Below are 207,867 nucleotides of genomic sequence, written 5' to 3' on the forward strand. Positions count from 1 at the left end.
ACGACAATAATTATCGTTCCCATACCACCAGATTGACAACAGGTGGAATACTTTCTTTGGTTACACCTCCTGAGATTTTCAAAATTTATAAATCAAACTGGATGCCGAAGAAATTAAGATAAGAGAATTTTAAATAATTCACAACTCATCTGCTCAGCGTGGTAAAAGTTCCAACAAGAAAGATTCCTTAATACTCCTATAAAAGAGTAAATGAAGAGTAAATGAGTAAATGAGTTAATTTTTTCTGTTTCAGGCCTCACCAGGCCCGCTATGTACCCATTTTCGGCAGGACAGTACCCACCCTACGCTTAGTCTAGAAATGACAGAGATGGTAAGTTGGTAAGTGATACCCTTTTGTATTTTGAAAATGATATTAATCTTAAATTTTGAAAATTTTTGGAAACGGTAAAATGTCATAGTATATAATTTAAGATTAACTATAGGGGAGTGCATTTAGATTTTCACTTCGGAAAAAATCAAACAAGATAAAACTTTTTGTAATTTCATTAAGAAATGTTTAATAAACAACATATCAAAAAGTTCTACTCGAGAAGTGGGTGCTTCATTTTTTATTAAACAAATGAACAGCGAAGTTAGATGTTTTTTTTTAAATAACTCCGAAAATATAATTTTTAGAAAAAAACTGACTTGACCATTGAAAAATTCAGAAAATTTTACAAAACAACCTTATATAAAGATTTTTCTAAAATTAAATCTCTAGCTTCTGTAATTTTTTATTTATAACGCTAAAGTCACCCTTCTCACACACATTGGCGCACTGTAAACTAGCGTTGGAAGAAGTGCACAATTGAGTTTTTTTAATGTAATTCTTTAACTAATGGATCACAAGAAATTTTACAAATTGGACATGAAAGAAGATGAAATAAGCTATCTTAAGGTTGTAACAAAAAGAAATAAAATGAATTGACATAATTACGGTGTGGGAGGAAAGTTAGCCTTACATGAATTTTGTTTAAAAATGATTTAAAAATGTGTAACTAATACAATTTTACTTATAAAACTCTGAAATTTGCACAGCTTACCTCTTAATCATTGTACTAAACGATGTTTCATTAAAAAAAAATCTCAAAAATTTATTTCAAATAATACGCTGTCTCAAAAAATGTAATTTTTGAAAACTTCATAGTTTTACAGAATTCCCACCATTTTAAGACGGTATTACTCAAGTTTGAATAAATCTAATACAATTTTTTTGATATTTTTTTAAAGCTTAGGATGTAATCTTTAAAAAACATTGGTCTATTTTAGTTTAAAAATTAAATAAACAATTTCTTTTTGAGAAAACTAAGGAAGATAACAAAAATGTAATACAAAAACCGAAAATTACCAGTTGAAAAAATGTATGTACAGAGTGATCAAAACTTTTTTCTGAGAAACTTACCTAAAATATATTTAATAATAAGCTTCAACAACAATAAATGTTCAACAAAAAATTTTTTTTAGCTCTTATACAGTATGTCTGCGTAACTTGGAACCTATTGATAACTTTTTTAATATCAGTTTTACGAAAAAAAGTTATTCTTTATAAAATACTCTGCATCGTATATAACATAAGATGCAACCATGAAATATCAAATTTTGTTAATTTTGTACGAGGTATGTCAAAAAATATGAATTTCACTAAAGAGTAAAGTATATTTCACAATATCGAAAATTTTTATAAAGAAAAGTTGTTTGGAATTAAAAACTATGTTTCAATATGTAATTATATCCTTCTAATCGAAAATTTGTTTTTTTTTAAATATTGTTTCAAATTAATTATACCCATCATTAAATTTTCACTTATTATTTATGATAACTGATTTATTATTAATTTTATGAAGAAATTTATTCGTCATAAATAGCTGTACATGGTCTAACACTTAATATGCAAATATAAAATATTATATTTTATCAATATTATACAGGGTATATGTAAACAAATTATATTTAGCGCAATAAATATATACCTTTATAGTTCACAATATTTCGATTAGAAGAGTGTAATTGCATATTGACACATCGTTTTTAGTTCTGAACAACTTTCCATAATAACAATTTTCAGTATTATGAAAAATAAAGCTATTTTACTCCTAACTGAAATGTTTATTTATTGACATATCTTGTACAAAATTGATAAAAATTGATATTTTATGATTGCATTTAAAATTTTAGAATATGCAGAGCTTTATACTAAGAATAACTTTTTTTATTTATGATCCCATCGAAACAATTTTTTGAATATTGAAGAGATAGATTTTGAATAATTTGTTCTTTCTTTCTAATACATTTTAATTTTTAATATTATTGTGAAAATTATTTGTTTATCTTTTTTTTAAGAATGAAATTCCATATTTGTTTGATTGGATTCTACTTGTTTTTCATTTAAATATCCGCCATTTTGGATCCGCCATTTTGAAATTTAAATTTTTAATCTTTAATTCAGATTCAAGAACCTGTTAAAAATAAAGACAATAAATGTTTTAGAAAGATGTTCTTTTTAGAAAATCCGCATTTTGGATCCGCCATTTTATAGTTTATAATGTTAACATTTAAGTTAGGTTTATCAAAGTTCTCAAAAATAAATATATGTAGAAATAAATACATTTTGTAAAGAAATTATGATTTTACAACTATTTTTTAAGTTATCCGCCATTTTGGATCTGCCATTTTATAATTTAAATTATCAAAATTTGTTTGAGGTTCAGCAACCTCTCAAAAATATCCACATATATGTAAACAAACACGTTTTATAAAAAAAATTCGAATTTTACAACTGCTTTTTAAGGATTTTTAGGAAAAAATCCGCCATTTTGAATTTGCAAATTGTAATATCAGATTCGGCTTCAGCATAATTAAAACTAAAATAAAATATATTTTTTTATCAAAATAAAATGTTGAATTCACCCATATTCTTAACATTATTTATAAAAAACAATTGTTATTGTTTAAACAATTAATAAACAATTAGCGGCGAAATTTGTGAGTAGAACGTTTTACTTTAACATATTTATAAACTAACAAAAAAAGTTTTAGAAAAATATAACCTTGTTTGATTTTTTCCGAAACATTGTATCTTTTCGTTCTAATTGCACTCCCCTACTAAGCTAAGAAAGGTATTGTGTTTGCTTTTCTTGTCCGATCCAAGTGATGGTAAGAAAAATCGTATAAAATTCAAGAGACCGGATATATGTAGACGTTATTTTTTTAAATATTTTGTTCTAAAAATTCTTTATTGTATTTTTAATTAATAATTTTGTGCAAGTCTCTATTAACATCTTTAAATCGGAATGTATTAAGGCCATGGGTACATAATTCGCAAATATTTTACGGCTATCCCTACTTTTTCTGTCTTAACACGGCAAATTACGTGTAGTAAAATTCACACTGGTATGGATATGTAAACATTACTAGAATGTCATTCTACTTGAAAATGTATTGATTAACTTAAAGAGATGGCTTTTAAATGTTCTTGGATAACTGTTATTTGTATAATTGCAAATTATTAATTCAGTTAATAAATGTGATAATTTTTTCACTAACTATGTATTTAGTGATTGTAATAATTTATTTGTGCAACAAAAACGAATACTCAATCGAGAAAAGAGGAAAAGTGTTAAAGTGATCTTTTAATAATATATTGTTCCTATGGAACGCTTACAATTTTGAACATCTTTAACAACAAAATACTTGGATCACAAAATATATTATCCTGATGTATTCTCTGCTTGGATCTTACACAAATAATACACAATAAATAACTTTTTATTAAGGTGATACAGTAGCGATCAACAGGTAGCCAAAACGCGTTCCAAGATTGCGGCTATAATTTTGAATATTTTTTCGAGATATTTGGCACACGTATTCGTAATATAATAAAGAATGGCGGTACAGAGCCCAATTTTAAAAATATATTAATATGTGGAAATTACTCTGTAATTAAATACAATATTAAAAAAACGAGCCTGTACCGCCATTAAGAAGAACAAAAAAATACACTTTCTTCAAATACACTTTTTTATCCGATGCCTAGATTTTGTGTCATTTTGGAACTACTAATGAAATAAAAATCTTTAGTAGTTCCAAAATGACACAAAATCTGGGCATCGGATAAAAAACTTTATTTGAAGAAAGTGTATTTTTTTGTTCTTTTTAATGGTGGAACAGGCTCGTTTTTTTAATATTGTATTTAATTACAGAGTAATTTCCACATATTAATATATTTTTCAAATTGGGCTCTGTACCGCCATTCTTTATTAAATTACGAATATGTGTGCCAAATATCTCGAACACATATTCAAAATTACAGCCGCAATCTTGGAACGCGTTTTCGCTACCTGTTGATCGCTACTGTTTCCTCTTAAGTTCACGTCTTAAATCAATTATTTATCAAATACACTATATATCAATAGTATTTAATCAACAACTCAAAATATTCCCGATGCCATGTCAAATATTTAAAATTGTCACTGATTGTCAGTGTCTGACTGACAATATGCTGACAATATTCTATTCGGCTGAGTGCGTTGTAAGACAAAGATAGATTTGGAAAATATTACCACGGACATTGTGTTCATTTTTTTCGAATCCTGAAAAAACCAATAAATATTTTTGAAAAATTTAAACGCAGAATGAAATACTAAATTATTACCGAGAGCCGAAAGTCCCCTAGAATAAATAAAAAGTTTATTTTGAATCAGATATTTGAAATTAAAAATCACACTAAATTTTCTCTTAGTTTTTCACCCCTGTAACATTAAAATAAACATTATAGAAGTTCTCAGGGACTTTCAGCCCTCGCTAATAACGTAATCTTTCATTCTGCGTTTAAATTTTAAAAAAATACTTATTAGTGTTCTCAGGATTCGAAAAAAATGAATCCCCATTTGAATAGCAATGCAGCCGAAAATACATACCCATCCTCTTAACTAAACAGAAATTTTTTAATTACTTATTTATCATTTACTTGCATATTTTAATCCATTGTAAAAAAGACTCGGGTCAGTTCTCATATGTTTTCTTATAATGTTTGATAACTTAATGGATATGTGATTATGTTTGATTTATCTGAGTACTTTATTGGATTTTTTTTTTTGGTATTTATATTTGTTATTTTTGAATATAGTTTGATATATTGAATTTTACCAGATTTTATTTTATTGATTTGCATTTTTTCTTTGTATTTTGAATATCCCATTTCTGTTTTTGTTTTTGCGCCTATTGAGCCTATTATGTCCCGGTTTTCTAAGATTATTTCTTCATAATCTAGATCATTATGTATGGTACAATAGTTCTCCCAGTTGGTTCTGAACCCCTTCTTTATAAATTGATGTAATAAGATTATTCTTCCAATACTTTGGTATTTCACTTTAATTCGATGCTTCAATACATATGATCCGGAACCAGTCTATGTCTTCTTCGTCCATTCATTTCATCATTTCTGGTTTTATTCCATCTTCCCCTCCAGCCTTCCCATTTTTAATTGTTTTTGTTGGTTTGATGACTTCGTTTTCCTCTGTTCTTTATGTCCTCTTCTTTTTTCCCGTGGGATTTGGGTTCAAGTTTCTGATGGTTATAAATACATTTCCAGACTTTTACCATTTTGTGTGGATTATGTTTTTTATAATCTTTATTTTAAACTGTTCCCAAATTATTCCCTGGATTTTTATTTCTCATCTTTTACAGCCTTTTTGAAAATTCTGTTTTTATTGCTACAATCTTTGTCTCTTGAATACTTTGTTTTCATGTTTCGTTTACATGCTTATTTTTTATCAATGATAGTCACTTTTACTCGGTTTCTTGTTAACATAGGTATTTCCTATTTTCATAATATTGGCAATACGAAATTTGATCATTCTATCTTATTTCCGTTTATATTTCTGTCCATTTTTCCGTATTTTCCCATGCATCGCTCTCCTCTGTTTATTTCACTTCATATTCTTTTATTCCAGGACCTCGATTTTTAACCCTTCGTCAAAAAGTCATCGAGGTCCAGTCTCCTATCATCAGTATTCTTTTTTCTATTTGCTCTTATATATTTTCTCTCTTATTGTATCTAGCGTATTCTGTATATGTGTATTACATGCATTTCCTCTTTTATTTCTAAGCTTAATGTAATTATTCTTGGTGATATTGCTTCATAGTTTAAAATTTTCTTTTGTACATTCTTGTTTACTATTGTTCCTACTCTCTCTCTTTCCTTCTTGTGTTCTCTTATATGCTTAAGGAGTATAATGTATTGTTTTTATCCAGTAATTTTATCCATTATCCCTTTTATTTATTTTAGTTTCACTTGTTCCCGTAAAACTTAGTTTATATTTTTACATTTCTTCAACTATTTTTATTTCTTTATCATTTATTGATATTAAGTTCTAACGTGCTATACTAGTGTTATTTTTATATTCTTCCGTTTCATTCATTTCCTTTCCGTTTACACTTTCATTTCATTATTTGTTTTGCTTTCAGTTGATCCTTGCGTTACTTCTTCTTTTGTGCGTATTTTGTAAGTTTTTTAGTTATTTTGAGAGTTTTTTCATCATCATGTTCTGATTTTGCAAAACAACTAAATGACGAATAAATCGATTTAAAAAAAATCCTAATGAATATGTACTTTGCACTATGTTCAGAGACGTTCATGATACAAAAGAATAATATTTTTGTTTACCTTAAGTTTTTTTAAGTTTAGAACGGTTGCTAATGGATAGTTGTTAACGTAATGAAAAACTAGTAACACATTTCGGTTTATGTTAAACGTTATGGCGTGTCGTCAGACTCGAATTGAAGAGATACATTAACTGTAATTTTGTAAACTTGAAGGTGATAATTGTCCAGTCGTAATTTTCTACAAGACATTGTATACAAAGGCGTAACCTAACGAGTCAATCTTACATTAGTGATTGGGTCGTAAAGTTTTATTTGTCGTTTTCTTTTAGTGTCATTCACTTACCAAAATGTCGAATTAAGTTTTATTTCGTATTTTTTTGAAAAATTAATTTTAAATTGGAAATCTGTGTCATAAAACCTGCTGTATCTATGCTGTATCAATCCTCTTCCCGAAATCAGAATTTCGATCAAGAATAGAGCAGTCGAGAGCAGTATTTTGTTTTCACCAAATTTTGAAAAAATGTGAAAACTTTGAATTATCCACGTCCGTCTGTCCGTCTGTCTGTCTGTCTGTCTGTCTGTCTGTCTGTCTGTCTGTCTGTAATCGCAACTCCTCCGTCAATATACCAGCTAGAATGACAAATGAGGTGTCAAATGAAAGCTTATAATCTAAGGATGGTACTAAAGGTGAGAAATTTTACCTAGGCTGTCTGACCATCGGTCTGTCCGACCGCGAATATAACTCATCCGTCCTTATACCAGCTAGAATGACAAATAAGGTGTCAAATGAAAGCTTATATTCCAAGGATGGTACCAAAGGTGAGAAATTTTACTTAAGCTGTCTGTCCGTTGGTCTCTCCGACCGCGAATATAACTCCTCTGTCTTTATACCAGGTAAAATGACAAATGAGGTGTCAAATGAAAGCTTATAATCCAAGGATAGTAATAAAGGTGAAAAATTTTAACTAGACTGTCTGGCCGTCGGTCTGTCTGACCGCGAATATAACTCCTCCGTAAAATATACCAGGTAGAATGACAAATGAGGTGTCAAATGAAAGCTTATAATCCAAGGATACTACTATAGGTGAGAAATTTGATCTAGGCTGTCTGTCCGTCTGTCTGTCCGACCGCTAATATTACTCCTACGTCATTGTATCAGGTAGAATGACAAATGAGGTGTCAAATGAAAGCTTATAATCCAAGGATGGTAATAAAGATGAGAAATTTGACCTAGGCTGTCTGTGCGTCTGTCTGTCCGACTGAGAATATAACTCCTCCGTCATTTTATCAGGTAGAATGATAAATGAGGTGTCAAATGAAAGCTTATAATCCAAGGATGGTAATAAAGATAAGACATTTTACCTAGGCTGGCTGTCCGTCTGTCTCTAGTAAAAATGACTCAAAATTAGTAAAATCGTTTATCAATCGGCGCAAAGTTACATGAAGCGTTCAAATATCGACTACCAGTTCTACTTTTGATTACTTTGGGTGAAAACCTAGGACTTACGAAGTCCAATTACTTGTTTGAAAATGAGGAAATTTCTAAGTTACCAAAGACTTAATCTACAAGTCCGATATCGGATGGTAAAATGGGAAAATGGAAAGAGACAGAAAACTTTCGACTACCATTAAAAGGAGAAAGACAGCATATTTCTGGAACAGGCTTAGAAGTGATAAGTACGAGTTTCCGCAGCTGATTATTAAGGGTAAAATCGAATGCAAAAGGAGTCCTGGTAGACGACAAATATATCTTATCTGAGAAACATTCGCAACTGGACCGGGTTAAATACAAGACGCTTTTAAGAAAAGCAGACGATAGAGACGAATTTGCAATGGTTATAATAGTCAACATTCATTAGTGGAGTCGGCACTAAGAAGAAGAAGTAAAATTCCTCAGTGGTAGCTACTCTCTCTCGAATTCAGCTTATTGCCAATTTTTTCAGATCATCTGTACAGCATGTTAGTGATCTTTCTCTATCTTTGTTGTTATGAGTACTACGTCGCTGTTCCAACATACATATCTTGTTGGACACTTTGCCCTTATTTATTATTGTGTTAAGGTCAGCCCAATTCCAATTAAGTTTTGTAATTATTTTAATAATGTCGCAAATTTGGGTCGTTCAGCATACGTTCTCGTTTGTAGTTTTATTTGTGATAATGATTCCATTTTCCTTAGGGAGCGTTCAAGTATTACGTAACGCGATTTTGAAGATTTTTAACCCCCTTCCCCCACGTAATGCACTCTTATGGGAGTTTAACTATTGCGTAACGCAATTTTTGAAGATTTTTGACCCCCCCCCCCCAACCTGCGGTACGCAATACTTGAATGGTGCCTTCTAATCTCTTTCTCTTGTTAACGTTTCAGGACATGGCTGCATACATCAACGTTCTTCTTCTTTTCTTCTTTTTGTGTATACTTGACTCTGTTTTTTAATCTTCGGATGACCAAGGGCGGTAAATTTTGACCCCAATGTATGTTTGTATTTAATAAATTCAGAAATATTTTCAATTTTAAAGTCATTATTTTTTTATTTGAGTTTAATATCATTCTAGATACACTCACATTTTGTAATAAAAAAAATACCCTATATTTTACGAAAAAAAAAAAGAATGTGTGTACTTTGTATGCAAGTAAGAAGTTATACTTCTACTATATGATTTCAACGAAATCAATATACTTTAAACAGTTTGTTTATATTTTTATTTAAATATTAAACTAATTTTAATACTTACTACTTTCCAAAAATTTTCTACTGCTTTCCAAAAAAAAAAAAACATAAGTTTGGTCGGCCACTATGTTATCGAACGCCCTGTAACATTCTAACTAATTTCGTAATGTAAAGATGAAAGTTGGCTACAATTTTTGTTATTAACTTTTATTGATATCTCTTACTATAGCGGATCTATTGAGCTTTATCACACTCATCAATCACCCTGTATATTGAATTTAAATTATTTTAGGATGAAACATGTTTTTGTCATTACTTTTTAAACCACAGAAATGTCTGGCAATTATAGTTTATATTTCTAATAATGTTTAAAAAGTAATGACAAAAAATTTTTTTTTACAATAATTTTAAACTCGATATATTTACCTGTACAAGTGTGCTGCGCAGCAATGCACGCAACCTGTAACAGTAGCCAGATGGCCGGTACGGTGTTTGAAGAAGCATAGGGATATAGGGAATAATATATTAAAGAACCAGTTGTCTTAAAATACTTTTTTTTTCGACGTTGGTCCTTGGAAATGGGTCTGCAGGAAACAGGAGCAGAAATACCTAATAAAATTAACGAGTATAAATGATAAAGAAGAGAATCAGATATGTACAAAAATGATATCTGGATTTGACTTAAAAAGAATACATATCGTTAAATTAGAACGCTGGGAGAGGAAGATGTAGTCCAAATTAACAACGAAAATATTACGAATACGATAAAATTAAAACCCAGAACGAGATGGTTAGATGACGTGGAAGATGACCTGAAAACCATGAATATAAGACAATGGAGGAGAAGAGCATAAGAGAGATCTGAATGGAATGACATAGCCAGACAAGGCCCTTTCAAAACTAGAGGAAGAAAGGCAAGGTGGTTGAGCATTGTTTACCATTTTGCTGGGAAGATGCTTGTAAAAAAATACAGTTGTACATAATGCTGAGTTTTTATTAATAATTTTATACTCGATTTCTTCTGCTTTTTATTCAATTATAAACTAAATTATTAGCTCCTTTTAATTATTTTCATGGTTTAAATAGGGGAGTGCAATTAGAACGAAAACATGCATTGTTTCGGAAAAATTCAAACAAGCTTATATTTTTCTAAAACTTTTTTTGTTAGTTTATAGACATGTTAAAGTAAAAAGGTTTACTAGCAGATTTGGACGCTAATTGTTTATTAATTGTTTAAACAATAACAATTGTTTTGTATAAATAATTTTAAAAATATCGAAATTTAACGATACTTTACTCTTGAGTGAAATTCATATTTTTTGACATACCTCGTATAAAATTCATTAAATTTGATATTTGATGATTGCATCTTAGATTATATAGGATGCAGAGTATTTTATAAAGAATAACTTTTTTTCGTAAAACTGATAATAAAAAAAGTTATCTATAGGTTCCAAGTTACCTACGCAGACATACTGTATAAGAGCTAAAAAAATTTTTTTTGCTGAACATTTATTATTGTTGAAGTTTATTATTAAATGTGTTTTAGGTAAGTTTTGCAGAAAAAGTTTTGATCACTTTATATAAACATTTTAATTTTCGGTTTTGTATTACATTTTTGTTATCTTTCTTAATTTCCTCAAAAAGAAATAGTCTATTTCATTTCTAAAGTAAAATAATTTAGTACATTTTAAAGATTACATCCTAAGCTTTAAAAAAGCACTTATAAAATAAAACTGTAATAGATCTGTTCAAACTTGAGTAATACCGTCTTAAAGTGGTGGCAATTCTATAAAACTACGAAGATTTCAAAAATTACATTTTTTAAGACGTCATATCATTTGAATTAAATTTTTGATATTTTTTTGAATGAAACATCATTTAGTAAGATACTTGAAAGGTAAGTTGTGCAAAATTGAGGGTTTTATAAGAAAAATTGTATTAGTTACACATTTTTAAATCATTTTTAAACAGAATTCATGTAAGGCTCACTTTCCTGCCCCACCGTAATTATGCCCATACATTTTATTTCTTTTTATTATATTATATATTTTTATATTTTATATTTCTTATTATTATAGCAATAAGATAGCTTAATTATTCTTCTTTCATGATCAATTTGTAAAATTTCGTTTGATCCATTAGCTAAAGAATTACATTAAAATAACTCAACCGTGCACTTCGCCGTACGCTAGTTTACAGTGCGCCAATGTTTGTGAGAGGGTGACTTTAGCGTTATAAATAAAAAATTATAGAAGATACAGATTTAATTTTAGAAAATTCTTTATATAAGGTTTTTTTCTAAAATTTTCTGAATTTTTCAATGGTCAAGTCAGTTTCGTTCTAAAATTTATATTTTCGGAGTTATTTAAAAAAACATCAAACTTCGTAGTTCATTTGTTTAATAAAAAATGAAGCACCCACATCTCGAGTAGAACTTTTTGATATGTTGTTTATTAAACATTTCTTAATGAAATTACAAAAGTTCTATCTTGTTTGATTTTTTCCGAAGTGGAAATCTATATGCACTCCCCTAAAATACATAATTAAAATATAACTAATATTATCCACCTGACATTTCGACAGACATAATTTTAAAAATACATGCCTCGTCCATCCAATAATCCTTTTGTTCCAGCCCAACGAAGTAAAAGAGGTCGCAGCCACCAACAAGCCAGTGGGTGTTATTCACTGTTCACCACTTCTCACTTCTCGAACAGTTCGCAGTCACAGTCAGTGGCAAAACAGCCGTAGATAGAGGAAGGTTGTAGTAGACGCGGTTGTCGTTAGATATTTACGCCAAGATCACTAAATGTTTCATCAGCTAAAGCTTGTACTTGACCTGCAACAGGAAAAGGTGGAGAAGCTGGAAATATATCTGGCTCTTGGTGATCTTGCTCAACATCTGACACTACATTTGCAACACTTTAGCGGTCTTTCTATCGTGTCTAAATTTAATCGTGATAAAGAACGCATCCCATGTTGAGGTGTGCTATAAGTTGACTCTAGTACTTCCGTGCTGATTGTTTTCTATCATATTAAGTCTTTCCTAGACTCTGTTGATAACCCAGAGATATCGACATCTTGATCAATAGTTTTTTCAACACGCTTCTCTGAGATTCTTCTAGGCTGTAATGTCTCCATTAAGGAAGATAATGGGTGCGTTCGGACGACCATAGCGGCTGACTGTCAGCAGAAATCGGCTGAGTGGTTGTATCCAGCCGTGATAGAGAAAGCTTAGTAAATCTCTCAGCGGCTGACTTCCAGCGGTGACGTCTGACAGCTACTGCTGGCTCAGCTGTCCAGCCGCTGTGGTCGTCCGAACGCACCCAATACGTCTTCAAATACCTTACGAGCGTTTGGCTCTTGTGATGCATCGTTTGAGGTTGTGGTACCACTAGTTTAGGTAATTGTTGGTCTCGTGAAATATCCTCTTTAGTTGAAGTATCTGTTTTGATATCACTATAATTTCGTGCCATTTCTCTTCAATAAGATCTGAAAGTGCCATTGCCTTTTTGAAAAGTTTGTCCATTTCTCCATCTATACCGCTGCACTCAAAGGAACATAATTTAAATTTACTAGGATATATTTCTTTTGATCTTTGATGCCCCTGTTTGCAGATGTGTTTCAGTTGTGTAAAGATTCGGCGATTTAAGTCTTTTAGGACTAACAGACGGTTTGGGAGTGGTTAAAGGAATACCAGCTTGTGCAGGTAACACGCCTTGGGCGTTTTCTGTTACGCGGTCTATTTCTTTTTGCATAGTTCTCGTTTGTATGGTATCTCTAAAGTATTTAACTAGCAAATAATCTTCTTTAAGTTCCTGTTAGTATTCAGTTTCATTTAAGTCAAAGAATTTCTCAAAACAATATTCCACTTTGGCTTTCTTTCCGATTTCTTCTTGGTCATCTTCTTCATCGTCATCGAATAGGCCTACCTTGAGTCGATTCTTCTTCTATTAGATAATTTCACCACGAACAAAATCTTGTAAAGCCCTTTCAATCTCATTGCATTCTTCCTCCAAATCCGAATCCATTAATGCCAGTAGTTCATATCTTTGTTATGCTGCTTTCGCAGAGTCTAATTTTGGAATAGCCACAGAAGCTACAGTAGGTCTATACGCGTCAAGAACTTCCATCAACGTTGTGCTCCAAGTTGGAGGTTTCCTTTCTTTTTGTGGCGGAATTTTAGTAGCCAATGGCGTAATCGGAGGAGTATTTTCCAAATTTTTAATTTTTCTTTTTTCTCTTTTTATCTGGTATTGGTTCTAAAGGCTTACAAGTCTCTCCTTCGGGACCAGGACAAGGAACACAATATATGTCCCTGCTGATTTATCGTGATCCATATGAAGTGGATTAGATGTGTCAACAGCATTTTTGGCCCTTTTTGGAAAAATAATTGTGTCTGCTTTTTGCTAACTGGTTATTGGATCTTTGGATTTCGCATAACAATAAACTCCAAAACCAGCTACGTAGGTAAATACCTACTCTCTTAAATCCGAAGATATATTATCAGTCGTATAAGAAGAATTTTAGAATCTCCTTATTAGAGAATTTTAGTCGTAGAAGATTTTTAGTGATCGTTCTATTCTCAATTTGATTCTGCTTTTTATTAAACTCTTTTTAAACGCTTTTCTTTATTTCAATAGTTTGCATTAAATCTTTAGACGTTAATTTGACTGACTTTTCTTGAATGCAAATGAGTGAAAATTTGCAGACATATGCATTCGCAGGAACAATACAGGAATAGTCAATAAAATTTTTTTTTATGTTTATGAATTGTTTAAATAAAAAAAAACGATTTTAATGGAAAATGCTTAAATTCTCTTGTTTTTTACAATGTAGAAACTTGAAACTTTTACGGATTGTAGCTAATGATATGAACTAAACATAATTCCACTTTTTACGTTAATTGCTTACGTTATGCTTCATAAATAAACAATAAAGTTTCAAATTTTTGAACGCTCATATATTTGTTTATACAGGGTGGTGAATTGAAAAACGGGCCATAGGAAACTCAATGTAAAATTCTAAACTGTTGAATTCCTGCTTCCCTAATTATTCTACATCAAAAGACATGAGAAACTATTTGTAGAGGATTGAAATCTTTATTGAAAAGAATTGTTAAAATTGTTCTACGAATTAAACACATTCCAAAATTTTGTAAAATATAATAAATTTTATTAAAGTATTTGCCAAATTTATGCCAGACACAGTGCAAGAATGTGTATTAGGTTGCCTTCGGTCACAATGAAATTATTATATTAACAATATTTTGAACTGTCAGTATTTTTATTTTATGGTTTTTATTGTTTAAAAAACAATAAAGTCGAAAAGATGTCCTCAGTTGAGGAGAAAGTAGTAATAATAAAGATGTTTTATTCAGTCAATAGTTTGCGTACTGTCAGAAATAGTGGCCTTACTTTTACGCACTTACTTAGGTATGGCAAATGTATTCTATTTTTCAAAATTTTGGACTCGGTTTAAATCGTAGAACAATTTTAACTTTTGTTTTTAATACAGATTTTAATCCTCTACAAATACTTTCTCATGACTTTTGATGTAAAATAATTAGGGAAGCACGAATTCAACAATTTAGAATTTTACATTGAGTTTCCTATGGCCCGTTTTCCAATTCACCACCCGGTACATATATAAATCGGCGTATATTCGTGTCAAATTTCAATACGATACGAAACAAAATTTCAACCAAAACTCTAATTCAAAAAATTCGTGTTTTTGTCGTAGTCTTAGAAAAACCACCGGTAGAGACGTTTTATGCTATAATTAATATTAGAATTCGTTTTGTCGTATTAATTAATTAAAGGCTTTTCTTTAGTTCAATCGTTTGGGTCAAATCTTTTGACGTTAATTTTACTGCCTTTTCTTCAATGCAAATGACTAAAAAATTGGCAGACATATTCATTCGCGGGAACAATACACAAATAGTCAATACATTTTTTTTTGTTTATTAATTGTTTAAATAATAAACGATTTTAACGGAAAATGAAACTTTTGAATGAAGAAACTTGAAACTTTTACAGATTGTAGCTAACTATATGAACTATACATAATTTCACTTTTTACGTTAATTGTTTACGTTATGCTTCCAAAAATAACCAATAAAGTTTCAAGTTTTTTGCCGATTCCGACTACTTTTCATGTTTGTACATCATATGTTTTATACATATTTTAATAAACATGACGTATATTTTAATGTTTGAAAAGTGTAAGACTAAAAAGTAAAAAATAAAAAAATATGAAAAAAAGATTTTTAAGAAACGCTTTTCTTTAGTTACGAGTGACTAAAATTAAACATATAAAAAAATCAACTAAAAAGCAAAAAATAAAAAAAATTGAAAAAATCTAACATATTCCTTAAAGAAAAGCGTGGTGCGAAAACCGTTTATTCGATGAAGACGCGCCACGCTTTTCTTTGACGAATGTGTTAGATTTTTTCAATTTCTTCAATTTTTTGCTTTTTAGTTGATTTTTTTATAATATGTTTAATTTTAGTCACTCGTAACTAAAGACAAGCGTTTCTCAAAAATATTTTTTTCATGTTGTTCTGAAGCTATTTTCTTGTGGCATATTTACATTAACTATTTAGATGGGAAATAAGCCACAATTAAATTGAAAAAATAATTTTATTAACGTTTCGAAGCCCAAATCGGATTTCGTTGTCAAAATACAACATACTAGTAAAATAAACAAAAATGTTGTTGCTAAGTAAAAATAAAATTTCTAATAATTTATTTAATCTGACTCATTTATTCAATTCAGACGTATATTATACATTTTAAAGTAGAAGACTTTAAAATGATATCGCCAATATTTATGACAGGGGTGGCCAATGGCCAAGCTTCTTAATAGTCCGACCCACTTTTCACAAGTTGAAGTTTTTCGCGAGCCGCAATAAAATACTTATTCAAAAAGTATCTATGTATAGAAGGTATTTACAATTTTTTTTAGCAGAACTTTTACTTACTGAAAATCGACATACAATTACGAAATATTTAAACTTAATTACATTTTTGTTTTCCTTCTTTTGATAATTCTTTAGAATTTGGTGATTAATATGTGACTTCTCAGTAATTCTTTTAGATGCTAGTTAGGTAATATTGATCGGTGTTAGGATTTCACGAATTATAAAATGGAATAAAATGTTCCACACAAGTACGTTGTTCCTAATATGGAAATAATTCGACAAGCATTCTTTTTTAGGGTACCTTCTTGAATTCTGGTACAAATTTCCAAAATTCGGTATTCGGCGTCGACTTATTTTCGAGCTTGATCTTCTTGCGTCTCTATTAATTTTAATTCTCCAGATGTTGTTTGGGTCATATATTGGTAATAATAAAAAATTCACCTTATGAACTATGTTCATTTCAAATGAATTCGGAAAAAAAATGAAGAGACGATTTAACATATTTAAGTCTTCAAATCTATTTTGGAGTTCGGTCAATATTCCTTCCGGCTTTTTTATATACCTACTCGTTAAGTTTTTCTAGTATACATAATATGGTAAACATTTTTTTCTAAGTCGAGTAAAATGACTTAAATGCAAAATGTGTATCTACCTAATACAAATTACATCTGTAGCAATATTTATACAAAAATCGGTCTGGATTCGGTTGATTACTGACTTTTACATTGCGCCACTCTTATGTAATGTTTGTTAGCGCAGTTTTCGATGTGTCACATCATTCTTATCTTGGATGGAAATGGAATTTGTTACAAAGTCTTTCATGTTTGTTGTCAGTAAATTAAAAGACATTTTGAAACACATATTATGGAACGATAATAATTTTTTTAAATCATATCTAATACAAAATTGAAAAATAACTCGGGTATAATCGAGAGCCACAAGTAATCCTTCAAAGAGCCGCATGTGGCTCGCGAGCCGCAGTTTGGCCACCCCTGATTTATGAGTTGCGTTCCTGGGACGACTTCACTAGAAGATAGTTCATCCGATTACATGAAATCAATCCAAAATCAAGAATATCCGTCACAAAAAAATCATAGCATGTGATCTGTCTTCAAAAAGACAATAAAATGCAACGATGACAGTAAAATTCTCGCGTTAGAGGTTCCATAGTAAATCACGAGGGAAAACCAGGTAAAAACCTCGTGATACTATCCCGACATCGTAAGTATTTGGTCTTACATTTAATTTACTTTCAAAAAACTAATACCAAATTCTGACTTGAATGTTTAAATTATAAATAATATTAATACATAATACATAGATATAAGATACAATAAGTAATACTAAAATATAAAATTTGTACTAACTCGATATGTTATTGACTTACTAATTGTGGTATTTTCTTTCTATTGACTTCCTCTTTCAGTATGGGTAACCACATCCTACTGCATTCTACCGAGGAATTTGCGACACAATTGATTTCATTTGGCATAATTAGAGCCGCTTCTTTGATTGTTTTTTTCATATTTTTTTATTCAATTATAAAACAAATTATTCGATTATTAGTCTGGGCTGATTATCGGAGAATAGGCCATTTTTGGGAAAAGTTATTTACCAGCAATATCGAATTATAAGATCCTATATATTAATAATATAGGTATGCAAAGTCCTCAGATAGTGTGCGGCTTTTTTTATAAACAATATGGCGCACGAAAATCGTGTTTTTTTCAATTATTGCTCTATAACTCCGAAGATTTTAACTTTACAACAAAAACACCCAAATAAAAATTCACCGTGATTAAATTCTGCATAGAGAAGGGTTTTTTCCGATCTGCTTCGACGAAAATTTTCCTCGGAAAATGCGGGTTTTCCCAACAAAATCTTTAATTTTCAAATAAAGTTTTAGGTAAGTAATTATCTACCAATAATTAAATAATTTGGTGACTTAAAAGACTTTTTGGTTTAGATTATAGTTCCAGAAGCTGATGAAAATTAAACATTTTAAATATTTTAGCAACAATTCAATTGTAAATTAATAATTTACGGTCGCAATAATAACCAAAATAATTATGATACACTGATCAAGCTTTGAAATCTTATAAAGATGAGATGCCTATTTATTATTTTGTCGACAAAATATGAATTTTTTATTTTTTTGCATAATCTTTAAATGTTTAAAAAAAATAGTTATAAACAAATTAACGTTTCTCAGAAAGTTTTTATTATATTATAATAAAAAAAAATAGTTAAAATGGGCATTTTAAATATCTTTAAAATGAATGCTTTAAAACTTTTTTGCAAAAAATTACCATTTGTAAAAAAGTTATGAAACAGCAAAGTAATCATACGATTACTACTGTGTTTATACTTTTTTTTAATTCTTTCAAAGCGTAGAAGTGAGTTTAAAGTACAAGCTAATTATTTACAAAAAAATATCGATTATCAGTTTAATAGTTATATTTTAATTAAAGATTATAAATATATTTTTTTGTAATTTACACGCGCGAAAGTAGAGTAACACAGTACTGTAGCTAACATTTTCACTCGGAGCGACGACCGGCCGCGTGATGTACACTTTTAATAAATATTGCATGCTGCGTGTCAGTCGCTTCGAGTGAACATTTTAGCTCCGACTCTGTATCAGGCCTACGTTTGCGCTAAAAATTACAAAAAAAGTGTTTTTAATCTTTGATTAAAATATAACCGTTGCAGTAATTTTTGACATTCTTTGTGAGTAATTAGGTTGTACCATAGACTCACTTTTAAGCTTTGAAACAATTAAAACTAATTATAAACAACGGAGATTTCGTATATTTGCTTTGCTGTTTCATAACTTTTTTGCAAATGGTTGGAAAATTTTTTTAAAGCATTCATTTTCAAGACCTATGAAATACGCATTTTAAGTATTTTTTTAAATTAGAATATAATGAACAATTTCTGAGAAATGTTAATTTGTTTATAACAATTTTTTTAAACATTTAAAGATTATGCAAAAAAATGAAAAATTTATATTTTGTCGACAAAATATTAAATAGGCATCACACCTTTATAATCGTTCTAAGTTTGATCAATGTCTCATGATTATTTTGGTTGTTATTGCGACTGTAAATTGTTAATTAACAATTGAATTGTTGCTAAAATATTCGTTTCATTTTCACCGGCTTCTGAATTTATAATCTATAACAAGAAAGCTTTTATTTCACCAAGCTATATAATTATTGATAAATAATTACTGGCCCAAAAAATTTATTTGAAAATTCGAGATTTTGTTGGGAAAACCCACATTTTCCGAGGAAAATTTTCATCGGAGCAAATCGGGAAAAACATGTCTCTATGCAGAATTAAATTGGGGTGAATTTTTATTTGAGTGTTTTTGGTGTAAAGTTAAAATCTTCGGAGTTATAGAGCAATAATTGAAAAAAATAAGATTTGTCGGCGCCATTTTGTTTATAAAAAAAGTAGCACACTATATGCGGACTTTGCATACCTACATTAATAATATATAGGATCTTATAATTCGATTCCAGCAATAAAATTGCTGGTAAATAACCTTTCTTTGTACTTTACTAATTAGACCAGCGTATTATAACTATTTTTTTTTCAAAATTTAAAGATTATGCAAAAAAAAAGAAAAATTTATATTTTGTCGATAAAATATTAAATAAGCATCTCATCTTTATAATCTTTATAAGTTTGATCAATGTATCATGATTATTTTGTTTATTATTGCGATCGTAATTTGTTAATTAACAATTGAATTGTTGCTAAAATATTCTTTTAATTTTCACCGGCTTCTGGAATTACAAAATCTATACCAAGAAAGCTTTGATGTCACTAAGTTATTTAATTATTGATTAATAATTACTTACCTAAAACTTTATTTGAAAATTAGAGTTTTTGTTAGGAAAACCCGAATTTTCCGAGGAAAATTTTCGTCGGAGCAAATCGTGAAAAACATATCTCTATGCAGAATTTAATTGTGGTGAATTTTTATTAAGCTGTTTTGGTTGTAAAGTTAAAATCTTCGGAGTTATAGAGCAATAATTGAAAAAAAATACGATTTGTCGGCGCCATTTTGTTTATAAAAAAAGTAGCACACTATCTGCGGACTTTGCATACCTATATTATTAATATATAGGATCTTATAATTCGATTCCAGCAATAAAATTGCTGGTAAATAACTTTTTCCACCTACCTCTACCGAAAGTATACTTTTCCGGACCTGATTGTAGGGAGCAAAGTTGTACTTTTCCTCCCTAGGGAGGAAAATATTTTTCCTCCCTAGGGAGGAAAAGTAAAAGTGACGTCATGGTATTTCATTCATGAAATATAACTTATTGACGCCCTGTACAATATCTATTTTCTATTACGTAAGTATCTACACATTTTAACGTTTATTTATAAAACACCCTGTATTTTGCAGAATGGTAAAAAACAGTAAATTGTTATTTTGATTTAACAATGTTTACATTAATAATTTGACTTATATTTGACAGTTGACAGTTATATGGTACCTACTTGTTAGTTTTAGTTTTAATAAATTTTGTTGGTTAGTTACATAAATAAATTAAGTAAAAATGAAAAACGACTTGTTATTAATTTGAGGAAGGTGGAAAAACCATATGTATAACATGGGAGTAAAGTGACTTTTCCTCCCTTGAATGATTACTGCCCTCCGCTACGCGTCGGGCAGTAAACTTCATTCTCGGGAGGAAAAGTAGCACTTTCCTCCCTTGTTATACAAATAGCTATTCCATGAATTTTGCTAATTAGCCCAGAGTATATTACGAGATGACTTTTAAATTTTCACGGTTTAAACACATAATTAAAATATAATTAATATCATCCATCTGACATATATTTTAAAAATACATTCCTCGTCCATCCAATATAATCCTTTTGTTCCAACCCAACGAAGTAAAAGAGGTCGCAGCCACCAACAAGCCAGTGGGTGTTATTCACTGTTCACCACTTCTCACTTCTCGTGTCTCGAACAGCTTTTCATCTCACGACCGATTCCAAGTTCCAAGCCGCAAGTCGCTCGCCAACAGCCGCAGATATAGGAAGGTTTATACCAGAGGCGGTTATCGTTTGATAGAGATACTTCGCGAAGAGCACCAGAGTGTGACCACGGTGACGATGTCCGAGCGCACGTGGTGATAGTGATTAGTGGAGGATTGATTTGTGTTTTTTGTTGTTGAAAGTGATGAACTAGGTGGTTTGCATACTCCCCTTCGGAGATGTGGTCCAACGTCGTGATAGCTTTAGCAGGGTGGCTGTTTGTCTTCGTCTTTGCCACGGTAAATTTTAACATTACTTAAGTAACATATAAAAAACTATAATCACCATTCATAGGAATATGGCTTTTGTTATTTCATACCAATTAACTGATTAAAAAATTAACAAAAATACGCAAAAAACATGTTAACTGGGACTGGGAATAAAACGCAAAAATGCATGTTTTACAAAACAAAAAAAAAACAGTTTTTTATATTGTGAATATGAAAATAATAGACATAAAACAGTTTAAGTGGGTAGGCGCAAAATTTGCTTGCAGTGCTTTTTAAATGCATTCATTTTTTCGAACCCTGAGAAAACTAATAAGTATTTTTGAAAAATTTGAACGCAGAATGAAAGATTACATTATTACCGAGGGCCGAAAGTCCCTGAATATCTCTATCCTCTATGTTTATTTGAATAAGTTAAAAGGGTGAAAAAAAAAGAGAAAATTGTATGTAATTGTTAATTTTAAATATATTATTCAAAAGAAACCTGTTGTTTATTTTAAGGGACTTTCGGCCCTAGACGATAATGGCATCTTTCAATCAGTATTTAACTTTTCAAAAATATTAATTAGTTTTTTCAGGATTCGAAAAAATTGAATGCATTTAAAAGGCATCGCAAGCAAATTTTCCTCTTATGCTCTTAAGGCAGTGCTAAAAGTACAACTAAAGGCAGTGCTAAAAAAAGTTACAGAAGTTACAAAATGAAAATCGATTTTTTTCAATATATCGAAAACTATTAGAGATTATTTATTGAAAATGGACATGTATCATTATTATGACAGGAACATCTTAAAAGAAAATTATAGTGAAATTTGTCCACCCCATAAAAATTTTATGGGGGTTTTGTTCCTTTAAACCCCCCCAAACTTTTGTATACGTTCCAATTAATTCATTATTGTGGTACCATTAGTTAAACACAACGTTTTTAAAACTTTTTTGCCTCCTAGTATTTTGTCGATAAGCCAGTTTTTATCGAGATGCGGCTTCTTTTTAAATATATTTACATAAAAATTTTATGGGAGTTTTATTCCTTTAAACCCCCCAAATGTATGTGTACGTTCCAATTAAACTATTATTGTGGTAAGATTAGTTAAACACAGTGTTTCTAAAACTTTTTTGCCTCTTAGTCTTTTTTTTTGGTAAGTCACCTTTTATCGAGATGTGGTTTCTTTTACAAAATACGCCTAAAAATGTAAAATTATAAATACATTTTCAGATTGTTAACAGGTGTCTATAATCGTACTTAACCATATACAAATATGTGGTGGATTCGAAAAATATTCAAAATATCTCGATAAACACTGGCTTATCGAAAAAGTACTAAGAGGTAAAAAGTTTTAAAAACATTGTATTTAACTAATAGCGCTACAATAATAATTTAATAATTGGAACGTACACAAAAGTTTGGGGGGCGTTTAAGGGAACAAAACCCCCTTAAAATTTTTATGGGGTGCACAAATTTCATTTTAATTTTTTTTAAGATGTTGCTCCCATAGGAATGCCACATGTCCATTTTCAATAAAAAATCTCTAAGAGTTTTCTTTATTTTGTAACTTCAAAGGGCTGTAACTTTTTTGTGTGCACTATTGTATATAGGTAAGTGAGGTTAATCAACCTATTTTTGACCCCAAAATCTGTGGTATAATTTATGACCAATCTTTTCGGGACACCCTGTATAATTGAACAATTCGTGAGCAATATTACTGCCAATAATTCAATTCAGGAATTGCTAATTTGCGTTTGTATTTTAATGTTTGTTATGCACGTCTGTCTACTGTCTACATTGTAGTTACAATGTATGTCATTTTTCTGTTATATGCTGGTTTCTGAATTTTAATATGATGAAAAAGACATTATTATGCAATGGAAGATCCGTTTGATTTGCTGTGGTTCTAGCGTATGGAAATTCATTTTTGCTTACATATTTCAAGAATTAATCTTAGGTAAGAATTCTCAGCTGTTTGAATTATTTTATTAAATTGGGTGGTTAAACGTAGTCTTTAGCATAAAGGTTATTTGCCTAAATCAAAATTGAAATTATCAACAAGTGTTTTATAGTTTTTAATAGAAGACAATATCGATATCGTTATAAGTATGTATTACTTATAGAATTTTAATATTCTATTTACATGAGCAATGAGCATTATAGTTTGGTCTTACACTTCATTTTTTTTCCTCTGCTTTTTACTGGCTCCCGCAACAGCGTCACTCTTGTGGGACTCTTTCTTACATCTGCATTACATTATTGTTCTTATTTTTGATGTGCCTATGCGGGCGATCATCATTTCAACCTTTATCTTTTCTGCAGCAACGCTAAAAGTTTATACAGATGTTGTATTAAACCACAGTCTGAGGTTCTTTGACCAGGATGTTCTTTTTCTTCCTGGATTCATTTCGTTCTGTTCAATCCTGCCAAAAATTTTACTCCTTTTTCTTCAAGAACTTGCTGCATGTAAACCATCATCACCATTATCATCATCTATGCATCAGCATAAGAACAGTTGAAGACAGAGAAGAGTTTGCAATTGTAGTAGCCAGCCTCCATTGAGGAGAGGGCACTTTAAGAAGAGGAATGCATGCATGATTATGCCACAAACAATTTTTTTGAGTAATTATCTTTTTGAGTAATTATTTTTTTGAGTAATTTTGAGTAAGGTTTTATCTTTCTCAACAAACAGCTGACGCTCGAACTGACGGATTTTCAATAGCATTTTAGACAAACAAGGGGATATGCCACACTTACAAGACGTTCATATTATTGTTCCTTGATGGCAGCACTATGCAGAACGACAAAAAAATAAACAAAATCTCAAGTTGTGTGGCATAGCCCCTTCTCTTACTCAGGCACTCAATTGTTACTCTATAGCTTCTCGTTTACCTAATCCAACGCTAAGGAAAATAAATCACTGGACGCTGGAGTAATCCTGCTTTCAAGTGAAATTTGTCAGTTTCTCAAACCTCTGGCTTAACTTGAGTTGAAGTTAATTTTCTCATACATATCTCACCAAATTTTCATATACCTACTCACCGGGACCTCCTTGTTTATTGTGGGTCCACAGCAGAAGCACTTTAGTAGCTGTATTGTATATGCTCACTCTATTTCTATCTATCTATCCATAAGCGAGGTTCCTACAGCCTCTGCCGTTTCTCGCATTTCGACCGCCATCGTTTTCTGTCCATCCATTCGTCTTCTTTGATGGCTCTATTTCCACTTATTTCCACCATTAATGTGGAAGTGCCCAATCTTCTTATAATATTCTTCCACTTTGATCACTTTGGCGATTCTTTTTTGCCAGTCTTCTTTGGTAATATTGGCTACTTCTTTTTTAATTATCTCAATTAACTTTTTGTTAAATTTAGGAAATGTATTTGGACGCCTTATACCTGGTTTTAATTGTCCCCAAATTAACTCAATAGGATTGAAAACACAAAATTAGGGGGAATTCTTAATATGTTGTGTCCATGCTTTTTGGCAATACTCTCTAGAGCGGATAATTTTCTAAATTGCTTCGTGTGTAGAACTTCAATAGTTGTTTTTTTTTTGTGTAAAAATCTTCGAAATACAAATCATTTTCCATTAAAAAATGTTGCAGGTCAGCTTTCTTTGAAGATGTACATATTTGGTATTTTAGTGAGCTGTCGGGAACGATAGGAAGCGTTGTCAAGCACTATTACGCTGTTTTTCTCCAAGTTTGGGATCAGCGAGTTTTCAAACCAATCTTCAAAAATGTCAGCTTCCATATTCTTGTGGTAGTCAACGTTACAATCTTCCATTTTCTTCCCACGTAATTTTAAAGCATTCGGAACCCATCCCTCACTTCCTCCGCAATGTACAATAATAATTAGCCGCGAGCCTTTATTTGCAGGCATTTCTGGTATGCACAATGCACATGCTTGAACCATCTGTCCATCCGTTCTTTACTGTGTCGTTCGTGGATATCATACCAAGTTTCATCTAAACAATAAATTCTCCTATTTTCTTGCCTATATTTAGTAATTTCTTCTAGGTACATATTACGTCTGTTGATTATTCTTTGGCTTTCCATAATTGCTTGACGTTTATTTATTTTTTTAATTTAAAGCCCATTTTTTTATCCAATTTTGAAGAGTTTTCTCACAGCAGTTCATATTTCGACCGGTTGTTTGAAATTTCTTTCTTATTATTTGTATTGTAGGTATTTCATTGCTTTTGTAGCAGTCGTATATTGTGGTTTTCAATAGTTTTACAAGTGAAGGATTTAAAGGTCTTGAAAATTTGTAGACACATCGTTTCCTGCGATGATAGGGTTCATTTTTGACTATTTTATATACAGTAGAAAGTGGAATTTCTGTTAAATCAGAGGTGGCTTGTGCCAATAGTGTTTCATCGAAGCCAAATTTCGTAGATTTTTGAGTACGTAGATTTTTGTGTACATTCAAACATATTTGCTGTGTTTCAGCATTTAAATGCATTCCAATCTTCTTTACGGGCACTCTTTTTAGTAATTACGTTCACACTAGCACTGGCAATTTCTACAATATCAGCGTTATCGTACGCGATATTTACATTATCCCACGGGCGCCACATCACTATTCACATTAATTAAATTACAATAATCAACACTTTATACTCTCCAAACTATTAAATACTAAACCAATATTCAAAATAATTACAGCAAACAAAACACTCGTATCACTTAACACACGTACACTCCAGTACTACACTGCTACCGAACTAAAACTAAACGTTTTGCACGAAACTTGTGAATATATATGGGAGGTCTGGGCGTAAAAACACAGATGCGTTCAAAGCGCTGCTTCTTAAACGTTTGACCTAATATCTTTATTTGAAGAATATCATATTTCACCGGCTTAAAGCTATTCCACAAAATGTTTTACTCGGACAATACCAAACAAATTTATATACAACATGTCTGTAATTTGATAGGCCCTACGTTCACTGTTGCCAAATTTACCCCGCCTTTGGTAAAAAGACCATGATTCATAACTCAACCGATATGATCGATGTACTTCGTCCTGTAAGCGATTAAATTGCAGGTCGACACACACGTTGGTGAACGTCGTTCTCTTCGAGACTTTATGACCACACGGTCATACATACATAATAATTTTTTGCAAAAACCGCTAAAAATGTTTATGGCATTTGCATTCAGGTATTCTTAGGGCGGAGTGGGAAAGTCTCCTTCGAGGCTGATAGACGAATACTTTGGCGTTTTATGATCCTGCAGTCGTAGTCATACCTATGTAGTTTTCAATAGGAAATAAAATTAATGTTTGCCTCGCACAGGTGTGTCTGAGATGTCCATAAACGGATAAAACGAAATGTGATTTTAGATGTAGGCACGACCGTTGTTGAGTATGTATGTTAAACAATAAAAAATTAAATGAGGTATAACTGCAAAAAATTGCATTCTACTATTTTTGAAATTTGATAGAAAGCTAAGAGAACATTGGAAACAAAAAAACAATATTTTATGGTTTTTAACCTTTATTGCGTAAACTCTACTAAGAAAATATGTTTCAACATTCTAAGCTCCGGGCCTAACTAGTAACAAACACAAACTAAAGTCAAACAACTTTTTTACTCGATTTTAGATCCTGACCCACTACTTTGTGCCGTGTAATTTGGGTTGCCTACTGCGAACTTTTTACGTCTTCTTAAACTGAGCACAGAGTTGGTATGTGCCTTTGAGCATGTGTTCTATTATATCTAACAACATCGACTTGTAGCCACCATGTTCTATTAAAATAAGATATTTAAACCATATAGGTATGGGGTTACCACTTTAAAGAGTGTGCTAGTTTCAAACTACTCAGCAGAATTCACTGAAGATGTTCTGAATTAGAACGAAAACGTTTTGCAATTCATTTGGATGACTTTTTAGATAGTTTTTTAATAAACGATTTTATACCAGAATACAAGTTGAAGTTTTTACTTCTGTATGAGTTTTTTAAACTATGGTATACAGCCAACTATTGGGTTTTCCCATTGATTTTTTTTTATATATTATATACTATATCTTGGATTGTAAAGAATCACTAATTAACAGAGAACTCCATAAAATCAAAGAAAGTAGCATATCTTGAACATAACAGTATGGTGCAAATGAAAGAAATAAATTCGTTATTTCGTAAATCGGCGACTTTAAGAAAAAATCCCGAAACTGGCCGATTTTTTTCTTTAAATTATGATATTTTTTCATTTATGTCGTACTAGTGACGTTATCCATCTGGGCGTGATGACGTAATCGATGATTTTTTTAAATGAGAATAGGGGTCGTGTGCTAGCTCATTTGAAAGGATATTCCATTCTCTATTCAGTAATATAAACATTTACATAATTATTTATACAGGGTGTCCAAAAAATTTTTTAAAGTAAATTATTTGACAAAAAAAAAGAAGAATGTATATAATTTATTTAATGCAAAATACATTTTACTGCTGTCAGAAATCAGACAAAAATGTTTATATCACAAATAAACATTGCTTTTCGCTTAAATTAAATGTTCCATCTTCCAAAAGGTGGGTTTGAAGTGAGAAATCAAGTACAAAAAGCAAATAGATTGGCAGGATGCCTTAATAACACTATATGGCGAAACCGACATATTAACACTGAGATGAAGTCAAGAATTTATAAAGCCAGTGTAAGACCAATAATGACATATGCATCAGAAACAAGACCCGATACAGCCACAACATAAAGACTACTGGAAACGGCAGAGATGAGAGTACTGAGAAGAATTACAGGAAATACACTGAGAGATCGAAAGAGGAGCGAAGATATTAGAAGACAATGTAACGTACAGTGTATAAACGAATGGACACTAAATAGAAAAATAGAATGGAACAACCACATAACCAGATTGGGGGAGACACGTGTGGTCAAAATAGCACGAGATAAATCACCAATCGGTAGAAGAAGTATCGACCGACCGCGCAAAAGGTGGAGTGACAACCCTCCATAGAGGTAGCAATCCGCCAATGAACAAGCAGAATTGGTTATAAAGAGGAAGAAGAAGAAGAAGAAGAATCTTCCAAAAGGCAAGTGGCTGGTGGGAGCTGGCTTGAACATTGAATTTAATCGAAAAGCAATGTTTATTTCTGAAATAAACATTTTTTTTCTATTTTCGGGAAACAGTAAAATGTATTTTGAGTTAAATAAATTACATACATTCTTCTTTTTTTATCAAATAATTGAATTAGACAATTTTTTTTGACACCCTGTACAAATAGTTATATAAATATTTATATTACTGAATAGATAATTGAATGACCTTTCTAATGAGCTAGCACACGACCCCTAATCCCATTTAAAAAAATTATCGATTACGTCATCACGTCCAGATGGATGACGTCACTAGTATGACATATATGCCAAAATATCATAATTTAAAAATAAAAATCGATCCCTTTCGGGATTTTTTCTTAAAGTCACCGGTTTACGAAATAACGAATTTATTCCTTTCATTTGCACCATACTGTATAATGAGAAATATGAAGAATGAATTAATCACAACAGCCAATTTTGGCAGAAAACATAAAAGATGGCGTAGAAAAATAACATAGTTAAAGAATTAGTTTGGATGTCCAAACAGTTCTGAAAATAGCGGTTGATTAGATTTACCTATTAACCTGAGCGTTATCGTCTACCTTGCATAGAAGACGACATTGAATAATATTAACCAATATAATGACTGTAAATTTTCTATTTTTATAGTATTATTTCCCATAATATGTATTCGTGCTACACAGTTTTTAAATATATAAAAATCGGGCATTACAAAGACAAAACCCAAAAACTAAACACTAAACAAAAGCCCAGCTTCTAATTATCTTTCTCCGAAATAGCATTCGATCCTAACGACGTTTGGTCTACGGTTTCTCAGTCTGCTAGACAGCTTGGCCCCGATGCATTCGGGTTCTAAGAATATACCTCGATATTGTTAGAGACCATTGAAAAAGGACAGTCTATTCTCGAGACCCTCGAAATATCGTTTTCACTTTACAAATGCCACCAATAAATTAATATTGCTTTCCACCTATTATATATACAGGACGGACTTCGAAATCTTCCTAAGAAAATCAATTCGGGCACGAAGTGATTAGGATATTATAGGAATAAACACGGTTTTTCTCAATCTTTTTGTTTATTTTATGGTTGTTTTTTGGTACTACATACTACATATATTGTTGTTTTATATATTCGAAAAGTTTTTCGTTGTCTTTATCATTTTTATTTCTAACTATTGCATTTGTTCAGAAATCCATGTCTCCTTCTTTCACCTATTGAATTTCTTGGCTTCTTGCTTCTCTCTTCGGCATAGTTCTAATTGTTCCTGCTTTCCATTCTCTAGACATTTTTTTCTCCTGAGGTTTTAATTTGATTTTTTTTGTGACATTCTTCATCAAAACATGCTCTACATTTTTTGTTTCCTTGGTGTCCTATATAGTTGTCGTGCAGTTTCTATTGTGCTGCTTTTATGTTGTTCCATTCCTTTTTCATATCCTTAATGTTGTATTTTCTCAGTTTTTGTCCCATTCTTCTGTATACTGTTGTGTATTGTTCCTTCTATTTTCAATGTATCTATGCTCCATTTTTTGTTTTTCTTTTCTTGTTAACATTCGTCTTGAATATTTTAATCTTTATTTTGCAATAAAGAAAAAGAAAGGCAAAAGAAAAAGCTACAGAGTTCGGCATGCCAGCGTATATTTGCTTCATTGATCTGACGAAGACGTTTGACAGAGTTCGCCTGGGAGACATTCTAAATATATTAATAGAAAATAAAACACCGATCAGCATAACAAAGATAGTCCATAACCTAACTAACAACAACGTAACCAAAGTTAGAGCAGAAGACCAGTTCACTGAAAATATTCCAACACCGGGAGGAATTAGACAAGGATACAGTTTAAGCCCCTTCTTGTTTAACCTACTCATGGGCAAAATTATAAACAAAGTAACATCTCTTAATCTAGGATATAGAATGGGCAACAAAAGAATTGGTATGGCGTGTTACGCAGATGATGCAGCAATTATTGCTGAATCAGAAGATGATCTTCAGAGACAGCTCTTTCAGTTTTTTCAAGTAAGCCGCCAACTAAATATGAGCATTTCTACCAACTAAACTATATGTATGACAATAGCAAAAGATCCGCTCAGATGTAAGTTGTGTGTTTGCATTTCTTTCACAGTTATTTATACCTGTATCTGTAATTGTTTATATTCTTCTTTAAGTTCCATCTTCTATCGAAGGTTGGAAAGTATCATGGCTATGTGGACACTGTTGACTGCCGCTCTAAATAGCTCTGCACTACTGCATTATACATGAAACAAATCTAATAATCTTTTGTGCCATAACTCAAAGACAATAAAAAATACCTTATCAGAAAGCAATAAATAAAAAAAGAACTAGATGCACTATATGGCAAGTCTGCAAGTCACATAAATGAGAAAACAAATAATAATTAAACTTAGCTGTGGACCAGAAGAAAAAAGGCAGTGTAAAATAAAGAAGACTATTTTAATTTAAACCAACCTTTGCCCATTTACAACGAATATATTTTACTGAATATTGAGTAATTCTATTGGATGATTTGATTGAAAGAAAACGTCATTTTTTATAAATAAAAAAATGTCACAGTGCCGTTAAAATTGTAGTACACCAGCGCTCAAAATTTGCCGTGGATTTTCAATCACTGCCATGGAAAACATAAACGAATTGGAATTTTATTCGAAATTTGCAAGGCCGTTAATATTCGCCTTGCCAGACGCAAAGGATAGAGTCTTAGCTGCAGCATGGGTGAAAAAAATCAAGGAAGACGAACAGGCACATGAAAAACTCAAAACTGACTATATCAAGTTGTTGCTCTTTGCCCTTCAGAGGAAGAAACTTGTAGGGATATTTACCGATGATCCCACTAACTATGAGGTGCTTGAAGAGTTTCCTGGTGAGTACGATTTGAATGCTATGGCAGAAGATCTTATAATAGCTGAACAAAAGGAAAGACGAACTAACATAAGAAGGCAGCTGCAAGGTCAAATAGGCGATTTCCCTCCTTACACGACTGATATATCTTCGGATCTAAGAGAATACGTTGCTGCTCAAGACATACCTGGTTTTGGTGTTCATTGTTATTATGCTATATCCAAAGACCCAATAACTCAATGGCAAAAAGCAGACAAAGGTATTTTCCCAAAAATGGCCAAAAGTGCTGTCGACACATCTAGTCCACTTCCTATGGGACACGGTAAATCAGCAGGGACATGTGTTCCTTGTCCTGGTCCTGAAGGAGAGCCTTGTAAACCATTAGAACCCACGCCAGATAAAAAGAAAAAAAGAAAAATTAAGAAGTTGGGAGATACTCCTCCGATTAAGCCGTTGGCTACTAAAGTTCCTCCACAAGAAGAAAGGAAGCCTCCAACTTGGAGCTCAACGTTGATGGAAGTTTTAGACGCACCAAGACCTACTGCAGCTACTGGTGCTATTCCAAAAGTACGTTCTGAGAAAGGGGCACCACAAAGATATGAACCGCTGGCGTTTATGGACTCGGACTTGGAGGAAGAATATAATGAGATTGAAAGGGCTATACGAGATTATGAACGTGGTGAAATCATCGAGGAGAAAAAGAGACGACGTAAGACGTGTACATTCGATGACGATGAAGAAGATGACCAAGAAGAAATCGGAAGGAAAGCCAAGGTGGAATATGATTTTGAGAATTTCTTCGACTTAAATGAAACTGAATACGAACAGGAACTTAAAGAAGATTCTTTACTTGTTAAATACTTTAGAGATACCATACAAACGAGAACTATGCAAAAAGAAATAGACCGCGTAACAGAAAACGCCCAAGGCGTGTTACCTGCACAAGCTGGTATTCCTTTAACCACTCCCAAACCGTCTGTTAGTCCTAAAAGACTTAAATCGCCGAATCTTTACACAACTGAATCACCTCTGCAAAAAGAGGCATCAAAAGAAACAGATCCTAGTAAACTGAAATGTTCCTTTGAGTGCAGCGGCAGAGATGGTGAAATGGACAAACTGTTCCAAGAGGCAATGGCACTTTCAGATCTTATTGAAGACGAAATGGCACCGGATTATAGCGATGTCAAAACAGATACTTCAACTAAAGAGGATATTTCACGAGACCAACAATTACCAGAACCAGAGGTACCACAACCTCGACCGATGCATCCAATCACAAGAGGCTCGCCTAACGCACATAAGGTATTTAAAGATGTAGTACCTTCCTTAATGGAAACATTACAACCCAGGAAAATCTCAGAGAAGCCACATGTTGAAAAAGCTATTGATCAAGATGTTGATGTCTCTGGTTTCCCAGCGGACACAAGTCTAGGAAAGACTTGCTATGATAGAACACAACCAGTACGACAAGTACCAGAGTCAACTTATAGCACACCTCAATATGGGATACCTCCCAAATCTCGTCTAGAAAAAGAAAAAGAGTACATTGACTACTTATTTAGACACGATAGAAAGACCGCTGAAATGTTGAAGAGAGTTGCAAATGTAGTGCAAGATATTGAACAAGATGAGCCAGATCCAGATATATTTCCACCTTCACCACCTTTTCCTGATGTAGGTCCAGTACAAGCTATAGCTGACGAAACATTTAGTGATCTTATTCCTACAAGTCCTATTGCATCACCTACTCAGCTACCTCAACATGAATTGTCACAAATACAAAAAACAGTAATACCCGCTTCCAGAATTCCTCAAGCTGGTGGATCGAGAATACCCACTCAAAGTAGACTCAAACCGCCTTCAACAAGAACACAGATTCCAACAAGGCCAGGTGCTGCCTCTCAACCATCTGGCAAACCATGTCCTAGTACAGCTGGAGCCAGCAGGATGCAAGAGGAATTTTCTCAAAGAACAGGTGTCTCTCAACCATCTGGTAAACCATGTCCTAGTACATCTGGAGCCAGCAGGATGCAAGAGGAATTTTCACAAAGAACAGGAATAGCACAACCGCAATTTAGTGCTATGGAACAACAATCTATTCCCTCTCCTCAACGATTACCTGCTACTTCACCTCAAAGACCCCCACCACAACCACAATTTAGTCCTAGAGAACAACAACAATCTGTCCCATTTCCTCAACGATTACCTGTTACTCCACCGCAAAGAAGCCCAGATGCGTCAAAACAATTTAGTCCTAGGGAAATACAACAAACACCCCAAAGATTACCACCTCAACAGCGAAGACCATCTCCTCAACCAACACCCCCACGTCCTTTTCCAGATGATGAAGGAATGTTTGACTTTGCTAAAGGTTATATTCCTCCGACGTATCACACACCTCCTGGTATAGAACAAGAGGCTCCACCTCAATTTTACTCTCCAGAACGAACACCTCCTCAACCATCACGAAGATATTCTCCGGAACAGGATACAAGTTATAAGGAACTACCTTCCCAGCTTCACCAAACACCAGTTCGAACAAGAAGAGAAGCTGAACGGTTATATACGACTGTGAGGAGGCGACTAGATGAGTCGAATGTAGATGAATTCCTTGCAGACGTTATGGCTAGGCATCCAGATTTGCCTCCTTCAGATTTTTCACCTCCTGCAAGGAAGTCTCCTCCTCGATCTGCAGGAATATCTGGTTGGCAACCGCCTGAAAGAGCTTTACCTAAAACGCCGCATGCGAAGATGCTTGACGCAACACAACCTCCACAATTTTACAGTCCACCAGAAATGCAGAGTCAATTCTTAGCATCTACGTCACCTCCAGCTGATTTTAGCAGGAGATCACCATCAACTGGAATGTCTCCCGAAGGTACATATCGAGATTCTCGAGGAACTCCAACGAGAACAAGAGCTCAAGGCAGTTCACCAGGTCCAAGGATTTGTCCAAGTTCACAAAGAGGACAAGATTCTCGAAATTTTTAAATATTTTTGACAAAATATCTTAGCTTACTTCTGCATTTCACGATTTATGTTAAATCAATTACTTCATTGTTCTTTTGTATTTCTGTATAGTGTGCATTTTTACAATATTGTTGATATAAATTCATCGTTTTGTCCAATGTATTTTCTGATCGCAAAATAAAAACCCGCTACTATGGATTATTCTATACGATATTCAAATCTATACAGGTTAATATCTGAAAACAAGATTGGAAATTTCGAATTCGGCAGAAGAAACACAAGAGGAGAAAAACTTATGGAATTCCTGGAACAAGAAAACTTTCTTTTCCTTATTCTTTTTCCTCTGTGTAAGCAATTCTGCTTGGATTAATGCCGATTAATACCTCTTTGGAAGGTTGTCGATTGGTGATTTATTTCTTGCTATTTTGAATACACTTGTCTCCCCATTCCGCTTATATGGTTATTTCATTCTTTTGTTCTATTTAGTGTCTATTCGTTTATACACTGTACGTTACGTTTTCTTCTAATGCCTTCACCCCTCTTTCGATCTCTCAGAGTATTTCCTGTAATTCTTCTCAGTACTTTCATTTCTGTCGTTTCTAGTAGTTTTTGTATTGTGGCTGTATCGAGTCTTGTTTCTGATGCATATGTCATTATTGGTCTTACACTGACTTTATAAATTATTGACTTCATCTCAGTGTTAATATTTATGTCGGTTTCACAATATAGTGTTATTAAGGCATCCTGTCAGTCTGTTTGCTTTTTGTACTTGATTTCTCACTTCTTGAAAACGTCAACGTCAGTCTTGAAAATGTAAGAAAATCGGCAAAGAAAACCAAATAGTCGGAATAAAAAGACGCATACAATTGTCTTGGGTAGCTTTCGGCAAGTTAAGCTTTATCTTGAAGAATAAAGATATACCTAGGTGTCTAAAACGTAGAATTTATGACAAATGTATCTTGCCTGTAACTACATATGGATTGGAGACTATGGCCTTTACAAAGAAAACCTTAGAGCAGCTCAGTACAACCCAAAGAGCGATGGAGAGGGCCATGCTAGGGATTAGTTTGAGAGTCAGAATTCGAAATATCGACATTTGTGAAAGAACAAAGATTACTGATGTCGCAGAACGTATAACAAGGCTCAAGTGGCAATGGGTCGGACATGTTGCCCGAGATAATCCCGAAAAATGGACACAGAGACTAACAAACTGGAGACCAAGAGAGAACATGCGAGGAGTAGGCAGACCGCAGAAGAGGTGGGCAGATGATATCAAACAAGTCGCGGGCAAGCAGTGGATGAGAATTGCCAAGAGTAGAAATCGATGGAAGCAAATGGAAGAGGCATATGTCCAGCAGTGGACGAACACAAGCTGAAGAAGAAGAAGAAGACTTGTACAATACCGATGCCATCAATTTCTATTTTATATCTGACTGGTTCTTTACTGATTACTCTAGTTTTAGTTTTTTGAGATGAAATTGTCATTCTGTAAAATCTTCTTTTGATGCTTTCATCCATGATTAAATTGAAGAGCATGGGACTCAATGAGCCCCGTATGATATTCTGCTGCCTATGTCTATGACTTCTATTTTCTTGTTTTGGTAGATGTTTCCAATAGTTTTTATGATATCAAAAAAAACTTGTCTATTACTCATACAGAAGATGGATTACATCTTTGAATCTTACTCTGCCAAATGCTTTCTTTGAGTCAATCAGACATAGAAATGCTGGTCTGCTATACTCTAGTGATTTCTCAGTAATTTACTTTATTACGATTATTGCATCTGTGCATGATCTTCCAGTACGAAAACCCTGTGGTTCATCTACTAAACTTATCCTCTGATTCATAACTTCCTGCAAAGTTTTAGGGTAGTGTTTAACAACCTGATACCTCTGTTGTTTAGACTATTTTTTGCAACGCTTTGCCAACAACCAAATAAGAAATATGACAAAATATAACCATTCTGCTTTGTCGTATGTTTTGGAGAGCCAGTTTTTTTATTATTGGTCCAAAGTTTTCATAAATAATTTACTCAATTTTTTATTGTGACGACGCCTTAGTGTCTGTCAAACACTACCGGTAAAACGTCTTGGTGATAGTTTTATTTCATGTCAGAATGTAAAATGTCATTTTTACTTTTTCAAAATTATTGGTAATATTATATTGCATACTAAAAATCCTAAAAAGTAGTCAAGATTGTCAGTAGTAGAAAAATCCCAGTATCCTTATATTAATGCTGATATATTGAGGAAATTCCCGTCCTATTTCCTTTGGAACAATGTCACGGCAAAGGCCTAGAGCTGTACCTGTACAACAAAAGGTAGAAAATATCGAAAAAGTTTTTGCTGGAAACAAAGGCGCAGCTGCAATGGTAAAGAAGTTGGTAGGAGGTTGCGAAGCATCACGATCTCGTTTAGGCGCACCTCAGGCGTCGTCTTCAAAAACGCCATCACAACGTCGTTTAGGCGCACCTCAGTCAAGCAGATTTAAAACTCCAGGAGGTGAGCGGCCTTCAAAGACTCCTTCAACTGGACAGGTAAAGCCAGCACAGCTGCAAGTACCATCTCAAGGATCACGTGTACCAGCAAAAACACCGAGTGGTAGTAGAATACCTCCGAGAGGCCCAACAAGTGCACAGCGTGCTTTTACTGGACCTCCTGCACTTCCTGGTCCTTCTCGACAAGCATCGGGTGTTAGAGGAGTACCACAAGCAATTAGAGGCCCACAAAGGCCACCGCCAAGTGCTCGATTTGGTATTGGTAGAGGTAAACCTCCCCAGACGGATCCCAAGCAGGTAGGTAGGGGTCAACCTACGAAGATAGAACCTCCGCAGTATGAACCTCCTAAACCCCCTGAAAGTCCTATAAGGGAAGTGCAACAACCAGTTCCTGTGACGCCTCCTCCCCCACCTCGGCCTCGTCCTCCAGGAGCCGACTGGTTTGGAAAATATCAGTTGCGAACGTATCCAAGAGAACCTAAAGGTCCACGACCACCAAAACCATTACGTCCACCACCACAAGCTTATTATTCACCACCCAGATCACCATCAGGGATAAGAACACCTCCACCTTCTCCTGAAATTGCGAAAGAACGCGAGCTTAGTACAGAAGCCTATTTAGCAAGACTAATGGCTCGGCATCCCGATTTACCTCCGTTGCCACCAGAGGCAAAGTTACCTACACCACCAATTACTCCCCCTCGGCGAGGCATACCAGGTTGGTCATCTCCACGGCAGTTACTAACTACTCCTCCTATCCATCAAATGCCCTTACCTAGTCAAATGCTTGATTGGGGAGAACCTCCCAAAGAATTATACGAAACGTTTGAAGAACCAGAAAGTCCTTCATTTAGGGCGCCCGATGTTTCTGGAGGAGATATATTTGATTTTCCTATGCCCGATTTTCCACCTTCACCTCCACCTGCTACACCTCCACGTAGAAAAGGAGATATGTTTGATTTTCCTACACCTTCGCCTCCACGACCGAAATTTGCTACACCCCCACGTAAATCACCTAGAGAAGGAGATATATTTGATTTTCCTACACCTTCGCCTCCAAGACCGGAATTTTCTACACCCACACGTAAAGTACCTAGACCTCCACCTGCTTCACCTCCACCTGCTTCACCTCCACGTAGGGCGGATTTTTCTACACCCCCACGTAGATCACCTAGAGAAGGAGATATGTTTGACTTTCCTACACCTTCGCCTCCACGACCGGAATTTGCTACTCCCACACGTAAAGTACCTAGACCGGCTTGGATGGACACACCTCCATCTCCTGCGATGACTCCAAAAATGAGGGATATGTACCTTAAAGTACCATTGGCCGATACCTTTCTTTTTCCTCCTGGTGGTGAAAAGCCCACAAGAAAACGAGCGCCGCCTCCAAAAATGCCAGCAATTCCTGGATCTCCTCCACCTACAGATGCATTTGGTTTACCATCTCGAGTGCAATATTCGCCACCGTCCACATTTATAGAACATCCTAGGTACAGAGAACTCTATCCGGAAACACCCAAGCAGGCAAGTCCTCTCCCCCCTACTCCGAGTCCCCCTCGAGAAGTGGTACCTCCAGATATTCGGAGGCAATTATTTCCGTCAGGACCTTCACAAGACACAACTGTTCGGGGCCCAAGCAGACCAGGTAAAGGTGTTCCAGGTACCAGATTATCTGCAGCTGGTCCGACTCCTAGTGGTCCTCAACGTGGAGCTCCTCCAAGAGCAGCTCCTGTACGAGGAGCTCCACCAGGAGCAGTCCCTTCACGAGGAGCTCCACCACGAGCAGTTCCTTCACGTGCAGGTCCTCCACGTGCAGGTCCTTCAGGGGCAGCTCCTCCACGCGCAACTCCACGTGCAGGTCCTTCAGGGGCAGGTCCTCCACGTTCAGTTCCCCCACGGGCTACCCTTCCACGTGCTGCCCCTCCAAGAGGGGTGCCTCCACGATCAGTGCCTCCACGAGGAGGTCCTCCTCAAGCAGCGGGAGACCAGCAACGTTCCTCTGCCCGACCGGCTACAAGATCACGACCATCTGGGTCAGCTCCAGCCTCTAAAACAAGGATCAGCTCTTCTCAAGCTCGGGTCACCACTAGATGTCCGAAATCTTAGAAACCTTAGTCAATATTAATTTTCATCCCTTTCTGTACTTGAATGGCATATAAACTCTTTAACAATATTAAATAAATCACTATTATTAAATAAAGCGATATTATTAAAGTAGGTTAAGGTAGGGCAATATTGAAAATGCAATATTTTTTAAATTTATTTATTACAGCAAATTTACAATCTACTCAGTATTACAGGAGTATTTAGCAAATATGTTGACTGGTATGTGGCTAGTAGCGGGTACCGTCCATTAACGGTTCTCCAAGTCATCACCTATTCCCCAAGGTCTTCGGGCCAGGTTCTATGTAGAAGTCTAGTAGGTAGTCGTGGTTGGTATAGTTCTCTGATGATTTGGCAATCGTTTGTGGAATTTCTTTCTTTGGCTCTGTTTGCCTGAAGGCCAATGACTTCTTTTATGAATGGAATACCAAGATCATTGTGTATGGTATGGTTGGAAACGTACCATGGAGAATTGGCTATTGTTCGTAGGGTTTTCGACTGGAAAGTTTCTAGGATCATGATATTGGAAGGTTTACTGCAACCCCAGAGTTCAATTCCGTAAGACCAAATGGGTTTGAGGATGATCTTGTAGATCAGTATTTTATTCTTGAGTGATAGTTTCGACTTATTTCCAAGTAGCCAGTACATTTGTCTAACTTTTATATTTATCTGTGTCCGTTTGGCTTTGATATGGGATATGGGTTTTCCAAGTAAGCTTCTGATCTAGATACAACCCTAAATATTTTACTTCAGATTTTTGTGGAATTGGTATATTATTGATGTGTACTGGGACTGGGGGACATGTTTGTCTTCTTGTTGTGAAAGTAACTGCTGGCGATTTTTCGGCGTTAACTTTAATCTTCCATTGTTCAAGCCAGGTTTGTAGCACTTGTAGGTAATCCTGAAGTTTGTTTGCAGCGTTTTCAGGATCTGCGTCTGAAGTTAGAATTGCTGTATCATCAGCAAAAATAGCCATTAGGATATCATTATTGGCAAGTATGTCTGCTGTATAGAGTAGGTACAGGAATGGGCCAAGGACACTTCCTTGAGGAACTCCAAAATGGATAGGATGAAAGTTTGATGTTGAAGCGTTAACTTTGACTTGAAAATATCGTTCGTTGATGAAGGAGAAAATGCAATATGCTGTAGGAAATTAAAATTACGACAAATAATTTTCTACCTGCTCTATTATTTTTTGGATTAGTTTTAATAGTTGTTTGGTGAGATCTGGTCCTCCGTATTTAGGTATTCATTCGGTAGGTATTCTGTCCTATACTAGTGACTTTTTTAAACTTCTTTAAGGCGTCCTTTGTTCCTTTACGTTTCCTTCTTCAATTCTCGTCATGTTTTTGCTTAGATCCCGGTAGTACTTCGTTGCCTATTCAAGCCTTAAGACCCCTCAATATTATCATTTTCCTTCTGACTTGATCTACTATTTGTTGTAATTCGTCATAAAATGCTTCCCTTGTTGTTTGAGGCTTGTTATTTTCTGGGCCGTATACTTTGATGATGTACAGGTCCTTCTTCTTCATCCTTTTCTTCGTTGTGATAATCTTTTCTAATACGTATTGACATTATTTGATGTGATTCTGGTATCGTTTGGTATATTAGTAAGGCTACACATTCTTTGGGCGTGTTTTCCTTTGCTCCTCCACTATAGATTAGTATATTTTCAGCTAATTTTGTATTATTTTCCTTTCTTTTTCGTTTCTTGTAGAGCGCAATGTGTTTTTGTTTCTTTTTCAGCACTAATTCTTGGTTTTCTCAAAAATAAATAGTGTCCATAGTTTTTATCATTTAAAATAAAATATAAATATAATTTTCAATGACACGTAGTGAAACACCTGTTGGAAAATATTTAAAATCTACCAAATCAAAGATTTCTTCCGACGGACACTTCTTCCTATAAGATAAGAAAGTCCTCTGGCAATGAAGTCAAGATAATCTTTTTTGTTGTATCTGAAAGCAGATTGTAAATTCTTAGAAACGCTGGGGCCAAGCTGTCTGGGCGAGTCTCGAGCTTAGAAACAGGCCTTTTCAGCCACCTGCATCTCGGGACAGCAATTTAGGGTCCCAATCACAAGCGTTTATAGCCGGTGTCAAGGAGCTATAGATAATCGTAGGACTGAAAATTATAGATTTATTCTTTATATGAGATATATGTATATTATGTGCTTAAAACATATTATTTGATATAAAATACATCAAAATTTTCATAATTTTATAATAAAATATATTCAATATAAAATATTTTTCCTAGGCTATCCCATGTTTATCGTGGTCTACCGTTCTTTTTTCTCCTTTGTGTTTTTGCCTGCCAAATTTCTTTCACCGGCTTTGTATAATCCATTCTCTGAAGGTGACCACACCAACTGAATTGCCTTCTTTCTATATATTCTAAGGTTTACTCTATTTGCAAATGTTCTATTTGAGTGTTCCGTAGTACATATATCTCTTTTGGTAATAAACTCCTTGAAGTCGTCTAAGGTATTTCATTTCTACTGCCTGTATTTTACGCTTTCGTCGTTCTGTTAGAATTCACGACTCGCAACCAAAGGTTAATACATAATACAAAGGTCTATATGTGATGCGGGGCGAGAAGTATGGCATCCTTAATGCAAGAAGAGATAGATGGCAGAAGAAGCATCGGAAGAAGACGAATTTCATGGCTGAAGAACCTGCGAGAATGGTTTTGATGCAGCTCAAAACAACTATTTAGAGCTACTGCCTCAAAAATTAAAAAAGCTATGCTGATTGCCAACCTCCGTAGCGGAGGTGGCACCTGAAGAAGAAAAGGTCTTTATATTGACTTGATCACATTAATTTTTGTTTTTATTGTTATTTCTTTTTTATTGATGAATTTATTGCTTATTGTATAGTACATGTTCCTCGTTTTTTTTTAATTCTATTAGTAATTTCTGTTTCATGTCTTCCGTTGTCTTTCGACTCTACTACTAAAGTATTGGAAGATTAGTGCTTGTTCAATATTTACTTTTTATATTTTTATGTTTCTTTTCTTCTTCTTCATTTTGTTTTATTTTTATTAATTGTCATTCCATATTTTTTTAGTATTTCATTCCGTATTCCGTTTCTTTGTAGTTGTTTCTCATTTTCGGCCAATATGACGACGTCGTCAGCGAATGCTCTTTCTGAAATGTATACTCTGCTTAAATTTCTATAACCTACATGCATTTTGTTACTTTTACGTTACATTCTTTAATTGTCTCATCCACGTAAATTATACATAGTGTTGGACTTGTCTCATCCTCCTTGTCTCAGACTCTCGTTTGTAGTAAATGGTTTTGATGTTCTTTTTTGACTGATGACATAATTCATATTTTTGTTGTAATTGTTTTTAATTACCCTTATCATTTTGTTACTCTTCTCTAATATATCCCATAATTTTTTTCTTGGTACCGTGTCAAAAGCAGCCTTAGGTTTATGTTCGCCTTATAAATCTATTTATCCTGTTGTTGATATTTTTCTATTATTTGTTTGATGGTAAATATATGATCATGGGTACTTCTGATTTTTCTGAATCCGCTTTGGGATTCCTCGAATGTGCTGTCAATTGTTCTGGTTATTCTTTGTTCAGTGTTTTTTCGTACATTTTAATGTCAGTCCTTGAGAGCGTTATTCATTTGTAGTTGTTGCAATCCGTTTTATCACCCTTTTTATAAATCGGTACTATCTGACCCTTCTGCCAGTCCACACAACAAGCGCAGATCAAGAGAGGGGGCCATCAAAGGGGGATCAAAGGAGGATCTCCGAGAAGAAGAAAAATATAAGTTTAAATATTTGCAGTTCAAATGTTTTTAGTTTAAAACACATATATATGTAAAAAATTGGGGATAAATATATCTTCTGTACTAGAATTGGACAAAAGCAGTAACGGAAGCTTCAAGAATGACATAGGATGTTGTGTAAATCAAAATGTTGATAATTTTACAAAGTGCCAATGGTTAGAACGACCTTGGCAGGCATTAAAATCGTATCAATTTCTATACTCTGTACACACAAAGAATAAAAAGAAATGAAGAGTTACTTGGCTCACCGGGTTTTTGGGGTCACGGGTTTTTTCAGGTTACCACACGATTTTTTTAATGAAAAGTATGGCCATAATAAAGATGATGACAGCCAAATGCCTTTCCACGAAACCTTTAACATATTTCGCCAAACTAATGGGCAAGGACGGAGCTATGTAATCCCATAAAAAACATCTGACTACACGGAGTGCGTTCAGGTTGAGCTAGATTTTCTACAGAGTTATAGCAACCCGCAAAAGTCAGTCATTAACCAGATAGACTCTCAGAGATCTAAACAGATACAAGAAAATAGAAAACGACTAAAAATTACGACCAATAGTAGAGTCTGTAGTGTTCTTAAGTCGACAAAATATTGCTCTAAGAGGCCATCGGTGTAGATAGCCTTCTGCTTCTGGACTAAGATGCTGGATCTAGCAATGAGGGGCATTGTGAAGGTTTCAAATCGCATCAGGAGATAAGACTCTTAAACAACACCTACCCACAGCATCTTCCCGAGCAACATACATTAGTAGCACCAGTCAAAATCAATTGATAACATGTTGTGGTAAAAAAATAATTGAACAAAGTAATGAATCAGGTTCAAAGTGCAAATTATTACTCTGTCATATTTGACGAAACGACCGACGTACATTACAACATTCGTGAAGATTTTTCAAGTCCATTGACGCTTATGAGAACGTAAACATAATTGAAAATCAAGAAATAGGGAAAGAACAAGGCCTGATAGGAGAAGCATTGGGAAAAGTAGTATTAAACTTGTTGAAAGAACTGCACTTGGATCTGAAGAAATGTTTAGGAATTGGTACTGACTTTAATAATACTTTAATAACTATAAGTTTTGAATGACTTTGTGGCAATCACAAGTATGTGAAAAGTAGCTTAAAACTCACCATTGTAACCCCAATTTTTAAAAATTACCCCCAGACCCCCCAATACCCCCTCACAAAAAAAAGTTCATGGCCCCTCCCGAAAATCGATCCTGGATCCTCCCTTGCCACACAAGTGCCATCTGTGCACTTAAAATGTCATATTTCAAGCTACCGAGTATGACACTTCGGCTGGCATCGGTTATAAACTCTTGTGGTCAGAACCCTAAATTGCTGTCCCGAGATGCAAGTTCAGAAACAGGCCTTCTCAGCCTCGAGCTGACTTGACTGACTGGGCAACTCTGTGTGTTGTGTGCCTTTAATTATAATCCGGCAATAATGGCCTATTGTGCTGCTTGACGTTTATTTCCATTTTTATGATGTTTCCCATGCATACCGACTAGAATAGAATGGGATAAATTTGCACTTGTATGTGAACGTGGTAGAATCAGGGTCGGAACACTTTTTTTATTGATTGAAAATTCAATTACAGTTTTGTTGAAGTAGGTACATTATATCGATCTCAAGGGATTATGAATCATCACTACTTACATAAAAGATTTAATTTTTCTTACCTTGTGTGATCGGTACTAACCGGAGGGACTGCCGACGTTTGGATACACTTAGCGTCTCTTTGTAAAGACAATGACGTCGACTTTGCTAAGTAACAAGACATTTACTCAACACACACACACACTACACATTACACTAAGTACCTGATTGCATTGCAAAAATCTACTTTACCATGCCAATGGCCAGTAGTTGTCGAGGCATTAAGTTAATAAAAAAGAAGATTTAATTTGTTACATTAATTATTTTTTTAGACTCTTATATTTTCCTGTTACATTACTATATTTTTATAGTTATATTTACTATTGGGACAGTGCAATTTCGGAAGAGCTACATCTGGTTTCAAAGCTCAGCAACATTTTTAGCACTTTTAATTATATTGGCCAATTATATTAGTCCTGGTTGCTGGATAATAATTGTCAAGGCCATAGCAAAAAAAAAGAATAAGAAGAAAAAGTAATATTGCGGTTATGTTATTAAAAGGTAAACAATGTATATAGCAGGGGTGGCCAAGCTCCTTGAAAGTCCGAGCCACTTTTCATAAGTTGAAATTCTTCGCGAGCCGCAATTAAATACGTATTCAAAAAGTATGTAAAGAAGGTATTTACAAATTTTTAACAGAAATTTTATTTATTGAACACAGAAATAAAATTACGTAATATTAAAACTTAATTACATATAGTCATAGTTTTATTTTCGAGCTTGATCTTTGGGCTATTTGGGTCATATATTGGTAATAAAAAATTCACCTTATGAATTACATATGTTCATTTCAAACGAATTCAGAAAAAAATGAAGAGACGATTCAAAATATTTTAACTCTTGAAATCTATTTTGAAGTTCGGTCAATACTCCTGAGTAATCCAAATTACAAATTATATCCGTAGCAAGAGTTATACAAATCTTTCTGGAGTCGGTTGATTACTGTCTTTTATTTCGCGCCACTCTTAATGTTCATTCGTGCAGTTTTTTATGTGTCATATCATTTTAAAAGATTATATGACATGTGTCATATATTTGTTAAATATAATAACACAAAATTGAAGAGGAACTCGGGTATATTTATCGAGAGCCACAAGTAATTCTTCAAAGAGCCGCATGTGGCTCGCGAGCCGCAGTTTGGCCACCCCTGGTGTATAGTAAATAAAATTGATTATTAAAATGTAGTATTACTAGAAAATAAATCACGAAATATCTTTTCAACCAACCAACTTTACAATTTATAACACAGCATTTGCGAAATCCCATTTTCTTCAATGACAATCGGTATGAAATATGAATTAAAATATGTCAATATGACAATAAACAATATGAATTATTTATGAAATATCAATAAAATATCTAAGAAAGTTTCAATATTTCTCCACTACTCGCGCACTATCGTTTCTCGTATCCCCTCCACCAAGTACTTGCACACAGCGAATTGTATCTTAAAAAAATGGCCTATAGCTTCTTTAGCCCTCTAGGTCCTAGGTCATCCTGGACCTGAGAGGTGCCACTTGAAAGGACCAAAAATAGCCTTGTCAAGTGACATTTTCAGCCTACAAAAAGTTGTTGTATCTATGAAGATGTTAAAGCCAAAGTGGTGTAAGCCATATTTGTGAAATGATGTAAATCTTGCCTTACAACATTGATAAATAGACCTCTTTTCATCAGGCAAATCAGGAAAAGTGGTGTAAGTATTTACAGTAATACAGTAAGAACTTACACCACTTTTTCTTTGAAGAGGTCTATATATCAGTGGAGTTCTGTGTAGAACAACATCTTACAATTACAAACACGTTATATTAACATCATCCACGGAGATTATACACATGGCGCAGCCCAGATGGACGAACAAGGAATCAAATAGACTACATCCTAATAAGATCAAGATGGAAGTCGTCGTCCATCAACTGTAAAACATATCCTGGCGCAGACTGTGGAAGCGATCATCAACTCCTGGTATTGAACGTTCGACTTCGTAGACCCCAAAAAGAGTCATGTCTCTAAATCCATCAAAAATCAATGACTTCCAACAAAACCTAGAAGATGCTCTTTCTTTAGACCAAGTAGATAGTGACCCTGAGAGCACTTGGATCTATCTAAAAAATAAGGTAATCGAGGCTGCAAAAGACTGAGGCAGCGGTTTCCACTGGCCGTAAGCCGTGGATATCTGATAATACGTGGACTGTGATTCAACGCCGAAAAGAACATAAAACTAGATAAGGAACAAACGATGAATACAGAGCGTTATCGAGAGAAATCAGAAAACAGTGCCGCAAAGATAAAGCTGATTACATCTCTCAAATATGCAGAGAGATAGAGGAACATGGCTGTCGAAATGAACCGAGGGACTTATTCCAGAAGATCAAACTCCTTACCATAGAATTTAAACCTCAAACGTGGTCTGTAATAGATAAGGAGATTTAATAGATAAGGAGAGGTAATTTAAAGACCGATACTGATGAAATATTGGAAACATGCCGAAACTACTGTGGCGAGCTATATAAAAATAACGAGGTATCAGCAGAAAATCAGTGGCCTTCTGACTACCCTAGAGAACCTACTGTCTTACTCGCTGAAGTCAAAGATGCAATTAAATCACTAAAGAGAAATAAATCCCCAGGCATTGATTCAATACCTTGTGAAATACTACAGTTACTAGGTGACAAAGGATTACATATCATCCATTCTATCTGTGTCGCTGTTTGGAATTCAGGAAAATGGCCATCTGATTGGTGTACCTCAATTTATATCCCACTACACAAAAAGGGAACTACTACCAGATGTGAAAACTACCGCACACTGTCACTAATAACACATGCTAGTAAAATCTTGTTGCATATCATCAAAAACAGATTAAAAACCTATCTATATTAACAAATACCTCAGGAACAAGCGGAGGTTGTAAAGGGTAAAGGTACAAGGGAACAAATCCTAAACCTGAGACAACTCATTGAAAAGTCTAGAGAATTTCAAGTACCTATGATTATATGGTTCGTTGACTACCAAAAGGCATTTGATTGTGTAAGCTGGATAAATCTGTGGTCAATTTTAATAGAAATGGGCGCACCAGTGCACCTGGTGACACTTATCAAAAATCTGTACCAGTCTAATATAGCGACAGTACGACTAGACCAGAAGTTCTCAAACGAATTCAAGACCGAGAGAGGTGTTAGACAAGGATGCGTGTTGTCACCTGACTTATTTAACATTTATGGTGAACATGTCATGAGGATGGTTTTAGAAGGATGGGCCGGTGGAGTAACAGTAGCTAGTAGGAAAATCTCCAATTTAAGATTTGCTGAAGACACTACACTTATAGCAGCAAATGAGCAAGAAATGTTTGATCTTCTGCGAAGAGTTGAGTACGAAAGCAATAAAGTTGGTCTGAAAATCAATAAAGCTAAGACAAAAATAATGGTGGTCGACAGATTTGACACTATTCAACCGACTAAAATATTACAGGAATACCAGATAGTAAACACCTTTATCTATCTCGGGTCTAGTATAACAACTAACGATGGTAACTGTGAAGCAGAAGTCCGGAGACGTATTGGTATGGCAAAAAATGCGATGAGTCGCCTAACTAAAGTTTGGAAAAACAGATCCATCTCTCAAAATATCAAGATGAGACTGGTGAATGCCCTTGTATTCTCAATATTTCTATACGGAGCAGAGACTTGGACTCTTCGCGCATGCGAGCGCCAAAAAATTGATGCCTTTGAGATGTGGTACTGGAGAAGAATGCTGCGCATACCTTGGACAGCTCATAGGACAAACGTTTCCATTCTAAACCAACTGAATATTAAAAAAAGAATTAACATTCGAATTAGAAATTAACTGGGTCTATAGTCTACATCGTGCAATCATTAGAAGAGATGGAAAGACTGCGAAAATTGTAATAGGTGTAAATAATAATTTTGAAGAAATTTATGAAGAAATTACAGAAAATGTACAATATATGTATTAAATGTGTCTATCATATACATTCTTTTTTAAACATGACGATATATTTTAATGTTTGAAAAGTGTAAGACTAAAAAGTAAAAAATAAAAAATATGAAAAACATTTTTTAAGAAACGCTTTTCTTTAGTTATGAGTGACTAAAATTAAAAATATTATAAAAAAGTCAACTAAAAGGCAAAAAATAAAAAAAAATTCAAACTCGAAGGATTATTCGAAAAAAAAACTGTTAGACCGATTAAATATACATTCGTTAAAAAATTGAAAAAAATCTAACCCATTCGTTAAAGAAAATCGTGGGGCGCGTCTTCATCGGATATAATATAATACATACTTTTTTACTTTTCGCGCCCCACGTTTGTCTTTAACGAATGTGTTGTTAGATTTTTTCAATTTTTTAACGAATGTGTGAGATTTTTGTATATTTACTTTGTCTAACAGTTTTTTTTTCGAATAATCCTTCGAGTTTGATTTTTTTTTATTTTTTTGCCTTTTAGTTGACTTTTTTATAATATTTTTAATTTTAGTCACACGTAACTAAATAAAAGCGTTTCTTAAAAATTTTTTTTCATATTTTTTTATTTCCATTAGTCTTTTTGCAGTTTTACTTCTTAGATGTTGGTCTACGAGATTGAACATTGCCATTCTTAAATTTTTCATCCAATTTCTTAGATTTTTTGTACTCTTTCATAGATTTTCTGTAGTATGGGTATTTCTTGTTTTAGCGCATAGATTTCTTCTTTGATTTTTATTTGTTCCTTTAGAATTTCTTTCATATAATTTTTATATCACTTATCTCTCTTAATTTCTTTCATCATCATCATCATGTCATCTACACTCCTAGCGGAGTGATTGCCTCCCTCTTTGGGCTCTTCCGATTCGTTTGTCGCGGTGAATCAATCCGCATTAACATTTGGTTTTACAGTTGGTTGTGTGACTTGGCATCTTCTACAATTTTTCTCCATTCGTTCCTGTTTTTGCTTATGGTTACCCATTCTCTGACTCCCATCTTCTTAAGGTCCTCCACTATCTGGTTCTCCCATCTAGTTTTGGGTCTTCCTCGTGGTCTGCCTGATACAGGTCTCCATTTGGAAATTATCTTGATAACGGCTTTTGGATTCCTTCTTTCTAAATGTCCCATCCATCTGAGTCTCTGTGCCTTGATAAATCTGACGATGTCTTCTCCTTTCAGAAGTTCTCTTACTTCGTGGTTCATGAGTTTTCCAAATTCATTATTCCCTAAGTTTAGTGGTCCTGCTATCCTTCGAATTATTTTCCTTTCTAGGATCCTCAATCTTTCTTCCTCTTTCTGTGTCAGACACATTACTTCAGCACCATATGTGATTACTGGTCTAATTGCTGCTTGTAAATTTTCAGTTTTGTATTCTGAGTAAGCTTCTTATCTTTGAGGAAGTTAATGTATTTCCAGTGGGTTCTGTTTCCTGCCTGGATTCTTTCATTAATTATTTTGCTTCTATCATTAATTAATTATTAGTTCTATTATAGTTCTATTATTACTAGTTATCTATTTTTCTGCGGTTGTTATTGTCCCTCTGCACTTTACGTTGTGTATAAAGAGTCCGTTTTATAAGAAAAATGAAACTACAGAAGCTAAGTTAAAAGCGTTTTAAATGTGGTGATATAGTCGTATAACCAAAATATTGAAAATACTAAAAACTGAATAAATAACATTTAAAAAAATAGACTTAGGCCATTAAAATGTTACATTTTTTAGACCATACCTTGCATTTGTTAGAGGAGTCAATTTTATTTCTTTAATGTGTAGGTGGTATCAGTAAAAGCTTAAGTTCAAGTTTTTGGGGTCGCCACTCTTATCCCCCGGCCGCCATGTTGGAAATGGGGTGCAAAGGGGTTTCGCGCTATATCTCGTAAACTACCAACCCTACAGAAAATCTAATTAAACATAAAATGTAGCAAATTAAATATTCTACAATTTTGTTTCTATTACTTTTTGTTGTCAAGTGACCAACAAAAAAGTTATAAACAAAAATAAGTAAAAATCTTTTAACAAGTTTCTTTTGGTGGTTATAACTTTTTTTCAGTTCATTTTAAAATAAAATAACATTATAGAAATTTTGTGGAGGGTTTTTCAGCGAACAATTTCCACTATAAGGTTATTTAATTCTACTTATTCATATAGGTTTTACAGCGCTCCAAACTTGACCAGATGCTCGAATGCTCACAGGGATACAATAAAAAAAAAAGGTTAGGCTTACTTTTCTATCTATATATATTTCTTATTCATACAATTTATTGTGATTTTAACATTCCTACGCTATTATTAATGTATTATTGACCTTTCTTCCCACTATAAAACTTATAACCGTAAGCATATATAGAAAAGGCCCAAGAAGTTGTTTGAGGACAAATTCGCCGGTCCAGAAGAAGAATGACGCAACCGCAAAATGCAAAATTCTTAAGAAGAACAAAAAACGATTTTTGATATCAAAATCATAAAGTATGATCAAAATTAGCCATCCACCACACCGTGACCAGGATCTCGAGATATAAGCGTTTTTTGGGGTGTGCCGCTTGTCTATGAAGTAACATAACTTTTTTCCTATTGTATATTTTGACTTAAAATTTTCCAAAAAACTTCTTCATGAATCATATTTTATTGATGTGTTGGTTAAAATTATAAACTAAAAAGTTTGTCACTCAACTTTTTTAACTAAACATGAAACTAACGAAACATGGTGACAAAATGTTTAAAAATTAACAACTCCTTTTATAATGTGTTTAAACATTTTGGTCAAATTTCGTTTTTATCTGCATACCTCAAAGATGACACAGTAAAAGTTTCAAAAGGAAATATGTACAGCCACCAATGATACAGCGAGGTAAATTTGAAAAATCATAAAAATTAATTTTTGGCATTTTTGTATAAAATTTGACTTTTGAACATGTTCCCCCAACTCTAGATAAAAATAAACTTCATATTCGGATTCAGCTACCTCGAAAACATAAAAAATGTTGAAAACTCGTCATTCACCTTAAATTTGATTTTCGTGGTCGGCATAACGTAATTTTAATTAAAGTATTGTTTTTATTGGTAGGGGAGCCCAAGCGGGGATTTTTGCAGTTACTCGAGCGCGTCAGATTAGCATATGGGGAGAAACCTGGTACCCTGCAGACGTACTTCTACCATATATTGGCTCTTAAGACAGGGGAGTTCGTTAAGGGGGGCCCGAAAAAAAAAATCTGTCCTTAAAACAACTCAAAATTGTCAGATTAAGATAAGGTAAGCTAAGTACATGCAAAAGAGTGTATATTTCGAAAATCTGACGATTTGAGCCGGGCGTAAGGAAATGGATGAGTCCCAAAGTTTCACAAGAAAAGTGCGAATATTTCGCGAAATGAATGACAGATCGAAAAACTAAAAAATATGTGCTCAATATTTTTTAAAAATCCATCGAATGATATCAAACACGACTTTCCACGGAGAGGGGTGGGGGGTATATTTAATATTTTAAATACGAATCCCGCGATATTTCGCGAAATAAACATCAGATCGAAAAACTGTAAAATACACTTACTCAATATTTTTGAAAAATCTATCGAATGGCACCAAACACGACCCCCATGGAGGTGGGGTGGGGGGTTACTTTAAAATCTTAAATAGGAACCCCCATTTTTTTTATTGCAGATTTGGATTCCTTACGTAAAAATAAGTAACTTTTATTCGAAACATTTTTTCGAATTATGGATAGATGGCGTTATAATCGGAAAAAACGATTGTTGGAAATGGAAAATAAAATTAAAAAATGGCAAGCGCCCACTAAAATGGAAAATTTTACTCAACTTTTTTTGGTTTTAGGACCTACTCTTCACAACCCAATAGGTCTCCAAAGCGCTTGAGTGACTGCACATTTAGCATACTTTGCTCCCCTACTATATTGTATTCCTATGAGAATTAGAGAATCTGGTCAAGTTTGGAGCGCTGTAAAACCTAGATAATAAATAAAATTAAACAACTTTATAGTGAAAATTGTTTATTAAAAAATCCTCTACAAAATAGCTGTTATGTTATTTTATTGTGAAATGAACGGAAAAAAGTTATAACCTCCAGAAGGAAACTTCTTACAAAATTTTCTCTTATTTTTGTTTATAACTTTTTTGTTGGTCACTTGACGATAAAAAGTAATGGATGTAAAATTGTAGAAAATTTAATTTGCTCCTTTTTATGTGTAACTAAATTTTCTGTAGGGTTGCTAGTTTAGGAGATACAGCGCGAAAGCCCTTTGCAGCTATTTTTCCAATATGGCGGCCGGGGGACAAGGATGGCGACCCCAAAAACTTGAACTTAAGCTTCTACTGAACCACCCTACACATTAAAAAAAATAAAATTGACTCCTCTAAGAAATGCACACTAAATGTAACATTTCAATGGATTAACTATGATTTTTATTAATTTTTCCTGGGCCTGAGATATGCCAGTCGAAAGCCCTAAATAACCCAATCATTTTTTTCTCATAATTTTTATAATATGATTTTTTTTTTCTAATAGCTCTTGTGATATCGTTAAATCTTAATTGACTGTTTGTTGTTTTGGTTTAGTTTAGAAGACATCAGATAGGTAGACAAATTATATCGTCAAAAAACGGATTAATTCTACGAACAACAAAAATCAAAATCGAGGAACAAATTGCCTGAATTTTCGCAGAAAAACATCCGCTATCTGCCGTGATCTGCATTTGTTAAGCTATAAATTTCAATTTAACCAAAATACTCTTATCTCCGACAAGAATCTAAGTCTGAAACCGAAAGTGATTGCTTAATAAAATTGTTAGAAACCAGACGAAACCTATCATTTAACGACCTATATTTTACAGAAGGCATTATACATATATTTAACTCCACGGACAGGGCTGTTCTAAGGAGGATTAGGTAAATTATTAGGTTTTTGGAAGTAAGCATTAGGTTTTTGACGATTATTAAGAAATACATTTTTTAAATTAGAAAAAAAATAGTGCTATTATATATTTATGTTATATATTGATACTTAAGTTCTTCTTCTTATTTTTTTGTAGACATAACTGATTCTGATTCCATGTGCCTCCAGTAAGTTGTCATTCCATCGTTTTCGTGGTCTTCCTACTGATCATCTTCCTATTGGAGATCTGTATCACGCCTACTTTACTACTCTGTTAATATTTGATGACAACCGTTATCGTTCACTTCTACTTCTACTGCTCTTCTCTTTATTACCCACTCATCGATGTTCTCCACTTTGCATCTCCTTTGTGTATCAATCTGTACTCCTAGCTCTGTTTTATCATCTATTCAGCAGCTTGTAGGTAAAACCATGTCTCCAGACAATGGAAGCCGCCGTCCTATAAAGACAACAAAAGTGTTAAGAATTAGTGGACAGTACAGCTGTGGTTCATACGGAACTCTGCCTGTTCTATCTGCATTCTTTCGAAGCGATTATGTCTACATACAACAAACTGCCTTATAGGAGTTACAGAAAAAAATCTTTAGCTCACTTTTCACGACAGATGGTTGTAACAGTCTTTGAAGACGACTGCTCAAAACAATATAAATCTCGATACTGTCTGGTGGTAATTTTATACAAAAAATTATAAAAAATGGCATCAGTGCAAAAATAAAATGCCTTATCCAGCAACGACAAACACAGACTCAGTAACTGGTATTACGTTACTGACCAGTATATCGCCTGTCCAAAGATGAACTACAGCTAGAAGCCGAAAGGATTAGCTTAGATTTAGAATTTTAGATTATCTTAGAAGACAATTACCCAATCCAACAACACCTATACAAATATCTAGACGTCAAAAGATTTCAGATGGCTAGACGAATTAAGCCTGGTCTACAAGATCGATAAACAAGATCTACTAAAAGATAACCAGAATTGTTAGGAAACCATGTATTACTATGAAACAACAACAAAAATTGGAAACTGTGGGCAGTCCTTGGCGAAGATTTTAAGAAAGCTTTCTATACCAGAAGATATTTGCTGCAACTGGAGGAGTCAAGAAGAGACAAAAAGCAAAAGCAGAACCAGCCAGCGGATAGATATATCATGAATAAGCTGAATATTCACAGCCGAGACTTTAAGCAAGATTTAACGGAATTGCAAGATTTAGCTGAGAAAATCAAAATCTTTAAAGATGCCGGAAACACACAACCCCAACAAAATATGCTGCCAAAGGAACGTTCGCTAGATGCGTCACAACCGTAAAAATTGCAAGAACTCATGAAAAAATTCTGTTCTCGTTGCAGCAAAAATGGAGTGTACAGCAGAGATTACTGTATAAGTCGCTAGGGAAACGAATAACAGACTGGAGAAATAATTAGTTCGATTAGGAGTATTCATCTGGTAAGAGCTTCTACTCCGGATCTTTGAGTACTGTTCAGAACGAACCGTCCTTTCCTGTACCAACAATCTAGTATTAATCTATTTCTTTCGTTCCTCACCTGGGTAGAGAATTGATCCAAAACTTCTGTCCTACCTCTCGTCGAGGCTGGGTATTGATCGGTCGTTCTATTGGTTTTTAAAGTTACACTTTTTTAAGCGCGATTAGGAGTGAATTTTTATTATTCTGCGCGCATGCGCACACAGACAGTATGGAGTTCGTTGTTAATTTTTTTAAGGTATGTATGTATCAGTCCAAAAAAGATGTGGAAAGAATAGATTAGTCATCATCATTCTCTTTGCCTTATCCCTATGCGGGGTCGGCTTCCCGAATTGCATTTCTCCATACAATTCTATCTTAAGTCACATTAATGTTAATCCGCTTTACGAACATGTCCTGCCTTATCGTCTCACCCAGGTCTTCTTTGGTCTTCCTCTCCTACTTCTTCCAGGAATCTGCACTTCAGCTATTCTTCGTATTGGGTAATTAACGTCTCGACGTTGAACATGACCAAACCATTTTAACCTATGCTCTCTCATTTTGGCATCAATTGGTGCCACACCTAGACTTCCCCTAATATACTCATTTCTAATTGTAGGTATCCTTCTTTGTCACTCCACTCATCCATCTAAGCATTCTCATTTCCGCCACATGCATTCGTTGTTCCTCTTTCTTTTTCACTGCCCAACATTCAGTTCCTTATATCATAGCCGGTCTATGGCTGTTTTATAGAATTTTCCTTTCAGCTTCATTGGAATTCTTCTGTCACACAACACACCACTCGCTTCTTTCCACTTCATCCATCCAGCCCTAATTCTACTGCATACATCTCCATTTATTTCTCAGTTACTCTGTAATACCGATCCTAGGTACTTAAAACTATTGCTTTTCACAATAATTTCACCATCCAAAGATACCATTTTATTTGTAGTATAACTCCATCTTTAAATGAACATTACAAATACTCTGTTTTTGTCCTACTAAGTTTTAAACCTTTTTCCTCCAGAGCTTATCTCCACTGTTCCAGTTTTTGTTCCAAGTCTCTTTTACAATTTCCTATTAACATTACATCATCATCATACATTAGGCACCATTGAATGCTACCCTGTAGTTTCGCTGTTATCTGGTCCAAAACTAATGAGAATAAATAAGGACTAAGCACCGAGCCTTGGTGCAATCCTACTTTCACCTGAAATTTATCCGTCTCTTTCACACCTGTCCTAACACTAGTCGTTACTCCCTCATACATATCTCTTACAATCTTTACATATTCGCCAGGGACTCCTTTCTTATTGAGTGCCCACCACAGAATCTCTCGAGGAACTCTATCGTATGCTTTCTTAAGATCAATGAATACCATATGAGCGTTGGTCTCTTTATTCCTGTATTTTTCCATCAGTTGCCTTACAATGAAAATTGCATCTGTTGTTGATCTGCCCTGCATAAAGCCAAATTGATTATCGGATATTTCGGTTTCTTCATGTATCCGTCTGTTTATCAATTACTCTCTCCCATATTTTCATGGTGTGGCTAAGTAGTTTTATAGCCCTGTAGTTTGTTTGTACATTGTTGTATGTCAATCTTGTTTTTGTAGACAGGTATTAATACACTGCTTCTCCATTCGTCTGGCATTTGTACAACTTCCATAATTCTATTAAATAGACCTGCTAGCCAACTTATTCCTGTCTCCCCTAATGCTCTCCATACTTCCCTAGGAATATCATCTGGTCCGACTGCTTTTCCTTTTTTTATTTTTTGAAGCGCTTGAGCCACTTCCTCGTTTGTTATTCTGGTAACCATTGCTGTTACTGTCTCCGTTAACTCCACAGGCTGTCTATCAAATTCTTCATTTAATAAACTGTCAAACTACTTTCTCCATCTCTTTTTGACATCCTTTTCGTGAAATAGTAGGTATTTTATTATTTTCATCTCGGATACATCTAATCTGATTAAAATCTCTTGCTTTCTTTGCTCTCTGTTTGGCTATTTTATATATCTTTGCTTCGCCTTCCCTGGTATCAAGTTAAGTTGATCGTATAGGCTTGAATACGCTTCTGCTTTAGCTTTCGCTACTGCTACTTTCGCTTCCTTTTTGGCGACCATATAGTTTTGAAGATCTATGTCCGATCTGGTTTCTTGCCACTTTTTTGTGGAAAGAATATATTAGTGTTTTTACCAAGTATATTTATTATAATTTTTGTGTCTTTGGATCTGTCTTCCTCGGGATTAAGATAGTAAGTAATATTTAAAGTATTTTCATACTTCACTTGATCTATTTCTCACTATGTCTGAGAAATCTTGTAATCCGTAAAAGCAAAGGAAGTATTATATTTCAGTGGTAGAGCGTTCGACTGGAGATCGAGAGGTCCCCGGTTCGAATCCGTGTGTTTTCTTTTTTTTATTATTTTTTGGTATTGTTTTAATAAACATTTTTGGAAAGTAGTAAGTAAAAATTAGTTTAATCATTAAATAAAATACAAATAACCTATTGAAAGTCTATTTATGTCGTTGAAATCATATTTATAATAGAAGTATAACTTCTTACAAAAGACAATGACGTCGACTTTGCAAAGTAACAAGACACTTACTCAACACACACACTACACATTACTCCCCTGACTTAGTGATAAGTTATACAATTACGTGGCTAAAGGTTGTAGTTCTAAACCAAAGCCAGAATCAGAGAAAAAAAAATAACTTCTTACATGCGTACAAAGTTGTACACACACATTATTTTTTTAGACCAAATTGTATGTTATCGGTAATTTCCAAACGAAGTTTAGTATCTAGAATTTTCACGATGGGACAGTGATCTATGGTTTAGTGTTGCTGGAAAAATACTTGTTAGACCACTCGGTAATTAGCCATTATGCAGTTTCATTTAATTATACTTAAACAATCAGTCGATATTTATTTTATCTCTATATTCCCGTTCCAACATATTTATAACGGATCTGCTCAACTCGATAGCTGAGAATAAAATTATCTACATTATATCACATTTCAATTTCGTTCAATTAAAGTCTGCTCTTAATGGTTTCTTTATTGATTTATAAATTATTCAAATCATTTATTCTAAATTAATTTATTGAAGCCATTAAGCACGATATATTATGGTTTAGTTTAATTGGCTGATATATTGCTTTGTGCACTTGGTGCAGTCAATACTGTTATAAAAACGTTAATTTCTGATTCTTAAGAATTTTGTTTAAAATATAGGGTTTGTTGATTTTGAATATGTTTTCACCCATTTTACAACATTAAAAAGTTACTAAACTCCTTTGTAAATAATATATTTCATTTAAAATCCCTTATAAGGCTACATCACAGAACGCTTTCGAACTAAAAAGTTCGAAAGCAAACGTAAGGTTTAAATTTTGACAAAGGTTGAAAACATTACAAGGTGGTTATACTTACAGGTTTTTGACATGTTTGATCCACCAAGATATGTGGGTGAAAACCCCTTAAATGTTATATAATTATAAAGAAAGAATAATATACTAATAAAAATAAATGAATACAGAAGCACTTTAGCAACGTCTCAGGAACTCTTTTTACTGAGCTGCTATAGAAACTATAAGATACAAAGAAAAACACTACAGAAGAAATGTAGAATAATGGAATGAGATCATCAAAGATAAAATTATAGAGAAAAAAGGCTTTGGTTAATGATAATGATATGATGATCGAGAAGTGAAGAAAGGGGTAGACACATTTAAAAACTAAGTATGAGAGATAAAATGTACTGAAATCAAAATGAAAAGCACATCACTTTGACTGATCTAACCGCTGGACCTAGGAACATCTCTATTGAATTGGTAAAATATGCTCCAGACATATTGGAAATACTCTTGAGTCTTTTTAATAGATGTCTAAGAAGAGGAGAACATGAACCAGAAGAATGTACTTTGGCATACATTACCTTAATGTATAAAAAAGGTAATAAGATCTATAGGGGTATAGGGTAACCCCAGCTCTTTACGAAGGTTATACGACAAAATTCTGAAGGAAAGAATAGAAATAAAAAAGGAATTGACGGAAAGAACAAAGTGGTTTTCATGCTAGCAGTTCTTGTACGGATGTTTTTACATCCTTAGTCAGGTAATAAAAAGAAGAACAATCAAAAATCTTAATAATATCCTCATATTTGTTGACTTAAGAACTACGACAGGGTACCCTTAAATAACCTTCTTGAAATGCTAGGTCAAGCTATACGTCAGAGCTGTCATAAATGAATATAAAGATGTAAAAGCAGATATTAAAATTGGGAAAACATATCTGACCCTTCTAAAATTAATAAAGGTTTAAAACAAGGTTATTGACTCCCCCTACTTTTTTTAAGTTGTATATTCCGAAAGTCCTACACATAACTGGATGAGGAAATATAGGAGCATGAGAACCGAAGTCGGAAATTACTGTTTCTTCCTCTTCTTTAAGTACTGCCTCCCAGAGGTTGGATGCCATCATTACTATCTTTGCTCTATCTACCGTTGCTTTAAAGATATCTATTGAATTACGTTTAAACCAGTCTTACATTTTCCAACCATGACACTCTCCGTCTTCTCACACTCCTTCTATCTCTTATATTTTCCTGTGTTATCAATCTTAGCATTTTTTATCACTGTCCTCTCATTACGTCTCCCAGATATTGCAACTTTCATTGCCATACTGACATATTATACACCCGAACCATGTATCTAAGAAACTCATTGATATTCAGCTCAGCGAAGTGCTATTGCTGGATGAGTGAAATTATATAAACAAGGGGTTATTTCATTATAAAGGTTGATCCTTATTTATGAAATTCCACATATTGAACAATAGCATAGTAAAGTGTATATAGCAGTTAACAATTGGTTATCGAATATGTACCTACAGTCCCTGGCCATATTATTATGACTACCTATGAACTTTTATAAAAATCAACTATTCCACTAGATACGTTTTGTTTAAAATAGGATTTTTAAATTTAATTTTGTTAAAACACCAATAAAACATTTGAAAATATTACATGTTTATTTACTTTTTAATAATTTGTTGAACTTCTGACCTTAATCAGATGGAAAATATTTGGGAGCTTTTAAAACGAGAAATTTCCGATGAAAAGGTCACCAACGAAATTGTTTTGATTAAAGGACTAATATATCTTTGAAACAACAATGACAAATTGAAGCAAAAAAAATTTAACTGCATTCAAAGTATGGCAAGGTGGATACAAGCGCTAATCAAAGTTAAAGGTGGCTCAAAAACAAAATATTGGAAAAAAAAATATGTGATATTTTGAATGTTTTATTGGTGTTTATTATTAAATATAATACATTTAATAATAAACAGCAATAAACCATTTGAAAGTATCACATATTTGTATTTTTTTAATATTTTGCTGAGCCCCCTCTAACTTTGATTACCGCTAGTACCCGTCTTGGCATACTTTTAATGCTGTTAAATTTTTTTTGCTTTAATTTGTTATTGTGGTTTCAACGATATATTAGTTCTTTAATCAAAACAATTTCGTTAGTGACCTTTTCATCGGAAATTTCTCGTTTTAAAAGCTCCCAAATATTTTTCATCTGATAAAGGTCAGAAAGTTCAACAAAATATTAAAAAAATATAAATATGTAATATTGTCAAATATTTTATTGCTGTTTATTATTAAATATATTATAGTTAATGCATAACATTAAAATTGCATAATAAAATTAAATTTAAAAATCATATTTTAAACAAAACGTACCTAGTGGAATGTTGATTTTTGTAAAAATTCATAGGTGGTCATAATAATATGGCCAGGGACTATATAGCTTGTGATTATGTAGTAAAAAGTTTTTAATTATAGAATAACGCCTTCAATTTTTTATGTTGTAATTGTTGCATCTCTTATCATCAGCTCAAAAAAATTGTTGTGCAAATTCATAATCATTTATTTTCGCTTCAATTACAATAATTATTGATAATTATAAATTATAATGTTTGCTGCGATATATTTTTACTCATTTTCGAAATATTCGCAGTTGCAGATAAAAACAAACGACATAAATATAATCAATTATAGACGTTATCATTAGGTTTGCTTATAAAATTGTAATCAAAATATAGATATGGATGTAGTTCATTGTATAACTTTAGTGTACTATGCGTTAATCGTTAATCCATAGTCACTTGTCACTAACGTTACACTTGAAAACTAAATAAGAGACTGAGATAGATAGGATTAAAGAAAGTATTTGTGACTTCGATTCTCGTAAAAAATTGACAATGACAACTGGCCGGCCAGATCACCCGATTTAACCATTCCAGACTTCTGAGGTTTTTGAAGTCGCTCGTTTATAATAACAACAAGCGTCAGACTATTGAAGCCCTTGCCAGAACTTGTCGCCCGAAGTTCTGGCAAGAGTGATGGAAAATGCCATAAAACTATAGTTTTTCTGTTCTTTTTGTTATTTAGAGAAAGAAGAAGCTATGAAGAATGTGTTCTGCACGTGTAACGATACAGAAATCTGCTCTGGCATACGACTTTGGCTTTTTGTGTACCTTTGTGACCTTTAGTTTTTCTTAGTAGAGAGGAAATGGGCATTAAAACAAACTTAAACAAAACCAAATTTTTAGCCTTGAGTCGTAACTCACATGCAGATGTAGAGTTTCAATTAAATGGAGCCCAGGTCAACGGACCAACTAGATCCAGACAGAAATAAAACGCAAACTAGCAATGACTAAAACTACTTTTATGAAAATGAAGTTATTTCTTTGCAATAATCGTATCAGTTTAGAACTAAGACAAAGCTGAGACAAAGTATGAAAAATTAAAAAAAATGTCAGTGGGGCAACCCCCCTTATAACTTATGGGTATAAAAAATAGATTAAAACCTCTTTAACGTCCTACAGGATAAACTTATAAAATTTTATAAAAATCGGCCAAGCCGTTTCGGAGTAGTATGGTAACTAACATTGTTACAGGAGAATTTGATGTATATAGAAGTAACTGCGAATTAAATAATAAAAGTGGCTACTTTGAACCTAATTAAGCAAAAAGTTTTTTTTTTGAAAATTCGTATAAAAATACCAACTTTTGATATCCTAAAGTAGATTTACTCTATAGTCAATATTAACAAAGTTATTCAAATTGTTTAGAAGCCAAAAATGGCTCTATTTTACTAAACTTTTTTCGGAGTGATAAAAACGACTTTTTAATAATTTTTTTCAATACTTTAAAAACATAACTATTATTCTTGCATGTGGTTTCCACAGAATTGCTATCTCATTATTATTTTCTGAACAATAACTTTGCGATAAACAAATTGAATAAAATTTAAATTAATTGACGAATCGTCTTAAAAAAAATTGTGCATTATATGGAATGTTTGACTCTTCTTTTCGTGTAATATGAAAGTCTTAAGGCCATTTTCGCAAAAGTTATAGCACATTTTTTATTTGTGAAATTTTAGTCTTATTTTGCACTTTCCGAAACAAAAAAGGATCGTTCCAAAATTCAAAAAGTGCCGTTTTAAACCTTGGCTCATCTACAAAAAGAAGAATATTATAAATAAGATATCAAATTACCCTATTTTTACCTGTAGCGATTTAAACGAAAAAAACTGCCATTTTTGACCCTTATTTGTTAATAACTAAGTTTCTCGTCCGAGCTGTGACGGGCATTTTTGTATTTATAATGTATTAGGTATACAGGGTGTAACGAAAATACAGGTCATAAATTAAATTACATATTCTGAGATCAAAAATAGTTCGAATGAACCTAATTTACCTTAGTACAAATATGCACATAAAAAAAGTTACAGCCCTTTGAAGTTACAAAATTAAAATCGATTTTTTTTGAATATATCGAAAACTATTAGAGATTTTTTATTGAAAATGGACATGTGGCATTCTTATAGCAGGAACATCTTAAAAAAGAATTATAGTGAAATTTGTGCACCCCATAACAATTTTATGGGGGTTTTGTTCCCCTAAACCCCCCCAAACTTTTGTGTACGTTCCAATTAAATTATTATTGCGGTACCCTTAGTTAAATTGAATATTTCTAAAACTTTTTTGCCTCTTAGTATTTTTTCGATAAGGCAGTTTTTATCGAGTTGCGGCTTCTTTTTTAATATGTTGACATAAAAATTTTATGGGGGTTCTGTTCCTTTAAACCCCCCAAATGTTTGTGTATGTTCCAATTAAACTTTTACTGTGGTACCATTAGTTAAACACAGTGTTTTTAAAACTTTTTTGCCTCTTTGTATTTTTTCGAGAAGGCACGTTTTATCGAGATATTACTTCTTTTTTAATATTGTTCAAAATATACCTAAAAATGTAAATCATAAATAAATTTTCATATTATTACCAAGTCTCCATAATCGTACTTAGCCATATACAAATATGTGGTGGATTTGACAAATATTCAAAATATCTGGATAAAAACTGAGTTTTCGAAAAAGTACTAAGAGGCAAAAAAGTTTTTAAAATATTGTGTTTAACTAATGGTACTACAATTATAATTAAATTGGAACGTACACAAAAGTTTGGGGGGTTTAAAGGAACAAAACCCCCATAAAATTTTTATGGGGTGTCCAAATTTCACTATAATTTTTTCTTAAGATACTACTACCATAAGAGTGCCACATGTCTATTTTCAATAAAAGATCTCTAATAGTTTTCGATATATTGGAAAAAATCGATTTTCATTTTGTAACTTCAAAGGGCTGTAACTTTTTTTATGTGCACATTTGTACTAAGGTAAGTTAGGTTCAATCGAACTATTTTTGGTCCCAGAATATGTGATTAAATTTATGACCTGTATTTTTGATACACCCTGTATAGTACCCAAAAAATCCATTTGCAACCTGGCTGCTCAAGTGTCCCGACAAAAACCTTATTTCTCTGGACTAGAAGCTTTCGCAATGATGATAGCCAACTTCGGATAATTCTAATACGGCCCGTGAGAAAGAAGGGTTATTTTTTCCTGGTTTTTTATAAGAAGAGTTAAATCTTTAGCTATTTTCTTGTTTTTCTATATTCTTCTCATTTATATATTTAGAATTCTTACGCTCCGATAAATCTGTAACGTGACTTCTGAATCAAACATGTGTCCACCTTTACTTTGTGCGTGAGAGTTATTAATAAAATAAAACATATAAACATTAAAACAGATTTTATCGTTGTAAGATTTACCAGCACTCAGAACAACGTATTTTTGCGAACGAAAAAACAAACAAAGCAACGGTTTAAAAAAATTGGTTGGCGCCAGACTAATTACTGTGCTACCTGGTGTGACGCTTTTTCGATAGTAATTAATTGGTTTTATCAGTTTGCGTTTATAAAACTTATTAGTCCATGCTGTGAGGCCGCTCCAGTATGAAAAAAAAAATTTTTTTCCTGTTGAAAAATGTCTCAATTAAACAAATTTCAGAACCGGGTGTGGTATATTATGAACCCTCTGTATAAATCATAATTTAAATATGATGTTATTAACCTTTAGGGTATTGAACATACATAAAAACAATAGCTTATAGTTTGTATCACATGTTTATTACGAGTGAACTTGAACTATATTTGTTATGGTTCAGATAGGTATAAAAACACGCTGAGCAATCAGTATGGATAGATATACAAATAATTATTAGAAGTTAGTATGTAGTAAGGCGAGGTGCTATGAATCATTAATGTTATTGTTTAGATATTGGATACCAGTGAATAAAATATAATGTATAGTAAGACGTGTTTAGTCTTTTTTAATTAATTAGAACCAGAAGGCAGTAACAACACACTATTTAATACACGGGCAACATTTTTGGGAAGAAATTGTTTAACCTTCCATCAGGCGCGCCGTATAATTTCATATGAGCACGTCTGGTACGTTTGGTTCAATGGTACGTCTTTTTGTAAATAATGTTTTCTTTAAATAAATGTTAGGAAGTTGTTGGGATGGATATAAAAAAATTATATTTTGCTATATTTTAAATAGGCCGGGCTGTATCGTTGCCCCCGCTAGCGAAATTATTCCGATTCGATTTTTTTGCACAAACTTACTAAAAAAGATGTCCTTATAACATATCCACAGGGTATGTTAAACTTGACTAAAATTGATTTAGTCCAAGTAATGAAGCTTACAATAGAACAAAACCTCGCAATTTTTACAGAATGGATCAATTTGCTTGAAAATTTGAGAATCAGTAGTGGATAGTCCAAGGATCAAAATCTATATGATGTCGAAAGGCGCTTTTACCATGGGGGTGGTTGCCACCCCATCTCGTAAGTGGAAATTTTTTATTATATTTAGACCGCAAAAGTTGGTAAAAACATTTATTCCAAGCAAAAAACGTTCTATACAATACTTTTCCATTTATTCGCTATCGAAAGTGTTAGTTTTATATCGAAAAAATCAATGTTTTTAATCAGTTTTCTGCTAATAACTCAAAAAGTTTTCGTTTTATCAAAACAACTTTGCTTAATAAAAATGTACCTTTTAAAAAAATAAACAAATCTGGTCTTTTTAATTTTTTTAAAACCAATAGTAATCGAGCTATCTTTTTTATATGTTAGCTCTTCTTCGTCAAATGCTAAATATTGTAGATTCAAAGTCAAACGACGGCAAAACTATGCATTTTTCGAGGATAACTCGTTGAAACTAATTTAAAGTATTTAAAAATATCTATCTCTAGAAATAAAAAAAGTCTCTAGCTCAAAAATTAAGTAACTCATAATGAAAAGAATGTCAGTCCCTATTTTTTTCAGCAAAAAATTTATCGGAAACAACCCCTTTATCACCAGCCTAATTAGCATTAGTCATTGACCCTATTTAGCCTTCTTTATTTATGTATTATTAATAGGTTCTAGAAGTTTGACCCGCTTAAAATTATTAGTTTTTAATAAAATGGAGTTAAAAGCGATTAATTAATTTTTGTAGTTTGGTAAAAAATGCCCTTTTCTTTGGAATAGAAAGATTAGCATCAGAGATAGGAAAAAATATTTAAATATGAAATTGTAGCTGATTTAATTTCCAACAACATGGTTTAAAAAAATTTTTCTTACGGCAAAAAATGAGTGAGCTATTGACAATTAAAACTTGTAATAACATGCAAAAACCACCTTTACCAACCATTTCAAAGTCACCTCTTTTTGAGACTGAGGATTTTAAAACAATTTAATATTTATAGCCTTATAGACCTCATAAAAACCTATTAAATTCTTTATCACTAAACTTTCTAAGATAAAAAATTAAAAAGTGACGGTTAAAAAATCAATATATTTTTTTGAAAAAAAAAAAAGAGAAATTCAAAATTGGAAGCATAATAATGTAAGTTAGCGGTGTTTTTAGTCATTGGTCTTATTCATTCTTCTTTATTTATGTATTATTAATAGATTCTAAACGTTTGACTGGCTTATAATGATTAGTTTTTAAAAAACTGGAGTTAAAAGCGAATAACGGATTTTTGTAGTTTAGAATAGAAAGATTAGCAGCAGAGATACGAAAAAATGATTCAATATGAAATTGTAGATTATTTAATTTCCAATAAATTGGTTTGAAAATTTTTTTTCTGCTGTACAAATTGAGTGAATTGTAAAGTATCTTTACCGAAAAACATGATTTCTTAGATATAAAACTAACACTTTCGATAGCGAATAAATCGAAAACTATCAATTTTATCAAAAAAATGTATGGAACATTTTTTGCTTAGAATGAATGTTTTGATCAACTTTTGCGGTAAAAATATAATAAAAAATTTCCACCCCGAGATAGGGTGGCAACCACCCACATGGTAACAGCGCCTTTCGGCATCATATAGATTTTGATCCTTGGACTATCCACTACTTATTCTCAAATTTTCAAGCAAATCGATCTATTCTGTATAAATTGCGAGGTGAAAAGCTTCAGTTCCTGGACTAATAATTGTTGTCGAGTTATATGCGATTAAAAATTTGAAAAATGCGAAAATGGCCATTTTCAAGCTTAATAACTCAATTAAAAATTATTATTATGAAATTCAAAAAATGACCAAATCAAGTTTCAAACCCTTCTTCAAGGTCCTGAAGAGATTTTTGTTATTATTTTACTACAAAGCTGTTATTTTTAATTATTAACAATTAGCGCTATAGTCAAGGATGTATCGTCGCCCCCGTTAGTGAAATTATTTCTATTCGATTTTTTTGCACAAATTTATTCAAAAAGAGGTCCTTATAACATATCCACAGGGTGCCAGGGGGCGGTGCCGTGGTCGAAAAATTGTTTAAACAATTTTTTTTAAACAAATTCACAAAAATTATTTTTTTATTTCGAACAAATTTTTTTTTGATAAATTGGGTCATTCTGAGCAAATAAGGTCTCTTGTGATTTTTCTCTAAAATTGATTGTTGTCGAATAATACGCGATTTAAAATTGTAATGAAAGAATTGTTTAAGCAATTCGGTCCAAAAATTTCGCCTGGCACCCTTTTGATTTGTTTAAAGGGGACGACAATTTTGAACAGGAATCCGCAAAGAAACCGAATCAGAATTTTTTTTATACGAAAGCGGCCTCACAGCATGGACTAATAGTAATTAATTGAGTTTATCAGTTCGCGTTTATAAAACTTCTAGCCGTTAAGTGATTCTTAGATTTTGCCCGCATATAGCGTTCAAATAATATAATGTAAAATTATGTTAATTAACTACTAGTGAAGCCAAAAACATTGTTTATAGATAATAGAAAGCGTACGGTATACTGAAAAACACAAATATCATTTTAGTTCCATTATATATACGGACACTATAATTAGTTAAACAATGATTAAAATACTGCTTTAAATTAAGTCAAATAAAAAAACCTACAAATTCTGAAAAACGAAATAAAGCATAAAGCACTCCGGGAGTGCTGGGAATAATGTAATACGCGGAACCAAACAGAAATATTATGAAAATGTTTAAAATTATAACAACTAAAATCCGGAGAAGATTTATCAGTATTGTTTACGATAATCACAATAATGCTTATGGTAGGGGAATCCAAGTAGACCAGGGCGCATCTGTAAAAATATTAGTACATTTGGACATTGAGAGGTGACTCAAATTTTTTAGCAGAAATTGCTTGAAAATAACTCAAATAATAATATTAGAGTTATCCTTCCTCTCAAAAAGGTCCGGAACATTGTTTAAATAATCAAAATGTCAAAAAATTATGGAAAAATTCGATTTTTTCTTGGTTTTTTGATTATAACTTTAAAAGTATTCATTTTCGAGAAAAGTTGTACTAACATAAAAGTTGCGTAATTAAATTTCCTACAACATAGAGTTGGCTAAGAATTTAAAAAATAGGCACCCTTGTTGCAAAATAGCAATAATTGCGTAAACGACATACAAAAACAAGTATTCGCATTTTACGTTTTTCAACCATTTATGCTACACACAGGACCTTCATATTTCATCCAGAAAAACTTTGTGATACAGTAAAACAATACTGTACATTTCATAATCGGTTTAATATATTTTGCAAAATAAATTTTGCAATCCAGCTTTCGCAAAAAAAATTCATTTTTTCAAAATCTTACAGGACTAAAAATAAAGCAGATAGCAAGTTGAAATTTTTTTTGCATATAGAAGTGTACTGTACCTTTCATTTTCTATTTGCAAAATTGCAAAATTAAAATCGATTAACTACCACGGCCTCAGGAATTTTTTTTAAATAAACATTCATTATTGGTGTTACGCGCAGGACAGCGGATAGTTTGCTCTGATTGGGCATTCCAATGGCCTTTGATAATGATTGATACGTTTTAATTTTTATTACATTTCGATATAAATAAATAAATTTGTTTATTGCAAAATAAAAACACATACTCTATCATTTGAAATAACACTTTTTTTAGCAAAAACTTTCTTTGTTCATATATTTTAACTTAGAGAATATAAGTTTATTATTTTTAAACATATGCAAGTGTTTAAACAATATTTTACAAACAATAATAAAATTAGTTTGATTTTTGTGGAATTAAAATATTAAAATACAACAAAATATAGAGTAAGAAAATAATATATTAAAGATTGGAAGAAATTTTGGTGGAAATCAACTTGTGTGAATCGAACACCGCTGTCCTGCGCGTAGCACCAAAAATTAATATTTATTTAAAAAAATTTCGAACGGCGTGGTAATTAGTCGATTTTAATTTTGTAAATTGAAAATGAAAGGTACAGTACACTTCTATAAGCAAAAAAAATCAACTTGCTATCTGCTTTATTTTCAGTCCTGCAACATTTAACAAATAATGAAATTTTTTTGCGAAAGCTGGATTGCAAAATTTATTTTGCAAGATCTCTTAAACTGATCTTAATGAAATTTATAGTGTCGTTTTACTATATCATAAAGTTTTTCTGGGTAAAATATAAAGGTCCTAAGTGTAGGACTGGTTGAAAAACGTAAAATGCGAATACTTGTTTTTGTATGGTTTTTTTCGCAATTATTGCTAATTTGCAACAAGGGTGACTATTTTTAAATTTTTAAACAATTCTATATTGTAGAGAATTTAATTACGCAACTTTTATGTCAGTACAACTTTTCTCAGAAATGAATGTTTTTAAAGTTATAATCAAAAAACCAATAAAAAAATCGAATTTTTCCTTCATATTTTGGCATTTTGATCATTTAAACAATGTTCCGGGCCATTTTGAGTGGGAGGATAACTCAAATATTATTATTTGGGTTATTTTCAAGCAATTTCTGCAAAAAAATTTGAGTCACCTCTCAACATCCATCTCAAAACAGATCCGCCATCATATGGGGAGAAACCTGGTACCCTGCAGATGTACCTCTACCATATATTGGCTCTTAACACAGGGAAGTTCGTTAAGGGGGGCCCGAAAAATAAATCTAGCTTAAAAATACTCGAAATTGTCAGATTACGATAAAGTAAGTTAAGTACATGCAAAAGAGTGTATATTTAAAAAATCTGACGATTTGAGTAAGAAAATGGGTGAGTCAAAAAGTTTCACAAAAAAAGTGAATATTTCGCGAAATGAACGTCAGATCAAAAAACTAAAAAATACGTCTTCAATATTTTTCAAAAATCTATTGAATGGTACTAAACATGACCCCCACGGAGAGGGGTGGGGGTAAATTTAAAATCTTAAATACAAACCCCGCAATATTTCGCAAAATGAACATCAGATCGAAAAACTGCAAAATACACTTTCAATTTTTTTTTAATATCTATCGAATGGTACCAAACACGACCCCCACGGAGGTGGGGTGGGGGGTTACTTTAAAATCTTAAATGGGACCCTCAAATTTTTATTGCAGATTTGGATTCTTTACGTAAAAATAAGCAACTTTTATTCGAGACATTTTTTCGAATTATATGAATAGATGGAGCTATATTCTAAAAAACGATCGTTGGAAATGGAAAATAAATTAAAAAGTGGAAAGTTCCCACTATAATGGAAAATTTTACTTGAGTTTTTTTGGTTTTAGGACCTAATAATCACAACCAAATAGGTCCCCATAACGCTCGAGTTACTGCAAATTTAGCATACTTTGCTCCCCTACCATTAGTTGCTTCTTAATTGATTCGGATAGATTTTATATTGTATGAAATCACATCCAATTTTAAATCGTATAGATGTATCCTATAGAAACTGATAAATAATTCATGTGCTTCTTGTTGGTCAAAAACAGTAATTAAATACCTGTTTTTCGATTAAGATTTAAGAATAAATCATCGGCAATATTAAGATTATTATAGATTAGCCACTTGATATAAAATAAAAGGCTAATAAATTTCTGGAAATACAAAGTCACTTCTAAACGGGCACATTTTTTAATGTAAAGATAAAAATTTTTGAAGTGAAATAAAGTTGTGCACTTTTTGGATGGGGAAAAAGCATTGAACTCACGACAGTTTTTTGTGGCCGTCACAGCCAGAGCCTATTTCACTTCAAATCAGGCCCGAGGCACTACACAATTTTCGGGCCCCTAAATACCTATAAACTAAATGAAACGAAATGGACGAAATGAATATATGATCGAAAAACTGAAAAATGCGTGTTTAATATTTTTTAAAAATCTATTAGTCCTGTCGCCAGGGGGGGTACAACGGCCTCCTTAATTCAGATGGACTTACCCAAGTTTTTTTTATATATTTTGACCCGCAGAATACGAATTTTTTGGGTAACAGTTGATCCGGATGTCGATAAGATTGTTATAGACAAAGAACTTGAGGAATTACATAACAGCGATTTCTCGCAAAACAAAACATCTTTTTGTATTTTTTGGGTCATTTTAAGCAAAAAATATTCCTACAAGTTTTTTCGTAGAATGCATAGTTTTCGAGATAACCGCGGTTAAACTTTCAAAAAATCGAAAAATTGTAAATTTTAAACCCGAATAACTTTTGATTAAAAAATAAAGTAGCAATTCTGCTTACCGCATTTGAAAGTTTAAGTCAAATTATATCGGTTTTGATTATTTGCATTGCTAAAAATTTATTATTTTATTGTTAAACAAAGCTGTAAACTGTAGTAAACACCTAGTATGTGAGTGATGTTTTCTATGATTTCTCATTTAAAATCGAACGAGTAGGTAGAGTAGCTACAAGTGCAAGCGAGGCAATTTCTACGTAGCATGCGGTAAAACGCATGTATTAGGCACGGGAAACCTATGTGTTTATAGATTAGTTTAACAATAAAAAAATTAATTTTTAGCAATGCAAATAATCAAAACCGATATAATTTGACTTAAACTTTCAAATGCGGTAAGCAGAATTGCTACTTTATTTTTTAATCAAAAGTTATTCGGGTTCAAAAATTGCAATTTTTCGATTTTTTGAAAGTTCAACCGCGATTATCTCGAAAACTATGCATTCTACGAAAAAACTTGTAGGAATATTTTTTGCTTAAAATGACCCAAAAAATACAAAAATATGTTTTGTTTTGCGAGAAATCACTGTTATGTAATTCCTCAAGTTCTTTGTCTATAACAATCTTATCGACATCCGGATCAACTGTTACCCAAAAAATTCGTATTCTACGGGTCAAAATATATAAAAAAAACTTGGGTAAGTCCATCTGAATTAAGGAGGCCGTTGTACCCCCCCTGGCGACAGGACTATATCGAATGACACCAAACACGACACGAGTTACTTTAAAATATGAAATAGGAACCCTCATTTTTCAGATTTGGATTCCTGACAAAAAATAAGTAACTTTTATTCGATATATTTTTTCGAATTATGGATAGATGGCGCTATAATCGGAAAGAACGATTTTTGAAAATGGAAAATTAAATTAAAAAATGGAAAATCCCACTAAAATGGAAAACTTAACTTCTTTTGGTTTTAGAATCTAATCTTCACAACCCAACAGGTCCCTATGACGCTTTAGTAACTGCAAATTTAGCACCCAATAAGGCTTTCCTACTATTTGTATCAAATCGTGGTAATATATAATTTTCTCTATTTAAAATAGCCAAAACCGACAGACTTTGTTGATTTAGAATTTAGAGAATTTCTTAAATACTACTTTACTCTTTTCAGTACCGAGAAAGATCTTTCATCTGAAGCCCATCTAATGGGTATTTATATTTAAATAAATTTTAAGCAACGTTTTTTCATTTGTAAACGTCGATATGATGTTATTTTCAATAAAATAGATCATCATATTTTGCGGATTTTGTAAGATATTAGATGTGCTGCAAAGTTCTTTAAAATATGCCACTTCTTCCACTAAATCATCAACATCGATATAATTCTCATACCTAATATTCGGCAATAGTTTTTAAGTTTACTGTTTCACTATTGTCTGTGAACAAGATGTTTAAAATATCGTTTCCAGAATTATAAGCATTTTTTCTTATAGATAGTTGCATAATTAAAGTATCACAAATAGGTAAACAAATATTTATTTTAAAATTTTCAAGTCCTTTTAAAAAAATTGTTTCGAGAACTTTTCCTTGGACGGAAAAATTGTTTTCCGTCCTCAGGAAAGCTCATCTTTATATAAAAGGCTTAGGTATCGACTATATTTTTTAGCTTTATTTTCAATTTCTGAAAATTTTTATCTTCTTTTCTGTATACATAATTTGATTAAGCTATTGTAAAGTTCACACACTACTGTAACTTTTTATGGTTGCATTTACTCGGTCCCAAATTTTATTCCAAATCGTCGTCATAAGAATAGACTCTAACTCTAACGTATTCATTTTCCCTGAAAAATCATTTGCTTCTACTGACGTCATCCTTTTTTGGTTTGAATCTCCGCTTAATTGGTCCAACGCAATTTTAAATGAATGGAATGAAAGAATTTTGAAAATTTATTTTGTTATTGCAATAAAAAAATTTTTTAGGGATCTTTCCGGGCCCCATTAAAATGCGGGCCCGAGGAAGGTGCCTATGGGCCTAGTGGTAAAATAGGCGCTGGTCACAGCTACGGCGAGTTACGAATACGTATCGTATACTGACTACTGGTTACTGGCATCCGTTTCTTTCAAGTTCTATACTCTACGTATATACAGGGTGAGTTTTTAGTGCGGGATCGGTCGATAACTCTATTATAGTATAAAATATCGAGAAAAGTTATTTAAAAAAAATGTAGGCAATGATATTCTCCACGCTTGGAAAATATATCCATTTCTACAGGGTGATCAGTAACTGCGTGGTATATCAAAAATATAATTTTTTAAATGGGACACCCTATATATTTTTTCATATTTATATTCCCCTCATAATTCTTGTTCATATAATATGTGGTCTTGCATTACTATACAGAGTATTTAACAAGTTATGACCGTTTTTATTTCGAAATCACTATGAGATTAGCACCCTGTATATAAAGAAGTAATTCTTTTTTAAATTAAGTCCAATTCACATCATTGACGAATATTTGTATACAGGGTGAACTACAAAACCAAATTACGATTTTCTCTATTTTTTTAAATGGATCACCCTATATTTTATTTTTCAACATTATTGTATTTAATATACTCTTTCATTTTTATATAGCATTCCCTATATCTAAACTTATTACTTTCCGAGATATTTTTAGTTTTCTTCAAATTTCGGGAATACATTCAATTTTTTCTAGTAGAAATAAGTTAGTATTGAGTGATAATTAAACAAACTTATTTTTATTAGATAAATAACTAACACAAAATATAAACCATAGCAATATGCAGTGAATATACTAATAAATGTGATATTAAGAAATTATCATATTTCCGTAATATAAAAGAATCGTAAAATTCCTACAAAAAAAAACTTTCTATTGTATATAATAATATAACAAGATAATTTTTATTAAATAAATAACTTACATGAAACATAAATCAAAACAATATTTTAGATTGGTATATCAACTAAGCCAAGAATTTTTTAGTAGAACATTCATTTTTATAAGCACTCTTAAACTACAAAACCAAATTACGATTTTCTCAATTTTTTTTAATAGATCACCCTATATTTTATTTTTTTTGAAATACTGTATTTATGATACTCTTTCATTTTTATATAGCATCTCCTATACCTAAACTTATTAGTTTCTGAGATATTTTTAGTTTTCTTCATTTGCCGGGAATACATTCAATTCTTATAAATATAATAATAACTTAACAAATAAGTATTATGCAATAATATAACAAATATTTTCATTCAATAAATAACTAACAAAAAATAATAAACCATAACAAAATTTAATGAATGTACCAATTAATGTGATGTTAAGGATATAAGTCTAAAGTAAATGTTGAAAATGACCACTTTCAACGTCTATGCAATTTTGTAACCGATATTCAAATGACCGAGCCACATTTCTAACATTTTTGTAAGTCAATATTATTAAAAGCTTCTTTTATTATATTTTTCATATAATCAAGCGTTGTTGGATGCTTCTGGTATACAAGGTTTTTTATATAGCCCCACTTGAAAAAAATCAATTTTGGAAGAACTGGAGCACCGTCGTATAAAAACCTGAACCGTCAAAAAATGTGGAGCAATCACATAATCTCTAACAATATCACCTTAAACATTTATAGATCACCTAATTTGAGTGTTAACAAAGTAGGGATTTCTTGATGCATATTAATGAAATTTAATATGAAAATTATATTATTAATAACTGCGGGTCACAATCTGCAATTAGGAATGTGTTACTAAAAACTTCTTGGCTTAGAATGCTGTTGATATAATAATCTAAAAACTATTAAATTAGTTGTATATTGTTTTGATTTATATTTGTGTGAGTTGTTTATTAAATAAAAATAATCTTGTAATTTTATTATACACAAGATACCTAGGTATATTTTTTTGTAGGAATTGTATGATTCTTGAATATTAGGGAAATATGATAATTCCTTAATATCACATCTATTGATACATTCATTGCCTATTGCTATGGTTTATATTTTGTGTTAGTTATTTATTGAATAAAAATAATTTTGTTTAATTATCATTCAATACCAACTTATTTCTACTAGAAAAATTGAATGTATTCCCGAAAGTTGAAGAAAACTAAAAATATCTCCGAAAGTAAAAAGTTTAGATATAGGGAATGCTATATAAAAATGAAAGAGTATAATAAATACAATATTTTTGAAAAATAAAATATAGGGTGATCCATTTAAAAAAATAGAGAAAATCGTAATTTGGTTTTGTAGTTCACCCTGTATACAAACATTCGTCAATGATTTCAATTGGACTTAATTTAAAAACTACAGTATATTGTTTATCTTACTACATAAAACAAATTACTGTCTATGAATTACTTCTTTATATACAGGATGTTAATCTCATAGGGATTTCGAAATAAAAATGGTCATAACTTTTTAAATACTCTGTATAATAATGCAAAACCTTATATTATATGAACAAGAATTATGAGGGGAATATAAATATGAAAAAATATATAGGGTGTCCCATTTAAAAAATTATATGTTTGATATACCACGCTGTTATTGATCACCCTGTAGAAATGGACTTATCTTCCAAGCGTGGAGAATATCATTGCCTACATTTTTTCTAAATAACTTTTTTCGATATTCTATACCGTAATGGAATTATCGACCGATCCCGCACTAAAAACTCACCCTGTATGTGCTTCTACAGTGTATACGTAACGTAGTTCACAAAACATAAAGAGCACGTGTTTTTATATAGACTGTTCTATCTTCTCCAGCAAGAGTTATGTTGTTTCCGGGTCCAGGCTTTTTTTCGACCGTGGAAGATACTTTTTAGCACTCCCTCGGTCGGCTCTGGGCCTAATTATTGTATAGCTGATGCTCTTCTGGGAAATACATCAGCTCTTTTTTGCCATTCCATATTCCTCGACTCCATAGAACTTTGGGCAATAGAGAGAGCTATGAACAACTGCAGGATAGATTCTCGATACAGAATGCTCATACATAATATTTACAAGAAAGCTACAATGAAAATACAAATAGATGAGAAAACCAAAGTTATACCAATCAACAGAGGAGTTCGCCAGGGAGACGTTATTTCACCAAAGCTGTTCACACTGGGACTTAAAGACGTGTTCAAAGACATTAACTGGGTAGATAAAGGAATAAATGTTAATGGAAGAAAACTGAGTCATTTGAGATATGCTGACGACATTGCAGGATTTGGAAAACTGAGTTGGATCTTGCAAAACACTAAAATAGAACAATATTTGAGAACCAGAGTTTACGATCAGTGTATCCTCTCTATACTTATGTATGGTTCACAGACGTGGACACTCACCAAGGCCAATATGGATAAAATAGTAAAGGCACAGAGAGCGATGGAAAGATCAATGCTCGGGGTGAGGCTCATAGACAAAAAAACAAATACATGGATTAGAAGCAAAACCAAAGTAAAAGACGCAGGAGAATATGCTGCCAAATTAAAGTGGAGCTTCGCAGGACACAATGCCCGACTGAAGGATAAAAGATGGAATCACGAGATACAACAATGGAGACCGTGGTTTGGTTTGGAGGACACAATTGGAAACAGGTGGAAAATAGACAACACTGGATTGAATTGGGGGAGGCCTATGTCCAAAGTTGGATTACTGAAGACTGAAGAAGAAGAAGATATTCCTCGATGACCTCGAACCCATACCAAGTGGTAAAATAAGAAAAAGCTCTTTTGAGGTCTTCCTAAGCTTCTTGTCGTTACCCTTGGTTTCCATGCTAGGATTTTCCATGTCCCCCTGTTATAATCATATCTTGATATGTGATCAGCCTAGCGCCATTTCATTTTTGTAATTTCTTCCATGATATCCCTGATCTTCATCATACATCTTGGTGTTTCTAATCTTGTCTCTTAGTTATATTCTAATATTGTTTCGTTTCATTGCCCTTGAAGAAATGGCTCAAGTATACATAATTTTCAACATTTTCTGTGGTACGGTTTTGTAATGTTATATCTGTCTGGTCCTGGCTCAATATTTTTGGTTTTACTGTAATTCATTTTTAAGCCTACCATTTAGGAAACTTCATTTAATTGTTGTAACATTTCATTTAGTTCTTGAATGTTATCTGCTATTAAAACTAGGTAATCTGCAAACTTCAAATGGTTTAAGTATAATCCGTCGATGTTTATACTCTTGTTTTCCATTACAATTTCTTAAAAATGTCTTCCAGAGCAAAGTTCAATATTTTGAGAGAAATAATGTCTCCTTATCTTTTTCCCTTATAATTTTATGGGATTCGTTTTTGTGATTTCGTCCAGTTTTATTTGCATGGTTTTATTTTCATATAATGTATGTTTTTCATTACGTTAGTGTATCTTGTATCTTGAATATATACGTCCGTTTTCTAGAGATTCTATCTCAGCCCATAATTACACAGCAAAAAGTTTTTATTATAGAATAACAACTTAATTTTTCATGTTGTAATTTTTGCATCTCATAATAATTCTGTTGCATCTCAAAAAAAAATTGTGCAAATTTATAATAAATTATTTTCGCTTCAATTACAATAATTTTATTATTGATAATTTTTTAATGTTTGTTGTGATATATTTTTTACTTATTTTCGTAATATTCGCAGTAACAGATAAAAACAAATGACATATAATCAATTATCAGTAGTAATTGCACTAGAGCTCTGAAATTATTGAATTTTTCCCGAGTGACACTTTGACAGTTTTAATTTCACGAGCCGAAGGCGAGTGAAATTATGTGAAAGTGTAAGGAGAGCAAAAATTCTATATTAATTTCAGAGTTCGAGTGCAATTTGTTGCGATGATTTCATGAATAAAACTGTTCAAAACCAAAATTTTATTGTAATTTATTTATGTAAGTACCATTAAACACACAGTTTTTATAAATATTTGACGATTGAAAGTCATCACTTTTATAATTTTTAAAACATTAATTGTCATTAATGTCACTGAATGTATTTTTTCGTAGCAACGAAGGGCATCTGACGTAATATACTTAACGACGGGAGATTATCAAAAATTATCGATTTAATTCAGATTTCTGTAGCTTTCTATTGGTCAGAATCTCCTATGAATGAAATAATCGATGTTATTGTTAGTTTTGCTTATAATTATTGTAAATAAAAATATAGATATGGATATACTTAATTGTATAACTTTAGTGCATCCATTCACTTGAAATTAATATATTATGTACTTATGATTATGAGTAATATTTTTACTTTTCGACCATTTTTGAGGAGTGGGGGAGGGGTTCCGTGGATTTTTACCTTTTAGTATATTACTTTACTTTAAAAAAATAGCCTATAGCTATTTTTTAGCCCTCTAGGTCACCTTGGACCTGATATTGACATATCTACACATACCCAAACTTATATGGAATCACCATGTATTTCAAAGTAATATTTATTTCATTTGAAAAAACTTGTTATTGTTGCGAAGAATAAAGGTTTTTATTGAAAATAAACAAATATATAAGACAATCGGATAGTACAGCCCGGTACGGTATAGGTTATTTGCTTGAGTTGCAAATTGAACGAGAATAAATAAACTAACTTTTGCGTCCAAAAACGAAAATATCCCTCATGTGGGGTTATAGAACTTACAATGAGGAAAGATTAATTATTGGTCTTGTGAAGAAAGTAATATTCTCAGAGGGACATAGCTGTAGAGCTATGCGTAATATGGGGCGTTCTGTCCAAAACCTATGCTAGGTAACAGGAACTAGGAATGCTCAAAAATAAAGCAAGGGAAAGTCGCCAAAAGTAAGCAAGCAAGCAAGCAATTTGATTTAACCCGACCTGTGGGATTTGTTCACCCTCTCGAAGGAGTACATTCGGGTGTAACAAGTCATTGGGGCGAGGTGTTTTGACCCGAGTTATACAGGGATCACCCCACCTCGCTCCAATGCCCCAGGCCATCCCTTTCCCCCCCATAGCACGCTGATGCGCGATGGGGGCACAACTATCGTAGCCAAATGCTCTTCACAATGGAACCCTGGGTAATAAGATTCCACTGTGGTATCCTAATCGAATGCAAAAAACTAGGCCCAGAGTGATGCGCTCTATGCCTTTATCTTCTTAATAACTTATCCGCGGTACTAAAAATTGCTTGCTTGGGCCCCGAGTCATCGTGCCGAGCCCCACTGAGCCCTGTTGGGCCCTGCTGGGCCCCGCCCGACGACTCGATGCTCTAATTTTTTTGTGTTTTTGGTTTTTTTAATTTTTTTGGGGGCTTTCGCCATTTTTTTATTTTATATGAATTTTTTTGGGGGCTTAAGGCCCTTCTAATTTTCTAATATTTGCTTACCTTGGAGGTGGTCGTGGTACTTGGACTTCGTGGGTAACGCTATCTTCGGCACTTGTTTCGAGCTACGAACACACTACTATCACTTATCACTTTTAGTTTATCCTATAATTTGTTGTTTCGGGCGTCTGTGCTTCCATCGGTGGAACTCGTCGTATCTTAGCGTCTCTCGCAGTATGTAATTTGGGTGATGTTCTAATTCTGCGAATTTGACCCTTGCCTTGTCTGTCATGGTTTCTGTGACTCTCACCTGTTGGAGTTCTCTGAACAGGAATCTTTCAGCTACATATCTTGGGACTCTGACGGCCTCCCTCAAGCTGTTGTTATGGACTGCTTGGATCTTCTTCTTGTGTGTATTACATACGTGTCCCCATGCGAGAGACGCATAAGTTAATACCGGTAGGATTATACTATTTATCAATCTTAACCTTGTTTTGAGTGTTAGTTTACTTTTTCTGCCTGTGAGTCCTCTTAGATTCGCTCTTGCTATGTTGGCCTTCTGGACTGTGGCTTCTACGTGTTTTTGGAAGGTTAATCCTTTATCCATAATGACTCCTAGGTATTTGGCTTCGTTTTTCCACTCGATGGGCCTGTTCTGCACCCTCAATTGTTCCTCTGGCTGCTGTCTCCCTTTCTTGTATAGAACCGCTTGTGTTTTCTCTGAATTTATGGCTATCTTCCATTTGATACACCATGCTTCAATTTCTTCTAGTGCAGTTTGTAGGTTGGTCACTGCTATATCTGCGTTTCTATGCTTGGCCGCTATTGCTGTATCGTCGGCGTAGAGGCTCATGAGGGTACCTGGTGTTCTAGGTACATCTGCGGTGTATATCGTGTACAGCAGGGGTGACAAGACCGCTCCCTGTGGTACTCCAGCCTCCGGGATTCCGAGTTCGGACAGGACTTGTCCTATCCGAATCCTGAACCTCCGGCCGCCCAAGTACGACGAGATTAGCCTCGTCATCGCTCCGCTGTACCCGTAATCCCGCATTTTGAATAGGAGCCCCTTGTGCCAGACTCTGTCGAATGCCTTGCTTACATCCAGGAACGCTGCTCCAGTGTACTGCTTATCATTGAAACCGGCTGCTATGTACTCGGTTAGCCTGAGGACTTGTAGTTCGCTGGAGTGCTCTGCTCTAAATCCGAATTGAGCCTCTGGGATGATATTTAGTCGGGTTGTTTCCGCTTGCAGTCTGCTGAGGATGACTCTTTCCACTATCTTGCTGATCGCTGGAAGTAAGCTGATTGGCCTGTAGTTCTGTGGGAATGTGTGATTCTTGCCAGGTTTTGGAATCATGATGACACGGGCCTCTTTCCATCTGTTTGGGAATGTCTTGAATCTTAATATTGCGTTTATAATATTTGTGAAATACACTATAGCTTTTCTGGGCAAATATTTTAGGGCTCTGTTGGTTATTTCGTCGAGGCCAGGCGCTTTTCTCGGTGAACTATTTTTGATATGTTCATTGATTTCTTCCGGTGATGTTGGGGGGATGAAGTCCTCTGGGTCTTCTGGTCCTTCTTCTTGTTCTTCGACTTCTTCCAGGAAGTCGTCGTCTTCATCTTGGTGGAAGTTCAGTCTGCATTCATCTTCGAGTGTAGTCCTCATTGCCTCTGCTTTATCTTCTATGGTGTATACCATGCCGTATCTTCCATGTAGTGGGGGGATGGGTTTCCTGTCGCTTCTCAACATTTTCTGGAGCTTCCAGACATTTCTCATGTTTGAGTCTTGTTCTTCCATCTCTTGTACAAAGTTGTCCCATTTTTCGCTACGGTGGAGTTTTAGGGCCGTTTGGACCTCCCTATTTAAAATATTTGCCCAGGATTTATCTACTCTGTTTCTTGTTCTTTTTGCTGTTTTCTTTGCTCTATTTTTTTCCCTTATCAACTCTTGTGTTTCTTGTGGTATGTCTTTGAACCTTCCCATGAATATCTCGACATCTTCCTCTGTTGTGCTGTTTCTAATTGCCTCTTGGATGATATTTTCGAACTCTAGGACTTTTCCTTCTATTTCTTCTGGATTGTTTATTACTGGCACTATGTTTATTCCTTCACTTACTAACCTTTTGTAGTTAGTCCACTTTATTTTCTTTTTTGTTCTTTTTGGCGGGTTTGTCTCTTCCCATGTTCCGATTTCTAATAGGATGGGGTGGTGGTCAGTTGATCCTTCGTCCAGCGTGATTAATTCTGATTGCAGTCCTAGGTTTTTGGCTACAACTAAGTCGATGTGTGTCGGAAGTGCGTTTCCTGGGTAGTGGGTAGGTTCTTCTGGGCCCATTGCCATTGTGTCTTCGTTGTTTTCTATGTATCTGTTTAGTAGTCGTCCATTCCTGTTCGTAGCTCTGTCGTTCCAGTTGGGGGATCTTGCATTCAGGTCTCCTATTATGATCGATGGTTCGGCGATGTTTAGGAACGCATCTAGGTCATCGTCCATTAAAGGGTCTTGTGGTCTTACGTAGGCTGATGTAATCCTTATTGCGCCTTGCCTCATGTTAACTTCTATTGTTGTGGCTTCCATGTTGACCAGTGGTGGAGTAGTGTAACTGGTGTGTCTAATACCCTTCTTTACGAGGATGGCCGTTCCTCCTGATCTTCTAGTGAGGTCGTTCCTATATACGTCGTATCCAGGAAACTTTAGGTTGAAGTTGTTGGTCAGTTTTGTTTCCTGAATTGCTACGATGTCCATCTCGTATCTGTTGGCGAGTTCATCTAGTATGTTCTGATTTGTGGTTATGCCGCCCGGGTTCCAGGAGCCTATCCTCAAGTATCCCCTCTCTGCCATTAGTTCTGTGCCTGCCTGGTGCTGAGTATCACCTCTTGGACTACCTTAGTCACGATGTTTGTGACCATCCTGACTAGGTACTCTTCATCTGGGAGGGTTGGTCGGTTGGACGGTGTGTTGTTCTGCGCTGGTTGGTCTCCCTGCGTGGCTTGCGCGTAGGATACCCCGGTTGCCTGCTGTCTTCGGTTTGGTGGTGGTCGCTGTTGTGACCTCTGTGGTGGAGGCCTCCCCCAGGTTGGGCACCTAGGACATCCTCTGTAGTTGGCTGGGTGGCTCCCATTGCAGTTGGCACACGTTGCCTTGACTTCTCTGGCTCTCTGGCACTGCTTTGAGTGGTGTTCTTCGCCGCACTTCACACATCTCGGGTCCTTGTGACACGAGTTCTGGGCGTGATGGTACCCTTGGCAGTTGAAGCACTGCGTCGGTCCTGCTGCCTTGTGTAGGTCCTCTACCACAACTTTCATGTGGCACAGGTTCGTTACCCGCTTTGCTTTTTCCACGTCTTCCTGATCCAGTGTCATGACAAACATGGGTAGTGGCCTCCTTTTCCCTACTCTCGTAGACATGTTACGTGCTGTGTGGCAGGTTATTCCATATTGGTTTGCCATGTCTTCTTGGATTGCCTTCTCGGTGGTATTCGTGGGCAATCCTCGTAACACTAATTTTGGTTTCCTGTCTTCGTCGAGTGGAAAGGCTATCCATTGTAGCCTCTTTTTCTCTTTGGCGGCGTATGCTTCTGCATATTCCTCCACTATCCTTGTCATCTTTCTGTAGTCATCCGGGCTTTTAGCCTGGATGAGCGTCTCTCTGCCACTTCTGGAGATTTTGTTTGTGGTGATGATGCCTTTGCCCTGGGCTATGGTAAGAATAGCCCCTGTCTCGCTGACACTCTGTAACTTAATTACAGGCGGTTTTCTGTATGGTGTTACCTGGTTTTCAGGTAACACGGCTTCTTCGGCGTCTTCTTCGTTTTGGTTTGTTTCCATTGACACGGTATCAGTTTGACTGGAAGCGGCAAGCGCGTCCCTATCTGTGCTCGTGGATGGCACTGGTTCTTCGGGGAGGGGTAGCTGTACCTGGGGAGCTAGTTTCATGGCTTTTTCTTGGTTGGACGTCCATGTGGCGTCTTCCTCGTCGGTTAGTGTCACCAGGGGTGGAAACTCTTCCTTTCTCTTTTTCCTCTGTTGGGTGGACGCCTCCTTCGTCGAGGTGGTAGCCTTCTGGCTGGGTGGTCGAGTCTGCTCGGTGGTCATCTTTTTGGTGGCAGGCTGCTCTACTGGTGGTTTTTTGTCCGTCTTTTCGGGGTTTTTCTTCTCCGGTTTCTTTGCGAGTTGTTTCTGGAGAGCTATCAACTCGTCGAATCTGGCATCCATCTTTTCGCTCATTCGTCGAATCTCCGTATTCAGCTCTTTGATCTCTGCCTTCTGTTGTGCGATCACCTCTTCATATTTTTTGTTGTTTGCATCAACGTTTGCTGCAAATTCTTTCATCAGGGTTCTGAGTCGGTTGATTTCTTCGTTGGCCCTTGTCAGCTCGTCTTCGCTGGCGGCATCCTCTTCAACCCGCTGACGTTTGGTAGTGCCCCCGCCTTCGGCGCCTGGGACGTCTTCGTCCATGTCCTCGACTTCCTGGGTGGCCTCGATGTTCTGGAAATCCTCGACTTCCTGGGTGGCTTCGGTGACGTTCTCGGTGGTCTCGACGTTCTGCGTGGAGTCCTTGCCTTTTGACTTCTTTTCTTTTTTCTTATTCTACGATTTTGGATCGTAAAACCGTCTTTTCCATCTTCCTGGTCGCTCGAGTGGTCATCACTGCTCTCTTCAGGGTGCTGTAACAGGAGGGACTCTTTATAGTCTGCATATCTTGGCGGGGAAAGCGCCTTGGATCTGGGGGGTGACCGAGATCTGACTCGTGTCATCTTTGGTTGGGAGCGGTAACCTAACTTTTAGAAGAAGCCTTTTTTTCAGCCGATTGGCCCGACACCACATCGACTTCAGGGTTGGCTCCCTGCACAACAGCGCGGTAGTTCTCGTACCTAGACAGAACTAGGTACGGGATCCTCTTGATTTTCTCAACTCTCTGACCTTAGGGGCCGGGGCTGCAAGATGTATTCTAAATAACTACACCTTGCAGTGTCGAGGCACAGTGTTTTAAACTGTACCCATTCCTAACGGAGGCACAGAGAGTATCCCGTAGCGGGCTCACGTCGAGCCCGCTATTGCTTATTCTGCTTTCCAACCCTTGTTTGCAATGTCTCAGAAAATTCAATGAAATCAAACTTCCTGAGTTTCACCACATCCAAGAGGTTGGCTTTTGCCTCTGCTTCCACGTCTTCGCGTCTAGCGAGAGCGAGCGCTCTAGTGTTGCTGTGCTTACATTCACAGCCGTACTAAGAAGTACGTTACACCAAAGCACTTCCCTCTCCTCGACTTGTTGCGCTGCTACTGCTGCTCGTCCGCACTCTGCACGTCTTGTCTCTTCGGCGGCTACCGAGAGAGTCGCCAAAAGTAATAACTAGGGAGCGGATTTATATGCGATCAATTTTGATGAAATATGCGCATATATATGCAGTAAAAAATTACGAAATATGCGCAAGATATGCACAAAAATTAAAAAATGCGCATTTCGAGAAACCACAAATGTTCTGTTCTATTCTATTCTAGGGGGTTCTTTTATAGGGGGGCGGCAATCTTATTTATTATCTTTCAAATAAAATCATTATTTTTTATATATGCAATTTATTCACATTTTTTACAAAAAGTGATACCAGTAGTTACGTATTTAAAATAAAACGACAATATCACTATATATATCTTCGATTATAATTCACTACAATGTGTTTTTTCTTTGATCTGATAAAATATTTTTATAACTTGAAAAACTCCTTTCAACATCAACAGAAGTAATTGGGGGCGTATTCAAAATTTCAGTGTTTTAAAGATGGGATCTGATCCAAAGCATAAATATTTCAATTTTCGTTAGAAAATCGTAAAACTATGGTTAAAGGTGTAAATTCTCTTAACAATAGGGGATTTAAAAGAATCACCAGACTTATAGCACCTAATAAATTGGGATACAAATTGTACTAAATGTAATAAAAGTAAATAAAATTCGGATTTCTTGGTAAACCATCCTTCATCATTTTAACATCCTACAGTCATTTTATAACAGCGTACTATAAGCACTTTAAGTACTTTGTGTAAAGATCGGGTATTTTCTAAGAAAAAATGAAAAGGCAGTGAATGAGCCGTCTCTCTTCAGGTAGTTCTCGAATTAATAGATAGTGCGGGGAAATATTTTGTGTCGAATTAAAAAATTTAAATTTTTTTTGGTCTTAAATGTTTTTAAATAGGCACAAAATATGCATGTTTCTTTAAAAATATGCAAAATTTAGTAAAGTTCTCAAATATGCGAAATATGCATGCAATATGCATTTAGCATAAAATCCGCTCCCTAGTAATAACGGATCTCCACGGTCATTTAATTGTCCAATCAGCTGGAAGACACCCAACCATTTCTCACCTGCAGCTCCAAAGGCAGCTTTTGGAAGCTACAGGTGTAACTGTTTTAGTTGAAACGATAAGAAGAAGAGTTCGTACCAAGAAGTATACAGCAGGAGAACTAGTTATGGGTTCCCCAGTTATCCAGGCAGCACAAGATTGATCACCTAGATTGGTGTCTTCACCACCAAAACTTGAACATTGGAAATTGAAAAAATGTGCTATTTTCAAAAAAGTTAGGATTTGTGTAAAATCAGATGACCCACGAAATCGTGTACTTAGAGGTCGAGGAAGACAAGCAAGAACGAAAACTGTCAGATCTGTTCACAAATATACAAGGTGAAGTGTAATGTTCTTTAGATCAGAGGTTCTCAATCTGTGGTACGTGTACCACTGGTGGTACATTATTGGCGGTGGTACACAAAACACAGAAAAAATTAAAATAGTAGTACTGACTTAGTAAGTATTGATAATACAATTTAAAGTGTCCCGGTGAATTCGTAACTATTTTAATCCCCCATCCTAATTACAGGCCAATTGGTAACTCTGGCCCTCAGGTAATTTTTCGGTAACCAATCAACTACCGGTGAATTCGTAACTAAATAAAGGTATAATCTTTTAGACTTAAAATAAACATATGGAAAATCTCTTTGGTTTTAAATTATCAGATGGATTTAAATAATTTATCATTACTAAACATCTAAATATTGAATTTACAATTACTTGATAAAAACCAAGCTCGTGTAGAGCTATACTTGATGGAAATAATATTTATAATAATGAAAGACTATAATATTGTTTCACTTATTTTATTAAGATATTTCAATTTTTGCTATTTTTTATAGGTACATATAGGTAATACAAATACAATGTTTTTAAGCAAACCAAGAAATATTCGGTTTAGTTTTAAGGAATTAGACTTAATCAATGGTTTCGAATTCACCTGAAGAAACTTTCGAGTTGGCAGGTCAGGTAATAGAAAAGTTACGAATTGGCCGATGTACATTTGATTTGAAAATTTTTGTCATTAAAAGTTACGAGTTGACGCGTGTCCAATTTAAAAATATAGGTGGTACCAAAAATAATAAAAATAACTGTAGGTGGTACATCACTCAAAAAGGTTGAGAACCGCTGCTTTAGAGGAATTGTGATCCGGAAAAAACTCCTTTAATTTTCATCTAATCAACTTTAACTGCTCACAGGTATGTTGATAACCTGTAGTCAGGCTCTGGAGTGGTGCAACAGGAGAAAATTTAATTTTATTGCATGATAATGGACCTCTACATACCATTAGAGCAGGGGTGTCAAACTCAATTTTGCAGAGGGCCATATATTAAATTCAGAATGTGTCGGCGGGCCAGATTCAAATAAAAAAAATGTACTGAATTATTATAACATTTTATTTAATAGTATACTTATAATATACGGTTGTTAAAAATCATATCAAAGTTATAAAAGAGGGTAATTATTTTGAGCTCGAGGATCCAGATACCTGACTTCTCTTGTTTTTGACAAGCTCATTGATGTCAGGTATCATATTCGTTGTATTTATTTTAAGAATTGATTGGAGATGTTCATTTGTAAGTCTTGTGCGATGTTTGTTCTTATTTATTTTCATGACGAAAAAAACATCTGCTCACATAAATAGGTGCTACCAAACATGCACAGAATGCGTGCTGCATGCTTTTTTAATTCCGGGTAGTTATCCAAACTCTTGAAATATTGTGTATAAAATGTAAGTGCGTTAACCTCTTTAAATTTTTCTTACTGTCCGATTGAAGATCTATCAACTCCATTTGCAAATGAACTGGTGCCTGTGAAGCTTCAAAATTGAATGGATTGTTGAAAATTGGGAATTCCATTTCATTCATTTTGTGGAAGTCTTCAAAACGATTGTTGAATTCCGTGATAAGATTTTGCAGAAGTTGAGAATATTGATCCAATTTTTTTTGATCCACTGTGCCAAATGATTTTAAATGAGGGAAATGATCCAAAGTTTGATTTTTTACCTGATTTTCCCACAGCCTCAACTTTGTTTCAAAGGCTTGAATACATGAGTACATTTGAGTGACAATCAGATTTTTACCCTGTAACTTTACATTCAGATCAGTCAAGTGTTTATTCATATCTACCAAAAAGGCACAATCAACCCACCAGTCATTGTCATAATCAATTGGGTTGCCTTTTTCTAACATGAAAGCTTGAATAGGGTCACGTAATGCAAAAAATCTTTCTAAAACTACTCCTCGACTGAGCCAACGAACTTCGGTGAAATAAGGGACATCAGAAAACTTTTCGTCCAAATCTTGTAAAAACTGCCTGAACTGTCGGTGATTTAGTCCTCTGCTCCTTATAAAATTTACTATTTTAATTATAGGTTGCATGACATGGTCCATTTTTAAATGTTTGGATGCCAATGATTCCTGGTGAATTATACAGTGAAATCCCACAAAATTTCCTGATGTTTTCTGTTTTAATTTAGTTACAACGCCCGAATGTTGGCCAACCATGGCAGGAGCGCCATCCGTAGTTGTGCTGCTAAGTATATTCCAATCGAGTCCATATTCTGCCATCAAATGCTCCAATGCAGAATAAATATCATTTGCTGTTGTAGTACCTGTCAATGGAACGCACTTTAATAGTTCTTTAGTTATTTCAAAGTTACTGTTAATACCTCGTATAAAAACAGCAAGTTGAGCTGTATCAACAGTATCAGTGCTCTCATCAACAGCCAGTGAAAAGTTTGTAAATTCCTTAATTTTCTCCTTCAGTTGAAGAACCAAATTTTGAGATAAATCATTTATTCTTGAAGCAACAGTGTTTCTTGACAGCGAAATATTTTGAATTATTGACTTTTGAAATGGAAATGAAACATCGGCAACTTTCAACATACAGTCTTTAATAAAATCACCATCAGTGAAAGGTTTTGATCTCTTCGCGATTTCTAATGCAATAATAAAACTTGATTTCAGGGCATCTTCGCTCTCAGTATTAGCTTTAGTAAACATCGATTGTTGACCTTGAAGTTTAGATTTTAAAGATGACAATCTGTCCATTCTTATTTTTTCAGTGTAACAATCGAATTTTGATTTATGATTCGTATCATAGTGTCTCTTCAAGTTAAACTCCTTACAAACAGCAACTGTTTGATTGCAAATCAAACACAGTGGTTTACCTTTCCATTCTATGAAAAAATATGCATTTTCCCATTTAGACTGAAAAACTCTACGTTCACTATCAACTTTACGTTTTTGTGACATTATGCCGAAATCGTAACAAATATGGAACTCGACACAATTATGGATATCGCACACGCACGACACAAACAAATGTACAATACCTTCTCAACCACTACTTCGCAACTGACTCACGTGACACGTCGACGCACTTCTTTTATATCGATAAGGAAGGTTCTAGTCTAGACTCGAAGCGCATGGAAGATTCTATTGTTCTCAACAAAAATAATAGGGTGTTTCCGCTAAGAGATGGTGTTACTGTCTATCTCTCTCGCTTGTCTAGGCACGCGCTGTCTTTGAAATGACTTATAAATGTAGTGTAGTGTACGCATTTTAAAACTTCCGTAGAGCAATCGAGTGAAGTCTAAAAGCTCTAAAAAACATGATTCTTCTTTCTGTGACACATTGCGATCGCGGGCCGTATTGGTATGGCCCGGGGGCCGGATGCGGCCCGCGGGCCGTATCTTTGACATGACTGCATTAGAGTGACTACAGGCATCATTGAAGCAGAAGGTATCCCTTGTTTGGAGTGGCCTGCTTGCTCAGCCGAGCTTAATCCTATACTATAGAGTATTTGTGGGATATGCTTAAAAGAAAAATTAGAGCTCGTCGGGATAATCCACAAAACACCGCACGGCTAGTACAAGTTGCTCTTAAAGGATGGAGCAGCCTACCACAACAAAATGTTGGTAATTTGATTAGGAGCGTGCCCACGCAAACTGAAGCTTGCATAAGGACTAGAGATGATAACACTGACTATCACAAAATACAAAAAAAAAAATAAACAAAAACAATTTAAATATTATTCGTTTTGCATTGAAATTTTGTATGCTATTGACTTTAAAACAACTACTTTCAATTTGTTTGTTAAATACTTTATTGTTGTATTTAATTGTTATGTATTTGTTATTAAATTGCTTTAAAATAAATATTGTTTGACTTCGTGTGTTCTTTTTTTTAATACGCGCGAAATAGTAAGAAATATCAGATGATTCCATATATGTTTGGGTGTGTGTATAATGTTTATACAACTACTCATAGAAGATTTATCTTATATCTTATTAATTAGATAGTTGTTTCTTGTAAATTGTTTTTTAATAATACATTTTATGGTAATTTTTAAAAGACTTAATCACTATTTAAATTTTTAGCCGACAGTAACTGACCATACCAGATATCCCACTGGCACAACTGGTACAAAAATAGCCGCTGCCAAAGACAGTAAAACTAATAAAGAATATCCTTTATCCTTATTTAAAGAATATTTCTAGTGTAATAGCTAACACATCGCGATAGCCGTTTCTTTTCTGTTTTTTATTTACCTTTTTTTGCGAGAAGATCACAGCTAAATTCAAGTTTGCACATTGTGGAGATGCATATCTAATGAGCTGCAGCATTCCATTGACGACTCGAAACAAAAATGCCTTCAGTCTCAAATCGACGATTCTGTTTGATGATTTAAAATTCACTTATGTTTAAATTGTATATGTACAATTTAAATAAATTAAATGTTGTAACATTTCTTTAAAATCACTTTTATTGAAACAGCAAATAATATTACAATACTTGATAACAACTTTAACTCAATGGCATTCTCGACCCATTTCTATATCTGATATTTACAGCCGACGTTCCAACCAGAAATGATACCTTATTAGCTACTTTTGCCGATGATACGGGAATCTTAGCAGTGGATGTCGACCCTAATGTAGCATCACAAAAAGTTCAAAATCATTTAGACCAATTACCAGAGGCGTGCGGTTCATGGAAGCGGGGGAAGCACCGCTTCCCTATTATATACTTCGATATAACAAAATATATTATTAACTAATATTTAATTATCAAAAATTTTCCCCAATCCCAGTAATCTACATATTATTACCTAGGCAATAGGCATTGAAAAATATTAAAAATTAATCGCATAGGAAGGAACTCAATATGCACTATGCACACAATTCAACTACATATTCGGTCCACCCCTGACAGAAGCGCATCTCAAAATCGCCTCTTGTCATGCAGTTGTCCCGTGTAAAAATTGGTCAGGGTTCAATGACCGCACCCACTAGTCGCGCGAATTTTGGTACCCTGCAGAAGCGATCGTTCGATCGCCTTCCAAGAGTGGGATGCTCTGACTGTTACTGCTTCTAAGGGGTGCTTAGTCTGCTTAGGTACATACATTCGCTTCAAGAATATTTCGATTTAAATTTTTTAAAGATTTTTCCTTTTACTGATCTTTTATTTGACATTTTACAGATGAAGTCAATTGACATTGCATTTTGTATAAGACAAATTGATGACTTTATTAATACGATAATTAAAAAACGAGAGCAGTTTAAAAATATTTGGGATAAAACTGAAAATATGGGGTTTGAACATGAAAGAAAAAGAATGAAGATTGATAATGTCGACAACAGAGAGACCTTTTGATAACATTCTACAAAAAATGAATTTTCGCTTTCAAAATTTTAACGAATTAAAATTTGTAGAATTATATAATATATTCTTATTTAATATTTCTTATTATAATTCATCTAAATTTCCCACAGAGGAATTTATTTCACTACGATTAAATAATGAAAATATTTTGATATGCCAGCTTTGCATTATAAGTTAAGTGTTGTTTATGAAACAACTCACATTAGTGATAAAGATATACTCAGAAATCTGGGTATTTCTTATAACTACTGGTTTAAAAAAGTCCCCGTGTGAAGTGTACAAGTTGTGTGAATTACTACAAACTATCCCAGTCACAAGTGCATCAGTTGAACGTTTTTCAGTATAAAAATGCATTAAAAGTTTTACAAGAAATTCAACAAGCGAAGACAGACTTTACAAGTCCATTGAAAAAGACCGAATTCAACAATTATCAGAAGTTGATAGGAGAATAGAGCTCAAGTATAAATAAGTGTCATATTGTTGAAAGTTGTGTGTTGTGGAAAATGCCTCGGAATTAAAAAAAAACATTTAAATAGATCTCTTCTTTAGGAAACGAAGCCCGGAGCGAGGACTTAAGGCCCGAGCAAGCAATACAGATCGATGATAGGTCACTATAGTCACTAGAAATAGCGGCAATAGAGTGCCTCACGCATTGATCGGGGTAGGATTTAGTGTGTGACTCCTTGTACCCAGGACGTCTTACATAAGCACTTTGCTGATAGAGAGCCCCTATAGCGCATCAGAGTGTTATCAGGTGGGAAGTGGCTCGACCCTCGACCCTTAAGAAAATATTTTTATATCCTTATTGAATCGCTTCCCCTTTAGAAAAAGTCACCGCACGCCACTGCCAATTACGAAACTGGCTTAAGCGATGGAAAATAAATGCTAATGCCAGCAAATCAGTACAAATTACTTTTACAACCAGAAAATCTACATGTCCTCAAGTTTCTATAAATATACTCCGATTCCCATCAAGCCAGTTGTCAAATACTTGGGATTGCATCTGGATGAAAAACTCATATGGAAAACGCACATTAAAATTAAACGTAAACAATTAGATCTTAAACTAAAAAATATGAACTGGCTATTTAACAAAAAGTCTCAGTTATCTCTTGAAAATAAACTGCTTCTGTACAAAGCTATACTTATACCAGTTTGGTCTTACGGAATAGAACTATGGAGCTACAGTAAACCTTCAAATACGAAGATACACCAAACATTCCAATCCAAAATTCTCCGTATGATACGTAAAGCTCCATGGTACGTATCCAACCAGACACTTAACAATGATCTGGACATCCCACTAATTAAGGACTTAATAAAAAATCGTCCAATAAAATATAAAAATTGCACCACTGACCACACCAACGACTTGATAAATAATTTATTCACCCAACCACTTGCTGAAAGAAGACTAAAGAGAATATGGCCAGACGACCTACCACAATAAACAATAATACTTAGAGAACCGTCACTGGATGGTACCTAAGTCACCTTAATTTACTTTCAGACTATTTACTTATTACTTTGTGTTTAGAATAGATTGTAAAAATGCAGTGTATCAAAAAAAAACTCAATGACAGACCTATTCAACAATTCAATTACTACTACTACTTGAACTGTCAACTTCCTGTTTATATAAATTTTCTGACGTTTCGGACCTTACAAGATGTTTATGGATATTTCGATGGCATCTAGATCATTCTAGATTTTTAGTACTTGTTAACACTTCATATCTTGTTGTCATTGTGTTCATGAATTGCGGTCTTGTTTCAGCCAGAAGTTGTGAGTATTGTTCGATCCTTTTTTCTATTAAATCTAATCTACTCCTTCTTTTCTGTTTGTTCTCAGGTTTTTTACCTTTTCAATGCATCTCTTGTTTTTGTTTACTCTATCTAGTTGAGAGTGCTGGTTTTTTTAATGTTGGTGGGATGTTGTCCTAATCTTTTTCAATTTTTTTTATAACCCTTTACATATGGTAGTGATTTTGATATGGTCTTTAAATCCCTTGTTATGAACATTTCTGGATTTTTCTGGTGTTTTGTTGTACCCAAGTAGCACAATAAAAACATTTTAGTTTTATTTTAGGTTTATAAAGGTTGTATTGTGGTAAATAAGAAGATAATGGTTTTAAAGTTACCTTGTAGATATACTGCCAGAACTTTGAAACTGTCATTTGTCATTTGTCACAAGTTTTAAAGTATCTAATAAGCGTATCAAATAAGACTAATTAATCTTAATAGATAATTTGTCTTATTGTAGTTTTAAAATGGTTTATTCTCAGTTCACTTTAAAACTAATCAGTTTTATAAAGAACTTCCGGACTGTTTGGTTTTATTAGATTCTTGTTTGTTACCTTTTAGTTTTAAAGCAGTTTTAAAGATTCTCCTAATATGACTAATAAAACCTATTATTAAAACTACTTGATCTCAAGACTATTATGTCAGTAAAACATATGCCTTAAAACTATTTTTGTAGTTGTCTTTAAAGTTGCTTTCTTAAAAGCAATTAGTAGGCTATATTAAAACCAAACGCTCTTAACTGAATCAATTTGGTTATCGTATAGACTAAACTATGCTTCTTATTAGAAACACTAAAACTAAACCCATCCCCTCTTCTTTCATGTCCAAAATGGTCGGCGATTTGTTTTAGAGCGAAACAGTAGTGTAGTGTGTTGTAAAAAGTGGAATTACAGATAGTATGGAAGAAATATGTCGCAAGTACTTAAAATATAAACGAACTGGTCATTTTAAAAGAAAAATACAACACACACAGCACTGCGACGCCGCGATTTTAGGTTAGATTCACATTAAAACCGAGTGGCATTATTGACAGCAGTATTAAAACTAAACGGTTTTAATACCAAGGCAACCTTGCTTTTATGTAGGATATATGCTCTTGGCAAGGTATAAAATAAAACCATTTGATCTTATCAATTCTCTGTCGATAGACCAAATAGTTTTATTTGGATTTCGGCCATATTGCTTTCTGGAGATGCTGAAAGCCATGATAGATTACAATATAAGGCTTACATAAAAATTATAAATAAGCGACTTAAAGACATAAATTCGATTTATTTAAACATTTAAACATTAAAATTGTAGATAAAATTAATTTTCTTTCAAATTAATATTTTTGGGATTTAAACTTTTTTATTATTTTTATTCTTTAATCGCCAAAAGTCAGAAATTTTAGGGCGCGTGAGTTATTTAGACCTCTTTTTGTTAACATTATCAATAAAGTTGGGTGCGCAAGTGTTTTTCTACCTTAACAGTCCGAAATAACCAAGTACTTTTTATTATTTTATGATTACAAATGCGTATGTACCTATCATAACACATGTAAACATTTGTTGGCCTATATGGAGTATATGGGTTTAGAATCATTTAATATGGTAAATCGTCTTTGAAAGTCTCCATTTACGAAACCTTTTTAAGTTTGCTATAAAACTGTCTCCACGTAAAGTGTCTTTTAACATGGTTTTAAAAGCACCTTCTCAGCAGCTTTAAAACCAGTTGCTTAAGAAAACAAAGTTTTAAGAAGGTTTTTATTTTTGGTTTTATTGACCTCTTTCAGAGTGGGCCCTTTTATGCTGAAAGCAAATGGTTTTAATTTTAGTTTTATTCTACCGTTTTAAAGCATCCTTAAAAGACTTAATAAACCCGTTCGGTGCTACTTGGGTATATTCTTATAATCTTGTCTTTTTGGTGGAATAACTTTATGCTTGCGTTAAAAGTGCTCGAATATTACATAAATCCGGTGAAAATTTGATTAGAAGATTACCCGTCTCCTACGACAAATTAACCTTTATGATTATTAATCTCATCTGATTTATTAAAATATCTAGTAACATCTTAATAAGCATCCGCTTCCATCACTAATCTGAGAGAACATTACAGGTCATCTACACGACAATCTTTCCTGTCAACTCTTTCATTGTGTGCATTAGAACGAAAATACTATAATATATGTATCGACGTAGATCTTTTCCGAGTATTCCTTCCGTACGAAAGTAGAATGGATAATATGCAATTTGCATTTAGAAATGGTCTAGCAACTATAGATTCACTATTTTTTATGCGCGTTCTCTTACAAAAAAATTGTGAGTTCCGAAAGAACGTTTCTGTTTGTTTCATCGACTTCGTGAAGGCATTCGACCGAGTATAACGATACACCTTTAAGTTGCCTGCTGCAGCAGAATTGCTAAAATATTTATATGACAATCAAGTAGCCTCTATCCAAATTGGAGACAGTCGTACTGAATAGAGAGAGTAAAACTACGCGGAGAAGTAATCAACAATATCAGAATAGGAAATTGTAAACCTCATTTTAAAGGTCTTTTTAAGCACTACAAAAATTATTAGTAGCATTATACACCTAAAATTGACCGTTTCTCTGTTATTTTAAGTTGTATACACCAATTTGAGAATGTACCAAAAACACAAACTATTTTCACCTACTATATTATCTCTTTTTATATTATTATAACTAGAAGCGTTGATACATCAATCAACGCTATAAGATTTATGAAGGCAAGTGTCTCTTTGTTTTTTTATAACTTACAATAGTTATTTATGTTATAAGTGTTAAAAGTACACGTTTAAGGCACGCATGTGCAATTTTGCAGAATGAGCGAAGCGAATTCTGCAATTCACATGAGTGCCTTAAAAATGTACTTTTTAACACGTATATCATACAATATTTTTTCTACAAACGTCTTATATATCAACAATTATAATGTATTCATTCTCAATTACAGGACAGTATCTACAAACACTTTTACTTGAACTTGACTGACATTCCATTTCTATATTTTTCTTGACATTACATCAAAACTGCCTATACTGTCAATAAGTAAATCATAACAACTATAGAATAACATCTTACTTTTATTGTTGTATATAACAAATTTTAATAGTTTTTTCTACAAACGTGTTAAAAATGCAATAATACAGTTTAAAATAAAAAAACGCATACAGAAGTAAAAACTTCAAGTTGTATACTGGTATAAAATGGTTTATTAAAAAACTTCGTAAAAAGTCATGCAAAACGTTTTCGTTCTAATTCAGAACATCTTCAGTGCATTCTGCTGAGTAGTTGAAACTAGCACACCAATTAGAGTGGTAACATTATAATATATGCTTTACATGATATATTTAAATAAAATATGGTGAATACCAGTCGATGTTGAAGGATTAAAATAGTACATGCTTAAAGGGCAACATGCTTCCCTGCTCGAAAAACTAGGTATTTGCCAGTTCAGTGGGCACAGACCAACTGAGTTGGTAATATACCTAGTTTTTTTAGTTAGATGCATAGTTTTTAAGGTATTCGCAAAAAACCGTTCGAAAATATATTATGTTTCAATGAAAATGACTAATTTTCAACCACGAATAACTCAAAAAGTATTGAGTTTTCAAAAAAAAATTATAGAACAGTTTTTGCTTAGAATTAGGTTCTCTAGCGAATTCCGTGGTAATTTTAATCAAAAAATTTTCCACCCTTGAGAAGGGGTGGGAACCACCCCCAAGATAAAAGCACACATCGGCATAGGGTAGACTTTGAATTAGGAGATAAGTAGAGGCTAGGCCCAAAAGGGTACCCCCCGTTAAGATAGGCAAAATGCTCTCACTCTAAGAATTCAATTTTTTAAATTTTTTTATGTTCTTTGCAATTAAAAATGAGATAACGCAGATTTTTAGCTCGCCACCCCCCCTTTCCCCTCCCCCCACAGCCAAAAACGTAGATTTTTAGATTTAATTTTTTTTAGTTGGGTTGCAATTGATTTAAAAATTTCAAAAAATTGACACGTGTAGCTGAGGCTTTTACAAAACATGTCCATTTTTTATGGACCCTTAGGTCGAGTGTACATAACCTCAAATTTTTTTTTAACTTTTTTGAAACCTATAACTTTTTTTGGAGGGGGCTGCAGGTCCAACTTTTTTTGCATTTTGTGTATTTTATCAAAAGCTATCTCTCTGATTTTTTCAGATTTTTCCGTCAGGTGCGCCATCTTAAAAAATCCGGAAAACTGTTTTTTTAGGGGGTTTTTAGGGATTTTCTCCATTTTATAGACTGCAACATAGATCAACTCAAGGTTTTGTTAATAGATTATGTATAATTTGAAATAAATGAGTATTTTAGGATTATCAAAAATTGGGCAAAATACCTTTAAACCCCCCAAAAACCATGTTTTTTTTAAGTTATGTAAGGGTTTTTGCGGGTTAATGATATTATTTTTTGAGATCGATACAGCCTGAATATTTTTTTTCATTTTTTTTACGTTATACGTGAATAAAAAATAAAACTAATCGCATTTTTAGCACACCACCCCCCCTGTCCCCACAAAAACGTCAATTTTTCTATTTTTTTTTTTGTTTAAAGTTGCAATTAATTTAAAATTTTTATGAGGCGTCTACAAAACATATCTATTTTTTATAGACCCGTGTAGGTCGAGTGTACAATACATATAACCTCAAAATTCCTTTTTTATTTTTTTAAAACGTATTTTTGACTTCCAATCGATATTTTTTTAAAACGTCCAATGAATATTGTACATCTCTCTCTCGCGGACGGCCGCTTCAATACATGCTTAGCGCTCATTTTTAATTATTAAAAATAATAGTTAGCAATAGAATAATGACAAAAATTTCTTTAGGCTATTGCAGGGAGGCTTTAAACTGGTCACTTTATGACTTTCATAATAATAATTTTTAATCGAGTTATTAAGCCTTGAAAATGGCCATTTTCGCGATTTTCAAATTTGAAATTGCATGTAACTCGACAACAGTCAATTTTATAGAAAAATCAAAAGATACTTTTTTGCTCAGCTTGATCCAGAGTATCAAAAACAAATTTGTCCGAAGTGAAAAAATTGATTTTTTGAATTCGTTTAAAAAAATGTTTAAACAATTTTCCGATCGCGGTACTGCCTGGCACCTTGTGGATTTGTTATAAGGACCTGTTTTTGAGTAAGTTTGTGCAAACAAATTAATCCGAATAATTTACCTAACGGGACAAGCATACAGCGTGGACTATTTGCATTAGGAGCCAAACGTAGATGGTTTGTAAATACACAAAAAACTAAAAAAAAAATTAGCAGCCATCGCCAAAAAAGTTATACGTACCTATTAAAAAACAAAAAAAAATGAGGTTATAATATGTACACTCGACGTTCGGGTCCATAAAAATAGACGTTCTGTAACAGCCTCAGCTCTGCGTGTGAATTTTTTGTAATTTATAATTTAATACAACTCCACCAGCCTTACACCTAAAGGTAGAAAGGCTTAGGACTAAGTAAGTAAGTAAGTATAATTTAATAATTAGGTACTAACTATTCTAAATGCGACATAAGCCACAATTTAACTAAAAAATGCTTTTATTAACGTTTCGACGTCCACCACGGACGTCGTTGTCAAAATACAAAATATTAATAAATTAAACAAAAAGGTTGCTTGGTAAAAAAATCTTCTAATAATTTAATTTAATCTGACTTATTTATATAGATCGTCCCAAACCATTTTTTCAGTGCGTCACAGATTATCGAATTCTCTCTATCGCATTACAGATGGAAAATAAAATCATTTTTTAGTTAAATTGTGGCTTATTTCCCATTTAGAATAGTTAATTACAAAAATGCCACAAAGAAATAGCTTCAGAACAACATTTTTAATCTAATTGCAAACCAACTTAAAAAAAAATAAAATCGAAAAATTGACATTTTTGGCTGTGGGGGAGGGGGAATAGGGGAAGTGGGCTAAAATTGCGGTGAGTCCTAATTTTTTAAAATCATATAGAACGTAAAAAAATAAAAAATATATTCAGGCTGTATCGACCTCAAAAAATATCACTAAGCCCGCAAAAACCCTTACATAACTTAAAAAAACATGGTTTTTGGGGGGTTTAAAGGTATTTTGCCCAATTTTTGATAATCCTAAAATACTCATTTATTTCAAATTATACATAATCTATTAACAAAACCTTGAGTTGATTAATGTTGCAGTCTATAAAATGGAGAAAATCCTTTAAAGCCCCCTAAAAAACAGTTTTCCGAATTTTTAAAGATGGCGCACCTGACGGAAAAATCTGAAAAAATCAGAGAGATAGCTTTTGATAAAATACACAAAATTCAAAAAAAATTGGACCTGCAGCCCCCTCCAAAAAAAAGTTATAGGTTTTAAAAAAGTTAAAAAATTTGAGGTTATGTACACTCGACCTAAGGGTCCATAAAAAATGGACATGTTTTGTAAAAGCCTCAGTTATACGTGTGAATTTTTTGAAATTTTTAAATCAATTGCAACCCATCTAAAAAAAATTAAATCTAAAAATCTACGTTTTAGGCTGTGGGGGGAGGGGTAAGGGGGGGTGGCGAGCTAAAAATCCGCGTTATCTCATTTTTTAATTGCACAGAACGTAAAAAAATTAAAAAGATTGAATTCTGAGAGTGAGGGCATTTTGTCTATCTTAACGGGGGGTACCCTTTCATTAAAATCCATGCAGTAGGATAGAATTAGGAGGTTATATCCTATTCTTGCTCCCATTGACTGGCGTAATTGTAGTTGCTAGTCATTTCTTTTAATTGTTCACAATCGAATCCTGGTCATACAAACACCCAGCATAAGCTTAGCCCGTGTATAGCCTGTGGAAGTTTGATAATAAATGATTAGGAAGAGACAATTAAACAACAGAGTTAAATAGGAGAATAGTACTATGTAACATGACAGCTTACGGACAACTGAGGGAAGTCTTTAAATCGGATATTCACATGTGCTTAAAAAGGAAGGTCTTTGATCAATGTGTGCTTCGATCAATGTTTACAAGTTCTAGCGTATGAAGTAGAAACATTGACCATTACCAGAAAAGCAATCAATACAATACAAGCAGCACATGGAGCAATGGAGAGGTCAATGTTAAGTATATATCACTGAGAGACTCATTTACTAAAATGTATACACTTCGTGGCCTTTTAGGGTTCTACTCTTCATAGGTACCATCTATTTGTCCTTCACATTTTCGATATCTATATAATTTTTGATCGAACACAGATTCGTCTGAGATCTTCTGTTCTTTTGGTTAGTATTATAATTTACTGTAGTTACTAGTCATTTCTTTTAATTGTTCACAATCGAATCCCGGTCATACAAACACCCAGCATAAGCTTAGCCCGTATATAGCCTTAGGAAGTCTGATAATAAATGATTGGTTATTTAAATCTCTTATGCGATAAGTTCGCAGTCGTAGATGACCATTAATTATTAATAAAATGTTAGAATACAACAAACGCTTGCAGCTATCATGGCACAATATTCATCATATCTTTATGCTAGAGGTGGGTTGGTCCAGAGTCCAAACGAATCGTTCATTAAGTCCGAAACTTTGATTTTATTTCAAAGGGATTTTTTTGCAAACTGTAAATTTTACAACGGGCAAATGTTAATGACAGTAACAAAACATTTAGGAAAACTGTCCAGTGACAGTTTTCTTTTACTTATCTAAGGTTGGGTTCGGGAAACTTAACTACCACACAAAACTACACTATGGAACAGTAGACTACTTACAAAATCACATGAACCTGACTCACTCATTTGGTGACGTCAATCTACGAACTAAACGGTGGAATTCGACATTACTGAAATATATTATAAGGGTGCAGATCAGACCCTGTGTACAGTAAGGGAAAACACCCTTACTGTATAATATAATAATAGGTATCTAAAAAAATGTATATAATTTAACCATAATTCGTCGTTACAGAAGATGTTGTTTCTACAATCACAAACAAAGCGAAGGTTGATTAACGGAGCTTGTTTGGGTAACCTCGCGTACCGCTTGGATACTCACGTACCGTTTACTTTCATAGTCCAAATTAGAGGAAGATATAAAAAGCCCGCAGAGGGGTAAAATAGAGGGTTACTATGCTAGTTAGCAGTGGTGCGAGATGGGTATCTGAAAGACTACCCCGCGAAACAACATCTTCGTAACTTTACGTGTATGGATGTTGTAAACTTTAAATAAAGTTATAAGTTAGAGTCAGTGTTTTCCTAAGTTCCGATAGTTGGCTACTCTTCCGTTCCATTGAGGATCCGACGGTTTTAGATTCATTTTTTTTTTTGGTTAGGTATACGTATTTTTCAGGTTCATGAGGATTTGCACCAACTTTACAAAGGTTCGAAAATAGACGGCTAGATCACGTGAAAGATGCCTTCTTAATTTTCGCTGGACGGATGGTGATTTTCTATGCGTTCATCATACTTCTGGAAGGAGTAGGATATTTCTTTTTTGACAGATTTAATTTTAAGGTCACGAATCAGATATTTTAGTGGCTAATAGATATATACCTCGTAAGCAGCACTGATGATGGCATTGTCATTCCGAAAACGTTATGTAACGTAGCCCTAAAGGGTCGTTTTTGATATAAATATACCGGTTATAAAGGATTTTTAATAATTCCTTTTTGTTACAGGTATGTCCAGTTTAATTAAGCATGAGTAAGTTTGTAGATTATAAGTTATAGATTCATGATAATAAATAGAAGATAGAGATTATTCTAATGTCCATGTTTTATTAAGACGTTACCAATATAATTTTTTTGTGTTATAAAATTGTAAGTGCGCTGTTTCATCCCGTCGGTTTTTCACTTTGGTGCAGACATAAGTTGGACAGTTCCTTTATATTCTCTAAAAGTCTGTCTCCTCCAATCTTTGCGGCTTCTGTAACGATATTATCTTCACTCGAAGCTTTATTTCTTTTTATCTTCTTTAGTGAATTCCTTGTTTCGTCTGTTGATATATTATCAATTCCGATCCTTGGTTAACTAATCTTTTTCCTGAATTTTTTCTAAATGTTCTGTTAGTTGCTCATTCTCATTATGGTTTTGTTGACTTCTGTAATTCATATCTGTTGATGATGTTATTTACATCTTTATCCTTTATTTTTGTTATTTCGCTTTTGCCATCTGTTAATTTCCCCCTTGGAACTTTGAGGCTCTTAAGTATTATATTCAATCGTTTGTTGCATTTGTTACCTTATATGCTTTCGGTTGTCCAACACTCGGTATAAACTAGAAAAATCTTTTATTGAGTGAATTCAAGATTTGTTCTATCGAAATCCATAATAATATACAATCAACCTCCTGTTATGCAATAGTAGAGGGCTCTAAATATTTTAGAATAATTGAGCATATCTAAAAACCCCTTATCCCAGATTTTCAGATATTAATTATGTCTTCTTCTATTGCAGTACCGTCTCATATCGGAGGCTGGCTACCATCACAGCAATCTTAACTTTGTTGGCTGTAGCTTTAAACAATTGTATTGAATTTCACCCGTACCACTCCCTTAAATTTCGCAACCAGGAAATCCTCCTACGTCCCACATTTCTCTTTCCCGAGATTTTTGCTTGGATTATGAGCCTTAGCTGGAAGTACTTTTCCCCTCTCGTTATGTGGCCTAGATATTCTAGTTTTCTCGTTTGTATGGTTTTTATGACTTCGCATTCCTTCCCCATCTTCAGAAAAACAGCTTGATTTGTTACTCTCTCTGTCCATGGTATTTTACACATTTTTCTGTAGCACCACATCTCGAATGCCTCAATGTTTTTGATGTTTATAGCACCTTAACATTCTCGTCCTCAATTTCAGATTTAATTATGTCACTTATCTCTAAACTTCTTCATTCCTAACCATCAACCAATTCTTTATCACTTCATTTGACAACCAGACGGAGATTATTGTAATTTCCTGCAAATCGGATCTCAACACTCTGCGTTTGATGGATTTGTATATTGAATACGTATTTCCGCAGAGTACCAAAACCGTTACACTGGCATTTTTATCTTGATATGAGTATTTGTTACAAGCAATACTTTCCATATTGTAATTTCGTAATAATATTTATGATAAATATTAGTAATAGACATATTAAACGCATTTTATATCCACATTATACTTTTAAATTTCCAAATAACCATAATCACCAGAATTTATAAACATGGCGCCATTGTATTCAATAAAATATTGTGACATCTAAATAGACAACGAATGTTCTATCGACTTTGACGTCATTTTTCCAACACCCGTTATTATTTATGAAATATTAATATTTATACATGGAAATTGAAATTAAAGGTCTTTAAAAAATTTACTGATAATTTATATCAGTGACATACTCCTTTTGCTCCGATTTGGAACAAAAGTTTAAACATATCTTTATTAATTGACAAAATAATAAAATAGGAAAAACTGGGAACTAGAACGATTTTATGGCAACTGACAAGAGGATAATCTGAGATGTTACAGTCCTAAACCAGTTTTCAAAAGGTATCGACCACAGAATGGTAAAAGATTCGATAAACCTTGGGAGAGAGATACTGCTTGATCAAAAATGAGTCTAAACCTAACTGGACAGAGCCTAATAATATTCATGCATGTGAAGAACAACACATCAACAGCATTCTCGAAAGCAATCAGAATACAGTCCTAAATGTCTACACCTCGAATAACCTTATAATAGAAGCCATAAAGGAAAGCTATAAAAAGCACTGCCAAAAGAAATCATATAAAGAAAGAATAAGTTCCCAAACCACACACGTTGACCACACGTGTGGTCAATAGCAATCACCAACCGATAGAAGAAGTATCGGATGACAGCGCAAAATATGGAGTGACAACCTTCCATAAAAGATAATAATCCGCAAATCCGCCAATGAACAAGCACTATCAACAAGCGCAAACTAGAGTATCTTGGCCATGTTATGAGGAATAAACATAGATATGGCTTGTTGCAACTCATTTTTCAGGGCAAGGTATTTAGAAAGAGAGGACCCAGGAGAAGAATATCTTGGGTTCAAAACCTGAGAGAGTGGTTCAATACATCTACAACTGGAGTATTCTGAATAGCATCAAGCAAATTTAGGATAGCCACCGTAAGAAGAAGAATGAACAACCAGAATTGTTTATAAAGAGGACGTAGAAGAAGAAGAAGAACGCAGACATTTATTTCCATTGTTTATATTCTCTCTCTCTCTCTCTCTCTCTCTCTCTCTCTCTCTCTCTCTCTCTCTCTCTCTCTCTCTCTCTCTCTCTTGTCGTTTCCCCATTACTGAGGATCGTGATTTCTTCCAATATTCCTAACAATGTTTCTCCATTGGTCTCTATCTTCAGCTGCTCTAAGAGCTTCGCAGAATGAGTTTCCAGCTGAATGCTTTATTTGGTCAGACCATCTAGTTGGTGATCGTCCTCTTGATCTTCTCCCCGGAACGTTTCCAGAAACAATTAATCGCTCCAAACTGTTGTCACCTCTGCGAACCACGTGACCAAAGAATTGCAGAATTCGTTGCAGACATATTGCGGACAGCCTTTTTTTAATATTGAGTTGGTTTAGAATGGAAACGTTTGTCCTACGAGCTATCCAATGTATGCGTAGCATTCTTCTCCAGGACTACATCTCAAAGGCATCAATTTTTTGGCGCTCGCATGCGCGAAGATTCCAAGTCTCTGCTCCGTATAGAAATGAAATATTGAGAATACAAGGGCATTCACCAGTCTCATCTTGATATTTTGAGAGATAGATCTGTCTTTCCAAACTTTAGTTAGGCGACTCATCGCATTTTTTGCCATACCAATACGTCTCCGAACTTCTGCTTCACAGTTACCATCGTTAGTTATACTAGACCTGAGATAGACAAAGGTGTTTACTATCTGGTGTTCCTGTAACATGTTAGTCAGTTGAATAGTGTCGAGTCTGTCGACCACCATTATTTTTGTCTTAGCTTTATTTATTTTCAGACCAACTTTATTGCTTTCGTACTCAACTCTTCGCAGAAGATCAACCATTTCTTGCTCATTTGCTGCTATAAGTGTAGTGTCATCAGCAAATCTTAAATTGTAGATTTTCCTATCAGCTACTGTTATATGTTTATACATACCTACATATATGTTTATACATATATATGTTTATAAAAAAGAAGCACTCGTAAGTGTAGGGTTTTTTCGGTCAAGTGTTAGTTAATGAATCTATTTGTTAGTTAACTGGATAACCAGTACTAACGCAGGCACTTTTTTCATATAATTATGTGAATTGCCCTCACGTGTTTAAAAAAACTGTGATTCTTGTCCACGAGGTTATAGGGTACATCCCTTGTTTACTTCTTGATATTATTTTCACTCTTTAAACACTTTTACAACTGTTTTATTACATCGTTTTGAATTTTACCGCGCTGTACTGCAGCTGTCAGTCACTTTTTGTAAAAATTTTCAAGGTTGCTTACCTCTTGGAGAGATGTCAGTTAGACTTGATAATTTAAACTCCATTTTCTTGTGTGCGTTTGTTGGGCTAAGATCTACCTGTTGGTAACTAATAAACTTTTAAATTTTCAAATTGCATATTAGCATTCAAGTTCTTTAATGATGTTGCCTAAAGTTAAAATGAAGTATGCTTAAATATTATTAATTCTTGAAGTGTGAATCTGGTTTTTTTCTTGGTTCATTCCTGACATTAAAAAAAGCAAGCCGGCTTTTTTTTCACTTGTATTTTATACTTGACTGTTACCACATGGTCTTGTCTTTAGCTGTATTAAAGTTTTTAAATATTAACTATACACTTAAATGTTATATACTTTTACATTACATCGGTTCATGGATAAGAATTTTTTACTATGTACATCTTATCTCTTGCTACATGTCTTTTTAAGGTAACACTAGAGTTTTTTACATCTCCTTTGGATGTTGTTTCTTATAACACTCTTTTTGTAGATGAACTGATGATGTCTACTGAGCGGTAGACGAAACGTCACACTTGACCGAAAAAAACCCTACACTTACGAGTGCTCCTTTTTTATATTGGAATTGACGGTCGTACTCCTTTATGATATATATGCTTATACTTACTGTTTATATTATGTCTTCTATTAAGTCTTCTATTTTTTTTAATCTTATGTTTTGTTTGCTGGAAGGCTATTACACCAAAAATATGGATCCTATGTCGAGTATTTCGGAGATCATCCTCGTACGTAATATATACGTTCAATCAGCAAAAACTGTGAATACCAATCAGGAAATCGTCCAAGATTTTTTACTTTAAAAATAAACTTTTAGCATGAATTTAATTCTACGTATATATCGCGTTGCTGAGGTTTGATATAAACACTCGATACTGCGAAATACCAAAATTTATACGCATTACAAATCCTGTTGGCATTTTTTGGTTCTAGGAAGGTTTGAGGCAGAACATGTTCCTAAAAAACATGAGTAACAGGAATCTTTGTTCCATATAAATATTTAATTATATCTCTAAAATTTACTATCACGATTTAAATGTAAATAGGTAAAAATGGGAAGACACAAACAAAATATGTAATAGGAATCGTATCGTAGGAAGGGCACCCTTCTAAAGATAATTTTCCAGATAAAAAAGAGTTTCTGGCTTTTGCAATACGAGTTTTTATTTCGTACATATTATGATCCCAGGTATCCTTAGTATTGCAGCCAGGTAGCATATTTTCTCTCTCAGTGTATCGTTTATAGTAATTTGGACATTATATTGGTGTTTTTACTAATCATCATTATTTTTGTCGTCTTACATCATCCTTTGGAGCCTCTGCGCACTATCTAGCAATCCCGCTTCGTCTTCATATCTAATATTGTTTATAAGTTGGCCATTTACTGTAATCATCTGATTCGTTCAAGGCTTCTCTAAAAATGTTTTCAGAATATACAGTGGAACCCCGATAAGTCGTCCCCGATAACCCGGAAGTCCGGCTATCCCGGACCTATTTTCATCAGACAAACATTTCAACAATAAAATGTATGTAATATAATATTTGAGAGATAATGTGTATTTGTGTAATTTGAACTGTACGATAGTAAAAATGACTCATGACACACGGCGGCAGAGCCACGTTCATTGGCTCGGATTATCGGAAACAACAGGCACCTGTAGTATTTCTTTATTTATTTCAAACTTTATTAGCATTGTTTAAAAAAGACTAAAAGACTATTTAAAAAATTCTTTTTTAAACAATTGTCTTTGTTTTCACTGTTCTTAAATAACATAACATCGTTCTGATTGTGACTGTATTGTGTGACTGTATTGTGTGTAGTACAGAGTCTTGTATTGTTCGCTTCCGTTTGCTTAGGTTTGTGTTTGCGTGTTTTTAGTAATTTAGATGTCAGGTACTGTGCATATATATATTTCATGTTATTTCAATTATAACGGAGTTTATCTGTAAGTATACCGTATTTTATTAATTTTTACCATATTCTCCGGCTAACCCGGATTTTCAATAACCCGGATCGGAGTTATCGAAGTTCCAGTGTACTTCAAATATTGCTGGTGACAGTATGCCATGCTGTCGAACTACTTTTCCGACTGTGAAGGTCTGTGACAGCTCATTTTCGGATCGTACTACAGCTTTTTGTTGGAGATATTGAGATTAGTCTTATAATTTTAAATATGCGTATATGTCCCAGTTCACATCCCTGGCTCTCTGTATCAGAACTTTCAAACTAAAAAGTGCTTCCTTCGTTCCATGTTCTGCCCTGAATCCAAATTGAACTTAATTTTTTAGGTGTACTTCTGATTTGGTGTATGTTAGCGAGTGAATGACGATTAAGTACATGGCCCATCAAAATAATAATTAATCTATGTTCCTCAAGTTTCTGTTTACATTCACATTGGCCATTGGCTTTTTAAGGAGTGGAATAAAAATTGATGGTAGCCAGTCTTTTGAAAGTCTTCGTAAGAGATATAATTTTGTGTGCCTCTAATAGCTTTAAAATTTCACCATGTACTTCATCAGGTCTTGGTGGTTTCTTTCCCATATTTAATTCGCTTGATGATACTTCTTCATTTATTATTTTTGGGCTATAGGTATTGTCTATTTCAGACGGTTTTGTTGCTGGATCTTCGAATAATTCTTGCATGTATTATTTCCATCTTCTCAATTTATCTTGTATGTTTCCATCTTCTATGTATACAAATATGCCTATATTTAGGTGTTTTCTGATGTTCTTTACCTCTTTAATATTTTTGTGCATTATGGAAATCTTCATGTCTTCAAAATCCACAAAGAAAAGACAATTTTTTTTCTCCTGTAGTTGGCTGTATACCATCAATCACAAAAATTGGAAAAAATCCTTTGTAAAAGGTATAAAATTTTATTAAAATCCCTCTAAAGGGCTAAATCACAACAAAACGTTTTCGATTTTATAAAAAATCATCATCAGATCTAAAAATAAGTATAACCGATTTAATGAATGTAAAGTTGATATTTAAATTTTGACTAAGGTTAGAGCAAGTTGGTTATACTTACAGATTGGATGCTAGCTGAGCCACCAAATTTTTTACCCGAATATTTTTCTTTGGTGGCTCAGCTAGCATCCAGTCTGTAAGTATAACCAACTTGCTCTAACCTTAGTCAAAATTTAAATATCAACTTTACATTCATTAAATCGGTTATACTTATTTTTAGATCTAACACTGATGATGATTTTTTATAAAATCGAAAACGTTTTGTTGTGATGTAGCCCTTTAAAGGGATTTCAATAAAATTTTATACCTTTTACAAAGGATTTTTTCCAATTTTTCTTCATGTTTTCGTTATAATGTTTCAATTCAATATAATATGTAAACTCATATACTTTGGAAATTTCTTCTCTTATATTTTGCAACGACCTACAGATACATGGATTAATGACGCGTTTGTAGACCTGGTATAATGTATATCGTAATCAGCCTTCATTAATCAGCTCACTACGGCACTATCCTACCGTAGTGGCAAATGTCAACTCTACTTCCGCTTTCTCTATTAGGGATAAATAATTGCATGGGTGATCTGTGAAGTGAAATACAGCGCGTACTAGTTGTTGTTTATATCAATGAAGAGGCATTTTATTAAAGGATTATTATGAGATTGTGTTGTTTACATTTAGCAGTGGAATAGGGAATAGAGTAGTAGTTGCGCGAAATCACGGAAGCAACCCCGAAGATTGTAAGTTACAAATACAAAATACAATAAAGGTGAAACGCATAAATGTACGGATCATTAGTAACCAAGCTGAATGACGAGAATATATATTAAGCTTTCACATTGTCAATGTAAAGTTTGGTTAGGGGTCTCTTCTTCTTCTTAACCTTCTATCGTCCACGTTTGGACATAGGCCTCTGCCAACTCCTTCCATCGGTCTCTATCCTGAGCAACATATTTCCAATTTGTTCCGGCTATTGTTTTAATGTCACCATGTTGCGTTTAAACATGTCTGCTCTAATGGGATCAAGGATAAGATTAACTATATGATACTTTGGGTCGAAATGGGGCTAGTAGAAGGAACAGACACATAAAGGTTCATGCATACGACAGCTCATTTTTTTTGTGAGGTGGCAGGTCGTGGAATCGTTAGGGGGGGGTAAGAGGGTTTAAAGAAGACTAACTACCTTATCCAAATAAGCAAAGGATACTTACACGGAATTGAGGACTTTCCCGTTTGAAAAATCCTTAAATTCACATATCGAGTACTTACTGGACATATTCCGTACTTATGGGAACCAATTTAGGGACATTCATCTTAGATTCCTCGTTTGGGTTAAACTGGGCTATTATTTACCATCCTATGGCTTCTATGCCATTTCTTTCTCTCTACTCTAAAACTTATTTCATTTGTATTAGACATCTGGTTAATAATTCTTCCAAAAAAAGGTTACAGAAATAAAAATAGGTACATTTTACAATGTTTATTCAAACCTTTAGACCTTATTATTTTTACTTTGAGAATAAACATATTCTCAAACAAGAAATGAATAAATAAAACAAATATATGATTTTACAATTCTTAACCTTATTTTTAGCAGTGTATCTCTAAACAAAAATTTGACTTATGGCTGTCAAAAGTCACTGCCATTTTATTTACTTTACATAAAATTTTCCATTAGTTACCATGTTGAAAACAAACTATTTAAATATTTAAAACCTTTACCAAATTTATATCCACTTGGAATTTAATTAAAATAAACATTATTTCATACCTTTATTTTTAAAACAAAATCCAATCGTCACTTCGCACATAACCAAAATTTTCCATTCAAGAAGGGCGGGGAGGGAAGACATTCAATCCTAACCAAACAGGAAACAGGATAAGTTGATACCAAATCAAAAATCTCATCATGGAATCAGGAATTGAATACAGGAATGTTACCATAACATCATAAAAAACTGGAAAAGCTTCTCAGTACCATAGAATCGCACACTACTTTACCGGCATAACTACGACACAATACTTTTTACTTGATTTTCACACGAATATATCCAAGTAATGCTGTGAAATTTTGGTACAAGTATTCCTTAATATTTACAGGACAAATTGCAAGTCCTTCACTACGTTTACCATAACGAAAAAAACCAATTTAAGCCGGCAAGTGCGATTTCCTGCGAGTCTGTTGAGTTCTACGGGAAAAATATGTTCAACCTACGAACATACTTTTAGAACTCTAAACTTTCCTCATCACCTTTCTCAGTGAGTGACGCTCACGCGTCAAGCCGATCATTCCTTCGGCTGAGACAATTGACCAATCGGCGGAGAAAACTCAACGATCTTTCAAAATTCACACCAATAATACTAAAAGATGCTTCGCGCTTAAAGCTTTTTAAGGAAATATACCAGAACTTTTCAAGGAATTATCTACGCAGTTAATAAATGCGTACACAAATAAATAGGAATTTTCCTAAGTTTTACAATGTTGTGAAATACTGAAATATTTCCAACAGTAACGGCTTAGGAAATTATAGTGATATATAAACTCACAAAATAAATTAGAAAAATAAATATTTTTCTTGGGATAGGATATAAAATTAATGAATTCTATTAACAAAACATTGTAGCAGAAGTTTGTAATGCTACAACCAACCCATCTTACTTGTGGTTTTCCTCTCGGTCGTTTACTTTGGTAAGGTCTCCAGTGTTGTATTGTTGCATTCCAACGTTGGTCTTTCTGTCCTTCTGCCTGCGAAGCTCCATTTAAGTTTGGCAATTGTTGTTGTTATGTCCTTGACTTTTGTTTTTGATCTTACCCAGTCGTTCCTCTTCTTATCTGCAGTCGTATACCTAACATTGGTTAGGGGTACTCTTTTTCAAATTTGTTTGGGACAAATAAATAAAAATGGCATTCCTTCAACACAGCAATTATTAACGAATGTTACTTCTGTAGCACGACAAATTAAATAAACATAAAAATATACTTGGACATTATTGTTAGGTCATAGGCTTGATAAACTTTGTGCTACATAACTTTTCGTAATACCCCGGTAAGCTACAGTCTCAGAGAATTAAAGGAGTGAGCTTTTGAAATAATATTTAATATTAAGAAAAAAGTATTAATTATTGGGCGCCATCAACAAATCAAAATATACTGCCGTATGCCTCATATTATGCCTATACAAAAATTACAAAAAAAACTACTTGCAATGGCATTCCATTGAATAGAAATCGGTACTTACCATTGCGCTCTAAGGTAGTCTGTATGTTTTCCTACACTAAGGATCAGAGATAGATTGTGCAGAATAAAAAGACATACAAGTTTAAAACATATTCATTGTTTATTTATAGAAACTGAATTGACAAGGGGTGGAATGCATAAAACGTAGTACATACCTGCTAATGCTTTAAGTACGTACTACATTTTTGAAGAATTTGCTACACTTATAAAGCATTTGCTTTCCTCCGTATTTACCAGGTACATAGAAGGATGTACTACGCTTTTGAAGTATTTGCTAGTTAAGTAGAATTTGCTTCAGTTTAGGTGAAGTTGGTGGATGAACGACTTCGGTGTAGGTGTTTTTTTGTTAAAAAATGGCAGCATTTATGAATGTTCGGTGTAGAAAAATCTACAAACCAGGAAGAAGATACAATGACTATATTTATCGTAAAATATTTAGGTAATTATCATCAATCGTGCAGTTTTATTCATACAGTGCGCTGGAATAAGTGTTACCCCCCATATTAACTCAATTATTTTTAGTATATAAGCAAAACGCTCGGAGAGGTCAATTTTTAAAATAATCCTAGTATATTACAGCATCAATGTTTCGAACTTTACGCAATCCCTCTTCAGGTGACAGTCATAACTTTGATTTTTTAAATGGGAAAGTACATCATGTGACACCCCATTTAAAAGCTTCTGAAATACTGATTACAAAAATGTATAATACTTGGGCAAAATTTCGGTCAAATGATTTTTAAATGCATTCATTTTTTTAATCCTGAAAAAACTAATAAGAATTTTTGAAAATTTTAAACGCAGAATAAAAGATTACAGTATCACCGAGGGCCGAAAGTCCCCAAAAACTTCTATGTTGTTTATTTAAATAAGTTACAGGGGTGAAAACGAAGAGAAAATTTAGTATGATTTTTAATTTCAAATATATCATTAAAAGAAAATTTCTATAAGGTTGATAAACTGCTCACCAGCTTCAGCAAACTGTGTCAATGCATTCGAGGCTCGTTCCTGAACTTCTGCCGAACACTGTTGAGCACAAGAAACTTGAGCTTCGACTGCTTTAATTTGTTTTCGTAAGCAGGTCTTCTGTAGTTCAATCAGCGACTCCTCCTTCGCACTAGGATATTTGGGAGCTCTGCCTGTTAGTTTTTGGCAACCAGAATTGGAGCTAAAAAGAACGTTTTCATCATTATTTTTTTGTGATAAAACTCCAATCTCCTCTGTTACACTTACACCGGCCTGACAAGCACCTGGTACCCTGTGCAAGACAGGATTTTTTCCAATGTTCCATAACTCATAGAATTTTCTTTGCCAGTCAGTTAGTACGATTTTTTTGTTACCAGTTTTTTTTACGTCAAGAATTTTTTTAACCTTTCTTTTCATGTTGTTGAATTTCTTCAAAATATGTTTTGAATCTAGTTTTTTTTTTCGATTATTTCATTAAAGGCAGCAGTTAATTTATTCAATGTAGCTTCTTCTTCATTTTTAAATATTGGGATCATTCTTTTATCAAATAAAATTTGATACTTTTCAAGAAGATTAACAAACAATACTTGTTAGAAATTTTAAAAGCAAAATGCAGGGGTAAATACATTTATTTTAAATATTTAGGTAATACACAAATCTTTCTTTTACGGAATACCATTATCGACTGGCCACCCAAACACTTGATTTCATCCCTATTCGGGTCACCCTGCTGTTTGTCAAAACATCGCACCTTGTACAGCCATTAGTCAGGGCCGGCGTGACAAATATTCTTTACAGTCGGCCACGCTTCCCTTATCCACGTCCCCGTGGATTTCATGCCACTGATGTACCTAGATCAGAAATAATCATGTTAACTTCAAAAGTCATGACTGATGAAATAAACAAGGCATATGCCATATTGATAATGGCATATTAAATTAATAATAAACATTACGATGTAATAATTTTACATTAAGTCAATAACAGGAGTCATACAGCCAGTTCATCTTAATTTGGACCTGAAATAGTAACTTAACTTAAGACCTACACTCTACATGTAGTAAATTTCATGCAATAGGTAAACATGCTATACCAGTAGCAAGACAACAACTCTAAAAGTTGTGAGATAAGAGTATGAGACTTATAAGTTCGCTTCTAAAATATGCAACACCTGCAATAAGAAAACAACTCTTTTAAGTTCGCCTCTTTAGTAAATTACATTAAGCAAAACATGCAATAGGTACCTATAGTAAGAAAACAGCTCTTATAAGTTCATTTCGTTAGAACTTGCCCTCTCAAAACCCCTTACCTTGGGTTGGAAGAGCCGTGGTCTAAGAGCACGTTTCATATACTTTTGTGGCTAGCCATATTAGAGATCCGTTTCGTTAGAACCCTAATAAGTTCGTTTCTTTAGAACTCGCCTAGGACTCTTTAAGAACTCGTTTCGTAAGAGTTCCGTTGCTAGCTATCTTGGAGATCCGTTTCGTTAGGACTCTTATAAGTTCGTTTCGTTAGAACTCTTGTGACCAGCTATCTTAGAGATCCGTTTCGTTAGGACTCTTATAAGTTCGTTTCGTTAGAACTTTTGTGACCAGCTATCTTAGAGATCCGTTTCGTTAGGACTCTTATAAGTTCGTTTCGTTAGAACTCTTGTGGCCAGCTATCTTAGAGATCCGTTTCGTTAGGACTCTTACAAGTTCGTTTCGTTAGAACTTTTGTGAGTTCATTTCGTTTGAACCCTTGTGAGTTCGTTTCGATTAAACTCTTGTGAGTTCGTTTCGTTTGAACTCTTGTGAGTTCGTTTCGTTTGAACTCTTGTGAGTTCGTTTCGTCTGAACTCTTGTGAGTTCGTTTCGTTTGAACTCTTGTGAGTTCATTTCGCTTGAACTCTTGTGAGTTCGTTTCGTTTGAACTCTTGTGAGTTCGTTTCGTTTGAACTCTTGTGACCATCTATCTTAGAGATCCGTTTCGTTAGGACTCTTATAAGTTCGTTTCTTTAGAACTTACCTTCTCTAAACCCTTTACTTTAGGTGAGAAGAGCCGTGGTCTAAGAACTCGCTTCGTAGAGTTCTGTTGCCAGCTATCCTTGAGATTTGTTTCGTTAGGATCTAAATCCTCTTCTGATTCAGAGCTGACGCCAATATTGAAAGATTTCATCTTATCGATAGATGTCACATCTTCATATTTCTTTTGAGATCTCACGGAACCTTAAGGATCCTCGATTACATAACGATCATGATCTAAAACCCTTTTTAATGACATAAGGACCAGAATATTTAGTGAGTCATTCGTTTGACGTCCTCTTGAATTCTTCCTTGAATTCAATCACTTTGTCAAATGTTTGCTTTTATTTGACCTGGTTTGCATCAGTCATTCGTTTGATGTCCGCTTGAATTCTTCGTTGAATTCATTCACTTTGTCAAATGTTTTGTTTTATTTGACCTGGTTTGGATCAGTCATTCGTTTGACGTCCGCTTGAATTCTTCGTTGAATTCAATCACTTTGTCAAATGTTTGCTTTTATTTGACCTGGTTTGGATCAGTCATTCGTTTGACATCCGCACATATTTTCGAGGTCTGCCTCCTGTAATGACACTTCGTTGGCCAGAACAGCATCGGCTATACCTCTTGGTTGGTAACCCAACATTACTTCGAAGGGCGTTTTTTCCTGTGGTTGAATTCTTTATTGAATTCAATCCCCAATTTGGAACGAATTCATCTCAAGTAATCTCGTCTTCACTGCAGGATGATAAAGAACAACTATTGTACAATTATACCTTTCCACTTGTCCGTTTACTTTAGGAGCAGCAGTGGAATTTAGAACATGTTTTATATTAAGTGATGTACAATAATCCTTGAATCGTTGGGAAGTATAGCAAGAACCTCCATCGCTAATTATTCTTCTTGCAACACCAAAGTTTTCAATTGCACTTTTCAAAAAAGTAATCACCGGGGTAACTTTGGTGGACTGCACAGCCTTCATAAAGACGAACTTAGTGAAAACATCGACAATGACAATGAGATAAGAGTTCCTTCGTTTTGAGTTTACAAATGGACCTAGATGGTCTATATGCAGTATATCAAAAGGTACTGCAACCTTCTCAACAGAATGCACAAGTCCAGGTTTTTGTTTTTCACCAGGTTACTTATTATATAAGCATTCTAGACAACATCCAATGTATTTCTTAACATAATATCTTCTCATACCTGAGATCCAGTATAATTGAGATATTGCCGAAATAGTCTTTTCTACTGACATGTGACCAGTTTCATCATGATAATGCAAAACAACCTGCCTGCTGGCTTGCCTTGGAACAACCCACCTTTAGCCTTCTGAAGTTTTTCGATATAGTCGATTGTTTACGATGCAGTAGTTTTGATGGATATCTTTCTCTTCCGTATCTGAGAGAGATTTCGATAGCAGATCTATAATAGTGTTGCATCTTTCATCTTTTAGTTGGGCATGCAAGGTTCAATCTTCTTGATCGATGTTTACAAGGTTTATCTCAAACGTGTGTGCCTCCTCTGGAATTTTTGCGACAGTATCTCTGCTTAGATCATCCGCATGGAACATTTTTGTACCTGGACGGTATTTAATATCGAAAGTGAATTCTTGAATGGTTAATCACCATTCTTCATTCTGGGAATTATATCTGTCTTGATCAATGTTGTCCGCACTGCATTACAATCTGTAACCACCTGAAAGTGGATTCCAATGAGATAAATTCGAAAATGTTTTAATGAGTTTACTACCGCCATGGTTTCTAACTCGTGAGAATGGTATTTTTGTTCTTCCTTTGTGGTCTGCCTTGAAAAATACATAACGGGCTTTAAAGTGCCATTTGTTTGTTTCTGAAGTAAAATCCTTCCCATGCCCCACTTTGAAGCATTTGTATGTACTTCAGTTTCTAACTCAGGATTGTAAACAGCAAGGACAGGCCTCGAAGTCAATTTATTCTTGAGGGTTTCGAAAGCTGCACGTTGTTCGTCACCCCATTTTTTTTTCGTGAGAAGTGTCAAAGGTCTTGCAAAGTCCTTTATATATCTTCTGGAGTAACTTGACAAACCTAAAAATTGGCGTGTATTGTGGACATCAACAGGTTCTGGAAATCGTTCAATTGCTTTTGTTTTTCGATTACCAGGTTGTATTCCATCAGAGCTGATTTCATGTCCCAAATAGTCTATCCTTTCCATAAAGAACTGACACATCGACAGATGCAATGGCAATCCTGTGCCTTTTAGAGCTTCAATTACGTTTCGCAGAACTTGCCAAATTCAAACTCGTGAAATACATACAATCTTTTAATTTTTCTAAGAACTCGTCTGCACGTGGAAGTGGAAATCGATCCTTAACAGTCTTCGAATTCAATGCACGATAATCTACACACATTCGATTTTCTCCATTTTTCTTTTTGACTAATAGAATCGGACTTCAATATGGTGAACTACTTAACAGTCTTCGAATTCAATGCACGATAATCTACACACATTCGATTTTCTCCATTTTTCTTTTTGACTAATAGAATCGGACTTCAATATGGTGAACTACATTCTTAAATTACTCCCTTAGCCTGTAAATCATCTACAGTAGTCTGTACAACTTTTCGTTCATTGTAAGACAAATCATAAGAACGATACACGACAGGACGATCATCAGTAGGATAGATTCGCATTTTAAGAATATCTGTTTTACCTAATTCACTAGTGTTTAGTGCAAAACAGCACCTAAATTAATTCAGTAAGTCAAGGAGCTTTACTGCTTGCTCTTCAGATAAATTTGAATTATATAACACATGCCACTATCAGAAGAAATACTTTTATCTTCAACACAATCAACGCCTCTAGGTGGAATCTGAGTTTCACTTAATTCAACTAAGCTGATATATATTCAAATTATTGTACCCTGTTCTAGCCAATCCACTTAGTATACTTTGCATGTGGAATATCATGGCAACAGTTCGTTGCAGTCACTAATAGATCCAAACATCCCAAAAAAAATTCAGGAATGCACTCGGGCTCCACAAATGTTCCATTAACCGCATCGTTGGGCTTGAGCTTTTTTTTTGACTAGTAACTCTAATCGATTGAGTCTATCACTAACATACATTTCGAGTAGTGGAGGAGTGTGTGAGACTCTTTCACTTGATGAAACTACCTGAACGATGTTCGTTTCTCTAGATCTGGGAATCTTGGAACTTGCCTGATGATGTAAATGATATTGTCCGTTTTATCTTGTAATCATAGTCGTTATTACTACTGCTAGATTCGGATGTTGAACTTGAACTTAGTCTGGATCTTTTCCTTTGGCCCATTGCTTTTGCTTTCTTTTTATATACTATATTTATATAATAGTAAATACTTATACTCATGCTTTTCGAATAAAATTGCGAAGATAAATTGAGAGAAGGTTGTTGCTACACGTTGAACAACCTCTCGAACTTAAATAAGGCAATATAAACTCAATTCTATACGTTGAATAGCTTATACAGAGCGTTCACCAATCAACCAGATATACCACTTCGAAGGAAGCGTTAAAATCGGCAACACTGTTTATTATTCCACTATAGTATCGATGCGTAATCGTCCATCGACGGATTTAAACAAATTAATAATACTTTAAGTTCTGAAATTATTAATCTACAATGAGTAGGTGAGGTAATATGATTGTCAAATTACCGGCAAGTGGTTAAATGAACCGGCTGCTCAAATTTCTCAAACATTTATTACCAAACATTTAAAATTAAATTTTAACTGTTAAAGATGTTCAAATTCAAAACTCATCTACTTGTTCCGATAGTAACAGTATGTTATTAAAATCGCTTTATCAATTTTTCTCTTTTCTCGATTATTAGTTTTTATTGCATAGTATATAAATTATTGTAACTACAATAAATAATTAAAAATAATGCTATTAATGTAAATTAATAAATAATTCGAGCAATTAACAAGTAAGGATTTAAAAGAATATTCAAAAACTAAAGCCATAGTCACCTCTATTTTGAAAATGACATTGACACTCTACGACTATGCCGTCTACACTCAAATATTTATAAAGGCATGTCTATAAATTATAATAATAACGCATACCTTATTCAATGTGGAAAAACCGGCAGTGTTTACACGTCCGCATATCTAATTGAAACCCAAACGCAGTGTATATTCTTATAAATATTTTAATCTCTTTTAAATTTAAATCGCGAAATATAAATCTATTACTATAGGGTTGAATAGTTTATATCTCCCTATATATATTTTGATCTATTTCAAATTCAAATCCCGAAGTATAAGGCTATTAACTACACTTTGAATAGCTTACACATCGCTAAATATGTAATTTTTAATTTATATCACGAAATAGGTATAAGTCTATTACTATACGTTGAATAGCTTATAGTATAATATCCTTATAAATGTTACTGCCTATTTTTAATTTATATTCCAAAATATAAGTATATTACTATACGTTGAATAACTTGTATTATTCTTATAAATATTTTAACCTATTTTGAAATCAAATCGCGAAATATAAGTCTGCGATCTACACTTTGAATAGCTTATAAATATAATAAATTGTTAATATAATAAAATTGTGAAGTTAATTAAAGAAAAGTCTGTTGCTACGCGTTGAACAGTTTCTCAAACTTAAATAAGGTAATATAAGCTTAATACTATACGTTGATTAGCTTGTATAATATACTATCCTTATAAATATCGCGAAATATAAGTCTATTAACTACACTTTGAATAGCTTATAAATATATTCCGATAAAATATTCTAACCTTTTTCAAAATCAAATCGCGAAATATAAGTCTATTAGCTACACTTTGAATAGCTTATACATCACGATAAATATTTTAATGTCTATTAAATAAACTATCTGATAAATACATACAGTTCAACTCCTTTAAAATCAGTTCCAAGACATCCTATTGTTCCAAGTATATGGCACATGTACATCATTGGCAAGAAAACAGCACAAATTGTTCCAAAAACACCACATAAAAACACCCAGGCGATTCACTGTATATTAAAATGTTATTTACACGTCGCATTTGGTGCAAAATCCGGTAATATTCCACGTGAAATGTATTTAACAACACTTCGCAAGTTCACTGCTTGCAGTAAAATTCCATTGTTATTTTGTCACCCTCGAAACATTCACATACAATTCTTCTACTATTATTGTGTTTTTAAACAAATATCACTATTAAATAAGTATAAATATGACTTAACACTTGTTAGCACATGGATAATATCCTACCGCTGCTTTGTTAGAAATTTTAAAAGCAAAATGCAGGGGTAAATACATTTATTTTAAATATTTAGGTAATACACAAATCTTTCTTTTACGGAATACCATTATCGACTGGCCACCCAAACACTTGATTTCATCCCTATTCGGGTCACCCTGCTGTTTGTCAAAACATCGCACCTTGTACAGCCATTAGTCAGGGCCGGTGTGACAAATATTCTTTACACTTGTTCATTTTTATTCTCGCCTAACCCTTTTGTCGCTTCGGAATCTGCACCACTCATTTTTACTCACTACTCACTTATTCCAATAATAATTAGGTACGTGAAAATGTGATTTCACATTTGGTGTGATGCGCACAAGGGTAATACGGCTGGCGCTACGTTAGTAGTAGATCCTTCAGGCCAATAGCAGGTACATACTTCGGTTGTGTAGTACGGTCTTCTCAACAAAGCACCTACTTTTATGTAAAAGAAAATGCTACAAATTAGATACCATTTGCCGAAGCAATAGCATTTACTACGTTTTATGCATTCCACCCAAGAAGTGAATAAACATATTAAGTCCTTCACGTTTTCAAAAGTTCGAATAAAAAGAATTAAACAGTTCGTTACGAATACCTGATGATCTGCGGTTGTCCTGTTGGCTGGAGCTGGTAGCTCAGCTGGAACTCTGGTAGAGCGACACTTCACTAAAACTTTACAGTTTCTGATCGAAAGTACTATTACACAAATTGTTTTTATACGAAAGATAAAATTCCATAGTCTTGTTTTATTTTTAAAAAAGTAACTGCTTAATTTCATTATTAACGAAGCATTTCATCATTTTAATGATTAAAAAAAATTGTTTAAACAATTGATCTTTAGTTAAAAAATCGAGAACCAAGTCCCGCGAAGCTTGAATTAAGTTATTCTTGAAAAAGGCATACTCTACGCCACTACTAGCTACACTGTTCCATTTATTTGACCGGAACAACAACACAAGAATTTATACCGGTATGGTATTTACGACAAACACATCTTGCTACTTTCACTACCGAATCTACTCAAGATTCCATCTGAGCCTAACTTTGGCACAGACAAAAAAAAAGTAGACTAGTGTTTTGCTGATAATGCAAAAAAAAAGCTGTTAACCACAATAAAAGCAGCCAAAATCGAATACCTAGGTCACATCATTAGAAACAGCGAAAGATATGGACTACTGTAACTAATCTTGCAAGGAAAAGTGGAGGCAAAACGAGGACCAGGAAGGCGAAGGATTTCCTGGCCGAAGAATCTACGCACATGGTTCAACACAACAACCACAAGTCTTTTTAGAGCAGCAGTGTGCGAAGTACAGATTGCCATGATGGTCGCCAACATCCGAAACGGATAGGCACTACAAGAAGAAGAAGATTCTCCATAATTTTTTTTGGAAAAAAGTATATCTAAGTGCACAGCGATGAGTGAAAAATATGTTTATCGAATTGCGAAGTTTGATGTATCTAACTAAACTCATTTGATTTTATCTCAGACGTAGGCTGAAACGTCTAATGCCATCCGATCTATCTATATCACACAGACTTTATAGGCTATTGATTATGTACTATAGAAAGGAACTACAACGTTAACGGGGTTTTATTTCATATGGTCAATGAATCTCTCTATATGAAAAAACCGCGGAGTGCTACCATTTAAAAGGGTGCGTTTTGGAGAAATGGGTGAATTAGTCCCTGGGCACAGGTTACATTAGGGTGAGTTCTATGCACTTTTGATACAAACACGTCTACAAAAAAATTGTTCCTGGTTAAATTTCCTATCTAAATATAACTTTTTAAAGTCAAAGATACTTTTTTTTACAAAAATATATTCAAAAGAAAAAGCACAAAGAAACCCCAAAGAAAGAAATTTTGTTTTTTGTCCCATAACTTTTGTCCACGGGGATATAAGTATAGACATTGCTTCACAGAAAAAAAACTTACATATTTTCTCTTTAAAATGATGTTTAGTAGAGGTCATTAAAATTTACAGTTTTCGCAATATGATTTTTCAAAGTTCGCCACTCACAGCAATTTTGGGCAATTTTCCTTGTTATTTCGCAAATATTTTTCTGTAACTTTTTTCTACGCAACTTTAGGCATATGCAATGGTACATGTAAGAGGAATAGAAATCAATTACCTTTAAAATGTTCTACTGTATAATGTTGTACGACTTCTTTTAAAGAGGTTATCTTTTTCAAGATTTTATACTTTTAACGAGTTTTTATATTTTTTACGATTATTTTTTAAATTTCCCATTATCACTTTTTTTCTTCTACATTTAGGTATATATTATATAATAAAAAAGAAAGCTTATTCTGTTTACTTTAAAACGGTGTATTATAAAAAATTCTAGGATTATTTTTGAATAAGATATGCTTTTTCAAAATGTAATAAGTACTTGCAACGATTTTTGATTTTAGGATTATTTTTTAAATTTCTCATTATAACTTTTTTATTTGATTGTGTGTTATGATTGAATCTTATTTTTTTATAGGTAATATTTTGGATCCACTTGACTCGGCCGGGCAAACTTCAAAATATGGATTAATTCCAATATTTACTGTCAAAGCTCCTCCACCACAAGCTTTGCTTGAAAAAATAGCATATAAATGTACCAAAGGATGTACAAAAAACTGCGGTTGTAGGAAGATAGGAATTAGTTTTTCAATATTCTGCAAAGGGTGCATGTGCATGGGTACTAATTGTGGGACTCTAAGATAACTGAGGTGTCAGAGGAAGATATGGAAGCTAATGCTAACGAAGAGATGGACTTTGATTTTGAAATTTTTTAATGGTCAATGTTTAAATAATTTTAACTAAAATGATGTTTTCTAAGACTAACGTTTATGTAATTTTTGTAAAAGAAATAATTTTAAATAATACAGGTAAAAAAATATCAAAGAATCACTCGGTTTCCATTATTTAAATATAGATGATACACCATTTTAAATAACAGAAAGTAAGCAATATATAGTATATGTACAAGAAAAAAAAAGTTATAATGAGAAATTTAAAAAATAATCCTAAAATCAAAAATCGTTGCAAGTACTTATTACATTTTGAAAAATAATATCTTATTCAAAAATAATCCTAGAATTTTTTGTAATACACCATTTTAAAGTAAACAAAATAAGCTTTTTTTATTATATAATATAATATATACCTAAATGTAGAAGAAAAAAAGTTATAATGAGAAATTTCAAAAATAATCGTAAAAAATGTAAAAAATAATATTTTTTTTTATATTAGGTATTATATAATATATAATATAATATTATATTATATATACTATATATAATATAATATTATACAATATATAATATATCATATAATAATATAATTTTATTTTTATATTATATTATAAAAAATCGTTAAAAGTATAAAACTTTGAAAAACCATAATCTCTTTAAAAAAAAGTCGTACAACGTTATACAGTAGACCATTTTAAAGCTAATTGATTTCTATTCCTCTTACATGTACCATTGCATATGCCTAAAGTTGCGTAGAAAAAAGTTACAGAAAAATATTTGCGAAATAACAAGGAAAATTGCCCAAAATTTCTGTGAGTGGCGAACTTTGAAAAATCATATTGCGAAAACTGTAAATCCTAATGACCTCTACTAAACATCATTTTAAAGAGAAAATATGTAAGTTTTTTTTTCTGTGAAGCAATGTCTATACCTATATCGCCGTGGACAAAAGTTATGGGACAAAAAAGAAAATTTCTTTCTTTGGGGTTTCTTTGTGCTTTTTCTTTTGAATATATTTTTGTAAAAAAAAGTATCATTGACTTTAAAAAGTGATATTTAGATAGGAAATTTAACCAGGAACAATTTTAATGTAGGTATGTTTATACCAAAAGTGCATAGAACTCACCCTAATGTAACCTGCAGGCCCGCGCCGTCCATAAGGGCGAAGGGGGGCGGAGCCCCCCGGCGCCGTATTTAAAAGGCGCCAGTAGGAGCCGAAAAAAATTTTTTACAAGACCGAAATTACCAGAAATATTAGTAATATTTTATTTATGTAAAATTTAAAACTTACCAATCGTAGGTAGATATAAAAATGGCAGTAAGTAGTAATTTGATCCCTAGCTTCACCAGGACCTCGATTTTTTACCATTCGTTTCGTTATCGATCATTCGCTATCTGTACACTAAACAAATACGAAGCGAATACGTTTGATAAGGAAGCGAAGGGTCAAAAACCGAGGTCCTGACCTTTTTAGATCTCACAAATTGACGTTAAGCATATGATAAATAGATAACATTAATTTACCATTTTTTATAAAATTTGTTATACCAACAATGGCAATGACATTACAAAGATAGCTCCAATAATGTCATTTTCGCCACTACTCACGCTGACATCGTTTCTAGGTACCCCCACCATGGTCACGCACGGAGCGAATCCCGAATACCGATTCTAGTCCATTCACTCACAATAAAATATTGCAAAACTTCCGAATTTTACAGAACCGCTTGGCTTGACATGAAGTTTGGCATACACATAGCTAACATGCCAAATAAAAAAGTGATATTGTGCTGATATGTGCTTTTGCCCTAGGGGTGAGTTTCACCCCTTCTCGGGTGTGAAAAAGTATACGTTTAAAACAAGTCCGGAAATTAATAAACTGACAAATTCTAAGCAACTTTTGTTGTATAGTTTTTTCACAAGTCAATACTTTTCGAGTTATTTGCTAGTGCATATGTCCATTTTTCAACAAACAAAAACACGTTTAGAAACCCATGAAAAGCACTTTTCGGGGAAAACTCATCATAACTTGTTTATTTTTGTTTTTTAAAAAAGTTTCTACCATTAAAAGTAAGCAAGTTACACTCAAAATAAAGATGGTCCCTTTTTTGGTAAAAAATCGTGAAAATCGCCCCCTAATTAGCATTCTAAATGAAATTAACCGTTACCGCTTCACAAGTTACTTTACTTATGTATTATTTCTATTATCTGTAAGTTTCGTCGGTTCAAAGTGCTTATTTTTGAAAGGGCTGTAGTTGAAACGGCTTGAATGAGTCCCTAATCACGAGAGTATGCAAATTTTGAACAGCCATATCTTATAGTCCAATCTGTCCAATCAACATTTTCTCGTGGAATTTTGAGAATCAAGGTCGATTTCAGGGTAGGGTAGATTTTAACCTTTTTCAAAATCTACCCTACGCCGAAGCGGGCTTTTGTCCTGGGGGTGAAAACAACCCCGTCTAGGGAATGAAAAAATTTTTAATCAAAATAACAAGGGAAGTCGATATATTGACCAATTCTGAGTAAATTTTATTCTATAAAATTTTTTTGGAAAGTTGATATTTTGAAAGTTATTAGAACCGAATTATGAGAACCTTCAATCTCAAATAACTCGAATGTGGTGAAATTTTTTTGGAAAAACAAGAGACATCTTTTATAGGTCATTAAAAAAATATGTTATTCATGAAAAACAGTCATAAAACGTGAGTTTTTTCAATGAAAAATGCATAGATAGTTTCAATCGCTAATAACTTGGACAATATCAACTTTGCAAAAATAATTTATATAATAAAATTTACTCAGAATTGGTCAATCTAACGACTTCCATAGTTATTTTGATTGAAAAATTTTCATTCCCTAGATGGGGTTGTTTTCACCCCCAGGGTAAAAGCCCGGTTCGGCATAGAGTAGATTTTGAAGAAGAAGATCAACCGAGCTTAATCCAAATTTTCATTAAAATCGGTGTTAATTCTCAAAATTCCACGGTTTTACATTTTTTTACCACTGATTAACCAATTTTTGTCTTACAGAAAAACAAAAAATCCAAAATATTCAGAAAAGCAAAACGTACATTTTTTTACTCTTTGAGATTTTTGGTATCACTAATAATTTTTAAATTTTTTTGAAAAAAATATAATTTTTTCAAAATTAAAAAAAATACTTTAAAACCATTTTTTTAAAAGCACTTTGAACCGATGAAACTTAGTTGTAATGAGTTTACCCCGAAAAATGCTCCATTTTTTGTTTATTTCTCGTTGAAATAGGTATTTGATTTGGAATTTGACGAATAAGAACCTAGTTTTCATTAGTTACAATTCTGCTTCATCTGGGTCTACTGACTTCAAGCATACACCATTTTTTTTCACTTTTTATAAGCTATATTTTTGCTAAGAGTGTTTTTTCGATAAAATACTTTTTGAGTTATTTGCGAAAAACGTGTTTTTTGTTGAAAAATGGACATATTCACTCGCAAATAATCGAAAAGTATTGACGTGAAAAAACTCTATAGAACAAAAGTGACTTAGAATTAGTCAGTTTATCCATTTCCGTACTTATTTTAAACGTATAGTTTTTCACCCCCAAGAGGGGGTAAAACTAACCCTCAGACCAAAAGCCACACATCGGCACAATATCACTTTTTTTCTTTGACATGTTAGCTACGCTTATGCCAAATTTCATTTCAATCCAAGCGGTGCTTTAAAATCCGGAGCAAAAACCGTGAGTAAATGGACTTATTCACTAAGTTGCAAAATAGTTATTTTCCTAACAAGTGCAGAAAGTCATACTTTTCCGCATGCGACTGCAGTTTGCCGAAAGACGCGAAGCGGGAGTTCGGCAAGCAGTCTAGTGCGGCAAAGAGACTTTCTGCAAGCGTTAGGAACAATATTTTTTCTATGAGTCTTTAAAAAATGACCAAATCTTAATCAATTAATTTAATTAATATGAAAATGAATACACAGATTAATTATTTTACAAGTTTGTCAAAACCAAAGTTTCTGCATAATTGGTTAGCATGACGAGCATCTTGGTTTCCATGACGACGATTCAAAACCACTGTTATTGTCTACTGATTTGACTTTCGAATATTTTGTCAAAATAATTTTATTTCATCGAATTGTCGCGTTAATTTCATTAAAACAGGAACACAATAAGATATATTTGAAATAAATTAGTAAATAATATCTAAATATTAGTTTATTGCATGCATTATAATTACTTTAAGGCCATATTAACATATCTAAATTAACACGCGTGCGGAAAAGTAAAACGCGTGCGGAAAAGTAACACGCGTGCGGAAAAGTAAAACTTTCTAAACTAAAATGCGTGCGCGAAAGTAGACATTTTTGCACGCTCGTAGAAAAAACTACTTACAAGGGGACGAGGAAAGGGGCGCCTAAAATTACGTGCCCCGGGGCGCTTGAAAGCCTTGGCGCGGCCCTGGTAACCTGTGCCCAGGGACTAATTCAACCATTTCTCAAAAACGCACCCCTTTAAATGGTAGCACTCCGCGGTTTTTTCATATATAGATGTCCATTGACCATATGACATAATAAAACCCCGTTAACGTTGTAGTTCCTTTTAGCTTCTTATTTTGAATATAATCAATAGCCTATTAGTTTAGTTATTTTTAAGGCAAATTGTAAATTTATACCAACAATGTTTAACTTAGGTTTAGATATATTTAAAAGAGATTATTCATTGGAATAATACTCTACATGTCATCAGCTTCATTGTCAGAAAAAACGCTTATTGCCTAATGGGCAGATTGCAGATCTCTCAAGGAGTTAATAATAAAAAAAAAAATTTATCTCGAACAAGCCTGTCTTAAAGTAAAGGTAGTTGTCAAGGACCACTTTTCTTTTCCTCCATTTTTTTACAACATTTCGTTGGACCATATTGACACAATGATTGTATACCGCTATTAAATAAATTGTTGCTGTAGCAACACACTGCACGTCCATCTTGATGGTTGTCGTTCAACATGCTACGGGCGATTATGTGGACACTTGCACGATGATTGTGCCGATCATAGACAATCACATGATCGGCCATCATCGGCGATAATGAAGAGCAGGCATAAGATAAGATGTTTTACGTTTCTTGACAATTTCTGTGAGTTCACGTTCTCTATTCATAAGCCTTAAATGTATTAAAAATCAAAAATGAATAACCATTTTCAATTTCGTTGTAACACGAAACTACAGCCGCATCATTATTCTAGTTCAATTAGAGGGTGCAGCCAGACCGGTTTCGAAACTTATTAGTCTCTCATCAGGGGGCACATAATATGCTGCTCTCTCTGACCCAACTAGGACAAACCCCGGCGTGCAGTCACGGATTGCAACGAACGAAATGGCAGGGATGCCCTAGCGGCAACTGCTAGCAAAAAACTAAGTTTTCAATCAAATAGCACATAAAATAACATCCAAAAATGCTACTCTACATTCTACCTGATTGAAAACAATGGAAACCTTGTATTAAAAATGTTTAAAATAATAGTCTCGAAGACTTAAGTTGATAAAGTATGGCTCGAGCCACCTGTTACTTAGCAGTAATTATTGATATTATACAAAAAAGTTTTGTAATAACAAATTCGTTAACGGCATCAATTAAAACGCTACAGCGACCTGTATTTTACTAATGCAACTCCACTTCTTCTTCTTACATAATAATTCATTAACGGCCGCCAAAAAAGGAAGACAACGCACCCGCAGCTGAGGAAGCGGATTTCTGCATCTTTCTGCCTGAAATTGGTAATCAAGCACTCTTTAGGGACAAAAGTGAAACTTTTTGCTTCGCTAAATACTGGATCTCCTTATTTAACTTATAAACCGTCGCGTATACCGTTATAGCCAATGGTAAAATGGCTTTCATATTCAGACCTGTTTTTATAGTCCCGGATATATCTACAGAGTGTTCCGAAATTAATGTGGCACTAGAATTTTTACCTTTTTAGTTGGATCGCGTAAGTCAAAAATAAAATACATTTTAGGGGCATTTCTCGATATTTCCAAGACAGACGAAAGCACAATTAGTAAAATACCTTACAAGTTGTGATGAGAACAATACAGACTCAACGCATCACTGAAGTAATGGGAGATTTAGGTGCTAAGGTAGGAAAAGCTAAGTTGGGAAAAACAAAGCTACATCCACACCAAATATATACTTAGACCCTCAACAATAGATAAAAAATTCTCAGAAACAGCACATAATCTTAAAGGGTTGTTATTTCAACAGCCATTTACTGTCCATTCCTCATCTTAAGCCTCCCCTTACGGGGAGTTTCCATTTTGATTTGTCTCTTGCTGTGTGGTGTGTGGTGTCATTGTCATCCTCCATTTTCCATCACATGGACCAGTCATATTTTTGGAGGTCGGCCCACATCTCTTTTATGTAATTAGGTTGCCAGTATTAGATAAATTTAGTCCATCTGGTATCATCTGGTCTGGCAACATATCCCCAAGTACCCAAGACAACTTCAATGAAGCAGTGTGTTGTATTACGTCCTCTACTTTCTTTCTTCTATATATTTCTTCATTGCTGACATGATCTTTTACAATTACATCTTAGATGGTTATACCAAAAACTTAAAAGGGACTTCGAGTTTGTCAACTCAAGAAAAAGTTTGCGTACTATCGTAGATGCCGTGGGTTATCGATGGTGTACAATAAATATATTATACACGGCTCACTAAAATAATTAGTTACGCCCCTGTACTACTGATTACTTAAAATTCAAGTAGTATTTATGTAACCTTTCTGGAAACTCCAGGTTATTGTTGAGACTCGCATTTGAACCCCTCGCCGGGGCAGATCGTCAAAAGCTTCCTAACGAGAATCATCTCTAATCTATCGACGCTCCCGCTATTCGTAAAAAGGCCGCATTTTACCGGCTTTTTTTGCTATCGTTTTATACCGCTCAGATAATTCAATCTGCTCAGTATTATCGACGATGATTTATTTAGCGTATTAGTGAGTGCCTTACAAATGAACCAAATGGATTATGGAATTCAATCAGAGCTCTGATGTGACACGTCATCAAGGAATAAAACTGTAAGTACTCTACATGTATGTGAACATAACTTATTAGTCGTGATACTGTATGCATTTTGAACCATATACCTCTCGTAGCAAATATTCTTTGTGCCATTTATGCAGATAATACTTTAAATTACATATGAAAAATCGTTATCTACTCTTAACCAGCTTACCTATGGGAATATACTCTATAACCGTACAATAAGTATAGGTTACTATTGTTAAGGATACTTTACGTATTGCCTAAACATTTCTGTTCCATCGAGCCGTATCATATTAATTATTTATTAATTAAATCCTCAAGGTCCTTCGTATTTGCATATTTTGATAATCTCTATTCTGAGAATAACGGTTTTTCATTTATAGTGTCTTTCTGTTGCATTTGGAAATTTCCAAGCCACGCCGCCCCGGCACAAAAATAAAATATTCCTCTCTTTCTGCACTCAAATTCTCAGTATTTAACCCAGCACGTCTCTACAATAGCTGGTAGGTTGTTAAGCCCGGTCTACACGTGCAATTTCAGAAACTACTTGCTTTGTTCAAATAAAGGAGTCGTTTTGTTTGTATGAAAAAATATTTGCATATATTACATTATTTTATTTTCGTAAATATATTTTTCTGTTTATAGTATACAAAAAGTGTACTCATTTCTTGGCTGATAGTACGGGTGTTATAATTTTAACATTGTTTGTTCAACCTTTTGATTTAAATTAAATTTATAATTTTGAATCCGATTAAGCCTGGTTCACAGGTTACAAAAATTATTAAAAATAATTTTGTTTTCTTGCATAAATTGTAAGTTTTTGCTACATTTAGCTTCGCTTAAGCTCATTTTACACTTCTAGAAAACTATAGAAAATAAATAATTGTTTTTTCCTTCAATTTAATTAATTTAAATACTTGTTAAGGGTGTCTCACACTTGCTGAAAAATACCCATTTTGGAAAATTGCATATATTTTGAAATTTTATAGTTTTGCATTTCATATACTAATCTGCGCTCATACAGGGTGATACTATTAAGCCAATCTCACACTATTAAACGTGTAATATATAATATATTGTACATATTCTCTCATTTTCGCATCGATTTATAGGTTTAGACATTTGCAAATAATCTATCTAATCTCACATTCTCGCAACATGGCTGACCGATCAAAATATAACCGACAGAGGCTCACCGCAAAACTTGATATAACCAAGTTGGCTGATTCGGTTCCCACAACTCTTAATTCTCTAAACAAATATAAAATTCGTGAAATAATTTCACAACTCAAACATTCTTACGGACTTTTCCGCGATGCTCAAAATGTGCTGGAGACGATCCCCGAGGAACCTACCCCCTCTACTGATTCCTCTGTGGTTTTTGATAAATATTTGGATACAATTTCTCTATTGGAAGAAAGGTTAGAGGTCATTGAAAGTTCTAATGTGACTGCTACCCCCTCCCTCCAATTTGACCCTAATTCTTCTCTAACCTCACAGTCTATGGCTAGGCAACGAACAGTAAACCTCCCTCGTATTCAGTTAAAACCATTTAGTGGCTTAGTTACTGAATACAATTCATTCATTGAGACCTTTGATACAATAATAGGATCTGATACTACATTAAGTGATCTGGAAAAACTCATTTACCTCAAAAGTTTTCTAACTTCCGAGCCTTTGACGCTTCTCGAGCATATCCCACTCACAGGTGACAATTACAAAATAGCCCGGGATAACCTGACACAAAGGTACGCCAACTCTAAATCGCTTATCAAAACTCTCATCTCTCAAATTCTTGATGCGCCTCCTATTTCTGGAAACGCAAATCACTCACAATTAAGAAATTTTCATACGGTCATGTCAAATAATTTCAAGGCCCTATTGAACTTGAATAGGCCCCCTTCAGATCTCTTGCATTTACTTCTCATACATATCGCTACTCAGAAACTCGACGCACCTACCATTAGGGCTCTTGAGTTCCAATCCGGTGGTAGCCAAGCTACCCCTGATTTTGTCCATTTTCTAGGGGAAATCGAGACACGCGTTGTTCATCTTGAGAATATTCAATCTCAATCAAAACCAAAATCGACTACTACTTCCAGACACTCTTTACACCTAGCCTCAGACACTTCTACCAGTAACCTTTCGCCTCGCTTAGGTCCTAAGAAATGTTCCTATTGCAACGACTCTCACTCGATCTACTCTTGTCCTCAGTTCAAGCAGTTGAATTCTAAAGAACGTTTTAGTTTTGTCAAACAAAATAAATTTTGTATTAATTGTCTTGGGTCTCACATGCTCGATCAGTGTAAATCCAAATTCTCTTGCATAGTTTGTAAATCTCGTCATCACACGTTGCTCCATTTCGACAAAACGGGTCATAGTAACCCTTCCGCGGCTGTTGGCCAACACAACTCAAATAATCATAATAAAACCGCTATCTCAAATAACTCCCATACACAGGGTAATTCACAACAGGGGCCCTCACATGTTAGAGCTCCTGAAACGGAAGTTAATCTTCAAAATTCGACTCCACATTCAATGGCTCTATCTGCAGCCTCGCTTGATAATCATTTGGTGTTATTAAGCACACTCCAGGTCTATCTTGTCGCTCCTAGCGGCAAGAGGGTCTTCGCAAAGGCACTTTTAGACTCGGCCTCACAGGTTTCATTTATTAGTGCTGACCTCGTAAAGGAACTGTCACTCACCACTAGAGATGGAAAATTACGGATCAATGGAATTAACTCCACCTCATCCTCGTCTCAATCTATTGTAGATACAACAATTTTCGCTGTCGCTAACGACGTTCCTTTTGACATCTCGTGCTCTGTACTCCCAAAGATAACAAATCCGCTTCCTCAAATTTCTATTTCGGCGAGCAAACTAAACATACCCTCAGAGATACCATTAGGTGATCCGATGTTCCATGTAACATCCCCAATTGGTATCCTGCTCGGTGCAGACCTGTATAACGATATCATTCAACCTGAAATAATTCGTTTGGGAAAAGGTCTTCCCGTTCTTCAACGCACTCTACTCGGGTACACGATATCAGGGTCAGTTCCAGACTTTGCTCTTAAGTCGAAAAATACTAAAAAGGCTTTGGAATTTTATTCAAACTCTCTCGTTACTTGTTGTTCTCATAACACTCCTTCCGCCGTAAATGAGCCGGTAGTGTCCAACGAGGAACTATCCGATCATTTACAAAAATTCTGGGAGCTGGAAGAAGCCGCTCCTCAGAACACCGATCTCATTAATGATCACCCCGCTGAAATTAATTTTGTAAAACATGTTAATGTTCTCCCCAATGGACGATATGAGTCCACACTCAATCTCAAACTCCCTATCGAAGATATAGACATGGGAAATTCGTTTCTCTCGGCAAAAAGACGTTTTCTCAGTCTCGAGAAACGTTTTCAACTCAACCCTGATTTATTGGAAAAATATCAGGACATTATATCGGAATATCTCAATAACGGACAAATAATTCAAGTGCCGTTAAAAATGCTAAATGACTCAGGTAAACCTAATTACTTTCTCCCTCACTTTCCCGTTTTCAAATCCAACTCTACTACTTCCACTCGTATAGTTTTCGATCCAAACAATAAATCGTCTACGGGAATCTCCCTCAGTGACGTCATAGACAAAGGTTATGTCGTCCAACATGAACTTTTTGACATTCTCGCTAAGTTTCGTCAGTTTAAATTCGCACTAGTAGGCGACATCAAGGCTATGTTCCTACAAATCGCCATTTGTCCCACTGAAACATTTCTGTTAAATTTTCTCTTTAGGGACAATATTCAGCAGCCTTTACGGTGCTATCAATTTCAAAGATTACCCTTCGGGCTCCCAAGTAGCCCATTTATCGCTCAAAGAGTTATCAAGCACATCGCTGACAACAACAAACATACCCACGAACTTGCTACTAGTGTTCTGCAAGAATCTATCTATATGGATGACCTGATCAGCGGTGCTGACAGTCTTCATGAATTAAGTTGTCTTTTCGAACAATTAACTTCTTTGCTAGAAACCCATGGTTTCCTCCTCCACAAGTGGAACTGCAGTTCTTCAGAATTTCTGTCTCAACACAATTTAAATCCCATCTCTGAAGTCAGTCTTAACTTCACGGGATCTGATAAAGTCTTAGGCATATTCTGGGATTCAGAACGCGACCACTTTTCGTTTAAAACTCCTATCTTCAAATTGGCTAATGTTGTTACTAAACGTACTATTCTCTCCTACATTGCTACTTTGTATGACCCGCTAGGATGGTTATCCCCTGTCCTTGTGAACGCTAAGCTCTTGATACAGGAAATATGGTCCCAGAAATTGGACTGGGATCAACCCATTGACTCACCCATCATTATGAAAAATTGGCAAAACCTCTTATCGACATTCAAAACTATAGAAGAGGTCAAGGTACCTCGATGCTTACTTTTACAAAAGAAAGTTGTTGATGTTCAATTAATTATTTTCACCGACGCATCGGAAAAAATATACAGCACTTGTGTGTATCTCAAAGCGACATACTCAGACTTTTCTGTATCGTCGCGGCTTATCGCTTCTAAAAACAAAATTTCTCCGCTAAAAAATAAACTCACCATCCCCAAATTGGAACTTTGTGGAATAGTGTTGGGAGTCACTCTGGCTCATAGACTTTTTCACATCTTCAAGAAAAATTTGAGTATATCTTCATCTCATCTCTTTGCTGACTCTACAATTGCCTTGTCTTGGATACTTTCTAAAAAACACATTTGGAACATTTTTGTACAAAACAGAATTCAAAAGGTCAATTCCTTGTTGGAAACTTTTCCTTGTGATTTCCATTTCGTCAGAAGTCACGAAAACATCGCTGACCCCGCTTCCAGAGGGATAAATGTCTTTGATAATCCCCAGACCACCGAAGACTGGTTATGCGGACCTAGCTTTATTAGAGACAATCCCATCGATTTTTCTCTTCATCAAATTCCTCATTTTCAGGATGATCTTCCTGAATTAAGGAAGTTAGTTGTCTCAAACATAGCAACAAATCACGAACTCAACGACACCTTTGAAAATCTATTCGCTAAATCTTCTTCTTTTCGTAAAATTCAAAGAATTGTCGCTTATCTTTTTAGATTCATCAGTAATATTAAAAAGAAAATAAATAACTCTCCACGAGATACGGATATATTGACGCCACCCGAAATGGAGATCGCTGATCACGCGATCATCAGGTATATCCAAAGTATCTACTTTAAAAAAGAGATTCTTGAATTGAAAAATGCTAAACTCGTGACCAATAAAGCCATTCGTAAACTCAACCCCTTCCTACAACATAATGATGGGCTGATTCGTGTGGGAGGACGTCTCCGACACGCCCCCATATCGTATAATCAAAAACACCCCATTCTACTTCCTTCTAAATGTCGAGTTGTAGAACTAATCTTGACTCAAGCTCATCATAAGTTATTACATTCAGGCGCGCAAACAGTACTTTCGTATGTCAAAATGAAGTACTGGCCAATTGACGGATTAAGACAGATTAAACGCTTAATTCGTAAGTGTGTAAACTGTTTCCGATTCATGACACCCAATTCTGTTCAACAGATGGCAGATATGCATCCCGATCGTGTACTCCCCACTAGACCCTTCCAAGTCGTCTCAGTGGACTATGGGGGGTTCTTCTTAATTAAGTCCTCACATTTGAGGAAGGCACCGCTTTACAAAGCATACGTAGCCTATTTCATTTGCATGAGCACTAAATGTGTTCATATCGAACTCGTCACAGGATTAAGCGCAGAAGCCTATATTCTTACTCTGAAAAGGTTTATTGCCAGAAGATCCACGCCCAGTATTATTTGGAGCGACAATGCCACAAATTTCCATGGGGCAAAAAATGAAATGCGCGAATTCTATGATTTTTTCTTAAATCAAAATAATTCGGAACAGATTAAGGAATTCTGTACTCAAAACTCCATAACTTTCAAGATGGGTGTTCCCCGCAACCCCCATCAATTCGGCCTCCATGAGGTAGGAATAAAGAGTGTGAAGTATCACCTCTATCGAATTATAGGAAATTCCCACTTCACCTTTGAAGTGTTTAACACAGTATTATGCCAAATCGAGGCTATTCTAAATTCGAGACCCATCACTAGGATGTCGTCTGACGCCAATGACTTCGCTTTCCTATCTCCAGCTCACTTCTTAGTTCAAAGAAGTTTAACCGCGCCCCCTGAACCAAGTGTTTCAGAGATACCTGAAAATAGGTTGAATCTTTTTCAGCGTATTAGTAAAATTCAACAGCAATTTTGGAAATTGTGGAAAAAAGACTATCTTTGCCTCCTGCAGCAAAGAAATAAATGGACCGACCCTACTGACCCTGTCAAGATCGGGGATTTGGTTCTGTTGAAGGAGGATGGTACTCCTCCACTCTTATGGCCAACTGCCAGGGTAATAGATGTATTGCCTGGTAAGGATGGTCTAGTTCGTACTGTCAAGATTCACACTACTCACGGTGATTTTCTTCGTGGTATTACGAAAATCGCTGTGATTCCCCTGGAAGATTAAAATCTATCCCTAGGGGGAAAACTTATCGTTTTCCTCCATTTTATCGTTGTTACCCCTTGTGTATATAAACTCTAATTTCTTCAAACATTTCTTATCGTTGTGCACATCTTTGCCAATCCCCTCTCTTCGAGGTGATATAGGCCATCTCTCTCGCCTGTCGCCCCCGGCAATATGTACAATAAATATATTATACACGGCTCACTAAAATAATTAGTTACGCCCCTGTACTACTGATTACTTAAAATTCAAGTAGTATTTATGTAACCTTTCTGGAAACTCCAGGTTATTGTTGAGACTCGCATTTGAACCCCTCGCCGGGGCAGATCGTCAAAAGCTTCCTAACGAGAATCATCTCTAATCTATCGACGCTCCCGCTATTCGTAAAAAGGCCGCATTTTACCGGCTTTTTTTGCTATCGTTTTATACCGCTCAGATAATTCAATCTGCTCAGTATTATCGACGATGATTTATTTAGCGTATTAGTGAGTGCCTTACAAATGAACCAAATGGATTATGGAATTCAATCAGAGCTCTGATGTGACACGTCATCAAGGAATAAAACTGTAAGTACTCTACATGTATGTGAACATAACTTATTAGTCGTGATACTGTATGCATTTTGAACCATATACCTCTCGTAGCAAATATTCTTTGTGCCATTTATGCAGATAATACTTTAAATTACATATGAAAAATCGTTATCTACTCTTAACCAGCTTACCTATGGGAATATACTCTATAACCGTACAATAAGTATAGGTTACTATTGTTAAGGATACTTTACGTATTGCCTAAACAGATGGTTTAAAATAAAAGTAATCCTTATAACCTTTGTGGCTACCACCTTACCATCCTGATCTTAACCTAATTGATCTTGTTGGAGCCTAGTTTAAACAATTTTTGTGAGCAGGAACATAAGATCAGCTGTTGAAAATTATTACAATGAATTCTTCTCCAATCTTTCATCAATATAAAATTTTTCTAAAATTTGAAACAGAATAAATACAAAAATAGATCAAATTATTATCAATTTGGAAAATGACTGTTCAAACTGTAAATATTCAAACATGAATTCAATGATACTGATTCATAGAAATTGATTGAAAACAAATATTTTCGTAATAAAGTAAAAAATCTAATTCTTTTTTATAAGAGTTTAACAGTTATCAAATATTATTTTATTATTGATAACATTTGCTACATTTGCAAGGAAGTTTGTTTTGCAAATAAACGAATAATCGTCAATGGAGAACTCAAATAACCTTCGATATTGTTATGCAACTTTACGATTAAAAAATTAGAACAGGAATAGATAAGAAATCGAATGGAGCACTGGCGAAGCGTCCATGTAACCACTGTTACCATTGGTGACAGTTAAAAATCTTGCAAATAAATATTTTATGACGATCAATAATTCTATTTACCAATATTTTTACCAATAGAAATATATTATTGTATTATGTGGTAATAGTACCTAACTCAGTAATTAGCCAACTACTCGTAGACACGAAAATATTGGCGAGTTTATGTGACTCAGTTGCACTTTATTATACTCTGTTACCAGACTTATTTCTGGTTACAATGGTTATATACCCACGCTGGCGCTCGGGACCGGCTAGTGACTGAAAATTTTGAAGAAGCGACGGCATAAGCTCGCTGTGTATCAGTAGCGCTGTTACCATATTTAGAATTGGTGACAGTACCTATAAAAAGTGTGCGTGCAGTTAACCATGGATGAGTGTCGCTTCTTAATCGATCAACTACTTGAAAAGTAATTCTCCTTGTATAATTTTGAAGAAAAAAATGAGATTAAAAGTGAAATACCCATTTTAAACAATTTAAAAAAGGAATCAACAAAAGTAGTTCGATATTTTAAATTTAGTTGGTACAGTGAAAATCCTTGGTTATATTATGGTTGCAAGAATAATATTATACTGTATTGTTGGCCATGTCTTCTGGTCTCTACAGAAAAATGGGTGGACCAGGTTCACGATTTAAATAGTGTTAAATTTTTAAAAAGGAGACATGAAATTTCTCCGTTACCTACATGTAAGATGTATACCCAATTTGATTCGGTTTGGCAAAACAAAAATCAAAAGTTCTCTTAACCAAGCTTTTAAAGCAAATATTGCTAAACACAATAAGTTTATTAAAAAAATATATAGGTATATCCTTAGGACACTTATAATAGATACTGTATGTTTTTGGGCCAAACAAGAACTAGCGTTTCGTGGTCATTTTCACGACTCTGACAATCCAGGCAATTACAGGGAATTTTTAACATTAATTGCCAAAAAAGATCAAACATTTTGTCAACATCTAGAAACATCTGTTTTTTCGAGAGTTTCAAGTGATATACAAAATGATATTATTGAAGCTACACTCACCGGCACAAAATTCCGCCACCCAAAATTTTTGATCAAGTTTGACAAAATTTATTTTATTATTTGTGCTTTGATTTTCAAGATTCTTACACCAGTTTATAGGTACGTGTATTCATATTGTTTGGTATTATTCCGGTAACAAAAAATTTTGCCTGCATGTCATTGTACAGGGGTCAAAGGAAGCGTTGTATTTTCTCCTAATTTTAAAAAATTCTGTGGAAAAATGGAATAGCTGATTTTGTTTTATAGTCCTGTCATATTTTCCCGGAGGCATCACCAACGTTGTTTTTTGAATTATCCGAATATCTTTTTTATTGTAAGAGCTGTACCATTTTTTGTAAATAAAAACACTGATTGACTCATACAATTGAGGTTGGATTCATAAGATTAGAATGGCCCGCATGCAGCCCAGATCTCAATCATATTGAGCATTTATGGTATGAACAAAAAAAGCTATTTGCTGTCATCCTAGGCCTCCAGAAAATTTCGTACATTTATGGCCGTGGTGGAGGAATATCGGGGTATTCCCCAGGCAAGGAAAACACATCTTTATTAGATGCTAAACAGATTTCGAGCAGTCGTTGTTACAAGAAGTGGACATAACCGCTATTGAATTGTTTTGTTTTGTTGTTAAATTTGTTTTATTTTGTTAATTTTAGTGCGTTTGATATTTTTAATTAAATAAACCTTCAAAGCAGTGTTTTTAATTACAGTTCTTGAAAGAAAAGAGATATTCAGATAATTCAAAAAACAAGACCTTAGTGATACCTCCAGGATAATACAAAAGGAGTATGAAACAAAATCCGCCCTCCAATTTTTCCACAGAATTTTTTAAAGTTAAGAGAAAAAACAACGCTTATATTCACCTACGTATAATGCCATCTAAGCAAAAATTTTTTTGTTACCGGAATAATAGCAATTGACACCAATACATGTACCTACAAACTCGTGCAAGAATCTTTAAAATCGAAATACAAATAATATAGTTATAGATTGTCAAACTTAATCAAAAATTTTGGGTGGCGGAATTTTGTGCCGGTGAGTGTATATATATATTTAGCCATATCTTCATTTTTTTAAATAAGATTTTTTGCATCTGGTTTTGGTAACACTTCAGAAAAAGTCACGCGTCGCCACTGGAATGGAGGTAAATCTAAACCAATTAATCCTAATGACAAAAAACAACAATATGAAAATGTTGTTATGAAGCTATTTTCTTGTGGCATTTTTGTAATTAACTATTTTTAATCGGAAATAAGCCACAATTTTACTAAAAAAATGATTTTATTAACGTTTCGACGTCCAAATCGGATGCCGTTGTCAAAATACGTTGTATGGAAAATTTATGTATATACGTTATACGTTGTATAAATATACGTTGTATTTTGACAACGGCATCCGATTTGGACGTCGAAACGTTAATAAAATCATTTTTTTAGTAAAATTGTGGCTTATTTCCCATTAAAAACAATTAAAAACAATATGAAACTACTGGGATCAACAGTTTAATGGCAGGTCTAAGAAATAAACCAATTTATTTATTTAGGATCCATGATATCACAAGAACGTCTCAACAAGACAACTGAGATTATAAAAATGATTCAAGAAGAGAAAGCTGAAGTATTTCGGACATAGAGGTCTCAAATGTTCAAAACATGTTTCTGCTACAAAATAATATGCAAGGGAAAATCGGAAGCAAACGCAGTCCAGGACGAAAGAGGGCTTCATGGTTGAAGAACTTGCGAGATTGGTATGGTATTGATACAAGCATGGGAGCGTTCAAGTATTACGTAACACAATTTTTGAAGATTTTTAACCCCCCCCCCCCCCCCCCCACCCTTAAACTGCGTTACGTAATACTTGAACGGCCACCATGCTGTTAGCATCACAGCCACCATGTAGGGTGGCAGTGAATAAAATTAAGATAGTTGTGATGCAGGAAAAGAACAAAGGTGACTGACGTCATCGAAAGGATAGCCAGGTTAAAGTGGAGATGGACAGGACACATAGCCAGAATGACAGATGGGCGATGGACAAAGCGGTTATTGGAATGGAGGCCAAGAAAAGACAAGAGAAGCGTCGGTCGACCGCCTACAAGATGGACTGACGACTTAAGAAAGCTAAATAAAAACTGGATGAGAGCGGCGCAGGATAGATGGGGTTGGAAACAAGGGGAGGAGGCCTATGTTCAGCAGTGGACTTTTGAGGCTGGATAAAGTTGTGATTGTAAACAACGTTCTGAAAGGATATGGTACATGAAGAAGAAATCAAAGGGAAACTGGAAAATATATACCTAAATATTACGAAAGATCGCTACGGAAAATCTTCAAAAATTGCGTTACGCAATAGTTAAACTCCCATAAGAATGCGTTATTAAGGGGGGGGGGGGTTAAAAATCTTCAAAAATCGCGTTACGTAATACTTGAACGCTCCCCTATTAACAAATTTTAAGCTGGCTATTATCAACTTTTTTTTGGTACGCGGGATCCAGGGACTATACGTTTAATGATACATATCAATATTTTTTTATTCTGATGTTAATCTTATTATAAAAAGTTTTTATCCAGTATACTCGTAAATTTTCTATAAAAGAAACATAATAATCTTCTTCCAACAAAGCTTTGTATCGTTTAGTAGGCCATCTTGTATAGTGGTAAAGTCAGTGTCACGGGTTTCATGGAAACAATCGCCTTACATGATTTATGAAATAAAAAACCGTCTTCGTCTTTTCTTAACAAGTGGATGCCTTGAAATCGATCCTTTTGTCGGGTGAGAATTGCCAAAGTATCGTAGGAGGAAAGAGATAGGGGAAAGAAGGGCAAATTTGTAAATTTTACACTTCGATATTATTAAAGACTGAATACTGAATTCATCATTTGAAGAACATCTTCCTTGGAAGTATTTGAAATGCATCTCTCCTCCATTAAGAGAAAACATACCTTGATCTATATATTAATCTTGCCAACTGCCATCCACTCTGTCTTTGGAATGTTGATTTTAAGGCCTCCTAGAACTTGCTGCACTGACTAGATTTACTAATGTCTAGAGATCTTGTAAATTTTCTGCAAAAACGGCTGTCTCGTCAGCGTATCTTATATTGTTGATTACTTTTTCGCCTAGACTTACTCCCTATTGTCTGTCATCCAAAGCCTCCCTAAAGATTTCTTCACAGTACAGATTGAAAAGACTGGGTGACAAAACACAACCATGTCGTAGTCTACGTTTGATGGGTAGTTTTTCAGTACGACTATCTCCAATTTGGATATAGGCGACTTGATTGTAAATATTGTAATATCATTAATTTCCTCAATATACAATACTGAAATTTGAATAGCTTTTCAGATATTTTGTACGTTATTATTGTCTTATTTTCTTTTATTCCCTTCTTTTACGCCGCGTTCCTGATACGTATCCCTTACTTCTTGATGTCGTATCTTTATCAAATTATGTAGTTGCACCCTGACGATCTTCTATGATGTAAACATTTAACAATTTTTTCTCATTTCACCAACAACTTATTAAACCAAAAACCGTCTTGCACTAACTGTAAATACTTCACTCAATCCATCAATTACTTTTTGTAACACATATGTTACATGTGTCCACGTCTTTCTATATTAAGTGTTTAATTACGATAAACTGTTGATTTATTATAGTAATTTATCGTTCCCATAACGAGAGATAACTGATTTGGATTAGTGTCAATGCTGCTTTAAAATTTACAAACAATGAACACTCATAATTGTTGGGTGCTCATATAGTACGTTACTATAAAATTAAGATCAATCAAATATGCACAGGTACTAATAGATAGTTTTTTAGATGCTAGGTATGAGGTCAGAGTACTAACTACAGAAATAGTTGCATTCGCACTGTGTAATATAGGAATAAATGAAGAAGTATAATGACTTCTTGCCATTCAAAAGAAACTTTTTATTTATTCTAAGAGACTTTCGGCCCTCGGTAATAACGTAATCTTTCATTCTGCATTTTAATTTTTCAAAAATTCTTATTAATTTCCCCAGGATTAAAAAAAAATGAATATGTACATTTAAAACACTCTGAACATTTTGACAGGCGACATTTTGCGTCTTTCTCCTTAAATAGATATCGCTACAGCAGCGTCTGCCAGCAAATTATTTCATATAATTTTGCAGACACTTGCTTTTCGTTTTGATTGATACCACAGACCTCTCTGAAGACCCCCTAGGGTGAAACGTAGGTAAGGTGATGGGGATTGCCTCTAAAACAGAATGAAATATTAACGTGTTTTGAAAATACGAATATTTGAGAATATTTCTTGACTCTTTTTCGGAAATTTCAAGTATATTTCGATGTGTTGCTCCGCTCGCTCCCCGAGAATCTTATCTATCAACTGCAACCATCGCATCGCCATATCGGCTGAAGAGAGCGAAGAACGACGGTGGTACCCAGGACAAGAACCATAATATCGTGTCCCAGGTGTTCATAGTCGTCTACAGCATTCCGAAGACCGCTATTGTGAACAGGTGTTCGAACACAATACCTTTCACACCTGTATATATCATGTATAAACCATCGCGGTACTATAGTACCACTCGGGGTACCCATCTGGTCGGTGGTACCCTCCGCCCTCGATGTTTTTTTATTTCTGATCTCGTTATAATTGGACTGTCAGAACGATTATTTATACAGTGGGTAGAGATGAAGGTTTGACTTTGTAAAAAAATTATGATACGTTTTTTCTAAGCGATAGGTGGTACTTATTCACAAATTTTAACAAGTCTATCCCAGGTTTTTTAAATATTTTATTAACCTTCTTAAGAGCAAGTCAATTTAAAACACCTATTATCAGGTGGGCGAATATTGTTTTTTTATATTTATACAAAATTATTGCTAAAATGATATAAAAGCGATTATTTCATTCATAGGAGATTCTGACCACTAGAAAGCTACAGGAATAAAAATAAACTGATTATTATTTTTTAATGATTTTAACTTCCAATCGTATAGTAAGATATTTGATATCGTGTTTAATTCTGTCCAATCAGATTAAAATTATACTGAGAATTATCTACTGTAGAAAATTACCGATAGAATTTTTTTAAGTAGATTGTTTCTGTTTAATGGCAACCAGTTTCCTAGTTTTGACAACTGTCACATTTAAGAAATATCCATAATATACGTATTAAAAAATAATCTTACGAATATCACACTACAGTAAGAATAAATAAGAAAATAATGCTTCATTTTTACTCAAATTTGTTGTCATTGGGCAATAGCCACTCGAGCCCTGCAGGCTCTCGTGTCTATTGCCAGACAACAAATTTTTGAAAAACTGTCGCATTATTTTCAATTTATTCTCACTCTCTTGTGATATTATACCCGATAATTTTTGATAATATATCGTCATCAAGTATATTACGTCAGATGCCCTTCGTTGCTACAAAAAAATACATTTAGTGACATTAATGACAATTAATGTTTTAAAAATTATAAAAGTGATGACTTTCAACCGTCAAATATTTATAATAACTGTGTGCTTAATTGTATTAATTTGTACTTACATAAATAAATTACAATAAAAGTTTGGTTTTGAACAGTTTTATTCATGAAATATTCGCAACAAATTGCACTCGATCTCTAAAATTATTATCGAATTTTTGCCCTCGTGACTCTTTGACATAATTTCACTCCCCTTCGGGTCGTGAAATTAAAACTGTCAAAGTGTCACTCGGGAAAAATTCGATAATTTTAGAGCTCTTGTGCAATTACCACTGATTATTTCATTCATAGGAGATTCTGACCAATAGAAAGCTACAGAAATGCAAATTAAGGTGATAATTTTTGATAATATCCCGTTGTCAAGTATATTACGTCAGATGCCCTTCGTTGTAACGAAAAAATACTTTCAGTGACATTAATGACAATTAATGTTTTAAAAGTTATAAAAGTGATGACTTTCAACCGTAAAATATTTTATATCAACTGTGTGTTTAACAGTATTAATTTGTACTTACATAAATAAATTACAATAAAATTTTGCTTTTGAACAGTTTTATTCATGAAATAATCGCAACAAATTGCACTCGATCTCTAAAATTAATATAGAATTTTAGAGCTCTTGTGCAATTACTACTGATAACATTTTTAAGATGATATAATTTTGAAGACATTTTTATACCAATAACTATTTTTTATACAAATTTTTTTTAAATTGGATAACAAATTAACTACATAATATAACGTAATATACTTACATTTAAAATATTTTATTTGGTACTTTAATCCTTTCCCCTTGGGCAAATATGACACCTTTCTTTTATTTTTGGTTGTGATGAATTCGGTTCTACCATGGATTCTTTAACGTTGTGATCATCTTCCAGGTCTTTTAATAGAAAGCTACTGTAAACAGAAATAAAAATTAAAGTTATAATTTTTGATAATATCCCGTCGTCAAGTATATTACGTCAGATGCCCTTCGTTCCTACCAAAAAATACATTCAGTGACATTAATGACAATTAATGTTTTAAAAATGATAAAAGTGATGACTTTCAACCGTCAAATATTTATAACAACAGTGTGTTTAATTTGTACTTACATAAATAAATTACAATAAAATTGTGGTTTTGAACAGTTTTATTCATTAAATAATCGCAACAAATTGCACTCGATTTCTAAAATTATTATCGAATTTTTGCCCTCGTGACACTTTGACATAATTTCACTCCCCTTCGGGTCGTGAAATTAAAACTGTCAAAGTGTCACTCGGGAAAAATTCGATAATTTTAGAGCTCTTGTGCAATTACTACTGATTATTTCATTCATAGGAGATTCTGACCAATAGAAAGCTACAGACATGCAAATTAAGGTGATAATTTTTGATAATCTCCCGTCGTTAAGCATATTACGTCAGATGCCCTTCGTTGCTACGAAAAAATACATTCAGTGACATTAATGACAAATGTTTTAAAAATTATAAAAGTGATGACTTTCAACCGTCAAATACATATTTATAACAACTGTGTGTTTAATTTCACTAATTGGTACTTACATATATAAATTACAATAAAATTTTGGTTTTAAACAGTTTTATTCATGAAATAATCGCAACAAATTGCACTCGAACTCTAAAATTAATATAGAATTTTTGCCCTCGTGACACTTTGACATAATTTCACTCGCCTTCGGCTCGTGAAATTAAAACTGCCAAAGTGACACTCGGGAAAAATTCAATAATTTTAGAGCTCTTGTGCAATTACTACTGATAATTCGATGAAATAAAATTATTTTTACATAATGTTTAAAAATCATATCAATAGACAATTACAATGGTTTTGAATCGTCGTCTTGGAAACCAATATCGTCGTCGTGGTAACCCATTATATTGAAAGTTTGGTTTTGACAACCTTGTCAAAGAATTAATTTGTGTATTTTCACTTCTAAATAAAAATTGATATAACTCTATTTTTTGTGGCTTTTTTCCAAACGTACGGCCCTAGAAAAAATATTGTTCCTAACTCATGCGGAAAGTGCCTTCCCCGCACACGACTGCTTGCTCGAACTCCGCTATCGCGTCTTTCGGGTCAACGGCATTCTCGTGCGTGAAAGTATCACTTTCCGCACTAGTGGAAAATAACTATTGTATCTGGTCCAATTTTTGTTCCAAATACTTTTTAATATTGCCTACCAACAGTACATCATGCAATTCTAGTTTCACATATCTCTCACAATTATAACAAACTTATTGGCGAGCGTCGGCCGATGCTGTTCGTCTACTAGACTCCTTATCAACGCTTGTCCATCTCGCCACATCTACTTCCTCGTACTCATTGCCTTTCTAAAGACAGCTCTCCAACTGATGTTCTTCCTCGTCACCTTTTTTGCGGGTTTCCATCTCCATGCTGCCTTTGGTAATGTTTCCTTCTTCATTCTAACTCCATGTCCGTTGCAACTACATGCCCGTTCTAACCACATGCCTACTTAAACAGTTGCCTTTATACGTCTTGCACAAATGTCTTATCGACCTTGATAACTTCCATTATCCTTTCATTTCTCACTCTCTCCCCCTGGATATTCATCGTGATCTTGACCAAAGATCTAATTCTATATTTTTTATAGCAGTAAGTTGTTTTTTTTTGTCATATTCTGTTCATCTCCTTGTTTTTGCATCATAGAGTGCTATACTTTTTATTATCATGCTAATTTTTTTTACGTTACGTGTTTGTGCCACCATATACTATTCAATCCGTTTTCTGCTCTCCTTCCTTGCAATATTCTTTCTGTTGTTTCTACCCCTATGTAAAGGTATTTTGTTTTATTCATATTTATAGTCAGTTCTGCTTCCTGCTAGTCCTCTCTTAATTTCTTGATCATGTATTCTACGTCATCTTTATCCTTTGCCTAGATAAACTGGTCATCTGTAAGTTTTTATTGATTTATCGTGCATAAATCAAAACTGGTTTTCGATATTTCGGTTTTTTTACAGTCTATCAATTCAACATCACCGTAGTAATTAACATCTTAGCAGATTTATTGTGGTTCATCATTGAGCTTCAGCACCTGGATAGTTAGATTAAATGATATTTCTCCAATGGTTACGGTCATCTGGTAGATGTACTAGTATACTGTTTGTTGAGAAGCTTTTTCATAATGTCTGCCCATTATTTTGGAGATCTGCCGTGTTGGCGTTGACTTTGATGCCTTCCTTGAACTAACAACCGCTCATTTTATGATCGCTTCGATGGATATCACCAAAGAACTTTAAAATTCTAGAGTAGACAGTACTAGAGAGATGGCGATTCTCTCCCAAATTTCCATAGTCTGACTCATTATTTTTGGTCCTATATGTTTTCTGATAGTATGTTTTAAATAAACTGTCCAAAGTATTTTTCCATTGCTTTTTGACATACATTTCGTGTACTATTATTTTATTATTTTGGTCCCAGATGCATCCAATTCCATCTTGTACAACAATTGCAACATATGCTGATGACACTGTCCAAATGGCCTGCCATGAAAATCCGACCCTAGCTTCTCAGATACTACAAAGTCGCTTAAATAGACTTGAAATATGGTTTCAACTGTGGAGAGTCAAAGTTAATAGCTCCAAGTCAACACACATTACGTTTACACTAAGGAAGGGGATCAATCCAGCTGTAACCTTTAACAACACATCACTTCCAATAAGAAGTGACGTCAAATATTTGAGGATTTACCTAGACAGCCGACTAACATGGCAAAAGCATATTTTTAACAAACGACTGCACTTGGGACTCGTATATAGAGAGATGTACTGGTTCATGAATCAAAAAAAAAGTCTAGACAATAAACTGCTGATCTACAAATGTGTACTGAAACCTATCTGGGCGCTCTCATGTCCTGGTTGCTTAAAACATTTGAACGAGTTATGAAAAGCAGATTAGAATGGTGGTGTGAGAACAAAAATATATTTCCAGTGTCTCAGTATGGCTTTCGTAGGAACAAGGGAACTATTGATTGTGTTTCTCAATTAACAACTGATATTCAATTATCATATTCAAATAATAATTATCTATCTGCCATTTTTCTTGATATTTCTGGGGCTTATGACAACGTCAATTTAAATCTATTGTTCGAAAAACTGAAGCACATAGGTATTCCACCTTTGTGTGCTTATGTATTAGTAAACCTATTCCTTAATAGACATGTATTTATTAGATGTAATGATATATTGATTGGCCCAAGAGTAGTGCATCAAGGTTTACCACAAGGATCAGTCCTCAGTCCCTTGTTGTTTAATCTATACACTCTAGATCTCCACAGTATAGGAATTATATGCAGTATATTACAATATGCAGATGATTTCTGCTTTTACAATGTGAATAAGTTGTACCAACAAAGTATTAATTCAACTAAGATGGTACTGGGTGATGCAAGAGAGTATTTTTTTAAACAAGGATTTGACCTTACTGCAAATAAATCAGCGGTGGTGTTTTTTACGCGACATCGCTTACCAGTTATGACCAGCATCATGATTAACAACCTAAGTATACCCGTTCATAAGCACTACACTTATCTTGGTATTACATTGGACACCAAGTTAACATGTAATGAACACATTAATAAGTGCTTAATAAAATGTAAGAAAAGTTTAAATATTCTTAAAGTAGTTAATCGCTATCGATGGGGTGCTGACCCTAAAATTAATTTAATGTTTTATCGTGCATATACCAGATCTATTCTCGACTATGGAAGCATTCTATATGGATCTGCCACAAACAGTCGCCTTAAAAAACTAGATCGCATTCAATATAAGGCTCTGCGGTTAGTTCTAGGTGCGCTCAAGTCTACGCCTATAGAGAATCTTTTAGCTGAATCCATGAAGCCTCCTTTACATTTAAGACGACTATTTTTGGCTGAAAAATTTATTCTTAAATGCCAATCTTACAACCAAACTGAACTACTACAAAAAATATGTGACATCTCTGTTTCTAATCTTGTCGACAAATGGTGGCACAACAGGAATTCTCCTATTTTAGCAGTGGCATACTCGAACGTTTCTCAGCACCTAAACAGTCCAGGTGAATTAACTTTCTTTAAATCGAGTTTTAATATATATTATGCCAATGTTAATGTTTGGTTCCCAAATTTTGACAGTAAGAATCCAGTTGACTTTCAGCAACATATAGCCAAGCTTGATAATCCATGCAGGATTTTCACGGATGGTTCAAAATCAAGATTGGGAGTTGGATGTGCTGTATATATTCCGGATCACCAAGAATCCTTGATGTTCAAGTTAGATAAACAATGTTCCATATACTCTGCAGAAATGTTCGCAATTTATCAAGCTCTAGAATGGGCTGTCAACAAAAAAATTTCTAACAAGCAAGTTGTAATTATGTCAGATTCAAGATCTTCGTTATTAGCTCTAGAAAACACACGTAAACATTTATATAAAAATAGCCTTGTCGTTAAAATTTTAGAAAACCAACTAAAGCTACTGGAAAAACAGACTTCTGTAACTTTCGTCTGGGTAAAAGGACATATTGGTATTTCCGGTAACATAAAAGCAGATTTTTTTGCTAAAGAGGCAATCTTAAAAGGATCGGAAATAACTTGGCTAGATAGAAGCGATCTAACAGCTACTCGCAAGAAAAGTTTGAAACAAAATTGGGATATTGAGTGGCACGCTTTCTGCAATCGAAGCAACAATCTCTACACCAAAATTCATCCTAGTTTACCTACTGAGCCTTTTGCTATCAGAAGTTATCCCAATAGAAATATATATGCCATGTTTACTAGATGTCTCTTTAATCATGCCACTGTCAAGTCATACCTCTATAGATTTAACCTATCCGAATCAGATCTTTGCGATTGCAATGGATATGTTGACGATATTAATCATTGGTTGTTTGGATGCAAACATAATGATGTTGCAATTAAGTTTTTGATGCACAATCTGGTTCAAGAAGAAATACCTTTCCCACAAAATAATGCTTCTCTTTTATATTTGTCTCGTAGAAATTCTAAAATTAAACAAATCATCTGGGAGTTTTTAAAAAGGACTAAGAGGAAAATTTAACTTGCACTGAATGAGTCCGGTTGAATGTGTTTAGCAATAATTATTGTTTTTTTATGTTTATCCTTATTATGTAATATTGTCTCCCTGTGAAAGTTCATTAAGTAGATTTTGCAGGGAGGTAATAAGAATAGAATTGTATAAAAGTTTATATTGAAAAAATTAAAAAAGAAAAAAAAATTATACAAAAAAATATATATACAAAAAAAATGTATAAAAAAATAAATCTTATTAATAAAAAAAAAATAATAAATAAATAAATAAATAAAACAAAAGTATAATAAATTATAAAAAAATAAAAAATAAAAAAAAAATTAAAAACACAAAGAGGGTGTAAACCTCCGCGGGGTTGATCCGGGTTGAAGCCTTATCGCTGTGTAAAAAAAAACATATATGTATTAGCATTTAGTATTAGTATTTAGTATTAGCATGTAGTTTTTATTTGTCGATTTAATTATTTGTAAATTAATTTAAGTTGGTTAGGGCCATGAATGAGGAGTATACCTACTGGTCAATTAAATGTTTCCACTTCTACATATGTATGTATGTATGTGCGTGCATAAGTATTATATGTGCGCACATGTACCTAATGTATTATGTAATGCAATGTATTATATTTGGAATATTGTAGCAAACAGTAATTTATTATCTATCGTGGCTGAATGGATCAAGTAATCCAAAGCCAATAAGGAAGAAAAAAAAACCTATCTGGGCGTATGGCATCCAAATCTGGGGAACTGCCAGTGAAACAAATCTACTCCAGATACATCGCTTTTAATCAAAAGTTCTAAGGCAACTGTGCCAAGCTCCTTTGGTACATTTCCAAAGATAATTTACATAGGGATCTCCAAGTCCAAACCGTCAAAGAAGAAATTATTTCTCTCTGCCCCAAGTACCACAATAGACTACCTACAGGTTCACACAAACATATTGGTCACCAATCTTCTGACACCCCTACAGAACAGAAGACTAAAAAGAATAGACACTCTTGACCTCAACACTAGAAAGTAATTAATCATTCCAACTTATTCCTATTGTACTATTCAAATTAATTCAATTAATTATTATAAACTGTATTAATTCAATTATTATTGTACTCTTTTAGGTATTCACCACTAGGTAAATACTGACTGTGTAACCATTGTTTATCTACATATTGGTCTAGTTAGACAATGGTGTAACTTTCTTAACACTCATATGTGTAATGTTTATTTTTTTGTATAAAATAGATTGCAATAAAATGGATGTAAAAATGCATCCAATTTGGTTAAAAACTTTTGTTATATTTGCACCATGCTTTGTTATTTTATCTATCTTTTTTTTATCCGCTCTAGTATCGAGTTGGTCGTATTTCTGTGCCCTATTCAATTGGCACTTTTATAATTTTCTCTACTTCTTGTATTTACATGTTAATAAGAATATTATTATTAAACGCTTTTCTTTATTAGTTCAATAGTTTGCGTGCAAAAAAACGATTTTAATGGAAAATGCTTAAATTCTCGTGTCTTTTACAATGTAAAAACATGAAACTTTTACGGATTGTAGCTAATGATGTGAACTATACATAATTTCACTTTTTACGTTAATTGTTTACGTTATGCTTCATAAATAAACAATAAAGTTTCAAATTTTGAACGCTCATATATTTGTTTATATAAAAATCGGCGCTTATTCGTGTCTAATTTCAATACGATACCAAATAATACTCCAACCAAAACTCGAATTCAAAAAATCGTGTTTTTATCGTAGTTTTATAAAAACCACCGGTAGAGACGTTTTGTGCTACAATTAACATTAGAATTCGTTTTAGCGTATTAATTAAACGCTTTTTTTTAGCTCAATCGTTTGGGTCAAATCTTTAGACGTTAATTTGACTGCCTTTTCTTCAATGCAAATGACTGAAAATTTGCAGACATATGCATTCGCGGGAACAATACACGAATAGTCAATAAATTTTTTTTATGTTTATTAATAATTGTTTAAATAAAAAAACGATTTTAACGGAAAATGCTTAAATTCTCTTCTTTTTTACAATGAATAAACTTGAAACTTTTACAGATTGTAGCTAATTATATTAACTATACATAATTTCACTTTTCACGTTAATTGTTTACGTTAGGCTTCATAAATAAACAATAAAGTTTTAAATTTTTTGCCGATTCCCACTACTTTTCATGTTAGTACATCATCTGTTTTTTACATATTTTAATAAACATGACAATGTTTGAAAAGTGTAAGACTAAAAAGTAAAAAATAAAAAAATATGAAAAAAAATTTTAAGAAACGCTTTTCTTTAGTTACGAGTGACTAAATTTAACAATATTATGTATAAAAAATCAACTAAAAAGCAAAAAATAAAAAGAATTGAAAAATCCAACACATTCGTTAAAGAAAAGCGTGGGCGCGAAAACCGTTTATTCGATGAAGACGCGCCACGCTTTTCTTTAACGAATGTGTTGGATTTTTTCAATTTTTTTTATTTTTTGCTTTTTAGTTGATTTTTTTATAATATTTTTAATTTTAGTCACTCGTAACTAAAGAAAAGCGTTTCTTAAAAATTTTTTTTTCATATTTTAAAATTTTTTTATTCATTTCTTTGGGAGCGTTCAAGTATTACGTAACGCAGTTTGGGGGGGAGGGGGGTCTTGTTGAACGTTACGGCGCGTTACATGGGGGGAGGGGGGTTCGAACAGCGCGTTACGTAACATTCTTTTTTAAATTAAATAAAAAAAACTACATAATTTTTTTATGTTTTACATAGACCCCTGAATTGTATTATGTTGCACCCTCAATTTTTCAGCAGACCTACTGATTTGAACTGCGATCTACTGAAAACTGTATAAAACCTACTGATTTAAACTCCAATCTTCTTATCTACTAAAAACTGTATAAAATGTACCGAAAAATCTAAAAAAATTCATTGCTCAAATATAAACCATTTCTCATTCATATACAACCCAAAGCCCAACATCCAACAGCGCATTCTTCTTTCGTTTCACTTCACCTAAATTATATTTGATGGTAAAGTTAGCGATATAGGATTTCATAATAAATGATGTCAAGTGCCTTTACAAGGGACTCTTTCCTTGAGAATTGTTTTGTTTTGAATAGACCATGTGTCATTATGTTTCCAATATCCGGAACTGTTCCCTCGGAGTTATTTATGAGTTTACGGTTTATCTGATGAATAGATAGGTAGGTACTTTATATTTTGGTAAACATGAAATGGGTAATTTTTGTCTTTTCTTTTGTCTTTTCTTATATTCTGTTTCCAATTTCCAATAACCGCAGAGCGTGTTTTGTTAAGTTGTGGTATTTAGACTTTGCAGTGCTCATTTTAATAATTAAATATCAGATAAGCAGTACTTTGTTTTTAATTTATTAATTAGAAATGGTTAATAATTAATTTCTATAATTTATATTTTTGTTGTTAATAAGCACTGAAGCAAATAAGATGAGCTTATTTTGAAGTAAAATAAATAAATAAATAATAAAACGTTAAAATAAACTTATTTTACAGTAAAGTTGTAGATTTTTTTGCAGTATTTCAGTATTTTATAACTAAAGTATTATGAAGGTTTTAAAAATATGAGTTTATTTGGCCGCGTGCGTAATATAAAGGTGGTCGTTGATACCAGTTCATAAGTAAGGGAATCTACATAAATATAATTGGTTTGGACAATTTTTAAACTGGCCGTTAGTATACAAACTGGGCCTTAGTAAAGGTGGCCGATTTTAACAGGTAACCGTTACCACAGGTTAACACAGGGTATTATACATGGTTTAAAAAATCTACTGATTGCTACTGATATTTTGAACCCTGCCCTCACGCTCCGCTCATGTTCCGACAACAGGACAATGGTATTCAAGTGAAAAAATCTTAAAATTTGTGAAGCACTGTAACATGTGTTTGCAATAATTAGCTAGACCTTTCTCCACAACAAAAGATGAAAAGATACATATGGGATTAAGAGGTTGCAGGGGGAACTACATGCTCATAAATCATGTATGTTTTCTGAAGTCCATAACATGCAGTATCGTTTTCAGCAGTAGGTATTCATTAATGTTTTAAATACGCAAATTTTCAAATTATCAAATTAGAAATCAGGAGAAGAACAAAGGTGACTGACGTCATCGAAAGGCTAGCCAGGTTGAAGTGAAGATGGGCAGGACACATTGCCAGAATGACAGATGTACGACGGACAAAAAGGTTATTGGAATAGAGGTCAAGAGAAGACAACAGAAACGTCGGTCGACCGCCTACAATACAAGATGGACTGACGACTTAAGAAAGCTAAATAAAAACTGGATGAGAGCGGCGCAGGATAGACGTGTTTGGAAACGAGGGGAGGAGGCTTATGTTCAGCAGTGGACATTTAAGGCTGAATAATGATTGTAAACTTTTATTATAACCTCAAATGCGATTAAAATAATAATAAAGTTCTTTTACCGAGTTTCCGGTACTTTTCGCAACCTCGTTTTCCATTTAGGTTCAAATGGCCACTTGGGTGTTACGTAACGTTTAGGTAGGGGGAGGGGGGTACAGAAAAACGTTACGGTGCGTTACATGGGGGGAGGGGGGTCAAAAATCTTCAAAAATTGCGTTACGTAATACTTGAACGCTCCCTTTTATCGAAAAATGTCTTACATAAATATAAATTATCTCACCAAATCTGCACAATCGTCTCTTATTATTTCTTTTTATCGAATGTACCCCTCGAATAAATTGGCAACGGCATTCCAATTTCAGAATTTTTATTGTTACCCACCGCCGCAAATATACAGTTTCGTGACAACTCTGTAAGTCATCTCCAACTGGGAGGTTGTTTGACTTCTCTGTTGACCCCTTGTTGTATGAAGAAGAAGAAAAGAATAACCGAATCGTGGGATCCTTTGCATAAAAACATTATGTGGATGTGTGTGAAGTGGTTTATGCCCGAGGCCAGATGGTCTCTCCTTTTCTTCTCTTAAATGTACCGATTATCTGGTGGTCGAAGAGGCACTTCGTTTATTTATTTCGTTTTTAAAAGGTTTTTGAAACAAAAGAATGGACGTTATTCTCATTGGCGTACTCAATTATGTAGAAAAATGTTCAACTATAAATACCTTTTCACGTTTTTAGTGCAAAAAATCAATAAATATATATTATAAAACGAGCTATGTAGGTACAATCTTAATACTCCGGTCAACTTAAACATCCGAGGTTACAAAAATTACCATCAAGCTGAAAATTGGCAGGATTGTTCAAAATACCATCATAAATGAAATCTAAAAAGTCCTGATAAATCCGACTTGGTATGGTATAACTAGACCTAAACCCAGACATCCAAAGTGAATGCTATCCTCCAACACCAAATTATTCTATATGGTCCACATAATGTTCAGAAAAAAGTCACACCATTTTGAGTGTCGGGTTTGGGGGAGAGAGGGGGGGGGGGGAGAAATCGGTAAATTCGTAGTTTTTTACATTGTTCGTAAATATTTTTAAAACTATACGATTTAGCATAAACAACCTTCTATACAAAAATATTCTACATTAAATTTGAAATAAAAAAGGCCCTATGCATATTCCTTCTAAAATGAACGGTTTCAAAGTTACTAAGGTAGTATAGTATAATTGGTCCAAAAAAAGGCCTAACCTAAAAATCCAAAGTAAAAGTTTTCCTCCAACACCAAATTGTTCTATCATTTTGAGCGTCCGGTTTGGGGAGGAGATGGGGGAGAAATCGGTAAATTAGTAGTTTTTTTACGTTTTTCTTCAATATTTCTAAAACTATGCTTTAGCGTAAACAATGTTCTATGCAAAAATGTTCTACATTAAATTTAAAACAAAAAAGGTCCTATACATAATTGTTATAAAATCAACGGTTCCAGAGTTACGGAGGGTGAAAAGTGGAGGTTTTCGATACTTTTTATATTTTTTTGGCAATTCCCTACTGATTTTCTTTAACAGGATTGTGTTTTATAAATCAAATTTGCTATTTCAGCGGCCGATGGTATGTTATTGATAAGCTCTTGAAGAAAGGTCAACCTCACCACCCAAAATTATCATCAATTGCCCAAAAAATATAAAAAGTATCGAAAACCTCCACTTTTCACCCTCCGTAACTCTGGAACCGTTGACTTTATAGCAATTATGTATAGAACCTTTTTTGTTTTAAATTTTATGTAGAACATTTTGGTATATAACATTGCTTACGCTAAAGTATAGTTTTAGAAATATTGACGAAAAACGTAAAAGAAACTACTAATTTACCGACTTCTCACCCATCTCCCCCCCAAACCGGACGCTCAAAATGGTGTAACTTTTTACTGAATCATATGTGGATCATATAGAACAATTTGGTGTAGGAGAAAAACTTCCATTTTACTCTTTATTTTTTATATAAACAATTATACTATACTACCTCCGTAACTTTGGACCCGTTCATTTTAGAAGGATTATGCATAGGACCTTTTTTATTTCAAATTTAATGTAGAACATTTTTGTAGAAGGTTATTCATGCTAAACCGCACAGTTTTAGAAATATTGACGAAGAACGTAAAAAACTACGTATTTACCGATTTCTCCCCCCTCTCCCCCCCAAACCCGACGCTCAAAATGGTGTGACTTTTTTCTGAACATTATGTGGACCATATAGAACAATTTGGTGTAGGAGGATAACTTTCACTTTGGATGTGTGGGTTATGCCATCTTTTGGATCAATTCTATCATACTAACTCTAGCAAAAAATTTACGCGGGGTTAGAGGTCACCAAATATGGTTTTTAGCGATTTTCAGCGAAACGGTATCATAAAATTAGTTCTAACAAAAATTGTAGATTAGATAATTATCTATAAAAAATGCCTTATTACTTTTTTTCGTGAGAGCCACCGTTTTTGAGATACAACGATTCAAAATGTTGTAATCATCATAATATGCGCACACGTTTCCACACCACCTTTGAGATAGGGTACTTAGCGCTTTTTTTAACGTGGTTTCCCCAGTAGGCCTATTCCACGGATCTGTTATGATTCTGTTTAATTTCAAGCTATTGAATAATTGATATTTGTCAAGGGTTAAAAATGATAAAAGTTATAAAAAGCGGTAGGTATAAATTAAAAAAAAAAGTTTATCCAACTGGTTCATAATTTTCTAATACTTCTGCTTCCTTTTCTCCTTGTTCTTCTTCTTCTTCTTCTTCACCTTCTAGTTCTTCTTCTTCTTCTTCTTGTTCTTCTTCTTGTTCATCCTGGGTGCAAGTAAATTGCTCCAATAAATGACACATCGCATGGCTCCTCGATAGAATCAAATGAACCCTCAATTGTTGATGATTCAACATTGGAGCACGACCGGTTTTGACAATTAGTGCATGCTACCGAACAAAACAGTCCAACTTTTTTGCAACCACATTTAGCGCTACATCGCTTTTTACAGTTGCAAAAAATTGTGTTCAGGAGTTTTTCCGGCACAGGTGGGAGTAAAGTTTGAATTGGTTCTAATGAACTGTCGACTAATTTCCATCCCCAGTCTTTTGGATTTAGCTGATAACCAAGCCACACTTGAACTTGGTAATATACCCGAAAAAGATGTTGATGAGCAGCCGCTGAGATTGGAGGTAGACAAGATAATTGCACTTGTTTGTTATTTCGAGTATTTTTAAAGAAACATGCATATCGAAACTTATCTAAGAACGTAGTTTTTTTAGGCACTCCATACATAGAGAGAAGAAAGCTAATTCCGTTGGAAATAACTTCTTGTGGAGTTGAATTAGTTTTTTTAAGAACTTCAACACATTCAAGTAAAATTAGGTTTAACACGTATTTTCACTCCGGAGTAGTATTCAAGACTAATTAATACCTCGAGGGTGTCATCTACCTGAAGGATTTCGCCACCCAGGAAGATACCGGTGTAATTTGCATAATAGTAAACAAACTAAATTTGCATAAAGTTTATTGTATATTGAAATGTTTATTAGTACTTAGCAATAAACATTTTGCCTAGAAAGTTGGCTTTCATTATTATGTTCAAACCCTTCTGAGAAAAGAATAGGTAGGGTGATTAGATTAGCCGACGTACCGATACAACGTGTTTATTCCGACAAATCCCATATTTACAAATTGAATAAGACGCATAAGTAAGAAGAATTATTATAAGTTAATACTTTGTCATATCAATTTACAATTTTTGTTGAGAATAAGCCGTAAAATTGAAATAATAATTCTCATTATTTTCGCATTACATTCACTTTGTAAAGATTTTTTTGTTGGCACTGTAATATAATACAGCTTATACATTGCATCCCTCGGTAGACCGCAAGCTGTATAGTTGAAACATTATCATATTTATAATATCTTATATTATTATGTGTAATATAAGTTAAGTTGACCGATAGAATATTACGTTTACTTATATTACAGCTTCAGTGATGTATACACGTGGTGTAATAATACATATTATAACGATTAGAACTCTTTTAACTCTTTGAATCGTTGTATCTCAAAAACGGTGGCTCTTACGAAAAAATGTATTAAGATATTTTTTATAGATGGTTATCCAATCAAATTTTTTTGTTAGAACTAATTTTATGATATGATTACCGTTTCCTGAAAATCGCTAAAAACCATATTTGGTGACCTTTGACCCCGCGTAAATTTTTTAGCTAGAGTCGGATTTATGAGGACCTTTTAGAGTTCATTTATGATGGTATTTTGAACAATCCTGCCAATTTTCAGCTAGATGGTAATTATTGTAACCTCACTCCTATTTTTGAGTCTAACTAGACCGGTCTATAATCAGAATAAGCTTTTTCTTTTTCTTCCTTTATAACTTTCTATGATCAATTTATCTTGTACATTGGCTGGCTTATTACTGAATGACATGAAGGAATTACATATTCAGAGCTATGGTCAATAATTTCAAAATACCACTATGAAGAGAGAGGGATCCCATGTAAGATTGAAAGAACTTTTCCCTATGCAGTTTTTTATTGATTGGAAAAACTTTGTTCGACGTTTGGAAAAAAATGTTGTCAGTTGTGAAATTTTGGTTGTTACATTGAAAAAACATCTTATACAGGCACAAAGAACCATCACAAAAAAAAACACATTACAAAAATTTCATCATGGTAAGGTTAAAAACCTTACCATCTGAACCGGACGTTAACAGCATGCTCAAACTTTTGTAATATTTTTTGTGAGAGTCCTTTGTGCCTGTATTAGATGTTTTTTAATGTAACAAACGTCGAACAAAGTTTTTTCAACCAACAAACAACTGCATAAGAAAAAGTTTTTTCAATCTTACATGGGATCCCTCTCTCTTCATAGTGGTATTTTGAAATTATTGACCATATCTCTGAAGATGGCTTTATAAGCCGAAAGCGCTCAGCTAGGTATTAAATTTTTTACACACTTCAAAAGTACTATTGTCTCCCTGGCATTCAGTAGTCATAAATGTGTACAAAACCATTTCAGTCTTTACAATAATTGGCTGGTTGTTGTCTCTATGGAAGATTGTCACTCCATCACTTGCGCGGTCGGCCGATACTTCCTCTACCACTTGATGCTTTGTTTCTGGTTATTTTAATGCCTCTTGCGTCCATCATTCTACAGATGTGAGTGTTCCCTTCTTTTTTCTATTTATTGTCCACTCGTTTATACTTCGTACGTAGATGACATAAGTAGACCAGGACCAGGGCATTTAGAACAAAAACCAACGCATTAAATCGATTTAAATACTGCTCCTATCGACTTACAACTTTTGTATTGTGTTAGGGTTGATATCAGGAAGAAAGTCTATAATACAAAAAGTGATGAAAATGCATAATTTCATTTACAGTGTATAAAATGCATCTAAAAGTGTCAAACATGTCAAAATCGGTATAGTAAGGGGCAGATTTTGTTACTTGGGGAGTTTTTGAAGTCGCTGAGCATGAGTACCTGGCACCTGGTAGGCTTACTGCTAAGGAACGTCATCTGGAGTTTTCCCTTTTTTTTCTATTTATTGTCCACTCGTTTATACTTCGTACGTAGATGACATAAGTAGACCAGGACCAGGGCATTTAGAACAAAAACCAACGCATTAAATCGATTTAAATACTGCTCCTATCGACTTACAACTTTTGTATTGTGTTAGGGTTGATATCAGGAAGAAAGTCATCTAATTTGAGATGTTTAATTTTATTAAGTAAATTTATTGGAGAAATTGCAGGGAAAGATTCAAAACAGGCGCAGCATGGGTAGAAGAAAAATGTCCTGGCAGAGAAATCTCAGAGAATGGTTTGGATCCAGCTCAACTGAACTCTTTCAGGTTGTAGTATCAAAAGTTAGAATAGCAATGATGATTGCCAACCTTCTTCGCGGGGATGGCACGTAAAGAAGAAGATTGGAGAAAGTTGAGATTTACCAATATTATCCTTGTATATAGCTTTCAATTGAAAAAATTCATCTATCAATTTTTCACTCATGCCTTCTTTATAAATGTAGCTCAATATATCAATTTTTTTCTTAATATTCTCGTCATCGTCATCTCAGAATGTCCACATAATGTTAAATAGCGAATTAATTTCATTTTCTGCATTAAATATTCTGGTTAATTTGCTTATTATTTGACAAAATTAAATAGTTCACAGCGAAATATTGCGTCGGGCTCAAAATTATCAGTCGCATCACTACTGGGCCCAGGCAATCATCAAACAATCTCACTGGCTTCTTGTACCGTTTTTCTTTATTGTATGTAAATTCTGGATTTACTCCATAATTGCTGGTAACTAATTTAGATTCTGACCCTTTATATTCTTCAATCAATTTCTGGTTTTTTGTAAATCTTCTAGAAGCCCTGATATATTTTTAGTCTCCATATCCATAGTTATCTGACTGCACTGCAGCATTTGACTTCTGTGATTTATTGCTGTTAAAATTTTACAGCAAATCAACTAAAGGTCATGTTAAATATAGCCGAGGATTAATTAAACGTATTATGGACAATAAGTCAAGATAAAAAAAACGGGAAAAATTACGTCTTTGGTCTGGTCGACGCCGGGCCCCTTACATCGCCGGGCCCCGGTAAAATGTACCGGCTGTACCGCCCTCTCGGCGGCCCTGCTCCCTACGAAAAGCTACTAAAACACAAAAAGGACTCATTGTTCCATCCAACTCATTCGGCTCATTCGGCTGTAATTATAACAAACTTTGTAAAGATGCTTAATAATAGGTATTATTTATTATTTATTTTTTATTTTATTTATTTATTGTTCATACATAGGACCTGGCCTCTAGTGACTAATCCAGGTCGTTTTTTTTCCTGATGGGATTACAGATATTTTTTTTTATATTTTTACATTTTTTACTAAACTACTAAATCTATTTTTACAAGTAATAATTTGCCATAATCTATTAATTACATTTAACAAATTTAAAGAAACAATATATATTTGTTAAAATATTTTTGGTACTATCAACTCCCTTCTAAGTTATAGAGACAGTCCCTCTATTTTCAGAAGAGAGTTGGTAGTTTTTTTTTAATTTAATGAATTATTTATTGAATTATTATTTTTATTTATTTATTTTATATTGAATTATTATTATTATAATTGTGAATATCTATTTTTGAATTTATATTTTATTTTATTTATTTTAACTTTATCTTACTCAACTTCATCAGGGTTGGATTATTTGTTGTCTTCTTCTATTATTATAAAGTTCTTGTTGTTTTTTAGATATTATTTCTGTTAGATTGTTTAATATTCCAAAATATTCTTCATTTTGTAATATATCTCTTATTTCAATTCTTTCTAATCTTCTTCTCATTTCTCTATGTTCTTCATTTTCTATAGTATTTTCACAATGTAACACTATATGTTCTGGTGTACCTAGTTCTCCACATTCACAATATGCATCATCTTTTAAGTTAAATCTTTCCAAATATGTTGGGTACGGTCCATGTCCTGTTAAAAAGTGTACTAAACCTTGTTTTGGATTAAAATAATTTGGAATGTTTTCTAATATTGGTATAAAATTGTATAAACGTCTAGATTTTGTTGAATTTTCCCATTCATTTTGTCTTTTTCTATTTATTATTTCTTTTAATTCTCTTTTATTTCTTATATCTAATCCTATTATTTGTATTATTTTTTCTTATTTTTCTTTTTTTAGCCAATAATTACATGCTCTTTTTTGTGTTTCTAAATGCATTGGCATTACTCCAGTTAAAACTGTGAGTGCCTGTGTTGCAGTTGTTCCAAATGCTCCCTTCATTCTTACAAGAAATCCTCTCTGAGCTCTATTTAATTTTTCTGCATTTTTTTTATTTATTAATCTATGTGCCCATATACTTGAACCGTACCCTACAATTGATGCAAGTATTGTACTTAGGTATATTCTCATCTGTCGGAACGAAATTCTATATTCCTTCTGTGCTAGACTAGCAATGCTATGCATGATCTTTGTTGCCTTTTCACAGACACAACTCATGTGTTTTGTAAATAATTTTTGTTCGTCTATTATAATACCTAAATATCTTGTTTCCTTTTTTCTTTTTATTGTTTTCCCTCTAATTTTTATAATTGGATCTCTTTCTAAATTTCCTTTTATTGAACTATATGTTGTTTTTGAATCTGATATAGTTAATTTTACTTTATTCATAATAATAATATATAATATATAATAATAATACATAATAATAGGTATTGAAAAAACTCTGGAACCAGAGTTTTTCTCGTTTCTCCGGTATACCTAAATTTACACTATATAGTTGTAAGTAAAGTCAAGAGTGCGCCCATTTCTCTTTACTCATTTCCCATCTCTTTGCAACTTAACTTTTTCAGATTGCAAATTATCTACCGCGTATTCTTGAGGACGTTGTTATCTAGTCAGTGACCTAATCATTAGTCACTTGATAATACAACAGTAACATTCGCACACGTTGATTAGTATAATACTTATTTAAAAAATCATAAAGAGATTCCAGTATCATTCTGCTTGTGTGTTTACCTTTGTTTATTAACAAGAAATGACAAAACAGTTGCGGAAAACATAAACAATTGCTGACTTTATTGGTTAGTCTTCTTGATAACAGTTATGAATAATTTGCTTGATTAAAAAAATAAGTCAGAGCTTAGAGTAAAACTCAAAATAATGTGTCACCTAACTGAACTTCAATTATTGATCCTACAAGAAAAACTCACAGGAACAGAGACAATTATTATCAATGTGAAAATTATTGCTAAGCACAGTCTTTTTTATGAAATTGTATTTAACTTTATATTGTATTTGAACTTCGTTGGGATGATAATTTTATTTTACAAATTCTTGCACACAAATATCCCAAGAAAGAATTATCATTATGAAAGAAAAAGGAACTCCCCAAAAAAACATTGATAACTTATTCGAATGGTGCCTAGAAAAGTTGAAGAACAATACAATTATTAACTTAACAGATTGTCTCAAGAGTTCTGGTGAATATTAAATTTTCATTTCTGGAAGAAATAAGAGCCTCAAACAAGGATATTCTATTAAAGAAACTCCAAAAACAAAAAAGAAAAAGGAGGTTTTTTTTTCGGCGGGCTTGAGCAATAACCTTGCGATACTGCTGGCAATTGGCATATTGCACACCTTGTTATACCAGGTATAACCTGCAGCCTGTGTTGTGGTTTTCTCTACTTTTTTCTTTTTTTTTCTTTTTTCTTCTTTTTTTCTGGACTCTCAAGAAAATCGATAGAAGATCGAAGTTTTCGAAGTGATTATACACAATTCTACGCTTGTCCTGAATAAAACACAGAACCAACCTTTCAATTTATGGAGAGCTTAATAAGTTACTTATTGTGTCCATGATATTTTCCACATTCTTCGATAACACTACATTTCAAAACTGGCAAATGTTTTTTCAGTTTTCACTTGCCCTAATTGAAGACCTTGGGACCAGAAGGGGGTATGCCACCAAACAATATTTTGGAAAAAACATCATTTTAAACTTATTTTCAAATTCTGAAATCCAATTTTTAAAATTTTCTTGGTAGTAAGGCCCATATTCGTTTGGAAATATGATATTAAATACACAATAAAAGTAACACAAATGTTTATTTAACGGTTTTTGAGTTTTTGAACATTTTTTGAAAAAATATGAGGCTTATCCCCTTTTGTATAAAAAATTATATTCTAAAATATGAACATAAAATGCAACAATAAAATAATTCAGTTGTCAATATTTTCAATATCTGAAAAGTCGTCCAAATGTTCAATGTCTTCCAGTGGTTCATGATTCTAAGTATCTGGTAGAATCTGTTGGCAAGCACCAATTTCTGCCTACACTGTTTTTTGCAACCGCAAGGTGCACCTAATTTTTTGGTTCTATTTTCTTCCCTTTTGTATTTATATACATATTCGTAAACTAGATTTTTTTTGTCTTTCGCTTAATTTTTTATGTCGTTAGGTATCCTTGTGTCTCCATCTAGAAGGCGCCTTCTTTTCTGAGAAGTCTGTGGGATATAAACCCATACCCACAATGCAGTAGGTATTTTACTAAAAAGGTATAAGCCACAAAAAACCTTTAGAACAATCCTAATATTTTTAGGTTCGAAAAATATAACATAAGTGGACAAGCCACACAGTAAATAAACTTACTGTTCCTGAGTTTATATTTTCCCAATCGTTGCTACTTCCGGATGCTGTATAGTCTTTGTCATTTTTTTTTGGCTTTTATTTAAAAACGGATCTTGGTCACTGTGTTCAGAATCAAACTCAGAAAAGTCTATTTTCCGTTTACATGCACGAGAATGTTCCGCCGCCATGTTGATTACTACTGTGGCTTGTCTCCTTCTGTTGCAATATAAAGTAATGGTGACACAACGGGACTTAACTACAGCGGCGCCATCTATGAGAAAACTGCTGAAATTTTCTGTTTGAGACAATAATATGGTTTTAAAGTGTGTGATTTCTACTTTAACTCATTTTTGACGAAATTGTGGCTTGTACCCTTCTGGTCCCAAGATCTTCGGCAACTGACAACTTGCCTAGACAATTACTGTCCAGGCTTCAACCCTATATAAAAGGACAGAGAATACGTAGCATCTCAATACTCCATTCTAAGGAATGGAGCTTTCATTTGTTCAGATTTCATTTTCATGGATACTGCTTTCATCTTGTTGATATTGTTTCTGGCCATCTAAATGCATCGTTTCAAGGATGCGGTCCATTGTTCATTTAGCTCACATCCCAAGTAATTATATGTGGGTACTTTCTCTAATTTTTTTCTATAATCTTTTCCTTTACTATTAAACTCTTTTATTTACCAAAAATGTCTGAAAATATTTCGATATATTAGATGTTACCCTAGGGTGACCAAACGTCCCATAAAAACGGGATTGTCCCGTTTTTTAACGATTTGCCCCGGAGTCCCGAAAAAGTATCTCGGGACGCCTAAATGTCCCGTATTTGAGTTGGGTTGAGTTTTTTATCTGACTATATTTTCTCTCTTTAATTTTTCTTCAATTTCTGCATTTGTTTTCATTCTTATATCTCCCTCTTTTGTTACATTGTGGCCCAGTATTGTTCTCATTATTTTTCTTTCAAATTTCAGAAGGATATCTTCCTCTTTCTTGTTAATCGTCGTTGTTTCCATCCCATATGTAACACCAAGTCTTATTAAGGTCTTATATAGGTTCATATTATACTTAGAGTCTTGCTTCTCAGCAGATTTCTACCGTGTAGATATTTTTCTGTCCTTCAGAATTCTTTCCTCTCTTCTCTCTTTTCCGGTTTTCCTATTTTTACTCCTAAGTAGCTAAAGGTGGATACAGTTTCAAATTTATGGTTCTGTGTTATTAGATATTTCTGAGTTGGCTCATCTTTCCCTATCGCCATGTATTTTGCTGTGAGCTGGTTTATCTCTAGTCCTATTATTCTCTTCGCTTCCTTATGTAATTTTCCAACTGCAAGTGTTATCTTCGTCTTTGCTGTGATGACTAAATGATCTGCATATGTTACTATTTGAAGTTGATCTGTAATAATGTTTTTGTTTGCAAATTTGTCATCCTCATGATTACAGATTATGTCAATATCTGATATTGTCAATATCAGATTAAATACTGTCGGAGAGATAGAGTCACCTTATTCACGCCTTTGTGTACATTAATCTCTTTAGAAGTTGTTCCGTTGAAACTGATCCTTATTTGCTCCACTGTATTTATGGAATTAATCGTAGACCTCCCCCGGTCTGAACCAGTTCTGGTATTTTCCTAATATTCGTTCAGTGCATGATTTTTTTTCATATATTTTCTAGGATGTTATAATATGTGTTGTTTAATAAAATTAGTGCTCTTTAATTCTCGCACTCCTCTAGATATCCCTTTTTAAATATAGGTACCTACTATAATACCTGCGTTCCAATCGGCTGGCAGTCTGTTTTGTTCATATTTGTTGTATTAGCTGGTTTATTCCTTTACGTAATTCTCTTCCTCAATATTTTATTCCACAGTTATTTCATTTCAGACATTTTTTATTCGTCGTTATCTTGTACGGCCTTACTTCTTCATCGCAGTGTATTTCCTTCATAGTGAATACAATTTTTTCGTAATATTCTTCCCATATTTTGCTGATCTGTCTGTCCTCAAACAAGGTATTTCTTTTTTGCTTTTTTAGTCCTCTTGTTTTAAAGCTGGGCGTATTTTTGCTGCTTTGACTTTTGATAGTTTTCTCTGTCTTTTTCAATATCCTCCAGCGAAACCAGTCATTTTCCTTCTTTTTCTTCTTTTTATTTGTTGAGTTGGCTTTGTTTCTCGATATTTTGTATTCTTCCCTGTTTTGTTCTGACGGGTTGTTGATCCATGCCATTCTGCCGGAGTTTTATAGTTTTCTGTTTCGCAGTCTTGATCGTACGTAAATTACACATTCAAAAGTAAACTGAAAAGGATTTGTAGGTCCCAAATTAGCTAAAAGACCATGTTTTAATTTCCCCTACCTGTTTGGGTATCGCTCCAAACCCTCCTTGGCAGTGGTGCACCCAGGGGGGTTAAACCCCCCAGGGCATATGAAAAATATACAAAAAATCGTAGGAAAATATAACATGTCTTTCACAAACAATACAAAAAAAATTCGACGCCCAACCAACCCTCTCCCCCCAGAGAAAAATTCTAGGTGCGCCACTACTCCTTGAAACATATGAAATAAGTCGGAAATTTACTCCACGCAACAGCAAGTGACAGAAAGTGGCTACTGCTTCGATTACGTTTTATATTATAAAATTTGACGTCATCAAAAATAGAACGTAAAATTTTAGTTTTTATCTAAAATTTTGGCGCAGTATAATTAAATTATTAGGTTTTACGTTTTTCCAGGCATAATCTAAAAAAATCAATAAAGTATTTTCTTTTTGACATTTCCTTCACTTTTGCGGAAACTTAAACCAAACTATTCCTTATCTTTGTTAATGAGGTTAACTTTTATGTAAATTAATGGCAAAATAAAATACACTTACGTGGAAAACAATGATGCTAATAGATAAAAAGTAACTATGTGTTTTAACTCGCCAGGTATCAATGAGGTTAAGAACAAGAACCATGGACTCAAGTGTACAAAGAGTAAACGCACTTCATGACTACATAAATTAAATATTCATTGTAAAAAGTAAATGTTTATGGAAGGAAACAGGACTTCCCGATTTAGTCTTCTTGACTGCGTGAAGCCGTAGGAGTAGGAGGTGCATATAATAAGTAAGTGACGCATCCACGGCACACTTCGTTAATCAACAAACTATCATAAATCTTATTTAGTCTCTTGATTAGATTATGGCTATAGGAAAGAGACATCCTTATCATCATCATCACTATATTATATATTTTAATAGGGTAAAACAAACTTGTGTAGGTCAATGAATAGTAGGTAAGGTTTACCCTTTTAAGAAATATAAAAGAACACAAGAAAAAAAGGATCCATTACACGACTGAAAAATCGGAGAAAAGATTATACAAAATATTGTTATAGAGGAAGATTATGTAGAATTAATATGGAAGAAAACTAAAGCAAATTACACAACTACTCAGTGGCGGATCCAGACATTTGCCTTGGGAGGGGAAATTTGCCTTAGGGGGAACGTCCAATGAAACACCAACCAAAAGACATAAAAAAGATAAACCCAAACTGCATAATAGACATAAATAATAACTTATATTCCTTAAGTTCCCTTAATTTTCCCAACTAGCTTGTTTATTGTTGGATACCAGGGTTGAATTTATCTGTCTGTGGTTTAAGTTTTATGTCAGCTAATATTTATGTTTTAATAATTTTTTTCTTTAATTTTTGACCTTGTTAGGGGGGATTTCCCCTTTTCCCTCCTCGTAGATCCGCCACTGCAACTACTTATGATAGAATAAAAGTTTATATGTAGGTAAGAACTCATAATATGGATATACTCAGTAACGCTTTACTTAACGTAAAAAATTGCTCAGGAATTGAAAGAAAAACAAGGAATACTTAGTCAAGATCACATATATTGCAAATAAGGAAATATTAACATCATATGTACAATAAAAGGATCCCTGGATAACTGATGGATCCTGAAATTAATGGAAGAAAATAGAAAGAAGAAAACAGATGGCATGAACAGATATAGGTCTAGTGAAGAACCAAATTAGTAGAAAAATCAGAGATGCAAAAGAACTCAATCATATTTCAACTTGATCAATGAGTGAAATATGGATATTAAGGCCATCGGTACATAATTCGCAAATATTTTACGGGTATCCCTACTTTGCTGTCTTTACACGGCAAATTACGTGTAGTAAAATTCACACTGGTATGGATATGTAAACATTACTAGAATGTCATTCTACTTGAAAATGTCATCATTAATTTAAAGAGATGGCTTTTGAATGTTCTTGGATAACTTTTATTTTTATAATTGCAAATTATAAATTCAGTTAATAAATGTGATAATTTTTTCACTAACTATGTATTCGGTGATTGTAATAATTTATATGTACAACAAAAACTAATACTCAATCGAGAAAAGAGGAAAAGTGTTTAAGTGATTTTTTAATAATATATTGTTACTATGGAACGCTTACAATTTTGAACATCTTAAACAACAAAATACTTGGATCACAGAATATATATTATCCTATATATAGTCCCTATATATTATATTCTCTGTTTGGATCTTCCACAAATAATACACAATAAATAACTTTTTATTGAGTTCACGTCTTAAATCAATTATTTATCAAATACACTATATATCAATAGTATTTAATCAACAACTCAAAATATTCCCGATGCCATGTCAAATATTTAAAATTGTCACTGATTGTCAGTGTCTGACTGACAATATGCTGACAATATTCTATTCGGCTGAGTGCGTTGTAAGACAAAGATAGATTTGGAAAATATTACCACGGCATTGAGTTCATTTTTTTCGAATGCTGAAAAAACCAATAAATATTTTTGAAAAATTTAAACGCAGAATGAAAGACTAAATTATTACCGAGGGCCGAAAGTCCCTTAGAATAAATAAAAAGTTTATTTTGAATGCGATATTTTAAATTAAATGTCACACTAAATTTTCTCTTAGATTTTCACCCCTGTAACTTACTAAAATAAACATTATAGAAGTTCTCAAGGACTTTCGGCCCTCGCCAATAACGTAATCTTTCATTCTGCGTTTAAATTTTTCAAAAATACTTAGTTTTCTCAGGATTCGAAAAAAATTAATCCCCATTTGAAGCCGAAAATACGTACCCATCCTCTTAAATAAATCACAAATACAAAAGATAGAAGTATGGGAGAAAAAATGTTTCACATAATATATGGAGGAAAGAGAATTGGAAACGCGTGGGAAGGAAAAACCAATACAGATATAATGAAACTGTATGATTCCTACTTACTTACTTACTTACTTACTTACTTACTTACTTACTCACTTACTTACTTACTCCGTGGCGTTACAACCCTTCGTGGGTTTTAGCCGACTCGAAAACATGCCTTCATTCTTCTCTGTCTTGAGCGTCAAAAATCTTCAAAAATTGCGTTACGCAATAGTTAAACGCCCATTACAGTGCGTTACGTAGGGGAAGGGGGGAAGGAGGGGAGCTCAAAAATCTTCAAAAAGCGCGTTACGTAATACTTGATTGCTCCCTATTGCTTGATAAGAATACTTCTGGAACTACTTTCTTTTATCATCTTATTTTGCTTATCTGGTTTATTCATTGTGAATATTATTTTGTTGTTTAAGGTCATATGCTTCAGAATATTTTAACTAAACAACAAATTCTTGTTTTAGGAAACCTGCAACCCGAAAGCATGCCAACGAAATGGCGACAACCAGAAGCCAGTTTGTGGCTCAGATGGTCTCAGTTATCCTACTAGATGTATATTTGAAAAAGCGCGATGTGTGAATAAAAATTTAACGATAGAAAAGCGAGGACATTGTAAGAAACAACGCAGTTGTTCGGAATGGACCACATTCAATCAACAAAACCCTGTGTACAATATAACGTAAGTATGGCAGGAATATTATTTACCTTTTGTTTTATCTCTTTGACGAATAAGTTGTTTTTTATTTACATTTTTCTCTTTAAGATGTTCAAACCACGAGAAATCAGAGAGTGCTAAATCTGGAGAAAATGGTGGATGTTGTAAAAATTCGTAATTTATTTTACCGGTTTTATGATAAAGTTTTGAGTTTTTTAAAAATATGTCTTGATCGAAATATAAGTTCTTGAAGTTCTCATAAATTATCTGGTTATTAATGATTATTTTATTATTAATTATTTTATTTTATTTTGACAGCTTTACACACAAATTTACAGCCGAATTATTTTATTTTGACAGCTTTACCCCCAAATGCCGTCCAGACGGTACTTACGACTCAGCCCAGTGCCATTTGGGCGCCAACTTTTGTTGGTGCGTCACTCCCGAAGGAGTACCTCTACCGTACACGTCTTCCAGACGAAAAAACGACAATAAACCACCGAGATGCGGGAGAAAGAAGTCGACGAGAAGAAGATCGTCGATGCCCAATAGCAGACAGAGACAGCAGCAGAGGAATAGGGTTTGTAGGAGACCTGATAAATCGATGTTGAATAATAACTTGATCGATAGTTTTCATACCGAATTCACCAGGTAAGCCTTTCTTTTTATATGTAGTACTTTTATTACAAAATGTTCACAATTTTTCATTGACTTTCTATCTATCCATTGCCCTTCATTTGTCCAAAATTGAACGTAGGCCTCCCCCTTATTTTTCCACTCTTCTCGGTTCAAGCTAATCCTGTCCATCTGGTCACTGCATATCTTTTTAGGTCATCCGACCATCTCATCTGTGGTCTGCCCTTTCCTCCTTTATGGTCCCAAGGTCTCCAGTGGGTTATGGTTTCATTCCATTTTTCGTCTCTTTGTTTGCTGTTGTGTCCTGCAAATTTCCATTTGAGTGTAGCTGCATGTTTGTTTATGTCTTTCACTTTGGTTTTATTTTTGATCCATGTATTTTTCTTTTTCTCACTTAGCTTGATACCCAGCATCTGCCTTTTCATTGGCCTTTGAGTATTGGCCATCTTTTCCATATTTTTCTTTGAGAAGGTCCATGTCTGTGCTCCACATGTACTGGTAGGACACATTTATCATATACTTTTGTGCGGAGGAATTGGGCATATTTCTAGTTTTTCAGGATATGGCTCATTTTTCCGAATGTCGCCCATGCGAATCTTATTCTCCTTTTTATTTTTGCTGTTTGCTTTTCTTTACTCAGTTTCATTATTTGCCCTAGATATATATGTACTCCTTGACTTTCTGTATTGTACTTGTTCCAATTTTCATGGTTTTGTTATCCTTTTCTACGTTTGTCATATATTTAGTTTTTGTGTCGTTCATTTTTAGACCTATCTCCGTTTGCTTTCTTGTCCAATTGTGTCATCATTTCGTTAAGAGATTTCATATTGTCTGATATCACCGCTATGTCATCCGCATATCTCAGGTTATTCAGCAGTTGTCCATTGATGTTGATTCCTTTGTTGTGCCATTCAAGTTTTTTGAATATATTTTTAGTGATTGTGTAAATAATTTTGGGGATATTAGGTCCCCTTGCCTAATGCCTCTATTTATTTTTATTGGTTTGGTGTTTTGGTGTAATTATTGCTTTTTCGTAGATGTTTTTCAACGTTTGTGTGTATCGATAGTCTATCCTTCCATTTATTAGCGAAGATTGTATGGCCCAGTGTTCAATACTGTCAAAGGCCTTTTCAAATTCCACAAAAGCAATATATAGCGTATTCTGTACTCATTAGCGCATTCAATGAGTATTTTCATTGTTATCAAGTAGTCTTTTGTGCTGTCTCATTGACTACAATTGAGAAAATATGGATATCTTATTCTTCTATATTTGCACAACCCTTAATCCTCTTTTTGATCGATATGCTCATCCTTAGCGAGTCACGGGTATCTTCAAAAGACAGAATGGATAGTTTCGATGTAAAGGAAAATAACCTTTTTGATGAATTATAGTTTATTCGTGAGTTTATAAATAAGAAGTTGAACTCTTAGGAGTTTATAAATAAGGAGAAGGCACTGTTGAAGTTTCCTCGAGTGTACGTATTTATTAGCTGCAAATAAATCATTTACCACACGACTTAGAATTATTTCACATCGTCGATCGAAAATTTCGGATATTGGGCAATCGAAATAAATATATTCGAATTTACATTAAGTATATTCGATTTAACCATTTGGTACTTATGTAGAACCGGAGCCCCAAATAATGTATTTCCTCCAGCATTATTACATGGCGATCCTGCTGGGTAAAATAAGCATTAATATAATATATAACAGTTTAATAAAAGAGGACAGAAGGACAAATTTCAGTTCAATTTATTTTTTTAGGGATTCTGGAAGAAACGACAGCGACACCTTCGTCATAACTTGGAAGTTTCAAACGCTCGACCAAAATAGCGATCACATTTTGGACAGGTTCGAGTACCGAGATCTCCGAAAAGTCGTTAGAAAAGACGTAAAACCCAGAAAGTGTGCCAGGCATTTTCCTAGATCTTGTGACCTCAACAAGGACGGGAAGATCAGTTTGCAGGAGTGGGACAACTGCTTAACTAGAGGAGTAAGGATGGATCTCAACGGTAAGCTCCCTATTCTTATTTTATGTATATTATAAGTAGTGAGAATTTTGTGACGTGAACTATAAGGTTACTGTTTTTAGAAATCAATAGTGTATAGATTTTTTTGAATTCTTTCGTATGATTTCAGCTCTTTTGATGACATTTTTTGTACTACCACTGTGTTAAGTTTTGTTCCTTTTATTTGTTCTTTTTGTATACTATTTCGTGCGAATTTAACTGTAGGGCATCTACAAATTATCATCTGGGACAGTATTAAGGGCAAAAACATTGAAAAATGTTGAGGAAATATAAAAAAATGGTAAGAAAAGTTAATAATGAGTATAAAAATATTGGTAAAGTATGATTTATCATCAACAATGTAACAACAAAGTACAAAGAAGTGGTAAAATGCTACTGAAGATACTTAATATCTTCTTCTTTTATAAACACAAATATCATTTAACTCTGTCTGCAGCAGTTCTATTGCTGTTTTCCCACCTCATTTGCTGTAAATTTTTCAACCACGACGTGCGTCGTCTTCATTAGGTTGAGTATTTCTTTTTTCATCTTTCTTAAGGTTTCTGTTTTCTTTAAATTAATGAAAATTAGTCTTCACTCGTTATATTTTCCGATTTCCATATTGTTTTTTTTTCTTCGAAATTCCAGAAATTGTTGGAAATTTTCTTCTCTTCTTCTTCTACGGCACTACAGCCAAAATTGAGCCTTGGCCTCCTTTATTTTTTGCCTCCACCCTTGCTTGTCTGTGGCTGTTCTTCTCCATACACGGACTCCTAAAGGGACTTGTGCGTCGCTGTTTACTATGTCTTCCCAGCGCTTTCTTGGCTTTCCAACCGGTCTCTTTCTTGGCAACATAAATGTGTATAATAAGAAAGGCATCAAAATTGGTTCAAAATTGGTCTTTAATTAATTGATAAGACAAATTTTATATGAAAGCAGAATTAAAATGTTACATAATTTATTTTTTAAAAACAGTAATCTCTATATATAGTGGTAGTTGTACCTTACCTTGCCTATGTTTCAATTGGCCAATTGAATATAGTTTTTTTAAGTAAATATATACAAGGACTTATCGATAATTACTCGGTCTAATATGAATTCACGAAGCTAAAGGAAAAATCTTTACCATTAACTATATAAGTATCTTTTAATATATTATTATTTATGATTGATTATATTGTAAAATGTATGTACAAACATTTATATGTACAAACAATGTGTGTAGCTGAAATAATATGAGTTTGAATAGAATTGGAACTTAAGACATTTTTCTTCTTTTAACATTACCACACGCTTTATGAAATGCGCCGGGTCCTACTGTCTTACCATTCTTCATTCTATTTAAAGTATCGACAATCTCACCTCTTATGTTATTTCCGGTAAGTATTACCTTCTCATTTGGGTTCCCGCATCCTCTGTCTCTTTTCTGGTGTTCTTCATTTGGGGATCGTTCAAGTATTACGTAACGCGATTTTTGAAGATTTATGGCCCGTCCCCGTCCCCCTATGTAACGCGCCTTAAGGGGCGTTCAAGTATTACGTAACGCAATTTTTGAAGATTTTTGACTCCCCCTCCCCCAACCTGCGTTACGTAATACTTAAACGGCCCCTTAGCAACTTTCTAAAGTACATCTCAAAGTACTTTTTAGACTACATTCATTCAACATCGGATTCAACAACATGGTTTTAGCAAACTTTTTTACTACCGAATACTTTCGAACGCAAACCCTCCTCCTTTATCTGTGCTTGAGACCGGAACTGTTTGTTACTGAGCTACTTAGTCCATCCAGTGGCTACCAGAGGTAGAGTTCAATTCCATTTTTCCTGTCCCTGGATAAATTGTTTATTTCTTCTCTAGAAGTTTCTGGTTCCTTTCCCATGTCGTAGGGGAGAGTAGGGTAAAGTGGAATAGCTAAACTTTGAAATTTTACAATTTTCGAAATGGAATTTTGTAAAAAACATATCTTATAACAGTAATGTTTAATTACGTATTTTTTACTCAATTTACTATGGAATCTCTAACGCGAGAATTTTACTGTCATCGTTGCATTTGGTTGTCTTTTTAAAGACAGATCACATGCTATGATTTTTTTGCGACGGATATTCTTGAGTTGGGATTGATTTCATGTAATCGAATGAACTATCTTTTAGTAAAGTCGTCCCAGGAACGCAACTCATAAATATTGGCGATATCATTTTAAAGTCTTCTACTTTAAAATATATACGTCTATACGTCTGAATTGCCAATATAAATGAGTCAGATTATATAAATTATTAGAAGAATTTTTTTACTTAGCAACAACATGTTTGTTTTATTTTAATAGTATTTTGTATTTTGACAACGAAACCCGATTTGGGCTTCGAAACGTTAATAAATTCATTTTTTAGTAAAATTGTGGCTTATTTCCCATAAAAAATACGTAATTATAAAAATGCCACAAGGAAATAGCTTCAGAACAACAGTAATGTTTAAGATCAATATGTCGAAATATAAATTAAATGGAGACAGTAAATTTTTTGTAATGCGAGGGTTTGTCAGGCATTGTCTTTTTTTCACTTTGCCCCGCATGTTTGGGTAAAGTGAAATATTCTAGAGTACGATTTGAAATCGGCCTAGCTTCTTACTTGGCGCTTCTTCCTCAATTTTTTTCGGGTTTACTCCTCCGATTTAACATAGCAAAAGATATTCCGTGTTGCATAGCAGCTTGATTTTGGCAAAGGATGCCCGTTCGCAAAGATCTGATTCCAGATGTCATTGACTTAACAGACTATTGTTGTTAGGTCGTTTTTCGTTTATAATTTCGCATTTTACACCTGGAAATACAGATATTCCTTTTTAATGGTGGCAATCAAGTATAATTACATGTGGGACAAAGTGAAACGATTATATTTCACTTTGCCCCATCTATTAACATTTCACATTGCCTCAAATGGATTTAAAAGCAAAAATTACACACACATACTGATTTTACAAATAGTCGCCCAAGAATGTATAAACAGTGATATTTTCAATAATATCGACAAACGACCGGTACAAAATGGTCGATAAGCGCTTACTACTTCTAATCATTGATTGGATTGTAAACAGTGATGACTTCGTTTGCGGAAGAATTTGAAAACGAGCTATTTCGCTTTACCCCACTATTTCACTTTACCCTTCCCTCCCCTATATTTGATCTGTCCAGCTTTTTTCTTGGTCTCTCCTTTGTCTTTGTTTTTCAATAACCCTTATTGTGACTTCCTAACCTTAGAGAGTTCTCTAACTTAGCAAATTGTATCTTGAAAAATAAAGTATTGTTATCAAAAAAAATTTGTTAGATCATGTAATTATCAAAGAGTTCTCGTAAGACTTTTTAGATACATTTATTTATGCTTTCACTTAGTGTATACAAGTTATTATTAGAAATAAAAATGGTGATCGGTGGGATATAAAATTAAAGACATTGTATAATAGGAAATTGATTAAGCCACCATAATACAACGATAAGGCATTGCATGATTATGTGTTTCTATTGAACAGAAGTTGTAGGCAAATGCAGTAACAAGGGGGGAAAATATAAACGAGATGTGAGCAAAAAACAACGTAATATAATATAACCTGCAAAAAGTATGAGAATCCAAAAAAATATTTTAACGCAACAAAAATATCATATTTTTTTGATGTTTGATCCAATAACGAAATCAAAGATTTATCATACGAGATGAAAAAGCATGCCTGCAATACTCAATAAAACAGCCGGTAATAAAACAAAATCTCTGTAATAAAACAAAAATAACATATACCAACAGATAAGTGTTATACAAAGATATAAGAAACGAGATCAATTCTAAGATAAGAACCATCAACAGAGATCGTTAGACCCGATTCTCCCCCTTCTTCAGCACGATGGTCGGACCAACCTCGGAAGAGTCTAATCTGGTAAAGCTTATTAAGCTTGGAAGACTGAATTGAATAGGCCATATGAAGCTAATGGAACCTTCTGAACCAACAAGAATAATTGAAAAGAAAAAACAAGACATGGTAGAAAAACGGTCCAGGAGGTGTCTAAAAACACAATACAGAATGAGTTTCTTATAACAGAATATAGGATAGAAATGAAACTAGAATCTGTAGAAGGAAAGTTGGAAATTACAATAAATGGAGAGGACTAATTAAACAGTTGTGGAGCCAATGGTGATAATGATTCTTATACTTACACTCTCAGTTTAAACGAGGTTCTTAACTTGTCTTTTGTTGAATAAGTCAAGCAAGTCTCCAATGGTGTAACATTATTAATTATTAACAGATATCCAAATTTATGCTTCGTTAACTCCCTCTATAGACGAGAAACTAACCTAGTTAGGTTTAGCATTCGCGTACTTTGTTTTGAACTTAAATAGTCTCTTTGCGTGTGTTCTTGTCGCTGAATCCAGAAGGGCGCAGCCAGAACACATCCAACGGCAACGACGATGACGACGACGATAGCGACAACAACGACTATGCAGAGGATCCCTTCGGACCTGGGAAGTCGACTCCTCACGAAGGTAAATTGAAATCAGTAAATGGTTACGAGTAGAATGTTAGTATTTGATTTACTTTTTAAACAATTAAGGCATGTACGTAATATATGTGATATTATTAAAATAATTTCAGATTTTGTGGACTGTATTATAGGTGTGGTTCAAAGGAATTGATAGAGGAAATTATTTTTAGTACAGGGCGCATCTGTAAAAATATTAGTACATTTGGACGTTGAGAGGTGACTCATATTTTTTTGCAGAAACTGCTTGAAAATAACTCATATAATAATATTTGAGTTATCTTCCCACTCAAAAAGGTCCGGAACATTGTTTAAATATGTAATCAAAATGAAGGAAACATTCGAGTTTTTTCTTCGTTTTTTGATCATAACTTTGAAAGTATTCATTTCTGAGAAAAGTTGTACTGACATAAAAGTTGCGCAATTAAACTTTCTACAACATAGAATTCGTTAAAAATTTTAAAAATTGTCACCCTTGTTGGAAAATAGCAATAATTGCAAAAAAACGATAAAAAAACAAGTATTCGCATTTTACGTTTTTGAACCATTTATGCTACACTTAGGACCTTCATATTTCACCAAGAAAAACTTTATGATATAAAAAAACAATACTGTGAATTTCATTAAGATCAGTTGAATAAATTTTGCAAAATAAATTTTGCAATCCAGCTTTCGCAAAAAAATTAATTTTTTCAAAATCTTGGAGGACTGAATATAAAGCAGACAGCAAGTTTAGTTTTATTTTACATATATAGAAGAATACCGTACCTTTCATTTGCAATTTGCAAAATTAAAATCGGTTAACAACTACGGCGTCAGGAATTTTTTTAAATACACATTTTTTTGGTGCTACAGCGGATACTTTGGACAGCGGATACTTTGCTCTGATTGGGCATTCCAATGACCTTTGATAATGATTGATACATTTTAATACATTTCGATATAAATAAATAAATTTGTTTATTGCAAAATAAAAACACATACTCTATCGTTTGAAATAACACTTTTTTTGGCAAAAACTTTCTTTGTTCATATATTTTTGTGGTTTAGAGGTTTCAGATCTATGTTCTTCCGTATTAAGTAATTGACAGTTGTATTATAGTATCTGCTCACAAAAATGAGTTATCCTTTTTCCAGCGATAATATGTATGATGGCGCTATATTTTCTACTTTAATAACATTGTATTAAAATACTATTTACAGTATCTGGGCTTACTGCAATAATAGCTATAAGACATAACAAACAACTTGAATGTTTATTACCAGAATTGTAGGGGTTTGAATACAAAAACACATGATTTTTATAGGGGTTCACAAACCTTGGAATTCGATATTATAATTGCAGTAGAGACATGGATTCAAGATGGGGTTAGGGATGGTGAAATTGTTGATACAAGTATGTATAATTTAATACGGGCAGATAGGGATTTAGAATTCACTGGAAAAACTAGAGGAGGGGGAGTTCTTGTGGCAGTAAGAAAGGAGTATAAAATTGCACAAATTTTCAAACATTGTACAAAATTTGAGGCAATAGCGATTCATATTAAATTAGCAGGTAATGAAAAACATACAATTTTTGCTTTATATGTACCCCCAAATAGCTCTGATAATATATATGAACAACTAGTAAATTTCCTTCAAGATAACATTGTTGATATTGAAAAGACGTATATATTTGGTGATTTTAATATACCAGAAATTAAAGGTTACGTGAGTGAGATCAATGTTTCTAATACTAAATTAAATATTTTGCAATCATTTTTAGATTTTAATTCATTTAAACTTTTTAATAACATTACAAATTTTCAAGGTAAAACACTTGACTATAATATGCTCTGAAAATCATTCATCAAAATATGTAGTAACACAAGACTTAACGCCATTTGTGAAGGAAGATCATTATCACCCTACTCTTAATTTTAATATAGTCTACAATAAAAGTAATAAGCAAAAATTTGAAGTAAATTTGTCCAATGAATATAATTATAAAAAAGCAAATTTTGAACTTTTGGTTAATAATGTCCGAAATACAAATTGGGACGCAGTAAAAAATGAAACAAATGTAGACTTAGCTTTAGAAACTTTTTATGAAATATGGAATAAAATTATACAGAATTGTGTACCAAAATTTAAAACATTCAATAATTCCAAATTATTTCCTAGTTGGTATACACAAGAAATAAAAGATTTAATTAAAAATAAAAATAAATTCAGAAAATTACAGAACATCTCAAATTACTATTTAGAAAAATACAAGGAAAGCAGACGTGCATTAAAATACTTAATAAAAATAGAAGAGAATAAATATTTAAAAGAAGTGCAACAAAATGTGGAGGGCAGAGTCCGGTCCTGATAGCAAGCAAATCTTACAGCTTTATATCACTCCTGACAAATTTATAAATTCAAGTAGTTAAAAGTTGAAATATAATTTAATTTTTACATTGTTTGCAAGATAAAGTTTAAATGTGACAGTGTGTTAAAAAACCAACGATTCTGTGAGTACAAAATTGCATTATTTATATCTAACCATAAAATCAGAAGTTAAAAGGCAATATTTTATCGATTTCAATCCAAATTATCGATTATCGACAACAACTTTTTGCTGATTCAAGTAATTAGGCTGCCGTCTAATTTTGTTAAGAGGCCAGGTCCGGCTTCAGATCCGCTGTTCCAATGCATGTAAATTTTCAACGGGACGATGGCTGAACCGGAATTAGCTACTACTTCACGAAATACACCGACTACGTCACATATCTCTTACTCTCATGCATTAAACAGTTTTAAACATCCTTCAAAAGACCAAGGTATCATACTTTCAACCATACAAGGAATACAAGTTTTCGAATATGTAAAAGCTGTTGGATCAATAGTACAGCCCAAAAACGTTATTTGGGCATCCAGAATCGCAAACAACCGCATCTGCATCTACCTCTCGTCTAAATATATAGTTGACCAATTTCTTAGCTCCCACAAACATGTAATTATTGACGGCAACCAAATTGAAGTACGAAGATTAATAACTCCTGCCCAGAGATTAATCATATCAAGTGTATGTCCTACTATACCTAATAGCATAATTGAAGACCATCTAAAAACTATGGGTATAAAATCCGTCTCCAACATGACGTTTCTACGAGTAGGCATGCAAGACCCGGAATATAGCCACGTGCTTAGCTTTAGAAGGCAAATCTTCATAAGTCCTTTAGAAAATGCATCGATTCCTGACTCATTCCTAATTTCATTCGACAATACATCATATAGAATATACATTTCCATAGACGGTTTAAACTGCTCCAGATGCAAGACGGTCGGACATCAAGATTCTGACTGTCCTTCTTTATCATCATTAAGTAGTCCAATTAATCAAACGGAAACTGACCATCAAGTGAACGTACTCAACTCTGCCAATAAAGAATATAGCCAGCCAGAAGAACAACCACGGAAAGAACACGAAGAAGGTACCCAGACATTAAAGGAACCGAAACTTAACATTACAAAAAATCACGAATTAACATCAGCCACAAACGACCAAACCACTTCCATACAAACAAACAAAGAACTACAGATTTCGTCACAACCACAAATATCCCAAGATTCAGTAATTGAAAGCGATAGAAAAATCTCTGAAGCTATTCATGTTACTAAAAGACAAATTTCCACTTCTCCCGAAATCCTTGAAAATGACCTACCTCCTCCCACTACTGAAAAACAAAAAAATAAAAAGCCTAAAACTCAAGATTCTATTCCAGATATTCTCAATGAAATTAAAGAAAAAATTGAAAATAGAATCCCTTCCTTCACACTTTCTTTTCATGAAATATGTGATTTTCTGTCAAATTCCCTTCACTCAAAACATCCTGAACTTATTGCTAAAAATTATTCAAATGAAAGCGATGAAATCAAAGAACTTCTAAACTTTATATATTCTCAAACACAAAATAAAAGTTTAAAAAACAATATTACCAGATTGAAGAAGAAACTACTTCTAAGCAGTCTTTCTTCTACTGACGAAACTGACTACGAATCAAGTTCTCAAGTAAATAGTTAAAATGGCCAATAATACATTCATATTACAGTGGAACCTCAATGGTTATTTTACCCATATAGAATCCATCAAGCTTCTTATAAACGATTATCTTCCTTTAGTCATATGCATAGAAGAAACCCATTTCAAACATCAAAATGTAACATTAAAAAATTATGTTCCTTTTCTAAGAAACCGAGTTACAGATCATTCAAGCGGCGGAACAGCAATTTTCGTAAGGGATGACATAGAGTCAACCGAAATACAACTGCAAACAAACCTGGAAATAGTTGCAGTGTCAGTCACCCACAAAATGAAAATCAATATTTGCAACGTATACTTACCTCATCCTACTGATTTAGATATAACTGAACTAAGCAATGTTTTAAACCAAATTCCACACCCAAAAATAATATTAGGCGATTTTAACTGTCACAACAGTACCTGGGGAAGTAACAAAACCGACAAATGTGGTAATCTCTTAAACAATCTCATCGACAATTTAAATTTAGTGTTACTGAACACTGGCAAATCTACTAGGTTCAATTCATACAATGGTACATTTTCAGCTATAGATCTCTCTTTATGCAGTCCGTCGCTAGCTACTTTATTATACTGGGACACATTGGGGTATTTATATGATAGTGATCATTTCCCTATCACAATAAACATAGATACTAATGATATATTGACTTTTCCAATTCACCAAACATGGAAAATAAAGTCAGCTGACTGGGATTTGTATCGAACACTTATAGAAGGACAAACAAACAACTTTAATTTAACCAATACCGCAAACGAAAATCTGGAACTATTTAATAATATTATTATTTCTGCAGCAACAATCGCAGTGGGAAAAACAAAATCAAGTAAAAGGCAGCCAGTTCCTTGGTGGAATAACGAAATTGCGCAAGCACTTACTTTGTCTAAACACGCTTTCAACGTTTATAAGAAACATAAAACTATCGATAACCTTATAATTTTTAAAAATCTCAGAGCAAAAAGCAGACAATTGATCAAGAAAGGAAAACGAGACAGTTGGAAAAAGTATGTGGCTTCAATAAATCCTTCCACTCCCATAGGCGACATATGGAACAAAGTACGCAGAATAAAAGGAACAAAATACTTCCGAGGCATAGATACGCTATCATACAATAACCAAATGCATTCAAACAAGGTAGCTATTCCAGAAATACTAGCAGATATATATGAACTTAATTCTAGTGATTCCAACTATAGCATATCTTTTTTAGAATATAAAAATCTAATGGAATCGTCAAATATACAAATCACCGAGAGCGACAATCCAATAAACAAACCCATAAGTCTTCAAGAATTAGAATTTTGTTTAAGCGCAAAAAATTCGACGCCAGGACCTGATGATATCCACCCTCTTTTCTTACGAAATCTTCCTCTAAATGCAAAACTAATATTAGTTGATATTTTTAATAATATTTTCATTCAGCACGACTTTCCTGATCTATGGTCGCAAGCAACTATAATTCCAATCCTTAAATATAATAAACCAAAAGACGATCCAAATTCCTATCGTCCAATCTCACTTACTTGCTGTACCTGCAAACTTTTAGAAAAAATCCTTAATTATCGTCTTAAATGGTATCTCGAAAACAATAACCTAATAAGTATCAGACAAAGTGGATTTCGTACGGGTAGATCCACAACAGACAATCTAATAACCCTTGAATCAGCTGTACATGAATCTTTTCTGCACAATCAAAAACTTATTGCCGTATTTTTTGACATAAGAAAAGCTTTTGACACAACATGGAGACATCTTATACTAAAAACACTTCAAGAATGGAATGTCCAAGGGCATATGTTGTCGTTTATTAAAAATTTTCTAGAAACACGAACTTTTCGAGTTAGAGCCAATGGATTCACATCTTCCAGACGAGTACTGCAAAATGGCACTCCACAAGGATCTACTCTAAGTCCTACACTCTTTCTGATTGCAATAAATAGTATTATACATCAAATAAAGCTGCCTGTATTTACTAGCCTATATGCAGACGACTTAGTCATTTATCTAAAAACAAATAATGTAACTCTGGGATCACATATATTGCAAACGGCCTTACATACAATTGAAAACTGGTCGCAAAACACGGGTTTTATATTTTCTGGCGAAAAGACACGTTATTTAATTTTTAGCAAAAGGAAAGACTATCCTAATATTCAATTAACACTTAACGGAGTTATGCTGAAGCAGTCAGAAGAAATAAATTTCTTAGGACTTTCTTTTGAACGTGACTTAAAATGGAAAAACCACGTAACGAATCTGCAACGTTCTTGCCAATCCAGAATTAACCTACTAAAAATGCTGTCAAATACCTCTTGGGGGGCTGATACAACAACTTTACTTAATCTATATAGATCATTAATAAGAAGTAAATTAGATTACGGCTGTTTATGCTACGATACTGCTAACAAAACTTCTTTAAAAAAAACTTGACTACATTCAAAATACGTGCTTGAGATTGGTTTTAGGTGCCACACGAACTAGTCCAGTAAGTAGTTTACAAGTTCTGGCTAATGAACTCCCTTTAAGCCAACGAAGGCAACTTCTATCACTGAATTACGTTGCCAGAATTTCAGCAAACAAAAGCAACGTAACCTACTCAACAATATTCTACAGAACAAATATATCTTCTGATCATTACGAAAACATTGCAAGAAATATGCTACCATTTCCTGAGCGAACAAAACGTATTGGTTTTAATTTAGAACAGTTCAGTCTCACTATACCCATTCATGTAAATTTTCCTCCCTGGATGATCAATCCTCCAAAAATAGATATGTCTCTAAAAGATCTCCCTAAACATTCCACACATCCTTTCCTTATCCAGCAAGCTTTTAAAAATTTAATTTCCAAATACCCAACAACTCATCGAATCTTCACTGATGCTTCCAAATGTGATGAAGGACATGCTGCAGCTTATATCTGCGGAAACATCAAGTCTACCGTACGAATCCCAACAAATTGTTGTATATATACCGGAGAACTTACAGCAATTCACCAGGCAATGAAAAAATGTGGTTCTATCCATGAAAGCAAATTTGTGATTATCACCGATTCAATGAGCGCATTACTTGGGATAAAACAGCTTTATACAACTCACGCTATTCTTCTCAAAATCAAAGAAGAATTATCTTATCTACGGAATCAACAGAAAGATATTCTCTTCATCTGGGTACCTTCCCATATGGGAATAATTGGCAACGAGGAAGTGGACTCTCTAGCAAGCAATGCAACTACCGACCAAAGTATTTCTATCACAGATCAAATACCTTGGACTGATCACAAAGTAAATATCAAAGGTCATGTCCACAGAACGTGGCAAACTACTTGGGATCAGACTAACAACAAACTAAAAGAATGCCTAAGTCAAGTAGGAACTAAACTCATGTTACCAAGAAATAGAAAAGACCAAGTCATCATCAACCGACTCCGAATAGGACATACGTTACTAACACACAAGCATATCTTCAACAAGGAGGCCGCTCCGATGTGTACCAATTGCAACACGCAACTGACAGTGAAACATATAATTATCGAGTGTCCAGTGTACCAGAAAGAAAGGATCGCGTGTGCTCTTAGTGACAATATTAAAAGTGTACTGACTTCAAACCTAAACTCCTTATTAAATTATCTCAAAATGACTAAACAATACACCAGATTGTAAAGCATGTTTATATAATAATATGTATCTTACTGTTTGTGTATGTCCCCCCGCTAATAACCCTTAGTGGTTGATGCGGGTTTATGTGTGTAAATAAAAAAAAAAAAAAAAAAAAATGTGGAGGGTAATATAAATTATTTTTGGAACTATATTAAAAACAAAAAATCCAATTGTACTCATGCTGGAAATTTTGTTTACTTAGGTCAGAATGTTGATGGTGAAAATACAGCTGAAGTATTTGCTAAGTTTTTTGCATCTACATACAACTCAGATAAAGCGACTTATAATTTAGATTTTGGTAATACTTCTTACTTGCATAATGATTTTTTCGCAATTGAATCAATAGATTACAATGATTTTAAAGAAGCTGTAAAAAAATTAAAGCCAAAGAAAGCTGCGGGTACTGACGGTATTCCACCTTATATATTAAAAGGTTGTAGTGAGTGGTTGATTGAACCGATGGTACATATTTTTAATAGCATAGTTAATTCTAAAGTCTTTCCTACAATTTGGAAAACTGCAGTTACTACACCAATACATAAATCTGGAACATTACAAAACATTGAAAACTACAGACCTATAGCAATAATGTGTGCTCCGGCCAAACTTTTTGAACAAATTATACATAACAAGTTATATTCATATATAGAAAAGTACATAATGTCTCAACAGCACGGTTTTGTGCTAAACAAGTCAGTAAATACAAATTTATTTATTTTTGCAGATCAGGTTGCTGACACATTAAGCACTAAATTGCAACTTGATACGATATACACGGATTTTAGAAAAGCTTTTGACCGCGTTAATCATGATGTGTTACTAAAAAAGTTAAGTACTTATGGCTTGTCTAATAATTTTATTAAACTCATCAAAAGTTATCTGGAAAACAGACGTTTTATAGTTCGACACAAAGGTAATGTATCAGGAAAGTTTTACGCCAATTCCGGAGTTCCTCAGGGTTCAAATTTAGGACCTCTTCTCTTTATTATATTCATTAACGACCTTCCTTCTATTTGTAAATATACTGAGTGTCTTTTATTTGCAGATGATTTAAAAATGTACAAAATTATTCAGTCAGTACGTGATTGTATTAAGTTACAGAGAGATATTGATAGTATTTACGAATGGAGTATAGTTAATAAGTTAGAGTTTAATATTAATAAATGCAAAGTTATTACGATAACTCGGTTACAGGAACCAGTTATTTTTGATTATGAGATGGGAGGTGAGAGATTGGCTAGGGTTACTGAAGTAAAAGACTTGGGAGTAACATACAATCAAGTTTTTTCGTTTGGGAAACATATAAATCAGTCGATCTCAGCGGCAAACAAATTGTTTGGATTTATTAGAAGACAGACAATGGCATTTACAAATATTAATACAATAAAATTTCTCTATTTTACTTTAGTGCGACCTAAATTGGAATTTGCAAGCGTAATATGGTTTTGTGAGTATATGTCAACGCTTAAAGAATTAGAAAAGGTACAAAATAAAGTTCTTCGGTATTTGTATTTTAAAAAACACAAAAAATGCCCTGATTATAATTCTGTTAGGTCGGCTCACTTAAGAAACGAGTTTAAAATATTGTCTCTAGGACAAAGAAGGGACTTAATGGTAATTATGTTTATATACAATATAATTAACAATAAGATTAACAGCCCATATTTACTTTCACTCATTCAATTCAATATTGCTCCTCGTCGGACACGATCTTCATTAATGTTCAATATACCTCACAATCTTGTTGCAACAAGATCTCCCCTTGCCAATGCACTTAAGTTATTAAACAATTTTAACAGTTTAATTGATGTAGATTGGTCCTTGAATCGGACAAAGTTTTATAAATTGATACTAAGTCAAATTTTAAACACCTCTATGTAGAAAATATTCAAGCCTCTACAATGCTGGAAGTGATAATGAGATAATTTGTATAATTTTTATATAACTTAGAAAGTCATCTATTTAAAACTATAGAATTGTAAATGTATATTTTTTTAGCCATGTAATGAGACATTTAGTCTGTATGGTTAATAAATAAATAAATAAATAAATAAATAAATAAATAAATATTTTAAGTTAGAGAATAAAAGTTTATTATTTTTAAACATATGCCACTGTTTAAACAATATTTCACAAACAATAATCAAATTAGTTTGATTTTTGTGGAATTAAAATATTAAAATACAACAAAATATAGTGTAAGAAAATAATATATTAGATAAAGATTGAAAGAAATTTTGATGGAAATCAACTTATGTGAATCGAACACCGCTGTCCTGCGCGTAGCACCAAAAATTAATGTTTATTTAAAAAAATTCCTGACGCCGTGGTAGTTAATGGATTTTAATTTTAAAAATTGCAAACGAAAGGTACAGTATTCTTCGATAAGTAAAAAAAAATCAACGTGCTATCTGCTTTATTTTCAGTCCTGCAAGATTTTGAAAAAATGATTTTTTTTGCGAAAGCTGGATTGCAAAATTTATTTTGCAAAATCTATTGCACCGATATTAATGAAATATAGAGTATTGTTTTACTATATTATATAGTTTTTCTGGGTAAAATATGAAGGTCCTAAGTATAGCATAAATGGTTGAAAAACGTAAAATGCAAATGCTTGTTTTTTATGTTTCTTCGAAATTATTGCTATTTTGTAACAAGGGTGACAATTTTTAAAATTTTTAACCAATCCTATATTGTAGGAAATTTAATTACGCAACTTTTATATCAGTACAACTTTTCTCGAAAGTGAATACTTTGAAAATTATAATCAAAAAACGAAGAAAATAATCGAATTTTTTCTTTATTTTTTGACATTTTGATTATTTAAACAATGCTCCGGACATTTTTGAGTGGGAGGATAACCCAATTCTTATTATAGGAGTTCATTCCAAGAAATTTCTGCAAAAAAATACGAGTCACCTCTCAACGTCCATCTCAAAACAGATGCGTCCTGGACTATTTGTACAGACAATCTAAATTAAATTTATAAAAAGCTTACCAATATCACTGTTGTTTCACTCGCGCATCGATAATCATCACAGATTAAGGTTTTATTAGAAATTGAAAAATTTCTGGACCTATGACCAAGCCATATTGCTTCTATTCCGCCACCTATTGGATGCCATCTATGGGATGGTCTTCCTGGATTGAGTCGTAATGAGAAGTCTATTCTGTATTAGATGAGGTCGCTAGTACCAATCAGAAATATGTTAAATATTTTTCTTCTATTCCTGTCTTTGCCACTATGACACTTTGACACGTGTGCCGCTGCCTTCGTGTACTTGTTTTTGCCCATTGTATTTTTTGCCAAGTACCATAATAAACATTTTACGCTTACCTATATCGTCCCTTTTTCAATCAGAATATTCAAGTGTCTGAGATATATTTACAGTCTTCTACTTGATTTGCAACTTTTCTGGTGTAGTTATCTAACATAATTTGCCTTTTGTCTTTTTCTTTGTCTCTGGAACTTTTTCTCGTCTGTTCCGAGGCATAACCCTGTCTCTATGAGAAAGGTATTATTAATCAATCATTAGGGTACTAACTTTCCTGAAGACTCCCATCTCCTTTATCCTGGCTTGTGACCAGGAGCTCTACTGTTAAGATACTCAGTGTATCCAATAGCACTGCTTTGCACAATCAATTGAGTTTATCGTACTTAATGTCAAAATAAGCTACCGATGAAAAGTAAGTCAAATATCATTAATCTGCTATACCAATTCCTCAGCAATTTAGATTTCTGAATTTTTATTATTTTGTCGAATACATTAAGTCCAAACCCTTCACAAATCAATATTATGTTTCTTAATCATATTTTCAATAGTTCTCAGTTCAGCCTTGGGCTCAGTGAGTAGCTTCGACGAAGATTCCTCGGAAGTAGCCGAAGATCCTACAGATTGTCTGTCCGACAGGAAGACTGCCTTGGCTGAAGGATATCAATTGTACGTTCCAGAATGTACGCCAGATGGACGGTACCAAAAGGTAGGTTACGAGCTCTATACTAACAAGTATAAAAAATAAAAAACAAACATTTATTGCCCTAATAGTATTTAACATATCAAATACTTCAGATGTTCTTCTCTTCTGGTACCTGATTACCATTGTTTCTGAACTCCTGGACATATTTTTCTGTAGGTACTATTTTAGGTACTACTTTCCTGATTGGTTATTTTCAGCAACTACCTAGCTAGACCCTGATCAGATGGTCGATCAGTCGATGTTTATCTCTGAATGCGATTTCTAGCGATGAAGTCTGGTCTTAAGGAGTCTTCATATGGTTTGTTGAAAGAAGTACCTTGTTCTGTTTTCAGCCCCGTCACTCAGTGGTGTGTACTGGAGCCTTTCTCTGATGGTTGCATTTGTTACTCTGGCAGAGTGTCCTGTCATGTCGATCCGTTGATTAGTTTGTAACATGCCGCTTCTGTTCTCTCTAAGTTCTTCCAGTTGTATGCTGTTATGGAGCTTCAAATTGGGACTACATACAACATCACAGACCTAGGGTACGCGTAGTACCTAGTACAATAGGATCTTCTTGGCCTTTGTTTGAACATAGATAGTTGAAGCTACTTCTGTAATATTGACTTTCGTTTATTCACTCTGTTTTGCCAAATCATCGTGGATGGATAGAAGGTATAACAAAACGTGAAAGTGATAATTAGGGAGCGGATTTATATGCGATCAATTTTGATGAAATATGCGCATATATATGCGGTAAAAAATTACGAAATATGCGCAAGATATGCACAAAAATTCAAAAATGCATTTCGAGAAACCACAAATTTTCTGTTCTATTCTATTCTAAGGGGTTCTTTTATAGGGCGGGCGGCAATCTTATTTATTATCTCTCAAATAAAATCATTTTTTTTTAATATATGCAATTTATTCAGTTTTTATAAAAACTGCTACTAATAGTTACCTATTCAAAATAAAACAACAATATCACTATAAATATAATATTATCTTCGATTATAATTCACTACAATGTGTTTTTCCAAATTCTTTACGAGGAAACATATTCTTTGATTAGATAAAATATTTTTATAACTTGAAAAACTCATTTCAACATCAATAGAAGTAATTGGGGCGTATTTAAAATAACTTGTTAATTTCCGTTAGAAAATCGTAAAACTATGGTTAAAGGTGTAAATTCTCTTAACAATAGAGGATTTAAAAGAATCACCAGAATTATAGGTACTTACACAATATAATAAAAGTAAATAAAATTCGGATTTCCGGGTAAACCATCCTTCATCACTTTAACATCCTACAATCATTTTATAACGGGTTACTATAAGCACTATAAGTACTTTGTGTAAAGATCGGGTATTTTCTAAGAAAAAATGAAAGGCAGTGAATGAGCCGTCCTCTTCAGGTAGTTCTCGAATTAATAGATACGACAGCCTGTGCGGGGAAATATTTTGTGTCAAATTAAAAAATTTAAAATTTTTTTTGGACTTAAATGTTTTTAATAGGCACAAAATATGCATGTTTCTTTAAAAATATGCAAAATTTAGTAAAGTTCTCAAATATGCGAAATATGCATGCAATATGCATTTAGCATAAAATCCGCTCCCTAGTGATAATATATGATACAATGATTTTCATAATAATTTAATGTTTTTTAGATTCAATGCTACAAATCAGCTGGATATTGTTGGTGCGTTAACGAAGACACAGGAAAGAATATTCCAGGAACTTCGATCAAAAATGGTACTCCGAACTGCGATCACCTAAAAACAAATACCAGAGTGATGAAGGGATGCCCGGATGATAAGAAATTTATTTTCCTAAAAGAACTTCTAGCCTTTCTGTACACGAAGATGTCGGAAATCACAAACGGAACAAACACTAGGTATGGTATACATTATATAACTCTAAAACGTTTAAAGGGGAGTTTAAAAACTTAATTCTTATTTTTTTACGTAAAAACATTACTTAGTATCATAGAAATACTAAAATTATATTAAGATATTCGAAATAGAAACTAATAGAAACTCTTTTGGGTTCTAAAACATTTATCTCACTCTATTTTCTTTCCATTCTGCTTTTGGAGTTATTTAATTTCCTCTATTTTGTATTTAACGTGTTGTTTTTTCCAGTAGCTTCAACAACCTTGCATGGATAGCTTCCAAAGAAGAGCAAGTGGCAACGTGGAGTTTCGTGATCTTCGACAAGAACAAAAGCAAAATGCTGGAGCGGAACGAATGGAAAGCCTTCAAGGACATGGTGGGGGGAGTGAAGGGGTTGAGGAAGTGCGGCAAAAAGTTGCCCAGGTACTGTGATATCAACAAAGACAGACAAATCAGTATGACAGAGTGGCTGGAGTGTCTGAGTCTTAAACAAGGTAAGTAAAGTATTTTTAATAGCTATCATTATAGATTTTCTAATTTATATCTGACGCTGAAACTATGTCCTCACACTTGTCCTTGGAACCCGCAATCAACACTGATCTGATGCTGTTGATATTTACGCCATTCACCTTGACTCCATCCTTGGAATCGTCCAGTGCCTCTTTAAATAGAAACTCAGAGTAAAGATTAAGTAGCAAGGGCGACATAACACATCCTTGTCTAGCTCCCCTGCTAATTTCTACTTCTGCGGATGTGGTATCTTCGATCCTAACTCTGGCGTTTTGGGTCCAGTACAAGTTTTTTAGTAATTTGATGTCTTTTCCATCTAAACCGACTTCTTGCAAACGTTCTAATAATAGGTCGTGTCTTACTCTATCAAATGCTTTTCCGAAGTCTATAAAGCATATAAATATATTTTTCTGTTGGTCGTAGCATTTTTGGGCGAGAACTAGTAAACTGATGAGGGCTTCTCTCGTTCCCATGCGGACTCTGAATCCAAACTGATCGTCTGCGATGATTGTTTTGCACTTTTTATAGATTCGGTTATGTAAGACTTTTAATAGGACTTTTACTACATGACTTATTACGCTTATCAGACGGAACTCGTTGCAGTGTTGTTCTAATCAATAGGCTCGACTAAATATATTTTTCCATTTTTTTAGGTGTCAGTAGTAGCAGTATTCCCGGTTTCCATGCATCGCCTAGGGCAGGTAAAACAAATCCTCTCAGTATGCTGAAAGACGATTAAAAACGTTTTGTATAGAGAAAAGTCTTTGTATAATCTTTACTTTCAAGGAGGACCTCGTTGACTATGGTCTAACCCTAACCTAAAAAGATAAGTGTTTTTCCAAAGCTTATAGGCAACCCATAACGCACATGTCAAGTGTCAAAGATACAGAAATTCAGGAAATAGGCAACACAAAAGTCATATTTGACAATAAGATCGGGATATTCTAGAACGAAAAGTTTTGTTTTGTTTTGATCAAAGTTGAGAGAATACACGAAAAAGTTTCAAAACAATAAAAAAACCTTTTAGAACCTTTTATTATTTAACGTACAGTGCACAGATTCTAAAGGTGCCGGTGGGGGATGGCGTCTATGCGCAGTATTATAGTCGCTGTATGAGAAAGTATTCGAAATAATGCAATAACAAATTTTATATTATTTGTTATTTAATTATTTCGAATACTTTCTCTCTCATATACCGATTATAATATTGCGCATAGACGCCATCCCCCACCAGAACCTTTAGAAGCTGCCCACTGTACATAATAATAATACCTTGGGTTGTTAAAACCATGATTGCAAATGATGATAAAATTTTTTTTCTAACGTTCTCTTTAAAATTCCATGTGCTCTGTATTTTAACTCCTCCTTGAACAGTTACAAGGATTGCAAAGACTGGTTTTATGAAACCAATTGACAGACTACAGAGACAGTCTGATTCTCGATTTTTGTGATTATAATTTAGTGTACAGCTTTTATGTTTTAGATATCCTCTAAACAGATGTTAACGGTCTGCTGTTACATAAAAGTGAATGTATTGTATGTTTTATACTCAGAGTTTTTACTTTCACAGGTATGGTCCTTCTCAGAGGCATTTTTCAGTGCGTCACAAGTGACAGAAAAAAGGTAATTCCGTGATAATACACATTTATAACATTTATTCTAACATGACATTTTAGTTAAATCTGGCAGTTGTCAGAATCGTAATCAGCCAAATATGAAAAAGGTATTGCAGTATAAACCCTTTTATTTGCAATTTGGTATAAAAGCAAATAAATTGTGTTTATTGCATTTATAAAATGGTATTTTTCTTGATTTGTATAGTCTTATACATTGTACAGATTATAGTCGTATATATGTCCGCCCCCCATCAATTACTATTTTGCTAATTTTAATTTTTAATTTTTTAATAACTTTTTCAAAATGAAATAATACGTCCCATTTAACATTCACATTCTTTCAGCTCATAATATCTATACGAAACCAGATGTTAATGGCCTGTTCAGTTTATGTATGGGGAACAAAAATTCCACATTTAATAAATTACCTTATCAGACCTTATGTCAATAAATTACTTTTTAAATGCATTCGAAGACGGTTCTTAAAACCACATAATGACAAACTGATGTTTGTAGTTCAGTAGAGTCACAGCAGGCACCCTGTGCGGTCACACACTCGCTAGAATAACAAACCCTCTTTCAAGAAACTTTCACGTTCTTTTTACTGATGAAAATAAATATATTATTGACAGACAGTTTGTTGTTTTTACATTTATTTTAATTTCATTTAATCATTTCCGTGGACAATAAGATCACACACGCAACCACCACACCACGGAACATAATATATAATTCGTAAATCATTTTTTGTTCGATTATAGCGCCATCTGTCAACAACTAGAATAAATGTTACAAAATGACTGTAATCACGTACGTACCTTTTTTCTGTCACTTCCAACTTAATGCGTTAGAAAGAAATCGAAAAACTGTGACACACTAAAAGATGCCTCTGGGAAAGAGTATACTGTCTGACCAAATTCACTTTGTATTGATATTTGGATGCGCACTGGTGTTGACGATAGGTAAACCGGGAGCTATCAGTCGTAGGTCGAACATCGCGCAGCAAACGTAATTCAGTCTACACGGAGTGAACTTAATCAAGATGATAAAAAAGGGAAACTTAAATATCTCGGGCATATAATGAGAGGTAGCAGATACAGGATGCTGCAGTTAATACTCAACGCAAAGATCGACAAAGAAAGAGGAATTAGTAGGAAGAAATATTCATGGTTTATGAGCAGATCAATTGTTACATGCTGCGCAAGGCCGAGAACGATATCAGCAAATTGTCATGGAAGCTACCCACGCCTAAAATTTGGGCACGGTACTTAAAGAAGAAGAAGGAGTGATCTGCAGGGAGTGATGTACAGTCGTTATTCGTTTCCTGTCTCCAGGCACGTAGCCAGGAAATGTACTTGGGGGGGGGGGGGTCCAAACACAACTCAATTTTTTTGTTAGATTAGACGGTAAGGTATTGAAAGAAATGTTTAGAGTAAATTTTAGATTCATCTTTTTGTTAGCAACTAATAAGAGATTACAAAACTGATTTTTATTTTTATAAAAACAGTGGCGTGCCATTTTTTAATGTAATAAAATTATATTTTGGTCAATATCAACGGTTCAAAAAAAGGTAGAGAATAAATTCTTTTCATTAAATTATAAAGAAATTTATCCTCTTTTAAAATATATAAAAATTAATATACCATTACATTTGTTTTTTTTTTTGAAAAAAACTCAAAAATTTGCTACCATTTCAGTTAACGCCATCTAGCGGCGACAGCAAACGTCAAAACTTCAAAACCAAATAAGCGTTTTGTAGTGCAAATTATGCTCTTTCATATGAGCCTAAGTTTGCTAAAATTGGTCAAAAGAAACGGAAGAAATCTTGGTTTGTTTAAAAAAACAATTGAACTTCTCCCACCGCTTTATTTTGATAGCTAGAACAAAACGTTTTAGACAAAAAATGTAGGGAAATGGTCTGTAAATATGAAAATGATATCATCGATAAATTTTCATTAGACAAAATTCTATAAAAAATCCCATTTTTCTACTTTGTGTTGGTTGTTACGCCCTCTAGCGGACGTTTGACAAACTCGAAAATAATTTCCAGCAATTTCTCTTGGCGACTTTTATCATGATTTTTTTTCTCAAATCTATACGACTAATATCTTAAGAGATATGGCCGCTCGCTACCCTTAACTGATCACCCTGTACATAACTACTATTATAAAATACGTTACTTACCAATTTCCACTGGTTTCACATGAAAAAATTTTGTAATTTTTCTTTGAGAACTCTCTTTTGGGGCAAATCTCTTCATGATAATAAGAATACAAAGTCAAGACTAAATACAGAGTTCACTAAAAAACTCACTCACGAAAACTAAAAGAATCACTCACGAAAACTAAAAGAATTTGAACTACCAACAAACAGTACAAACACAATTGTTTGAAAAACACTTTTATGTAAAAATATTCTTATTTATACAGGGTGTTTGGTAAAGAATGGGCCATAGCTTAACCTCAGGTTCCTGAGGTTAAATAGGCCGAGTTAAGCTAACTTACCTTAGTTCAAAGTTTATAATAACTAGGGAGCGGATTTATATGCGATAAATTTTGATGAAATATGCGCATATATATGCAGTAAAAAATTACGAAATATGCGCAAGATATGCACAAAAATTCAAAAAATGCGCATTTCGAGAAACCACAAATTTTCTGTTCTATTCTATTCTAGGGGGTTCTTTTATAGGGGTGGGGGCGGCAATCTTATTTATTATCTTTCAAATAAAATCATCATTTTTTATATATGCAATTTATTCACATTTTTTACAAAAACTGATAGCAATAAAACAACAATATCACTATATATATCTTCGGTTATAATTCACTACAATGTGTTTTTCCAAATTTTCTACGAGGAAACATTTTCTTTGATCAGATAAAATATTTTTATAACTTGAAAAACTCCTTTTAACATCAACAGAAGTAATTGGGGCGTATTTAAAATAACTTGTTAAAGCCGAAAATTCTGCACCAAAATAAATTTCAAAATTGCCATTAAAAATGTCGCATATGTCCTCCAAAGTTTTAAAGCGGTTTAAAGATGGGATCTGATCTAAAGCATGAATATTTTAATTTCCGTTAGAAAATCGTAATGGTTAAAGGTGTAAATGCTCTTAACAATAGGGGATTTAAAAGAATCACCCGAATTATAGGTACCTACTAAATTGGGATACAAGTTGTACTAAATATAATAAAAGTAAATAAAATTCGGATTTTCCGATAAACCATCCTTCATCATTTTAACATCCTACAATCATTTTATAACGGCGTACTATAAGCACCCTATAAGTACTTTGTGTAAAGATCGGGTATTTTCTAAGAAAAAATGAAAAGGCAGTTGAATGAACCGTCTCTCTTCAGGTAGTTCTCGAATTAATAAATATGACAGCCGGTGCGGGGAAATATTTTGTGTCGAATTAAAAAATTAAAATTTTTTTTGGACTTAAATATTTTTAAATATGCACAAAATATGCACGTTTCTTTAAAATTATGCAAAATTTAGTAAAGTTCTTAAATATGCGAAATATGCATGCAATATGCATTTAGCATAAAATCCGCTCCCTAATAATAACCGAGATACAGGGTGTCGTTAAACTTTTTTTTTATTTATTATTGAATATTTCCTGACAAGTATGAGATAACAACATGGAATTTGGTATGTGGGGGTTTTTTGGGTCGAGAAAACTAAATTCCCTACCAAAAATGATGTATTGCCCAGAGGGCGCCACATACGCCTTTCAGCACTCATTTATTACGTTCAATTTTTTTTATCACTCATTCTGTATAATTTTGACATTAAAATTTTAATTCTCCTATTAGTTTTACTTAAAAAAGGTATACTTTTTTCATCTCCCTAAACTCAACCGCTTTCGAGATAAACGCATTTTAAATCTGCGATACACCATCATTTTTAGCATAATATCATTGTAGTTACATTCGAAAAATAACTTAAAACCATAAAATTATCCAAAAATGTATCGCAAATTTCTTCAAATGGAATTTGCGATGCAATGACATAAATTTGAGAACTGACACAATTATTATGGTTTTAAGTTATTTTTCGGGTGGCATTACTGCTGGTTCCTAAAAAAACTGATACGACTCTTATGCCCGGTTGCACCAACAGATCTTACGCTTAAGTCGTTATGTATAACAAAATATCTTAATTTTTATTTCTAACTCAAAAATACAAGTGCGGTCAATGTTTACCCTCGCCTTGGCTGTTTATCTTTGAATGACCTGAAATCTGAAATACGGAAAAGAAAATCACATGCGAACAATATTTCATCGTCTGTGAAACAAATCTTTTCAAAAAATGAAATGCATAGCCACTAGCCACTGTTATCTAAACGGATCGAATTACAGCTTATGCATGTTAAGACTTATGGCAGGGTTCGATACTTAAAGTCAAGTGGATGCACAGTCAAAGAAATATTTTTTAGTCGAAGTTTTGTTACAATATGCTGATGATTTTAAAAATTAATATACCGTACACTTTATATGATATAAAGGTATAATCTTTCCTAGTAAAAAATAATAATAATTTCGTTCACTTTTTCAAGATAATAATAATAACTTGGAAAAAACTTACTGTCTTGATACCAGTTTGGAGGGGGGGTCTGGACCCCATGGACCCCCCTCTTGGCTACGTGCCTGCCTGTCTCGCTTACGAGTTCTAAGGTCTCTGTTCTCCTTGCGCGCATCTCAAATACAAAGTGAATTTTGTCAGACTGTAGCTGATGAATTTGTTAAATAGTAGAGCAGTTAAGGGAGGTGCAGTTTTAAGTTAAGTGCGAAATATTGGTTGTTAATCATTATGGTGGGGTTTTTATAAACATTTTATGCTTTCATCGGTCATAACAATGACAAAAAATTACAATCATTAAAACACAAGAATATTTTGTGGCTCTTTAACTCAAAACTGTGTCCCAAACATCTGGTTGAAGGATATAAGTTGCGAATTGTATATGTATATATTATAATAAAATAGAAGGTACTTGTGTATGTTTAAGTTATGTTAAATTATTGTAATGTTTTAATAAAGAAAAATATTAATATTGTGAAGGTAAGCTGCAAAAAGCCTAGGTACTTTTTTTGCCTTTTGTAAGTGGTATCACTGATAAGAGCACGGATATACAGGGTGTCCCGAAAAGAATGGTCATAAATTATACCACACATTCTGGAGTCAAAAATAGTTCGATTGAACCTAACTTACCTTAGTACAAATGTGCTCATAAAAAAAGTTATAGCCCTTTGAAGTTACAAAATGAAAATCGATTTTTTTCAATATATCGAAAACTATTAAAGATTTTTTATTGAAAATGGACATGTATCATTCTTATGGCAGGATCATCTTAAAAAACAAAATTCTAGTTAGATTTGTTCACCCCATACAAATTTTATGGGGGTTTTCATCCCTTAAACCCCCCCAAACTTTTGTGTACGTTCCAATTAATTCATTATTGCGGTACCATTAGTTAAACACAACGTTTTTAAAACTTTTTTGCCTCTTAGTATTTTTTCGATAAGCGAGTTTTTATCGAGATGCGGCTTCTTTTTTAATATATTTACATAAAATTTTTGTTCCTTTAAAGTTTTTTTTTGTTTTTTTAAAAGTTTTGTTCCTTTAAACCCCCCATATGTTTGTGTACGTTCCAATTAAACTATTATTGTGGTACCATTAGTTAAACACAGTGTTTTTAAAACTTTTTTGCCTCTTAGTCTTTTTTTGATAAGTCACCTTTTATCGAGATATGGCTTCTTTTTCAAAATATACCTAAAAATGTAAATTATAAATACATTTTCAGATTATTAACAGGTCTCTATAATCGTACTTAACCATATACAAATATGTGGTGGATTGGATAAATATTCAAAATATCTCGATAAACACTGGCTTATCGAAAAAGTTTTAAGAGGCAAAAATGTTTTAAAGACAGTGTGTTTAACTAATGGTGCCACAATAATAATTAAATTGGAACGTACACAAAAGTTTGGGGGGGTTTAAGGGATGAAAACCCCCATAAAATTTTTATGGGCTGAACAAATCTAACTAGAATTTTGTTTTAAGATGATCCTGCCATAAGAATGATACATGTCCATTTTCAATAAAAAATCTTTAATAGTTTTCGATATATTGAAAAAAATCGATTTTCATTTTGTAACTTCAAAGGGCTATAACTTTTTTTATGAGCACATTTGTACTAAGGTAAGTTAGGTTCAATCGAACTATTTTTGACTCCAGAATGTGTGGTATAATTTATGACCATTTTTTCGGGACACCCTGTATATTGGGAATCAGGGCAAAATTTTCATTTTCTTCTCAAGAATTATTGAGAAGAAACAGAAAATACTTTTTTGTTCTTTGTTCAATAGTCGAAGGTAGATAAATTAAAAATCTCTTAAATCATTGTTTTACGTAGGGAACTTGTTAAGGCAATCTTCACAATATTAACCCAGTGACTATTATAGTGAAGATATTGTAAAATACTTAATAACTTGTCCTTGTGATGCACACTGTCGACATGATATCACCACTTGAACGTTAAACCTTTTAGACACTAGAAGCTTAAGATCCTTTGGACATGATGTATTAACTGTTTTCTTATACTATTGTATCCCTAGCTCTCTTACGGTTACAACAATCCTTAACACGTTAAGCCTTGTAGTACCTACTGTGAGCATATTTCCCCAATAGTAGCACATACATATAAAATGGTAATGTCCTTATGGTATGAGTTTTTTGGATGCCATTGTATTCTACACTCACCGGCACAAAAAACGGGCACTAAACCTGATTTCCGATTAAAGCATTTTTTTAATATATTATAGCCTTATTCTTTAACAATATCGCTGTAATAATATTGTTGCTCGACAGCTACATTGTCATTGTATACAGGGTGTACGAATCAAACTGTGTTTTTTTCTCAAACTTTGGAACACCCTGTGGAATGTTCTAGCTTTTATAAAATACTGAAATTAAAACCCAGCTATAGCCTCAGGTTTTCTTAACATTCTGTTTTTTGATTCATTCGCTTATGTTGGATAATAAAAAAGTTAGGCACTTTAACAACTACCCCTGTTTTTCGTCAATACAGGGTGTTTTTAAATAAGTACGGCAAACTTTAAGGGGTAATTCTGCATGATAAAATAATGACAGTTTGCTTTATAAACGTATGCCCGCAAATGCTTCGTTTCCGAGATAGGGGGTGTTAAAATTGTTCTTACAAACTGACGACTTATTTATTGCTCTAAAACGCGATATGCAAATGAAATTTGGTGGATTTTAAGAGGTAGTTATTGCGCATTTTTTGGCATACAATTAAGAATTTTATATTCACCATTGGCGTGCATACGGGTATAAACATTTTAGTAATATCCCGTATGTACGCCAATGGTGAATATAAAATTCTTAATTATATGCCAAAATATTCGCAATAACTACCTCTTAAAATCCACCAAATTTAATTTGCATATCGCAAACCGTTTTAGAGCAATAAATAACACCCCCTATCTCGGAAACGAAGCATTTGCGGGCATACGTTTATAAAGCAAACTGTCATTATTTTATCATGCAGAATTACCCCTTAAAGTTTGCCGTACTTATTTAAAAACACCCTGAATTGACGAAAAAAGGGGTAGTTGTTAAAGTGCCTAACTTTTTTATTATCCAACATAAGCGAATGAATAAAAAAACAGAATATTAAGAAAACCTGAGGCTATAGTTGGGTTTTAATTTCCGTATTTTATAAAAGCTAGAACATTCCACAGGGTGTTCCAAAATTTGAGAAAAAAACACATTTTGATTCGTACACCCTGTATACAATGACAATGTACCTGTCTAGCAACAATATTATTACAGCGATATTGATAAAGAATAAGGTTATAACATATTAAAAAAATTACTTAAATCGGATATCAGGTTTAAGAAATACAAGTCATTAGAAATGACCCATTTTTTGGGGTGCCCGCTTTTTGTGCCGGTGTGTGTATTTGTTAAAGCCTATCCCACGACCCCTCACACAGCTAGCTCTCTAGGTTACACCATTTTGTAGATATATCTTTCCGTCTTTTTGATATGCAGCAAAATATACCCCGCATAGTGGATTCAACCCCATTTTCGTCGCTCTACGATAAGCAATTTGACCGCTACGGATATTTTTAACATAATTTTAACTCTGAAAGCAGTTCTAACACTGACTATGGTTCTAAACCGTACTAAAATATGGACCGGCCGTTAATGTAGATCCAATGCTTAACGACATTGGCATCATAGTATATCACTCTGTCTGGCCCAACTTTAATACACTCCATAACACTAGCCCATACAGTTTAATCGTCAGTTTTCTAATATTAACAAAACAAGATATATCTGGCAATTTGACATGCATTCAACAGTTTCTTTGGAAGCCTGTTTTCTTTCATCCTAAATACATGGCCTGTGCATTGAAGTCGCTGTAGGTGGACATACTGAGATAAAGCTGGTTCTTTCTATACATATATATTTGATATACTATATTTCATTCCCCACCTGTTGTTTTCATTTGTACGGCCTACTATTCATGTCAGTGTCTTTCTTTCAAAAATGTCCAAGTGGTTTACAGATTTTTGAGTCAATACTCAAGTTTCACATCCATAGCCCTCTATTGGTCGGATAATGGTCTTATAGATTCATACCTTAGTTCTTGGTACATCTCGTGATTTATTGCAATAGCTCTAATACCGCTAGCCATTTTCTTCTTCGCGTGCCTCATCCTTTAAGGACATTAATGATCATCACAGCCCCTTTAGCTCTGTCTGCAGCGATTATGAAGAGTTCTATTGTTGTTTTTCTACTCCTGTTCAATCTCAAATTAATCCCTTAATGTGTAATCTCACATTATTCTTAACTTCCTAAACTTTTATAGTTTCACCGTGTATAATTGAAACATTGGGAAAACAAATCGAGTATTATTTTAATCATTACAGTCCAGTGAACCTTTTGCAACCTAAATTAATTGCCAAATCGTGGTATTTACATTTGAACTTCCTAAGCTTTGCAATAGCTTGATTAAACTGTAGTTTGCAAGTTCATTGTTCTTTACCACGCAAGTTATTGATGATTTGTAAGTATATTTTGATGAGATTATAAATTAGCCAAAGGGACTATTTTGAGTCGCAGTCTATTTAGAATAGTTACCTCGTTACCTTGTTTGTAGTTACGTCACTAGAGTGTAATAGGGATGTTCACAAAAAATTAAAAAGTCATTTCAAACATGTAAAACGATTAAGAAACACCCTAGGAATAATTGTCCAAAATTTCAACAAAATTGAAAAAGTCTTTCTATAAAAAATCTTTATTAGAAATCTAGCATTATTTTAAATTTCAAGAACGCTTCTCTATTGGCCTGACGTCACTAGTTGCATACCCCAAGCGCGCGCCATTCTCATAGTGTTATTGTTTACCTGTTTGACGTTTCAGGTCATTTTATTTTGTTCTCTTCTTGTTTTATCAGGGTTAAAGTGGAGTTTTATAGTGAATTTGTTTAGTTTAAAGTGGATAGACTGTTTGTAAGAACATATTTTGGGTGGTACAAAAATAAACAAATAAAATGGAAGAAGGTTTTCAGAAAGCCGATTCGTATAAACTACTGACTGTAGTGTAGATGTAACAATGGTGTATGATTTATTGGCATCTTGTAAAAAAATAAATCTACCACAGCTTTACTGAGTATATATTCCATATAATTTTCCATGTCTTCTTTAAGCTAAAAAAATAAATGCTTAATACTCCACAAAAAAAATAGAGAAAGTTGTATGCATGCATTGTATGCATGCATATTGTATACATACATTGGCTGGTTATTACCTTACCTTGGTTAGGTGTATTAAAACTATTTTTATTCTTCTTCATGTGCCTTGTCCGTTGTGGACGTTGGCTATCATCATGGCAATTTTAATTTCATTTGCGGCGTTTCTGAATAACTCGATCGATTTTTGTCCAAATCATTGGCGTAAGTTTTTAAGTCATGAGTGTCTTTTCTTCCGGGTCCGCGTTTGCTCTCTATTTTACCTTGCGTTATCAGTTGGAGTATACGATATTTATCATGCCTCATGAGATGACCGAAATATTTAAGATTTCGTTTCTTAATTGTAAAAGAGATTTCTTTTTGTTTTCCCATTCGACGCAATACCTGTACGTTGGTGTGGGTCGCCAGGATATTTTGAGGATACGTGGGTACACACACATCTCGAATGCCTCTAGCTTTTTCATTAATGTTTCCATTATTGTCCAGGCCTCTGCGCCATATAGCAAGACCGGAAATAATAACATTTTAGCAGCCGCATTTTTAGTGAAAGAGATATTATGTCGCAATGGGTGAAAATATTTCTCATGCATGTTGTTAAATGTTGCTCTGTCCTTTTCAACTCTAGATCTTATTTCGGTTGTTTCGTATTTCGAGTTGACAACTGTTCCAAGGTAAAAAATATTTTTGAACTTGGGTATTATACATTTTCATTTCAACCAATCTTTTCACTAAATTATTAATGATTTTAATATAATATAAAGTCATACCTACATCCACATGTAGTTATTTCAAGGTTTACTTTTACTGTATGTATTATTAGAATCCCGTTTTTAGGAATATCCCAGTTTAAGGAATACAAATTTGAGGTCCCGAAACTTTTTCATTTACTCTTTAAGGGGGTAGGTGCAAAATCTTGGTCCAATGCTATTTAAATTCATTCATTTTTTTCGAATCCTGAGAAAACTAATAAGTATTTTTGAAAAATGTAAATGCAGAAAGAACAATTACATTATTACCAAGGGCCGAAAGTCTCTGGAAAACTTCTATAATGTCTATTTTATTAAGTTAGTTCTTTAAGTTAGTTATTTTAAGTTCTAGCTGCAACAAACCATTTCTTTTTCTGTTTTAAATTGGCTGAAACGGTAATAAAAATCTTGTTAGAACTGTTTTTTGATGTATTTACACACCCAGGAACAAAACACCACTTATTGGGCTTTATTTTTAATAATTAAATACGTAAAAAACTGCGCACATTCAAATACACTTCGTAAATAAGTATACAAAACTAGTCGTCGATCAAAGACGTTACGACTGCTGACGTCACAGACCGTAGCCTCGCTGCAGGGTACCGTTTTTCTAGCCTCCAAGAAAATCAACATTATGAACTCATTTATCTTAAAAAATATACATTTTTAAACAGTTTTATGATTGTTACGTTTTTATATACCTTGTAATCTATTGAATTTAACTATATTTAAAAATTAGTGAACATCCCTATTATACACGGTGAAACTATAAAAGTTGACGAAGTTAGGAATAATGTGAGATTACAAATTAAGGGGTTAATTTGAGATTGAACAACTCCACTGCTTTAAAATTTTCAACCAGAACATGCGCCGTTTTCCAGGTCCCCTTTTTTCCTTAGAAATTTCCCTTGTCTAACCAATCGCACTAACTCATAGTTTTCATTTCTTAGTATGTCACCAAAGTAGCATATAGTGTTGAGTAACTCTGTCATTAAATTTGAGTCTTCATAAATATAAGACTATTTTCATTACCTGTAGATATCATGCAGTGTGTTAACTATATTATAAAGTGACAGAATTAAAAGTCCGATTATTTGTAGCCTAAAAGTTGTATCCTATTATTATAGTGGAGTCACTGAAGGTTTTCACCTCCGGTTTCGTTGAACCTTCATCGATTTTCATGGAAATTGGTGAGTAGTTAGAAGATACTTTAAGGAACAAAGGTGACATGATGCCAACTTGCGCTTTTACCCTGGGGGTGGATGCCACCCCTTCTCGGGGGTGAATTTTTTTTAAATTCCAGAAATCGATAGAGGGTCAACTTCTAAGCAAAATTTATTATATAAAGTTATTAACATAAATCAATACTTTTTGAGTTATTAAGTATCAAAAATTTTATTTTTTCTTAAAAAAAATGCATGTTTTAAAGCTGTTTTCTCACTATTACTCAAAAACTATAAGCTTTTGCAAAAAAACTATTATTACCAAAATTAAAGATAATAAAAGATTTAATACCCTCCCCACTTAAAGAACTAAACTAATGTTATTTCAATGTGAGTTATGGGTAATTGAATGTATATTTTTTTCGACGAGTACTCAAATCTAAGTATTCAAACTTACATAACGGGAAAACGATGTATTTTATAGAATATACTTGTTAAGCACTTGTCAAAGTACTTCGGAGTACATATGAAATGAGCTCCAGTAGAAGTTAATAGCATCAAAATTAAGCAAGTTATGATGAAAATAAGAGAACCCTTTCGATTTTTTTTGGAAAAGTGAAAAATAAAACATAAGCCATTTCCACAAAAATTAAAATTTGTAGTAATCCTCACAAGAATTTCTTAAGGTTAACATAGTTAATGATTTCAACAATTTTCACCGGTTTAGAATGCATATTTTTGAAAAAAAGATACAATTTAAAAAAATCAGAATTTTTAAAATTATCGTACTTTTCATTTTTTTTTTTGATAATAACTCCAAAAATACTCAATATACGTAAACAACGATATGTAACTAAATTTTAGTTCTTTCTGTTCCAAATACTCTATCCATTTCACTATTTCCGTAGAGTAAAAAATAACCGAGATAGAAACGTTTAAAATTTCAATTTTGCTGCGAGAACCATGTAACCGGGGCCATTTAACCTTTTATTGTTAAAAAATTGAGACGTTTAAAAGACTAATTTCGACATTTTTTAATAGCTCTTTGAATCAACTTTTAATTCGTTTTTAGGTGAACCTGATATCTTAAAATTTAACGGAGTTATTTACAAAAAAACAACATTTTTTGGAAAAAATTTTAAAAGATACATTTTGAAACATTTTTGGTGCATAAATTTTAATGCTATCAAGTTGTTCGAGGGCTTATTTGATAGATATTTCTATGAACTTTGACAAATGTTTTATAAGTTTATGTTATAAAATGCATCATTTTGCCGGTATTTAAGCTTGAATACGTAGATTTGGGTACTCGACGAAGGTTTTTCTAGTAAGGAGTTTATTTGATTTTTTATTAGCCTCAATTTTGATTATAACAACTTTTTTGTAAAAACTTTGAGTTATTTATGAAAAATCGGTTAAAAACATGCATTTTTCTCACGAAAAATGAAAATCTTTGATCTTTAATAACTCAAAAAGTTTTGATTTATTTTAATAACTTTATATAACAAATTTTGCTTATAATTTGTGCCTCTATCGAATTGTGGGGTTATTTTTAATAAAATAATTTTCACCCCCGAGGAGGGGTGGCATCCACCCCCAGGGTAAAAGCGCAAGTTAGCACCATTTCACCTTTGTTCCTTGAGATACCCTCTAACCACTCACCAATTTTCAAGCAAATCGATGGAGGTTCAACGAAATCGGAGGTAATAGCTCATATCCACCTTCAGTGACTGCACTATTAAGCCCACTTCAAAGATTGTTTAGAGCGAAACAAACTTAGAAAACGGGCTCTAATGTGTTTTGTTTTTGTTTTATTTATATTAAAAAATATCGTCTTGATAGTAATCAATTAGAACAAAAACAAAATATGTACCTGTTTTAAGATGTGATGTAAAATACAATTTTTTTTAATGATATCGATTATGAAAAGAACAGTTCTTTGTTAAAGTATTTTGAACTTGAATAAACAGTTTTTGTTACATATTTGGTTTTTATTGTATGTTTTGCTTGCATTCTTATCTATTTAGCTACCAATATGATGAAAATTTATTGTACATAGGTATTTGTCGATACAGTAGTGGGAGCACGCAACATAGAATTCTATTTTAGTGACGTCACGTTGCCTAGCAGCCGTCGATTCTTGCATTGTGAAATTCGATTTTGTGACGTCAGCAAAACAGAATTCTATTTGGCGTGCTCAGGGCGCAGAAGAATAATTGTAGACGATGATGTTAAAAGACATTTTTAACAAGGCTAAAGTTTGTTTAGCAGTAAATGGTTGACTTCGAATATTACTGACTATAAAAATCCGGGGTTAACCGATAATAGTATAAAAGGCCAGGTTTCAGGTAAATTTAAATATGTTTGAATGTTTGTTTTTCTATAATCTTAGCAATGAAAATAGATTTAATTTATTTTAAGGCTCATTTGAAAACATTAATTTCGGGTATATAAGG

General features: G+C 33.5%; 3 protein-coding genes across 7 annotated transcripts; all 3 read left to right on the top strand.

The window, feature by feature from the left end:
- Positions 1–21,181: 21,181 nt before the first annotated feature.
- Positions 21,182–207,392, top strand: LOC114347039 (SPARC-related modular calcium-binding protein 2). Of its 5 annotated transcripts, none has more exons than XM_028297783.2 (9): positions 21,182–21,497; positions 170,652–170,866; positions 171,203–171,493; positions 173,246–173,493; positions 177,870–178,013; positions 189,558–189,715; positions 191,359–191,585; positions 191,836–192,077; positions 192,747–207,392. In XM_028297783.2, exons 1-9 carry the CDS (start codon positions 21,438–21,440, stop codon positions 192,830–192,832), a joined length of 1,671 nt encoding a protein of 556 aa, XP_028153584.1. In that variant the 5' UTR covers positions 21,182–21,437; the 3' UTR covers positions 192,833–207,392. The 5 variants fall into 5 exon arrangements, with proteins under 5 accessions (XP_028153584.1, XP_028153576.1, XP_028153599.1 ...); XM_028297775.2 differs by having other exon boundaries at positions 21,183–21,497; positions 191,833–192,077; XM_028297798.2 differs by having other exon boundaries at positions 21,183–21,497; positions 177,906–178,013; positions 191,833–192,077.
- LOC114347018 (protein piccolo-like) lies at positions 31,116–34,576 on the top strand. The gene has a single exon (XM_028297755.2). It carries the CDS (start codon positions 31,184–31,186, stop codon positions 34,397–34,399), a length of 3,216 nt encoding a protein of 1,071 aa, XP_028153556.2. The 5' UTR covers positions 31,116–31,183; the 3' UTR covers positions 34,400–34,576.
- On the top strand, positions 36,471–39,079 carry LOC114347029 (basic proline-rich protein-like). Its single transcript, XM_028297764.2, has one exon. It carries the CDS (start codon positions 36,658–36,660, stop codon positions 38,983–38,985), a length of 2,328 nt encoding a protein of 775 aa, XP_028153565.2. The 5' UTR covers positions 36,471–36,657; the 3' UTR covers positions 38,986–39,079.
- Positions 207,393–207,867: the final 475 nt, after the last annotated feature.

Source organism: Diabrotica virgifera, chromosome 9 (genome assembly GCF_917563875.1).
Source record: "Diabrotica virgifera virgifera chromosome 9, PGI_DIABVI_V3a".
NCBI lineage: Eukaryota > Metazoa > Arthropoda > Insecta > Coleoptera > Chrysomelidae > Diabrotica > Diabrotica virgifera.

Excerpts from the sequence above, each read along its gene's own strand:
- LOC114347039 (XM_028297775.2), top strand. The coding sequence starts at position 21,438 with ATGTGGTCCAACGTCGTGATAGCTTTAGCAGGGTGGCTGTTTGTCTTC. Across the intron at positions 21,498-170,651 it reads TTGTCTTCGTCTTTGCCACG|GAAACCTGCAACCCGAAAGC; the intron begins GTAAATTTTAAC and ends TTCTTGTTTTAG. Across the intron at positions 189,716-191,358 it reads CAGATGGACGGTACCAAAAG|ATTCAATGCTACAAATCAGC; the intron begins GTAGGTTACGAG and ends AATGTTTTTTAG.
- LOC114347029 (XM_028297764.2), top strand. The coding sequence starts at position 36,658 with ATGTCACGGCAAAGGCCTAGAGCTGTACCTGTACAACAAAAGGTAGAA.
- LOC114347018 (XM_028297755.2), top strand. The coding sequence starts at position 31,184 with ATGGAAAACATAAACGAATTGGAATTTTATTCGAAATTTGCAAGGCCG.